This window comes from Oenanthe melanoleuca, chromosome 8, assembly GCF_029582105.1.
Source record: "Oenanthe melanoleuca isolate GR-GAL-2019-014 chromosome 8, OMel1.0, whole genome shotgun sequence".
Lineage (NCBI taxonomy): Eukaryota > Metazoa > Chordata > Aves > Passeriformes > Muscicapidae > Oenanthe > Oenanthe melanoleuca.
Genome location: NC_079342.1, coordinates 26611790 through 26839453, shown reverse-complemented (window position 1 = coordinate 26839453; position 227664 = coordinate 26611790). Strand labels below are relative to the sequence as shown.

Sequence of the window (227664 nt, the reverse complement as noted above, 5' to 3'; positions counted from 1 at the left end):
ACCTGGCATGGTCAGGAAAGCATCACTGGGTGTGTGCTCCTCGGGCAGCTCTCTGAGCTGCAGCTCCTGCCTGGAATTGCCTGTCTGGCAGAGAGAGCCTGTGGGTTCCAGCGTGGGATTCACTCCCTCCCTTCAGCTGATGGTGTAAATCACCCTGCTGCATCAGGACTGGCACTGCCAGACCCTCCTCTTGCACTGCTCAGACCCAAGTGAAGTGTGGCAGCACATTTCCTCCAATGTCAGCTGGGAGGACCAGGAGCTCTCCTCATTCTGGTGGGTTTTTGCTGGGACATCCGTAAGTATGGATACATGCATGTGTGCAGGGATTTTAAAAAAGTTCTAAGATTTTATTTCAACATTGCTTATGGGGACTGCCTGATTTTTCTAATTTGAAGAGACTTTTTGTTTAGAAATTGGTTATTTTGCATTTTTCTTTCAAACTCCCAAGACTGAGGAAGATGTTTTACTGCTCTTCCCTGAGGGGTTATGTTTTTATTTTTCCCTTTTTTCTTCTCTTTTCTTTTTTCCTTTCTTTTCTTTTTTCTTTTTTTTTTTTTTCTTTTTGTTTGTTTCTAAAACCCATCCTACGAGCAAACATCAAGATCTGTTGTTGAACTCTGCTAACAAAGTCCTCTTGGGAAGAAGAGCTGAACCACACAGGCTGAAGCACATGGGCTTGACACAAGTGGGGGCTGTAAATCTCTGTCTGGCCCCTGCTAATCCCCCAAGACAGGCTCTGGCTGAGGCAAGGGGTGGTGTGGCCCCTCCAAATCCATGGCTTTGTGCTCCTCATCCAGCAGAATGCCTGGAGCCAGGATGTGGGGAGGTCCTCATCCACAGTGGAGATTTGTGTCATTGATGGATGGTGAGCCCTGCCTGGCTCACCACAGCCCCATGGTTTTGTTTGTGGGTATGGGTTGCACAGCAGAGAATCACAGAATCACAGAATCACACAACAGCTTGGATTGGAAGGAACCTTAAAGGTCTTCTCATTCCAACCCCACTGCAATGAGCAGGGACATCCTCAATTCGTAAGGAATCTCTGAACTCTGGCCTTGAATCTTCCCAGGCATGGAGCATCCACCACCTCCCTGAGCAACCTGTGTTAACTGCAGTGTACTACTGGTCCCGACCTGATTTGGAGCTCAAAGTTCTCTGCTCCATATCAGAGCATTTACCCCATCCCTTACTCAGCTGAGGTTTGATGACAGCATCCTGCATCCCCACCAAAGAGCATGTAAAGCTCTCACAGGTTTCTGCTCAAAGGCTTCTGAACTCTTCTGTGACTCGTGCAAGGGTTGTGCTTTCTGCTGCTGCTGTCAGGATCCCAGTGCTCCAGCAGATGCCAGAGGCATGGTTTGTCCTTTGGATAGCTGTTGCTTCCTGAGCAGCCTGCAGTCTGAGCTGTGTCTCCTCTGCCTGTAGCAATTCCAAAGCCAGGGAAGGAAAGCTGCTCTCTGGAGATCAACAGCTATGGGGAGAACAGGGGAAGATCCCCTTGCAGTGGTCTCAGTGTCCTTGCTTAACACCTCAGTGCCAGGGCAGTGGGGCAAGGCAAGCCAGCTGCTGGGGAGCTGTGCCAGTGCTCCCCAGAGCTGTCCACACCATGGCTGTGGAACCAGTCAGAGCTGGGCTGCTCCACTGGGATTCCTCTCCCTGGACTCGTGTGTCCACTGCAAAGCCACGTGGGTTCACACCCAGGCCACGCTGGAACAGACCAGCACACAGGGAAGTGTGCTGGTGCTGCTGGCAGGTGTCTGCCCTGCTGTGGGTGCTCCAGGCTGTGCCCAGGCTGCTGCATGCCCACCAGCAGCAGCTTCTCCTGAGGACTCATCTCCAGTTTCCTGGAGCTGTTGTGGGCTATGAATTCTTGTGCATCTCCCACTGATGATGTGACAAAGAACCACTGGTGTATTCAAAGCTGTGTTTGTGTCGTGTCTCCCCTCCAAGTTTGTTGTGTTTCCCACACCAGGCACCCTCACCTCTCCTTTCCAGGCTTGCTCCAGCTGTGCTCCATCTTCCCTGAGGAGCAGTGGTATTTTTTTGCACCAGTTTGAATCCCCTTTTCCTTTGTCCAGTGTGACATTTGGTTTCTTATCTCTTCCCAGCTGGCACTTGTGCTGTGGAGCTGTTGGACAGCTAAGGAGGAAACTTCATCCCACCCTTCTTGAACAGCATCCTAGCTTTTGCTGATCATGCCTTCTCCTTTTCCCTGTTTTTCCCTGTGCTAGACACACCTGTATATGTATGTATGGCATCATACAGGGTTTGTCCCCTTCCATATATTAGAAGATCTGATAAACAATACCAAGGATCTAAAAACCAGAAAGGTTCAGGCAAGCTTTCTTTAGTTCTCCCACACTAAGGCCTTTCTTTTGAACTGACTCTTAGGGTTTGTTTTTTTTCCTTTGCTTGCCTGACTGTGATGGCAAGAGCTGGATTTCTTTCTTTTCTGCTGCAGCAACAAAGCAACATAACTAAAAACACTTGTTTGGGCAAAGCTGAAAACTTGAAACATCTTTGGTGTGAACCTGCAAACAAGACTTCCCGAGTCCCGCTCTGTTCTGGTTCAACTGATATATTTGATCTCTGGGAAAAAAATAATGAAACATTTACTTACCCTTGGCAAACAAAGCTCCCTTTGGAGGACCTGAAATGCGATCTTGTCATTTCCATTTCAAATAATTTTAAAAGTCTGTATAATTTTAACCATAAAGTGGAAAGTGTAACTGGCCAGCCACTGTTGATAGAAACGTTCCCTTTCAAAGCATTCAAATAAAATCTTTCATCTATTTTCTTCAAGCTTTCCTGCCTGTTGCCTGGTTTGAAGTTGAGAGATGAAGTTGTGCGAAGTTGGCTGCTGCTGAATTTGGTTTTTTTTTTTTTTTTTTAATTTTCCTGACAGGAGAGAGGTTGAGAACGACAAATATCAGTCACCAGGAGCTCTGTCTGCACCTGGCCTGCCCTTCCTCACCTCTTTTCCCCCCTGCCCAAGGGGCGATCCCCCTCGTCCCCGCTCCGGACGCGGGATTGCGGCTCCGGCTCCTCTTCCCGGCGCATCATCAACATGTTGTTTCCAGGGTCATAAATTTGCACTGTGATGAGACACAACCAGATGTTCGGGTACGTGCAGCGCCTGGCCAAGCAGCCTGCCTGGCTAATGAGAAGCAGGGCTCTCGCCTCGAGCCGGGCCAGGACAGACGGAGAGCGGCCCCGGGAGCCGCGCCGAGCTGCCATCCCGACCCCTGCCTGCTCCCGGCGCCCAGGGAGCACCTCCAGGGCTGCATCCAGGGGCTCTGGTGGCTCTGGGCTTCTGGCTGCCATCTGGAAAGAGACTTGGGGTCAGTGCAGGGGGGGGATGCGCCAGGCCACCGTCCTCCTAGCAAGGATGCGGTGCGGTGGGATGCTTTGTGGTGTGAAAACACCTGTGAGATGCAATTTTGGGGCGTCTGTGTGGCTGAAAAGGCTGGTTTGTCATGCAGAGACTCGTGGGGAAGCCAGCTCGGGATGCTGAGGGCTGCCCCTTTCCAAGTCCCCTGGATGGGCAGGGAGCTGGGGCAGGGCAAAGTGGCACTGGAGAGCAGCTGTCCCTCGTGGGCTGTGAGGATCCTCAGCGTGGCTGCAGCTCTCCAAAGTCTCCTGCACACACACCCCTCACACCCCCCAGCACACACACTGCCTGTGCAACCCCAGTCCTCGTGTCCCTTGGGGCATGGAAACATTCACTGCTGGTGTGTTGAGGCACACACTGGAGCCCTGACTGCAGCCCCAGCGTGGAGATTTGACCTTACAGCTCTGGGGCACTGGCCATAAACTAAACCTTGATAAATTCCACCCCAACGTGAGGAAAATCTTTACACTGGGGGTGGCAGAGCACTGGAGCAGCTGCCCAGGCAGGCTGTGGAGTCTCCCTCTCTGGGGACATCCCAAACCCACCTGGAGGTGCTCCTGTGTCACCTGCTCTGGGTGGCCCTGCCTGGGCAGTGGAGTTGGACTGGATGATCCCCAGAGGTCCCTTCCAACCAGAACAGTTCTGTGATTCTCTTTCCCTTTGCTCCTGGTGGAATTTCCTCACGTGCAGGCTCCCACAGCACAGGGCTGGGCAGGTCTGCTCCCTCCCTGAGCATCCAGGTAAGCGCAGAGGGGAGAGAAGCAGAAGAGGGGAAGCAGCAGAAGTGTGTTGGTACCACACCCCAGGGCTGCATGGTGGCCAGGACATCCTCAGGAGATGCTCCTCAGCTGGAAGCTCAGCAGCAGCCTCTAAACTGGAGAGGTGGAGCTTGGTAAGTCCTGGGATGGGAGAAAACACCGTGGTACCTGTGGCCACCAGCACCCTGCAGCCCCACTCCAACAGAGGGGAAGCCCAACCATCCCCAGCTGTCTTTGCCATCAGGATTTTCCCAAGGAGGGATGGATCAGGCAGCCCTTGGGCATGTTTTCAGGGCCATAAGAGGGAGGGGAAGCGCTTTTGGCTCTGCTCAGCCCCTCGGGAGGAGCAGCCCACAGCTCTGGGGGCTGTGAAGGGTTCCAGCACCTCCCATGGGAAGGGCAGGTGCCCACAGGGCTGTGTGCCAGCAGCTCCTGGGCTGCCCCAGCGTGTCCAGGGGAAGAGGGGATGCCCCTGACAGGCATGTGGGGACCTCTGCATCCCCCCCGTGCTGCAGAGCACCCACCCCATTGTGCAGCAGCACTGGAGGGAGTTTGGGTTAAAAGGGGTTAACAGCTCTCTGCTGTAACACATGATTGGTCTTTATGAGGTTGAAACTCTTGTCTGTTTGAGGCCTACAGATGATGCTAAAGAGCACAATAATGACAGCAATTCAAAGCAATCTAATTATGCAAACGGGAGGCTAAACAATTTCATCATCCTTAAATTAGATTGTCCTAATGAGATAAAGACACCAATTAATCCTGAATTAATTTCAATAGCCTATTTCAGGCAAACACTTTAATATGCAAATGTAAATGAGAAACAAAGCCTACTGTAGAATGCCAGAGTTCAAAACCTCTCTCTGCACAGCTGCAGCGGGTGTAAATAGTGTCTAATGAGTTTGCATGGAAAGACACAACCAGTTGAAAATTTTAGACTTCATCAAGCACAGCCGGTGCCTCAGGTAGGTCGTGGTGCAGGAGGAGAGGGAGGAAGAGGGAGGACTGGCTCGGGAAGGCCATCAGCCACTCTGCACAGGCACCAGGGCAGGGCCAGCCCCTGCCACCTCGGGATGGGGCTTTTAGCAGGACACTGCCCCGAAAAGCTGAATGCTTCACACCAAGCACCTGGCCCGGTGCCTTCCTAGGGCACAGAGATGATTTTAATTAGCTGTTGCATAATTGTTTTAAATCAGCCAGTTTGCTATGCACTCTCACACACAAATAATCCACTCCTGCTTTTTTTTTTCCAGTGTTTTTTTCAGGGTTTTAGGTTACAGGTGAATCATACATCCAGAGTTTCTCTTGCCTTGCTTCCCTGCTGTAAGAAAGTTCCAGGAGACAGCCAGGAAGTGAGTCCCTGTGCCTGTCTGAGGTCTGTCTTCCAATTTAGACTTTGTTTTAATTCCAGCCCTGGGCAGGGGAGCTGCGTGGGGCTCTGCAGAGGCAGCCATGGGAAATGATGGCATCAAAGGTGAGGCTCAGCCCTGAGTTATTCCTCTCCAGCAAGCCCCAGGAATGTGCCCTGGAGGAAGCTGTTAAAAGCAAGCAAACAAAGGGGTAACAAAACCAAACTGCCCCAGAATGATCACCTCTTGGATAATTTTCCTCCTTCTGCCAAATTCATCCTGGGCTGCTGTTATGGGATATATTAGAATCACAGGGTGGTTTGGAAGGGATCTCAAAGATTATCTCATCCCAACCTCTCTGCCATGGGCAGGGACACCTTCCACTATCCCAGGGTGCTCCCTGAACCTGGCCTTGGACACTCCCAGGGATTCAGGGGCAGCCACAGCTTCTCTGTGCCCTCTGTGCCTTAGCACCCCATAGGGAAGGATTTCTCCCTGACACCTGATCTAAACCCACCCTCTTCCAGGTCAAAGCCATTCCCCCTCTTCCTGTCACTCCAGGCCCTTGTCACACGTCCTCTCCAGCTCTCTTGTTGCCCATTTAGGTGTTGGAAGGGGCCCTAAATTCTTCCTGGAGCCTTCTCTTCTCCAGGCTGGACAGCCCCAACTCTCAGCCTGTCTCCAAAGCAGAGGTGCTCCAGCCCTGCAGTGTAACCCTGAGCGGGCTTGCATCCTTCCAAAAATATTTCTTCACACGTGACAACCCTGGGTGTTTTTCCCCCTTAAAATGCCTGTTCTTTCTTTGAATTTCCCCAAGTTTATCTTCAGCCTCACCCAGTGGCAGCTCATGCTGCAGGTGAGGGGGCAGCCTGGGTGGAGATGAAGCCCAGGGACTGTCCTGCAGAAAACTGAGGCTTCTCTGTCCCTCCCACATTCCCCTGTAGCCTTCCCAACAAGTCCCAAAGCCAAGCTGGAAAGCAGATCCTTTTCTTTTGGACCTGTTCTCAATGGAACAAAGCTGAACATCACTGCTTCACCTTTACCAAGCAGACACCTCCTGTCTTCCCCCTGCATTGGAGGAAATTCCCTCTTTGTTTTGGCACCTCACGCTTTTCCAGGTGTTTCCTGAAGCAGTGAGATCCTGTTCTGTTCATGTCACCTCTGTTGAGGGCTTTCTGCCACTAAATAATGTTGTTGTCTCTCCTGTTTCTCTTGGGAGGGCAGTGTGTGTTGCAGACAGGAATTCCAGAGTTTCTGCAGGGAAATCTTGGGAAACCATCATTTGTGCAACAGGGTGTTTAATCCTTGCTGAGTGGACCACGAACATCCCTTTCCATTTCTCCAGCCTTAATGGGCATGGTGGTTTACTGACAGATGAATTGAGACAGTGAAAGGGCTGATGGCCCAGAGCTCACAGCGTGCCAGCAGATCTGGAGATCTTCTATCACACATGTTTGTCCTTGGAAAAAAGACAATTGACTCAGTAAATTGCTTAATCTCTGGCACGCTGGGTACCAGTGCTGCCTTTTCTGCTGGAGCCTGGGAGATTTTTTTTCGATTTTTTTTTCCAAAGCACTGCCTGGGCTCTGCTGTCTGAGCCATCAGCAGGACGGTGTGAGCTCCAGCTCATCTGGAGATGGGGATGGGGACCCGGGCAAGAGCTGGGAGATGCTGATGCTTCCAGCCAGAAGGGCAAATCCCAGGGGATGCAGGCATTGCTGGGAGCAGGAGAACAGCCTCAGTGGCTCTCAGAGACGAGGCAGTGGGTTGTCTATGCCGTGGGAGGGCAGGGGGATGCCCAGAGCCTGTCAGGAGAGAGGGGGCAGGCTGGGGGAGCCCAGGGTGGGGAAGCTGTTAGCAGGCACGGGCTGCCTCCAAGAGAGGATGACAGATCACAGCCTGGGGCTGTGGTTTCCTGCTAATTAATACCAGATCTGCACATTACCCCGTCACCCCATGGGAGGAATTGGGACTGAGTCGGGGGTGAGCACACGATGGCGTTTTTGCCAAATTACCCGGCTCCTACAATATGGTGTGCACCTGGCTCCCTGCCAGGCAGGAGCACAAAACAATACCTGATTCAGCAGAAAGTCTCCTGGCCCCTTTGGAGATCTTGTGAAGCAGCAGAAAGAGTTTATATCTGTTCAGCACTTTGCATTGTGTTCAGCCTTGGACTTGGGTGCCATAAAATTGGATTTACGGCCGTGAGGAAGCGTGGCCAAAGGAGCACAGCCTCTCATGCCAGAGCAGTTTAAAAGCAGAGGTGGGGAGGGGTCCAAAAGCAAGTCCTGCTGAGTTTCCATCTAGATGTGAGCTTTGTTGCCTGGGTCCATCTGCTGCTGAAGCCTGGTGATCCCCGGAGGAGCTGGGCTGAGATCCTGAAACCGGGATGCTCAGTCATGTTTTAGTTAAAGGGCTCCAGCAGTCAGCCAGGGGACTTGTAAAAATGCTACCACAGGGTCTCCTGTTTATTCTGCCACTCTCTGTACTCAGCTCACACATTAAAAGATGGTATTTTTTTAGCTGCCAGTGCTGCTGTCTGATGAACCCAGCTGTTTTCTTTCCCCCTCTGAAATCATGACATTTATAATCAGCATTTAGTGGGAAGCCTCCCAAGTGTCACTGCCCTGGTACTCAGAGAGGTGGAGTGGGGCTGTGGGGATGCTGGTGGCTGCATCCTCCACCTCCTCCAGCCTGGGCTGGTGCTCAAACTGCTGTGCTGAGGGCAGCCCCCACCCAAAAACAAAACCCCACAGCCAGCTGGGGTGACAACAGGCTGTCACTTGGCTTGCCAGGGGCACGGGTGTGAAAATCACCCTCAGACTTCCAGCTGCCCAAGCAAGCTGGATTCTCCCTGTGTTCTTCACACACCCCTCTGCCAGGGGAAAGAGGTCCAGGCACCAGCTTGGGTGCCCAGCACAGCCTGGAAGCTCCCAAAGGGAAGGCAGAGAGAGTCAGGATGTTCTCTGTCCTGACATGGATTTTGGGAGGAGAGTGCTGGGGTTAAAACTCTGTAGCAGAGTAACAGAAATCTCCTGATCTTCCTGTCTTCTAGGAGAAAAAAACCATCTTTTTCCAAGGCAGCTTGCCCCAACTCCTCCTCAAAAGCCACTTGCACCTACCCAAGGGAAAGTCTTTACATTCCTGGTGTGTGGATACTCACAGTTTTACACCTGTAAAAGTGAGGCTGGGCTGGGGAGGAGCAAAAGGTGGGCTCAGAGGAAATAAAGGCACAGCAGCAGGGTGGTTACTGATGAGCCATCTGAGGTGGAGCGGAGAATCTGCATAAAATATTCCTCACGGAGCTCGGGCAGCCGGTTCCAGCCCAGATAACAGCCTGACAGTCGCCGAGGAAGGATGCCTTTAACCTTCACAAAAACTGAGAGGACAGCAGAGAAATGAGCCAGGCTGTGGTGTCATGAAAATCACAGCCTCAGCGCCTTCGGATGAGCTTTGCTCTGCAGAGTTCTGGGTGGTGGAGGGGAAATAAGGGAAATGCTGGGGGGAAGATGAGTGCTGGGTGGGGTGAGCTCCTGTCAGAGCTGCACCAGTCCCTTGCAGAAGGAGATCTGTGCAGAACTTGGCTCCTGGTGGTCCTGGGGAGGAGGAGATGCTGCTGCTGCTGCTGGCTGTTCTGTGCCACACAAAGGTCAAGGTTTAGTGAGGAGCAGCCAGCAGAGCTCCAGTGAGGCCATAATGTGGTGCTGCAGCCCCCATGGGATGACACCCACCAGCTCCCCCAGCTCTTCAGGTCCTGCTCTCACTCGTGTGAGGTTTAAACCTTTTGGGACAACCATTTTTATCATGGAAAGCATCTCTGGAGACACATAAAGGTCTGTGCATTGAGCTGCATTTATAGTTCAGTTTCTGCCTGGTTCCAGCCTGCCCAGGCTGTTTGCAGCTCAGGGTGGCTGTGTGCCTCCTCCTTTCTTCTGAACAGCCCTATAGTTTCCTTCACCCTGTTTTCTACCCTCCTCCAACCAGTTCACTAGTGGAAGGCAAACCTTTAAATCCAGTTTGGCTTTCTAAGACCTCCTTTCCTCCCTCTGCTGTTGTGAAGAGTGGAAAAAAACAAGAAAGGGAAAGCAGAGTATTTCTACAGCTAAATGAGCACTGTTTGGACAGCTGGGGCTAAGGACTTGGGGATCTTTCCTAGCTGGGGTTTTATGGAATGGGGAACTCATGTCAATATTTGGGAAGCACTGTTTTGTCCTGAGTTTCAATGCAAACAACAGTCCTTGTAGCAAAAGATTTTACCAGGCTTGGAGATAATTTGACACCCAGTGTGGGACACCCAAATGCTGCTCAGAAGCAGAATCCCTCTCTGTCCTCACAGCCCCCTTGGTTTGCCAAACCACTCATTTGGTCCATGCCTCAAAACAAAACTGGCCAGGGCTGGCAGGCTGGGCAGCTCTTGCTCCACAGCCCTTGTGCTGAACAATCCAGGGTGTAGAGCCAGCTCCCAGCCGGGTTTTTCCTGCAGATCCCTGGTGAGGTGGCATCTGGCTGTCCCCAGGCAAGCTGCTTCCCACCAGCACCGGTGGCAGGCTTCAGAGACACTGAGACACCAGGGGGAAAAAAAGAAAGAGAAGAGGAGGATCAGCCCTTCATCTGGGATGGAAATAAAGCTGGTGAAAGGATGGATGTTTTCTCTTTTGCCTTGAGGTTAGAGAACAGCAGGGAAGCCTTGCTTGAAGAAAAGGCACATGGCCACCAGTATGACTCGTGCAGGCTCTGCTGCCTTGCAGTCGGTCTGCAAACAGGGTTTTGTGGTGGATAAAATTTCACAGACTTTCCATGGTTTCTGACTGCAGCTTTCCCTGTGCCTGGCTTGCAGCTAAAGCAGAATTTTTGCCATATTTGCACTGGCCTGGAAGGTGGTGTTCATGCCATAGGGATCTCGGAGCTGAGTGAGGCAAATTCTGTTTTATCTCTGCAGCTTTACATGTGCCATTACAAAATACCCACAGGGGAAAGAGTTTGTAGGAGCAGCCAGAGCTCCTGGTTTAGTCCAGGCACTCAACTCTACAAAGTCTTGGGGAAGTAAGTGATCCTTTAACCAGTGATCCTTTAACTGCAGGACTAACTTTGCCTTTCTAGCTTATTACCAAGCATCTTTTGTGAGTAACCAAGATGTATTGAGTTGGGACTCCCCGAGTGCGAGCAGCCAGAGATAGCTTTGACTTGTCCCTTTTTTAATTTACCTTGTGGGGCTGTGGGAAATGAGAAATCCTTCTGGCTGTCAATATTGCCAGCAGTGCTACCACTGCCATGAGAGGGAAGGGGGGTCAGTGGGGGCTGCAGGAGCCAAGCACCCCTGGACCAGCATCCCAGCCTTGCACCCAACCAGAGCTGACACAGCCAGTGTGACAAGATCCAGAATTATGAGCTCCTGAAACTCCCAGAAAATGTATTTTTCTTCAGCTCTCGCCCCTTTCCCACTTTCCCAGCCAGATTATTCCTGTTATTTATCCTTCCTCAGCCCTTCTCCCTGCCTGAAGGCTCCTCCTTTTGGAGAGGAGCTCCTTTTTGTGCCTGCTGGGGGAGTCTCGAATTCCAATCCAGGGAAACCACCAAAAAGCTGATGGTAATGGGAAGCAGGGTGGCCTGAGGGGGTTCTGCTCTGCCCAGTCATGGAGGATCTGCTCTGCATCCCTGCCTCTCCCACCATCTCTCTTTCCCCCAGGACTCTCCCTGGGAATGGTGCTTTGGGGTGGCCTGGGCTTGGAAGTGTCTTCTCCCATGCTTCCAGGATGTGGAGAAGGCAACTTGGGCTGCCAGGTGGGCAGAGAGAGAAGGGAAGCACCTGTACCTCAATTAAATGGTACTGAAGTGATATAAAGCAACTCAACTGGTGTAGCTGAGAGAGGAAGGTGATGAGAAGGTGATATAAGGAGTTCTTGGGATTTCTCTGGGGTTTTTTTGCTTCGGCTTCTTTGTGGCAGTGAAGAGTGTCCCGAGGGTGCTCCATGTCCTGGGAGCTTCTCTGTGCAGCACTGGAGATCTAGGGGAGCAGAGCCATTGGCCCCATGGGGATCATTTTCCTGCTTGTGCATCCCAAACTGTGAGTGGGGTGTTGTGGGGATTGGATGGGATGGGATGGGATGGGATGGGATGGGATGGGATGGGATGGGATGGGATGGGGGGGTTGTTGTGGGGTGCTGCTTGCTTGGAGAGGGGGATGTTTTGGGAATGCTGCCTGGGTTCCTATTGCTCTGGTGCATGATGCTTGACTAGTGTTTTCCAAGCACGTGGTATTTTCCTTGCCTGTTTGAAGCTGCTGGCTTCCCTTCTCAGACATGGAAGAGCGTTTGGTGTAATTTGTGTTTCTCTAGTGTGTCAGCCTGCCTGGGCACCAGGGGCTGCTTTGAGGCCCCCAGAGCTGAGGGGCAGCTCAGGTTGGGACTGGAGAAGGACAGAGCCGAGCTGGTTTGCCAGGCCAGCTCTGGGATATCACCTCTGCTCCTCCCCACAGGCAGGCTGCACTGTGAGAGGCTGATCCCCCATTTCTTTCCCATCCTGGTTCTGCCCACCCAGCTGCCAGCAGACCCCTGGGAGAACCTTGTCACCAGAGGTGGCTTTGGTCACCTCCTCTGGTAGCTCCTGGAGGAAAAAGCAACAACACATCTTTTGGCTGTTTAATCCTTTTGTGTGGCCGCCACAGAGGGGTCGCTGCTGCCTCGTGTCCTGGTGCCATTTGTCTTCCATACATCCCATTTATCTCCGGTGAGAAGCTTCAGACCCAAACCATCTGAAGTGATCTCCCAAAGACAGTGATAAGTGCCTTCCCCCATCATTAGGGCCCCATTTTATCGCGGTGGTGATAGCAGTAATGGCGGTTGTAACCCCCATCAAGTCCACTTAACGTGGTTCATTTTCAAAAGTCACTCAACGCCTCCTGACAGTCCGGCCGGGCGCTATGAAAAGATCATTTAACCCTGATGATCCGAGGGAGTGGGAGCAGGAGCCCCGGCAGCCGGAGAGGAGCCGGCATGGGGCGGGCAGGGAGGACCATTGATTTTGTGACAAGGGGCAAAGCCACTGTCAGCACAGCGCGGTGCAGGGGACGTTTCAATTAGCGCTGCCGGGAGAAATCCCAGGGAAGGCAGGAAAAAAAAAAAAAAAAAAAAACAAAAAAAAACAACTGGGCTGCCTTATCTATTATTTTAATTTTTAATTTTTTTTTTTTAATGGTGAAAAACGAACCCAGAATTAGAACCCCCATTAACAATTAGCATAATTAAGGGCGACACGCTGTAATTTCAGCAGAGAGGCTCTTTCTGATACGGTGGCCTGAGATAATTGCAGCCAGTGCTGGGCTGAGGTAAATGGATGGTGCTCCCCACCTGCCACTCAGGCAGCCCTGCTATTATCCTGCCTCTGCAGCAAAAGTGAAGCCATCCTCTGTGACCTCGGAGACACTGGGAAATTGCCCCTCAAGCAGAATTCCAGAGGATGGGAGGGGATGAGCGCTGGCCTTGGCGGGGACATGCCCAGCGGTGGATGCTGCTGCTTTGCTGGAGGAGATGCCCAGCTGTTTGGCCAGATGTTTGCCTGGGTTTGCAGTCCTGGAGGGGACCCCATGGCAGAGAAGAGCCTCCCTTGTGCCTCACCCACACTGCTCTGAGTCACCAGGTTCAACACAAGATTCTCCATCCAGTCACCAAATCTCAGCCCCAGCATCGCGCCCTGTGCTCGCTGCTCCTCCCCAAACTGAGAGGGGGCAAAGCCAAGGCCTAGGTTATGAGCTGTCCCCCTTTCCTGCCCACCAGAGACAGCCTGGGGACAGGGCAGCTGTCACCTGCCACGGGGGAAGCGCCCACCAACGCTTTGAAAGCAAAGTCGCTGGGATCTGGCGAAGGACGCGCTTTCAGGTTAGCTTATCTGAATAATTGCATGAGCAAAGCCATCCCAGAGTGCCTTGGAATATGCAGAAATACATTCCATCTGCGTATGCCACAGCATCAAAGAGCTCTCCGAAAGGAGGTCAGTCTCACTAACATCTTAATTCGGGGCGGAGAATGGGGGAAGAAACACTGAAAACCAGAATAATATGCTACCAAAACGACCCAATTGGGTTTAGGCCCAAAAGCTTGCATTTATTTTGGATTTGAGATCGTTTTGGAGTACAGTTTACACAAGACAATGCGAAGCTTGAAAGTGTTCAGCTGGAAGCAGAGCTGTCAATTGCATGGCAAAGGAGCGCTTTGATCACCGGGAGAGGAATCGTTTGGAGTTTTTTCCTCTACTGCAGACCTAGAACTTGCTGGGGAGGTTTCAACCCTGCTGGGAGGAAAGTCAGGAGAGTGGATTTTTTTTGGAGCCTCTGGTTGCCTTCCCTGGGCTGCAGGGGGATAAATAGAGGAGCTCACAGGAGAATCGCTGCCAGCAGCAGCACCTCTGCATCCCAGGGTTGGGATTGGGATGCACTGGGGCCGGAGCAGTTTGCTCCTGATGGAAGGCACTTACTGGCAATTTACAGCGTGCTCAAGGAAGTCCCTCGGAAGAGGCTTTAAGAGTTGTTGAGTCAACACGAAACAATATATCAGTTAATGAAGTTTAATAGCACCGAGTAAGAACTGCACTGCGGCTCTGGGATCCTCTTGCAAACGCAGCTAGGGTCTGGAAAAGCCAGGCTGGGAAAGCAGTCCCTTGCTCCTGTCCATATGTTGTTCCCTCCGTGCTTTGCAGCCCAGATGCCTTAATGGCAAGCCAGTCCCACAGAGGTGATAACAGGAGCTGGCTGGCATCTCTGCTGCTCCTGCAGCATCAGCAGGATGACGAGCCCTGGGCATTCCAGCCAGGAATTCTCCAAACTGGCTCCAAACCCCAGCTTTCCCAGCTGTAAGGCCCAGGGTGGGGCTCTGCTCGCCTCTCTTTAATCCCTCTGGAGGTCTTTGTGTTTTGCAGGAAAGGGGTTTTATGGAATTGAGGTTTCCCCCAGCACGTGCACTTGGGAGTGAAGGTTTTGGCACCACAGACAGAGATTTGCTGCTGGTAATTTATTTTTCCTTTTTCTTTTTTCTTTTTTTTTTTTTTTTTTGTTTTTTTTTTGTTTTTTTTTTTTGTTTTTGTTGGTGAAAATCTAAAGATGTCTTGGGACATCTGCAAAACTAGGGAGTGGGAGGGGAGGAAAAAGAGCATTTCCAGGATGGCAGATCCTTTCTCTATATCCCATACCCTTGCCCTGTGCTCTCATATGCAGCTGCTGACTGCAAAGGGATGGGGTGGGTGGCACCACCTGGGGTAGGAGGGCAGGGCCTCAGAGTTTTCCAACCTAATTATTTATTTTGATTAAAAAAACAAAAAAAAAAAAAAGAGATAAATGGCAAAGGGGTTTGGGGTGTTGAAGTGTGGAGCTGGGCAGGAAGGGAGTGTGCCTGTGTTTCTGGGAATTCCTGGGAAGGTAGTGGCTCTCCAGCAGCACTGAGCTCCTGTCTTTAGGCAATCCTCACCCAGTTTTCCCTGGAGCACTAGGAGTCAGTGCATTTAAGGAGTGCTGTGTCCCTGCCTGAGCAGCACCCAGGCTCAGAAATCCCTGCAGGAATTTGTCTGTCTTGAGGAAAGCATTGCCTCTCCCAGCCTGGAGGTAGGGCCAGGCAGGGCTGGGATGCTCCTGCAAGAATTGCAACCAAAAATGCCCATGTCAGGCAGGTCTGGTGGGGGTGGCCAAGCCACAAGAGATGTTTTGGGTTGCTCAGGTTTTGGAAGCAGCTGGGACCTGTGTGCATGCAGGGCTCCAAGGCTTCCAAAGTCACCTGTCCATCACCAGGACAAGGAGCCACCCCAAAAACTCACCTGGCCATCACCTTGACCCCCCTTCAGTTTCCCTGTGGGGTGTCCCTGCTGCAAAGTGGCACCAGTCTGGAAGGCAGGGTGGGAAGCCCAAGGGGGCTGCAAGGCCAGCAAAAATATGTTTTGCTGGTGCTGCACAGGTTTGAGAGCGTGGCAGAGCCCAGGGAGGCCGTGGCAGCCCAGCATCCCAGCAGTGTCAGGCAAATCCACGGATCAGAGGGGGAAAACACCCTCTGGCGCTCTCAGAGTTCCAATATTTTAGAATAAATGATGCCTGACCCTTCCTCCCTCTCTTCCCTTCCCTCTCTCGCCTTCCCCAGTGCCAGTTCCCAGTAACCCAGGTCCAATAATTCGCTTGTAATAAAATGTGACTGCTGGGGCTATTTTTACGGAGCTGGCACTCATTTGCATGCTGGCTCTGTGTGGGGCCCCAGGCAATCCTTTTTTTTTCCCCTCTCTCTTCCCCCTCCCCTTCCCCCCCACTTCCCTCACCCCGCTGGCATCCCTCTGATCAGAAGTGACAACAGAAACACAGCCGTATTTCCCGGAGATTTACAGAGTTAGGGGATGAAAGCTCCGAGGAGCGCTTACAATGGGAAGGGGGACGCCAGGGAAAGTTCCTAAACTGATCGTTTTCAAATGGCAGCTCTGCTCTCGGGGGCTCTGGCAGCTCCAGGAGCCAGCCCGTGGCTTTGGGAAGTGCCAGGAGCAAGCTGAGGGAGAGGATGAGGATGGTGTGCATGGAGAAGCCCAGTCCTGCTCATTGCCTGGCTGCTCCATGGGGTTTTATCCTTGGCCACCCCATCTTTTGTGGGTCACTGGGTGCTCCATGGGGTTTTATCCTTGGCCACCCCATCTTTTGGGGGGTCACTGGGTGCTCTATGGGGTTTTATCCTTGGCCACCCCACCTTTTGTGGGATCACTGGGTGCTCCATGGGGTTTTATCCTTGGCCACCCCATCTTTTGTGGGTCACTGGGTGCTCCATGGGGTTTTATCCTTGGCCACCCCATCTTTTGGGGGGTCACTGAGTGCTCTATGGGGTTTTATCCTTGGCCACCCCATCTTTTGGGGGGTCACTGGGTGCTTTTGGGGCTGCTGCCCCTGTTCCTTTGCATCCTTCAAACAGCCCAGGAGCTGGGAGCTCTGGCCTCAGCTCTGGGATGTCCCCTGGGAACTGGAGGAAGGAGAGTGGCTGGGACATGGCAGGAGCAGAAGCTATAGGAAAGGATAACAATTCTTTGAGGAATTCACAGTTGAGATGTCTCCTCTCCCAGCCTGGACAAGCCTCTTGGGCTGGGAGCCCACCCAGCCCTCCCAGGCAGGCCTGGGGAATAAGTGCTGCTCTCCTGCTGCCCAAGGCATCTTGGAGCAGGGCTTCAAATCCACCTTTAAAGGTGCCAAGAGGCTCCCTGAGCCCACCAGGCTGTAGGAGATGAGAGGTGGGGAGGCATTTTTGGGTTCCTCCATGGGGACTGTGGCCAGGAACCAGCCGTGGTGGTCAAGCCCTGCTGGTAAAGGGGCTCCCAGTGCTGGGGATCCTGGAGGAATGGGAGCAGGGTGGCATTGCCATGGGCTCTCCTTGCACCCCACCAGCTGCTCCAGCAAGCAGCTCCTCTGGAGATGGGAACAAGTGGCACCTTCCCAGCTGGGGGCTGCAGTACAGGGGCTTGGTCCCCCCCATCCTCACCCCCTCTCTGCCCCCCTCTCCCTCCTCTCTGTTTCTCTCCTCAGCTCCACTGTCAAGCAACTTGATCACCTGCCAGCCTGTATTGATTTTTGCTTCCCAATCTCCAAGCTGGATGGAAGGAAAAGATTAAAAACAGTTTGTCAGTTTGAAGTTGAATAAGAATTCAGCACAAGGGATATCACTGTGGTTTTGGGGGAGAGGCAAGGGATCAAGGCCAGGGATGGTTTTGGGGACCAAAAACTGCTCCCAAGGGGATCTGATCCAGCATCCCTAATGCCTGGATGTGCTGCTGGGGGGCTGCCTGCACCCCTTCCCCTCTGGGTGTTTTTTGGGGTCCCTGCAGCCCCCACAGCAGCACGTGGGATGCTTCTCCTCCCTGGATTTCCAGCCCTGCCCAGCCCCAGCACTCCCATCCCCACTGCCATTAGTATTCATGTGCTGGGTCCCCTGCTGTCCTTGTCAAGACTGAGTGGGCAGAGGAAGGAAATTTGCCCTTCAGAAAATGAGAATTGTTTGAGCCAGGGAAGCTCTTCCCTCGTGCGTGTGGCTCCTTAGCCAGCCCTGGGGATGAGGAATGGCTCACAGACATCCCTGTGTGGGGAAAAAGGGCTCTTTGCTGGGGACTGGGGAGGGCTGGGCTGTGTGGAAGGGACAGTGAGTGCTTGCCCAGGGTGTGATGCTCCAGCAGGTGCTGGAGAATGCTCTGAGGGAAGAGAACATCTCAGCTGCTTGGTTTCCACAGGCTCAGAAATCTCCTGAAAGTTCCCAGGGGTGGGACAGGGAGGCTGGAGGTGCAGTCCTTGCTGCTGTCCAGGCAGCCACAAGCCTGTGCTGCTGCTGTGGGTGAGGGCTGCTGGTCCCATTGTTGCTTTTCCTCTCTGCTTCTTTTAGGGAGAGCTGGAGCTCAGGAGTCTCACTGCTGCTATTTCTGGTCAGTGTCCAGTAAGGAACTGCTGAGATATATTTACCTACTTAAAAAGTAGGGTGGATTTACTTCCATTTATACCTGCAGGTGTATTTCCCTAGCTAAATAATGGATGGTTATGTCCTCATCCAGGCTGGGCTGGCAGAGTTCCTCCAGGGTCAGCAGAGCTGTGCTGGCTGACATCCAGAGAAGAGGGCCTGGTCCTTCCAAGGAGGATTGCAGCAGCTGTGTAGGCAGAGGATGGAGAGGAATGTGGCCCTGTTCACAGAGGGCTGGATTGTAGCTCCTGCCTCTGCCCCAGGAGACATGGGACAAGTTATCTGAGCCAAAGCTGTGCAGAGCTCAGATGGAGCTCAGAGCTCCTCCTTGTGATGGAGGGTCTGGATTTGGCAGTCAGTGGGCAGAAACTGGCACCTCCTGGAGACCCTTCTGCCTCTTCTGGAGCAGCTGCTGACAGTCACCACTTGGTCTTTTTTATACACTTAGATTGAGGTGGTCTTTGGGGAGCTTGGGACCGCGGTCCTGAGTGCAGGGATGGTTGGCTCATCCTCCCTGTGCTGCTGGCAATGCTCAGGTGAAGCTGGACCCCAAGAAGCCAGGAGTGGCCTTGGTGGATGGAGCCTGTGCTCCCCCTTCTCCTCAGGGGGGGCAGCAGGCAGGAGATGCCAGAACAAGTGAAGCACGAGAGGCTCACAGGGAAAGGTCAGGGAGAGTTTTGAGTAGAAATGTCACTGTGGCTCTGTCACAGGGATCAGGGAGCCAGGGCACAGGGGCTGAGGGCAGGCTCACCCAGCTGTGCTGCCCTGGGGAAAGGGCTGCCTGGGGTCCCCTCCACCCATCACCTCCCTCACTCTGAGCTGCCCTTTCCCCCTCTCCTTCTCTCTTTTCCCAGTGCTCATCTGCTCATTGCTTTCACTCTGGGGCCACTGAACCTGAGATTGTGGCACTTGCAGGCAGGTGGAAGGGCAAAGGGGAAATCCTGCATTTGCTGATCCCAGCCAGGCTGTGCCTTTTCCCCACACAAACCATGGCCAAGTGAGCCACTGCCCTTTGCTGTGCCTGTGGCTGCAGGTGCCATCCTTTGCTGTGCCTCTGCCTGTTCTGGAGTCCTCAGGGTGAGGAGAGGATCCATGATCCCACCACCCAAAGGCAAGGAGAGCATGGGGCTGTGGAGCTGCCACATGGCCAGCACCAGCTCTGGAGCCTGCTTCTGATTTATTTTATTTTTTCTTTTTTTTTTTTTTTTTTCCCCAGCCTTAATTACTGTATTTCCATATCATCAAGTCAGCACTTGACAGGGAGGGCTGTGGCTACTGTCCTTGCTGCTGCCATCAGAGAGCACCCACTCTGTCCAGGGGACAGCTCTCAAAACGTTATTTTTATCTCTGTCTCATAAAGCCTGTTCTGTATAAATATATTTTAATTAATTAATAAATGGGATGTAATGAATTCTGGCAGGGTGACATTTGAGCATAAAGCAAGGCTTAAACAGATCCTGACATGTGTTAGCTGGGAAAACACAACACACCCCCGTGTGCACCACACACACACACACATTATATATATATATATTTATTTATTTATTTTCACTCATTGGGATGGTTATGCAATGTAGATGATTGTGAGGGTCACTTTTGGGTGAGAAGTGAGAGTCACAAAGCACCATGTAGGCAGTCCCCTGGGTTTCCTCTGTCCTGGGCTGCAGAGGAGGAGGGAATAGATTGTTTCCTCTCCCAGAGACTGATGAGATTTCTCCCAAGAATGGAGGAAAAGCAGGAAAAACCCTGTTTATCCAGCCTGTGCCATTGGCTCTGGAGGGCCCTGTGGCTTTGCTGCACACTGGAGGAGGGGGGACCTAAATTCTAAATATCTTGGATAGGATCCTTGTGTTCCTGCTGGCTTGTGGTCATGTTCCAACCCCAGCCAGAAATAAAACCAAATGCTGCCACATTTGCCTGGGGAGGTGATGATGATGCTGCAGTGCACTGCAGAATTTGTTTGGGTTTTTTTTTTTGTCGTTTCTCTAAAATAATGTTTTGAAAAAGAAGACAATATAAGAAAGAACAAGGAGTAAAGGATTCAAATAGGGGGAAAATTCAGGTTGGATATAGGGCAGACATTCCTGGCTGTGAGAGGTTGCCCAGAGAAGCTGTGGCTGCCCCTGGATCCCTGGAAATGCTCAGAACTAGGCTGGGTGAGGGCAGCCTGGTGCAGAGCAAGGTGTCCTGGCCCCTGGCAGGCAGGTTGGGTCAAGATCATCATTCAGGTTCCCCTCCAACCCAAACCATTCAATGGTTCTATGAATCCAAGGAAAAGCACACAGCTCTGCACTGGTGGGAACTTCCTATGGGTCTCAGAGGTTGGGGGGCACTCCAAGGGTGGCCCTGTTTGGGATCAGGGATTGGAAACCTGGAAGAATAAGGAAGATCCCACGACTGGTTTGGTGTTTTGGGCCTAACTTGGTTCTGACATTCATCACAAGAAGTCCTGTGCTTGCAGGAAGGGTACAGGATGTGTGACACTGTGGAGTGATGAAAACTTCACCCCTTTCCTTCCAGGACCTCTGTGCATTCCTGCTCAGGGCCAGGAGCAGATCTGCTCTTCCATAACTGGGTGTCCTGGATTGAAGGGCAGGTGTCTGCCAATAAAGACAGGAACTTCTCTTTGAAATGGAGAATGTAAACCCCCTCCCTCAAAATTATTATTATAATTTTGAAATTAAGGAGCTCTCAGGCAAAGATATGGGAATTAGGAATAACAGTTCTTTACTAGGAAAAAAAATTAAAGTAGAAATACAGTATTACAAAGAACAATCCCAAACCCTGCCAGAGTCAGAATCCAAGCTGACACCCGTCAGTCAGTCAGGGTGTTGGCACAGTCCCATTCAATGGTGGCTGCATCCTCCTGCAGTGGCAGATGTGGTTCAGCTGGAGCAGTGCTCCTGGAGAAGGTGCAGTTTCCTCTGAAGGTGCAGGGATGATGTGGAAAGGTCTGGCTTTCCTCTGGAATGCAGTGGAAAGAAGGTCCCTTGGTGTCCAAAATGTCAGTTTTTATCTGGGTAGGAAAGGCTTGGCTGCTCCCCTGGCTGGAGCATCTCCCAGTGGGATGATGGAATTTTATCAGTCATGCAGTGGGACTGAATGGGCCAGCAGCAGATGATATCTTCCTGGAGGGAGGGTGGGCTGTGGGAAAGATAAAGATGATTGCCCCAGCTGGTTTAAAGCTGGCCCATGAGCAGATAATATGTGCCAGGAGATCAGGGTCACTGCCCCACCTGGCTCAACAGATGGGGACAGAATACACATTTCTGGTCACATCAACCCAGCACACTGGGATGCAGATCTGGATCCAAAAGTGAAGAATCTTCCCAAAGCCAGTCCTTGCAGTCTGAGTACAGCCCACCTGGTGGAAGAGGAAGGTCCAATGTTGAACATTTTCCTGCCTCAGATCTTTACCACAGGAATCTTCTCCCTTCTTAAATTTGGGGCTGCTCTGCTGCAGCTCAGGTCAGAAAATGATGTTAGTCATGACCAAGGTTACACTACACACATCAGAGTGTGTGAAAGGTGAAAGAGTGCAGAAGAGTCCTCCAGCAGCACAGAAGGGCTGCCCAAAGACCCACAGTCCTGATAAATCCCTTGGGACCTGCCCCTCTCCATACAGCTGCCCTTGGTTATGGCCAGTCCCCAGTGGGCTTTTCCCAACTCTGCTTGAGGATTTCCAGTGACTTCCCTCCATCCTGGGTTATCCCAGCACTGTACCTGCATCCTTTGGGGAGTTTTGGGAGATGCAAAGGGCACGTGCAGGACACTTCAGCCTACTCCAGCTGCATATGTGCATGTATTTGATCAAATAGGAAGGGCTTGCTGTTTGCTCTTCAGCTTTAGTTACGAGTTTTGCCTGCAGGGAAGATCGCAGGGAAGCAGATTTGAGGCTGGTCTCCATGTGGGAGGGGGTGGGTGGGTAAACAGGGGGATTTTAGTGTTTTTCCACCATGGAATGGGTCAATATTCCTCCCCTCTCCCTCGAGTAGCTAATAATATAGTGGCTGGCTCTCCTTCGCCCAGCAGGGTTATTGTCATCCTTGCTAAAGTTTGACATTTTACACTTTAGCTAAGCACAGCCTTAGGCAAGAAGCTGCTAAGAGACAGATTTCCTTATTAAAAGAAGATGTCACCAAAAGAGCAAGTCAACAAATATGCCAGTGCCCAGAAAGAGCCCTGTGACTGGGAGAGCCAGGCTGGGTGGGGGGACACCCGAGCCATCTGGGGACACCAGGGACCTGCACCCACTCTGCAGGCTGCCCAGCCAGTGGCACCTCTTTGCAGGGAGCCCCTGGGGACCTTGAGCAGGGTGAACCATTCCCACCAGGTAATATTCTCTGTTTAGCTCCAGGGTGTCTTTCCAAGGCTGAAAACATTTACAGGGATTTTTGTTTTTCCCAATATTGCAGTCACAAAAAAAAAAAAAAAAAAAAAAAAAAAAGCCAGGCACACATAGAAAGCTGCAGGCAGCTCCTTTTTGTGTTTTTTTAAAAAATGTATAATCTGAGCATGCCTGGTCATGTGCCTCTTTCCCTACGCTGCTGACAATGGGGTTTTTTCCCTCCCCTTTATGGAGTTTAAGGATAATACACTTACTAGCAGTCAGTGATGTCAGTGCTCTTTGGTATAGCAAATCTCTGGTGTGAGATAATCTTAGTTAATGATCAGCATAAAGCAGGTAGAGGTCAGTATTTTAGCCTGGCTATAAATCCCACGTTTGCTGTGATCGAGTGGGAAGGAGACGATCCCATTAACATTTCCATTGTAAGGACAGGGTGTGTGTCCCACCCTGCTCACTCGGGGTGCAGGAGCTGTGTGCCTCAGCCCAGTGCACCTGCTGCCATCCTCCTCCTCCTCCTGCAGGGCTCAGGATGGTGTCCAGGGGGATGGGTGCCCCATCTGCCTCTGCAGCTTTATTTGGGGTGGGACAGGAGAGCAGCCACAGCAGGAGAGGGCAGAGGGATGCTGGAATCTTCTATCCTAGCAGGTCCCACCTTGGAAAGAACAGTGGAACCCAAAACTCTGGGATCACACCCAGTTTGATTTTGGTGGGTGAGCCCACCCTGACACAGTGCTCCCATAACCAGGAGATCCAGCAGTGTGGAGATAAAAAAAAGTCAATGAAGCATCATGGTTCAGAACCAAATTGCATAAAAGTCAGGGAATAAAGTATCCAAAGCCTCCTCCAGGACCATGAAATTGGTGAGGGCTGTGCCTATGTACACAGGTACAGTTTTTTTTGATGTGTGCCTGATGGGCAGTGAGCCCCAAGCACCCCTGGCAGCCTTGGGGTGCAGGCAGAGGGGTTTGGGGCAGCATGGAGGAGACCTGTGTGAGGATGGAGGGGTGGCCAGGAGGGTCCCCCACGGGTTCCCTGCAGCACCATCCCCTTGCAAACCCCATCCTGCCTCTCCAGCCCTCCCTGCTCCCAGCAGGACTTGTCCTGTGGCACTGCTCACACTTCAGACCACACCTTCTCTGGATCAGCTGCCTCGGTTGGAGGGTGGCTCTGATCTTATCACGCTGGAAGTCAGTGGGGGCTGGAACCTTTCTCCCTGTCTCTCAAGTGAATGGATAGAGAGGGCAGAAATAAAGGCTCCCTCGGGTTGTGCTTCATGTGTCACCATGAACTGCATTAATGAATCACTGGTCCCAGAGCACATTTGCAGCTTGTTACCAGCAGATAATCCTGCTCTGTGACCCAATTGCTACTTGGCTGCCCAAGAGGAGATCTTTCTCCAAGGCCCTGAGGAGCAAAGATGGGCTGGGCTGGAAGTCGCCTTCAGCTTTGGAGCTGGAGCTGATGCATTCATTAGGGAGGCTTTTCCTGGCTAGTGCTTGGCTTTTGGTTGTTTTTTATTTTTTTTAAATTTTTTTTGTTTGTTTGTTTTTTTCTTTATTTTAAATTTATTTTATTTTTAAATGGAGAAAGCTTGTGAGGGAGCTGCCATGCCTGGTGGCACGTGCCCAAACAAATTTGTGCTCTGGTCCCTGAGAGCTGGCAGATAATCCCAGTGCTGCTCCTCCTCCCTGCCCTCCAAAAAACCAGCCACACACATTCTCCCCAGAAAAGAGACAGCTTTTTTTCAGCTAAGGCATTTCTAATCCTGTAATTAGATAGTTTTTATCTGGCTCCTTATTTTGCTGGGAAGGATGATGTTATCTCCAGACCTCTGGGGAGATCTGGGTGCACTTCCCAGGCCTCAGGATTCTCCTCTGACCTTGAGCAAGGTCACTACAGCTCCTCTCACCCCAGTGCCCAGGAGGAGAGAAGAGAAGAGAAGAGAAGAGAAGAGAAGAGAAGAGAAGAGAAGAGAAGAGAAGAGAAGAGAAGAGAAGAGAAGAGAAGAGAAGAGAAGAGAAGAGAAGAGAAGAGAAGAGAAGAGAAGAGAAGAGAAGAGAAGAGAAGAGAAGAGAAGAGAAGAGAAGAGAAGAGAAGAGAAGAGAAGAGAAGAGAAGAAGAGAAAAAAGAAAAGGAAAAAGAAAAGAAGCTTTATTTCACCCTCTCCTTATGCCACCTGGCTGACCCATGGCTCCCCAGGGCTGGCCATAAACTGATGCCCATGGTGGCCATGGCTCAGAGGAAGCTCCTCCAGCCCTGTGGCCACACTCATCAGCAGGGGATGGACAAGAAAGTCATTTTTAGCCTCCATCCTTCCCAGCCTCCTTCCTTCCCAGCCTCCAGGGAGGCAGCTTGTCCAAGGAGACCCCTAGTCCAATAAAACCAGAGGAGATAAAGGTGTGCCAGTGAAGATTCACTCACTGCCAGATTAGCTGATGCTTTCTTTTATAAGAAACATCTCTGTGAGGGTTTTCTCCATGCAGAGTGGAAGTGGAAGTGCAGGTCAGGAGCCAGCAAATACAAGCAGCCCTCATTCACTGCAAAGTTTATCTCTGCATTAAATTTTCACCAAAGAGGGTTTCATGAGGCCCACCAGGCTGGTATAAATGGGGTGCTGGAGCAGGGTTTCTCACAACCCCAGAGCTAATTTCTCACTCTGTTTTTTTGTTCCTGTTGTTCACACGCTGGTGCTGCCAAGTGCAGTGAGAGCAAAGCCTGTATTCAAGTCAGATTTTTTTTTTATTTCTTGCATTTGAGCAGGCCAGAATTTATACTGCTCAGGTCTCCTTAAATTAGTCCAAGAGGATTTCATTTTACAGGCCTGCTTGACTGGGATCCTTTTGGCACGATGGGCTCAGCTTTGTATACAACTGAGATTCATATTTTATGTGTATATAAAAATCCCAGCCATGAATCTAGCAGCTTAAAACTTCACCTTCATTCTTTACAGCTCAATTCAGAGCACTCTGCACATTTCCAGCCACTTGGTCTTGCAGTTGGCTGAGCTGCAGGAAAGTGGCAGGAGTTGCAGAGAAGGCTCCAAAGGGATGCTTTGCTCTCCTTGCTCACCAAATGCTGCCTGAGAGCCCCAAAATCCTCCAGCTGCAACAGGTTTGCATTCAAGATGATGCCTTCCCCATTTTGGGGCATCCAGCTCCAAATCTGAAGTGAGACCTAGGGGATATTCTGGGAAATTAGGGCTATAGCAGCAATTTCAGGCTCCAGGGAGCTGAGTTTCATCTGTCTTTGCTCCACTGGGAGATCATCTGGAGCTGTTGTTCTCTGTTGGTGCTTGTAGCAAGTGCCTTGTGATGCCAGAGCTGGACATGGGTGGTGCAGCAATGCAGGTGGTGGTCTGCAGAGTCCCAGCACCAAATTCCAGCCAGGCTGAATGTCCTGCATGGGAACAGCAAGGCTCTCTGCTGCCCAGGGCCGTGCATGGCTGGAAAAATGAAAGTGCAGAGGATATGGATGGTGGGAAGTGCCAGGCTGAGATATTTGTGTAGTTCTGCATGCACCCAGCCTAAACGCTGCTGGGCTGGCTGTTTTGGGCTGAAGGCAGCCAGGCTGTGCCCAGCCAGCACATCCCTGCAATGCTGAGCTCTGGGGAAGCTGGACCAGAGCAAACAGCTCTGGGGATGTCACCAGCTGCATCTGGTGCTGCATGGGTGTCCCTGGTGCCCGTTTCCCTGCTCTCCTGGTGCTTGGATCCACACACAGGGTGTCTCTGGCTTCCCCTGCATGAGCCCAGTGGTGCAGCTGGAGCAGGCTGGCAGTGGTGGCTCACCCCTGGAATGATGTGGCATGGCTAGCTGGATTGGGGAGCAGCCAGGAGCGTGGATTGGGGAGAGCAAAATGCCTTCTGTGTGCAGACAGCAGGGATCTGCAGGGTCTGTTGGGATGCAGGGATGCTCCAAGTCTCCCTCTGTGTGGGATATAAGGTGCTATGGGATGCTGCTCCACAGCTCTTGCTGCTGAGATGGGAAGAGATGAGTCCTCATCAGTCATTCCCTTCGAGGCTTTCCTCTTGGCTGTGGCTTCCAGCAGGGTTCAGCAGAATTAAATTTTAAAGAGGACGGGATTTAAGAATATGGATGTCCAAATGTTGGGTTTCACTTCAGGCTTTTTGGCAGTACCTGGTCTGCATTTGGTTGGCAGGCTCCTCGCTGCCTTGCTTTGGCTCGGGAGGTGTGAATCCCCTCAGGCTCCCATCAGCACATTCCTCCTGGCCCTGAGGGACTGCAAAGAAAGCTGGAAAGGAGTGGGAAAGGGATAGGCAGCAGGTGCCTGGCTTTGCCTTGCTGCAGCAGGAATATCTCTGCCATGTGCTCTGGGACCAAGCATCGATGGCCCAGGAGCATTTCCCAGCACCAGTGAAACTTGCTGCCTCTTGGGCTGAGAATCCAAAGCACAGCCACTCCCTCCCCAGCCCATGTTTGGTTTTCCAGTGGTTGGCTTTTATCGAGCAGTTCTTTATTGGATTTATCATGCCAGTTGTTAAAGCTTCCAGCTGCTTAAATTTACTTTCTTGTTTTCTCATTTTCTCATCTGTCTTTTCTGTGTTCTTTACAACAAAATCCACACGGCCCCCTATATCATTAACTCCACGGGCAAGTTAATCAAATTTACTGTCAGGCACTGCTATAGCTGCTGGAATGTTTCTAATTTCTTCAGAGGGGGATACTGGGCCTGCAAAGAATCAGATTCTTTCTCCATAAGGCACCCTGGAGTCCCTGCAATTCCCAAGGCAGCTCACACACTCTGGTTTCCACTCATGTTTCTGCTCTCTCCATGTCACTGCCAGCTCAGCCCAAATTTGGGGTTTGTATGATTTTCCATGGTTGTCACACCACGACTGGGATGATCCAAACTAAAGACCAACTTTTGAGCAGGAGGTTTATCCAAACCAGAATAATCTCCCTGGGTGGAAGGAGACTCCTCAGCCCTCCTCCTGGGCTGGCACTTGCTGTGCAGTGATTGCACTGTTGCAACTGGAGCATCTCCTGAGTGTGGGAATGACACAGCTCTGACACTGGGACACCTTGGAGCATCTCCTGAGTGTGGGAATGACACAGCTCTGACACTGGGAGAGACTGGAACATCTCCTGAGTGTGGGAATGACACAGCTCTGACACTGGGAGAGACTGGAGCATCTCCTGAGTGTGGGAATGACACAGCTCTGACATTGGGAGAGACTGGAGCATCTCCTGAGTGTGGGAATGACACAGCTCTGACACTGGGAGAGACTGGAACATCTCCTGAGTGTGGGAATGACACAGCTCTGACATTGGGACACCTTGGAGCATCTCCTGAGTGTGGGAATGACACAGCTCTGACACTGGGAGAGACTGGAACATCTCCTGAGTGTGGGAATGACACAGCTCTGACACTGGGAGAGACTGGAGCATCTCCTGAGTGTGGGTATGACACAGCTCTGACACTGGGAGAGACTGGAACATCTCCTGAGTGTGGGAATGACACAGCTCTGACACTGGGACACCTTGGAACATCTCCTGAGTGTGGGAATGACACAGCTCTGACACTGGGAGAGACTGGAACATCTCCTGAGTGTGGGAATGACACAGCTCTGACACTGGGAGAGACTGGAGCATCTCCTGAGTGTGGGAATGACACAGCTCTGACACTGGGACACCTTGGAACATCTCCTGAGTGTGGGAATGACACAGCTCTGACACTGGGACACCTTGGAACATCTCCTGAGTGTGGGAATGACACAGCTCTGACACTGGGACACCTTGGAACATCTCCTGAGTGTGGGAATGACACAGCTCTGACACTGGGAGAGACTGGAACATCTCCTGAGTGTGGGAATGACACAGCTCTGACACTGGGACACCTTGGAGCATCTCCTGAGTGTGGGAATGACACAGCTCTGACACTGGGAGAGACTGGAACATCTCCTGAGTGCTCCAGGTGTGGGACAGCTGCTCCAGGAGTGACACCCCGGGCTCACATCCCAAATCACCTGGGACAGTGGGCAAGGGAGGAGCACAGGAGGAAAAGGAGAGAGGGGCTGGCAGTGGGTGAAGGAAGGGGAGGAGGGAAGGGGGAGCACGAGAGAGAGGGCAAGGGGAGGAGGGATGGGGAGAGAGGAGTAAACAGGGATGAAATTGCAGGTAAAAATAAAGCCGAAGAAGCCCAGGTGGAATTCATGCAAAGTCTCCTCATCAACACTGCGACTCCCTCCTGTCACGGGAACTGTCATCCGGGCTCGGCTCGTAATGAAAGGGAAAATATTTTATTCAGATTTATTAATTTGAAAATGAAGCCCGCCTGTCGAGAGGGGGACAGTTCTTCTCAATCTGTCATCGTTGAACCACACGCTCCTGACACCGGGATTCATTTGTCTTGTCGGCTCTGACAGTCGGATTCTCCCAGAGCTGTTCCTGCTGGATCGCCCTGGGATTTTAAACCGGATGAAACACATTCCGACAAGGAACAGCCTCTTTATTAATGCAAATTACACGAGGAGGAAAGAGCGGGAGGGAGGGAGAGAGGGAGGGAGGGTGACGCCAGCAGACGCTCTGGTTCCTCTCCCTGTATCAGTCATTTGTTATTTACATTTATACACATTTTTTCAGCTTTAATAAAAGGAGATCGGGATTTTCAGTGACGTTTATAGATGGATTGTTTAGCGGGAAAAAAAAAAAAAAAAAGAAAAAAAAAGAAAAAAAAAAAGGGCACCGTCACTAGAAATGTGCAAAAAAAAATTAAAAATAAATAAATCTCTGTATGTATATATACTCAGAGAGGCAGGTGTGCACGGGAAGAGCTTTAGGACAGGAAGAGCTTTCCCAAGGTGCAGGAGAGGTGGCTCCGAGCTGTGGGGGGAGTGTGGCAGTGCCATCAGTCTGGTGACACCGCCGAGGTGGCCGATGGCAGGGCTGTGACACCTCCCTGCCATCCACGGGACCTGCTCCTGGTGGGAGTGACTGCTGGAAAGAGCTTTTTGGGGGTTTGTGGGGCAGGGAGTGCTGCCTGTGCATGGAGGTAATGCTCCCCCACATCCCTGGGGGTGTCTCTGGTGGGACACCCTGGTGGCTCCTGGGGATCACGGCCATCCCTCCAGCCCTGCTGCTGCTCTTCCAGCACTCACTAACCACCAGCACCTTCCAAAACCCTCTGGCCTTGCTCCCGTGGGCAGCACCAGGGCTTCCAGGCCAGGCAAGCAGTGCCAGCCCCTGAGGATGCCAGGGGGGCTCCAGCCCCAGCCCCAGGTGCCCCTCAGCTCCTTGGAGCTGCAGAACACAAATGCCAGAGCCGGGAGTGTGGAGAGGCTGAGGGTGTGTGTGTAATGATGTCTCCACAGTCTATAGAATGAATATTTAATAGGGCTTGTCAGCAAGATCCTATAGAGGGATTTCTGCCCTCAAACACTCCTTAACTCTCAGCTGCCTTGTGGAAATGTGGTGGTTTGTGTCGTTTCTGGTGGCTTCTGGCTGGTTTGTCACCTTCGCCCTGGCTTCACCATCCCTCCTCAGCCAGGGCTCTCTGTCACCATTGCCACCATTGTCACCCTTGTCCCCATTGTCACCATTGCCACCATTGTCCCCATTGTCCCCATTGTCCCCATTGTCACCATTGTCACCATTGTCTCCATTGTCCCCATTGTCCCCATTGTCACCATTGCCACCATTGCCACCATTGTCACCATTGTCCCCATTGTCCCCATTGTCACCATTGCCACCATTGTCATCATTATCCCCATTGTTCCCATTGTCACCATTGTCCCCATTGTCACCACTGTCCCCATTGTCCCCATTGTCACCATTGTCACCATTGTCTCCATTGTCACCATTGTCCCCATTGCCACCATTGCCACCATTGTCACCATTGTCACCATTGTCACCATTGTCTCCATTGTCACCATTGTCTCCATTGCCCCCATTGTCCCCATTGTCCCCATTGCCACCATTGCCACCATTGTCCCCATTGTCACCATTGCCACCATTGCCACCATTGTCACCATTGTCCCCATTGTCACCATTGTCACCATTGCCACCATTGTCCCCATTGTCCCCATTGCCACCATTGTCCCCATTGTTCCCATTGTCACCATTGTCCCCATTGTCACCATTGTCCCCATTGTCCCCATTGTCACCATTGTCCCCATTGTCACCATTGTTCCCATTGCCACCATTGTCCCCATTGTCCCCATTGTCTCCATTGTCCCCATTGCCACCATTGCCACCATAGTTCCCATTGTCCCCATTGTCCCCATTGCCACCATAGTTCCCATTGTCCCCATTGCCACCATTGCCACCATTGTCCCCATTGTCCCCATTGTCCCCATTGTCCCCATTGCCACCATAGTTCCCATTGTCCCCACTGTCACCATTGTCACCATTGCCACCATTGTCTCCATTGTCTCCATGGCCACCATTGTCACCCCATCCCAGAGGTGTGACCCAGCAAATGAGAAACCTGGAGCTGATGCATGTGCCCCTCCCCAGGGGCAGGATTTCGTGTCCCCAAGTCCCTAAGGTGACTCTGTGTGTCCTGTGTGGGTCTTTGCCCCCAAGTTCCCCCAGCCTGCTACAGCTCTGTCACAGAAACCTTCAGGCTTGACTTGAGGGCTGCAAGTGATGGAGAATCCACCACGTCGTTAGGCAAATTGTTCTGCTGGTTAATTAGCTTCACTTTTAATGTGCTGGGAGCAATGAGAACAGTAATTCACAGTAGGAGCAGGGATGTGCAGTCAGGGCCTGGAGAGGTGTGGGAGAGGAGAATGGAAAGCTGGAGAAAAAGGACTCAGAATTAGAGCAGAGACATTTTTCAATGAATCTTTAGTCTGTGAGAGGGACAATGAGAAAAGAGAGGAGGAAAAAGAAAAGTGAAGAGGAAAGGAGGGAACATTTCAGAGGGGCCAGTGTTATTTTTGAATTGGGGTTGAGTTTTGTGAACGTTATTTTTATAACAAAAAACTAAAGAGTAGAAATAACAAAATGCCATTTGGCATCCTAGAAATGCACTCGTGCACTTAAATGGAAAGTTCTGAAATCTAAATCTTGGTCTAAAAACATTTTCTTTTAAGGAAATGGGGGGAGGATTGAACTTGATGCTTGAACCTCGATGTTTCAAACATTCCTCAAAGGTTTTCCCAGGGTCAGTGGACTCTTTTTGGCTTGCTTGAAATAAGGAAGTGCCTGCCCAAAGAGGAGCCCATAACAAACAGGTCTTGGCTTCTGCAAGCTTCTTTCTTCAGCTGCACCCACAACAAACTCAGGGTTAATCCTCACTGTAAAGGTGCATTAACCCAGCACAGTGACCACAAAAAAACCAGATATTGCTGCCTAGGGAGCACAGGGAGACGCTGGAGCTGTGCCTCATCCATGATCTAGGCCCTGCAAACAGCAGGATGTGCTTGGTGAGACGTCCCCAGAGCTGCTCCCTTGCAGGAGAGAGCAGAGCTGGGGGTAGGGAAATGTTCCTGCAGCTGCCACAAGCCTGGGCTCACCTGCACTCAGCTGTCAGAGGTGACAGGGACATGACACCAAGGACAACCTTGGGGGCACCTTGAGGAGCCACCTGGCCATGCCTCAGCCCAGCAGAGCATCTCCAGGTGCTGCTCCCAAGGACCTCCCCACCTGTCTGAAAAATCACTCCTGCCCTTGAATTCCTATTTCCTTGCAAACCCCGTGGCTAGGGCTCAGGCATCTGCTTGTAGTAATCTCAGCACCCCTCCCCAAACCTACTTATAAAATACTGTACCTTGCACCAATTTTATCTGTGACATCGCATATAAAAAAAAAAAAAAATCCATTAAAAGAAATAAAAGCAGGTGCAGCCTGGTGCTGCAAACACTCCTTCACTCTCATTCTCTCCCCTTCCTTCTCCCTCTCCTTCACTCCCGGTGTTTGCTAGTTTGTATGATTAATTTTATCAATTTTCCTGACCTGCTTTGCCACTGAAATAAATATGACAGCTGCAGTGCTGCCTCAATTCGTTCTCTTGCCAAGTGAGCTGCTGAGATGTGTTTTCTTGTTGATCGCAGACTTTGGTAAATATCAAGTAAATAGACTGAAGAGGATTCATTTCAGCAGCTTGGATTGTCAGGACTTCAGCCCCAGAGCACATCCTTCACCAGGGAGACAAAGGGAGAAGGAAAGCTCCTGTCCCTCCCCAAAAAAGCAATCAGGAAATCCTTGTGGTGCACCAGGACCTTAATTAGCAGTGTCAGCAGATGTCTTGGAGGGGACTCCTGAAGCCTGGGTCCTGAGAAGGAGCCCCATGGCCAGCCAGATGTGCTGGGCTCTGCCATCCCAGCCCTTTCCTACATCTCAGAACCGCCCTGGAGACAGTCCCCCACCAGATTTTCCACTGTGGAATTGTCTCCTGTCCCTGTGTGGAGCATCCTGCCTCTCCCCAGCACAATGGGCACGGGTTTAGGGAGCACCAAAATCCTGGTTGGTGTGGGAGATGTGAGCAGGGCATTTTGGTGACCTGGCCTTGCAACCTGCCTCCAAATTAATGGGCAGAACCCTGGTTTGTCTCTCCCAAAAGTGAAACTCAGCCAGCAGTGAGCTGAAGGCTTCCTGCCTTCCAGGGAGTCTCTCCTGGAGATTTTTTTCCATGCTGAGGCTGGGAGCATGGTCAGAGCACATCTTCTACCCTGAGCAGATGTTACTGTGAGCACACAGCCAACCTGGATCCTGGGCAGGGCACTCAAATCCTGACCTTGCTGGCCCTGCACGTGGCTTTTCACCCCCTGATTGCTGCAGGGCTGTGCTGGCACGACAGGAGCCAGGCTCTCCTCAGGTCTGGGGACCCTCCTTGTGGGTTATCCATATGGTGCAATGCTGTGCACATGGAGGGTTTAAAGCATCAGGAGGGAAATGGTTGTGTTAGCACATCCACCATATGGCCTGTTTAGCTGCTGTGGCAGGAGAGAGAAAGGGAAGGGCTGAAATATCACTGCTCAGTGCTGCTCTTTAGCCAGCAGTGCCTCTGGTGCCACCATCTCAGTGATGGTGGTCTTTGCCCTCAGTTCTGCTAGGTGCCTTTCAGAGAGATTTGGGATCAATCCCAAAGCCAACCTGAAAGCAGCTGCGTGTCCCTAAACGGTGGTTGTGCATTTTTTGGGCAGAACTCCCCTGTGTGAGTGCCTGGAGCACCAGAAGAAGCCAGGGCCAGAGCATCCAAGCAGATTAGGGCAGTGAGGATGTGATGTGGGTGTAATTTCTGCAGCAGTTCCTGATGGTGATGTGGACAGGAGTGATGCTGCTGGGGCAGCATTCAAGCACTGTGTGCTCTGCCCTGTTTGAGGGGCTTTGGCTCTTTGAAAGTATTTAAAGCTATGCCTGTGCAAGAAGTAGGCATACTTCCTCAGGCATAGCCTTAAATACTTCCAAAATAGTGCTGGAGAGGAGTGCTGAGCAGAATTTACTAGTGTGGAAATCCTTACCAACATTGTCTAAGCATTCAACTGCTCCATAAGTCCCTCAGTGGGATGATGCTGCCAGTGTTACCAGCCCCACCTGTACAAAAGCCTTGAGTGTGCCTACTCTTCCCCAGGAAATCATGACATGGGAATAATGTCATGATTCATGGACACTGGAATAAAATCCAGGTGTTGTTCTGTGCCCATGCAGACTTTGGGTGCAGTTTATATACAAGCTTTATTCCCACAAACAAAAGCCTTTTGCTGATTTCCAGCAATTCTGTATCTTTAGAGACTCTGCAAGCAAGGAATGCTGCACAGAAGGTTTTGCAGTCTGGTGGAAGATAAAGATGATCCAGTTAACCAGCAGACAGTGATTAACCAGCACAACCCACAGCCCTCTGCCCGCTGCAGATCTCAGCAGAGCTGCCTTGGGTTGTCACATCCAAACACAGGGAGAGAGGGGAAAAAATAGAAACTCCCAGCCTCCAAAACCAAAAGGAGAACTTGTAAATGTGACCCAGATAAACAGGATGCAGGGTGGCATCCTTGAGTCAGCAGAGAGCCTCAAACACCTGCTCATGGCACCTCCTCCACCCTGGCATGCTGGAGGAGACTGCAAAGGCTGGGGGCCTGCTGCAGCATCCCAAAATCGTCCCCCCAAAACTGCCACAGCCTCCAGCCTGGCTGTGAGCCTCTCAGCTTTGGCTCAAGAGCTTGAACCAGGGGCAGGATGAATAAAATACCCATAACTGAGTATAAACCCAGAGACACAGGGCTCCCCTGCTGCCTCTGCTCCAATTTCCTGCAGATTGACTGTGCTCCCATAGCTTTACCTTTTGGAATTATTGCATTATTACCATTACTAAGGTGATAATTTTCATTAATGACTTGCTGCTGGAAGCTGCACAGCCCAGGACTTTCCATCAGAGTGAATATCTAGCTGGCTGCAGGGACTCCCCTCTCCTGTCTTTGCAGCAGCTGGGGCACTCAGGAGCCAGTGAAAAACACATCCCTGCCTTTGCTGCCCTTGGACTGGGCTCCAGACACGTGGTGGTGCTGGGTAAAGTGGTGCCACACTGCTGGCACTCTGTGCATGGATGGAGTGACTCCTCTTGGGCAGAAAGCCCAAGCTGCAGGTCCAGGGTTTGGTGCTGCTGCCAGAGCCCAGCTGTGCCCGGGAAAGCCACTCTGCTAAGGAATATTCTTTTGGATGCTACAGCCCACTGCCAGGAGAGGTTGGACCTAGGTGGGCTGAGCTGCTTTGGGAGTTGTGCTGCTGTTCTCCTTGACTGTGTTATTTTGTAGAATCATTTAGGTTGGAAAATACCTCTAAAATCATCGAGTCCAACCAATAACCCAACACTGCCATGCCCACCACTAAACCACTAACACCCTAAACACCACTCCTATGCATTTCTGGACGACTTCCCTGGGTAACCTGTTCCACTGCTTGATCAGCCTTTCAGTGAAGAACTTTTTCCTAATACCCAGTCTAAACCTACACTGACATAACTTGAGGCCTTTTCCTAGTTAACCCAGCCAGGTTAGCACTGCCCAGACCCCACAGTGTCCAGCAGGGAGCTCACATTCCTGTGCCTGTGCCAAAGGTCTCCAGGCCAGCTCCAGCTTTCCCCAGGCTCTGTGAGCTCCAGGGGACCTTTCTGGAGCAGCACAAGTGATGGTGGTACCACGCTGTGGTGCCTCCCAAGATGTGATGACCAGACAGAACCAGGACCATGAATGCCTGGGAACATCACCAGGGAGCAAAGGGCAGCAGCAGTCCCCTCCTTTCCCACCAAGATGTTCTGATGGCTGCTGTGTTGACTGGGCATGGTTTTTACTGATGCAGATCACCTTGGTCCAGCAAGGAGCTCCTGCAGCAGCGGCTCCTCATCAATTCAGATACCCCCCTCCCCTCCTCTCAAGGACTTGTGAGAGCAAAAGGCTTGTGGCTACAGAGATTTACACCCCCTCAGCAAGGGTTAACCTCATCTGGCAGCCACTATTGTCTCAGGACAACTTGTCAGTCTGTGAGAACGTGCCGTAATGGATTTGAAGTGGATTGCTTAGCCCACGGAGAGGGTGATGCTGTATTTATTGAATAGACATTAAAAAGAACATTTCTCAATTTCTCAGCACTGAACTCGAGGTCAATGGATCTTTTTGGCACTGACATGCTGAGTCAACTCCTAGCTTAAAGCTTTTAGAAGGACCAGGGTTAGATGAAAGGATTAGACTCCATCTTTAGCGTTTCCCTGGCAAAATCGTTGGGTGCTAAATCATTTATGTTGCTTTGCAGCGCTTTGCTTGGCCTCTCACTGTTACCTTGGAAAAGAAAAAAAGAACAACATTCCTCCCTTTTTTCGGATTGAAATGGCACAAGTTGGTTATTTCCCCTGTGCTGCACTGAGGTGAGGTGGGTACAAAGCGAGTTGGGCTCCTGATGCTGCTGGAGGGGCTGCAGAGCCCTTTTCCCTGGAGGAGGAGGTGGCTCTGTGCACTGATGAGGTGCCAGCCCACCCATCCTATGCTGAGAGGGCCCGTGGCTCTCTGAGTGATAACAAATTCCCTGTGCACCAGCCAGGCAGAGTTTCAATAATGAAGCAGGGATTGATCACAGCAGCCCTGACAGCAGGGCTGGCCTGGCAGCCAGTCCAGAGCTGATCCCTGCGGGAGCAGGAGCTTCCCTCTGCCCCAGCCAGGGCTCCCTCGGTGGCAGGGAGGCTTTTCCTGAGTGCCAAGCAGCAAACAGGATTAACTCCAAGGGGTTTGAAGAGGAGGGGATGAGGCTGTGCTCTGCTCACAGCGACAGCAGGGTAGTTCTGGAGCTGCACTGGCTGCAGGAGGTGTTTCCATAGATCCCAACCTCCCCGGTGTCATGCACATCTCTGCTGCTCCCTGTGGCTTCAGGCAATTCTGTTTAGGCCCATTAGTGTCACACTAAGGGCAGTGCTGGACAGGTGGGTTTGGATGAGGCTGCCTAGCCTGAGAAAGCCTTGGGAAAGGCGTTTTTGGAAAGGGTGCCAGCCTCAGAAGGGTGGTGAGTGATAAGAAGCTGCTGCCGTGCTCCTGCTGCGCATCCCTTGTCAATCACACTGGCTGCTGGGGACAGACACGCTCCTGCATCCATTCCAGCTCCTCTCAGCAGGAGCAGGGGCTGGATGGAGCAGCATTTCCTGCAGCACAAGAGCAGAGCAGCCTCTGCCAAAGCCCAGCCAGATCCAGCTGAAGGTGGCCCTGCCCATGGCGGGGATGACCTTTAAAGGCTCCCCACAACCCAAACCACTCTGTAATTCGGTGATTCTACCTTCTCCTGCAGCCTTTCTGCTTGCAGACAGTCTATCCCACGCTGGCAGCTCATCCATGCTCCACAGAGCCCATCCCACATCCCACAGCCCTTTTCCCAGGCCTGATGCAACCAGCACTTCCCAACTGTTCCAGGCCTTCTGGTAGCGGTGCAGCAAATAAAATGCAATCCGCCTGTATCATAAAGTCCAATAAAAATGAAACTGAACATCCACTTTGCAGACAGCAAGTACACTGTAAATTTATGAGATCATATCTCGTGGAGGACAGGGTACTTAAGGGGGGAAGGAAGGGGCTGGCAAAAATGGGAGAGAGCGGCCGAGGGGTAGTAAATATGTTTTCAATAATGAAGAGGCCCGATTACCCTCTTTGCAATAAAAACGTGCACGAGGCAGAGCTGCTGTAAAAATGACTCCCGAGCAGCCTGGCGTATTTGCACCTTGTCATCTTGTCAGCTCCGTGCGAATTTCCGAGGCGCCGGCAGCGGGTCGGCTCTGCGGGGCTGCCGAGGGGGAGCGGCTTGGGGGGAGGCTCCTCCCTCCCAAAATTAAAAAAAAAAAAAAAAAAAAAATTTCCTTGACAGGCACCACAGGTCCTGTTGGCCACCCCCCTCCCAAACGCACCGGTCCGCCCGTAACCGTGGCAACCAGCGGGATGTGGGATGCAGGATGCAGGGATGCATCCCCGTGGTGCCACGTGTCCTGGGCTTCTCTCCAACCAGGTGAGGGTGGTGGGAAGCACTCTGGGATTGGGGATGTGGCTCCTTGAGGGCTCCGGGGTGCGTGGCCAGAAGCACTGGTCATGTCAGCAGGTGGAATTTCACTTTTTTGGGATCATTACGCAGCCTCCCTGGGGTGGATGGTACCACTGGTATGGCACCACTGGGTGCTTCACATATTTAAAGCAAAAAATTAGCATTTTGTCTCATCCCAGAACAAACCAGAGCAAAGGCTGAGGCCTGACCTCTTCCAAGGTGCTTTCTCCAGAGGTGAGTGTTTAAACTGGTGAAACGAGGGGATATAAACAGCACAGGAGCAGCTTCAAGCAGTCTGAAAGCCAGCCTGAGCTGTCCTCAAATAAACCACTGCTGGGCCCAGAAGAAAGCAATTACACAGGGGCTTAGCTGAGCTGATTTAACAAAGCTGCAGTAATTAAACCTCATACACTTCAGGCAGGGGATTCAGCTCCGAGTGCTATCAGGATCTTGTCTCGGAAGGTAAATCTTTTTGGTGTGAGCAGCTGAGAGGATTTAAACCAAGGTAATTCTCCTTTCCCTCTTTCCTGCCTCTTGGCTGAGACACTGCCCTGGTGGCTGCCAGCAGGGTTAGCAAGGATTTCTTCTTTTGTGGGGCAAAGACAGAGCAGAGTAGAACTCTGGAGCTGCTTTGGAGGAGCCAGCAGGCACCTGGCTGCTGAGGACAATTTACTGGCTCCATCCCGCAGCCTCAGCGCAGAAAATCCCTTCCTTTGGGGTCCACGACCCCGACTGGGATCCTGCTGGAGCTAATGGGAGCCTTTCTCCGCCCTTCAATGGGCTTTGAGCCGCGCTGCTGAGGCGGAGAGAAAGGCTCAGCCCCAGCCGGGTGTCGGGGCCCCGCCGGGGCCGGGGGCTCCCCATGGGACAGGGAGCGCCGGGCATCCCCAGCACGGGGATGGGCATGGAGAAAAGGAGCCCTGGTCGTGCAGCTTGACCTCTCCCATTCAAAGCGAGATCAAAGGAGGGCCAAGAAAGAGCAGAGCAGGCTGTTGTGCCCAGGGGATGAATGGAAGATGAATGGGGAAGGGGTGGGGGGGGCTTGGGATTGAAACAAAGCCGGGATTCAGTTGGCGGGAGGAGTTTTTCTGGAAGGGAAAGCAGGCAAGGGGCATCAGGGAGAAGGGGTGTTTTCCATGTTGAGGGTGCAAGTGTTTGCATGGGGGGGCAGGAGCTGGTGGGATTAGGGTTCCTGAAGGTCTCCAGCTGGTGGTTGAAAGGGAAACACTGGCGAGTCTCCAGAACACCAGGTAAAGGAGGCTCCAGTGAGCAGCTGGTGGCATCACTGGGATGTCTGTTCCTGGGAAAGAAGAATCTCAGAGGTGTTGGGTGACCCATCTCCACCACCAAGGGTGGGGAGAGCCTGTTTGTGATGGTTACTCCCGCAGTAGAAGCTGGCTAGGGATGGGAAAGGTGCCCTGCTAGAGTTGCTGGGAAATGACTGAACTGGTGCAGAGGGTCACGAGGAAGGAAGGAGAGCACTGGATCTGTGCAGAGTTTCCTGAACTCCAGCACTGCTGACCATGCCCAGGTGAGACCCCAGGGAAGCTGATCTGGAGGGGGAGAAAGATGTTACTGAGAGAAGAGCCTGTCACAACTTCCTGCAGGCACAGCTCAGACCACGGTGTTACAGGGGAAAGGGAGCACAGGAGAAGAGCTCAGATCTGAAAAGGAAACCTGGGGGAGATGAAAAGTAGGTCAGGCCATGAAGATCAAGTACAGAAGTGCAGCATGCACATGCAGAGGCAAGATCAGGGGAGCCAAGGCACACGGTGAGATGCAATTAGCAGGGGACATCAAGTGTAACGAGAGGCTGCTCCAGCAGTACCTCAGCAGTTGCTGGAGGACCACAGAGGTGCTGGTTTGGTGTTTGGGGACAGGGAGAGCACTCAGCAGATGATGCCAAACAAGCAGCATCACATTTGTTTTCCCCTAAGAAGGTCGGCTGTGATCCTAATTAAGTACTAAGGGAAAATACAGTTATCTTTGAAAAGGCAGAGAACTAGGAAAGGGATAATTATGATTTCAGTCTAACTGAAGTTCCTAGAAAAGTACTGTAGTCAAACCTGTAAAAATAGGAGAAAACAAGGCTATGAGAACAGGTAACACATGTGGCTTCAAAAGAAATTGTGTCAGCCCAGCAGGCTCTCCTTGCCTTTGTCCAGAGAAACTGTGGATGCCCCATCCCTGGAAGTGTCCAAGGCCAGGCTGGATGGGGCTCTGAGCAACCTGGGATAGTGGAAGGTGGGGCAAACCCATGGCAGGGGTTTGGAATGAAGTGATCTTTCATGTCCCTTCTGACCCAAACCAATCTGTGAAGCTGAGTAGCAGATCTCAGGAGAGAAGGCAAAAAGCAGAAGCTGAGCATCCTGGGTTTGCCAGATTGGCAGGGTGGTCTCATAACCTGCTCATCTTCATGAAATTCTGGAGGCTGAAAAAGTGGCCAGGAGTTCAAACTCAGGTTTGCACTGAAAGGATTGGTTGAACAATCACAACAACACAAAGTGTTGAACTTTGGTACTGCTGATGCTCTGTGTTTTCATTCGTGGATGAAAGGATCGTGGAATGGGACTGCAGTTGTTTCCAGCTGGCACAAGCCTAGCTGAGCTGGAGAACCAGACTAACAGGCAAAATAACTCAAATAAATGGAAGAAAAGGTCTGGGGGGAAAAAAAATGTGTGACAGAAGCAGTGTTGGTTTGGGGCTTTTTGACATAAGATTAGTGGGAAGTTGGTCTGGCAGGTGAGTAGGTGCTGCTTCCATGTAGGTGAGCAGAATGAGATGATGGACTGAAATACACAGAGGGGGAGGCTGGCTGACAGAGAAAGAGGGTTCTGTAGGCAGAGAAGAGCAGGTGAGAATAGACTTGGTCAGCTAGCAAACAGGACAAGGAAAATGGCTCAAGTATCCCACTTCAGGAAGAACTGGGGGAAAAGGGTGAAAAACATGCAGAGCATTAAGAAACCTTCAGCAGGTGGTGCCTCAAACTAGAGCTGCAAAGGCCTGGGCCAGGGGCACCTCTGAGATTTTCTCAAAGCAACGTGGTACAAGGTTAAGGGATGGAATTCTCCCTTTCCCATCCTGCCCTTGTCAAGTGCAGGTCCACCAGAACTGATGGAGACACTGCAATATAAATCCAGATCTGGGAGTGAATGTCCCCTTGGGAAACTCTGACAGCCCAGGAGCATTTTGGAGGGAGAAAACAGAGGAGAAAGAGAAGGAGGAGAAGAAGAGGAGGAGGGAGTGGGAGAAGGAGAAGGAGAAGAAAAAGGAGAAAAAGAAGTGGGAGAAGGAGAAGGAGAATAAGAAGGAGGAGAGCAAGAGGGAGAAGGAGAAAAGGAAGGAAAAGAAGAAAGAGAAAAATAAGAAGAATAAGAAGAGGAGGAGGAAGAAGAAGAAGGAGAAAAAAAAGAATAAGAAGAAGATAAGGAAGGAGGGAAGAAAAGGGAGAAGAAGAGGAAGAGGAGGGAGAGGAAGATGAAGAATGAGAAAAAGAAGAGTGAGAAGAAGAGGAGAAGAAGAAGAGAAGGAAGAGGAAGAAGAAGAAGGAGAAAGAGAAGAGGGAGAAGAGGAGGAGAAGAAGAGAAGGAAGAAGGATAAAAAGAAGAGGAAGAGGAGAAGAAGAGGAGGAGGAAGAGGAAAAAGAAGGAGAAAAAGGAGGAGAAGAAGGCAACAGGTTGCTGGATGGAAGGATAGCTTTGTGATGGGCAATGTTGGCATCTGGGCTGTGTCCCTGCTGGGCCACTGGTCCCTGCTGGGCCTTGGCCTGGCCCCCTGGTGTTTTCCAGCCCCTGTGCCCAAGCAAACAAGGGCCTCTCCTTGCAGGGAGGACAGGACCTGGTGTGGGACCCTATCCCTGCTGGTGGTGCTCTGGAACCAGAGGGGTCTCAGCACTTTTCATCCTCAATGTGCTGAGCCCCAAACTCCCCATTGTGGGGGAGCCTGGAGGAGCAGCTTCCACCAGGACACAGATACACAGTGCCTGTTGCAGGGAGAATATTTAATTTCAAAGCCCAGTAGATCAAATGCAGCTGGGGGGTGGAGCTGTGCTTATCTCTCACTTTGTCCAGGAGTTTGAACAGCAGAACAAACGATCTGATCATGTTTTTTTTTTATTTTTTATTTTTATTTTTATTTTTATTGTGCTTCTCCCCCTCCCCTGTACCAGGGAGCTATAAAGCAGGGATAATCTGTAATTCTCCCTGCTAATTGTGCTGCCCAGCCACCTGAGCAAGGACATCCTTCCCTCTTCCCGGCAGGGACAGCTGGCTGCCAAAAAATCCCAAGATCCGAGCATTCCCCGAGGTAACCATTTATTTGGGATGCTAACTGGGCCATCCACAGAGTGAATTAAAAGGACATTCCTCGGGAGCTCTGGGAATCCCGTGGCTGTGCCCAAAGGGTAGGGGGGAAATCACAGAGAAGTAACTGGAGCCTGCTTGTAAGGAAATTAAACTAAAAATGTGCAGGAAAACAGCCGTGAGGCTTCACATTTCAAACTCAGAGTGGTATCCAGTAGGTCTGAAAAGCTGTTTAGCATGTGAGTGCTGGCTCACAGGCTGCAGGATCTTATTTTTGCTAAAATATTAGTGCTCTCCCCCCCCACTTCATGATAACAAAATGAAATGGAAAAGTGTCCATTTGCTGGATTCAATCCAACTAAAAACCAATTGCAAACACCCAGTGCTAGGAAAGGCATTTCTTTTTCCATCCCTTACCTCCCCCCTCACAAAACATCCATTTTCAGCAGGTTTAACCCAGACATGCCTGCTTTGCTATGAGTGGCAGGGGAAAAAACCAACCAAACCAAACCAACCAAAAACCAAATCAAACCTCAAACTCTAAAATCAATACTTTGTGTTGTTTGGGATTTTTTTTTTTTTTTTTAAGCTCAACACTTTCAATGAAAAGGTGTCAGCCCTGCCTGGCTCCCTGAGGAAGCTCCCTCTATGGGTGATGCTGTGGCAGCGTTGCTCCAGCTCCAGAATCCCATGGGTCAGACCTGGTGAAACTTTTAGATTAAATCCTCTTTTTTTCCTTTTTTTTTTTTTTTTTTTTTTTTTTTTTTTTTTTTTTTTTTTTTTTTTTAATATATATAATATAGTTTTTAAAAAATCACAAAGCCATTGCATTCTTACATTTTCATCTAGAGCAATAGGTACCAGAGTGCCAGGGGCTGTACAAAAGGAGTGGATGTGCTCAGCTCTGAATGAAAATTTGCATCTTGTGATGAAAATGTGCCTTATTGCATTAGGAAAGTGTTTCTGTGTGTCTGCTCATAAAGGAAACGGGGGTTTGGAGCCTTGGTGGGGAAAGCAGAGCCATTTGCACATTTTGGTGTCCCTGTTCAGTCAAAATTTAACAGACTCGTGTGGAATACACTGAATTTTTCAGTGTATTCTGCTGTGATTGCTGCTAGTGCAGCTGTTTGCTAGGCTGTGATGGAAAATGTTGGATTTTAACCCCACATAAAGGTTTGGAAAATGCTCCTACTCAGCAAAGCCAAAGTTTCAGAGCCGCCATCAGAACGGGCATAAAATGCTATAAAGACATTTTTGATTCTGAAATATTGGCACGTCCTTAGAGTAAGTTCCAGGTCAAAGGGAGAAAGGCTGTAGCTGTGAAATCAAAAAATTCCCTGCCTTTGTGGAAGACTTGGAGTTTGCCAGGGGCAGGAGATCTGCCAGGGAGCACTTTGCAGTGCAGAGCTGGGGCTCAGCGAGCTGGAGCAAAACAGTTGGTGTTGGGGGCAGAGGTTTGGTCCTTTGGGGGGAAAAAAAACCAGTTTATAAGTTTGGTTCTGAAGAGAAAATTGGTGTTTTTTTCCTGTTATCTTCCTCCAAGAGATGATGTGACAGCGTGGGTTGGAGCAGAGCTTCTCTGAAAGGTAAAAGGTGTGGGCCACTGCAGGATGTGAAACAAATCTGGGACTGCTGGTCCAAATCTCCCCAAAGCTCTTGGGGTGTTCACTGAACCCCTGAACTCCCATAAAAAATGCTTGTCACCCACTGTGGTGGGTGGTGTGTGGCCCTGGAGGGTGTCTGGGCTCAGAGATGTCCCTGACAACTCTCAAAGCAGAGTTATGAGGAGTCATCACCTTATTGTACAGCCAGGGAGAGAGATGGGAGAAATACTGCCCTGCACAGATCCATGTTTTTCTACACAGAATAATACTGTGTAATTTTATCTAGTTACTATAAAACAGTTTATACTCCTTGTTTATCAAAAACAAAAAAAAAAAGGTGGGGGGGGAATCCCCCATATTTCACTTCCTCTACTGACAGGTTATGGAGGAAAAAAATAGATGGTTTATTCTGCATTTAATGTTTCAAACCAAGTAGACCCAAAAGAAAAGGCAGCAATTAACCTTAAGTACCAGCAATGTGTTTCTTGTGTTTCTTCTCTCCTGATTTGGCTGCAAAGAATCAGTTCAGTGCAAACTTATTTCCAGTCATGTTAAACCTTTTAGCAGTAATTTCACCAGCTAGGCAGGAAAGCAGTGCAGCCATGCTTGCCAGACTTCCGAGGTGAGACCCTCACCTCCCATTTGCTCAAGATTTTAAATCCTTTACAGGATGGTTAGGAAATGTTCAGCTCATATCTGATCATAAGTTGGAATAAGCTTATGCACATACACAGGGAAGGAAATTTATAGCCCAAAAAAAGGGGTCAAATGGTAAAACAGGCATTGACTGTGATGCAGGTTCTCTACTTAGGGACATCCTTATTTGTGCCTGTACATGCTGGGGGATGTATTTTCCCTCTTCCCACTGTAAATTCCCCATGAGCCCTGCCCTGTGGCTCCGTGGCAGGAGCAGAGACACCTGAGCATCACCTGCCCTCACCTGGACCACTTTGCCACCACATTTGGTTCCTTGCCACCTAACCAGCATGTTAGCTGAACCCTCATCAGGAATGCAGCAAGGACACAGAGTTCCTTGCCTTCCTTCCCCACACAGCCTGCACCCTGGCTGGCAGCATCCTGTGACTAACTCTTCCAGACTGGATTTCTCCAAGGGACGGCCGGCGCTTAATTTGGCTGACTCGGCGCTCTGCGGGAGCTCTCATCCATGCCAGCTTGAGTCCCAGCAAAAACCCATCATCATTAGCCCTCCAAAGGCACAGCTCAGACACTCTCCACCCCCGTTCCTGCAGGCTGGGCTGCTCTGTGCCTTCCCACAGACCGGAATTCCCCTGGTGGGCTCAATTACAGCCATCAGCCTCCATGCTCTTTTCCAGGGCTCCACACGGACACCCTGCTGCAGCAGCAGCTTTCCCACAGGTGGCATCTCCCACAGGGGAGGTGGCACTGCTGCCCCAGGCCTGTAGGCTGTTTGGGGGCTCATCCCTATGGGGGTTATCCCAATTGGAGCCATTTGGGATGTGCCCCAGCCCTGCACTCTAAGGAGTTGGATGGAGCAGAGCGCTGAGCACGGGGCTCTCCTTGAGCAGGGTCTTCAGCTTGCAGCAGATTTTTTTTGTCTGGTGCAAGGCAGGGCTGGGCTGGGGAGGATCTGGGCAGTGTGCATTTCTCTTTGCTAACACTTTGGCAGCCTCTCAATGAACAAACCACTAGACAACAAATCTGGAGCAGCCCTCGGCTGCGGTGGCCAGACCTCGGCTGTTAACTGGGCTGAAGAGTACCAGCTGCTCTGCTCCTGCCCCAGGGAGGAGAGGCCCTTCTGCTGTGGTCTGGGGATGAGAAACACGCCTGAACCAGCTCCTGCAAACTGGGATGGCTTTTAGACTCCAGCTCTGGATCCAAATCTAAATTTCATGGCTTTACATGCTGCCTGAACCAATGTCTTGGCTCCAAATATCTCTCTGCTCTAAAAAGGCAAATAATACAGTGGTGACAAACTCTTTTTCTGCCCTTGGCCCTGTGTAATGCTGACTTTGAGGTGCTCTGGCTTGGGCTTCCCCAGCTGCACTGCTGCAGCCAGGACAGTGCTTGAATGTAATTCCCTTTTTCCACCCCTCTGGCAGTGGGTGCTGACTGGGCAGAGTGACCTGCCTGGGTTTGTGCCTCAAGCTGGGAATGTGTGGGTCGTCTATCTTGAGCCATGGGTGCTTCCCCCTGGCAGGAAGAGCTGTGCTCAAGGGAGACAAACCCTCTCTGGCTGGGGATGGGGAGCCAGGGTGGTTTTTCCAGCTCTGCCTGCATTGCCCAGCTTATCCCCAGTCCCCCCTTATGCCTGTGGACTCCTTCCCACACCTTGCTGATGCTCTGTTCCTAAGCCTGGCCCCCTCCCAATGCCCATAACTTGTGCCTGCCAAGCCTGAGGATGTTGTGGAGCTGGGTTCTGGTTTAGAAGAGCTGTGTGTAGGGTGGGTAATGCTGGGGGCTCCAGTCCCAGGAGGGGCTTGGCAAGGGGGAATAAGGACAGAGGAAGGAACAAGTTGTTTTGGCTCTTGCAAGGCACTAACTTTTCTTTCTCAGAAAAGGGCTGAGCCTGGAAAACTGCTCTGCCTGTGTTTTCCAGCCTGTGCAGCAGCAGGGTAATGCTGGTGCTCAGACACCAGCTGTGGTCATGCAGGGCTCTGCATCTGCTGGGTGAAAAAAGAGCTATCCCTGTTATAAATGGGAAAGATTCAGTAGAAGAAGTGTATTTTCCTATTTGCATAAATTTTAGTGGTGTTTCATAGCTCAAAAGGCATTTCCCAGCTTTGCCATGGGTTGAAGAGTGAGGGAAGAAACCACACTTGTGTCACACGAAATCTTCCCCATCCTCTCCCAATGGGAAGCCCTGGGTGAGCTCTCAGCAGCTTTGTCCCAGGTTTGCCCTCTGTGCCAGTGGCTGGAGTGCTCCCCAGCTCTTGCAGGGCTGTGATGAGCAGCAAGAAGCACTCAGAGTGTCCCCACACCCCTGCCTGTCCCCTCTGGCTGGGGACACAGCCACCCCTGGACAAAAAGGTCAGGCAGCACTGAGCCATGGCAGGGTGTGTGTTACAGATGTGTCCCAAAATCTGTGGGTGAGGAAGGAGATGGGTCAGCTGGAATCCTGGCCAGCTCTCAGCAGCATCTCTGAGGGGCCACCAGGACCCCAAAGCTGCTGTGGGAGGTGGGCTGGTGCCTTGAGCTGTGTCCCTGACGTGGTGCTCAGCTCCCACCCTGCTGTCTCCCACCTCTCCTCTCCTCCTAGGATTCCCCTCAACCTGCTGTGGCACCTTCTGTCAAACGCTTCACACGTTTGTCACCAAAATGTTTTGGCAGCAGCAGCATCTCTAGGTTTTGACATAATCCCGACAGGAGACTTTCTCAATTATTACTAATGGAACATTATGCTCCTCTTTGGGAACTCCTGCATGAATAAAAAGGGTCATTAATGACATCTGCGCAGAGCCCGGAAATTATTAGTCAATGCTGATACAGTTTGATTTTATTTTTTTAATTTTTGCATATATATTTTCTTAAGCTCCTGCTAATTTCCCACCTTGCCTCCCACCCCTTTTCCAAAGTCTCCCATGCAAAGTGGAGCCGAGTGGGTTATTGTCAATGTTCTTGCTTTTGTGCAGGTAAATGCTCTTCCCCTCCCACCCTTCCTTCCCTCCTATTCCCTCTTGGCTTCTTTAAAGATTGTAGCTCTTGTTTCAGTCCCAAGAGATCCCGTCACACCTTTCTCTGGGCTAGATTTTATTGCCAGTCAAGATCAAATATTTCTTGGACCTGGAGAAATCAATATTGCCCTGGTCCTACCAAGGCAGTGCTGGAGAAGGAGCAGTAGCCTGAGCCCTGCTGCCTGTGGAGCTGAGGGTGGCCTGTCCCTGTCCCTGCAGGATGCTGGTGGCGCACAAAAGATGCTGGGAGAGGGAATGGAGGTGTCCCCAAGTGCCACACAGCAACATGAAACACCTTGGATTGTTTTAGAGGACATTCTAGACAGCAAAACATTGGGGTTTTTTCTGTGCTTCTGCCAGTATTCAATTTCCTCTGCTCAATATCCCTAAATGCTACCCAGAGAAGGCTTTTTCTTTGCATTCCAAGATTTCTGGAGCAATTTGAGGTACTGTGACAGAGCCCTACAGAGATATGACAAACAAAAGGTGTCTCTGCCCTGAGCCACTTCAAATGGCTCTGCAAGTCACGACTGCTGAGGGGTGCAGGGAGCATCTGTCCCTTGTCCTGTGCTGATAACAACATGTGGGTCTGAGCTCTGGGCCCATGGCAGGACAAAACCCTGAGGTCATTCCTCCTGCTGCATCACTGTGCCAGCACAGGAGGTTTGGAGGCATGTGTAGGGTTGGGTTTTATTCCCAAAGAGAGGAAAGGGGAGTTTGGGAGGGTTGTTAGGCTGTTGGTGGGATCTCTGGTGGACTGTGGAAATCAGTGATGTTTTCACTGACTCAAAGAATTGTCCTGGTTTGAAGAACAGGTGACTGCCAATAAAGGCAGGAGCTTATCTTTGTAATGGAGAATGTAAACCCCCTCCCTCCAAATTCTTACTATAATTTTGAAATTAAGGGGCTCTCAAGCAAAGATATGGGAATTAGGAATAACAGTTCTTTACTAGGAAAATTAAAATAGAAGTACAGTATTACAAAGAACAATCCCAAAACACTGCCAGAGTGCTTTTCCCCCCAGGTTTGTCCTAAACTTGGACACAGAGTCAGAATCCAAGCTGACACCCGTCAGTCAGTCAGGGTGTTGGCACAGTCCCATTCAATGGTGGCTGCATCCTCCTGCAGGGGCAGATGTGGTTCAGCTGGAGCAGTGCTCCTGGAGAAGGTGCAGTTTCCTCTGAAGGTGCAGGGATAATGTGGAAAGGTCTGGCTTTCCTCTGGAATGCAGTGGAAAGAAGGTCCCTTGGTGTCCAAAATGTCAGTTTTTATCTGGGTAGGAAAGGCTTGGCTGCTCCCCTGGCTGGAGCATCTCCCAGTGGGATGATGGAATTTTATCAGTCATGCAGTGGGACTGAATGGGCCAGCAGCAGATGATATCTTCCTGGAGGGAGGATGGGCTGTGGGAAAGATAAAGATGATTGCCCAGCTGGTTTAAAGCTGGCCCATTAGCAGATAATATGTGCCAGGAGATCAGGGTCACTGCCCCACCCGGCTCAACAGATGGGGACAGAATACACATTTCTGGCCACATCCTGTATGGCAACCCAAGACAGCACGTTTGTCTTTTCTGGGTTGGTATCAGTGAAATACGCAGCACAGAGGCTGGAGATGGTGTTGGTTTGTGCCCAGCAGGGAAGATCTCAGTGTCCCAAAGCCACCACAAGATGCCCAGCTCCACAGTGAGTGTTCCCCACGCTGCTTGCTGGGACACTCCTCCCAAGCCATCGGCTGTGACCTCGGGAGATGTGGCTGCTGTGGGGCTTTGCTTGCCCACCAAGGCACACAGGGAGCACCAGCTGGGCCATGGGGTTGGGTGGGAGATGTGCCAGTTGTCCCATGGGGCCTGGGCTCCTTGCAGAGCTGCTGCATGTCCCTAAAGCAGGCCAAGCAGGGTCCGCCAGCATCCGCTCACACCCGACACCTGGGTTAAAAGGCCGGCGCAGTAACTCTAAAAACAAAACAACTAAACAAGAAAATAAACTCCTCCAAAAGGAAAAAAAAAAAAAAGCAAGTCCCTCAGAGAAAAGGTATTTCAACCCCTTTTTGATTTATGAGGTACTATAGGATATTGAGACGTTATTCACAATCGATACTCGCTGCTGCAAGGCTCCCGCCGGAGCCATAGACCCGCCTGGCGGAGCACAGCCCGGTCAGCCTGCTCCTCTGCAAGTGCCAGCCGTGTCCTGCTGGAGCAGGCATAAAGCTGGACTTCAGCAGCTGTATATCTTTCAGGAAATGGGCCTGGTTACATGTGTTTTTGGGCAGCTGACACAGGGATATAGTTTAGGGCGAAGGCAGCAGCTCGGTAGCAGGAACCAGCACTCCTCAGCCTCGCCAGCAGTGAGATCTCCTGTGCTCCGTGGCCTTTAGGGTGCAAAATGGAGCTGTTCACTTGACTCCTAGTGGAACTGGGCCAATTCCAAAGCGAGCTGGGTTTTATTCTGGGATTTCATCTCTAAAGAGGGATTTGCAAACACTTTAAGGAGGGGGTGTGGGGGGGAAGAAAAAAAAAATTCCTTCAGCATAAAATTGCATCCTGGCCAAATTCCAGTTTGGGTAATTACGTTCTCTTTCTGTAGTGGCTGCAGGACAAAGGGCCATTCATCACGCTCCAAAGTGCTGCAAAGGGCTCCCGTGTTCCACCGGAGGAGTGTCCATGCTTGAGTCCAAGAGAGAAAGTTTTCTTCCCGTGCTCTGGGCCACTCTGGAGGGTAATGGAGCTTGGCACTGCTTTTCAGGATCCTTTTGGGTGAGATAGAGGGGCAAGGACCTTGTCAGGAGCCGCTCAGGCTCCAGCAAATCTGGGTAAGTAGGGCGTGGAGCAAAATAGATTCCTCGCAGCCTCCCGTGGCTCGCCTTTCACCCCAAGGACGTGTCTGTCTTTGCAGAGTGCCACCTGAGCTCCAGGGGATCCCTCTGGAGCAGAGGAGCTGGATTTCCTCCCTGCAAACCTCCCGTTTTGGAAATGCCTATGAGCAAGAAACTGGGTCGCATCCAGCTGAGCCGGGCTCAAGGACTTGGGGTGCGTTTAGGAGCGGTGCAGGGGAGCCTGGAAGGATGGGGGTGCTCTGCCTTCTTCTTCCCAGCTTTCCATACAGCCAGAGAAGAAATATTTGTAACCCTTCCTTCTGCTTTCCAGCTAGAGATGGTTATGTTTAAGTAGTGGGCCACAGTTTTCAGAGGAGCACTGGATACTAGGATGGGATTCCAGCTTTCCCAGACAGGCTGTGGCTGCCCCATCCCTGGGAGTGTTCAAGGGAAGGCTGGGCAGGGCTTGGAGGAGCCTGGGCTAGTGGAAGGTGTCCCAGCCCACAGCAGGGATGATCTTTAGGACACATTCCAACGGTTCTAGGATTCCTGAGCTCCCTGGCAGCTCTGTCTGCAGCCACTCCCTGTCCAGGCAGAGTGAGCAGCCCCAGTGCTCAGGTGAGGAGGCAGCAGCAGGAGCAGCAGCATCTCCACAGGGTGAAGGAGCTGTGTCTGCCTGCCTCCCACCAGCTGACCTGCCAGGGAGCATCCTTGGCCTGTGTGCCTTGAGAGTGTCCCTTTAAAGCAATTTGTAGACTGTTATCCTGTATCATTAACCTAATTAGTGTAATTGCCACCATTTATGTAATGAGTATAAATACTGGAGGAATCCCATAATTAGGAGATGTAATTAGGTAATTAATAGATGACATGGTAACAAAAATCCAGGGGAAACTTTGCAAGGTGGACAGTGTGTGTGCTTTGTGCATGTGTGTGTGGCTGCTCCTGCCAGGTCTGCCACAGACGTGCTCTGGGGTTGGCCTCAGCCTGGAGCCCCCCCAGATCCCATGGGCAACCTAAAGGCACCCTCAGGTGATGTGAGAAGGCTCTTTTGGAGCTCTGCAGACCAGGGTTTGCTTAAGGAGAAGAGCAGAGCTGTGGCCATTGCCGTGCCACGTGGACACAATCTGGTTTTAAACCCTGGGAGAAGCAAGGTGAGTTTAGCAAGGTCTGAGATGTTCCTCAGCCCTGCTGGAAGGTGGCTGGGAGTCCCATTTGTCCCACAGTGCCTGTCTGCTGGAAATAGGAGGACAGCCAGCTCCTGCACCAACAGCCCGACCAGAGGGACAATAAGGAGCCCCAGGGTGTGCTCAGCTGCCTGATAAAGTCTCATTTTAGCTCTCCTGTGGGTTTGGCTTAGGAAAGTGATTGGAGCTGGAAATTGTATTTGTGCTGTGAAGAGCTGATAAAGTTCCTGCTGGGCCTGAGGAGAGGTTTTTTAGAGTGTCATGAGTTGTGAGTGTTTGAGCTGGGCCCTTTCTAGTTGTTGAAATGTTGACTTTTTCCTGCTGCTCTGTTTCTTGCTCCTCCCAGACTGTTCACACTTGTAGAGAACTTACATGTCCAGATGTATTCGAAGAAAATAAGCTGCAGATAAGGAAAGTTTTTTCTTTGTTGTTTTTTTGTGGGTTGCTGTCCATCATCTGGTTGGCACCTGCCAGGAAGAGCCACTACCACCAGATTTCAGTACTTGAAGGGGGCCTGGAGAAAGGACTGGAGGGACTTTTGGCAAAGAGCTGCAGCTGATAGAACAAGTGGCAGTGGCTTCAAATTGACAGAAAGCAGGGATAGATTAGATATTGGGAATAAATTCTTTAGTCTGAGGATGGTGCAGCACTGGAACAGGCTGCCCAGAGAAGCTGTGGATGACCCATCCCTGGAAGTGCTGAAGGCCAGGTTAGATGGGGCAGTCCCTCCCCACAGCACGGGCTTGGAACAGGATGCTATTCAAGATCCCCCCCAACCCAAACCATCCTGTGACTCTGTGATATGCCATAAGTATCTTGGTGTAGGATGTCTCCCCTGCAGAGTGTCCTGGGCTCTGCACACCACCGTGACCAGCACACTTATTTTGAAGAAACCACCAACTTTGTGGCTTTTACTCTTGGCCTCTCCACCTCCCTTTTCACAGTATGTTCTCTCCAAAGGATGAGCTGGTTTGCACTCCTTGGAGGAGCACTGCAGCCAGCAGGAGGTGACCCCAGGATGTGCATCACAGCATGGAGAGGTCAGGGCTTGTGCAAGCTTTGGGTGGGCAAAGGCTGCAGAGTCCCTGGGACCAGCAGCTAGAGGGAGATATGACCTCACACTGAGGGCCAGCCTTGCCTGTGCCGTGGATTCCTGTCGTGATGCCAAAGAAAATCCTCCCTGCTTTGGAGTGTTCAGGGTCCATGTAATGTACAGCCATAATGCAGACTTCATTACGTGGCATAAGTAATTCTTGGGATTAAAGGCTCCTGAAATGGCTCCTGCTGCACTTTCTGCCAAAGTATTTCTCAGTCCCTGTCTACCTGGGAAGTTTTATCAGGTGTATCGTGATCAGTGGATGTAGGTCCAGTTACACCAGAAAGGGTCTGTCTAGACATTTTAATTCCAGTATAAAAAGGGCCTTTCTTTCCTTTACCTTGAATTTGCTTGTACATGCCCTCCACAAAATCCTGCTTCACCAGGGAAGAGCCTCCATGTGGTGTTTAAATACCCACCCTGGACTGCACCACAGCCCCCTGTGCCCCAAGGCCAGCAGCTCCTGCTCCTGCAGCTTCCTGGGCTCAGGGATGGGGAAGTGGATTGATCCTGGAGGTGGCTCTTTGTGTCCAAAGCAAGCACATGGTCTTGCAGGACACTTTTGCATCTTGACCTTCCTCTGCCCCTCTCTGCTTCCCTGTTCTGTGCTCCCCAATGGGATGTGTCTCATGGGGCACCATTAGCCCAAGTCTGACTCTTCTCCTATATGCAGTTTGGGGATTTGCCTGCTGAGACACAAATTTGCAGGAACAATGTTGTGTTTTGGCTCATTTTCCATGCAGTGAGCTCTGAGACCCGTGTGATCTCAGCTTTAAGTCTGTTTTGAGGCCTTGCAGCCCCTTGCCCTCTGCAGAGCTGAGTGTAGGTGCTGTAACTCCTACCCTGTGATCCCAGAGGGTGACTCGGCTGCTGGCTCTCAAAGTGATGGGCTGTGAGCAATATCTGCCTCCCTCTGCCCTGGACCATCACATGGGTGAGGATTGTTGCCATTTCTACATTTTGCCCTCATATTGCCCTTGTCTTTGCCCTCACCAGGTACCAAGCATTGATTTATTCTTGTTGCCTGTCCAAACTAGTTTAAACAGACCTCCACTATGGGTGTGGAGCAGCCACACTTTCTCTGTTCTCCTTTCATCATAAAACCCCTTTTTGCTGTGTTTCTGTCCCCCTTCAAGGCCTAACTCTGCCTGAATCCTGCCAACCTTCATTTTTTCCCTGCATTTTTGATTTCAGAGGTGTCTTCCTTCCCTGATCTCTCCTCCACCTCATCTTTTTTCCTCCCTAGTCCTGATGACGTGTGAACACGCTTTTCCTACCAAGCATTGCTCCAGGCTCAAAGCCTTGTTTGAGTGGCTGTCCCACCTGGATTTCACACTCTAACTAAAAAAAATAAAAAAATAAGTTACACTTTCTCCATGTTCAAGCCCTTAAGATCTTGTGCATTGATAGTATTGCAGTTCTGCCCTAACGTTGTGCATCTTCTCTAGTGAGCTTCATTTACCTCTCCAGGATCAATCTGAATTTGTCTTCTAGGGATGGCCAGCTGTTCTCCAAAGCTGTGGACAAACAGGCATGCATGGAAAGGCAGGTGTGAGCAGAGATCTGGGTGTAAGCAGCCTACTGGGAGCAGTTGTCTGGAAGAGAAAGATGGAGCAAGTGAATTAAAGATTTGTCCTGGTTCAAAGCAAGATGGACCCAAAGAAGTCACATGGCTCACGTAAGGCAAGAAGATTCTAATGTTGTAAATTTTTTTCTCCCTCCTAACCATCTCTGTCTATGGATTTGTTGGAAGACAGGTTGCCAGGACAGTGTCACCAAATAATTATCCCATGTCTCCTTAGAGTAACCTCAGCAAGAAAGTTGTTTAGATAGAGAAGCCACTTGAACTAGTCATTAATATCTTATAGGTCAGAGTCACGGATGTTGCATTGTGATGAAATATGTATTTCTTCCTATTTCTTAGGAAAATGGGCTTGTGAGACAGAGCAAGATTTATGATGATCTTAATTAGTTATTTCCTAGCTTTCAAAATGTTTGGGTTTGAGAGATGATATGATAGATAATTAACTTGTTGTCAGACAGCAACTTCTAAAATGAAATGTTTGCTCTCCAAATATTATTTATCTCGATGTGCATTGTATGCATGCCATGGTGCACACACATATGTACATACAGATGAATGTGTGGATATGCATCCCTGCAGCCAGAGGAGCTGGGAACATGGGTTAATGCTTCCACAGAGGGCAGCACTCCTGGCTCCCTGTCAGGCAGAGTGAATCAGGAACTCCAGCATTCCCACGAGGATTGCTGCTCTTCTTGCCGTGCTTGTCCTCACCCTCCTGCTGGAAAGGTGACCCACAGAGAGCAAAGGGACTGTTCTCCTGCCCTGCCCTTTCCTGTGTGGGGCTGTGGGCTAAGGTGAATGCCAGAGGGGTTTGCACAGGCTGAGAGATTTGGGGTTGTTCATCCTGGAGAAGGGACTTTAGAACTCCTTGCAGCACCTAGAGGGGCTAATGAAGAGCTGGAGAGAGAAACTCGAAGTGAGAGGACAAGGCAGAATGGCCTTAAGCTGGCAGAGGGCAGAGTTAAATCAGATATTAGGAAGAAATTCTTTCCTGTGAGGGTGCAGAGGCACTGGAACCAGTTGCCCAGAGAGGCTGTGGCTGCCCTTGGATCCCTGGAAGTGTCCAAGGCCAGGCTGGATGGGGCTTTGAGCAACCTGGGATAATGGAAGGTGTCCCTGCCCATGGCAAAAGGGACTGGAATGAGATGATCTCTAAAGTCCCTTCCAACCCAAATAATTCTATGTTTCTATGATAAGTCCTCCAAACCAGTAAGTTCTCGGGACAACCACCAGTAACACGGTGCTTGTTTAGAGGTGGGGACTCGTGATATTTTTTTTGCTAAACTAGTAAAGCTTAAATGAAGGGAATGATATCCTAGGTTGCTATATCCCTGAAGGACAGAGAGGGGGCTGGAGAGAACCTTCAGGGAAGGCAGAGGGCAGGATTGCACTGACCCCAGAGGATGCTGGATGTGCTCCCTGAAGCTGTAGCTGCTGTGAAGCCTCGTTGCTGCAGGGGAGCAGAGCTGCTGCAGAAGAAAAGAGGTCACCTGGAAGTTAATTTTTTTTTTTCTTTCTCTTTCTTTTGCATTTTTTTTTCACCAGAGCTTTATAAATAACAGACAAAACCTCTGGGGAAAAACCTCCCAACCAGCTGCCTGTTGCAAATACTCCAGGAAATGGGAGGTGGCGGGGGAAGAGGGAAGGAAGACTAAATTTGGTGGCTTTTATTTTTAACAAGGGCTATTTCAATTGGCTTTAAACCCACGTAAAAAAAAAGATAAAAAATTAAAAAATAGAGCCATGACAAACTTTTGCCAGCACCAGAGGGGCCTGTGGAGCCGAGCGCTCGCTCCGGCCCGCGCGGCACGGACACGGGGTCTGTGCCAGCCCCTGCTCCAGCACTTGACAGCTCAGACACTGCCAAGGCCATCACAGGGACGGGGAGCCCAGTGACAGAGATGAGGAGATATATTTCAAGGCAAGATTCCTCCAGCAAAGCCAAGAGAGGCTCAAAACTTTCCAAAGCAACCGGAGGAGGCATCTGCAAATCCTCGCTTTCCTGCATACTTGGGTCCCTGGTGCAGCACAGTAAAGCTGAAGTTAATGAACCCAAACAGCCATGCAGCAAGCAAACCCTTCCTCTTATTTTGCTTTTTAGAAACAATTTTGTGTCAGCCCTTTCCCTCCTGACCGGCCCTTGCTAAATCTCGCTGCTCACAACACCTGAAGTCGAGGCGCATAAAACGACTTGGCAGCATCCCTCTGACGTTCCCCTGGTACTCTTGGGAGAGCAAAGGTGTTAACCTTGGTGTCCTGGCAGTGTGCCAGGGTAAGTAATTACATTCAGCCCCTATAAATTAGCCCGTGCTCACAGCCAGGGAGCTGCAGCGTCATTTCCTCTGGCTGTGCCACGCTCCAGCCGGGCACTGGCTGCATCCCACTGGAGGACAGGCACGGGGAGCAGGGTGGGCTTGCTCGTGCTAACGCTCCCTGAAATTGCTCTGAGGTCACAGCTCGGAAAGGAGAGGGCAGAGCTGAGCAGGACCGGGCTCCCCACCCCAACAGGGTGACCTGATAAATTGCCACCAGTCAGCTGAAGCTCAGTAAGGGCCTGGCGGCTCGCAGCTAAAATTAGCTGAAAAGGCACGAAGAGAATTGCTGAAAGCTCCACGAAAGTGATTTAAGGCGAAGCACGTGACCCTGCATTTGTCACGGGCCGGAGCACTGCTGGCACGGCACAGGTGATGGGCTCAGCCCTGCAAGTCCTGAGCTGGAGCTCCGTGCTTGGAGCTGCTCCCCAGCACTGCCCCAGCTTAACCCCCTTCTGCTGGGACCCACCTCCATGTCTTCTGTCTGGTTATAGCCTTGGAGTGGGCTTTAGAGTGCAATTAATTATTTATTTTTTTCCCCCAGAATGAACTAGGTTGGAAAAGACCTTATGAGATCATCAAGTCCAACCTATGACCTAACACCTCCTCATCAACTAAACCATGGCACTGTGTGCCAGTCTTCTCTTAAACACGCCCAGGGATGGTGACTCCACCTAATTTACCTAATTTAAGGTTAGTGTCTTGGGTTGCCATACAGGATGTGGCCAGAAATGTGTATTTTGTCCCCATCTGTTGAGCCGGGTGGGGCAGTGACCCTGATCTCCTGGCACATATTATCTGCTCATGGGCCAGCTTTAAACCAGCTGGGGCAATCATCTTTATCTTTCCCACAGCCCATCCTCCCTCCAGGAAGATATCATCTGCTGCTGGCCCATTCAGTCCCACTGCATGACTGATAAAATTCCATCATCCCACTGGGAGATGTTCCAGCCAGGGGAGCAGCCAAGCCTTTCCTACCCAGATAAAAACTGAGATTTGGGACACCAAGGGACCCTCTTTCCACTGCATTCCAGAGGAAAGCCAGACCTTTCCACATCATCCCTGCACCTTCAGAGGAAACTGCACCTTCTCCAGGAGCACTGCTCCAGCTGAACCACATCTGCCCCTGCAGGAGGATGCAGCCACCATTGAATGGGACTGTGCCAACACCCTGACTGACTGACGGGTGTCAGCTTGGATTCTGACTCTGTCAGGGGTTGGGATTGTTCTTTGTAATACTGTATTTCTATTTTAATTTTCCTGGTAAAGAACTGTTATTCCTAATTCCCCTATCTTTGCCTGAGAGCCCCTTAATTTCAAAATTATAATGATTTGGAGGGAGGGGTTTACATTCTCCATCTCAAAGATAAGTTCCTGCCTTTATTGGCAGACACCTGTCTTTCAAACCAGGACAGTTAGGAGCAATGTGCTGGTCAGCTGTGTGTATTTCCCACTGCAGACACCTAGATAACCCTGCCCAGTCTGGGCTGAGATGGTGTGTGCTTCCATGGGGGAAATGATAAAGCAAACAGGGTTGGAAGGTCTAAGCAGGAGGAGATGTGCCACGTTCCAGACTTGTCATCATCCCTTTCAAAGGTTGTCTGCTTGGTCTTAAATTTCTGAGAAACTGCTGGATTCTGCACCTGAGATGGGGCTACCCTGGATGTAGGGACAGATTGGGGAGTGAGATGCTGGAGAGCAGTGCTGCAGAGAGGGACCTGGAAGTCATTGTCAATGAGAAGCTGAATGAGATTCAGCAGTGCCCTGGTAGCCAGGAGGGCCAAACCTGTCCTGGGGGCATCAGACAAAGCTCTGCAGGCTGGGCCAGGGAGGGGATTGTCCTGCTCTGCACCTTGAATATTCAGTGCTCAAAATATGAAAGACATAAAGCTGTTAGAGAGCATCCAGAGGAGGGCAATGGAGATGGTGGGGAAGCTGTATGAGGAGTGGCTGAGGGCACTTGCTCTGTTCAGCTGGAGAAGAGGAGAATAAAGGGGGGGTCTTATCACACCCCATAATTTCCTTGTGAGGGGAAGAGGAGGGGCAGGCACAGATCTCTTCTCTGGGGTTACCAGTGATGGGACCTGAGGTTGTGCCAGGGGAGGTTTGAGTTCAGTACCAGAAAAAGGTTCCTCACCCAGAGGATGGTTGGGCACTGGGATAGGCTCCCCAGGGAAGTGGTCACAGCACCAAGCCTGGCAGAGATCAAGAAACATTTGGACAACACTCTTGGGGCTGTGTGGAGAGCTTTGTTCAAACTTGGCTAATAGAAAGAGGACATAGTCTGGAAGAGTTGCTGCAAATGGCCTAAGTAGAGCAAAGAGCAACCCAAGGACGGAGTGTCCTTGAGACAAGGAAATCGTTGTTGTAGCTATACTTAGTTAAACCATAGAAAACCTAGTTAGACCATAGAAAACCGAATGATAAACCACAAGAATGCAGAAGTATTTAAAAATAGGATGTTGAAAAGGCTGCTTTGTGCAACATGACTATAACCAATGATGAGCTTGGCTTTGTAATATGTATAAAGCTAATTAAGAAGTGTATAAAAACAGAGTTGTTCTTATCAATAAACGAGTCTTGCTGACGACCATCTGGTGTCCGCAGTCTCCCTTTCTCCGACAGGGCTGTGCTGTGCAGGGCCAGGAGTTGGACTCAATGATCCTTGTGGGTGCCTTCCAACCCAGGATATTCTGTCTCCCTCGGATGCAGCTGCCCCTTTCCAGGTGGCAGCACAGGCTTGGTGGAGCAGCTCCACCTTTGCATGGCTCTTCTGTGTGTGGGAAAGGATTTCAAGAGACAATTGACCAAATGAAACCTCCGTAATGCTCCTAAATACTCAAACACATTAGGCATGCCTGCCCAGCTCAGAGATAAATTAGAGCTATTATCACTAGAGCCCAGACAAACAAACGGAGGGCTCTCTCCAAACAAGCCATTCACTCAAGAGACTGGATTTACAAGGGTCATGGAAGCAGCACGAGCTGCAGGCACCTGCTTTCTGGAAACCTGTTTAAATTGGACATTTTGAGTGGTGCAGGAGGGGAGAGAGCACACCCCTGCCCTTTGGGATGTGGGGAGTCACCTCCAAGCAGGGACTGTGCTGCTGGGGTGTACTAACAGGCATTTTGCTGTCTTCAGTCAAAGCTGGAAGTCGGAGACTGATCCATTCTGCTTTTCTCCCATGTGATGGTTGGGACATCAGGGGGTGCAGGAGCACATCAGGACACCAAGGCCACTTTGCTTTGCCCTTGGATTTTTGTGTCTGCTTCCAGTGAGGGATGGGGATCCAAGCTGGTGGTAAGATGGCATTGAGAGAGAGGTCAGTTCAAAGCAGCACCTTGCCTGGAAGGGTAAATGCAAGCCAGAGTGAGTATAAGAATCCAGTCCCCATGCACGACCTCTGAGTGATGATGAATTTGCCACTTCCCTTGGTAACTGGACCTCCCAATTAACTATCCTCCCTGCTCAAAATTGCCTCTGATTTCCCATGCAAGGCTCCCTCTCTCAGCCTGTCAAGTCTCACTATTTATTTTGGGTTTAGCTGCTTACTGTGCCTTTTACCTGGGAGCCTAACGAACATGCCAATCTCAGCTATTTTCACTCTGTGGGTATCTGGGATCAAGTCACGACGAAGATTTTCTTTGACTGCTGAGCAGACAGAGCCCTTTCAGTCTTTTGCAGGGTTGAGCACAGGCAGAGCAGAAGCTGTGCTTGCCACTGCCTTGAGCATCTCCTAGTGCGTGGGATTTTATTTAAAGTCCCAGCCTCTGGACTTGCACCATTACAAGGACCTTTTTTTTTTTTTAGAAACCTGAAAATGCAACCTAAAAGACAAACAAAAACAATAATAATTTGGAGGTTTGTTGTTTTTTTTTTAAAGGCATCAAGAGTTATGTGTTGTTTATGTTTATTGTGAGCAGAAGAGATACTGGTGAGTAATTTGCAAAGATGCAAACTTGCTGAGGAGACACCATGGGGCTCAGGGGTGTCTCCCTCCATCCTGTGTGGTTCCTGCAGGCAAGGCAAACACTGTCCCAAAATCCCCACAGATCTTCTATCTAGGGCAGGTTTAGTTAATGTGGGTGGCCTCTGTGGCCTTTGACAGTTCTGAATTTTGAGCCTTCATCATCTGCAGGTTCTTCTGTGTTGCTGGGCAGGCTGAAAGGCACAAGTGGCCTCACCACCAGTGCACATGAAGAGAGATGGAGTTTATTTTCTGGCTTCCTCCGAGGGTCAGAGGTCCACTGCACTGTGTCAGCCTCTCTCAGCTGAGCTGATGTGCCTCAGCAATCCCATGGATTCGGCTTTCTTCATCTTCCACTGTGTTTGTCACCCTGGCACTCCTGGTATAAACCAGGAATGTTTCACACTCAAAGACAAAGATGTCTTGTCTAAAAAATACTGAAATTATGTGTTCTCCCTAAATTCATTCCTCTTTCTATACTTCTTCAGAGAAAAGAAATCTGTGAAGCTGGATCCAGAGCAATAGTAGCTTTGGTGGCTGAACCAAGCTGGTTTTCTGTTGATTTAAAGCAAGTCCTCCTAATTGCAGCCTGCCCCTCTTAAATTTCTCCAGCCCTTGCAGTGAAGATCTACTTCATTTACCATTTCCAAACTTCAAGAGCTGGGTACCAAAATGGATTCCAAATGGATTTTGTTATTCTTCCATAAAAGAATCAAGGTGGTCAGGCTCTGAAAATGCTTGGCTATTTACTAAATGAAAAAAACCACAACAAATAAGCTTTGTTGAAAAAAAAAGAGTGAAAGATGTGTGTGCCCATGTGTTCCACATGTAGATGTTCATGTTTCCTACAAGGTGAAGAAAAGCCCTGTTTGTAGCACACACCTGTGGTGATTGTATTTGCTTCAAACTTATGACATGAGGCCTAAATGAGAGTGTCAATAAAACATTCCATGGTGGGCACACAAGAGAGCAGTGACTTGTGTTTTATGAAATGATCCAAGGAGTAGAGAGGAGATGGATTGTGTCCATGGAGGAGCTGCTTTGCCCTCATTTACAGAGAGGAGTGCTTGAAGATGCCCAGCTCTGCTCCTGTCCTGGTACCCAGGTTCTAAGGAGCAGGACAGACCCTGGTAGGGGCTCAGCTCCTCAGAAAATTATCTTGCTTATTCATGTGATGGCAAGGGAGAATTTTGTGTTTAGAGGCCAGTGAATTAATGAATTGGAACACAAAGAATCAAACTTGCATTCATTATTTTCTGTAAAACAAACAGTCTTGACTTTCATTTACTGCAGAAGCGTTTGAGAGGTTATCCTAGCAGAGATCAGAGCTGCAGCCAGTGAAACCCTGCAAGAAAGAGTCCGTGCCTCAGGCAGGAGACAGACAGACAGAACAAGGCAAACAGAAGCAGTGACTGCTATTGGAGCACATTTAAAAGAGCTGAGGAACAGAGCTGGGGCCGTGGGGAACCCCAGGCCATGGAACCACCCTCCTTCCTCCCACAGCAATGCTCTCAACATTGACCAAGACACGATCGTTCATGTGTTGCCCCTGGAGTCAGCGGCTGAACAGCACTTTATGAGGCAACAGGAAACACAATGGGCTATTATTTTTAGGCTAGAGCCATTCACACATTTTCTCTGCAAAAATGGGTACCCTCCCTTTTTGGTGTCTTTAGTTGTTTGTGCTCTAATATTCCCTGCCCACCCAGCATCTGACAAAATGAGATGCTGGTCTTGTCTGGGGAGGTAAAATGGTGCAAATTAGCATCATCTGGAAAGCCTTTGGGTCTGAACCTGAGCGCTGGGCTTCTGCTGCAGCTCCGTGTCCAAAGCAGTGCAGCTAATGACCAGAGGCTGCAGGGAAGTTTGGACACAGACTGCAGCTCCTTCTCCCAGAAATGCTCTCCCCAATGGATTAGAAGAAGCTTCCCTGGCAAACTGGGAAGGAGTCCAAGCTGGGGAGCTGGTGTGATAGGAACTGACAGGGCTGGAAATTTGATTTCTGACTCTTTGTGCGTGTATTTCTTGTGAAAGAAGAGGGAGAGGGAGCCAGGGGTACTTTGAATCCTGCAATCATTAAAACCAATTCCACTTTTCCTGCCCCTGCCCACCTCCTGATATGTGTGTGAAACAATCTTTACAGCTACACAGCCATCAGATGGTATCGACCCTGCGGTGGAAATTGCTATTGACTGCTGCTGGTGCTGCTCTCTGCACTTCCGTGGCTTTTAAAGCGACACTCTTCAGGTGATTCCACTTTGCACTTGATACAGCCCGAGAAGCACTGCCTGGAATGGGATGGGAAGAGCCTGTGTGGGATCTGTGTGTGCAACAAACACTGCCAGCACCCCCTGGCCACAGGAAGGGTGTTTGAGCAAGTGGGAAGAGATGCTCCTGCAGGAGCACTTGTCTAATGGGGAGATTCAGAAACCTGATTTTTTATTTTACTTTTTTTAAATTTAGTCCATCATGAAAGGATTCCTGTGTTCCACTACAGTTTTTTTCTGCTGCAATGCTAACACAAAGCCACCACCGTTCCTCTACCTCTGTGGGTAGGATCCATCCAGTTCTACATCAGCTGAGGATGAGATACATTGATTTCTTGTTCTAAGGGGCACTTCTGATTCCATATTACAAATTCTCCCTCATATGCTCTGGGTTCCAACGAAAAAAAAAGTTAGAAATAATAATATTTGCCTTTGATGCAAGTGTTTTGTGCAGCTTAAAGAGCTCCTCTCTCTCACAGAGCCTTTGGTCCCTGACTTCAACCACACAGCACTGCCCGGGAGCAGCAGCTGGCCAGATGTGCCAAGTGCCTGTGTGCAAGGAGTTCCCTTTCTTGTTGTCTGGAACAGTGACTGCCTAAAGCTTGTGAGCCAGCCCCTGAGCTTGAATGCAAATAACCAGTGCTATTAGCTCTGAGCACTCCCTGACAGCCTTGATTTCAGGTCACAAGACTGGCAGGCTGCTGAGGTGTCAGGAGACGTGCCTGGCATTTCCCTGCTCTCCAGCCCCAGCCCTCGGAGCTGCTCTCACTGCTTTACACCGAGCCTTGATGTTCATGTGGAGTGTGACTCTTCTCAGCCTGGCTCTGTCTCAGCTGAGGGGAGGAAGAGGTGGGAATAGGAAGGGCTGGATGCTGAGAGCATTTCTTGGTGGGATAGTTTGTATTCCCAGCCCCAAGCACTGAGCAGGCTGGGAAGGGAGATGGGGTTAACTGGAATTCAGCAGAGCCAGGCAGAGCTCAGGGATTTGCCTAGAGGCTGTAAAAGGCCTGGCCTAGGAGAGGTTTAACATGCCAAACACTGCCCTGCATGCCTGGGGAGAAAGTACAGGACACTTGGGGTGAGCACATGGCCCTTTGCATCTGCTGCTCACCCCTGGGATGGCCAGAGGTCAGGCATGGCAGATGCAAGAGGGACTGATGGCCTTTGCCTCTCTCATGGCAGGTTGCATCTCCCAGCACACTGCTCCCATCTCTCTCCTCCCACCCATTCCATCCAGCTCCTGGCAGCCTGGTACTGCCTGTTCCATTGAAACAGGGATGACTCTTCTCCTCCTTGCTCCTCCTTAGATTCTGTCACTGTCTTTCTTTCTGTCCTGGTTTTTTTGTTGCTCCAGACCCAGACCATCCAACCAGGGAAAGAATACATAGCTGGGAGAAGGGGCTGGACAGCCTGGAACACAGGAGTTGTTTCAGCTCTTTTATTTGAGGCCAGGGCAATGTGAACCAAGTGGGATCTTCCCAGCCTGGACCTTGAAATCCAGACCTTCTGTGAGATAAATTGGTACTTCTAAAAATTAGAAAGCCAGGTCTTTACGGTGAGTTAAATTGCTAAATGAGATTTATTAATTTGCATCCTTTGAGGACTTTCCCCAGTATGAGACTGGGGGAAAAGCAGCATGTTAGAGCTGCCAGTAGCTTTTTTATTGTTACGTGTCCTTTTGTCTTCCCCATTGCCAGAGCCACAATGCCACCATTGTTTTTCCAGCCTTCTGTCCCCATCCCTTGGACACCTCGACTTTTGTGCTTGCTGAATGGAGGCTGGGAAGGCTGAAGCTGCTGCTAAATAGGCCAGTGTGGGAGGCTGAAGGCTCGTTCCAGAGCGTGTCCAACAGCTCCACCTCCTTTGGTCCAACAGGACCTCCTTCCAAAGCCACAATCCCAGTGAACTTGCCTTTCCATTCTCAGGGCTGTGGCTTTCCCTGCTGTGCCACTCCTGGAATGTGAGTGTAGGTGGCTTTGGGCTCACTGCAAGATGTGAACAGTGTTTGCTCTGCAGGCTTTGCTCTGCTTCAGAGGTGGTGACAACCTGTCCCTTTCTGGCTTCCCCTCTGGAGAACTGTGCCAGGAAGGGCAAGGTGCTCCCCCAGCCCAGCTTCCAGCTCCACATGTCCCACAGTAACCAGGTGCTGCTGGAGTGTACGTGTGTCCTTATCAAACAAGCAGCCTTTGATAGTTTCTCTTTCTTCCGGGCTTAACCTGCCTAAGCCTTTGTGGGGTGAGATACGATATGCGACTTGACAGCAATTCGAGGTGAGATTTTTTCCTCCTGGGAAAGCATGGCAAGAAATTAAGCTTTGCAGGTTTTCTGCCTAGTCGACCAAGCAAAGAAAAGTCCTTGGTGAACTTGGGTTGGGTCTGGGGACAGGAGAGCTACTGCTGTGATTTGTGGTTGTTCTCTCTGCAGCACTGCCTCCGTAGTCACAAGTGAGAGGCAAGTGGTTTTGACACCTCTTTACGACCTGGGAGCCACAGGGAAGTAGTGGTGACTTGTGTTCTGGAAAGACAAGGTCATTGACAAGGTGGTGCAAGCAGCTTTGGTTTGTCTGGCCATGCTAGTACCCAAATATTTTCAATTCATGGCAATTAAAGTGAACATCCTAGTTTTAGGCTGCTGGGTATTTGAGAGTGGGTGCTTCCCAAGGTGCTGTGTAACACAGGGATGTTACAGGGAAAGCTGTTGATAAAAGCAATAGTGAAAACGGATGTGCAGTTTGAAGCCTATCTGTCCTACAACCTTCAGGGCCTGCCAGGGGACGTGTTTCCTGGGCTGTGAAAAACCAATATGGGACACAATCATATATCAGTGATTGTATCGATCACTGTCTCAGACCCTTCCACTCCAAGGACACCAGCACCTTTTGGAGAAGAGGTGTTGCCTCTGCTCTGGCAGTCTGGGGAGGGTGGGGAATGTGTGGCAGTGCTGGTGTGCGAGGGGAGTGACTCTCCTTTAGGGAATGCTGGGTCCATACTCAAACCAATTAGTAGAATGGAGCTGAGCAAAGTACAGAAGGGACCTGACTGATAATAAGCGAAACACTCAAATATGGGAAGTTGGGGAAGAAGCCAAATGAAAATGAAATGAAAAGCTAAGGTCCAACTACAGCAGTTGTGCAAAAAGGATGGGACAGCTGATAATGGGAAAGCCTGCAGGAACAATGGGTCAAACCCCCCAGGAGAGAGACTGAAGGAATCTGTGAACAAGCCAAGCAGGGTCAGGGGGCGTTGATGGAAAAGCGTTTCAGTAAATTGGAGCTGTTGGCTTGCTTACCACCACAGAGACCTGTGTCTCTCACTGTGACCTCTTTGCTCAGTGCTTTGTGGTGATGGCCAGCCTGAGAGGAGCATGGGACAGTAGGGCCCTGACCCAGGGAGCAGCAAGGGGCTCCTCGGCAGACCTTTCCCTGGGAGGACACTTCTCACCAGATGTAGGGCTGCAGGGGGGCCAATGATGTCGGTTCTATCCCCCAGCTCAGGGCTGGTGAGAACTGTCTTTGGGGACAGCCTTGGATCCCCCTTTTATGAAGGTGGTACCAGAAACCTGTGGCTGAGCCTCTTCAAAGGCAGCCCTTCTGGGAAATCCATGGAAAACTCAGGAGTGGAAAACCAACTTCTGACTGCAGATGAACTCCTTAAAGACCAGTTGAAGGGAGATGGTGTGGTGGGAAATATTCCAAAAACCAGAAGTCTGTGTCTGTGTCTGAGATGCAAAGAAGTCATTCTGGTTAGCTCTAGTTCACGTGAGGCAGCAGGGAATTCTTTCACAGGCACTGTGACCAAGGCAGGCATTCCATGAGACCTTGGAGTGAGAACCTTGGCTCTTGCTGGTGGTTCCCAGAGGTAAGTCCCTCCTTTCTCTTGGCTCTCCATGTTCCAGTCTGTACAAGAAGGCTGGGGATAAACCTCAGTAAATCACCTGCAAACAGGTGATCTCTCCAAAAAAAGAGAGCCTGCTGCAATTTTTTTGAAGGGGTCTCAAGGTCTCGTTGGGAGGCTTGACTTGTGAGAGCTCATGGAGAAGCTGTGGAATACAGTCATGTGTTCGTACCTCTAATGCGGCTCTTTCTCTTTCTTTAAGCGCTGCACAAATGTGAGATTCTCAAGATAAAAGTGAATTTAACAGCTATTTGTATCCTTTGAGGAACATCAGTACTGGTTGAGAGAGGGTAAAAGACCTTTTTTGTTGAGTCTGGAATGGACCTGCTTTTATTGGAGGACTCTATGACTGCTTTTGTTGCTATTTCCACTGATAGCTTTTACCTGACTTGTTTTCAAAATCTTTGTCGGATTTTTTTTTTTCCTGTCTTGAAAAACTGCATTTCCTTGCTGAAATTCAAGTTTGGGGTCTGGAAGAATGTCCAAAATGATTTTGCAGATGGCTTGCTGTGATATAGAAGTCCCAGAAATAGGACATTCTGTAGGGGAAGTCACCTGTTTATTTCCAGGAGGGTAGACAATTTATTTTAAACAATGCCATTTGCTTTTCAATTATAGACGTTTTTGTGGAAAAAAATTGCAGCAGTCTCTAAGAAAAAGCACGTGACCACAATTAAAGGATGTGCTGTGCTGTATCAGAAGGTAGCATTTAAACCAGGGAAAGTCTGAATATTGGCTATAACTCATTGTAATTATACCATCTATTTCAAACATGTAAATATGTTTGGTAGTACTTACATGTTTATGTCAGCTATTGGGAAAAGATGTTTTTCTTTTTGGTAAACTTCTGGTGGTAGGAATTTTGTTACTTGTATTTGAATATGTAACAAACAATTTATACACCACAATTTTTTTGCATGAATAGAATTAATTCTCCTCACTTGTGGTTGTAGGATTTTGCCTGCAGTCAGGTTACTTATGATAATCTAATGAATAGGTAATATTAATAAGCAATGTATTAATTAAGACATGTATTTCCTAATAGAACAGACCATGACCATGGCAGAGTTGGTGTGATGCAGCTGTTGAAGGTGAGGCTAGGAATGGAATGAGTGGGAATATATTTGTGGCTCTTCCCATCTTTACTGGGATCAGTGGTATTTAGCTCATTTTGAAAGGGCTTTCATCTCCAGGTTGAGATCTCTGCAGAAGACCTAAAGTCTAACACACAAACCCTGCAAAAACCTGAAGGCTGATTTAACCTGGCACCTGGAGTGAAGCTGTGTCTCTACCAAATTGATGAGAAAAGTCCCTTTGCTTCTGGATCCTTCGCCAGGGGAAATCATTCTGAGCCTATTTCCCGTCCCTTTGACATTTTGTCTTATCAAAAGCCAAAGGAGTAAGGAAAAAGGTTAATGACTAAATTGACAAATAAACAATCAGTTCAAAGCAACAAGACATTTCCAGGAAAATTTTAGAATTTCCTCTGGAATCCATTTAGGAATGTAAACACTGCCACACTTCAATATAAAGGAGACCATCTATAGGGCATTCACTGTGTTACAGGGGCTGCCTGGGAAATAGAAATTGGGTTTTCCACGGAAAATTTTCTGTTAGAGGAAAATTGAAGAAGAGGGAGGAAAATTAATGTGGATGAAGAAGGGCGTGGCCAAAGTGATGTCTTAGGTAGAGCCCTTCTGTTGGTGTGAGGTATGATCTGTGCACTGTCTGGCTCTGGGAGGTCAGGTTTGGGGCAGCAAAGCAAAAAAGGAAATGTTTAAGGAGTCCCAGGCCAGGAAACTGCTTCTCATGCCAGCGGCTTCATGAGTGTTGAGCGATGGTGACAGTGGGACGCTTCCCTCGCGCTCGGAGAACAAGAGAGTGTGTTTGGCCTTCGTTTCCAAGGGCTCCACTTTGCCACAGTAATGGTGCATTAACAACAGCTTGATTTTCATTTAATAAATAATAGGAATTACGCTGTGACGCGGCCAAGATTTTAAACAAGAGGCTCCCATAAACATTTTCTGCAGGAATCTGTGATAAACCAAAGATAGCGTTCGACGTACTCGGGGGGAGTGGGGACGCCAGACTTGGACGCTGTCCATCTGCTACGCCATCGAAACAAAACCACTTTATAATAACCACAGAGGAGAGGAAGCGAGGCAGCTTGGCACATACACTTACACTATGTGTGGTGGAAATGTTTATTCTTTATTTCAGAAAGATTTAGTGGGTGTAGAGATAATAGAGCATAGTGCTCACTTGTGTCTTGGGGAAGGAGGGGTGATGGTGTTTGGGTTTTAAGGGAGTCCAGTGTCGGCTCCCATGGGGAATATTTTCCGTAATACCTATTGCAATCTCATGCACTTGGAAGGCAGGAGGAGACAGAGGAATGAAATGTGCTTTTCAGGAGAGGTCTTGTAAAGGCCCCAGGATTAGTTATCTCTGACAGGAAGGATTTTACAGACTCCAGCAGACAGCAGAGGCAGAATCCTGGCCACTTCGGCACTGGCACGTAGATCCTTGAAGGTCCTGTGCTGGGATGCTTCCCTCAGAGCAGCTTGGAGGGCCTCCTGGCTCCTGCTTTCTCCAGCCTGATGTGCTGAGGCATCACACTGTGACTTGGAAAATAGGGAAGGATCTTCAAAACAAGAACCAGGAGGGTCAGCAGGCCACTGCACCCCATAGTCCCCAACGTCCCCGTCATCATGCTCTCTTTCCCCTGCGCATGCTCAGCTCTGCTGCACTGCCTGTCCTTGGAGCCGTTCAAAATCAAACCCAAAAGACCCAGGGCTGACCTGTGGGGGTGGGAGAGTCCCTGCCAGGGTTTGAGACAGCAAATGTCTAGACTTGGTATGTGAGCAAGCAAGTGAAGGGATGACTAAGTGTCTGAAAGTTTGGACCTTTGGAGAGGAGTCCCTTGGCTCTTCGTTTCTTGGATACAGTTCTGCTTCCTGTGGAGCCATGGAGATGATAATATTTTTTCTCCTCTTTCCTCTCCTTTTCAGAAAAGTAAAAAAGTATACAGATATGTCTTGGGTGAGAAAGCAGAAACCTTTGAAAAATTTTGGCAAATCAAGACACATGAAGAACGTGTTGAGTGAAACATTTCAGAGCGACAAAAATCAAAACATCTCACTGCGCCTTCAACCGCTTTAAAACATTTTAATGGTTCGAAAGGAAATTTCAAAATGAGAAGTCGTGTTTTGCTTAAAACACTGGAAAGTGTTTCATTAAAAACGAAGAGTGGAAGCAAAACAATTGCCTTATATATTTTTCTCTCTTTAATGAACCTGATGGGTCTTTCCCCACCCGGTGCAGAAGTCAGGAGCTGGGACTAGACACATCTTCCAGGGTGTTACAAGGTGCCTGGAGTTGGATCTGAGAAAGGGACAGCCTGATGAAGCCATTTGCCATGCAAGAAACTCTTGCATCACCATAACTGTTTAATTTATTTGTTTTCAAATGCAAATTTGCAGGCCAGCCCAGTCCCATGGCCATGCCTGCTGACCAGCTGATGCCTACAGAGAACTTTCCAGACACAGGACAGATTGAGATGTCAGGGAATGAAGAAAGGGGCTGGGGAAGTCCTTCTTCTCCAGAATGCTGTGACATGTAGGTTGGAATGGTGGTCTTGGTGGCCTTGGGATCTCTGCTGGCTCTCGCTGAGGACATCAAGTGTGGGATGTGGCACTGCTGGCCTGTGTAATGTGCTTGGGAAAGAGAAAGGAGGCAATAACAGCAGCAGTCCTAAACTGGAAGGGACCACAGTGGGTCATTTGGTCCAAGGTTTAGAGAGAGAAACAGCACCACGAAGACACGCTGAGATGAAAGGATCTCCCTGGGGGCTGCAGTGGCCAGGGAACCCTGCCCGTTCCTGGGAGATGTGGGGACAGCATGGGGAGTGAGAGCCAGTGGGATGGCAGAGGGGCAGAGGGGAGGCACAGAGACTGCCTGGGGGCGCAGGGGATGGGGAAGGCCGACAGCAGGGCAGGAGGGATGGCCGGCTGAGCGGAGGTAAGGAAGGAGAGGCTGGGAGGAGATGGAGGAGGCTGGCGAGAGATGGAGAAAGCTGAGGGGAGGCGGAATGGCTGAGGGGAGATTGGGGGCAGAGGTAGCCCGACAGCAGCGGGAGGGCCGCGGTGCTCCTCAGGGGAGAAGGAGAGGCTGAGAGGAGGTGGGGGGCAGAGGGGACCTAGAGCAGCAGCGGGAGGGCCGCGGTGCTCCCCAGGGGAGAAGGAGAGGCTGAGGGGAGGTGAGGGGCAGAGGGGACCTAGAGCAGCAGCGGGAGGGCCGCGGTGCTCCCCAGGGGAGGAGGAGAGGCTGAGGCACGGCCCGGAGGGGCGGGGAGCGCGGCCGGGGCCCGGGCGGGGGCTGAGGGCCGGCGGTGGTCCCGCATACCCGGGCCCGGCCGCCCCTTCCCCCCGCTCGGCCGCGCTCGGCCGGGCTCGGTCGCTTTAAGGCGCGGGCGGGGCGCGGCCCCGTCCCACCTCTGAACCCGGAGATTGACGGGCGGGCGCGCAGGGGGCGGCGCGGCCCGCGGGCCGTCCCTCCCGCCGCCGCCGCCGCCAATGGGGCCGGGGGGGCGGGCGGCGCTGCTGCCCCTTCCTCCCCCCGCCCCCGGGCTCCTCCGTGCCAGTTTGAGGAGTCCGGAGCCGAACAAAAGCAGGCGGCGAGGGCCGGAGCGGTGCGCGCAGGCCCGGCGCAGGGGGGCCCAGCCAGCCCCGAGCGCGGCCCCAGGGTGGGGGAAAGTTTGGAGCCCTCCCCCGGTGCGCGGGGGCTCCGCCGCGCTCCGGCCGCGGTAGCTCCGGCGCTGCCATCGCGGGCGGCCGCCCCGCCGCGGCCACCGCCGCCGCCTCCTCCCCGGGCGCAGCCCCTGCCCCCGGCCCGCCCGCTGCCTCCCCGGCGCGGGGCTGAGCTGCCCTGCTTTTGGAGTCGCCGCCGTTTCCCCTCCCTTCCCCGGAACCCCCCCCCTTTCCCTCCCTCCTCCTTCCCTCCCTCCCTCCTCCTTCTCCTCCTCCTCCTCCTCCAGCAGCCAAAGGGATTTTTTCCCCTTTCTTTTTTCTCTCTCTCTTTTTTTTTTTTTTTCCTCTCTCTCCCCCCCCCTCCCCCCCCCTTTCATTTTTCTCCTCCTCCTCTTCCTCCCCGCCGCGGAGCCGGGCGCCAGCGTGAAGGATAAATAAAAAGCGAAGAGGAAGAGGCTGGGGAGGAGGAGGAGGAGGAAGGAGGGGGGGGAGGAAAGAAGAAGAAGAAAGCGAGCAAGAAAAGAAAGCGAGGAGCCAGGCGGCCAGCCCAGCCGCGCCGCTCCCGGCAGCCAGGGCAGGAGGCGGCGGCGGAGCGGGGCCGGCGGCCGGCGATGGATGACCAGCCGCGGCTGATGCACACGCACAGCGGGGTGGGGATGCCGGGGCACCCGGGCCTGTCCCAGCACATGCAGGATGGACCAGGCGGGGCGGAGGGGGAGGCAGGCAGGAAGCAGGACATCGGAGACATCTTACAGCAGATCATGACCATCACGGACCAGAGTTTGGACGAGGCGCAGGCCAGGTGAGAGCGGCGGGGAGCGCTGGGGGGGGGCAGGTGCCGGGAAGTTTCCCCCGCGCCCCGGCCCGGCCTTTGTTGTCCGGCCGCGGGCGCATCGGGGCACGGGGGTCCTGCTGCGGAGAAATGTGCCGAGGGAGGGAGGAAAGGGAGGGAAAAGAAGGAGGACCCCCTTTCTTTTAATACCCCCAACCCTTTATTATTGCCCATCTTTCTCCCACCTCCCAACTTCGCGGCCGTTTCGAAGGGTCGCCGCGCCCGCAGCCGCCCCCTCCCTCCATCCACGAGCCGGGCCTGGCTTTTCCCAGCGTTTTTTGGGGTGGGGGTTTAACTGCGGAGGGCGGTGGTGGTCTCCTCCGAAAGAGCCACGGAGTGCTGCCCCGCTTTTAAGGCTGCTAATAATGTTCTTTCTTAGGCCCCTGTAGTGGTGTTATTTTCTCAGCGCGTTTTTGCGCTTTGAAGATGCTCGTAGAAGCTTTGCCTTTTTTTTTTTTTTTCTTTCTTTTTTTTTCTTCCCCCTCCCTCCTTCTTAATTGCAGATGTCTTTAAAAAGGGAAAAATAAAGCTATAAGAGCCGGTATCTGAATTGCTCTGAGCTTCGGGGAGTGCAAACCTAATGCGCACCTTCAAAGGCGCTACCAAAAGTTCAGGAAGGGGAAGAAAAAAAAAAAACAAACCTCAAATAAAGGAATCAGAAAAAAAAGGTTGCCCTGAATTGCCAGGGTTACACTTGTTATTTCTTCTGGTTGCAAAGCTGCTTGGTATGTTGTCCTTCCTTCTGGTACTTGTGCCCCCGAGTTGAAGCAGATTGCTAGAATACATTGTTCCTAGAAAAACGCACCGCACGGCCCCAAAACTCGCCTAAGAACTTGCAGAATGATAAAAGTACCCCCCAAACCTCAATTTCCATCCTCCCTGCTTCCACAGCTTCTCTAGAGCTCCTGCTTACCGAAAAGGCTGGTTGCAGGGTTGATCTTATTCATTTTCTTATGTTCTTGCAGGGGCAGAGTAGCTGTGATGAGGAGGAGGAAATCATTCACTTTCTCCCCGGCCAGACCCGGGGCAGTGAGGGGCTCTTCCTTTGGAAAGTTGCAGGAATCGTGTGTGTTCCTGCCTGGATAATTTAGTGTAGTTAATCAAATCAATAAAACCAAAGCAGAGCAGAGCTAGGAGAAGGCTTTATGGGTTTACCTTGCTGGTCTATTTCCACTGTTTCCTCACAGTACTTTTTTAATTTTTTTTTTTTTTTTGTAAATTATTATTATTTTTAATTCTGAGCTGGCAAACACGCTGTATTTATCAATAACATTTGGCTTTGCATTTCCTCCTTCCGTCCTACAATTGCACAGTTGTTTTGCTGCTGCTTTTTTTTTTTTTTTTTTTTGTTTGTTTCTTCTTCTTCTTCTTTTTTTTTTTTTTTTTTTCCTTAAATTAAGTTTTGGGAAGATGCAAAGTGCCAGCATTATTTATAAGAGGGCCCTTACAGCATATGTACGTGATTTGCGTATACCCAAATGTCTGCGCCCATCTGGGTGTGCTGATAAGGGAATGCTGTGGTTCTGCAAGGGTATATACCTTTGAGAGACTTCATCAGATATATAAATCTTTTTAACATGTTGTGGGTGGTGGGGTAAGTAGTGTGAATGTTTGCCAGATGTTCACATCGTCTTTCGCGTGTAATTTCGGTTGGTAAACAGAAATCCCCGTAACCGGCGCCCGATAGCAACAGCCCTGTGTGCAAACTGAACCCTTGGCTAAACCACCCCAAGGCTCAAGAGGGAAAAATTAAATCACACTGTTCCTTTGCCTCAGCGGGCGTGTGGTGGGCTTTAAAACCAGCCAATTAAAGCGCCCCCTCCCCAAAGTCTCTCCTCAAAACCCACAGGAGAACGGGCAGCTCTGGAATAACAGCAGCCGAAAGGAGCGGCGTTGAATAGCATTCCCTCCCTTTCCCAGCAGCAGCCGGCTGTGATTTTTAATGTGGTTACTGTCCCAATTGTAAAGAATTAAATTTTAACACCTGCAGATAAGCTGGATGTAAGTAGCATGGAGGCAGAGGAATGGGGTTGTCTCTCCACACGTCTTTTCTGTGCTCCGAGTTGGGCGCTGAAATTCCCTGAATTGACAGCTCTAAGCAGAGGATGTTTCCAGCACTGGGGCAAGGAGGAGTTTATTTCCCCTCTGCCTCACAGGACCAGCCTAATATACCACATGGCCTGGTGTAATATTGGAGGTGGGGGACAGGGAGAGCCCAGTGCTGTGTCTATATTGAAGAAGACAGTTGATCCAAGCTTGGCTCCCAAAAGCTTGGATCTGGCTTTGCCGTGGAGCATCGCCTGCCTCGCGCCCGCCGTGGAGCTCCTCGGTGGTAAAGGCGATTCTCGAGCCATTCCTGAGCTGGTGGCATTCATCTCCCCTGCCTTGGGTAGGTAGGCAGCACTGGGGGCTCAAACCTGCCCTCCCTACACCAGCCAGCATGAATTTGGAAAGTTGTTCTTCGTGGTGACATCCTGAGCTCACCCTCCCCTCTTTTCTCTTCTCTCCAGGAAACATGCTTTAAACTGCCACAGGATGAAGCCGGCGCTTTTTAATGTCTTGTGTGAAATCAAAGAAAAAACAGGTAGGAAATCAGTGCTGTTGGTTCTGTACTGTTTTTCTTTTTGCTCTTTGGGGATTTTATTCCCCCAAGTCTCTGAGCCCCCACTCCCATGCAGCAATATTTAAGTGGGGAGAAATAACTCGTTGGTATTTAATGCTTCTGGCAGTGGACTTGCATGATGTGGTTTGTGCCTAGAAGAGAAAATATCGTGGTTTAATTTCTATTGTATAGCCTTTCTTTATTTATTGCTTTTTCTGGGAGAGAAAAAAAATCAACCCCCTTGCAATTTCTGTCTTGCTCTAGTTTCTTCTTTAAGACACGGCACTGCTTAAAAAACAAAATCTGAATGCATAGTGCGTGTGTGGGAAATAGTACCAACAAAATGAAACTGTGCAGTTTTGTTACCATTAGTATTCAGGTAAACACAAAGGTTTCTCACTTTTTTTTAAAAGAAAGGGTTAAAATGCTCTTGTCTGCCAATCATCCAGGCTAGCTCATGTAAGAGCAAGTTGTCAGTTGCCTTTAGTGAAAGCAATATATTAGATTGTTAGTTACTTTAGGGTACTGTTGTTTTATGGCATGGGGTGTTCTTAGGCTTCTTTAGAAGCTAATGGCATGAGAGCCTTGGTTCTGCTGTTTCCCACTTTCCAGACCTCCTACCATGTACTAACACACTTATAACACATCCCAGGGGGGCATTTAAATTTTAAAAGCAACAATTAAAAAATAGCAGTCATCAATCAAGGGTGATCTTAAACAACAGATGCTCAGGGAAGGACATTTAGCAATGTGCACCACTTATTTATGTATTTGTTGGAATTTTTTTTTTTTTTAGTGTAAAAAAAAAAAAGAAAAAAGTGGGGGGAAATAATGGAAATTCAAGGGGTGGCTCATCTCTCCTGTTGGCTTTCTGAGCTGACCAGAGCTGCTCTGTGGGCTTTCCCATGCCGGTGTAGCTGCCTTGTTTTAGCACGCTGCAAAGTACTTGACTTTTCCCCCCCTTTCCCCCCTCTTTACAACGAGGACTGAAACAGTCAATAATTCATATCTAAGCTATATAAGCAAGGGCATGACATGAATGAAAGTGACAATAAATATGATTGCACACCCAGTTGATATACATTGATAGTTACACATAAAAGGGGAACAGCTTTCAGAAACCTGAACTAGGTTTTATTTTTTTTTTTCATTCTTAAATATATATATAAAAATATATATATATAAAACCTCCCAGCACGAACAGCTGATTGAAAATACAATTGCTTGACTCTTGCAATATATATAAAGTGACTAAGAGGGCCCTTTGTTAAGCGTTGTTTGTGCAGCGTGTAGCCCAGACAAAGCACCTACCGATGGCATTCGGCTCTCCCGAGTCCTCACGGCTGCGGGGCCGCCTCTGACCTTCCCGAGGATTCCTTCCCCACAGACTTCCCATAATAGCCAGCAGTGGGTTTGCTGTGGGAATCTCCAAACTGTTCTTGTGCTGTAACGTGAGAGAGTCTACGTAGAGAAAAACATTCGGGATTTTATGGTGTTCCCCCACAAAAAAAAGGAGCCACTGAGTTCCTTTCCCTCTTCTCTCTGTCTCCTTTAATTTGTGTGAGCCAAAGAAGCTCTGCCTGTCTCTTCTCCAAGTGTGTTTTATGCTGTATTTGGTGCTCCATACGTTGCCTGTGCAGGGACACTTTTTGGCAGGGTAACTGTTTAATCCCAGCTCAGCTTCTCTGTCAGCGCAGTGACAAAGTTAGGGAATGAGGAATCTGCTGGGACCAAACTTGGTGGGAAAAGCCAGGTGAGCTCAGGGATGCTGTGAGCTCCTGGTGAGCTGGGGAGGGATGAGGAGCTGTGCATAGCCACAGTGACGGGGTACGGTAATTCCTGTCTGCTAAGGAAAATGGAAAGAGATGGTATAGGGCGAAGCATGCTGCTGGAAATAAGGATATTCAGGTGTGAACTGGGGCTGGTTTACATTTTTGTAAATGCTGTTTGTTGGTTTGTGCCTGGATTACTTGGCTTACGGGGCTGTGCTGTGGAGGTCTCCAAAGAGGTTGACTCGAGATGGCTTTTGGAGCGTTGTTTATCTACCCTTGGATATGTTTGCGTTGAATTCTTTCACTTTGCAAATTCAAAGACCTCCTCCCCTCTCCCCCCATCTGCGTCCCCAAAAGTCACACTTCATAAGAAAGCAAACAACCAGATGGTTTCGGTTTATTTTTATTATTTTTTTTAAATTATTGCTTTCTGGGCCCGATGCTGGAGGAAGTTTGCCTTGTTTTTTCTGGGGCCGAGGGTACTGCCTGCATCTGTTTGCTCACCCCTTCCTCACGGGCAGCGGCGTGAAAGTTGAGCCAACTTCTCTCTTCCCACTTTCCATTTAGCTTCCCAGATTTTTGCATGTGTGGCGTTTGAAATCCTGGTGATTGTTTGTGGTCACTGGTGGGTGTTTGAAAGTGCGTGCGTACATCTTCCCCCCGGCGTTATGATGTGCAGAAATGTGCGTTCGGTTACCCCGCTGCCTGATTTAAGTGACTCCAGAGCCTTGCACAGACTTTACCACCATCTCTCGCAACATTATGGCTACTATTTCATAGCGTTAACCTTGTCTTGAGCAAACCCAAAGTGTCCATAAAGTTCTTACAAAAATAGGTCATCTCTACTGGCCAAAGATTTGCCTTTTGCATTTGGGCTCTTCAGTTATTTTCAAGTATTTATTACCACTTTTAAAAATTACAGTGATTAAAAAAAAAACAACCCAGGGGACTGCCTTTTGTCTGCAAACCTGGGGATTGCTGCTTTTAGGGTGATGTCTGTTTAAAAGTGATAAAAGTTGAGAGGCCTGATTCAGGCAGGAGTATGTAGGGGAGGGAAAAAATTGCTGCTTAAATATACATCGAAGTTGTCAGCGTTCATTTGGTGTGTTTTCACTTGCTGTTGGTCGCTTTGTTGCGAGGGAAGGGGCAGGACTGCCTTCAAATGGCTGGCTGGCTGGCTTTTTGGAATAATAATTATGGAAATGGGAGGCATTGTTGTCCTAAATACAATTGATTCCTCCATCAATAGGGATTGAAATCGGAAATTGCATTCCTGATTTATAAAAAGTTTGAAGGCAGGGGTAGGGGCTCTGTCTTTATGGCTGGTTTGTTTTTTTTTTTTCCCTCTTGTTTTTTTCCTCTCTCTTGGTATGTTTTTTTTTTTTTAAGCTGTTCTCTGCATGAGCAGAATAGCTAAGCAGAAGAATCAGGCAAGGCGTACGCAGACGTGGGGTCCTTGGATGGCAAACTGGAAAATATCTGCTGTCAAAATGCAGCAGCATCTATTTCAGCTGTGAGCCTTTCCCAACTCCCATCTCGTTCGGCGGGGACCGGCGGGGAGAGGCTGAGCACAGGATATATGACCATTTAATCTGATTCCTCCTCCTTAAGAGCTTTTCCCATCGTTTCACTTTCTCTGCTCATTTGGGGGAGGTGAGGGCATCGGGCAAATTCTACTTCTTAAAAAAGGCCCTGACTTTGCATTTGAAATCCCGCAGTTTTTATTTTCTTGCTCTCCTCTCCCTCCTGTGTTGAAGGAATTCGGGATTAAAAGAAAAATGTACATAGCACCAATGGGGGGATTTACAAAGTGGAATATTTGTAGACAGCACTGATTAGCTGTGCAATTGTTGTTGAATAATGAGTTTGTCTTTTTTTTTTTTTTTTTTTTTTTAAATTTTGGAACATAATAGCTATATAAGGTGCCTCTTAGCTACCTTTCCCTGTGCATTATGTTCACCAAACTTAACTCAAATCAGATCTTTGGAGGAGGTAGGATTTTTCCCCTTCTTCTCTTCCTTAACACCCCTTTGTTCTCTCCAGCTCTGTGTTCAATTAACACCCCCATCGCAGAACTGTAGTCTTTTTTTTTTTTTTTTTTTTAATGTCTGTTACTGTATTTCACTTCTGACACCTCTCTTATTATTCTTGCCTGCTATTTCTTTTTAATATAGCAATTATGATATGGGGTTTCTTTTTCTTCCTCCCTCCCTCCCTTCTCTTCCCCACGCCCCAAGTAAAACCCCACTAGGAGCAGCATGGGGAGAAGAGGGGCAGACGGTTCTGGGGTTTTGAGGGTGTGGGGCAGAGCTCTAAGAGGGGTACACTGGCAAGCCCAGCACCCCTTGGCTCAAGCCTTCCTCCCAGCAGGCTGGGGCAGCTTGTTTTCCTTCCCCCCAGCCCTTCCCCAGGGTATCAAATCCTGCCCTCCTCCTTATCCTGCGTTTCCACCGAGGAGGTTTCCCAAGGCGCAGGAGAGAGTTCAACACCCCGATTTGAATTTCAATGCAATTCTTGCACCTAGGGCATCATTCGGCTGCTGCTGTGAGAGAAAGCTCATCAGGAAAGTGCTCAGTGCTCCAGCCCTGCAGGATCCCCACTCTGCTTTGGGCAGGTCCAGCCCTCGCCTGGCTGCTCTCCCTCCTGCCCTTCAAAGGGGAGGAAGCCTTTGCTTTGATATTTGTTATTACTATTTTTTTTCCCTTCCAGTTGAAAGGCTTTGAAGGCAAAAGTGATGCTTGTCTCTCCGTGCCAGGCAGAGTCTGCAGGGTCCTTGGTGCAGCTGCCTTGGGGGGAAGTGAAACATTTTGGGAGAGCAGGGCCTCCAGTCCAATCCACACTGCCTGAGGAAGCCTTGCTGTAACTCACAATTAAATTGCTTCCAGAAACCTGATGCCTTCAAGGGAAAGGAGGGGAGGGAATGTGCAAGGGACTGGAAGATAGGGATGGTTTAGTAGAACTTGTCTTGGTGGAGGGCTGAATTAACACAAGAGGAGTGGCTATATCTCGGACTGGCTGGGAGGGAATGGAAACCAGGAAAAATAGGAGGTGGGGACATGTCCCAGTAGGTCCTGGTAGCTGGAAGGAGCAGGGTCTTCAGGGCTGAACCTGTGTCTTAAAAGCCCAGGAAACAGACTTGTTTTATTTTCTGCTATGGTGGTGTCCATCAGGGATCTGCTGGGGATAGATGGCTTTGGAGGAGCGTGCTTGCGGGGAGGCTTCTCTTTTTTCCTTGTAATTTCATATTTTCTTCTTCTCCCCTGGTAGCATGTGGTTGGAGCTCTTTGAATGGAGCAGGCTTAATTAGTTTAATCAAAATTGGCCTCTTGCAATCCTCCAGGGGAGGAGGTGGGAAGAACAGGGCTGTCAGTGGGCTCTTCTTCCCACCTCCTCCCCCTCGGCCCTGCCATCAAGGCAGAGAAACCAGGTCTGGCTCTGGCATAACATTCCTGTTCCTGAGGGACTCCCCATGATTTGGGGTGTGCAGGACAAACCTGTGTGCTTTTTATTTCAAGGCTTGGTTTTTGTGGGTGCCTGATGTTCAGCAAACTTTGTTGTGATTGCAGCAGAGTGGGAAGGTACTCTTGGATGGTCTGCTGTGTTCTGTTGCTCCCAGCCCTGTCTGTTTGCTCCTGGGAAATGGATGAGCCAGCCTTCCAGCTCTTGATCCCCGTGCTCCCAAGTTTCTAAGCCTTTGCATCCCCAGGTTTTGGGTAGCTTTGGGTCCAGGGAAGGAGTGTTCCTGGAAGGTGTTGTGCTAGCAGCCCACTCTTTGGCTAATTCCTGCTGACAGCACTGGACAAGGCACGGAGGAGAGCAAATCTGTGTTCACTATTAATGCATGCTGGAAAAATACTTGTATTAACCAGATGTGGGCATAAACAGCAGCTAACCAGAGCATTCTCTTCCATGAATGTGGAGTGTCTTGTCTGCTGCCACAGGTCTCTCACCAGCCCATTTCCCCTTGCCCTCTGCATGATCCTGGCAGCAGTCAGTTTGTGGGTGAGTCCGGGAAAAGAGATCTTGTTACCGGGCCTTGTAGCTCCAAATGAGAAACTCAGAAGATCTTTCAGGCCTAAATTTCTCTTGGGAAAAGTGGTTCAAGTTGCCTTATTTGAGACCTGCAGAGGGATTTCCTCTTTGGAGCGCTGAGTGTCTGCAAGCAGAGCTTTTCTAAATGCTCTCAAATGCGAGATTTATTCCTGTTAGCAGGACTCGTGTCGGCCCTGGGTTTGAGGGCAGCAGTTGTAAACAAAACACAGAGAAACTCTGAGACAATTTCATCATGGTTTGTTTTTTGTTTTTTTTTTCCCCCATCACAAGGAAATTACTGCATGCAGCAATCCTTGAGGGAAGTAGGGTGGTTTAAACAGAAATGGGTTTGTTTGCAGTGAGATGTAGTAGGCTGTGCTTCTGCTGAATCAGAGCTGTGGATTTTGGCAGGGAGAAGGGAGGAAGACGGGATTCCTCCTCTGCCTTTGGTTCGGCACCTTATTCCCCAGTTCCTCTTTTAATCCTGGAACTGCTGCCTTCTCTGCTAATGAAGCTCTGCAAAGGGTTTTGTGATCTCTTGGAATTCTGCTGGGAAGTGTTTTCCAACTACCTTTTTTTCCTTCCTGTGCTTGGACTTGGGGTGCTTTGGGAGACAGGAGAGCCTGTCTTGTCTGCCCTGTGCACTACAGAGGTGGTTTGCAGTTGATACAAAATATGAGGAACCCAATAGATGTGATATTATATAACCTTTTTTATTATTTGTAGCTTTTTTTTCTTCCTGCTTTGCATTCCTATGGCAGTTTCCCTATACAGTGAGTTTCTCCTGGTTACATGTTTTGCTTTGGGAGTTGCTGTGGGGAAGGAGGGCTGTACAAAACTGATTCCACAGCCCCCAGAGCAGGATGTCCCTGCCGGGGGGGCACAGTTTCAGGCTGAGTTTTGAGGTGTTTGGGTGCTGTGCAGGGAGAAATGATGCTCCCTCATACTGCAAGGATGTGCCCTGAACAGTGCCTAGCATAGGGGACTCTGTGCTGGGTCAGGGTTTGGAAGGAGGTAATGTGATTTACAGCAATGGATCTGGTTAATAATCTCCAGCAGCTTCTGTATACTCAGGGGCTGCTCGTATTCCCAGCCAGGTGTTTGCAGACCAGATCAATATGGCCCTATTTGCATGGGGCTGTCCGTAATCTAATAAACCAGCCTCAATCTGCATCCTTTGCTTTCCCCAAACATCCATCGGGTCCCGATCTGGTCGGTCTGGCGAGTGTTGCCTGTGGTGGGAGGAGGTGTTTGTGAGCCCTGCTTGGCCCCTGGGCCGCCAGCCTGGGGTCACACATGCCAGCCCAGCACTGCACCCTCTGCCAGGGCCTGGGCTATGCGAGCACCCCGGAGTTTTGGTGCTGCATGGTGCTTTGCAGATGACCACCTCCCCAGTGTGCTTCAGAGGCATCAGTATTGGGGCTTTTCTGTGAAATCCACATCACCTTTGGGGAGCATCTGCTGGGTACTCCCTTGGAAACCAAAACTGATGGTTTTGTGGGCTGGGTGGTAGCTTCTGCTCAAAACAGCCTTGGAGGTGCTGCATCCCCTGGCGACTTAAATAATCCAGGGTGGCTGGTGCTATAGGGATAAATTACAGAAAGCTGTGGCCTGAGGAGGCTGTGGGCTGAATACATTAGTGTGTGTTGTCAGGCCAGGCTCAGGAGGGACTCAGGTGATGCTTTCTCCCAGTGCTGGGAATCGCTTGGCCTGGAATTATTGATTTGCAACTGTGTCAAGTAAAAAAAAAAAAGAATAATATCTCTTGGCCTTGTGTTTGTGAATTGTGCCCCTGTATGTGTGTGTATATATATATATATATAATTTTTTTTAATGGACCTGGAACAGAAAGCCATCTCTCCTGGCTCCTTTTCCTGGTGGGGAAGGCAAGGCAGCCAGAGAATAGGCTGTCCAGTGGAGGGTTTGGCTGCCAGGGAAGCAGAGTGCTGCTGGTGATGCTCTGTGCTTGGGGGGGTTGCCACCACGGATAATAGAAATCCCCTGTGACACCTTGAGGGAGCCATACACTGTCCTCTTCCTTCCCAGCCTTTTATTTATAGGAGACGCCTTACCCAAAATATCTTTTTAGCTTGCCCTCAGCTTATGGGCTCTTTCCAGCTCCCCCATCCTTTTTTTCCCCCTAAAATATACTGATAAATGGAAAACCCTCGGAAGAGCCAGTGCTGTGAGGAGCTGCTCTAATCTAAAATGATAACTTTGCCATTTTACTTCAGCCTTGTTGAAAAACGAGCAGAGCTGCCTTTGCAAGTGGGATCAGCCTGCTTAAAGGTGCCTGGATTTTTGTTTCTCACTCGAGTACGAGCCTGGAAACTCAGTTCATCATTTCCACGTCCCATTTTTGGTTTCACACAACCTGGCTGGCCTGCCCATCCTCGTTACCAGAAGAGGAAAATCAAGTTTCTCTCCTGGTTGGATAACATTTTCAAATTCCAGAGTGATGTCGATTAGCAGAATTAGCAGTGGCAGGTTACCCAGCAAAAATACCCTTCCAGTTGTGAAGTGTTCCTTGCTGGTTGCTGCTTCTTTCCCAACTCCAGCAATCCCAATCCTGGATATGTCTCCACAGCATGGGGATTTTTCTCTCTTAACTCAGTGCAGTTGTTTCCTTTTGACATTTGATATTTACAAGGCTGGAGCCAAACTGAAAGTGAATCTGCCCATAACTCTACTAAATGTGCCTTTCTAATTTCAACATTAATGTTTCAAAACCCAAGCTGCTGGTGGGTGTACCTTTGCTTGTTTACACACATCTTTTTTTTTTTTTTTCTTTTTTTTTTTTTTCCCCTGTGCAGTGATTCTCTGGTGAAACATTAGGAATGATACAATACCTGGAGCCTCTGCATGGATTGGTCTCTGGCTTTCAGCTGTAAATTTGGCTTTTAACCCCTAAGTCTCTAATTTTAAGAGGTTGCAAGTGTTAGTATTTTTTGTTTGGGAGGAGTCTGCTTATATGCAAGATTATTATCCTAATGATTCATTACAATAATATTGCAAGAATTTTCAATGATATGATTGATTGCAATATTGCAATAAATTGCAAAAATATTATTTCAAATACTGCGATAACGTGATGAATTTGCAATACGCTGATTATTGCAAATTTCTAGACAAAAGGCTAGAGATTGCAGTGCACAGGGCAGAAGGAATTAGCTGGAAAGAGTTGTGGCTGTCAATCCTGAATTGATAGCACAGGGCACAGCCCCCCCCCCCCCCCAGTAGGTTTCTGCTTTCCAGTAGAGGCTTGTTCATGTTTAGGAAAGTTCCAGACAGTGGGACATGCTCCACTGGTTGGAAGTATGTTTTGAGGGGTTTATGACCCTTGCTTTGAAGGGGTCACTTCTTTATTTCTGGTAGGGATTTGTGAGGTTTCTGGCTGCAGTGTGGTGCTGTGCATGTGCCCGCAGAAAGCGAGGAGCCGCTCCCGGAGCAGTTGTGTGTTTGGGGGGAGCAGGTGGCAGGAATGATGTTTTCACTGAATGTATTATTCCCTGGAAAATCCTGGCTGTTAGATCTGGTCAGCAGATGTGAAGTGTCGATCGGTATCGGTGGTGGGAAGGGGCTTGCAATGTACTTTGCTAATGGAGAAGAACCCGAGGAGCAATTCCCTGATTTACGCTTTCGGCGATGTGAAATGAAACCGTCTGAAGCGCTTTGCTCAGCGAGCTCTTAGCTGACCACTTCTTCCTCCCTGCTTCATGCAGATTTTTCCAAAGAGGCTATTTCTTGGCTCCGATGCTGGGTGGACAGAGGTGGCTGTGAGGCATGGACCCCTTAAATGCATCTGGAGGCACAAAGCACCCAGTATAGGAGCAAGGAGCAAGCGGCGCCCGCTGTAGCTCGCTCCAAAGCCCCGGTGCAATTCTGTCCCCAAGTGGCTGAAAAGGTCATTTAGCACAAGAGCAAACGTTTGTTTTTTTTTTTTGTTTTTTTTCACTCCCTCAAATAGTCAAATTAGCATCCTTTCCTCTGCCACAGGAGCTGCAGGAGGGAGCATCCTGAGAAGGATTATAGGTAGGAGCGCCTGGGCCTGGGCTGTTCCTCTCCCGAAGGTCCCCGGCTGCTATTTGCACATCCCAGTGTCTGACTGCGGCTGGCATTTCCCCTGTTTGCTGGAATTTACTTTCTGCCTGGCAAGGGCATTGGGTAACATTTGCACACCTGGGCTGCTTAAGCTGTGGAGGGGCTGGGGGGATGTGTTGGAGAAGGTCAGGGGTCTCTGCTTCCCTTATGGGCAGGAGGGAGCAGGGAGAGCAGCTGCTGGTACTGTGTCCTCTCCAGAGGCAGCAAGCAGGAGGGGGAAACTGGTGTCGTGTAATGTCACAATACCTGTGCAGCCATCTGATATTGGGTGGATGCAGGGCTGGCCCTGGCTCTGGAGAGCTCAGATCCTGCTCAGTTTCCTCTTGTGGATGGGTCACCCCAGGCTGTGGGTGCCTGGTTGGTTTTTATTGTGGTGGGGGGGTGCTGTGTTTCCTTTTGGATAGGATTGCAGCACATGTCCAGCAGGTGCACAGCCTGGGTGGGAATTTTCCTTAGAAATAAGTCTTCTGCATCCGGGTCTAGGAAGTCATGGGATCCTCACTTGTGGGCACTTGAGGGTAAGGATGTGCAGCAGCATGATGGGGTGGCTGGAGATTTAGGGAGACTATCCCAAGGGCAGACTGGAATTGTTTACCATGAAAAACTCACAAGTAGTATGGTCAGAGGTGAGACAGCAGAGGGTGGTGGTAGGGGAAGTCCCTGGTCTTTACATGTGTCCTGAGGCAGTGGCAAAATCCACAGGGGTAGAAGGACAGATTTTTATTTCCCTTTTTCTGGCATGTTTGGTTAGGCCTTGCTGGTGTCCTTCTGCAAAGGCAGCATGTCCAGGGGTCTGAGAGCCAGAGGCCGGGACAGAAAGTGAAGCCCATGGTGCCACAGTGCTCCAAGACCCCATTGGGAGCAGCGGGCACGGCTGGTGGAGCATGCCAGTGCTGCGGGCAAGGGCAGCCAGTGGACCTGCTGCATCATCCTGGGCTGGGACTGGGAAAGGAGCTGTGCAATTAGGAGAGGTCCCTGCGGTTTGTGTTTGAAAGGAGCTCCATTAGGGTAATTTTTAAGCTGCTGTTTAATCAGAAGGCTGCCCGCTAATAGAGAGGGAAATGCTGGGTGGGTCTGTGGTTGTGCTGCATCCCCTCTTCCTAGTTCCTTTAGCTTTTTTTTTTTTAATTGCTTTTGCTTCACCCTTTGGGAATGCTACCCCAGAGGCACCCAGGTGCTCTTCAGCACCATTGGGTAGTGCTTTCCAAGGATTTCCTTGGCCTCTTGCCTATTGTGTGTAGTCGTATCCTGCTGCATTCCTCTTGCTGCATCTCCTCCCTGTACACAGGCAGCGGTGCTGGGTCTGACCCTGGGCAGCCCTTGGAGCTTCCCAAGGGAAGCCAGTCCTGATGGCTCCATGGAGGGCTCCTAAGAGTCAGCAAGGAACGTGGAGGAGACCTAAACGAAGACCAAATGAGAACCATATAGGACAAATGGGAATCAGATTTAGGAAGCAGACGAGACAACCCTTTGGAAGGGGCAGGGGGGATGTTTGCTTTAATCAGTCTCCTTGGGTTTCAAGCAATAATAAAGCAGATTTGTTTTCTTTTACCTTCTCTTCCCCAGCCCCCACTTTCTCCCTCTGTTTCCTCTTCCTCAAAACAGCCCTGGGTTCAGAAGCACCAATATCTCCTTCCCAAGCTCCCACTTCCTGCAAATGGGATTGCTGGCCAATCCAGTCAACATCCTGTCCGTTTTTTCCCCCTCCCTCTGTCTGGTTCACACTGGTGGGAGCTTGTTGCCTTGAGACAGGCTACCTTGGCTGAGCTGCTGGGTACAGGTCCCTCCCACTGTCAGATGAACTTTTTGGACTTTCTGAAGCAAGCAGGGGAACAAACTCTTCCAAATGGGCTGTTGTTTTCTGTATGGAGTCAATCTGCCCTGGCATGCTCTGCTATGTGCTTTACAGGCAGTCCCCAGGGACTGACCGTGCTTGGAGGAGATCAAAGTTTCTCCATCAGAGGTCCTGGGTAATGCCTCTGAGATGCTTGAGTGACCTCTGGGTTGTAGTGGTGGCTGCAAAGGAGGATGCTGCTTTCCCAGCCTGCACAGACTGGGTTCCCTGCAGAAATGTGCTTTCTTCCCCTTCTTTTTCATTCTCCCCTGGTCATTGTCTTGGTGCAGAGCAGGTGGATCTTGGGAGGGCTGGGGCTATGCGTAGCTGTGAGTCAGTGAAGCTGAGCCTTTGATCTGTTCCACTTTCTGGTTCTGGTGGTGAGTTATTACCTTCCCAAACACAGAGGCCAGACTGAAGCTGGGATTAATGGTTGCTGTGACCATTTCTGCAGCTCTCCTGTGCTGGGAACCACAGAAGAGATGAGATTTCTCCCACCCTGAAAGGGAATGTGGGCTCTGCTTGCCTCTGTGGGTGCCTGGTTGGGGAGATCTCACCAGTGCCTTCTGCTGGGCTGCTGTGTTTGTTTTCCAGGTAGAGCTTTCTTGTGCAGAACTGTTTTCCTGTTTGCTGGTGTTTGGTTGACATCCAGGTGATCTCTTTCCAGTGCTCCCTTAGGTTTTGTAACCTACCTGGTCTGTTTTATGTAGGATTCCCTGTCCTGGAGAGTAAGTTCACTCAGTCTGCTGGGATTTCCAGAGAAGGCTGGTGAACAGCCTCCAGTGTGTCCCTTGGGTTCCCAGCTGCTCGTGCCTCAGGCAGGGACTTCCAAAGAGGCAGAGCTGGTGTTCCCAGCCAGCCTGGGGGCTGAGGGTCCCCTCTGGTGTTGAGTGGGTGGTTTGTCTGGGACACTTTCACCCCCAGCACTGAGCAGGTCTCATGAGTGCTCCAGAGTTGCCTGTGTGGAGTTGCAATCGTTTTCCTGCCTGGCTTGGCACATCTTGTGCCAAAGCTCTGCCAATCAATAATCCTCGATGGAGGCTGTGTCCCATCCCAGGCATCTTGGCTGCTGGGCAAGAGATATTCAGGAGAAAAAGTGTGTGGGGCTCTGCTGCCCAGGAGGGGCTGATTTACCTAATGCCTCTAAGACTACCACAGGGCTTTCCAGTTGCAAACTGGTTTGGCTTAGTCCTGAAAAATGGAGTGAAGCAAAGGAGCCAAGTGTGCCCTGTGGTGGCTTTTCCAGATCGCAGAGGTCGGCACAAGGGAAATCAGTTCTGCCCCACCACAGCCTGAGCCTCCTCCTTGCTGAGAGCAGCAGAAGTCGTGGCTGTAAAGCTTCACCACTATATGTGACTGTGCTGTGGGCAGTGCTCTCTCTCAGCTCCTCCGGGTGGGTGCCTGGGGAGCTCACGGGTGCTTTGGTGCCCCGGCCCTGGCTGTATCCCAAACTCCCTGCCCTGTACTGTATTTCATCTTCCCATGCTTCCAGAGAGCTCTGTGTGCAAAGTACTTCATGTTGCTGCCAGCAAGCTTCCCTTTAGCCATGCTACGGTGGGGCTTTTAAAAAAAATTTTATTTTATTAGGAAATTCCCATTTGGTTGCTTTAAAAAGCAAGCCCTTGTGGCTGGCCCCTGGCCCACCGCTAACAGATTTGTTTGAGAAAAGGCTGCGTTGGCATCCTGCTTTATTGAACATGCCTCCTGGGAAGGCGGTTTGAATATCCTTCTGTCTCCTCGGAGCAGGGAGCTCTCAGGACTGCCTGCCACCATGGGGATGGGGAATGCTCTCCTCTCCCTTTCCCTCCCACCCCTTCCCCTTGTTCAAGCCTCCCTTTTTTTTTTTTTTTTTTTTTTTTTTGAGGAGAGAGAGCGCTGTGCATGGTGCGTCCCGCTCCATGCGGCTTTTCTCTTTCCCCACGGAGTTCATCCAAAGTTCGTATCCAGACGATGAACAAAGTAGCTCAGACCTTTTCCTGACTCCTCACCCTTTGTCCTCATCACTTAGTGACAGACAGGAATCAAATGCCACAGACAGGCTGACGGGACAGGGCTGTGTGAAAGTCCTTGGAGGAGGAGGAGTGGAGCAGTGCTGGCTAGATGGGAACTCACGTTTAAACTCAGCTCCCCCTCCCTGGGGAAAGACCAGAGCTACTTTTGCTTTGAAGGGCTGAAGGGAGGTGCAGTGTTTTATATATCCATATAAATATATTTTTTTTTTTCTGTCAGAAACCAGATAAATTTTTAGCGACAATGGTAGGGAAGGAGGACCGGATGGAGTTAGGCTCAGTGTTTAGCTCTGGGTGTGCCTCCCGTTGGGAGGAGGGGAAGGAAGGGGCTGCAGGCCGTTATGGATCAGAGGGATGGAGGCTGCTGGCCTGCCTGTATTGCCTCTCTGCTGGAACAGCTTTGCCCTAGGGAGGAGGGGGTGCATGGTGCTGCAGCCTGACTGTTCCCAAAGGCTGGCTTGGTCTTCATTTCCCCTGGCTTTGGAGCTCTGCTCTGGGAACTGGGGTCTGGTGCTGGGACCTCCCTGTGCTGGGGTAGCGTGCCCAGGCTGGTGTAGCTGGGCAGCTGCCCAGGGTGGGCTTCTCACTGCTACCAAATCTGGGAAGGGACCAGATGTGGTGTTCTGGGTGCTCTGGAGACTTGCTTTAGCCTCTCAGGAAGGGAAAGGAGCAATTTAGCCTGTTTGTTCATTAGCACTTGTCTAACTCATTCAGCTGTCAGGACTGGGGTGACTCCTGATAGGTATTTATCCCTCTTGCCAATGTCCTCCCCGGCATTCACCCCTTTCTTAATGAAAAATAATGGCACATCCCAGACAAGGAAAGGATGGAAGCACCTCATGGCAGAGATTTTGTGGAGGCTGTTATCGAAGCTGGGCTGACTATAGCCCAAGTTTGGCAGAGTTTTGGAGGATAAGACTTTCAAACCTCCAGGGAGAAGAGGCCTCCATGAAATGCGGTGACCCTTTGTTCAGAGGTGTTCCTCATGAGGTGCTGTGATCCAGCAGATGTGCTGGTGCCACTCTCTTGTCAGGGAGATGTGAATGTCTCTTGAATAAACCAGCTCTGTGGTATGAGGCATGAGTGTGTGTCATTGGGAGGGAGGGGAAACACTGCTGTCAGAAAAGGACTTTGAAAGGACCATTTGCATTTGGTCCTTAAATCCTGAGAAGTGCTGTGGGTGAGAGGAGGCTCTCCCGAGTTCATGCACATGGAGAGAGACTGCTCATGGTTTAAATGAGTAAGGTTAACCTTTTCTTCCTGTGCCGGTGGAGGAGAAACAAAATTGCTCAGCAAGCCCCAGGACTGTGTTCCCCAGGAAAGTGAGGCGACCACCTCCTTGTCCCCAGGCAGAGCAGGTTGAGTCTTTATCCCAAGCCTGGCTGCAGCATTCCACATGCCTCTGGCTGCTCTTCTCAAGCCCACGCTTGTAGGGGGTCATCTTGGAGGCAGCAGGAAGGGGCCGGGGTGGTCCAGGTTTTGCCCTCTTTTGTTTGCTGATGTTGCAGAGCTTGCTGGTCTGGGCCCTGGCCAGCTCGGCTGACTCACAGGAATCCTCTCACGAGTCTCCTACACCCTCCATTACCTGATCTGAGTGCTTCCTGGCGTGAAGGGAGCTGTGCATTTGTGCAGCTCGTGTCCGCCGCAGGCTGCTGCGGGCAGGGAGCACAGCCTGTGTCACCCTCCGCAGTGCTCGCTGCCATCAGCAGTGACCATCTCCCTGACCCTGCAGACAGCCCCCAAGTGTCTTCACAGAGGCGTTTGCTCTGCTTGAGAGGTCAAAGGAGGGACCTCCTTGCTGGTTTAAGAACTCTGTGTGTGTGTGTGTGTGTGAGGGTGGTTTTTTTAGGGCTGCTGCCTTTCTGTTCATCAGTGCAACAAGTCAGACCTAGAGGAGAGTTGTAGCAATGAGAGAGTTTTTAGTATCCACCAGCTCCTTGCAGCACTCCCTATCTCTGGTAAATGGCAGTGGGTCAGCTGGAGGTGACCACAATCGAGTCAAAATTCCCACATTTTGTTGCCACAAATGCTGCGGTCCCTGTTGAGCAAAGGCGGGTGTGAGACGCCTGCAAATCCCCTGGCTTGCAAGCTGGGGAGTCTCCTGGAGTTCCTGCCTTGCCAGTTGTGCTGTGAGGATTTTTGCACGCAGCTTTACCTTCTCAGGGAAGCAGCTGGGGCATGTTCCCATCTGAAGCTGTACCCCTGTGAGGTGCTTGGGTTGGCAAAGTGCTGCTGTTGCATCAGGCTGGGCCGTGCCCAGTGAGCACGGGGGGAAGCTTCTCATGCCTGTGGCAGGAGCATCGCTCAAAATAGTTCCACATTGTGGCTCCTCTGGGGGTTTGGGGAGGTTTGTGGCTTGTTTGCTTGTGCCACATGTGAGTTTCTGTCCCGTGGGTTGCAAGATTTGAGTGTTTGGTGGCTTTCTGTGATGTTGTGCAAGCGGTTTGCATCTTGTGTGAAGTTTGCAGGAGCTTTGTGGAGAGCTGGAGAGCAGGAAGGTGCTGGTTTGGTACGATCAGGGGGTCACATCCCCACTGAACTAAGGAGCAGAGCTCTCTGTGTGTGCCAAGGGGCAGCCTGACCTGGTACAGGACAGGGAAGGTGTTTTTGGGGTCCTGTGAGCCATGTCCAGGGACTCCCTGTTGTGTGACACGGGCTTCACTTGACTGATCCCTCACAGAGAGGAGAGTTCTGGATGTCCCTGGGTGCCAGAGGACTGGGAGCAGCCTTGCTGGAGAAGCTGTGCTCTCCCCTCTTGCATAGTAAGGTTATGCCCGTGGTGGGATGCACTCCTCTAGGACAGAGGCTGAGGTTTAGGTCTCCCCTAGTCTGAGCTTCCCACTTGCAGGGGCCTTGGCGCAGCCTGTTGCTAAAAGAGGAAGGTGATGTCCTGAAAATGCCCTCCTGGGTGACTTAAGCACTGAGGTTTTATCACCTTTCCAGCAGAGCTGGAGTTCCACTGCTGGGTAAAAATTAGCCACTTGTTCGAGGCTGTGGGCTCTCCGTTTGCAGAAGTCTGTGTGCATGGGTACAGAATGGATTTGGGGTATTGCAGGGGAGCACGGCTGCGTGCCGGGATAGATTCCCCATTCCGCATCCCAGCGAGTGCCGCAGTGTCCCCCAAGGCGTGTGCTCAGCCCTGCTGCCGTGACCCTTCCCCGCTCCGGTGCTCGGCACAGCCTTTGTCAGCCGGCCAGGACCCCGCCGTGCTCAGCCAGCCTCCTGAAGTGCCAGCGCTCAGCTCCTGGCCCCCCTCCTCGCCTCTGCCCCAGCATTTATCAGCAACCTCCCTTCCCTCCCAGCCGCCAAATTCCTTCTCCGTGCCGTCATCCTCCGGCCAGAAGCCGCCCCGTCCCACTCTCTCTCCCTCCCTCCCTCCGAAACCAGCCCAGAACTGCTAGGCAAACATTTTGCCTGTTGTTATTACAGTATTCCCATCTGCATACTTAGTCATAAACCCCTTTTAATTCCAGCCTTTTTCTGGGGCGGGGTTAAGAGTTCAAACCCATCATTTTTCTTTTGGGGCTGGAGGCTTACAAAAGCAGCCCGTGGCGAGATTGTTCAGTAGGATGGGGCCGAGAGGAGTTTAGGGAGAGGGGCAGGGGGAGGGGATTGCACACAGCAGTGCTGGCTGTGCTGCCCCTCATCCCCAGGGAAGGCTTTGGATGAGGTCTATGTGGGGCTGCCTGGGGCAGGGGGTGCTCTCTGCCAGCCTCCCCTTTCCCCTTCCAGCAGCTCCAAGCCAGAGGTGGATGGGGCTGGCTTCTTGGCGGGGAGGCATCAAGTCATGCTGGTCTTGCCTCCTTTTCTGGAGTCTTTGGATAATGAAATGCCAAAAGCTGAAAGGAGAGTTCCTGGCTGTGCAGGGAGAGCAGCAGCTCTGGTTCTGTGCAGAGGTCTCTCCAGGAGAGCTTCCCAAGAACAGCTCGATGCTGCTGATCCTTTAGTTATGCAAAGGATGCTGTCAGATTCCCTTTGCCCAGCTCTCCATGCCCTTACTTTAAAAGTCTGTGCCCTCCTCACTTGGGGTAGTGAGGGTCCTGCTCCACACACTCTGGCTGCTGCTGTATTCACCTCCCACTCTGTGCAGGCATCTCCAGGCTGGATGAGCCCAGGTATCTCTCCACATCTCCCAAAAAAACATTGGGGTCTCTTGCTTGTGAGCCTACCTGGACTTGCTAGATGGCTGTAGTAGCAGTTCCCTATTGCCTTTAGGGTGTGGCTGCTTTTAATTCCCTCTGTGGCAAGGGTTCCTAGGTGCTGGCACTTCCCACCAGCCCAATGCTACCCCATGGTATGGAATTCCTGCCCTCTATCAGCTTTCCTGTGATCTGGCTGGTGTGGGTAAGGCAGCCAGAGGCAGAGAGCTCCAAAGGGCATGGGATTAATTCCCGTGCAAGGTTTGGTGCCTGCATCCTGCCCCTGTAGCTGCTGCTGGACCCCTAGACTGGCTGCTGACCTGGGTCTGGTGGGAGATGATCCCTCCTTCCTCTTGCCTGTTGCAGATAAAATGCTGCATCCCTGTGGGATGGGGTATGGACCAGTTATCGGTTTGGGGCTTTAGAAACATTAACATCTCCCTGTCTTTGGACAGGATGAGGTCTTTCCCTGCCTCCCTCCAAATTAAAAGATCTCAAGGAGGAAAAGAAGTAAGAACGTGCATTTGGGTTGACAGAAATGTTGTACAAATTTGTGCAGCTCAATTTCCCAACATGTTTCAGTAAAGAAGACTCTCCTGCTCTGCTTTTGAGAAGTGTTAAAAAAGATGGAGACATCTCATATTTACGTATTTGAAATTAAGCTGTTGCCTTCTTTATTAGAAGTATTTCTCTGAATTTTGACTTCATTTTCAAATTACAAATACCTTTAATGAAAACTCCAGCTCTCAAGTGATGCTGTTAAAAAAAAAAAAAATAGCCCTGAAAGAACAGGTATTTGGGCAATTCTGTTGGAAAGTTACTCAAAGGCAGGAATGCAGAAACAGCTTCCACTTCTCTCTGCATATCCCTCCATTATATCTGTGGTTGTTACCCCACATGGACTATGTGATGATTTCTCATTGTAGTTTTCCCACCCCCTTCGCTGGTTTTCTTAGATGGAGGGTTTTATCCATGACACTGTGGATACTGAACAGCCACAGGAAAATAATCTAAACAACATGCTCTGTATTTTAGCAGATCAGGTAGGAGCTTTCTTAAAAAGCACTGTGATCTCGCAGCTGTACCCAGCTGGTGGATCCCTGGCAGGATGAGTGGTCCAAATTTGCATCTAAATTATCTTTACTGCCTGATCCCTGAAATTGCACTTCTAGGTGGAGAGATTTTAGTTTTTTTTCTATGTGGGTGCTGAATGGTTATTAAGCTGCTGTAGAGGGAAGGAAGCTTGTCACTCGAGAAATTTGGTTTTAGTCCCCATTAATCTCGGAGGCATTCATTCTGCTGGCCTGAACACTTGAGTCTCTTGATGTGATAAGCCTCAGCATGTGTTAGATCTGCACTTTTCTCTTTGCAAGTGCAAGGGTGGAAGGGGAAAGGTCCTGCTGTGAGCCGGAGCAGCTTGTGAGCCTTTCCCTGTGCGGGGAGCAGGAGGGGGCTGCCGGGGCTCCTTCCAGCTGCGAGCGTGCCCGGGATTGTGTTCTCCTGGGGATTGTGTGCTCGGAGCGCGGGGCTCTGCCTACCTGCCCTCGGCGTGCCTGGCAAGCCACGGCTTGCAAGGCATGGCAGGTCCTGCTCACAGCCTGCCTCGCTCGCTGCAGCCTCCCCCGGCTTTGGAGGGGATTTGGGCAGCTCACAGACAGCCACCCCGTTCTTGGCCTTTCTCAAGGGGTGCTGCTCTGTCCCTGCTGCTGCACAGAGTTTTGGGAAGCGCTGAGCTGCGCTGGCTGCTCAGAGGTGCCAGAGGAGAGGCTCTGCAAGGTGCACGCAGCGTTTATTAGACCTGTTTAACAGGAAGCTTACGTCTCCAAAAAGGACTGGCTGGGCTGCCTGGTGCGGGGCAGGAGAGCGGCTCAGCCCTTGTGCGGGAGCCAAGAGGTGTAAGTTTGGTTTCTGGGCATGCCGTGCTGTTGAGTGATGCTGGTCAGGTCACTGTGCTCCCTTGCTGGCCTGCCTGTGCGGCAGGGACATCTGTATCTGCAGCTCTTACGGCTCTTTGATCGATGAAAGCAGCTCGGGTTGTTGCAGGGGAGGGAGCCCGCCTCTTGTCCTCTGCCTGCAGCCTTGCCTCGTGCAGCGAGGGTTTTGGGGAGCTCTGGTACAGTTGTTTTTGAGTCTTCTTCAGAGAAACACAGACCATTGATCCCATAGGTGTTTGAAACCTTTTCTCACTTCCACATCTCCATCCTCAAGGTAGATGCATCCTCAGGATTTGGATACTTGCGGGCGTTGCTCCCTGCAGGTGCCAGCAGGGACGTTGCAACACCGTGTCCTGCCTCCCACGCAGAGCTGCTCCAGCAGGAGGGGAGATGGTCCATGGAAGGGCACTGGGGTTACATGATCTGCGTTTGAAGGTTTCATTAAATCAGGATTAATTTAGAACTGTTTCTGTGTGCAGTTTCACCCTCTTCTGCAAATGGGCACCTTGCCTGTGCCAGGAATTGGAAACGTGGAGTATGCACACTGCTCCTCTTCCTGTCTCCTTTTATTTGAAAATGAGAGGACTTGTGAGATTTTCCCCCCACCCTGTGCTCACCTGTGCCTTTGCCTTTCTGTTGCCCAGCGCCTTAATTACAGCTGAGGAAATGACGTGCTGGTAAATCCTGGGAGAGGTTGGCCCTGCCACATGCCAGCCCTGGGCCGTGGACGCGCCATCCTGGCTCCAGCTCCCTCCCGACCACGAGCACGTTTCCATCACTGCTCCTTCAAGCTCTCTCCCTCTCTCCTTAACGTGCTGCTTGTGTAATTGTTGGCTGTTTGTCCGCTAATGATTATAAATTAGCGGCCGAGTGTATAAAAAGTTAATGAAGTTCTGTTGGTGGAACCATTACGCCTTCCCAGGCTGGCACGTACAGGTCGGCCGAGCCGGTAAGAAAAGCCAGACACCGAGTCCGGCCTTTCAGGGGATCAGGTTTCAGCTCGCTTGCTCTTTCCTGCTGTGTTTTTTCTTGCTGGATGGAGCCAAAGTTGAGCGCTGGGAATGCCAAAAGGTGGCAGGTGATATTTTCTCTGCTGTGGAGTGCAAAAAATCGCCACAGTGCTTGGATTCCTCCTGCCATCACTTATTTCCAGCCACTGTCCCAAGGGTACATCCTCTACTTGTCTCTTTTCTGGCTATTTCAGGACAGGGGTCTGAGGATACCCTGAACTCCTCAGATTTCTGCCCATGGACTTCTTGGGCTGAACCCAAATTTCTCAGACCCCTTCATTTTGTGCTGCTTTGCTTCTCGAGCATCTAACCATGACGTGGCAGTAACAGCTTCTTCCATCACAGAGCTCATGTGCAAGGTGTAGAATGGGTGTTGGAGGGGATGGCATGATCATACAGGTATAAATCTACCTGCTGTAAACCGCCCACCCCCTTAGTTTTTTTCCTGAATGCTCAGAACTTGGCAGGACTCTTAACTGTGTGCCCTGGCATTTCTCTGGGTGGAGGCAGGCTTGGCACAGGGCTTGCTAAAATGAGCCGAGTGGCTTAGGGAAAAAGGTGCTGATAAAAAAAGAAGGCGTCCTCCTTGCTGTGGTGAGATTTTTGGAGATGTCTCTTAGGCTCTGGCACCCCTTCTCTGAAAGAGCTGTGGAAACTTGGCAGTAGGGCTGTCTTGTGTCATCCTCATGAAAATTCAGTTGAATTGGGAGCAGATACTCGTCTGCTCGACAGGTCTCCGAGGAGTCCGCACAATGTTTTGGCAGCCAAACCCTGGAGAGTGGCTGCCAGCCCCACAGAGCTGCAGGCTAGGGGTCCCCTCTGGTCATTCCTCAGTGGAACTTTTCCTGGGCAGTGGCTGCTGCTGAGTGGGAACAGGGGGAGAATGGGACTCATGTAGCTCCTTGGAGACAGAACAAGGTCTGCAAGGTCAGAGGGACGGTGGGATCCTGCACTGGATGCATGACCTGTGGTGTGGTTGTGCCATGTGGTGCCTGAGTGCCTTGGAGAAGGTGCCATCTTTTATACCAGACTCTTTTTTTTTTTCCCAGATGAGATGATCTGTGCTCTTATGGTGCCCAAAGTGTGAACACCAGTCTCCTGGCCTTCTTCCAGGCTGAACGATCGCTTTCAGCATCCCTTATTTTTCCCTTGCTGGGCTGTGCTCAGCTCCTTCCCAGGCATGGTGGGCTTCCCTCTTCCTTCTCCCAAGGAATGTGGTTGCAAGGGTGCTGGAAGGATGGCAGGAGGAGCACGAGCCTTGCCAGACCTCCAAGGGGCGTTTTGGGGTGGGCAGGAGCCACTAGCCATGCTGCCAGTGTGGGTAGCCAGTGCAGGGCTGGGGAGAAGCTCCTTGCAGTCAGCAGGAGCCTTCCCTTTGACTTGGCCAGGGCTTGGATAGGCCCCTGCATTTTGGGAAGGACTCAGCGAACCTCTGTGTCCAGCTGCTGGCATGGGGATTAGTGGCAGGAGGCGTGGGTGAAATCTGGAGCTGAGAGTGGCGTGGCAGCAGCCCGGTGGCCTCGGGCACGTGGTGGGGATTATGGGCAGGAGTCCTCCCTGCTGGCTGCAGCCCTGCTGCTGGCTGGCTCTTTGGGGCTGGGCTGGGGCTTTTGGGGTCTGCACATCCCTGCCTCAGCAGAGGAGACCCACGGATCTCTGGATTTGGTTGGAAAATGCTGCTGCCATGGAGGAGATGACAGCCAGGGGCTGCTGCTTGTGGTGAGGAGGGTGACTGGGAGAGCCCCCAGCCTTGGCTCCCGGGCCCTGCCTCTGCCCAGGGCTGCTTTTCGGGGGCGCAGGCATTCCAGGAATTTGTAAGGAATTAGGGAGCGGGTGGGGAAGAGCGGGAAGACTCCTGCAACATGAACCATCTGGCCTCTTCAGTCTCTGCGCACGGCAGTGTCTGGGATAAAGGAACTGATCGAAAACAGACATTGTTTGAGACAATAAAACCGTATTACACGTTAATGAGAAAATACATTGGAGAGCCGAGGGCCTGGGGCAAGCTGGGTGTTCTCCTCCCTCTCCCCTCGACCCGTGCATGGCCTGGTGTGTGCTGCCCCCGGGCAGTGGCAGCTCCTTTTCCTCTGCTGTGGGTTTGCTCAGCAAGCCAGAGTGCTGCAAGGTGTTTAGGCAAGGGTTTAGGCAAGGCTTGGCTGGGGTGCACTGCCCCTGAAAGCATGATCCCAGCAGGAAGGCAAAAAAGCAACCCTGCAGTGCATGGTCCAGAGGCGCTCCCTTTGCACCTCCTTCACTCCCCGTGCCTCAGGCTCCTGCAGTTCTCCTCTAGCAGTAAATGGAGTGGGTTAGGGCTTGTTCCCTGGCACAGCCTGCCTCCCATCTACCTGGCACTACACTCCCTGAGTGCTGTAGGAGAGCCCCACAGCCTGTGCCTGGCCCTGCTGAACTCACAATCTCAGGGAGCCTAGGGCCATGCTAGTTATTAGATCCTGCAGCCCTGGTTTCCTTCCTGCTCTTCATCAGCTCGTGGCTTTTCCTGTGGGGTGGGCAGTCACTCTCTGCCTCGGGATGTGGAGGCTTGCATGAGTGTCCATGGCTTGGCAGAGCCCCTGTCAGGTTCCCTTCTCACTGTTCAGATCCTGGGCTCCCCTGCTGGAGCTGGGTGTGGGTTTCTGTGTGTCCTCTGCTCCACATCCCCTCCAGTGACAGAGTTGGGTACCCTTGGGAAGAAAGTTGGGATGGATCCTCACCTGGAGGAAGCTGCTCATCCCAGCTTAAAGTCAGGCTTTAGTCATCCCGTGGCTGGGTTTTCAGGCTTCCTGCCACCTTTTTTTTTTTTTTTTTTTTTCCCTTTAATTTTTTTTTTTTTTTTTTTAATCATCCTAGTAATGGCCGAAATTTATGAGTTAGGGAGAAACAGGAGTTTTGAAGTGGGGATGGAGAAGCAGAGAGGTTGTGGGGGGTGACATGTCTGGAGTCTGTACCTCCCAGCCGAACATTTTTGGAGATCTTTCTTCACCTCAGGCAGGAGCGGGAAGCTGATGGTCCATGACAAAGGCCCCTTTTCTTCTCTGGGCTGGTGTTTTCTTAGTGTTGGGTTACATCCCCCTCACTTTGGGGGTGGGCGGGAAGGGGGGCATTGATAGAACCTGACACAGCTACATGATGTAATGTTATTTTTTTGGTACCAAAACGAGGCAATTTTTCACTCAAGGTCAGCAGAATTTATGTCAAGCCCTGCTGGAGGGAGGGAGCCCGGGCTGGGGGTACAGGATGGGGTGTCTGACCCAACCCTGCACCCCAACACCCCCTCTAGCCCTGCCACAAATGCTGCTGCAGAAGTAGCAAGGACATCACCCCCAGGCTTTTCCCCACTCCCCCTACCCCTTGCCTCGTGCTTGAGCTAAAATATTTTAATTAAAACGGATTCTGTTGGGAGTGTAGAGCCAGGGAAGCCCACTGCAGACCCTGCTTTTGGTCACTGGGCCCTCAACATCTGTTTCCTATTGAAAGGAGAGCTTTCCTTTGGAAAGGAGAGCTGGCCCCTCCTCCCATCCCCAGTTTCAGTCCCTTTGGAGACCAACATGCAGCCCAGCTTTCTAAGAGTTTATCCCCCTCCCAGCCTTCTTCCAGCCCAGCCTAGCTAAAGTTTTGCTTGAATGAAAATAAACAAGCGGAGTTGATTGCGGGCAGCAGGGAGGGTCATGTCCTGTTGGATGCGTGATTCCTCTCCAGTGTTGCTGGGGGTGAAGATGGGGTCTCCACACTCACCGAGCAAGGAGGGAAAAAAATCAGTAGCTTTGATGCTGTGGGGTTAAAAAAAAATAGGGTTGTTTGTGGAGATGTGCATGGGAAAAGCTGTTTGTGTCCTGTGAACAAGAGCTCTTTCTTCCAGCTGAGAGCCAGTGATGCCACTGGTGTTGGTATGGTGCCTGCCCTGGTCATGGTTGGCTTTTTGGGCATCAGTTAAGCTTTCTGTTTGGTCTTTCCAGCTGAGATGGTCCCAAGATGTGGGGAGCTCTGGAGTAGCTGTGGTCTGGGTGGGAAGATGTTAGGAAAAACCACCTCAAGTGGGTGTAGTGGTTGGTTGTGGGCCCTGCTGGGATGGGGTCTCCTCTTCCTCAGGACCATCACTGCAGTCTTCCAGCAATATGTTAAAATTGTTGGTGTTTTGGGAGAGGCAGCTCTTACAGAGAAATATGGCTTTGTGAATTGTGGGGAAACTGGTGCACACAGGGGAGGGAGCACTTGGATCCTCATATGTGGAAACATGGTGTGGTATCAGTGACCATCTGGTTTGGCCTTTGTGTGGCTTGGAAAGGCAGAGCTTGGGCCACCCCATGCTGAACTGTCTGGGGAAGGCTGAGGATGTGTCAGGCACTGTTTCACTCAACAGCCTGGTGAGATCTGGTGGACTTGGTGCAGCACAAGAAGGAGGAAACATCACCAAGGCTTTTCCAGAGCTGTGTCAGTGATGGTCATGGGTCTGTAACCCCTGCATGAGGGATGTACTGGTAAAGACACTCTGCAGGGGTGTAGGATTTGAATGGATTTGTTGATGCTGAGGCTATTTGCTTTAGTTGTTTTTATATCTGGCTGGTTTGTAGTCTGGATCCTCTTCTCCTTGACCCCCTGTTCAATCTCCCGAGCAAAGACACCCTGGGCTGGGGCCTGTGGGAGCTGTCAAGGCAAGGCCAGTCTGGAGGAGCTGCACCCCTTGTGAGACAGTGCCATGTCCCCAGCGTGGCTGGGATGGAGTTCAGCAGAGGGACAGGAGATGGGTGGGTCGGAGAAGGGAGGTCAGAGGACCACGATTCCGGGAAGGTCGCTGCACGGCCGGCGTTCGCCCTTGAAAGCCGGAGGTTGCAGGCATGTCCAGATGTGGAGAGGTCAGCCCAGCGCCCTCCTGCACAGGGAGGGGAGAGGTTCCTCCCTGGCCATTCTAGTGGAGTGCTGCCGCCATTTGGAAGCGTGGGAGAAGGGGGTGAAGATGACTGGAAAACTAGAGGGGAAAAAATACAGACCTGTAACCTGTGAGAGCTGATTCTTACCACATTAAAGGGTTTTAAAGAAGGTTGTTTCTTTTCCTTTTCCTGGAACTTTTTCCTGACCTCTTTCAAATTGAAAAGCTTTATCAAATGTTACTGGTTTTTCTTCTTTGTGATTGTTGCTTTTGGCTTGAAAGGCAGGAAGCCAACAAAAGCAGTTTGTGCTGTGCTGACTGCCATAACCCCCTCTCCCCAAGACAGTGGATGCTTTCCAGTGTCCGTATTTGAGTGCAGTGTTCTGGTTGTGGTGGCAGGACAGGGAGTCTGCTTGGGACTGAACAAATGCATCTGCTTGTTTAGGGAGACCACCTGGTCCTTCTCTGGGGTGTTGCTGACCTCCGTGCAAAATGTCTGGATGTGGGTGGTACCCAGTTGTGTGGTGACTGAAGAAGGGAGATCTGGCTGAAATGGTGAGATGAGCAAGTCTTGATTCCCTGGTGCCCTTCCATCTCCCAGCATGGGTCAGGCACCTCTAACATTTTCCTGATGGCAAAAGATGAGGCGTGGACACCCTGTGACTTTCCCAGAACCATTCCCAGACAGGAGTGGTAGGGAATTAAGCCCCTTCCCTGGGATTCCTGTTCCTATAGGCTACCATCCTGCACTCCCCCGCCCTGTATTTTATCTTCTTGGTGATAGTTTCCTGGCTGTGATGCTGCTCTGATATCGAGACCAGCTGCTGCGTGAAGGCGCGCGCATGTGCGGGATGCAAAGGTTGTGCGTATGAATGAGTAAAAACTTGGAAAGAGCCTGAGCACCGCCTTAATCTCATGGAAGAGGAATTTTTTGATGAAGACTCGCAAAATCATCCATCTTCCCCCTGTTGTTTTGGCAGTGGTGTTGCCCACGAGGATGCGTTCTACCCGTTCCGTAGGGACCTGCGGGGGTCTCTCCAGATGAGTGCGTAAAAGCCCCCAGGCTGCCTTTGCCGAGTTTGTTTTATGTCTTTGTTCTAATGAAAGTTGTGTGCTGCTTCCCATTTCCAAGCTGTTGCTGCGGTGGTGGTGGTGTTTGCTCTCAGCAGCTGAAGGAAAGCTCTCTGTTGTTTCCTCCCCCCCCCCCACCTTTACATTAACATCTGGACAAAGATAAATGCATATGCGGGCTGTTTTCACTTGCTTCGGTGTCTTCGCAGCTTTAATGAAAAGATCATTTCTGCCGTGGAGGAGCAGCGGCCCGGATTGCAGCGGGGCTTGCTCCCCACCTCTCCCCAGACAGCGAGCGAGCAGCGTGTTGGGAACAAACTCTGCAAACTTGGCGCAGGCGGGGGGAGCGTAAGTGAAAGCTAATTGGAAGCAGCCCTGACTTGCACTCTGCTGGAGCTATTTACAATATCTTTCATGCGGTGACTTATTGAGTTATTCTCTCAAAGGAAAAAAAAAAAAAGGCCCTGCTTATTTATAGCAACGGTGGTAACCACTGATACATGAGCTGGCTTGGGCATGGAAGCATTTGTCCTAAGCTTTGCCTGTTAATTCACGTCTTTACCCCTGGATGCCTTGGAGCACCTATGCAAATATTGCTGTCTGGGAGTCCCATTTGAGCACTGGAGACCTCTCAGGCTATTCTTTTATGTTCTTGACCAAGGTCCTGTGCTGTTGTACCATCCCAGGCTGTTGTGTCCAGCACCCTTCCTCTCCTTCTGGGTAGTGTTGGTGAGTGGTGGTTTTCCATCCTCAGGTTAGCTGGGGTGGTTGCATAGTGTTGTGCAGTCTGAGCTGCTGGGGTGAGGCTGGTGCTTGGCATTGCCTCAGACTGGTTTTATCTTGGGGTTGGGGAGAGGGGGAGCTTAATGTTGGTTTCAGGAGGGAGGAACATTAGTGTCTTGCTCTGGGTTTTGGGGTGCAGGGTATCCTTGCAGGGAGCAGGGCTGACCTGAATAGGTGTGAGGAGTGTCCTGGAGTCAGCCAGACAGGAAGGGTTCAGCTGGGGCCACAGATCCGTGTCGTGGAGCTCCTGTGGACTCTGGCCATTGCTCCCATTTTACCCAGATCCTGATGGTAATGGTTCTGGTTTGTGATCCTGACTCATTCCTGTACCTGTGCTGTATCCTGATCATGTATCCAGATCCAGATCAAGGAACATTACCTTAGTCTGTGAAAGACACACAATGTGTGTGAAGTATCTGCCTGCCTGGAAATGCTCATTTCACCTTCCACATCACCCTGGTTTCCCAGCAATTGGCTTCTGCCCCTGCTTCTCGATGATCTTGTTGTTATTTTTTTTTTTTTTTAAGCCTGGCACTGATGCTTTTGATGTTCCCAGCCTCCTATCTCTGCACGGCTCCTGCAGTACCAGCCCCGTGCCTTTCATTACCGCATTAACAAACTCGAGTCGTGCCTAACGAGGACGCCTCATACGTTATGCTAATGATCAAGAGACATGTTAATGATATTTTAGAAGCCTAATTAGTGGAATATATAACTATATGCAATTTGGTAATGGACTGTGACAAGAAGTTGTTAAAAGGGGGCTTGACAAATCCAGTTGCATGTGGCCTCAGACAAACAGTTGCTGAGAATAGATGAAGAGGAGCGGGGTCTCTGCATGCGTGCGGGTGCTTGCGTCTCTCTTCCCCATGCTAAGGGGTGTGTTTCTTGGCGCCTGCGCTCGTCAGCCTGACTGACACAAGCTGCTTTCTTGGCTCTAAATTTTCTATTCTGCTTCTTGAACTGACGTGACCAAAGCTTCAATTTATGGGCACAGTAATTTTCTCTCTCCATCTGTCGATATCTGCACGCGTACGTATAAAATACAGTCGGTCTGTCTGCACGGGGAGGCTGTGCTGAGGATGGCCAGAGCTGTGGTCCTCCACTGCTTAGGAGGAGGCAGAGGAGTTTTCAGAGCAGACTTTGTGTGCTGTATGTGCCCCCTGAACATCTCATTGAATGGCAGCTCTTCCCAAGATGGATGCACAGCCAGGCTTGAGGGTACATGACTGGTGGACCCAAAAGTTGTGCAGGACTTGGGTCAAGCAGGTCCTGAAAGCACCACCTTTGACATGGGCCTTGGCAGGAGTTGTGCTCCTTGGCTTCTCTTCCCTGAACTGAGAGAGTAGTCTGGCTGTAGAAACCTCTCCATGGGCAGCACAGATACTTCTCAGGTGGTTTTGGCTGATGTGCTAAGTGCAAGCTTTGAAAGCTGGTCACCTGGTTCAGGGCCAGTGCTGAGTGTTTGGAAATCCAGTGTTCAGTCTTGGCTGGACCAGAGGTAGTTTGAACCTTCAAAAAAAAGCCAGTCTGGATATAAACTTGAAGAAATGCTGTCTGGAGAGCATGATTTGGTGGCATCTCTGAGACTGGTTTATGGAGTCTCTCCAGTGGGGATGTGAAAAACACAAATCTGTGTCTCATGCTTCCCGTGTTATGGATTGGAGCAGAGACAACAGCCAGGTGGTTGTTACCCATCCCATTTCAGACTTCCTGAGGTTGCAGGGTGCTTCTGTGTGTGTCGGACATCTCTTCTGCCTAGCAGAAAAGGAGCTGCCTTCCTGCTTCCCATGAGAGAGGTGAAACCTGGTTTCTCTTCCAGGCTCTGCTCTATCACTGCCGCATGACCTGCGGCAGCTTGTGTTGCTGCTGTGCTGGAGCCTCTCGTGTGGGGGGGAGGTGACTGTCCTTGTCTGACAGCAATGGGGCCAAGGGTTAACGGTATTAATTCCCATCGCTTATGAAACAGTGCCAATTATTAGATCTTATTTCATGATACCGAGCCTAATTTTTGTCTGTCCTTAATGACTTCCCAGTTTTCCCAGCTGTATCCTGAGACCTGCACCGTTTCATTACTTTGTGCCTCTTCACATGTATGAGTTATGTACCTGCCCTAAAATCAAGACTTTAATAAGATTAAATTCCCATTAAAACTCTCACTTTCTTATTAAGTGAATATATGTGCTGTGCCTCTCTCTGGAAGGAGATGCTGGATTGAAGGGACAGGGAGGGATGTGCGTGGCCTTTCAGAGGGTTTCCAAGGGTTGAGGGCTGGGTGAGAGGAGTGGTCCTGCTCTGACTGGAGGCATGCTCCCATCCCAGGTGTCTCTGTGGTCAGGGGGCTGCTGCCTGTTCCATCCAGATGGATCTGTGATGGGAATCTGACCCCAGAGCAGCTTACTGCCAGTGGGGCTGCCTGAAATGTTTGACTCGAGAGTTCACAACTGCTTTGAAGCTCGGGGAACTTTCATCCCGTTGATTTTTCTCCTCCCTTTAAAATCCATTTCTTTAAAAAGATGTTAAATTTCTTTTACTTATTTGGTTTCTTTTCCCCCTGCTAATAACTAAATTATAATGAGGCTCCCAGTGGGATTTAAAAATATTAAGAAAAAAAGAAAAACCACATAAAAACCCCTGCAGAAATTATTCCCCCCCTTTTTTTTTTTTTTTTTTTCTTTCCAGTGCAATCCGTTCTGCATAATAGCTCTTTGTCTCGCTGGCAGATAGGCACGGGGGAGGCCAGGAGCTGTGGCGACGCAGCGGTGGCGTGCAGAGGAGTTCTGTGCCGTCCTCGCCGAATGGCACAAAGTTCCCTTTGGGGGCACAGTGCAAACCCTGCACCCCCAGGCAGCCAGAGGGGCTTTGTGCCCCAGTACCACCCTGCCTAGGCCGTGCTGGGGCTCAGATGAGCTCACCTCGCCCAACATTCCTGCCACGAGACAGGTATAATAAAGCAGGGGAATCTTTACACTCCGCGATTTCATTCCACGGATCAAAGATCAAAGCAGAGGAATACACAGTGACCATAAAATTAACTGCTTTTTCAATTTTACAATGCTTTCGGTGATAAAGAATCATATAAATTTAATATTAATTAAACACTTAGCTTTTAACCTCCTCTTGCATCTACTTTTGGCTCCTTGTTGGGGAAAAATTAATTGGGCATCTTAAATCTTGCGTTACTAAATGCTTTGACAGGGGGTTTCAAAAGCACTTAGAACTCGAGCAAAATGTATTTGCTCCATTCGTCCTTCCACTCACCTAATTGAAAATCTTAGAGGGGAAGAGGGAGGGGGCAGGGAAGAAGAAAGGGAAAAAGTATCATTTTATGGGTTTGTTTCTTGAAAGGAAAAAAAAAGGGGGAAGGAGAAAGGCATAACTTATAGCTGCTCTTAGGTTTTTGGCTTTAATTCAATCGCCGTCACACTTAACACCTTGCAAAATGGAAGCGATTGATCTCCTATTGCTGATGGCCTATTGATCTCGAGCTGCTGCTTGCTCCCGTGGCTTCCTTCCCTCCATCCCCAAATTCTCCTCTGCAGAAACCTCCCCATGTGGCACACAGGTTGTGTGGGCAAGACATAAACATGAGTCGGTGCCTCACCCTGCCTCCCGGTGTGGGAATATGTACGATCAGCTCCCGACCATCACAGCTCATCTGCCTTTGGGGGAGAGCCCAGCAAGTGGCTTTTCAGTGGCAAACGGCAACACTTCATGAATGTGTGAGGAATGAATTGCAAAATACTATCCTCACGATCCAAACCGGAAAGATTCAGTGGGAGGAAAGCCCTTGGAAATCAGTAATGTTGCAAAAGACCCAAGGAGCACAGCAGAGAGCAAATTAGCTGTGTTACTTGCAGTGTGGTTTGGCAAAAAGGGTAGCAGTGGGCTTTCTGGGCTGCAGAGGCCACACTTGATAGAGCAGGAGAGATCTTAGTTCCTTTTCCTTACTGGGTATGGCATGTGTCTCCAGACATCTTATTAATGCAACGGTACTGGTGAAATGAATGGAGTTTCAAGAACTCCAGATGTATGGAATCAGAGCAAGGAAGTTACAGAGAGCAATTCTCCCTTCGTGGTGGAGCCTCAGTTTCTGTGGCAGAGCAGGAGACCCACCAGCAGCCACTCTCCAAGGGGATGTTAGGTGCTTGCAGACGGTAGGAAACACCTGGATGAAGAGATAACAAGAAAATGAATTAATGAGCAACAGGATGTTGAGTAGAAGCTCGTTAGATGAATGTTTTTACTTGTTTGTACAGATTCTTTGCACAGCACCAGAGTTTCATAGGATTTTTTGTGAAAACAGAAGAGTAACAGGAACAGAAGAACTTCTACAGGAATCTCTGCCATGGTCTTGGCTGCAGATGCTGGAGAGTTTCCGAGTGCACCTTCATGGAGCTGCACAAGTGTGATACAGTAGCTGGTACTTTTATTTGGGATTCTCCATTTGAGTTTGAAACCAAAATTTCCCCTTGATTTTCAGGATGCCTAAAGAATTTCTTTTTTCCAAAAGAAGAAGCCCCCATCTTGCCAAGTTCAAGTAGCAAATATTGCTGCTTTACTTTTCCCTGGATGAACTTGATGGGGGGTGTCAGATAGTGAGGAATTATTGAATGAGTAACATAGACCTACCCCTGGACTAGGAACTGGGCGGTGAAATTCCGAATGGACAAGGAATGAATTGAAAAATGGGGCCAGAAACAGGGTCTGAGTGCAATTGCAGGGGATTATACTGTGGGGGGCAAAAGCTGTGAGGAGCTGGAGATATTTTGCAGCATGCTGTGTGGTTGGCACTGTTCTACATAGCTCCTCTTCTGTGTCAAGGTCCCAGTTCCTGGCAAGGTTCATTTTAAACTGGGGAAATGAAGGGAAGCAGAATAACCTGGTGCAGATCACCATGGATGTATCCCAGGAGGGTGGTCTGTTGGTTTATTTTTTCTCTCTTTTTTTATTGTTACTAAATTTCTTTCCCCACCTTGCTCTTAGCTGGTTGTACATTTGTAAGAGGGGATATTATGCTTGATGCTGAGAACCATGTGGTCTAGCAGAGCAATTTAAGGACTCATAATTTAGAGTGGGCTCTTCACTGGAGGCTCTGCGTTCAGATAACAAGGTAGGGCCAACAGGAAAAGATGGCTTTGGAAAAGCCATCTAAGTCATGGCACTGGCTGTTTGTGGCCAAGCAGTGCCCTGTCACCTCTCTCCCAAGCCATACACCTTGGAGAGCAAGAACTGCACCTCTTTCCCATGCTGGCTCCCTCAGTTCAGCCCCGGGAGGATGAGCTGTGCTGTGTGTGTGGTCTTTGCCTGATGGGGTCCCAGTGCTGACACTCGGACTCCGTGTTTCAATGGATTGATTTACTCTAAAAAATGTCTTGGGTTAGATGGAAGGCATCAGTGGAGGACTGGGGAGTGTAGATGCTGCAGTGACTCCACATGGGCTCTCACAAAACGTGTTTGGGAGGGATAAAGGACATTTCCATCTTGAGGTTTGTAGACAAGTTTGAGGCTCTGTGTGTTTCGGATGTGGGACTCAGTTCTTACTTGCAGACTGATTGTTGGTCTGTTTAATAAACACATTGCAACTCAGCATGTGTTTTCAAAAAGGGCTAGATGAAGAATGTGCCCAAGACAACTCTGAAGTTTGGTGCTAAGCATCCCATGTCACCATGGACCCTTGCTTGTTTTTGTCTTCACCCTGAAAACTACCAGTGCTGGGTTAGAGGCTGCAGTTGCTTAAATAAAAGGCTTAGGTTACCCTGGCTCTCTGTATGCAGCTGTGGAAATTCTTTCATACAGCTTATCCTCCAGGATCCATAAGAAAAGTCATTGAGAAACAGCATTGCTCCAGCGAGGCTTTTCTAAGTAGTCCTTTGTGCTTAGGAGTGTAAGATAACGTTAAGGGGAGAACACAGAGCAGCAGCAGCAGTGAATGGAGCAAAGTGCTGCTGGGCCCTGCTTGCTTGCCTCTCCCCAAAGGCTCCAACTTCTTAGTTTCCCTGTCTTTAGGATTGCTGGCAGCAGAGAGAGGTCTCTTGAATTAGAGGTGACCTCAGGACATGGGTGAACACCTCGCTGCACCCTGCTGTGGCACAGAGAACATGAAAGAACCTGGCACCTGGAGCTTTGCAATGGTCTGAGGGGCAATGCTGGAAAGGAGATGGGGGAAAAATATAGTGAGGGATTGCCAGTGGACTTAAACCAGGCTGTTCCTGCTGGTGGTGGAGGAGCTCTGCCCTTATATACTCGCTGGGACTCATCTTGTTTTTCTGCCATGTGCCTGCAGCTGCATGAGGGGCATCAAGCACAGAACTTCTGGGTTCAACTTGTGTTTAATCCCCTTTGGTAATGTTCCTGGATTTCCCAAGTCTTGCTATTGGGAGAAGCTGAGAAGCTGCATTCCTAGCCAGCTTTGAAAAGGAGGCTTGGGGTCTTGAACAGCTCAAATGCTTTTAAAAATGTTGGTGTTTCTTCAGGATCTTGATTCTCAAACAGAGGTGTGCAGAGTGTGTGCCTACAGCGTGCCATGTGCACGTGCAGCCTGTGGTGGATGTAACTCAAGCCTTGTCAAAATGATTTCATGCTTTAACAAAACTTTGACTAATTCAGAGTTTGGTAAGAAGAGGAAACATTTCAACTTTGGCTGGGGCCTGAGGCAAAGCAGCTTTGGGTGGTGGATTGCTGCGGTGCCAAAGAGGCTGTGAGTATCATGGAGATGCTCAGGGCACGTTTGCAGGTGCAAAAGAGATAGACTGCAGTAAGGTTTATTTAAAAACCCCAAACCTTTGGAGTTGAGCAGGAGCAGAACATAGACCAAGCCTAAACCTTCTCATCCTGTTTCTCCCATGGCATGCAGTGCTTGGGATGAGTGTTTGAAAAGGTGGCATGGATCACCCTTGTCTTTACCCCATCCTGCCAAGGCTCTCCTGGCTCAGCATATTCCCAGACATTTTCATTCTGGGGAGCTGTAATGAACCCTCAAGTGCTGAGTTTCTGCCTCCTGTGTTCAGGCTCTCATCAGTGCAGCACAGCCCAAAGGCAGCTACAGCTCAGCACTGGTCACTTTGCCAGTGCTGGCAGGAGGAAGAAAGTGTTTGAATTTGGGTCAGTCTCTCACCAGTGCTCCTCAGGGAGGCTCTGGTTTCTTGTTCGTACGAGAGTGGGATTGCCTGGTTTTGTTCAGAAAGGCTTGAGAAAACGTGCAGGGGTTCTTGTTACCTGCTCCAGCCATGGAAAATTAACTCTGCACATGCATTTTGCTCTAGGGAACTTTGCAGTCTTTTGCTCTTAATTCATAGTATTTTCACTAGCTTCCCCTTCTAGTCCCTCTTCCATAAAAGTAAGTAAAAGAAAAAAAAGGAAGGCGGGCAGGGGAGAGGAGAAAGTGGCTGCAAAAAGGCTGATCCACCAGCAAGGGGCATAAACCTGTTTGTCAAGCCCTCCATCCTGCTGAGAGCTAGAATGGGCTGTTCAGCCCTCAGAGGGGAGTTGAAACCACCCTTGTCTCAGCACTAGGGCTGCCCTGCCCCTTGGCTGTTCTGCATTTCCATCCTCATCCACCCGGAGCCTATTTCTCCATGGCCCCAACACGTGCAGCATCGTGTCCCTGTTGTATTCCCATGCCTTTGTAGAGTGTAAAAAGCTCTGTTCTGTGACCAGGCACATGGAGAGGAAAGCAAACCCTCGCCACCCTTCTTGGCCAGCTCATGGGGACATCATCTGGCCTCCCCTGTCCTCTTCTTGCCCACTCCCTCCCCTTCCTGCCATCGGAAGGAGGGAAAGAAAAGGAGAAACAACCATATGAAAAAAATGTTAATTTATTAATCACAGAATATATAGCAGTTCATCTGAAATGCTGTTGCTATGCCAACACCCTGGGAGTTTATTTTCTTAATCCAGGAGCGAAGCGTTTGGTCCCCCGCTCTCCTGCTGAGCTATTTGAATATGTTGCTGCTGCCACCATATCTGTTTAAAAGGGGGAAGGAGGGGAAAAAAGGAGGAAAAAAAAAATAAAGTAGGCTAAACCACCAAAGCAGTCAGATGCAAAGCAGTAAGAAGCCTTTCTGAGTACGACTTAGTAAAAATGACACAAATTAATATACTCTACTTAAACCAGACCAAGATTAATGCTTCTCTTTCAGAGCAGCTTAGTCCAACTGTCACTCGACAAGCGTTCGTCGGACAAAATCAACACTAATCAACATTTATTCCTCTCTTGCCCTTGGGTCTGAGGAGCGTAGAGCGGGCTGCGCCATTCTCCGGCTCGTCTCGCCACGCTTTTCACCCTCCATCCAGCTTTGCCATATATCACCCTTCCTCTCTGTGCTTCTGCTTGTACGGATCCACACGCTCAGCTATCAGGCTACATTAGAGGCATGATAGATTTTCTGTTTTAATTTACATCTATTATATTACAGCATAACAGATCTTGATTCAGTGGAGACCAGTGTCTCCTATAGCCAGACTCTTTGGGAAGGTTTCTGCATGAACTTTTTAAGGCCGGTTGCAAAGTGACTTGCAGGTGGACTCTTCTTCCTCTCCTCACTTGTGAGTGCTGAGCAAAGGTGATACCTATGACTGTGTTGTTGGCTGGCTTATCACTTAGCTTTGGAGGGGACAGGTAGCTGAGCACTGGATCCTTCTTTTTCTGTGAGCTGGTTGCTTTGTGACTGCAGGCTGGAGGAGCTCTTGCTGATGCCCTGTGCACTGATGGGGTGGAAGGGAAGAGTCTTGAACCCAGCTGTTGATGCTGGGAGAACAGGGTTGCAGCATACCCATAGGGCATCTTCCCATTTCCTCTGCAGGGATGCTGAAGCCAGGAGTGTCTGGCACACATAGGGTGGCAGAGTTTTGTGAAGATTCATGGCTCATTTCTGGTCACCAAGGTGCTGCTTCCTGCCATCACTTTGGAGCAGGGAAAGGACAGGTCTGACCTGAAGTCTGGCTGATTTCTTCAGAAATTGGTTGGGTAATGCTCCAGCTGGCTTTGCTGCTGAGCATTACATTTGTCTTCTCTGGTTGTCTGGAGGGTCTGTGGCGAAGAGAAAAAGGCAGAAGAGTGGAAGAAACTGGAGCATGTTGTATTCATTTCCTCTCCGATGAGCGGAAAACCAGTGAAGGTCATGATGCTCAATGTGATTTTGAGGAGCTCTTCCTGTCCTTGAAGCATTGGGTTATTAAAATGGCGGGAGGGAAACTCTTCCTCCAGCTTCCCATTTCTGCACTTGTGTTCAGTGCTCTTTTTTTTTCCCTGGTTTGTCTCATGGAGCATTTGTTTGGGGTTTAGGTGGTCTATATTTGACTCTTTTCCATGGCCACATAGCTGCAAACTTGGACAAGACTTCATCTTACAGTCATCTAGATGGGAGTGTGTGAGGCTGCTGGGCAGATTAAAATGAAAGGGGTTCTTGCTCTCCTTAGTAACCTCTTCTTCAGGTTGTGTGCAAGTGTAAATCCATCTGGGAGGATGGTAGACTCAGCTTTCCAGTGGATGTCTAATAGTAGCTTAAAATATCCATCAAGGATGCTCCTGTTCCAGTGGTAGATAAAGAATCACTCTCCAGGTGTCTGCCCCAGCCCTTGCACTGCTGATTTGGAGTGTGAGGGGCCAGTGTGGTGTTGGGCCTCCCAGTAAGTTGGTGGTAGTGTGGTCTCCATCCATTCTGCTCTTGCCAGTTGTGGGTAACATGCTGAGGTTGCCCTTGATTTGGTAGCCCTAAGTCTAGAGGTTGCTCTTCTGGATTGATTGTCTGAGGGTCCAACATATAATGTCTTGATTGCTATATGGCTGAGCTTGTCTCCATAGCATTCTATGGATGATGGATCAGCAGGCTGAGGGATGGGATCCATTTAGGAAGTTGCTATCAGTCTCCGAAATCAAAGCAGAGCGCGATGATCTAGCTGGGAATTCCATGTCCCTCTCCTGCTGTAGGTCCTTTATGCCCTGTTGCGAGACCTAGTTTGGAAGTTGTGATTTCTCCTTTTTCCCTGGGATCACTTAGGTCTGTGCAGGCTGTGACACAGAGGCTCCTGCTGCTCTTTTCTGCCCTCATGGCATCAAGCAGAGGACGCTGGCTGGCAGAGCTCTGGAGCACGCTCCTTCCCAGCCTGGCTGGACTCAAGGCCGGGCTCAGGGAGCTGGTGGCATCTCCCTCTGCCTCTTCCCCTCTCTCTCTCTCTGCTGGTGTGAATGAAGATTTGATTAATGCGGGCACTTTAGCACAAGTGCCATTTTCCAGGCTGTAGCTCTTGGCACAGGGAGTGCTGCCGGACCGGAGCAGAGGAGAGCTGCAGGCAGCATCTGCGTGCGCCTGGAGGGGAGCGCCCTGCTCCCCTCCCTGCTCCTCATTGCTGAGCAGTAAAGTAAATGATGCTTGGTATAACTCTGCACTTACAGGACTGCAACTTCATTTAAAAACAACCCCAAACTCCAGGAACAGGAGGGGGCTCTGTAGCCGGCTCGTCTCTGCAAACCCACCTCGTTAATTTTAATGGTGGGAGAAATTCTCCAGCCGGGAGGGAGGCGAGGCAGAGATGCTGGGCTTGGAGAGCCAGCAGCCCTCAGGGATGGGAGGACAGCAGTAAGCCCCAGCCCGTGGGAGACTGGCCAGGGACAGACTTCTCTGTCAAGTCCTGGCTCTTCTGATGACTTATAAATTATCCAGGCTCCCACTCCAGCTCCAAACAATGGTCTGGAGCAAAGGCACGGTGGGAGCCTGGATGGTGGGACCACGAGCCTGCGTGGGGGACTTCTTGCTCCAAGGCTGCTCCAGGCTGTGGGGCTTTGCCAGCTCCTCAGGGAGGTTTTGGAACAGAGATGGCATGTGTGGGAATTAATGCTGTTTGTAAAGCACTTGGAAGATGGGAAGAGCTATAGGAGAGCTGTAATTAATAGGGGCTGGCTAATTTAATGTTCTGCCTTGACATCATCTCTGCTGATATATATGTAAGGAAAAGCACCTCCATTAGTGCTGGGGAAAATCATTCCCCCTCCAGTGCCGAGGCTAAAGCAACCAGATTTATTTCTCTTTATTGTCTCCAGGAACTGAAATCCACACATCTGAGTCTTGGAAGAGGCTGTGCCTGTGAGACAGCAAAGCTTTGCAGAACATTTTTGCTTTGGTCAGATGCCCAAGTGCCCTGTGGCTGAGGTGCTGCCACTCAGTGGCAGAGGACAGCCCAGGTCAGGGCTGGAGGAGAAGTTTGGGGTGAGCTCTTTATGAAAGCTGTGTGGATCTGGGACAAACTGATTTTTTACTGGGAACAGGGGGCAAGTTTGTTAGGGGGATGGCTCTGTGCCAGGCCAGAATGGCCATGGGAGTGAGTGCTTTGATTGGGTTCTGGGGAAACTGAGGAAAAGGGCATTTCCTTGGTGGCAGCATATGAAGAATCAGCTGAGCAATGATGTTTCTGCTGCTCTCAGTGGGATACCCAAGGAGATTTGGAGGCAGCCGGTATGAAATGAGTGAAAGGAAATTGGTCCTGTCTGCTGTGCATGAATTGTTATTGTTGCAAAACTGAAAGATTTGGATGCTTTCTTTTCTTTCCTGGATGTCTTGTGTTAAGCCAGATATGGGCTGCTTCAGATGCCTGATGCTGCAGTACTCTTACTGAGGCTGTGGTGTTTAGTGACATATTTATACCGCAGAAAGTCTTGCTTTTGTTTTGTTTGAGGATCTAGTGTAAGCTGTGTCTCTCTAATCCATGCTCTCATTTACTCTGCTGCTCTGGAATGGGGTGAAGTGGAGGAAATCTCCACTTTTTGCTTTTGCTTTTAACTGGTGTAAACCCATTCTCTAGTTTTGCAGTAGCATGTCCCCTGTAGTTGTGTCTCAAGAGCGCTGGTCATCACAACCCTCCCACCCTCTTCTCCCAGGGTAAACCAGACTGGACTCAGAATCCATATATAGCTCTTGGAGAGGCTTTCTGTGATGCTGGCTGGTTTCTGTCCAGCTTTGGATGTACTAGGCTCACTGGGAAGCCGGGCTATTCCCTGCAGCTGAATATGGCATTGGGGCCTGCCCAAGTCTGAAGCCATTGGCCTTATATGCATAGAACAAGCAGCTTCTATATAAATGTTTTTATAAGGGCTATAAACCGTAGTGCTTTGGAGTGTGAGCCAAGCTCTGCACGCTGAGCTTGGAAGAAACTTCTCTGTGAGCATCTCATCCCGAGCTCCTTCTCCATCAGGCTTGTTGTGATGGCATTGCAGACTGGAGAGCTGCCTACACCAGGACTGGGAGGGCAGGAGCAGGCAGAGGGGATGGGGAGTCAGGGCAAGGCTTGCCCCACTCCTGCTTGGTGCTGCTGGCGTAGGAAGCAGCCCTGAAGGAGCTGGGGTGTGAAACCAGACCCCTCTCCTGGAGTTCGTGGGTGTCTGTGTGTGTGCACATGCCCACGGCTCCCCCAAGGGCAGGAGCTCAGTGAGTGACCTTCTGCCAGGTCACTGCCTGCCAGGGTCACTTGGCTGCTCAGCTGCATGGCAGGGATGCTTTTCCCTGCTGCTGAGAGAGCGGAGGAGAGATCCTGCTGCAGGAGGGGAGGGCTGGCGTCCCCCACGGGCCGCCTGTGTCTGGAGCTGGTCCAGAGGAGGCGTGAGAGGAGCTGGGGAGCTGTGCACCAGTCGGACTGTCAATGCAGCACTCCGTGAGACTGAGCTGACCCCCAGGGCTGTCCGTGCCTCAGTTTCCCCAAATGTGAAGCCTATGGTCTTGCAAGCCAACTCACCCCTTTTTTTTGGTGCAGAACACCACTGAGACTTGGTTGAAAAGTGCCAAGTGAGCCTGTGCAACACGTAAGCCATGAGTGATGGCCCAGATCGAAAGCCTAGCTGCCAGGGCTGACTTTTTCCTGACGGGGATGCAAAGCCACTGCTGGAGCAGGTCTCCCTGCAGGAGGCAGTCCGACCCATCTGTGTTTAATGGGGACCACACAACACGGCAGCTGGCCCTGGGCCCAGAGATATTCTTGTAACTTAATAGCGCCCTGCGGAGTCAAACAGTGCTGTAAAGGGGGTACAGATTTTTTAAAAGGTATTTAGAAGCCCGGGGCTACAGAGAGGGGTCCTGTGGAGTGTTTAAAAGCTGTGTGCTGCCCACCTTGGTTGTCTGTCCTTGTATATTCCCGAGGCACTGGGATCATGTTCCTGCAGTGAGTGCCTGGCTCGGGGCCGCAGGGGTGACAGGTGCTGTCCTCTGCTGGGGCCTCGCCTCCAGGCAGGGATGACTCAGCCCCAAAAGGTCTCCAAAAAGGGTCAAAGTGATTTGGGAGCTTGGGATCCAGGGTTTCTAGCAGGACAGGCATTTGTCCTAAGGGCTTCACGTTGGATGATTCTGTGTAAGGTGGATAGAGGTCTTCTCCACAGCAAGCACATACCATGTGTGATCTTGAAAAAATGGGGTGATCCATGGGGGATATCACTCAAGGCCACACATTTCTCCTTTTTGGTAAAGCAGAGTACTGGGACAGGCTTTTCCTTGGCAGAGGGATGCGTGGAGAGGGTTCAACAGTTCTCCAAAATGTGCTTGGGGCATGGAGGGGAGCTGACTCTGCCTGGTGGCCCAGCACAGCTGCTGCAGGCCATGTTCCCCGAGTGTGAAGGGGTAAGCTCTTGGGAGGAGCTGGAAGGAGATGTGCCCAGGCTGCCAGGTGGATGTGTGGAGTGCTGGGGCTGGGAGCTGCAGGCACATCCATCACCCTGCCCAGCTGGCTGCTGGAGAGGTGTCAGAAGGCAACAGCTTTCCGTCGCTGCTGACCTGGGCTGGGGTTGAACTTCTGACCTGGAGATAAAAGCCTTTCCCCTCCCTCCCTGGTTTCTGTGCCCTTTTCTTCAAATTGCCCAGGCTTTCCAACCCACATCCTACTAGGCTTACAATGGAAAAAGATCACTTACTGTGCTGCTGCCCTTCTGCATCCCATTCCTCCGGTACCTTCACCATGAGACCACCTGGCTCCATCAAAAGCCTACCTGCCTCCTCTGCCTTCCTTATCCTCTGCTTGCCACGGCTTTAGCACTCATCCCGCAGAAACCTGACAGTGGATGCAGTGTGCCAAGGTGAAGAGAGAGGGGCTGGTGGTCCTTTGGCTCTGGTGGGAGCTGTTGGAGAGCACTGATGGTTGATGTAGTTCCATGCTGCACAGGCAACTCCATGAAATCAGTAGAGACTTTGGCTTTCATTGGGTCCTCAGAGCCCACAGAGCTGGGCAGGCATAGGCATGAAGATGGGAGAGGTCTCCCTGTGCTTCCCCTCCCTCTCCATCCTGCAGAAGGAAGAGATCAGCTGGGGAGTGAGAAACAGGGTCCATGCAAACATACTTTGTGTCTGCTGCTAATTCTGTGATTGGAAACAAAGCAACAAAGGGAGGTGGTGCAGCGTGAGGATGGTTTAACCTTGATAAAACAGTGATTTCACCAAGGATGATGTTCTTCCATCTATCTTCATCCATCAAGGCGCTGCTGAAATATGCTGATGAAGCCTGTGGATAGGAGTACAGTGCAGTTAAATGGGGCGTTGCAAACGCTCTCTGTACCCCCGTGACAAGGTGGCATTACTTACTGTCCAAATGCAGTGCTGGGAACAGCACAATCCACTGCCTTTTGCTCCATGGGCTGGGGTGGGATGCAGCCAGGGCTGTGTCCCCTCTGTTGAGAGTCAGAGATGGCAGTGACACCTCAGCACATGGCTTAATTTCCTCCTTTCCTTTAGTGCCACGGAGAGTCAGGAGCGCAGAAGCAGTAAACAAATTCAGCTTCGCTGTAAAAATGCCTTCTCCTCCCTAGCAGAGGGAAACATTTGCTCATGAGGGATACCAGGTGTGCAGGTAAGGCAAGCAATGGTCCTGTTGGCTTCAGCTGAACATTAACTGGTGGGTCTGGTCTGCGGGGGAGTCAGGAAATCCCAGGGCTTTGCTGTTTGTTCGGCGACCACGCGTTTCGCCTGCGCGTGCTGTGTCGGAGGAGCAGCAATTAAGCTTTATTTATATGGGGTTTCCCAGCTTGCCAGTGGGAAGTGGTGGTACGTGGGTGTGAGCACTGTGTGTGAACTTCTCCTCAAGTTTGGGGATTAGCAGCACGGGCCAAGTGCCACAGTCTTTTTTGGTCAGGTATCTGGGGGTGGTTTGCTGGCCGTGTGTGAGTGAAAATGTCGATAGGTCAGTGGTAAACTGAGCCCTGTAAACCAAGCTGCTGCTGTGCCCAGTCCTTCTGGGACCATGGCCATGAACATGGCCCCAGCACTTCCAGCTTGAGTTTCAGCAGTGATGTCCCTGTGTCTGAGCTGGGCTGTGCCAATGCTGGAGTGAGCTGGGATCTCCTCGCCTTGGGAAGGTGGAGCTGGCAAGGAGATTTGCTCCATTCTTGCCATGCTGCAGAGAAATAATCTGGTGCTGCTGGTGGCATGGGCCCATCCTGACTCTAGGAGGAATTGAGGGTTCAGAGTCCTCTCTGAGTGCAGGCATGGCTCATCTCCAGCCAACTTCTCCTTTTGCAACTGGGTTTATCTTCCTACGTTGTGCTTCCAGGAGCTGGCAGGGTGTGAGTGCTACCTCCAGGCCTCCTTCCAGACTTGAGCTTGCAAGAAGGTAAAGCTATGTGTAATGCTTCTGCAGTCAGCAGGGCTCTGACACTGCTCCAGAGCTCTCCTCCATAAATAACCCAGACAGGCGGATGCCTCCTTACAGACCAGACATGTGGTGAAGGCTGGAGAGCTGGCTCTGGGCTTGGAGAAGGGATGTGTCCATCCAGAGCATCACAAGGCTGGCATAACCTGCTGTGAGAGGGCAGAAAGCCTGAGCAGAGCTGCCACCCCCACTGAGGCAGCGACCAGAAGACTGATTTCACACTGTCAAAGCTCTCTCTGTCTTTGATCTTTTGGACATCCTGGTTTCCCTGCTCCCTGCCGGCCTTGGACTGTTCTGTGGGCTCTCAGTTGTTACTCAGGATGCTGCCCAACTACACTGAGACCATCCTCAGCCTGACTGCCTCCAGGTACAGGCAGCAACACAGGCACAGCAAAGACTTTCAGTGCACAAGGTCTTTATCTCACCAGCAAACTCACTGCTTGTTGGTAGCTCAGACTTTGTGGTGGCCTCCCTCCTCCTCTGACATCTCGTGAGACACTTTGGGAATTGGAGTGATGTGCTGGTCAACTCTAAGCAAGGCAGTTTCTTCCCCTCCTCAGCCTCTTGTGTTCCCATTCTCCTATTGCTGCTTCCACTCCTGATGCTTTCGGGAGCATTTGGGGGAAAAAAAAAAGTTGACAAAAGAAATGAATTATGCATAAGGAATTAATTTCCTTGATGAATAGGGACTTACAAACTCAATTGCCATTCACTTTCAAGGAATGCTTGGGGGAGGGGGGGTAGAGGGAATAAAAGCAGAGGATGGAGCAGTGGCTGAGCCTGGAAGTGTTCCTGGCCTTTAAGTGGACTTTGGGAAACAGCCCTGGGTCATTTAAACCATATGATGGGTCTTGTATTCCCATCAACGTGGGGGTTCTTTGCAGGAGTGAAAATCAGGGTGGCAAAGATGCAGCAAATCTAGCAGTGCATTTGTTGGTGGGTGCCATTTTTTGTGTGGAACAGAGGAAAAGGGACAAATTTGGGTATTTTAATAGGTGGGGAAACTGAGTCAGGTGTGCACATGTGACTTGTTCAGATTGGGTACAGGCCAAGAGCCAATACAGGAGTAGTACTCAGTGCTCTTGTTTTCCAGAATTTTGCCTTTTTTCCCTCGTGTGCCCTTCCCTCCTGCATGCTGCTGTGTCCTGGGAGCAGAGCCAACAACTGGGAGCACTAAAAGCAGTGGAGTGAAAATGCTGTAAAAGAGCCTTCTGGAAACTTTGCCCAGCCAGAAAAACTTGCCCCCAAACCCAAGAAAAAATTCAGATTCCTGATGGGAAGAGAGCATCTGTCAACTCAAGTGATCTGCCGGGCATCAAGCTCTTGTGCTGTGTGTATGGGAAGCACAGAGGGATGGGTCAGTGTTCTGGAGGAAAGGAAACTCTTGTGCTGTTCTTGGGCTGGGAAATATTTCACCTTGCAGGGCATCAGGGGCATTACAGGAAAGTCTGAGCTGGCTGTTGTGCTGGCTGATGGATTGGAGAAGTGATGGACAGGGCAGAGGCACCAGAGGAGCTGTGCTGGGCCCTGAGCTAGAGAGACATCCTTCCTCTAGATCCTGAAGCTTTCCTGCGCTTTGCAACTTCTTATTCCCCCTCAAACATTATAGTCTTGGTAGGAATGATGTACCTGAGTACTCAGGGATTTGGGATAAGGGTTTGCAACTGAGCAAAGTGAGGTGATTCTGGCTGTCTGCATATTGCCAGGATCAAAGAGGGCAGTGAGTGCTGGCAGAAGCTGTGCCAGAGCCATGGATTCCTGTAGCCGGGACACCAGCCCTGAGACACGTGTGAGCTTGCTCCTCTCCCCCTGGTTGCTGCTGTGATGGGCCTGGCCTGGGGGATTTGTGCAGCACTTGTCTCAGCCTGCTCCCCCCTTCCCTGTGCTGTTTGGAGGAGTGAGGAGTGTAGCCCTGGCCTGGATAGCATCCCCAGAGCCCCCACCCAGGGACCAGGCCTGGAGTTTGGGATCATGCAGGCCGGCTGGGAGGAGGTGCACAGCCTGGGGAAGGGTGGGTTAATGATGGGAAGGGTGGATTAATTGCTGTTTTCTTTTGCACCCCTTCCCCAGGCCGGGGGCAGAGGGGATGTGCGGGCAGGGGGCTGTGGAAGCTGTCGCTTTGCACGGCGCAGCTGGGGAAAGGTCTCTACCTGCCTTATTTTGTCCCTTTTGCTGTCAGTGCTGACAGTGCTCATGTTTATTTCATCCTGCGTGGCGGCTGTCTCGTTTCCCTATCCTCCGATGTCATTAGCGCGCCGAGAGCGGGCCCTGCAGTGCTCAGCCTAATGAATTCCGCTGTGGCTCCTCTCTCCCCACCTCGTTACCAAAGCTCAAGGTGTCAAATTAAACCTGGCCGGGGAAAGGAGAGAGGGAACGAGGCGCCAAAGGAGGAGGGGAGGGGGAGGCTTTGATTCCAGGGTTTCCCCCTTTTTCAGCTCTTTTTCCTTTTAAGCTGCTTCCCTGGCAGCTGAGGTTTCTCTCAGAGGCTGGATGTGTCGTCACAGCAGAGGTGGTGACTTTGTCCTTGGTCCTGGGTCCTCTCCTGTGGGGGTGGGAGGAGGGATGGCCTTTTCTGCAGAGTGCACCTGGGCTTTGAGCAACCTGGTCTAGTGGAACATGTCCCTGCCTATGGCACAGGACGAGATGATCTTTTAAGAATCATCTCTTAAGGTCCCTTCCAACCAAAATCATTCCATGATTCCTCAGCCCCTGCTCTGTCTGGTCCACGCAGGAGGCAGCAGTGAGTGTCAGAGTGCTGTTATAAAAAACAAGTGGCTGTTTCTTAGCTCCTGCTCCACCTCCTGGGCTGTGCCCTCAAGCTGGGATGAGTTTTGCAAGTGGTTTTAAATGAAAGCTGCCATCCCCTATCTCTGAGAGCTGGTGAATTTGAAGTGAGCTCCTGTCTGCCTTGAGAGTAAGGGTACTAAAAGCCACACTGGCAGTCTCCCATCAGCTCTGAGGCAGTGCTGTGCTGGGCTCTATTTCACTTTTCTTTAGTATTACTCATCCCTGGTTTGCCCAGCCCCTGGCACAGAAAGCTTGGGGATTCCCTGCCCTCCCTAACCAGGGAGTCCAGCCCTTTGGAGATGGCTGGACCATGGAAGACACCTGGAGTGATGGCAGCCTGTCCCCAGCACCCCCCTGCCCCATCTATCTTGGCTCTCATTGATCTAAAATAGTTTTGTAATATAATTATCTCCTTGTGGATGGGCTTTCTCATTATGTCAGCTGCTTCAGCTGTGAGGAGCATGTTAATATGGGATTAGTGGCATGGTGGAGTGTGTGTCAGCAGGGGCAGGGAGGGACAGCCCTCTCCACTGTGACTGTTCCTGGTGTCCCCCAAACTGGAGCGGCCACAGGCTGTACTGAGTCTGGGATCTGCTGGGGACAGAGGAGCAGAGCAAGAGCCAAGGAGGACGAAGCCTTTCTAGGATATTGGGAAGCTGGGGCCCTTTTGCAACCCAGGTTTGGCTTCTCAGGGCCACTGGTGGATGCTGCTGGGTGGATTTGTCTTGGAGAACACCAGCTTGGGTGGCAAAGTTGCCCTGGGGTTCTTCCAGTGACCTCCTGTCCTGCTGTCCTTGCTGGGTGTGAAGCTGTGATAGTCTATGGCATTTGTTTTTGCTTTGCCTTGATTGCTGGAAGGGGAGCACATGGTGAGAGGGGGCAACAGGTTTGTCCCTGTGCATGGGATGCAGCATTGTCACTGCCTGCTTGGGGAGCCTGGATCTTGATCCCCAGCCTGGAGGGACTCCAGACCTGCTCCACTGCCTACAGCAGCGAATTTTGGGTGAAAGGAATGAAAGGAAGAAGGCTCAGAGTGGGGAGAAGGCAGAAGTGTGTGTCTCTCTGTCCCCACAGCTTGCTGGACACGGGGCTGTTAGGGCTCAGGACCCACAGCCCAGAGCTGTGGCTGGTGGCAGTGCTTTGAACCCTGTGCTGGTGTCCAGGGCACAGCTGGGTGCGCCGGGAGGTGAGGAGCAATTTCACGTGCAATTGGAACTGCAAGGGGAGAGCAGAGGGAGGCACAGTTTAATCACCTCAGCTGGCCCTGGGCCAAGACCACCAAGGTTCAGACACCTCTCTGTGCAGGAGATGCCGGGGGAGTATTAATTGGCATAATTCATCAACCATTTGGCGCCTCTTGGTGCGTTCCCCTCGCAGTGTCCGGGTGCTCCGGGCTGGGGGAGCAGCCTGAGGAGCTCTGAGGCTGTTTTGGAAAGCAGGTGAAAGCCAGTGGGCTGGGCAGCTCCTGAGGCCACCACATGGTGCTTGGTGGTCAGGGGGAGGTTCTCCAAAGCTGCCTGCTGGTGAGGAAGGTGTTCTGGGATGGATTGGTCTGTGGCTTCTGGTACACTGGGCACTTCTTCAGCAGGTTGGTGCAGGAGCTGAATGGATCTTTCAAGCCCGGCTCAGACTCTCCTCATTCCTGCTTCTTGAGAAGGATTTGGACCAAAGATGCTGTGGAGGCTGGACAAACACCTCTGGCAGCACCTGGCTTGCCAGCTGCCGTGTTTAGTTAGTGTGGGCTCCCTGGACTGGTATGGCACTGAAGATCTGAAGAGGAGTTAAGTGATGTGAAAACTTGTAGAAGGGGCAGTCTGAGATGAAGCAGAAATATTTTCCCGGGACTACCCTAAGAAAATGCAAGAGAAAATAAAAGCAAGCATTCTGTCTGATATGTCTGTCTGGTTAAAGCCTCAGCCACAGAATGTACCCCTTTTTATTGTGCAGCCAGAAGGGGTATGTGTGGCCTAAACTGGACTCAGCATGGTCTGTGGAGGTATTGCTGCTTTTCCTGGCCAGAGGCAGCATTGAAGTGCAGCCAGGTCATTTTGATTTGAGTAGTTCACATCGTGTCCTCTCAGCTGGCTGGTAATGGTGCAACTGTCTCCTCCTCCTCTGAAGACCTGGGTCAGCAAAGGCTCACGGGGTGTGCACAGCATCATTTCCTGGGACAGCAGAAGGTGTTGCATGGTGCCTGTGTGGTGTGGGGATCTCAGGGTGGCTGTGCCAGGCCAGGCTGAACATGGACCCTGCTGTGCCAGAGCCTGGTGGCAGCTGCCAAGGGAAGGACCAAAGGACAGAGCCTTTGGATGTCCCTCCCAAATCCCAGCAGCGAGCAGCAATGTGTTCGGCGATGCTCAGCACAAATTCCCTCACCCAGCTTGGGCAGCTTTTATTTTGCTCTGTGTGTAAACCTGCTTGTGTGGCTGGGGACAGGTCCCCCTGTGCTGTGCCTCAGTTTCCCCATCTGGGCAGAGGGGTTGGTATGGGTTTGCTTCTGCTCTGGAGTGCGGTGGAGACAAGTTCAGTCAAGCACTTTGAAGTCCTCTGATGAAAAGCACTGAATAAGGACAGAGGCTTATTAATTGTTGTTGAGAATTATCTGTCAGTCCCACGTGAGGAGCTGCTGGCTGAATTTCTGCTGTCTGCTCTTCCTAGCAGAAGGTAGTGACAGTAGGGAGACAATGAGAGTGGGGCTGTCATTCTCACAGAAATCAGTCCTGAAGGCTGAAAACCTCCAGGTTTCTGGGAGCAGTACGTCCAGGTTGTGAAGGGAGACGTGGCTCTGTCCTGGCACACCACTGTGAAGACTCAGCCATCATTTCCTTTCAGGTACCAGTGGAACCATGAAGATGCAGGCACTGTTTGGCTACTGGTAGCCTTCCTCTTCTGGGATGGAGCTGCTGCCTGGGTTTTGTGTGCTTGACTTTTGCATTGACACCAGCTTACAGGAGATTTAGACACCAGTCTGTTGGCAAAAACAGAGAGTTGACATTGTGTGTGCAAAACTGATGGCTCTTTGGAAGGCTGGATTTGTGCCTGACTCAGTGACTTGATAAGCCTCTCTAGAGTGTGAAAACAGCATTTTCTGCAGCTGTGAGACCTGGGCTGGAGCAGTGATGATACTCTTGGCTGTCTCACACCCTGGCTGGATTCACGTGTGTTTCAGAGTCCGCAGCGCTGCTGGACGGGTGGTTGGGTGGGAGCTGCAGGTGCTGTGTCCACATTGGTGATGCTTCCCAAAGAGCCTGTCCCTTACACCTTGGGGAAGGAGCACAGACTCCTCTTGGAGAGCCATGGAGGAGATTCTGGGAGACAGAAGGCCCTTCTTCCCTCAAGCCAGCTCATCGTCACCTCTGGGCTTTCACCCTGTTGAAAGGCTGGAGCATTGGCTTGGCTTGCAGGGTCCGACCTTTGTGATGGGGTGGGTTGTTTTCCTCAGCCCAGAGGGAATTTGGATCCAAGAACTTGTCTGTTGCAGGTGATGTATCCCATAGCTGGAAGCAGGGAGCTCTCCATGCTCAGAAGCTGAGGCAAACAGGGAAGAGCAGAAGCATGCCCTGATGACAAATTTTGGTAGCACAGCTGCTGGCAGTGAAGGCCATGGGGAACTGGCTGTCCTCAAACGTGGTGTGTGTGTGAGCACTGATGCTGTGAGCAGAGCCTGGACCATCCTCTGGCTCTGCTGAAGCAATAGCTTTCTCCCTGGTTGTGAGGCTGCTGATGTGCATTCCCATCCACCACCCCAGCCAGGCTCAGGGGTGCTCTTCTGCTGCAGACTGGGGTCCCCCAAACCTTTCTCCTCTTTGGGATCGGTCTCCTTTCCCCAGCCCTGTCCCAAGCTTTCACACCCCGCCATGACACTGAACATCTTTCTCATGGATGAATTTGGCAATGCCAGGCCCAGCTTTCTTGCCAGTGTGGCAACAGACACGGCTCTCAGCTTGTTAGACTGAAAGAATGTGCCGTTTTAATTAATGATATGTAAATATCCTTGAATGGGCCGCATTTGCATATTAAGAGAGATTTGCGGAATCTGCGGAGTAATATATTTTAATTAAGGATTAATTAAAAATAATGGGAATTTCATTTCGCCTGGCAGAATCCGTTTAGATCTTTGCACACGTCTGCTCGGGAGCCCGGCCGGCGCTCGCCGCCGGTGCCGCGATCCGCGGCCGGGGCCGGCCACCGGAGCCACGCCGCTCCTGGCCGGGCCCGGCACCGCCCACGGCCGGGCCCCTCGGCCGGGCTGCGGCTCTCCGGGCTGCTTTTGATACTCTTTATGGCAAAATAAGCAAATGGCTGTGAGACACGGAACACTAGTTGTGTTGGCAATTATGTTAATAGCATGCTATTAGGCTATGATTCTATATGAGCAATTGGGGAGAAGAAATGCCTTACTGAGAGAGAATGATACAACAGACGTCTGTCTTATTGATATAGCTCCAGAGGAGCTTTCTGCGTAATTACACTCGGCCACTTTTCGGAGGTGGGAGAGAGGCTGTGGCCACAGGGTAGAGGGGAGAGTGGCCCCCTGCATGTGAAGCAGAGATGTGTTGGGATGCCTTCGTGATGCTTCCAGGAGGGATTTGTCACCCAGCTGCAGCAGGCTGGGTGTCCAAGTGTCCAGTGGGCTGCTTGGCGTTTTGCTCTGGATGGATTTGTCCTGCATCACTGGAGAGCTCTATAGGCCTTGGCTGGACCCTGCATGGTGATGGAACCATGGTGATGGAGAGCATCAATGGGCAACCTCCTGGCTTCTTTGGGAAAGTTGTCTGCCAGTCCAGGCAGATAAGCAGGTGGCTCTGGTGGGACTGGTGAGGAGCAGGAAGCCTCTTGCGGGCTCCAGGTGGGTGGGGAGCAGCAGGGGCGAGCAGGGGGTGGCGGGGGTGCTGCTCCCTCCATCCACCCTCCTTTTCCCAGCGCTAAGCCAGCCGCAGCATATCGAATGCAAATGGAGAAAATGCAGTTTGTGGTAAGTGTCCGCTAATAAATAACCTCCGAGTCTTCTCCCTATCAGGCAGTGACATCCTGCATTTCTCTTCCCCGCCGCACCAGCCCAAGACATTTAATGATGTGGTGCTCCTTACGGGATGTGCCTCCCATGCTAAATATCTGCAGCCTTCACAAAATGGTGGGCAGGGAGCCGGCCCCGCTCCCGCCGCCGCCCTGGGCACAGGGGTCAGGGTGCCGGCCCCGCAGCCCCTCCTGTCCCCGGCGCCGCCGCGCTCGCCCGAGGATTTCATTAACTGCGCCAAGTAAAAAATAATCAATTTCAGATGTTCCCAGTGTTTGTGGTAATGGTCTCTCTAACCATTCTGATTAGCCGAGTGAAATGGAATTTTTCTTTTAAATTACAGCGCGTTGACATTAAATATAGGGAAACTTTGTGTGTGCAGGGGGAGGGGACAGGCTTTCTACATTCATCCCTGTCCTTCTCCCCCCTCTTCCATCACTCCCCTTATCTTTCCATCACCCCCTCCCCAATCACGCTGAAATCTCCAGCGACTTCGTTCTGCTGCCCAGCAGACTGGATTGTTTTTCTACACTGGGCTTTGTGAAATATTTTCTGGCATTTCAGACTGGTGGGGGTGCATTCCCCCTTTTTTATTGAAAAAAAATAAATTAATTTTTTCATATTTTCCCCAAAGCTTTTGGGCTGGGGCCAGTGCCACCAGCAGGCTGGGCTTCCTTCCTCCATCCTCCTGGCTTCTTCCCTTCATCCTCTGGCCTCCACACACAGTGTTAGTGTTGCCTTGGTGTTGCTGCTCTCCCTTTTCGATTTCCAGTTCCTTTTGCATCCTGAGCAGTGCAGTCCAGAGTGAAACAGGGAGAGCCCTGGCCATGTGCCTTGGGGATGATGCTGAGCTCCTTCCTCCTCACCTCCCCTCCCTGCACACCTTTTTTTCACCCCAGGCTGCGTTTTTCAGACTCCAACCAAGCCTGCAGCAGCCCTTCCATTATTAATTCTGTTTTTTAAATGTATTTTTCCTGTCTTTTACCCCCACCTCCCTCCACTGGCCCTGTGGCCAGCACATGGTGGATGCTGGTGTGGCAGGGCTCTGGACTTCTCCTTTTGATAAGCTGTCATCCCCTGGCCCTGTGCAGGGATTTGATCAGAGCGCTCTCTCGACCCCGTGGAAGACATTAAACACCCTCCCAGACCCTTTTCTCTGTCTCCATCTCTGAACCTTTCACTCTCCTTTAATGAGAATTTCTCCTAATTATTTCAGTGGCTGCAGCACAGGGACCGCAGTGTAGTTAGATCTTGATACCAGGACGTGACTGTTATGCTGATAAAGGCAAAAGATCAATAATTTAGGCCCTAGCGTTAATGGCAGAGCTGAGAGCTTAAGTGTCTGTATTCAGGTTTAGTCCTGAAGGTTCCTGGAGTATTAATGATTTCCAGAGGAATTCCCCCCCTTCCCCTTTCCCTGTGCTGCTGTTGCTTTTTCCCTAGTTTTGCCTTTAAACCCCCTTTCTCCTCATGTTTTTATTTAAATTTGTTTTGTTTTTTCTCATTGTTTCCCTGCTCTGCAGCCATCCTGCTTTACTTTTGGGTCTCCCCTTTCACAGTTTATCTGGGGATGTGGTGGTATGTTAGGAAACCAAGGGAGGGGGAACGTGGGTCAGGGGTAAAAAAATGACCCATTCCTTTCTGTTTTGCTTTGGGGACTGCATGATTGCCTTCTGGAGGTCTCTGTGATGGAGGTGGTGGTGCAGGTGGGGTTCTACCTTCTTGCTTGCTGGATTTTCTCCCCCAGGCCAGCATGTCTGAGCAGATCAAGAGCTGACTAGAAGTGTTTGGAGGCCCAGGGTGGAAAGGGGGAAGTCTGAGAGAAGAGAGAAACATTAGGAAACATTAACCAGTTTTCTAGTGGTTCTTAAGCACTTCCCTCATAGTTTCTTTTTTTTCTTTTTTTTTCTTTTTTTTTTTCTTTCAGCCTGTTAGTACTTGAGAATTCAGGAAATACTGAGTTGATTTGAAGAAAGATGACAAATGATGAAGGGAAATGGGGGGATAAAGACTGTAACTTAGCCATGAGGAGCCCTGGCTGGGAAACACTGCTACATGCTTTAGCTGGTTAATAGGAATTTTGCCTGGGTTATCTCCATCCTGATTAGGGAAGTTAGGCTTAGGGGTGTGTGGATATTATGGCTTTTTGGTCTGTTTGGCACCCTGGGGTGTCCTTTGCTGCAAAGGGCATGGGAAGGATTTCTTGAGAGCTGCAGAGCATCCCTCTCCTGCAGTTCTCCAGGTCTCTCCTGAGGAGCTCTGCTCCTTGCCAGTCCTCCAGTGCCATCCCCAGTCTGACATCTGGGCAGGAAGTGGCAGAGCTTCCTCTGTCCTAGCAGTGTCAATAAGCATCTTGTATGTCCTGAGTGCCACAAACCAGACTACCCAGAGGAGCTGGGAACACTGCTTTGTGTTTTCTAAGGATATCTTAAGCCATGGGAGAAACCTCAGTGAGAAACCTCACTGCTGAGGATCAGCACTGCTCTGTGTTGTGCTCTCTTTTCTGATACCTTATGTTGTGATTCTCATGGAGCTTTGAGGGGGAAAAAAAACTCCAAAAATGCAAGTACTGCACTGAAGCTGGCAGTGCTGCCAGTGCCACTGAGCTCCTCTTTCCAGCTGCAGAGCTGGTATCTGCTCTGGTTGTTCCCTTTCTCTTTGCTGGCAGCTGGAGGGTCACGCTGCCATCCTGGGCACAGAGCTTTCCTTTGCATACCCATGGACAGGCAGAGCAGGCTGGCCTTGCTAAACACTCCTGGAGCTCCACAGTCCAGCTGGCTCCTCCTCACCAGCCTGCCTTGGCAGGGCAAGCCAGAGTATAAATTAGTTTCAACCTATTGTAGTCACTGAAGTATAGAAATATAGCTGGGGACATGCAGGGAAAACATCTGGGCAGTGCAGAAGGGCTTGTTGGCTTTTATGGGATGGCATTGGGTGGGGCTGGGAGTGAGCAACCTCAACAGCAGTTTTTTTTCAAAGAGCAAGAGTGTTTGAGTACTGGCTAGTTCTGTGTTGTTCACAAAAACACGTTTATGTGTGCGTATATCTGTCTGTGCACACTCATAATTGCATGTGTAGGACTGCTGATGTGGAATGATGGGAATATGAGCTCTTGGACTGGTGTGGAAGAAGCTGTGTTGTAGAGGTGTTCTAGGGAGTAAAGGTACCTTGTGTAACATTTCCTCATGGAGGGTAAGGGATGATGTGTCCTCCTCTCATACTTCCTTTGATTACTGATAAAAGGGAGACTGACCTTATTGGGAGTGTGGCCACCAGGGCCAGTTCCTTGGTGTCACAGGAGGTCACCTCCTTAGTGATGCTGACCTGTTATCCAGGAAAGAAACTTGAGCACCATCTTCAGTGTCACCTTGTATTTCCTCCTTGCTTTTCCTGGGCAGGAGGTTCAGCAGCCACCTGATGTTCATGCTTGAGTGTTTCCTGGTTGAGTTTACACCTGGATGTTCGGTAGCCAAATTCACTTGACTTCAGTAGGACCTTCCTTATCTCTGCCCAAAGGCTCACTTAGGAGGTTGATTTCTGGGTGCTCTGGCCATAGGTTGAGTATTTGCAGAGCTTGTCTCTTCAGCAAGCTTTGGAGAGGACAGTACTTTTAGGGACAAATATGAGTAGCTGTAGGTTTTTTGAGGTACCAGACTGGTGGTGAAGCAGGGGAGGATTGCCCAAAGCTCTGCTGATGTTTGTGGTGGGTAGCCCTGGGGAGCAGGTATTTGTATCAGAAATGTTAATAGAGAGGCTGAATTGAATCGTGCGTGCTGTCGGGGGAGCAGTAAAAGCCATTTACAAAAGAAGCCAAGAGAAGATCAGCAGAAATGCACACAAACCCTAAAAATCCCAATGTGACGCCTGAATAATCGCCCATTTGTCTGGGGAAGGAGATTAATCCAGCCAGGGTTCAGTTTAACAGGATTATTGAATGGGGTGGGAGGGAAACAGAGGGAAAAAGGCTCTGGGATTTTTCCATATGACTTCAGACCATGGATCTTTCTTTTCCAATGGCCCCAGCAGGATGGGGAAGTGTCAGGAGCTGGGCTGGCTTTGCTAGATGTCAGTGGGTGAGCTGTTTTGGGACAGTTTGGATCATGGAGGTCTGGCCTGGTCCTTCCCTCTGTATTGCCTCACTGGCCAGTTTGGGGGTGCCTGATGGAATATATCCTTGTGAGGAGCTAAAATTGGCAGTTCAGCAGGTTTTAACCCTACCATGAAGAAATATAAATTTTACCCAACCCAAAGCATGAATTCCAGCTGTGTCTCCTTGGGGGCTGCCATCAGATCATTTGTGTCCTTTGCAATGCTACTGGAAGTGTCTGTCTTTGGAGAAGTCAGGACAGAGAAAAGAGGGGAATTTTTTGGGAGGAACATAGATCTTCATTGGCCTCTGCTGAAGGGTATGGAGGGGGCTTCTGATGAGGCTGGAGTAACCATTCAGTCAGCAAGGGACCATCCTGCCTCCTGACCCCCACCTGGTGTTGATGAGAACTCTTTGACTGGGATCAGGTCCTAGAAGGTGTTTGGGAACAAGATGTTTTCTGCCTGTCAGTGCTGGGCTGCCTTGTGCCCTGATCATGGCAACTCTCCTGTCATAGACTCCTTTCTAGGCACTAATGTGTTTTCTTCCTACAGCAGCTTTTTACCCTTAAAACCAGAGAGATGCATGGATGAGAAGGGAGACAGTGCTGCTGCCTCCACCATGTCCCCACAAAGCAGATCACACAAAATAAAGCAAAAGGAGAAACGTTCCTGTGTCATTGCCTACATTTGTGTGCATGTGTGCCTTTTTGTGCATGCTTCATATTAAACAATTGCTCTACACTTTTCCCAGAGAGCTGTTGATGTATGTCAGGTACTGAAACTTCTTTAAAGCCTACCTTATGTGTAGGATATCTGGCATATTTGGTGATCAGAAAAAGAAGCAGTAGGATAAAAGTGGCAGGAAGAACAAGGGGGCAGCTCTGGCTGTCTGTTGTGCAGTATCTTCCCCCCTGTTCTCCTGTGTCTTGGCTCTTCAGGTGGATATCTATTTGTTATTCTTTCAGTGGGATCTCTCTCTTTTGGAAGAGGGAGAGCTGTGCTGGATCTCCCATCTTTTGGGTGGTGATGGATGTGTTCAGGGTGGGTTGGGATAAGCAAGTTCCATGGCACTCACATAAACAGCACCTTGCTGTTTCATAAAGGCATTGCTTTCCTATTTCCCTGTTTCCTTGTACCTTAACCCACACTTATTTTTGAAAAGCCTTTCTGCAAGCAGCATCATCTCTTAGAGATGTGTAAGAGGAATAATGTGGTGTTGCCTTCCAACCACTCTTTCTTCAGCCTGTCCTGCTCTCCTGGGCTGTGCAGCAGAACCTTGTGTCCTTTTCCAGGCCATGCTTGCTTCTTATTTTCCCACTCCCAGATGTTCCCACTCTCCGTGCCCACCTTGCTCCCTCCACTGCTCAGTTTCTGCCAGCTCCATTTATTCAGCCATGCTTGCAAGAAGCTGAGGGCTGGGCATGGAGAGAAGACACAGCCATCTGCATCCATACCTGCATCTCCTTGGGGAATGCTGTGGGCATTTTCTCACAGTGTTGCCTGTGTATCTCCAGAACCTCTCTGAGGCCTGCAGGCCACAATTCTACCCCAATGTTTGAAGCTGGGAGCTGGCTGAGGTGTTTCCCCAGAACAGTGGTTGTTCTGGAAGGAGATGCATGTGATGGAGCCTCAGCAGCACATCTGGTGCCCTGTCCCTGCAAGGCAAGCCCTGTGGACTGGGTAGGATGTTTGCTTTTGGTATCACACTGAGAATCCTGTCTTCAGGATGGGGATACAGAGGTGGAAGGCTGAGGAGTCCTGGAAGATTCAGGAGTCTTCCAGCACAGATACTCTCCTTCTACCTCTGGCAGATCCCATGTCTCAGTGTAGCTGCTAATGCTCTTCAGAGCCTGTTCCTGGTGTTTCCCTGCCTAGGCTGGGAGCTGTCCTTCGATGATTCTGTGGGATAGTTGAAGGCTGCACCCCAAGGCAAGCAGCCAGATAGGGCTGCCTCCTTCCTAATGTCTGGTCCTTCTTAAGTCATTTAAATAGCAAATGAACTCCAGCAGGCTCTGCAGAAGGGTGAGGCTGGGGCTCTGCTTGTCCGTTTTTTTCCCCATGCCAGGGATGTGCTGAGCCAGGGATGAATGATTGGGAATCAACAAGGTGTTTAAACACCAGAATTGAAATTAATGTCCCCTCATTGCCGCTGAGGTTGCCAATACATTACAGCAAGCACCTTCCCAAAGTGAAATGAATGTTTGTTTATCCTCATGAAATATACATCAAAACATGTTGGTGGGAGAGGCTGCTAACGAGAACTGGACGGCTCTCCCTTAATTCCCATCTGGGAGCAGGCACTGCTCCTCTCCTCTCCTTTCCTTTCCTCCCTGGGCCTGAGTTTTGAAGCCTAACCCATCTGCAGCTGTGTATACCAAAAGCATTAATATGGCTTTAATGAAAACTCCGGTTGATCTGTCCAAAGATATTGATGAGTGGTCCTCAATCGTATTAATCTTCTCATTGCGGGAGGAAATGAAGGCAGCGAGCGGGGCCGTCAGGTGCTGCTGGCAGGGGAGCAGGATGGCCACGGCCAGCCTGGCCCTGCCTCCAGGCCCTCTCCCTCTGCTTCTGCCTGCTTATTTCATATTTTTTTGGTTCTCTCAGAAGCTGGAAATGAAGGGTGGACTGCGCCACGCAATTCCAGGCCGGTATTTAACATTCGAATCATTAAATTTCCGCCGATAAATCCATTACTGTTAATTATATTGAAAGGGCTAACGATCCGTCGACGATATTCCGCCATCGATTCCCATTCCTGTCCAGTGGCCACCTTACCTCAGCCCCTGCCAGGGTGTGTTTTTGGGGGGCTCCCCCCCTGCTTTGCAGCCCTCTCTGCAGCATGGTGCTCCTGCCATCCCCTTCTCCCCGAGCGCAGGCTGCTCCTCGATAGGAACACGCTACACTTCTTTATGGCTTATGGCAAACTGCCTTGATTACTTCTACTGTTGTACCCATTATGTGAATTAAATATGTATTCAGTTGCATGCTGCTTGCGTTGTTATTGCAGGGTGACATATGGTAGTGACTCAATTAGAATGAAACTAGCATTAGATAACCCTTCTGATTACATGCATCCCAGCCCGCTCGGCAGCCTGGCTGCTGCCGCCACCGCCGCTGCCTCGCCTGATCTCCCGTTAGCTGCAGGTCCCACTGGCCATCAGCACAGCCAGGGCTGGGCTTTAGGCAGCAGGAGGCCGTGCAGGATGAGGCCGTGGCCCCTGGGTGCTGTTGTGCTGCCTGCAGCAGGAGGGATGCTGGCACTGATGCTCACAGCGCATGGTGTTTGCACGCTGGGCTTTCCCCGTGGTTCTCCATCCCATCCCGCTTTACCTCTACTTGGCAGTAATGCCTGGGTGTTTCAGAACCCAGAAATTCCCAAGCACAGCGACCATCCACTAATGAGAAGCAGTGCCACCCCTTGCAAGCCTCTGTTGGCACCCGGATGAAGCTCCCAATGAAGTTTCATGTCGTTCTCAAAGCTGCAGCCAAAAGCACCTAAGTTTGGTTTGGTACACAGCTGCTTGTAGCTGCTGAATGGCACTGAGCTTTCTGTAAAGGGAAGGGGTCAAATGGTCAGTGGTGGTGTTTTCCTGCCTCCTCTGTCTCGGTGAGAGTGCCTGTTGAGAGTGTCTTGGCAGGAGCTGGGTGTTTGGGGTTTCAGCAGGGCAGTGCTGGGTGGCTTTGGCACTGCTGCCCTCTGGTGCCATGTTGGCTGCTCCCTGGGGAGCTCTGGTGGGCCTTCATTAAAACTAGAGCATCTTCTGCTTGCTCAGTTTCCTTCTATCCTGCAAAAAACAGCCTGAATCTTACATTTCTTGAAGGTAGGAAGGCTGGGTTTCCCTGCACGCTGCTTCCATCACTTCTGTCCATTGGAGGGCTCTGCTGCAGGCACAGCAGAGGATGCTGCTCATCCTGCAGGCAAGTCTCCAGCCTTGAATTTTGGTAACCAAAACCTGGAAGGTTTGGCTATTCCACACACCAGCCAAACTTGCTGTGTCTATCCACAGGGCATTGGGTCTCCCCAGAGCTTGGGGACTGAATAAAGCAAGTACTGAGCCCTCCCCCTTGCTCCAAACCCACTGATTTTGCATTATAGCTCTGCAAATTGTTTGTCAGCAAATCCTGATGCAAAAGTAAATAGGAAATGGATTAATTCTGTAAGCATGTGTAGGTTTCAGAAACAAATCTCAGCCTGTGAGCTGTTTGCAAACATTTCTCTCCAGGGGTTGCTCTCTGGTTAGTCCCAGCGCCCAGTTTCCCTTCTTGTGTTAGGCAAAGGAAGGGCCTTTTAAAAAAAACTTTAAATAAAGCGAATAATGGCAGCAATCAACAAGCAAATAACATACTTCCCAGTGACAGGACTGAGCTAAATACAAATTTTATCTGGGTACATATATAGCTATTGAGAGGGATGTTTATGAATGGGAAATAATACAGCTCAACAAAAAAAAACCCCAAACACTGGTGCGTTTTTCCACATCACAGCTCAAGAGTTTGGTTTGCACCTTTCATTGCTCCTTCATTCTTTGTATTCCTCGTGCCTGTTCCCTGTGAGCCTGTGTGGGGGTGTGTGTACACAGGGGCTGCATGCACATTATGCTGTCAGACCACTGCGGGAAGCTTCATTCTTGCTTTTGCCAAGTGGGAAGTTTCTTTTCGCAGCGGAATAAAGGCCTTTCCCAGCAGAGAACCAGGAGTCTGTGGTAAGGTGGTTGCTGCTGGAGCCCTAATCCTTTTGCTCGTTTCAGACAGGAGCCCAAATCCCATTAGCATCCTTCCAGGCTCAGGTTTTTCTGAGCAGCTTTGGGGGGCTTTGCAGCATAGCCCAGCTCGTGGTGCAAAGGACAGGCAGGGTCTGGTGTGAGCCAGAACTGTGGTGGGTGCTGCATGAGCCCCCCCAGCTCTGGGGGAATCATGGAGAGGATGCTCATGTGCAAACACTGATTCTGTTTGAGCTCTTCAAATTCTGGGTGGTGGTGCTGGTGTTGCTCTGGGGTCCTGAGATGCTGCTCTCCCTTACCAGGAGTCAGAGCACTGGGTTGAGTTTCCAAACCCAAAGCTTTTCTGGTTGCTGGGTGTGTTTTCCTCCCCAGGCAGAGGTGGCAGGGTGAGCTGGGAGTGGTGTGGGGCTCTCAGAGCAGGATCCATCCCTTTCTCTCTTGCCTTGCTATCGCTTGGGTTGCTTTGGGCTAGAAAACCGTCAGCTCATACAAATGACTGACAGCAGCCAGCGTCAGCCCTTGGCAGGTATGTAAACAAAAGAGGGAACCGTTTTCTGCTTGCTCTTTTCTTTTTTCCTTCTTACTTATTTGGTTTTTTCTATTTTTTTCTTTTTTTTTCCTTTTTTTCTTTTGGTTTACTCGAAAGCGTTGTGGGGTGATGTCACCCTATGCATAACCCCATTCAGGACTGATGGAGGCCTTGCTTGGTGTCAGGCTGCAGGATATCAGCTTGATTTTAAAGCTGCTTTACACAAAGGAGTTGGTGAGGCAGATAACTGGGGGGCTTCAGGGACCTTTACCTGCTCCCCATGTTTTCTGAGCCCTCCAAACCTCCCTCTCCTCTGAGCATCCCCTCCAGCCTCATCCTTTGGCTGCTGGCGGGTGCATCCCTGCTGGTTCCTGTAAAGCTGCCTGGTGAGCACAGCTCCCAGATCTGCAGCCTGTCAAGGGCTGTGTCTCTCTCCAATTGATTGGAAAAGTTCTTGTGCATGTAATTATTTTAAAATTCTTTTTTCCCAGTGAAGAACACCACCTGAGCAGGTCTCTGTCAGGCCGGCGTCAGGCTCATTCAGAAGGGAGGTGAGCTTGCAAATAGAGACTTAAAATGAACACCAATGCAGTCCTATCAAGGAAAAGCAAAAATACTGGGAAAAGTGCATTTTTTTCTGCTTTCTAAAGTGCTAGGTAGTTTCTTAAGGTGGTATTTGTTATTTTGGGGGTTTTTATTATAAGCTGGCAATACTTATTTGAGTGGGTTCCCCCTTACCCTCCCTTCTGCTGGGTGCTGGGGTCACCTGTGCAGTTGCAGGAGGGACTTGTGGCAGCCTGATTTCAACCCCAGTGAATTTCTCAGGAGCGAAAGGAGATGAAAAACACCATGAGGCCACTAAGCCACAAGCTGGAGTGGATTATCTAAGTGGATTAGGGGTTCCTGAGCAGGGCTGGTGTGGTGCAGATGGGCTTTTGCCTGCTGCTGCTGTGGGGTTGAATGTGGGGCTGTGATGGAATCCTCCATCTGTAATATCTGTAACCTTCTCCCCCTCACTGCCCAGCCTCAGGCACCCAAATAGCTTCTGTGTCTGCTGCCCAGCCCCTTCCTGCCCTTGGGTGTGGGCATCTGCCTGCACTCACTCACTCACCCTCAGCTGGCATTGCAGGGAAGCTGGACTATGGTCCCCTGTCCCCCTTTTTTAAGCCATTGTGTCCCCAGGGAATCTGGGCACAGGGTGGGGGCACCGTGATCATCTCTCTGAGGGTCTTTTGGGTGGGAAGGAAACTCAGGCCTGTCTCTCTCCACATGTAACATGCCTGCACTTTTTTCCCCTTTTTTCTCTTGCTCTCCTATTTCTTCCTGTCCTCAAAAAAAAAAAAAAAAGAGAATAAACTAAACCCCCAGCAGAAAGCAAGCTGTGATACTGTCGGGCCTGGCGTTGATGTTATTTATTTTCCTCAGTTGCTGCTCTGGAAGCCTGGAGTTGACAGAGCGGTTTTGTAGAATAGAAACATTATAGACTGTTACTGTCAGAGTGTTAAATGTGATGGATAGAGAAATACAGGGGAGGGAGGGGACTTTACACTAGCCATGTCTGCCAGCGAGGGTGCTCATGGGAGAATAAACCATCCGCATATAAGAAATGAATGAGGTAATGTGGCGGGAGGTAATGGACTCTTGCAACAGAGATGCGCCTTGCTGGCTGGACTTAACCCTTGCCACGCCACCAGTGCCATGGGGTGGCCTGGGGGTGCCTGCCCTGCTCACCTGTGGCCCTGAGATCCAGCCAGGTGTGATGGAAGAGCTGGGTTGTCCCCGTGGAGCAAGGGGAGCACTGCCTAAATCCATGCAGACCTGCTCCTTCTCAGCAGCACAAGGGCAAGATGTGATAGACCTCTCCAGGATGGAGAATCTTTGGTGAGCACCAAGAGCTGTGTTGATCACCCATCAGCAAAGGAGGTGCAGAGGGTGCAGCAGCCCAGTGGCTCACTCATCTGTGGAGAAGTGCTGAGAAGCTGAGGGGCTTCACCTGCATTCGTGGCTGGTTGTGCACAGGGCTAAGTGGGGATCCAGAACCAAAACCCCACGGTGTTTGTTTGTGTTTGAAATGTTCTTGTGTTCAGAGGGGAGGGTTGGGTGAGGAGAGCCTGCACTGGTTGGTGCCCTCCAGCTCTGTGGTTATGTTGTGGGAGGGAGGACAGGCTGTGTGTGTCTCTTTTCCTGGTTCACATTAATGATTTTTCCCAACTGACAAATTAACTGGCAAATTGTGTTTTGAAGGCTAATGAGTGCTTGGTGCTTGTTTCCATCACTCCTTCTCACAGAGTCTTTCCATAGTTCTCCCTGTGAGGAGATCCCATGGATGGCATTATCTCCTACCTCAGGACCACAGGCACAGAGTGGTTTGGGTTGGAGAGGGGCATTGAGGATCATCTCATTCTAAGCCCCCTTAAGACACTTTTCAGGAGATCAGTCTGCTCCAAGCCCTATCTGACCTGGCCTTGAACACTTCCAGGGATGGAGCATCCACAGCTTCTCTGGGCAACCTGTGCCAGGGCTTCCCCACCCTCACAGCAAAAAATTTCTTCCCAATACTTAATCTGAAGCCATTCCCTCTTGTCCCAGCAGTACAGCCCCTGCAATAAAGTCTTTCTTAGCAGGCTGGTGGGCTTGCAGGGGGTGAGGAGCCTGAGGGTGGGGGCAGCCCTGGCAGCTCTCACTGCCCCTTCCGTTCACGCTTCACTGGCTGCGCAGAGTTTGTCGTAGGCAGCGTGTGTGAGTAATCGAATTACTTCTTGTGCATTTTACCCTTGCTGCCCCCATCTTATCTCCAGCTCGTGGAGCTTTGCTCCCATCCTTGGAGGAGGCCCTCAGCCTTCACAAGTCCTTGCTAGCCCTTCGTGTTGCTCATGTTCTCATCAAACCCAGTCCTGCTTGTGCTCTGCTCCTGGAAATAAACTCATTAAGCAGCAGTGGGAAAACCTCCTGCATGGTCTTGTTGAAAAAGCCATTTATTTCTACTCTCTGCCACCTCTTAACCAACTTTTAGTCCTTGGTTTTTCTGAGAGGAGAGTTAAATTGTCAACTGATGAAACTTTGGGGGACTCCAAACGATGCCAGTGGTGCTTCGTGCCTCCTGTTGCTGGGTGCACAGCAAGGGTAATAGATTAGCCAGGTATGTTTCTTCTTCCTTACGGGCACTGCTAGTTAATCTCAGTGGTATCATGTCCATCTCAAGGCTTTATCCTATCTATTTATCATCTTAGCCTGTACTGAAGTGAGACTCACAAGTCAGTGGATCTGTGGCTCATCTCACTCCATTTTTTAAAAATAGGGTATGACACTTTGTGTCCTCTAGTGTAATGAGAGATTGAGCTGCTAATGAAAATATGCAATCATTTTATTTCTGAGTCCCTGCAGAACTCTAAGGCAGGTATTATCTGGTCTTGGTGACTCCTCATTTTTCATTTTCCGAACGTGCTTTAACATCACTTCTTCTGACATCTCAATCTCTGATTGAGCCTCATCTTTGCCACCTGAAAGATGGCCCATGGTTGTGAATCACGTGGTGTTGGGTTGCTGAAGGCTGAGGTCTGGATTCTCCTGCATCCTTGCACCCAGTGGCCACTGCCACAGCCACTCCAGCAGCAATAGGCCCTACATGGATGATGCCAAGGTCCAGCCTTGCTGTTGTTTTTTTGGCAAAGTTTATCCTCATCTTCATTTGTGAGCTTCTAGCTGGTTAAAGAGCACAACCAGTTGAAGCATCATCTGTTTGTGTACAGGCAAGTTTGAGGAATTCCCTTCTTTTTACCTGCTGCTTCTCTGGGGTCTGGATCAGATTTCTTAAAAGTTCAGTGGAAATCCCCAGAATATTTCTGTCCAGGAAAAATATACTCTCTGTATTTCTTGTATACTCTGGCTGCAGCTGCTTGAACCTGGGGATTCTGATGCTGGACCTGCCCTTGCCTTCAGGCAGGAAAAGCTGATCTCAACCCAAAGTGTCTTTCTTGTGAAGGAGCAGCGGGGGCTGCCTGTCCTGGGGGTGCATCCTCAGTGGGAGCCACAGGGACATCACCATCCCTTGCTGGATTGCTGCTTCTCTTACCCAGCATCTTGACCGCTCCACAAATCCCTTCTCTTTTTTGTTTTTGGAGCTTTGCTCTCCAAACCAGCTTGATTTGGCAAAAGGCTTCCATGGCAGCACGTCACAGGTAATTTATTCCCGGGTGCTGTAATCTGAAGGAAAGCAGAGCGAGGGACCTCCAGTCACAGCCGCGCGCGCACGCAAAAAGTTAAGTATTCTTGCTTTCGCTGACAGTACAAAGGTGTCATATACGAGAAGGATTGACACAGACCAAAGGGTCTTGTGGGAAATATGATAATAACTATAAAGAAGACAGATTATTCCCCAGTTGCCAACATTCAAACCTTTTTACAGTCAGTTCAAACATATAAAACTTTATTGCTGTAGCAGAAAGGGGAACAATTTCTGGTTGCACAGCTTTCCCAGGGCTGGGTTTATACTGTCTGTGTTATTGCTCTATAGTGGCATTTTAAAGTTTATTGAACAAGACTTTTACAATTGAAGGAAGTATATAAAACTGTAAATTTATTAGATTTTTCAGGATAAGTGCCCTTTCTAGTTGTGCTCAAGAATTCGGAGCTACAAGAAACTGCTAGTTACAAGACTTATTAATATTAAAGACTGAGAGAGCGCACATTTTATACCTTAACTGATCTAAAAAATAATATTATGATATTACTGAAAATCTGAGCTGTCACCGAACAGGGTGCATGGAGCATTTGTATGGTTTGTGTATGTATAAATAGTTGCTACCTACATGCAGATAGAGGTGTGTGTGTGAGTCTGGATACGCCTCCGGGGGTGTCCGTGCTCCACGAGGGTGTGTGCACACACCACGTGGAAGCACACAAGTGCCTGTATGTGTTTGAGCATATATGTACATATAAATCTGTATTTCTGTGCAATATTTTATTTTTACATGGGTTTATTTCCCGTATTTTGCAGCGCTTTCCAGTATGGAGTCTTGGTGTGCACATAAGGCTTTAGGTGATGCATAAATACAATTAATGAGGTGCCTGGGTGGGTTTGATGGTTTTATCGTGCTTGGTTGATGTGGTGTTCACAAGCATCTTTCTGTAACTCGGGGATGAAGGCCTCTAGTATGTAAAACTCCACAATTTATGGCACGTTCAACCAGTCACCTGTGCCTAAAACCAGTGAGTACACTGTGCCAGCTGGGGTGACAGTTGGGATAGCGTGCTTCTAAAGGAATGCATGCCCCCATCTCTTCTCCTTTGGGCTGTGGCTGAGTAACACTGATGATAAATTTGCAGGGACTGGATTCTCTGGTTGGCACATTTGCTCGGGGCTGCTTATGCAGCAAATCTGGGCTGCAGTGCTGCTGGAGACAGCCCTCGGAGAGCTCGCCCTCATGCAGTCTGAGGGGAAGCCTGCTCTTGAGGGGTTCCTGCTGTAAGCTTGCTTTTTTCAGCTTGGAGATTATTTCACTTAAATGTGTGGCTCGAATTAAAATAAGTCATAAATCTGCTTTTCTGCCACTGGTGCATGATATGCCCACTGTGGTGGCCAGTGCTGCCAGGGTGACCATGGGGAGTTTTTTGTGGGCTGGGGATGTCCACTGGGGCAAAGACCCTCTTTGGGTGCCTCTCTCCAGGGCTTGGGACTGGGAATACATCCCTCAGCTCAGGAGGAGAGCTTTCCTCCACTGCTCTGCACAGAAGTAGATGTCTTCTACTTTGGCATCTGTGATGGCAACTTGCAAGGGGCAGCGGGTGCTCTGGGGGCTGAGCAGGAGCAGGAGCACCACGAACTGGCAGTGAAGGCAAGGAAGTCAATAAGCCCTGAATCTTTTATGAGACCTTGGATATTCTGATCACAGCTCTGCTGGCACTGAGAAAGGAATACAGATTATCTGAGAAAGCGTCCGTGACTTGAAGCTCAGTCCTGGGTCTTCCTGAGGATTTTAGCTTGTCTCCACATATTAACATTTTGCTGCCAAGTTTGTCTTTTTTTGAGGGGAGGGTTCCCCTCTTCTCCAGCTTTTTCCTGCAGGAGGAATGGAGCTCAGGTGTATTTCTAGAAGCTAGGTCTGGCTGGAGAAGAAAAGAAGGTTAGTGTGACTAATGGGGCTATAAGAGTGTTATCTCTGAGTATTGTTAATAACAGAACTGAGCAGCAGCACCGCACGCCAGGAATTGGGAGAAAAGGAAAACTCTCGGATCCCTTGTAATCCCGCGTTGCACAGCGCGACGGTGCTGGAATTGCAAGGGTTCTCACTGAATTCATTGCAGGTTTGGAGAGAAAAGAAGGGAGGAAAAGAAGGAGGATGGGGAGGGGAAAAAAAAAAGACCCCTGCACTGAGATGAATTTATGCCTAAGCTTGTCTTGGGAATGCAAATGTGTTTAAGACTCTCTGAGCTAAACCACCCCTTTTGGGAAGAGGGAGGGAGGAAAGGGGGAAAAAAAAAAAAGAAGTATGACACAGAAGGGACACTGGGAGAATATGAAATGAGGGTTTGCTGCCCCTCCTCCCATGCCCTGCCTGCTGCCGAGCTGGCACATGGGCAGGCAGGATGCAGAGCCCGGGGGAGTCCAGGCCCGTGGGTGCCGTGCTCTGACCTCCATCCCTGCAGAGAAGTGGGCACAGAGGTGCCACCCCACCATCACAGCAGCCTCAAGCCCCCAGGCTCTTGCTGCCTGCTCACAGCAGCCTGGCTGTGAGGTGTGACACGGGCACCAGCGCGGTGCACCTGCAGAGGTGAGGGTGCTGCCCACGGGGACTGGGCAGAGCCCTGCCACCCCTGCAGAGCTGCGCTCCGGGCTCTGCGCAGGCCAGGGGAGAGCAGGGCAGCAGGGAGCGGAGCAGAGCAGCAGCGAGCGGGAGGGAGGAGGGCTGCAGGAGGAGATGGAGCCCACTGCCAATTGGGCAGTTGTGTGTGTTGTCTGGAGGCTGCTGCTAACCACTCGTTACAATTAAAATGAAGTGTCCGTCAGCGGCTATCTTCGCTGTGTGGCCCATATGTTTCTGAGCTGATGCTGTCCGGATTATTCTGTTTGGGAGAACGATAACGGCTGTTTATAACCTTGGCAAAGACTGAGCCCTAATCAGGCTGGAGCACATTTTCACCGACTGGCTGATAACGGGCTGTTAGCTGCCTTATCGCTGGGGAGAGATAGGCCAAAATAAGCAGATCTGTGAGCACAGGAGCCCAACCAAGAGGCACATACCCTGGCCTGGCCTTTATTTTTAGATGCTCTTTTTTTTTTTTTTTTTTTTTTTTTTCCTCTTTTTTTTTTTTTTTTTTTTTTTTTTTTTTTTTTTTTTTTTTTTTTTTTCTTCTTTTCCTGGCTGATTTCAGAGAGAAGAGGAGATTATTTCTGCAGAAGGGGAGGGAGGTGATGGGTTTTGTTCACTTCAGTAAATGAGGTGGCAAGAAAGGCATGAAAAAATAACACAGGGGTGTTGTGTGGCTTTCCATGTGCCCCTTAATTACCCTGTGGTGCCCCCAGGCCCCTGAGGGAATCTCCTTCTTTGGGAATAAGAGTGGAGCACATCCTTCCTCACAGCATCCCTCCCTCCCTTGCGCTCTGACTGCTTCATCCTCTTTTCTCTGGGGCTGCCTCTCCCAAATGGAACACTGGGCTGGTTTTGGGGTGGAATCATTTTTGTGTGGAGGAAGGGAAATTTGAAAGAGGGCAGTTCTGCTGAGTTACTTCCCCAAAAAAGGCTTATGTATAAATGGTGATTTATAGCAGCAAGACCTGGACATTTCTGCTGCAGACACCACATTGGACCACAGCATCTTGAAATCATGGGTGGTTGGATACCTAAAGAGCCAAATTTCCCTGAAGGAAGCCTCATGTTGAGGCTGGCTGGAGCATCTTCCCAGTCTGCACTGGCTATTCCCAGCAGCTGGATTAGCCCAGTACTGTTTGTGGGGCAGGTGCTTTATCCCAGCCATGCCATCCTCTTCCTTGACATAGCCTGGGTCTTGCTCCATCGCACCTGTGTCACTGCTCTCGAATCTTCCAGGGAAAAAGGTCCAGATCTCCCAGTGCCGCTCCTCCCTCCCTCCCTCCTTCCACTGCTCAGGCTCTGTTCTCTGCCTTGAAGTCTCAGGCAGGTGTTCAAATAAATAATGCAGCTAAAAATACCTTTTGGCAGCAGCTGGGAGTTGTTGCGAGTGGCGCTGCCGGAGTGGTGGGAATACAACATCCCGGCTCCATGGGCAGGTGTGTCTGTGTGCTCCAGAAAAACGAGAGCAGGCACTGCAGGGGCGAGGGTCCCTTGCCTCCAATGTGGCCCCACTGACAAGGGGATGGCATCACCTTCACGGGGGTTGGCTTCCAGTGGAAGGAGAGGACCCACCAGCTCCATCCCAGCTCCTGGAGGAGTGTCGCACAAGCCCTGGCTCTGTCAGGAAAGGATAATTTGCACTGGGGTAGCATCACAAACCATTTCCCCTTTAGGGAGCACTTAGCAGGCTGGATCATGCAGCTGCCTCCAGGGAAGGGTGCTGAGCCCTTCCCAGTCACCTTCAGGTGCTGAGAGAGAACCCAGCATCTCAGGCATTCAGTCTGGTCTGCTGAAATTGGCTCTTTCAAAACCTCCCTCAAGAACGCTTTGCTGGCTGCATTTTGCTAGGGAGCCATCCCAGCTGAATGTAGCTCCTGGTGGCTTTTCCTCTGCCCTTCACCTGCCTGGACCTTGATCTGGCAGCCCGAGGGGTGCAGAGGACTCCATGTCCACTGGCGCTCATCTCCTGGCACTGCTTGGAGACCCTTTGAGAACTGCCCTGGCAGCAAATCGTTGGACGACAGATTTAATTATTGCAACAGAAATGTTGCTGGGGGCAGTTGGCCACAAACAAAACTGACCTTGGTTTTTCCTCTTGCCCAGCTGATAACAAACCCTTGGCTGCTCCCGAAGGTCAGAGCTCCTCCCGCTCCGCTCTGCAGAGGAGAGGGATGCTCGGCTGTGATGTTTCTGTACCCATGCATTTTTGGTGAGGCCTGGTCATTTTCTGCACCAGTCCTGGGCCTTTTGGTGGGTTGTCCTTATGCTTCTCATTTTGTAGAGCAAAGTGGCGTGTTAGTGAATCCCAGAGCAATCGTGCAGGAGTGCAAGGACAGGGACTGGTAAAGCTGGGGTGCTCCTGAATTTCACACTGCTCCGTGAGGGCTGAGGCATGGTCCTGATCACCCTTCAGAACTTGCAAGTGCTCTTGCTTTTCTAGAAGCAGGGGAGCTGCTGGTGGGGCTGCCGTGGTGGCTGAGGGTCACTGGTGGTCTGGGCAGTGCTGGAGTGATGCTCGAGTACCGCAGTGCTGCCGCTTCATTGCGGCTTTGGCCACAGCTCCTTTTGAGATCTGAAAACATGAAGCCAAATGGCGTGTTGGAAAACCTTCCCAACTCTGAGGGAGATGCTGTCTAGGAATTGCTGGCTGCTTTTCCATGCTTCTCCATGCTTTTTGGGTGTATTTGACCTGTTTTGACAGCAGAAATGCAATCCCAGCACAAAATCAGCTTGGGGTTGGACAACTTTTGGAGGGAAAACATGGTCCAGCTGTGGCATGGTGGCCCAGCTGTGGTGTGGTGGTCCAGTGTGTGCCCCCCCAGACCCGTCTGCTGTGACTTATCTCAGTCCCCAGGGCTGGGGGGTTTGCTGTGGCTCTCCAGCCCGCTGCTGGCCCATGAAATGCAGGCTGAGCTCCACAGATGCCACGAGCCAGGGCAAGCTGACTCTTCCCATCTCATCCTGCAGAGAACAAACAGAGCTCAAGGTAAAGCGCTGAAATTTCACCGTGACCTTTTCTTAAAGCATTATAATCAAGTTGAACGTTTCCAGTTGTCCCACTAATGTTTGCCCCATGGGAGAAGGCGTCCTGCTTTGAGGGAGGATGTTTGTGGCGACGAGTGTGCCGGCCCCGGGAGCTCGTGGCGCTGGATGCCAAGTGCCTGCTGGGGCTGGGGAGGCGGGGGGCAGAGGGCTGGGGCTGCTCCCTGCTGTAATGCAGCCAGGGGAGGGAATCTGCTGAACGCTCTGCATCTGCTCCAGCCTTAGCTCAGGGCTCTCCGACACATGGATTGTAAAGCACGCAGCGCCTGGCGTGTCGCCGGGCACCCGCCAGGCCTCCCACGTGTGATTCCTGGGCATTGCGGGCTGGGGGCTCGGCACATCCTGCCTGGGGGCACCTGGGGCTGCAGCTGATCTAGCTCAGTCCAAGGATGTGGGGGCAGAGAACCTTCAAAGTCCCGTTTGGACAAGAGAGGAAGTGTTTCTTGGGGTGAGGGATGAGCTGTGTTTGTGCTGTTGTGTCTGCTAGATCTGTGTGGTTGTGGGCTTTTTGTGCTGGTGCTTTGTAGTGCTGGGTCTGGGGACACAGTGTTCAACCTCCAGCTTGAGCAGGCACCTTCCCCTCCTGTGTGCCCTGGTGCCCGTGACTGGAGTGGCACAGACACTGGGGTTTCAGTGCCCCAGAGGTGAAGCAGGTGATACTGTCTTTCTCAATGGCGAAGTGTCCCAGAGTGACATGAAGGGTGACACAAGAGCTGACCCAAGTGCTCTGTGGAGGTTGCCCTCCCAAGCACAGCAGTATGTTTGCTGTAGGATTGGGAGGGGAATCCAGCTCACGCCGTGGAGGGAAGATGCTTTTGCAGACCCATCCAGGATTCTCTCACTGAGTTTGGCTCAAAATGCCCATGACCACCTGGAATGTTTTTCAGGCCCCCACCTAATTTTTGGAAGATATTTGAGGGTGAAGCCCCGTGCAGGCACCCATGGAGCTGCAGACTGCCCTTCACTGGCACTGTGCTTCACCAGTCTCTGCAGCTTACAGCTGGGTGCCCCCCACAGCCACATCCCTGTGTGAGTGAGCCCTTCCCTCCCTGCACACCCAAAGCACCTCCCTTTGTCCTGGGAAGCCAGGGTCCCCTCCGGCTGCTGGCTCCGCTGACATTTAGCTGCACCATGCATATGGATGAGGAGCAGGGGGAGGGTGATGGGGGGCTGGCCCCGCGACCCCGCAGACACCGAGCTGCTGCTGCTGCTGCTGCTGCTGCTGCTGCTGCTGCTGCTACTGCCTGTGGCTCCGGGGGCTCTGGTTTTATTTTTGAATTTTCCCTTTGAAATGTTCCGGCAATCCCGGTTCAGATTTGGCCAGGAAGGAAGGCAGGCTGGCTGGGTGGGGTGCTGCTGCTTCCCAGGGGCTTCCTTCAGGCAGCAGCTCTGTTCACACAAGGCATTGGATGCAGCTGTAGTGTTCCCAGCAAAGCTCTGTTTTAAGCATGGAAAATCGAGTTCACCACACTGTTGAAGTCTTGTCTGAACCAGCTGCCATGCAGTTTTGTGGGGTTTCGTGGTCTGGGCGATGCTTGGGACCTTTGGAGCAGCATTATCCTGCCTGGTTGGTCCCATACAGTGGCTCATGAGGTGCCAGTGTTGGGGAAGATTTCAGGGTGGCAGCCCCTGGGTGATCTTGCTTTCTTCCCCTGCTGTGCATACCCAGAGTGTCTGAAGACATGATCATGCCCTACTTGTTTTCTTCCAGAGGGTGGATGGTGCTGCTGAACACAGCATTCCCTGCTGCTGCCCTTGGAGGAGAGTCCAGCCTGGCTTTTGGGGGCAGGCAGCTTCACATCCTGGAGCTGGGCTGTGGGCACAGATGCAGTCACCTCGAGGGAGGTGGTGTGGTTGGGAAACCGAGGCTCGGGGCTGCCAGGTGGGGTAGGGTTGAAGGCAGTGGTCTCAGTGAGAGCCTGCAGCAGGGCAGGGAGGTGAAGCGTGCCCTGGGGAGCCCTGTGACGGGCAGGCAGGCAGGTCTGCTCCGTGTGCGTGTGCCTGCTCGGGTTGTTCCTCACTCCCAGACATTAATTGCTGGCCTCTCAGGCCAGTGCCCCCTCCCCACATCCCTGCCCACCCCCATGTCCCCAATCTGGCTCTGGGTGCCTTCTCCCCGAGGTGACACTCCCTCCTCCTGGGCAGGTCTCCCTTGCACAAAATGGCTCCCTCCGAGCTCCCCCCGCTTCCCCTTCCTCCCCTTCCCCAAAACTTTCTAGCTCTGGGGTTCGCCGCAGAGCTGTCCACCGTCTCAGTTGTTCCCGGCTGTCAGAGGTTATATATATCCGCTCTGCTCATGCTCATCCTCTGTAACCATTTTCTGCTACAGAATCTTCTGGCTGCTCGTTGAAGCCTTAATCCGTAATGCAGCGATCAATGGGTGTGCGCCTTTACCACTCGGATGCTCATTTTTTAATCCCCACTGCCTCCTTCAATGTCATCCCTTCCCATTTTTCTTTATAGAATTTCAGGTCTACTGTACCTGCTGATTACTTAGCGGAGACCGCTGGACATCTCCCTTAATTAATTCCATCGATTTCTCAAATCCCACAAGGTTTGGGGTCCTTAGATTTCTGAAGCAGCTAAATGGAATGTCTAAATTCCGACATTTTCCCTCTATAAATTGTTTTGCCAGGGAGACGCTGGGAGGCAGCTCTCCAGTTTTTATTTATTTGGAGGCGATGTTAGCCCCGGAGCCCTCCCCGTCCTTGCTGCGGGCGTCGGGAGGGGGATGCTGTGCCCCCCATCCCCGGGGTGCTCCTGCAGAACCCCAGCCCTCTGCTGCCCTGCATCCCAGCAGCAGCATCCTTCCAGTGAAAGGAGCAGGGTGGGACCAGCCTGGGGAAGGGAATAAAGCTCCTGGAAAGGGCCTATTAACCAGTTGGGCCCTCGCCGCGTGCGGCTGGGGAAGACTCTGTTGCTATGCACAGGGAGCTTAATTTTATTATTACTCTCTGCTATTTAATGTCTGTCTCTCAGGCAGCTGGTGATGTTTTAATGAAGCTGGAATTGCGTAGTCTGTAGCGCTGGATAATCGTAAGCTGCCGAGTCAGAATCAAATTAATAATTCATGAAATTAAAGTGTATAATTAATTCGAACCGTGCAGATGAGATGGGACCCAAGTCTTTGGCCTGAAAGGAGCACACACATGGCTGTGAAACGTGCATGGTCTGCAACGAGGGGCAGATGTGCCACCTCTCACCTCCCCAGCCCAGCTCCTTGGGCCATCCTCTCTACCTGGCCTGTATGGTACTGGAGGCTCTGTTTTAGGTGGTTTATTTGGGACCTTCCCGCACATACACATTTTATTTTCAGGTTAAAATTTCTACACTAGCATTTGGGGTGGTTATTGATGGCTGGGGAATGTCACTGGGTGTGGCTGTGTCTCCCAACCCCTGGAGAGGAGGATCAAGATGTGCTTCTCTCCTTCCTCAGTATTTCTGTGGTTGTATTTGCTTTCTCTGGAAATGGAGCAACCACTGGGTTGCTTTTTGAAGGGCTGCTTCAGTGAAAAGTCCTGAGGGACTATTTGGGGTTGAGAAGATGGAGAGGGATGTTTCCCATGGTGGTTTCCCAGTAATTTGTAGTGCAAAGAGCAGCGATGTGTGTTCCCAACATCTTAAATAAAAGCCAAAGGGACTCACAGGGCCACCGTGAAGGATGTAGGCTGGGAATTTTGGAATGCACCAGTTGCAAGCAGGTTGGGACAGCTGGGCTGAGCAGCACTGGATGCTTTGGGAGCTTTTGGCTCTGTGTTCACTTGGATCCAATGGCAATGCTGCTGATCCATCTTGCAGGAGGCACTGACTCAGGCCTCACATTCCTGCAAGTTTTGCTGGCACTGAGGTTTCACAGCTTCACCCGTGCTGTCTGCTGAGGACAGGGGTCTCATTGCATCCTGATCCAACATGGGACAGTTCATAGTTGTCTTGGGAGCCATTTCTCATGAGCCTCTCAGTGCACAGGGGAGGGTTTTCCTTATGTGTGCAGGGCACCAAGTCAAATTGGAGGGAATTTGAATGTAGAACACGCACAAGCTGAAACTGGGTCTGAAATGCCAGTTACCATGAGTGTGAGTTGTCCATGCACTGAAAACTTGATCATTCACCCAAACTGAGATGTTAAATATTTTGCAGCTTTGAAGGCTGCACTTTAAGTATCCGAGGTCTGAGGAGAAACAGGCCCAGCCAGGCTCTCCTGCCTCTACTATTAAATCATCATTGTTCATCATTGCTTCTGTAGCAGAGCAATGTACTGCTCTCTTTCTGCCTGGCCAGAGTAGGCTTTGCCCATTCAGTTACAGTTTCCCAATTTATGTTATTTTTTTGCAAGGCAAAATGTTGGCATTGTGGATTTGGGGCATGAATTTCTTGAAGACATTTGTGAGGCAATCTTTTATTCATACGAATTTAAATTTATTTTTTTTTAAGCCAAAAATCTGGCTGCAGCAAGATAATGTGATTTGCTGTAAATGCCATGGCTGTGAAGGATCCTCAAGCACAAAGCTGGTGGAATATCTGCTTAGAAAACTATTGAACAAAAGCAGAATTGCACTGAGAGGATAGTGTGAGTTCATTTTGGAGGTGTGAGTCAGGACCACTCCCCACATTTTAAGTTTGCTGTAAAATCCTTTCCCCCTGGAAGGCACACGTTGTTGCTCCAGGCATCTTGAACAGTGTCCATGTCTAGGGACCTGCCTGGGCTGGGAAGGGGAGATTTGGTGCAATATCACTGTAGTTTGCTTAATCTTCCCTGCTCTTTGGCCCTGGAGCCTGAGAGACACGAGATTTCTTCTTGAGAGAGGAGGAAAGCTGTGAATTCCCCTTTTTCCAACCCAAAGAGGGACTGCAAAGTGTATTTCTGTCCAGGCAGTTGGTACACACTGACTGGTTCATAGCTGTTCCAGCACTCTCTGGGTTTCAGTGGTACAGGGCAATCCTGCTCAGTGCAGAGTAAAAGCTAAGGTGGAAAAAACACTTTTTTTTTTTTCTCTTCTAGGCTCTTGTGCAGGCAGGAAATTCAAAAGGTTGCTTTTATTTTGCAGTCAGAGGCGAATGTAACTCTTTTTCATGTTTCATTAAATGAGGTTCTTCTGATCATTTCCAGGGCCTGTTGCAGCTGTTGGCTTTGGCAATCCTGAATGGTTTTAGTTCCAGAGGAGAGACAATATTTCAGTATTGAAGGGGTTTTTAACACTCCCTGTCTAGGTTTCAGGAGCCTGAATACACCAGCCATGCACCCTGTACTGTATGATGGAAAGGCAAGATACACAGGACTTTCATGCTCATTAATTGCCTGCAATTAAGCCCTGAAGCTTTTGCAATACTTGCTGAAATCAGGCAATTGCTTTTGGACCATCATGGTTGCAATTCTGCTTTTGAAATCCCATTGGCATCTCCCTGCCTTGATGGAAATCCCAGGGTGTGGGGTGCTGGTGAGTGGCGCCGTTTGAGGACCAGGAGTGTATAAAATATTTTTATGAATTTTCCCCAGTACTTTTCTAATAGCTCAGAGTCAACCGTGCATCCTGGCCACGTGGGAGGAAGGCATGAAACCAAGTCAGGCCACCACAACTTGCTCCCTGAGCTTTTGTTTCAGTGTTCCAACACAACAAGCTGTAGCCTGTTTCACCTCTCTGTCTTGTGCTTTTTTCTCCATTGTAGGAAGAAAGGGAAGGGCAGGATTTCCCCCTCCCTGTGAGCGTGGCTAAACATCAGCAAAGGCACTGGGTAAATGCTGAGTGATATTAATAATAACCTGCCCCTTTTTGCTAATGTTCTCCCCTTTGGAGTTCTGGTCTTCATTATTATTATTATTATTGTTATTATTATTATTACTGTAGCTGTTACAACACAAGATGCAGGGAAGCTGAGGAGTTGAGCTGGCTGTCTCCATCTCTCTGCCTCCATCCTGCTCCATCATCCCCTGCCTGTGGGGTGGGTGGTTCATGTCCCAAACCCTGAGCAGTTCCTGCTCCCTGGCTCCCTGCTGGCTCATCCCCACCAGGTGGGGATGGCTGGAGACCCTCAGCTCTTGGCTCAGAGCTGCTGCTCCCACATCCTAGGTGGGGAGGTGGAAGGGGGCAGGGAGTGGCTGTGGGAGGGTGCCTGGCAGAAAGGGTTAGTGCCAAACACAAACAAAAACACGATGCAAATGAGCTGCTTGCAACAGGTAGCCTTAATCAGATGCTGTCAGATGAATTCAGCATCTCTCCGATTGTCGCCTGCACTAGCCTCCCGTTCGGAAGCCCTCATCTGCTCCAGATGTGGTTTAATTTACTGCGACTTGGCTAATTACTGTAATTAAGGATTAATTACTGTTAATTACTTTCACATAAACTCAACGCCAGTCAAAGAGCGGAGCCTTATGAAGCCTGCCACCGCGTCGAACACGGCCACGGCAGCTTGGGTGGGCCCGCCGGGCGCTCGGGGCCATCCCGAGCCGCTGGCCACCGCCCGGCCGGCCCCTGGCCCTGGCCCCGGCCCCTCGGATCAGCCAGCCCCTGCCCGGCCCTCCCCAGGCTGGCAGGCGGGCATGGCAGGGCTCCAGATGGCATCCAGCAAGCCAGCCACCGTTATTATCGTTAATAATTAGATAGAGCAGGGATTTGCTGCGCAAACCCTGCTTGGGAAGGGGAGGCCGGCGGCGTCTCCGGCGGGCTCTGGAAAGATGCAACAGATTAACGCAACCTTTGCCAGTGCTCCCACCTGCCGTGTCCTCCGCCACCTTAATACATGGAAGATGCAAAACTGTTGTGCTTTCTCCCAGCCTCACGCCAGCAAAAGGTGCTTTAGCAGACAAGGGAAGAAACCAGCCCTATATCTAAGGGAACAGGAGCTGGGAAAACCTGTGGTGGGTGCAGGAAGGAGCAACAAAATGATTCATGGACAGCGCAGTGTGGAGCGTTCCCATGGGAAACAGGTGTCTGCTGGTGGCGCAGGGCCTGCCCTGCTTCCCTGGCTCCCTTAGACTTGTTAGGCTCCATATCTGTCGGCCTTATTAGTTTTAGAAGTCCTGGGGCTTTTTCCATCACAGCAGAGGGAGGAAGGGCCTGGGAAGGGGGGTGTGAGGTGTGATGGTGGCAGCAAAGCCGGGGTGGGCCGTGCCCCATCCTCACCCATCGCCTGCAGCCCCGGCCTGGTCTCGTGGCCACGCGTGTAATATGAAGGCAGGATGGGAGAGAAAAATTGGCATGATTAGATGGGTATTGTTCTATTAGATCTCTGCCTGCTTGCTCTTGTGTCTCAGCATTTGAAGATGAAACATATTCATTTAGCTCCCAGGATGAATGGTTTTAATAAGGGGAGCAAGATGAGGTGGGGTAGTCCTGATGACTTCAGAGACCCATCAGCTCTCCCCCTAAGGCCATTCCGGTGATGACATGGGCCACACGACCATTAACGCTGCAATCAGGACAAGTTTTCCGTGTCCATGCGAATCCTTCAGCTGGGAAGAGCGTGTTTTGGAGCCCAGGAGGAGATGTGTATCAGCAGTAATCAGATTGAGCCTGCAGGGAGGGCAGGCAGGGGGTGAGAAGCAGGGGCTCCCTGGATGTGCTTCCTGGGGGCAGGCAGGCAGGGAGAAGCAGAGATGCAGGCGGGCCACCCAGCTAGTGTCAGCTGGATTTCCACCTTCCCAGCATCCCAGCACTCGAGTGATGCCATCCTGATGAGGGGCCGAGACCTCGCAGTGCTCATTAGTTATTTCAGGGAGCGCAGTGCCTCCCTGTGCCATCCCACCGGCCCCCGCCCCATCCGCCTCCAGGCTGCCCGTGGCCTGCTTAGGGCCCAAATCAAGCTAATTCCCGTGATGGGAGCATCTCTGGGGGCAGGGCAGGGGACAGCAGGCCGCTGCCGGTGCCCGCACGGCCCGGGAGAGCACGCTCCGGTGAGCCGGGCGGGGAAGCCGCCTGTCAGCTCTGCTCAGCCCTCCTGTCAGCCGCAGGGATGCCCAGGCCCTCATTGCTTTAATTGACACCTTCCTCTGGCATCCCTCGCTCGGCCGTCCCAGCCCCATCCCGGCTTTCCTCCTCCTCCTCCTCTCCGGGAGGAAGATGGGGTGTGGTCCAGCCCTCTGCCTTGCCCGCTGGAGCCAAGGCTGGGGAGAAGTGAGGATACCCAGGATGGGTCAGCATGGCAGCATCCCTTGTGTGACAGTTTAGTGCATGCTGATCTTCCCCAAGGTTGGAACATCCCCTGAGGATTCCCTTGCACCTTTCCTTTACCAAGGCACTGCAGAAATGTCTTGCAGCAGCACTCTCAGGTAATTGCTGCCCAGGGAAGGACCAGAGCCTGAAGAAGACCCATAGGATCTGTTCTGGAGATATCTCTGTGCACTCATAAGCGAGGAGCAGGGGCTGGTTGCTCTGTGGAGCATATTCTGGCTGTGCTGCAAGGCCTTGTGAAGCCCACAGGAGGGGAGGGGAGATGGGGGTGGAGGAGCTGGTAGAATGGCTTCATCTTCCCAGTCATCTATAATGCAGGTCATGCTGGGCACACAGGTTGTCCTGCTGAAAGCCTGGAGAGATAGCCACCTTCAGGGCCAGGAGCAGGGTTTGGGGCTGGTGTCCCTTTCCTGCAGGACACAGCAAAGGTATCTTCTCTCTCCCAGGTGACCAGGAAGTAGCAGAGCTTGTGTTTCTTGTCCATCAGGAGCTGTAGGCACAGCCTGTGACTCTGCCTGAACAGGACAAAGGTTTCCTCTAGAAAGTTGCTGTTTAGGGGGAAGTACCTGTTTGGAAAATACCATCTCAGAAGCTCCATGTGCAATGGGTGCATTAGTTCTAGAGAATATGAGGTGTGCAATGCCTGGAACTGGTGTTTGGAGCAACTGGGATGGCAGCTACTACTGTTAGGTGTGTGGCAATGTATCTGTCCCATCCTTTTCCACAACTTGACCTTGGTCTCTCTATCCAGTGCCCCACAACTTGCTTACCCCACACAGCAGATAGACTCCACAGCTGGTCCTTCTGTGGATGAAGGAGGCTTTAGAAGGCTTTGCTGGGATTGTGGTTGGTCCTGCAAGGACCAGCCCTAGCTCTTTGCCTGGCCCTGCTGTGAGCCTTCCATGCTAATAAAAGCTGTGCCCCTCTTCCCATTTTTCCTCACTGGGGGGGCTTGTGAACTGAGGCACCTCCAGTGTTCCTCCCAGGCGGCCAGTGAAGGCAGCAGGGAGCGATCTCCCATGGACTGCTCTGTCTTTGCTCTCTATATTAAAGTTGGGAGCCCTTTGATGTCTGCTTTTGCAGCTCAGATTCTGCCAGGAGGCTCAGAGCAGCCTGTGTAATTAGCCCAGAAAAATGCCGCTTTCATGTGGGTCGGGGGACCCAAGCGGAGAAGAGATTTCCAAGGGCTTTGTTCTGCTGCAGGGAAATGTTCAGGCTTTGGTGGGTTTCAACAGAGCTCTTCTTGCCCTTCCATTTTTCTCCTACTGTGGGGTGGAGCTCGGGGTTTTGGCAGGGAAAGCACACGTGGCAAGCTGCTGCTCCACGGGAGACAGGCCCTTCGGTGCTGGGCTGGGGTTTGGGTGCATGCAGAAGCCAGGGATCAGCCAGAGCCGTGCTCCAGCTGGCCCAGGGGAGGAGAAAAAACAACCCAGATATTGCAGGATTGCTTCCCACAGCTTCAGTTTTCTTCCTTATTTGCCCTAAGAAGCACTGGAGGCAGGTGCTGCTCCAAGCCCTGGTGATCCCTGCCTGCAGGCATTGCTGCTGCACCAGTGCAGGGTGTAAATCAGAAGGGTGTAAATCACAGCAAGGTGATCCCTCTCTGGCAGTGGGTCCATGCTCTCAGTTAGCTCTCAAGCTGGTTTTTGCCAGGGGTGGGTGGTGTCAAGGGTGGCAGCTCCATGTTTGCTGTCCTGCCAGGGAGGGGAGAGCCACTGCAGCTGTGCTGTGGCACCAGACATCCTTTCTTGCACCAGGAGTTTGCTAAAACACAGGACACCCCTCAGGGCTGCCTTGGCACAACAGGTTGCAGTTTTCAGCCTTATCTTTTACCTGCCTTCTCCTCTGCCCTTAAATCAGCATCAGCAGATCTGTGGCAAACAGACCATGGGCTTTCCTCTTGCTTTTGGTGCAGGTAGGGCACTCACTGCCTCCACCAAACCTTTTTTAGCCTCATGAATCATGAATGGTCCTGGATCAGACTAAGGAGCACCTTCCTGCAGCTGCTGCTGCCCTGAATGTGCCTTTGTCCCTTTCCTGCTTTTTCTTGTTATTTTATTCTGTTGGTTGGTTGATTTTGTTTTGTTTTGGTTTTTTTTGGGTTGTTTTGGATTTTGTGGGGTTTTTTTTTGTTTTGTTTTTTTTTTTGTTATTGTTTTGTTTTGTTTTGTTTTGTTGTTTTTTGGGGATTTTTTTTGTTGGTTTTGGTTGTTTTTTGTTGTTTTTTTAAAGGAAGGAAATACGTTGCTTTTCACACCATTTTTGGGGCTCATCCAGGTTGCAGCAGGCACAGCAAAGAGGGGCCAGAGATGCTCTGGCTGCAAGGGTGATGCCCTTCTTCACTAGGATGAGGATTTGTTGGCAAAGTGGTTTTCAGGATTCTCAGGACTTAGTTTGGGAATATATACCTATATGAAGGTGATAGTGAGGGTGTGCTCCAATCTTCCCCATGTGACAGGATCTCCCCACTCTAAAAACAGCAAAAGGGACAGACATACTGAAAGCTGAGCAGTGAATGGATTTTATTTTCCCCCTGCATTTTCTCCCCTGGGGCTTAAAGCAGTCCCAGCCCACCTCACCCAACAAACCCAAAACCAACAGATTTCTCTTCAACCCAGGGCTGTGCCATCTGCTGTGACCAAGGTCTTGCCTTCTTCTGGTTATTTCTTATGTATCTGTTGCTTGAAGACCCTGTGGTCTGTTCCTTCCTAGAAGGGAGCCGTGGGGCCTCCCTGGGGATCTCCCTCCTCTTCTTGGTTCTGATTTCTTCCAGCTTTTACTTGGGGATGAATGGATGCAATGGAGCCCCCTGCACACGGGGTCCCAGCAGCGTGCATGTGAACATACAGGGTGTGGGTTATATGTGGGATTATGGTATTTAGATCACATTAATGAGCATACAGGAGAGCAGGGAAAATGGATCATTTATGGCTACAATCTGGCTACTGTCAAAATAGGGTGTTATTTTGATGGTTGCTTTGTCTTTGCTCTCCGAGCAATATGAAGATAGTTTCTTAGCAACAAAACTGTGTTCTCAAACAACACTGGTGAAAAACAACCCCCCAGAAAAGGAGGAGGCAGTCTCAAAAGCGCTGCTCCTTGTGTGTGCCCCCTGGCCACCCAGCATCCATTAATTCAGTGCAGAATGTCCTGCTGGACAGCAGGTGCTCCTCCGTGGTCATGGGGTCATGCCAGCACTGGCCTGGTCCCTGCTGGTGTGGGTTGCTTGGGGTATGATCACAGTTCCTTTTGCAGAAGGGTAAACTGAGGCAGCTTTAGAAGAACATTACAGGGTGGTCTTTAGGAGACACGGGAGAGTTTGAGCTTCTGCTGAGTGCTGCTTGCCACGTGGTAGCTGCAGGCGCTGCCTCGGACCTTTCTTGGTCAAGGTCTTCTCCAGGGTCTCGTCCCTGCGTCTCAGATGGATTCCAGAAGGAGGGCAGGAGGGAGCTGCCTGTGAGCCATTTTGGCAGCAGTTCTCCCATGCAATTTGGAGTGTGTCTCCTTTGAAGGAGGCGCTGGGCCTGGTGTCTGTGCTGACGTTGGAGTCCATGAGAGCAGGCGGTTCCTCCAGCCAAGTATCTGCCAGGCTGTGTCGGGAGAACTTTTATCATTTCTGTCACAGACATCACAACTCGCTTGTCTTACCATACATCTTCCTAAATGTGACAGAATATTCAGCTGTTATTAATTGAATACTCTCTAATTTAACTGCTTAGCAGGACAGAGAGCGACTGGTTTGTCTCAGCACCGAGAGCTGCTGTCAGGCACGCACGAGGTTTTGGGGTGCTGAGAAGTTATTTGGGGAGTGAAGTGGGGTTGTTTTTTTTTTTTTAGCATCCCCCCTCCAGTGTCACCTTGCATGGGACTGAGCCTCATCCTGCCAGGGAGGGGCTCCAGCATCTGCTGTGGCTCCTAGTCCTGGGGCACGTGGCCAAGCCCAGGATGGAGATGCTGAGGACATTGCTGCTTCTCCATCCCATCCTGCCATTACCATCTGGGCTTAGAGAGGAAGGACATCCTGGGAGCGTGGCCAGAAGCTGGTGATGCTCCCAGGGTGCCCAGGATAGAAGAGTGATTTGGAATGGCTTGTCCCAGTCTCCATTCAGGTGGGTCAATACCTTCTTCTCTGGGGAACTGCTGGAAGCAAAGCTCAGTCCTTCAGTATTTTCCTCGATGGAGTCACATGCCCATCGTGGCCTGGCCATCCCCTCAGTCCCTCACAAATCCCAGTTACAACTCCTCTTTCTTTACATCCATGTCCAGAAATGCCAGAGATGTCCCATATGCAGACTGGATGTCATGTTAGGGTTGCTGAGAAGCTGGGATCCTTTGGAGGATGCAGGAAGCAGCTCCCCTTGCTGTCTCCTGGGCAGCAGGCTGGTGAGGGATCGTCCCCTCCAGCCTCCCCAGACCCATGCCTGCTTGCACACACACATGTTCACATCTCTCTGCTGCTCTCCCAGAAAGTTCAAACCCAGAGTCAAGTTTATTGTTTCTATCTCGTTTATTTTAAGTATAGTTTTACACTTTATTATATGCTGTGACATCTTAAATGGAGCCTGTCACTCTATCTTGACTACTGCTAGGGGCTACAGCCACTTACTGTGTCAGGCTTTTCGGCAGCCCTGATTAACGATATCAAAACGAATGGATCCCAGCACAGGCACAGGCACGGAAATCGAGGGGTGATTTGCATACTCAGATGGTGCAACACATCACAAGGCTGCAGCCCTGCAGGTATTGCACCAGCACAGCCCAGGGATGCACATTCCTGCTGTCCCTCATCCCTGTGTACAGGACCTGTGAGTGCTGTGCACACCTAAGTCTGTTTATTCAGTGCCTTCAGCCTAAAGGAGAAGCCTTGCCCTTTTTAACAGGAGTTTTTTCATCATGGACAACATATCAATTAGGTTGGTGAAATAGAATAATTTTTTTTTTCTCGTGTGTCTGTTGGGATATGTTGCAGAATTACCCATGCAAATGCTTTTTTTTTTTTCCCTGAAAGTAACATTTTGTTAGGTTAATTCATGCACTGGAGAAACAAACTTTCTGTTCTTCCAGTCCAATCTCCACTTACAAGTCAGGTTTTTGTAACCCTGTCATTGAAATGCGAGGTAGCCTACAGTAATTTGAATATTTCATTCTGCCGGCTGCTAATGCACTCTGCATTACAGATGGTACTTGCTCCATCCTTCTGGACTGGGTTCAATTATAAATGAAAGTAGGGAGCTGAGATTTGTCTTTTTGTCTGTGCTTAGTTGGAATAACACAATAAAGCTTGATGGGTAAGAATTCCTCAACCTGCCTCTTCTTTGCCCGCGACGTCTCTGGTGTAGCTTTCTTCTCTCGATAGCGGATCCCATTTGCCTTTCAAGTCGATCTTGGAGTATTAGGGTTGGCAGTGGTGGGGTTTTTCACAAGGAATTTTTGGCTCAGATGTCCCCTTTTTGGAAGTGCTTAGTTCAGTCCTCTTTCTAGCTGCTGTTTATTTACCAGGCTCTGCATCCCCCTTTGCATCCCAGGCTAGGAGTGGTGGTAGGAGAAGCCTGCTAAGGCTGGGAAAGAAGGTTTGTGCATGGTTTTTGGGGTGGTGGGGTTGTCTTCCCTCCCAGTGTTGACAGGGTCAGCAACCCAGTCTGCAGCCACAGAGAACCAAAGAGGGATGCACAACAGCCCTCCTTCATCCCAGGATTGCTGCCATGGACTCTTCCCAAAGGCTCCAGGAATAAAAGGGCCCCTAGAGATCCAAAGAAAACATTTACCTCTGCTTGGTGATTAACAGAAAGGGGGGTTGGAAGCCTCCAGCCCAGCTGCACAGGGGCTCTCTATTACATACAGATGCCTTTTGCGAGCTCCTTGGCCATCCCGGCCGGTAAAAGCAATATTGCCGAGGCAGTCGGAGGAGGTGAGGGCAGGGCTTTCAATTTGGTTTTACATTTACAAGGACCAGATGGCCTCGCTGGAGATGATCTTTGATCTGGGACGCAGCCGGAGTTGGGCAAAGATTTTTTTTTTTTTTCCCCCTCCCTTTTTATTCTCGTCGCTGGTTGTGGCGGGGCCTCTCCCACCGGAGCAGGGGGAGCTGTGTGTCCGTGTCCTGGCTGCTGGGGCTGGGTGTGAGCCCCCTGTGCCCCTGGGGATGGCTGAGCTCGCTGGTGAAACCCTGAGCAGGGTTGTCCGAGGTGGAAGGCAGAGCCGGATCCCGTTACACCCCACCCCGCAGCACGGAAATCTGCGTCAGCAGCCCCTTGCACGGAATATAATTAAACACACGCGGGCCCTCCAAACAGAAATGGCACTAATTGATTATTTTTAATGTTTTCCCCCATTTTTTCCTGGCGTCTCGCACCCTCCCAGCCGCATGGACGTGTGGGGGCTCTCTCCTCCTGTCTTGCCTTGCCAGTTTTGGGTTTCTTTCTTCCCCCCACATGTTTTGAATGGAGCGGGAGCGAAGGCAGCCGATCCTATTTCACAAGCGCTTGGACTTGCAGCACTCTCCCTCCTGTCCAAACAGATCGTTTACAGAAGGGGCCTCTATTTAAAGAAGGAACTGAACGTTCAGAGCTGTTTTCTGGCCTTAAAACGCTGCCGACCGGCTGTTGCCTCTCAGAGAGTCGGGCTTTGTCTGGCACGCCCCGGGAGCGGCTTTGACGCCAGGCTCAGCAGGTCGGCGCGGTGGCGCGAGGGACTGAGCAAGCATCGTGCAGAAAATGTGCTCCTTTGTTTGCTGCCATCACTGGGTCGCAGCAGAGCTGGGTTCAGGATGGCATCTTAGCCACAGGAGGGTCTAGGTTTGGGCAAACCTCGCCTCTCTGTGGTGGTGTGGGTGGAAACCAAATGGAAAAGGAGCATTCAGATAGGTTTTGGTGAGATCTGGTGTATGGCATGGAGGGAAAGACCCAGAATCGTAGAATCGTTGAGGTTGGAAAAGACCTTCAGGATCATGGAGTCCATCTGTTAACCCAGCACTGCCAACTCCACCACTAAACCCTGCCCCTAAGAGCCACATCTTCCTGTCTTCTAAATACCTCAAGGGATGGTACTCCACCTTGTGTGTAAGGGAAGTCTGCTAGGTGTTAAAAGGAAGATGTAGTTCTGGAGAACTACCCGGGGGTGGCATGAATGCAGGCTCCAGGGAGGCTGGGTCTCGTCCTGTCATCTTGGTGTCATCTGTAGCACTGAAAGTGGGTGCCTGAAATTGTCCAGTGATGAGTATGTTGCATGTAAGTGGATAAAACAGGAGTTGGGTGGGATTTCTGATGGCTTTGGTTGTGGTTGCTAGTCTTGCTTTGCACTTGACCTATCCTCATAAGTGTACAACTTATTTTCAGATTTTTTGTGAAGAAGGCTTTGAATTGCCTGCTGCCATGGCTGGCAAGAAGTGCACATGTGGAGGGATGGTTTCTAATGCTTGTGGAACAGGAGATCCTGTCTGTCAGGGATCAGCACTGTCCAGCCTTCCCAAGGCAGAGACCCTGGGCCATGGCTGAACCTCAGAGGCGACTGTGACCCATGGTAGCACTTCTGATCCACTCATACTCAGCAGTGGTTGCCATCTCCCCTTGGCCAGGGCCACAGGTTTCCTACTGCAAAACCCATCCGTGAGGTTTTACACTGGGTGTAGAATCCTTGCTTAATAGTTGCTTCTCCTTTGTTCTCATGCACCAAAAAAAAAAAAAAAGAGGATAAACTGCTCCTGCAGCCACATCCTTTGAGCACCAGGGAATGAAGCTGCTTTCAAGTGAGAAAAAGAGTGACAAGGGCCACTCAGCTCCTGTGGCGCTGCTGGAAGTGGGAAGGTGGTTCTGGGCAGAAAATGTGCTTGTAGGTGGGAGGTGGGGAGGTCTGTTGGCAGCAGAGGGGCAGGACGTGGCTCTGCAGTGGGAGCAGTTCCCTGTCTGTCCCCAGCTTTTGTAAAGATGCCTGTCGTGGTTCTGTGCTGCCCACTTTGGGAGAGAGAAAGGGAGGGGAGAGTGTATTCCATGCAAGGGCTCGGCTCCAAGACCTGGAAGATCTTCCCTGTATTGCACAAAATCCTGAATCTGGCTCGTGGCAAGGCCATCAGCTTGGCAGCAGAGTGGCAGCACTCTCAGGAATGAAAGTACCTTCAGAGTACTTAGCAAAGCTGAGGCTTGAGTGGGACATTGCCATCTGACCAGCTCCAAGCCAGCTTCCCTTGGATGGAGGCTCACGGGTCATCTTTTTTAAAGGATGGCAGGAGAAGGGAATCTGAAACACAGCTTTTCTACCTGGGCTTCTGCCAGTCTTTTCACTAAGCACTTTCATGCCCCAGCCAGTGTGTGCATCGAGCAGCCTTTTGCAGACAGTGTGTCCAGGGAAGATGACCTTTGGAGAGGGGAGCAGGCTGGAAAGGCAGCTTCCTTCTGGGAGAAAACCTCTCTTTGTTTGTTCTCAGGTTTCAGGGCTTGGCCTGGGGCAGTTAAGTGGGACCCTTGTCCTCAGAGGAGCTCTGGAGGCCCCAGCTTCTCATTAAGAGATTCAGCTCATTCAAAGAACCCATTTCTTTTCAGCCAGCAGAATTCATATGCAAAGCACCGTGCAGATCCCAGCTCAGCTCTCTGTTCAGAGGAGGGGGTTTATGGCTGGACCTGACCTGGGAGCAGTCCCATCCTTTGTTTGCTGATTTGTTCCTGCAGGGTTTAGCAGCCCCAAGTCCAGCCTGTAGCCCTGAGGAGTCCCAGGTCCTCCTCATTTCCTTGGCTGAGGACAATGGCTTTCTCTGTCCCTTAGTGACTGTTTGTTCTCTTGCTGTTGCAGTGGGGACTCAGGTCCATCTCCCAAACTCCACCAGGAAAAGGTGAATTCCTGGCACAGGCTATCTTGGAGGAACTGAAGCTTTTCTCCATGATTTATGCTGCTCTCCTGAGCCAGGCCAGCCTGTGGTCAGTGAGCTGGGTCACATCTCCTCAAATCTGGCCCAGCAGCAGAGCAGGGGTGAATCTCACTCACTGCTTTCCTTTAACTCCTGCCAGTGCTGCTCTGAGCAGCTGGAGGCTGGTCCTGGCTGTGGTGGGGTGGGGGAGGCTGGGTGGAGATGGCCAGGCACCATCTCTCCCTTATGGTGTGCTCAGTGCAGCTGAGAGTTTGAGATCACAGTATCACAGTATAACCAGGTTGGAGGAGACCTCCAAGATCAAGTCCAACTCACACCCTAACACCTCAACTAAACCATGGAGTGAGTGCCACATCCAGCCTTTTTTAAAAACATCCAGGGATGGTGACTCCACCACCTCCCCAGGCAAAGCATTCCAATACTTTATTATTCTTTTAGTAAAAAGCTTCTTCCTAATATCCAACCTGTGTGTTGTACTGGGATGCACTGGGTTTGCCCATGCAGATAAGGGATTGATTGTGACCCAGGGCTCTGACTGGAGCCTGCTAATCCTGCTCTGCTTAGGAAAGGGAAAACTGCATTGTGAGATAGGAGTGTGGGATTGCTGCAGCCAGCTTCAGATTGCTCCCCAGCATCAGCCTGCTCCCCCAGCCCATGAGTCTGGCCTGGGGACCTGGGAGGTGCTCAGTGGGGTGGGGAGGGGACTTGTGCTCTTCCAAGGACAGAGTGTGACAGCACTGAGCCCTCTGAGCCCAGAGTTTGGCTCTGGGGCTTTTTTGGTTGTTTGCTGTGTGTTACTGGGGGAAGTGGATGTGCCTAATTAGGTGGAGTTGTGAGGATTTGTGCTTTGTGGGACATGGCAGAGGCAGGCTTGAAGCTGCTGTAGGTGGGAGGGGACTGGTTTGTCCAGTGTTAGGCTCTGGTTGCCTTGTCTTTAATGTGTGGAAACACTTCCAGCCTGCTTTCTGCTGCTAAACACTCAGCTCAACCATCTGTGTGTGGTGCAAGAGGTGCTACCTGTCCCCAGATGAATATTTGGAAATTCCAGCTGGGGCGTCTTGCTGCCCAAGCCCACCAGCCTGCAGCAAAGCATCCACGAGGAAACATGGATTTTGGCATCAGGACTGCAAGGAGAAAAACAGAAAATATTTAAATTTGAGCCACAGTCAACCCTGGCAATAACTGGGTGTGTGAGGCTGGTGTCAGAATTTTCCATACCAGGCTCAGTTACTGGCCAGGAGCTAAACTGGTCAGCAGGAGCAGGATGCAGGGAAGGACTGGAAAGACAAGCTCATCTGTGTTCATTCAGCTTCCCCACAGAGTCACATTTCACAGAGAATCTGGTTTTCAGTAATCACAGCAACATTGTGCTTTATTTTTTCAGCTATTTTAGATCATTGTCCAGTTTGGGGGGGGAGGGGGAATATTTTTTCCACAGAATATGTTAGTAATAATTTTCCAGATCTTTTGATGGTTTTGCTGCCAGATCCTTGCTTGCTGTGGCAACTTATTTGGCATTTGGGATGGGGTTAGGAGAAAACTGGTGCAGACTCTTTGCCAGCACTATGAAATAAGTGTCTCTCTTCTGCAGCTTCTGTGTCACATCCAAGCTGCATCCTCCTGAAGTGATGGAGAGCTGCTGCTGGGAGCTGAGAAACTTTTTGGCATGTGATAAATTCCATTCTCTACACCCCAGAGTTAAGGTTTGAGGGAAATATGCAGCCTTTAAAAAAAAAAAATAATATGTTGGATTCAGCAAATAATTTAGACATTTCCACCCCAGAAAGATTGGAAGTTGTTATTTTTCTAAGTTATGTTTTTAAAGCAGTTTAATTGGTTTGAAATTGACCCAAATTTTTTATTTAAACAAGAAAGAGAGAGAGAAAAAATTAAAATGAAGTGGGAGGAGATTGCATTTTGATTCAGGAAGCATTTTTGATTGATCTGAATTTGAATTGTGGTGTGGGTTTCCAAACTGGTGGTGGGTAGGAGGGATCTGGGGGAAGTACTGCTGCCCTGAGCATCTGATGCTTCTGTTGTTGGCCTTGGCTGAGTCTCCACTTGGGCTTGATGGCCATGGCTGGAGCTGACCTGTAGGACTACATGGACCATTGCTCTGAACTGATGTGACTTGCTCCTGTCTCTGTGGGAGTATCTTACCACAGTTTTATGGACTATAGGGACATTTCTCCACCTTTAAAAGCAGAAGAACCCTGAAGGACACTCCTGTGTTGGTAAAAGAGGTGGTTTTACAATGATCCAGGGTGGCTTTGCAGTGCTTATGGGTGCAAGCCTCTCTCTTGATTTGTTGCTGGGATTTTTGGTTTGTTTTATGGCTTTAGACAGTAAAAATTGGTGACAGAAATAGCCCATCAGTTTCACAGAGTTCCTCATTTTGCTGGGAAATAAATAAAATAAGTAGATGCACAAAAAGCCATTTTGCCAGCTGAATTTTTGCATGCCTCATCTCACGGCAGCCTGTTTTGGAAAACTTGAGCAAAAATCTGTTCATCCATTTGTAAGTTTTGGAAAGGTTGAAGTGAGGAGGGGAACTTTAATGTCAATTGTAAGAAAATAAAATTAAGAACTTCTCTTAATTCCCTCTCCCTGGAAGGGTGTGTATCTGTGTACTTAGAAATTCCAGCTCCTATTTATGTTGGAAGTTGGTAATTGCATTTTGACTTTGATTTTCCCAGTGGCTTTATGTCAACATGGTGAATATATTCAACCAAGGTTTAAAACTCCTATGATTGCTTGACATTGGAGTGCTCCACCTTTGTTTTGAAGATTTTGATTTCCATTTAAAGTGGACCCTTTGTGCCTTTGGAATGAGATGATCTTTAAAATCTCTTCCAACCTAAACCATTCCAGGATTCTGTGGTGGGGATCCAAGACTGGGTTTTCCCTGCTGAGGGGGATTTGCTGTTTCAGAAGAAAGTAGGCTGCAAATACACTTGGATAGGAGAAAAAGCCAAGAGTTCAGGTAGGTGCATGGAGTCTGGCAACTTCTCTGCACAGAGGAAGTTTGGGAAGAGCAGCTCCAGCCCATGGCATCATGGATCAGCCAAGGAAGCAAAGCCCAGTTCTCCTGACCTGGTTGCAACCACACATTATGAGTATGAGGAAGATGCAGTCCCTGGACGTGTAATTGTCCTCAGACATGAGGCAGGTGGGAGCTATCTTGTCCCAAGTTCAGTCTTTTGATCCTCAGCCTTCACAAATGCAGTCTCAGGCTCCAGGGAATATTGAGAAAGGCTTAAAATTAGGTGATAGGTTACTAGTTTTGTTAGGAGAGGTGTTTGCTGGCATCATAGCTGTCCCCATGTTTGCTGGCTTTTGTTAAGACCTGGATCTGAAAAAAAAATATATTTAAAAAACCCAACATTTTCCACTGTGTGACCCCTGAAGCTGGGTCTTCAAGCAAATGCTGCCAATCCTAAATCCCAAAAAGCTGGAAGAGGGCTGATGTCCCAGGTGTGTTTCAAAGCCGTGCTGTTTGCTGCATGGGCAGGAGTTTTTGGATTCCCAGGGAGAAACTTCCTTGTCTGTACCACCCTCACAGGCAGCCACTGTTCCAGGAAAGGATTTGGGTTCACTTTGGTGTCTGGGTTGGGTGTTGTTGATGGGCTCCTTGGTGGGGGAGGAGGAATCCCACCCACTTGAGGCCGTGTGAGAGGACAGAGGGCAGCCAGAAATGCTCCAGCAGCAGTGGGCATCTCTGGTATCCCCATGAGAAAGTGACACCTCCCAGCCTGACAGGAGGAGCTGTCTGCCTGCCTCTCCCCAAATCCACTGTTGGGTGGGTTGTTCCTGCCTCCCAGTACATCTTAGGCACAGTGGAGGCAGGAAAGAAAACCCTTCTGAAAATCACAACGTAATTACTCCCATCTGCTCCAGCACTGCTTCCCATTTCTGCCTGCCAGGATGCTTGTCTCCAATGCTAAGTAGCACATTATTTTCGATAAGTTGCAATCATTTACTTGAAATCTCCTTCTCCTTTAAAATGTCCCCCTGGAAAGGCAGTTCAGCAAGTTGGGAATGGGCAGAAACAACCATGATAAAAACTAGAAGTAGCTGAGCTTGGGCAGAAGGGTGAGCACTCCTGGACTCATTAAAAGCACCCAGCAGGTTCCTTTGTAGGGTGGGTTTGTTTAAACGCCCTTGGCTGGTGGTGTCAGCAAATGGGGCTGCAGAGGAACTGCCAGCTCATGTCATCAGAGGGAATCTTGACCAGGCAGTGACAGAAATTCCACAGGAGCGTGCTTTTGGCTGCTGAGGTCAGCAGAGAAAGAGCTGGCTCTGGGACACTGATTCCTTCATTGTCACCACCTGGCTTGGCATCATCACCACACCTTGAGTCCTCTTGTGAGGGGCTTTATGGAGGCTGGCCCTGCTTCCCACATCTCTCAGCTCAAAGGCACTGACCACAGCAGGATGAAGATGGAGCTGGAAGGTCCTTTGCTGTTGTCAGTGCTAAGCCACAGTCTCCTGTTTAGCTGCTGCCATCACCCAGCATGTTTGATTGCCTTCATGATGTAGTTCTGTCTCTGCTGCCTGCACACCTCTAATTTGGAGGGTTTGGAAGGGAAGAGGAAAGAGTTACAAAACAGAAGTATTTTGGTGTGGCCTTGGAGAAGAGAGGTGACTATATGCTCAGCTTCTGTGCTTCTCAGATTCCTTTGGAAAAATGCTCCCAGGAAAATGGAGTAAATAAAGTAGGGGATGGTGGCATTGAGTACCAGAGGAGTCTGGTACCCTCCTTTATGGATTTCTTAGGTGTCTTCACTGTCTCAGGCCATCCCCAGAGTGGTGTTTGTTCCAGAGGTGTCTGGCAAGTGTTCTTTCTCCTGCCCTGTGCCCCCCACCCTGGCTGTAGCTCAGGTTGAGTGACCTGAGGGGACACCAGGCACAGGTGCCAAGCTGTGGGGACATGTGGGGTGCTGGCTGCTCATCCCATGTGAGCATGGGGCTGGCTGCTTTGTAGGTGCTCCTTGGAGACCTTGTGGGAAGCATCTTGGAGCATCTGCAAGCTTTGGTGGCTCAAGGCACTTTCCATCTTGTATCCCTGAATTGCAGGGCAGGCAAAGAGCCAAAGAGCTGGTTTTGGCTTTGTCTTCTCTGAGGTCAGTCGTGCCACCTCTTCCCATGTCCTGCACTGCAGCCACTCCACAGAGCCTGTGTTGGTGTCTGAGCTGTGTGGCTGTGATGCCTTCCTCAAGCAGGGAGAAGGAGCAAGTGTGGGAGCTGGGAGCATTTCCCAGCTGCTGGAATGGGTCTCTGTGACCCAGCCTGGTGGCCTGGAGCACAGGCTGGTGGCTCCATGGTCCCCAGATGCTCCCACTGCTGCCATTGGGCATGGTCAGCCTGGGACAGATACATTGGAGGCACATGCCTTGGGTTTACTTTTGAAACACACCCATATATATAACACACACACACACACACACACACACACATATATATATAAAAATATTTTTTTTTGTGTGTGTGTGTATATTTACATCTAAAATCGCATTTTGATCAGCAGGGGACCTGGGCGAGGGCTGAGCACCATCTAGTGGCAAACACCACAGCTCCAGCAGCAGCAGGAAAGCAGCCAAGGACAGAAAGTCTTGCAGGAATTTTCCTCCCCCCTGGCTGCCAGTCACTATCTTGCTTTTTGTTCTTCCCATTTTTCCCCCTTTCTTTAATCAGGAGCAGCAAATGGGGGGTCCTGAGGATGCCTGGGTGCCTACATGCCTGTAGCCCCTTGGACCACTGGGGATCATCCTGCTTCATTTATTCTGTTTTAATCTGGTGGGAGAACAGGCTTCTTTTGCCACCAGCTGCCCAGGCACTACAGGTTGGGTAAAAAAAAAAAAAAAAAAAATTATTTTGCTGCCAAACCCATCCCAAGCCCCCCAGCTCATCCCATCACAGGGGGCAGTTTGGAGAGTGGGAGCTGCCAAGGATCCCAACATCCCAGGCATCCTGGCAGGAGGTGTGTCAGAGCTGGTCCAGCACTGGGAAGATAAAAAGGAGCTTTTAAATAATAATTTTGTCTTCTTCTTGGCTGAGCACAGCCTTTCAGGGATAAGCAAGCAGCATCAGTCCTGCTTAGACACATGGGCCTTTCCATTTATTTACTCCCAGGCTTTATTTTGGGTGAGCAGCCAAGCCCAGGCTGGGTTCAGGTCTCTGCTGTGGGGGACACATCTCCTGCATTGGGTGCTGGTCTGTGCATGTGGCACAGGAGTAAAGCTCCCAGGAATACACAGCACTTTTCATCAGGAAGCAGCTCTCTAAACATAAACTAATTAATCACTCGTGCCTACCTGTCAGGTCAATGATTCCTGAGATTTTTAATCTAAAAATATTTCCCTTTTGAAATCCAGATGCGCTTGTTTTGGCAACTCTGCTTTTGATTTGTTTATTTGAGGTGTTTTTTAATTTTTTTTTTAACCTGTGTTGCTTTCCTTTTGTATTTGGGCTTTTGATCTGCTTTAATTGACTGATTTTTATTCATTTTTTTGCCCTGGAAGAATAGGAATTTGTTCTCTTTATTTTCATGGCAAGTCTCTCTCCCTGCTGCATCCTGTCAACTTTCCTCTTCTCTATTTAAGGGATTTGGCTACATTTACCTCATATTTCAGTTTATGGACCATAGACCCCAAACCATTTTCTTGATGAAATCTGTCCTCTCCCCTTGGATCTATTTATCATGGCTGGATGCCATGGGAAGCCTCCCGTGGAGGGGGGAGATGCTGGTCCTGTCTCCTGAGGGCTCAGCTTCAAATTTGGCACTCTGCCCCTCATTCCTCCACATAGAAATGATCCTCCCTAGTGTGGAATTCTTTATTATTAGTTCTAGTTTTACTGTTCTTGGGCTTTTTTCTGCCCACCTTCCCACCTTTGTTGACAGTGCATATTTTAATCACGAAAAATGCCAATAAATGCATGAATGAATAACTGATCCAAATGTATGAATAAAATAAAATTAAATGAATGAGTGAAATGTCCTGAAAATAGTAATTTCACTAGGCTTTGAGGCTTTTGAGAAAAGCTCTTTTTAGTCTTAACCAAACCTCTCAACAGGGTCTTTTACTTCAATATTATACTGATAATAGCCATATCTTTAACTTATTGCAGAGAGGGGAAGACCATGCCTGGTGCTTGCTGGGGTTTTTTAGCTGCTCTGGTTTTATTTCTTGTTGCTAACACATCTTCCACTACTTTTTTTTATTTTAAATGACAGGAATAATCACTTGCTCTTGTTTGTGCTGTGGATTGGGAGGGGGTCAGGTGCATCACAGGTGTCAGTGGGCACAGCTTTATCAAAACCCACACAACATTTCCCAGCTCTGGATGTGCTCATGGGGTGGTGTGTGTGCTCAGAGCCCCTGTGCCAGATGAGATGGGGAAATACAATTGTTTTCCCTTAGGAAATGCCCTTTTTTATTCGCTCATCAAGGATTTATTTTATTTATGTCATTTATTATGCAGCTGGTGCGTGTGGAAATCTCACGTTATCGTTCTGTGTTCAAACACAGACCATGGAGGGGGAGCACAAAGGGCACCTCCATTTTTCAGACATGGGGCATCCCAAGCTGCTGGGATGTTTTTCCAGGACAGCCTTCACAGGAGAACTTTTACTTGGAGCAGTAATTTAGGCAGGGAGCACAAAGATGGGAGGAAGATTCTCTTTTTGAAAAGTCACTCTGGGAGGATTAATTCATTGTTGCTCCTTTTCTCAGAATGGTTTAGACATCAGTGTAACAACTGGATGCTTAAAGAAAAAGCATTTTTCCAAGAATAAAGCCTATTTTGTATATTTTTTTTGCTCATGTTCCCAGTGCATGGCTAAAAGCATGGGCCTCAAGCCCTCTCCACAGTCTGTATTTCAAGATGTGGAAACGAAGGCACAGCTGCCCTGGGCTCTGTGTGTCTTTCTCTGCCATCTGGGGTTGATGTAAATGACATGTTGGGTGACAGGAGAGGACCCCTGAGCAAGATGTGATCAGGGCTAGAGACTTCCAACTTCCCATCCCATGCTTGAGTCAGGATATGTTCTTCTGGCTTCAAGCATGGGCGCATTTATTGGGTTTTTGGGGTTGCTGTTGCTAGGAGTTTTGCTGCTTGTGTGGCTTTCTGGGTTAGCTCTGTGGTGAGCTCACTGCCAGTTCTGCCCTACTTCTGTCCTGCAGGAAGGAGGGGAGAGGCAGGGAGAGGAGCAGGGAGCTGGAGTGCTCCTGGAAGCCAACCTTGCTAATGAGTACTTGCAGCATTCAGGATGCCTGTTGGGAAACCTGTTGGGAAGGAAGAAAACCCCTGCTGATGGGATCAGTCCAGTTTGGGATTGATGCCTAAAGAGGGTGACCTGAAACAGAGGCTAGACAGTGTTATAGGAATAAAGTAGGGATTTATTAAAAGGCCTTCAAAGGGAGCACCTTGGGCAGTACAAGAGCCAGTCGTGGCTCTGCCCAAGATGGATCCTGGTCATGAGTTTTTACACTTTCATAAGTTTTGGTTCATTTCCATATTGGGGTTAGTTGTCAAATTCCAGCTCCAGGTCATGAAGTCCCATCCTCCCAGATTGCTCTCCTCAATTTGCTTTATGGGCTTGAAGCTGCAACTGTGTCTTTGGTTCTCAAGCTGGAAAAGGATGGTTTTGTGTGACTGAACTGTGAGGAGAACTTGCTAAGATTTTATATGGAGTTCAGAGCCACACACTAATGCAGTACAGAGTCTGGAAAACATGAAAGCTAAGCTGAAGGCATCAAGACTTCCCTGAGTTAATCCCCAAGTGCAACTCATCCTTCCTCTCCCCATTGTGCCTCTGCAGTGCTGAGCATCCGGGGGGCGCAGGAGGAGGAGCCCACGGACCCGCAGCTGATGAGGCTGGACAACATGCTGCTGGCCGAGGGGGTGGCGGGCCCCGAGAAGGGCGGGGGCTCTGCCGCCGCTGCCGCCGCCGCCGCCGCCTCCGGGGGAGCCGGCTCCGACAACTCGGTGGAGCACTCCGACTACAGAGCCAAGCTCTCCCAGATCCGACAGATCTACCACACGGAGCTGGAGAAGTACGAGCAGGTAACAGGCTCCTTCGTGCTGTGCCCCTCCCTGGGTGCTGCGGGCGGAGCTGCAGCCACAGCCTGGGGCGCTGCTGGCAGCTCCTGTGAGCGCTGTGCGGGCAAGAGCACTGTGTGGAACTGGGTGTGGGAGTGAGAGCGTGCTCTGCTGTAGGGTTGGGAGGGTTGGGATGTGGAGTTGTCCTGGTTTGAAGGACAGTTATCTGCCAATAAAGGCAGGAGCTTCTCTTTGAAATGGAGAATGGAAACCCCCTCCCTCCAAATTATTAGTATAATTTTGAAATTAAGGGGCTCTCAGGCAAAGATATGGGAATTAGGAATAACAGTTCTTCACTAGGAAAATTAAAATAGAAATGCAGTATTACAAAGAACAATCCCAAACCCTGCCAGAGTCAGAATCCAAGCTGACACCCGTCAGTCAGTCAGGGTGTTGGCACAGTCCCATTCAATGGTGGCTGCATCCTCCTGCAGTGGCAGATGTGGTTCAGCTGGAGCAGTGCTCCTGGAGAAGGTGCAGTTTTCCTCTGAAGGTGCAGGGATGATGTGGAAAGGTCTGGCTTTCCTCTGGAATGCAGTGGAAAGAAGGTCCCTTGGTGTCCAAAATGTCAGTTTTTATCTGGGTAGGAAAGGCTTGGCTGCTCCCCTGGCTGGAGCATCTCCCAGTGGGATGATGGAATTTTATCAGTCATGCAGTGGGACTGAATGGGCCAGCAGCAGATGATATCTTCCTGGAGGGAGGATGGGCTGTGGGAAAGATAAAGATGATTGCCCAGCTGGTTTAAAGCTGGCCCATTAGCAGATAATATGTGCCAGGAGATCAGGGTCACTGCCCCACCCGGCTCAACAGATGGTGACAGAGTACACATTTCTGGCCACATCAACCCAACACAGGAGTGAGAATAGTCTTGGCATGGGTTGCCCCTTGGATTTTCACTTTTCACACCTGCCCTGGTATCTTACCCAGAATTGGCTCTGTGAAGGAAAACATGCTGGCCTTAGTGATGACAACTGTCCAAGCAAGACATGAATTGATACTGAATATCTTGAATATATTCCTTCCTTGAATATATTTTCTGTTTGAAAAGCTCTTTTTCCAGGGGAAAAAAAAATCTTTTTTCTTGTCGTAAATTACTCTAAAAAAGAAAAACTACTTGGGTCATGAACACAGCTATTGGTAACACTGACAATTTCATGAAGAGCTTTGCAGGTCAACACTCCAAACCAGTTCCTTTGAAGTGCTTCCAGATGTTTTGCTCTCTTGGCTGCTGTGCACCTTGCCCTTGTGGTCTCTACCCCAAGGTTTTGGTTTATGGATGTGAGCAAGAGGGTGTCTCCTCTTTGGGTGCAGGACAAGCTCCACTGCCAGGGGCCCTGTGGGCTTTCAGATCTCTGGTTTAGAGCCAGTGAAAGCCTCCATTTTAGCTGGCTGACTGGATGTGTGGTGGGGCTGGGGGATGTCTCACTCCATGGCCACATTGGCTGAGCTGAGAGAAGGGTGCTGCAGGGTTAGAGCTGGAGTCAGGGTGGCCAGGCAGGGCTCTGGAGCAGCCAAGCACAGTCATGCCATGAGAGGCATTTTGGTAGAGCCTTAGGACAGGCAGGAAGCAGGCTGGTTGGCCTTTGGTGGCTCTCCTCAGCCCTTGCTGTCACTCACTTGGGGCACAGACACAGGGAGGAGCCTCAGCCATCCCTCATTGAGGCTAAAGAGGGGTAGAGAGACCTCTGCTACCCAAGCCCAAGGAGAGGCTATTTGCACAGTCAAGGATAGACTTCAGGGAAGCCTTCTGCTTCTTCCTTCCATTGGGCAGGAGTTCTGTTTGTTTGATATTCTGATCCTGGTTTTGTTTGTTTGATGTTCTGATCCTGTTTTTGCTTTGCTTTTGCTCCTCAAAGAGAGGAGCACCCATGTGAGAGAAGCCTTTAGCCAGGCCCAGAGGGTGGGATGGGCCACATCTTTCCTCCTCACAACCCCCTGACAGGGTTTGGTTTTTTTGAGTGGCTTTGCAAGTGGCTGTGCTGGTCCACATCTCTGCTACCATTGCCCACAGTCCTGCAACACCAGGGCTCAGGGTTTTTCCACCTCCTTCCCACTCTCTCCAATCCAGCTGTTGGGAGCTCAGCCCCTGCCTTCTCAGTGTGGCTGCTGCTGGGTCAGCATGGCACTCAGTGGTGATTTTGCTGAGGGTGGGCAGTTCTTGTTGGGTCTGAGCCATGATGGGAATTCAGCTTGGAAGGGTGGGGTAAGACACAGCAAGTCCAGAAATGCAGTGGTTTTTTTCCCCTGCCAGCCCCTTTTTTCCCATCATGGGCTGGGAGCTGCAGACACTGTCCCCAGAGCAGCCACCCTCATCCCAGGAGCACCAAAGGCTTCTCCAGCCATCAATGTCCAGGTGCTGCCCCTGGTTTGTGGGGCTTGGTTCTGGGCATCAGGGGATCCCATCATGCCAGTGAGGAGCTCATGGGGATGAAGGAGGGGGAAGTGAGGTGGATCTGACCTCAGAATCCCTCCCTTGTCCCTTGGCTCCTCTGGCTGCCCTGTCCTCACAGCACAGCATGGGGACAGCAGGAGCAGCCAGACAGTGCTGTGCCAGCAGCAAACTAATTGGGATTGTTACCTGCTTGCCCTTATTTGTCAGGACTCCTGCCTCACTCAGGCTTTAATTATTATCCTTATTTACTTCTTACCTGATGTGCCAAGAGCATGGAGCAGGGCCATGTCTCTGGGAGCTGCTCCTGTGAAGCACAAGGGGCTCTGCAGGACTCATGGTGGGGCTGTAGGAGGAGGGGCAGTGGGTAAAAAGGTTCATGGTCCTCCTCAGATCAATCTACAGCTCCTCAAGTCCCAGCCAGGAAAACTGTGGCTGGGACTTCTTCATGCTTTACATGCATCCTGGGGCTTCATCTGCCCCATAGCCATCCATGATCCCCCTGAGAGCAAAGAAATCAGCTCCTGGCTTTCCCAGCATGTTTGCTGGGAGTCTCTCACACCCCCTGCTTGGCAGACCAGGGAAATTTCTCTCTCCCTGATGGCCTGTTTCAGGCTTAGCTAGAAACAGAGGCCAGACAAAGTTAAAAGGATAAAAGTGGATATATTTAATGAAAGGCCTTCAGGTACATTAAGAGCAGACGAAGGGACTGCACCCAAAATAGATAATGGTCACGAGTTTTTCAGAGTGATACAAGTTTGGTCTATTTGCATATCGGGTTAATTCTCCAATAACAGCTTCAAGTAAGGAATTTTGCTTCTCCCCAGTACAATTTGTTTATACTTTTTGGGGCCTGAGGCTGTAGGTGTCCTTGGATCTCAGGCCTAAAAGGGAAAAAGCGAAGGCAGTTAACTAAGACTCTATATAGAGTTATGCAGTAAGGCAGTACAGGATTTGAAAATTATAAAAGCTAAAATCTTAGTGCATCATCCCAGCACATTGTTGCTGTGAAAACCCCAGCCAGTGAGGCTTGCACTTGCATAGCCACGCTGCCTCTGCCCTGTCCTTGACACCACCGAATGACCTTCCCATCCTGGGGTTCCTTTTGCTTTTCCTGCCGTGCCAGGCGTGCAACGAGTTCACCACGCACGTGATGAACCTGCTGCGGGAGCAGAGCCGGACCCGGCCCATCTCGCCCAAGGAGATCGAGCGCATGGTCAGCATCATCCACCGCAAGTTCAGCTCCATCCAGATGCAGCTGAAGCAGAGCACGTGCGAGGCCGTCATGATCCTGCGCTCGCGCTTCCTGGACGCACGGTGAGCCCCAGACCTTCCTGCAGTGCCCTGGGCTGGGGCTTGCTGGCTCTGGGGTGTAGGAGACTGTTCCGTGGGTGGTCAGGATGGTCGTGGCAGACGGAGAGGTCTGGAAGCTTGTGGTTTATTGCATAGGGCATGGGTGAAAAAGAGCTGCCAGCCACAGCTCAGAGCAGGGCAGAAAAAGAGTGGGGGTACTAAGAGGTAAGAGAGTGGTAAGAGAGGGAAGTAAGAGAAGGAAGTAAGAGAGTGATTTTCCCATTTACAATATAATAAATCTTCTGTGTTGAATATTCTGATTTCCACTAACCAATCTAATACAAGATAGAAATCCTATAGCATTTACATACAGCCTATAAGACTCATTACATTACCATAATGTGTTATACTTTAAACCTTAAAAACTACTCTGTGGACCCCTTCTGTCAAGAGGGGATTACTTTTGGCTGGCCATCCTATTGTCTTCTAGTTATTTAGTAACTAAGGTTTGGTATCTCAAAGGTGGCTTTCATTTCCATCTTACTTATGGTTTCCATATTCTCAAAATTTTTTGCTAGGCAATCATATTTATAAGATTTTCCTGATTCAACACTGAGGGCCAGTTGTGTCTTGAGCTAGAGGGGTTTTTTGCCCTTCTTTATGCCTTAGCTGTGTGTGGCTCAGCAGGGGAGGGGACTGCAATTCAAGCCTTCCATCGGTGAGAATTGCACATCCTGGTTTTGCTGGGGCAGATTGCAACAAGCCTCTGCAGTGAAAACGTGCACTCTAGTTAGGGATGAAAGTTTATCCTCCAGGCCATCCTGTATCCCCTAGATTCCCACTGTTTTCCCACTGTTTTTATTGTCCCAGTTTTTCAGATTGCTGTAAAATTATTTCATTTCCCAAGCTGGTTAGGTGCAGACTGCAGCTTGTGATGGGGAGGGGAGGCAGCTTCACCAGGGGTACAAGGAAAGAGATGGTAGACAGGTAATAATGCCTAGGTGTGAATGGAACAGACTTCCCCAAGGATATATCCAGCTCTGCTGCCTCAGCACAGAGCTTTGCAGAGTAGCACTGGTGTCTTTGGCCACGACAGCCAGGTGTCAGGAGTCACCTTCCCAGGTGGAGGAGCTGGATGCCAGTTTTCAGACTCTGCTGTGAGCTGGAGGATACAGTGATAAATTTGAGGTGGAGACTCACTTGCTTTGAAAGGTGCTGAGAGAGCAGTCACCAGCAAGGGACAGATAAGAAGCTTCCTGGCCATGAGCCTTGCACTCCATGCTTGGAGGAGCAGAGGGGGGGAGGGAGGAAAGTGGGAAACTCAAGAGTATCTAAAATTGCATTCTATTTTTGGATCCCTGGTGCTCATTCCCTTTCCTTTTCCTTCTGTTTCCCTCCATTCTTTCTTCACATGAAGGCGGAAGAGACGAAACTTCAACAAGCAAGCCACGGAAATCCTGAATGAGTATTTCTATTCCCATCTCAGCAACCCTTATCCCAGTGAGGAAGCCAAAGAAGAGCTAGCCAAGAAATGTGGCATCACAGTCTCACAGGTGAGAGAGCTCAAAGCCTGGACTAATGGGAAACCTCAGCAAGGGGAAGGGTATTGCAGACCTCAGAGCAGTCAGCCATATCCCGTGTTGAGCATTTAATTATTAAATCAGTTTAGTGCAAGTTAGTGAGAGTGGGTGGGAGTGCAGATGGCACTTGCAGATTGAAGCCATGGATGGAAAAGGAAAGTCTGAGAGGGGATTTAGGAGGTATGAAGGCTCCATGGAGCAGTGGCTGTGTGTGCAGCCAAGGTGTTGACAACACAGAAATGATGTGGCAGCACCCAGAGGGGCAAAGTCTCCTCAAGGAATTAGTGCTGGCCTGGCCTGCAAGAAGAGCTTGTTTGATCTGAAAGTCTTTTCTTGAGGGGATTAAAAGCAGTAGGAAGAGCTGTGCAGGTTTTGCTTGGTAAGATAGAATGGACAAGTCCTGGTGGGAAGGATCTGGGTGTAACTGTTAAGAGTTTGTGCTCAGTGGGATTTCTCAGGGTCATTTCTCTCAATCATTACCCTTGTGCTGCAGAACATGACATCTCCCTGACTTGTACATCCCTCAGAATATGGTGGTTAGTAAAGACAAAATGAATTATTTCCATATGTTCAAGGAAGCCACATAGTTCCTGGAGTCTGTAACTTTGACCTGGGAGCTGCTGTGATTTGTGAGGAGCACAGTCAGCCCTTGAAATGTTCAACCATACATTGCCCAGGCCTGCCCTTCTCTATTTCCTCTCTTTCTGGAGCAGGCTGTGTGACTGAGAGCCAATCTTTGTGGCCTGTGCTGGGCTTGTCCTCATGTGAGCTTAGCAGCCCCTCTAGCCTCCTGTGGCATTCCCTGTCTTGGGCTGCTTCCCAGCCCCAGGCACGTGCCTGCTCATCACTTGAGCAAACTGCAGACAGCAGTAGCATCTGGTGTCCTTGTGGGAGCGTGTCTGCCTTCAGCAGCAGCAGCAGCAGCCAGGGCTAGGTGTCATCACCGTGCTGAGTGCCTGCTGAGTGACTCCAATTGCCTCCCCTGGGCTGCAAGACCCAAACCTTGCTTCTTCCCACAGTTACCTACAGGAGATAGCACATATTGGCTTAAGTAAAGCCCCAGCTGTCCCAGTGCTTCCCCTCTCACTTCTAATTCATCTGTTCACACTTACAAGTTCTCCTTTGCAAAGACAAAATGCCCAGGAGAAATGCTGCTGTGCCTAGGAGGTGTTTTTGAGCATGCTGTATTGGGGCTGTTTGGTGCCTGTCCCCAGGATCTGCCTCCCTTCTTCATCCACATAAGGCAGAAACAAACACACATCCAGGTCTGGTTTGCTGAGACTGAGTGGGAGCAGAGGTCCCATGGATGTGTGTAAGTCATGAGCAGAGTTGATCTGAACTCAGAGTCTGACCAGGTGCTTCACAGATTTTAAAATGCAGATAGGTTGTGGTGGCTGTACATTCAGCCTCCTGCCCTGTGGGGCTCAGAGTTTGCCCAGGATGTGAAGCCAGAAGAGCAGTCATGAGGAGATGTGCATGTGGAAAGATCATGAAGATGCACATTGTCATTAGTGGGAAACTGGACCAAGAGGTGGAATGGAGCTCCTTGCCAACAGCACCAGCTCCTGGCAATGTCATCAGTGTTTGCTCCCAGAACTGGGGTGGGTGCTGATCTGAGTCTCTGCAGGTTATATTTTATCTTTCCTTCTCTGCAGGGATGGATACCTGTAGCTCAATAGCCATTAAATTGGTGAATGAAGCCACTTCTGTGTGGAAGCTGCTGAATGCTCTAATAGCACTGCAGATAGAAAGCAGCACAGGAACAAAAGCTCATGAGTTTCAGTTATCAACACCCAAGCCTGAGCCATTTCCCTAAGATATGGAAAAAATCATGGGCTTCAAAGAATGAACATCCATTATTGTCTTCTATCTTGGATGCTTGCTCAGTTTATTTGGAAGAGGGAGCACTGATGTACTTGCTCACCAGCAAGCAAAGGGAGAATGTCCTTGGAATCTCACCAGAGGGGTTGGTCTTGCTAGCTGAAGATTGCAGCTCCAAGCAATTCTAGGAGTGTCAGAGCTTTTCTGGAGAGCTGTAGCATCCTCCTCGTTTGCCCATCCCCTTTATCCTGATAAGCTGTCTCAAACAAAGTCAGTAGTGGCTGGAAATTGTCTTCTGCTTAGAGACTTCCACATTACCCTGGTTCTGTGTGTTTAATGCTGATGAAGAAGTAGCTGAGAGCTGTAGAGTTGAATCTTTCCCATGTCTTCTCTGAAACAGTTCAGTGTGAGATAGTACCCATGAGTGAGCAGGAATATCATCAGCATGTCTCTGGGCAAACACAGTGGAAGCATCTTCCACCCCTTCCCAAGGCACACACTTCTTTCCTGAGACCAAACTCAGGTTTTAGGACGAGTCCTGTGCTCCTCCATCCTTCCGCTGAAGTTCCTGGCTCGTGCAGTGGCTCATGCTAAGCCTTGCAAAGCTGGGCTCAGCTGGATGAAGAGCATCCACTTCTGGCTTTGTGCCCCTGTTCCCCTCAGATGGATCAAAAGAGAGCTTCAGTGATACTGAAGCAATTTTGTGTGTCAGCCAGGCCCCAGTCAATTCCCTGAGTGTTCACCCTCAAAGCTGTGCTGGTAATCAGGGCATCTATCCCATCAAAGGGATACTGAGGAGGAGGCAAATAAAAATGACTCATACCTGTTCTCAAATCCTGCAATTTCAGGGTCATTTGACTTCATCATGTTTTTTTTTAATCCATCTTAAGATTTTTGTGGGGTGGTTCTAGTGGTTCCTGTGGAGCATCCCATCTATAGCAGAGGACTCCCATCACCTTTCCTGGGCTTGGTGTGGCACACCTGGGGTGGAAGGTGCTGGGAAAACTGGGGTGGGAAAGAATCTGCCCTGCTTTACCTGAACTAATCCACCTTCCTCACCCAGGTGCACTTGGCAGAGCTGACACCTAAACATCCTTGTCTTCTCCTGAACTCGCTCTAGGTATCAAACTGGTTTGGAAATAAGAGAATCCGGTACAAGAAGAACATAGGTAAATTTCAAGAGGAAGCCAATATTTATGCTGCCAAAACAGCTGTCACGGCTACCAACGTGTCAGCCCATGGAAGCCAGGCTAACTCACCCTCAACTCCCAATTCAGCTGGTTAGTTGTGATTTTTCTTTTTTTTTGGGTCGTTAGTGTTCGGGTTTTTGTTCGTTCTCTCCTCTCCCTCTAATCTCTCTGGTTTTCTCCTTTTGGTTATTTTGGCTTTTATTCTCTGGGTCTGGTTTGCTCACTTTTTTGGTCTTAAAACAAAAAGAAAAAAGGGAAATGGGTTTGGTTTGGTGAGTTTGTTGTGGAGGGGGTTACTTTGTTTTCTTTGTTTTTTCTCCCTATTCTTTTTTTCCCCTCTTTCCCTTTCCTGTTCTGTTTTTTTTTTTTTTTGGAAAAAAGGATGTGATCAGACCTTGTCACTGGTGATGTTATGGTGGGGGTTATATGCATGGTTGGTAAACACAAAACCAGAAGAGTGGTCCACAAACTGTTGCTGGGATTGCTTGCGCTTTAAAGGGGAGAAAAAAAAAAGTAACAGAAAAGTTACTGCATAATGATTTATTTCACTGGGGTTGAAAGCATGAGTGATCCTGATGGATAAACCCCAGCATTTCTGAGATGTCCTAGCTCATGCCATTTTGGGGGTTGTTTTGGGTAAATTTTTGTCCTTTGATTTTCTTTCTGTTGTGGTTATCTCTTTGATTGCTTACATGACAGTGTCTGGATCACCTGCAAGAGTGTGCTCTGTGTGAATTTTATTTTCCCTTCGTGTCAGTCAATCCAGAGAAATTCATGGGTCGTTCCCTTCCCTTTCCCCCTTTCCTTCCCGTTTGCTGTGGGTTCCATTTGTTTGTTTTGAGAGTCAAAGGCACAGAGCACTTTGCCCAGATTTCAGCTCCTCTGCTAGAGAATGATGCTCAGTTCATGCGTGGTGCCTGCTGCAAGGTTGGCCAAACCAAAAATGATCAGGGGCTGCGGATCCAAGAGCAGTGGAAAACTGGGATTTGTTTACAAGGAGAGGAAAAAACCAAAACTTCATGGGTGCCATGTACTTTGTAATCCATGCAAATATCTGTGTGCCTGTTTTCTTTTTAGGGGTGGGAGGGAGAGTGGGAATGTGCCACTCTTGAGCCTTTGAGCTGAGTGTTTGCAGCACCCTTCCCCAGGAGTGTGATGCTTGGTGTGATCAGAGAGGCAGGAAGGGAGCACAGAGGATGGTGGAGTGGGCAGCAGGATGTTACCCAGACCATGCAGATGCTGGCTGCCATCAGGTCATGCTTCTGTAGTGAGCACAACCCTGCCTCTGTAGGTATCAGAGGAATCACCCTCCAGAAACACCCCTGGCTCTGGAGGAGTTGAGTGGAAGGTGGAGAGCCAGGGGTCAAACAAAGGGAGGAAGCAGTGACATGGAAGCAGAGAGGAATCTCTCCCACCTCCTTCTCACCCAGGGCTTCCTGTTCTGCCTCAGCTGCTCTGAGGGCTTAGTTGGATGCAGCAGAACTCTGCAGAGACAGTTTGCTGGAGTTTTGTTTGATTCTTTTTGCTTTGGGGATTTTTGTTCCCCTCCCGTTCTCTCAGCTGAATTTTCAAAAATGCCATTCTTTCCAAAGAGCTGACACAAAATACCTGGTCAAGTGGGCTCTCCTGATGTTAACACCCCCTGTAGAAAAGGCTGGAGGGAATTCTGCTGGAGAGGGCAGAATTGTGTGTTTTGAGGGAGAGGCCTGCTGCCTGTGATGCTGTCCTGCATCCCACACAGTCTGGACCAAAGAGATGCAGCTCTCCTTCTTTTCCTCTTTCTCCAGCTGAGTCAGATCCAAAGGTCTGGAATAGCAAGGGAACAGCTTCAAATTGCCTGAGTGGGTTTGGATCTGAGCTGCACACAGAAGAATAAGCATCTCCTCAGTGCCTGGCCAGTTAAATAGTGCTCCAGAGCAAGGCAGTTTCCTCGCCCTCCCCACAGGCAGTTACACGGTTGTTTCAGAGATAAATTGGCCAGTGCCCTGCAGTAAACAGCTGAGAAAATCCCTGGATAACACTGTGCTTTCAAGAAAGGACAAACAGTCCTGTTATTAACAGGGAAAACTTGAGCTCCTGGGTCCTCTTTGTGGCTCACTTGTCTGCAGTCTGGAGTCATTGACCTCTTTTCACGTGCCTGAAGTGTCAGCGGTGCTAAAGCAGTGTGAGGGGAGCCTGCAGGGCACAGAGATCCTTCTTCTGCTTAGAAATAAAGTGTTCCTAACCTGGCCCAGGTCCCACACCCTGCCTGTAGTGCTGCAACAGTGGCAGAGCAGTGGGGAGGCCCCACTTGCTCCAGGTCAGCTTGCAGAGGTAGTGGATTTGGGTGTCCTTGTAGGTCCTCTCCTGAGAAAACTGTGAGATTTTTATCTCCTGACATTTGAGATCCTCCCAGCTGAACCACGGGGATGTAACAGCTCAGGTGAGCATCCCTGCATTGTCACATTCTGGGACAAAGACACATCCTGAGGACATCATGTGATCTCCCCTGCTTCAGGGTGTCCTGTAGCAAGAAGCACACCTGTACATGCTAGGTCTGAAATACCTGTCTGAGGAAGACTGGGACAGTTGTGTCCAGGACCATGAGCCATCAGATGTGCTGAATTCTCCAGGGAGGATCTTGGAAGCCAGTGAGGAGGTGAAGAACTAAGATGGCCAATGCCTCTCCTTTTACACTGTGGACTTCTTTCTGTTCCCAGATCATTGGCTGAGACTTTGGTGAGGAAGTAGCTGAACAAAGATAGGACTTTCTGGTTTAAATACATTATGGGGCATGTGGAAAGTAAGTAAGCAGAGGACAGGTCATGAGGAAGAAATGACCAGCAGTGTAATCCCTGGAGGGCTGTCATGTTGGAAGAGGAGGTGCAACTGGATGCAGTGGGACCTTGGACAGGAGCTAAATTCATTTCTGCTGTGGCTACATAGGCCCATCTGTTCTCTCATTGATGCCCATGTTACTGGAGATCAGTGAATGGCTACACTCAGTCAAAGAGATTGGCCACACATTGACAAGGGCAAGGATTGCATCTGTCTGCCCATCTGGCACATTCAGAGCAGGGTCCCCCATCCTCAGCCACCCAGGCCTGAATGTCAAACACCTCTTCATCCCCAGTACACTGGGCTGGCCTTTATCAGCCAGATGTTCAAATAAGCTGAGAAGTCTGGCTCATTTGGGCTAACAACTCCCCATCCTCACTTTTATTTCCTGGACAATCTCAGCACAGAAACCACATGGCAGATGAAGGCTGGTTTATGTGGGCAAACGCTTTTGCCAGCCACAGGTGATGGCATCCAGTGAAATCTTGAATACAGAGCAGCCAAAATTGTCCTGAGCTGTTTTTTTTACCTGCTCACCCTTTTGGTTTGTAAAAATCTTCTTGTGAAGCTGCTGCCTGGAAATGTACTTCATCAGGCACAGGTGTTTTCTCTGCCTTCCTCCATTTGTGTCCAGAACACACCACTGGAGAGGACTCTGCTTCAGCAGAGACTGCTCTGGTTGTGGCTTCACTGTCCTCAGTGTTGTTGGGCAAGTGAAAAAGAACAAATGTCCTGCTGGATTATCCCTGGCTTTTGGACCTGCTGAGGAGCTACATGGTCCATCACCACATTGTTCCCTCATTTTAGCCACAGCAAAGACGCCACAAAAAGTCACAGGAGGCATAAATTTTGTGCTCTCAATGCATGTGTGTCATTGCTGTTGACTTCAACTAGGAATCCTGTAGACATGACCAGAGTCATTTCAGAGGTTCAGTGTGCTGGATCTGTCTTGGTGGTGGTAGGTGGGATGAGGCAGCAGATGAGGGTGGTTTGATTTCAGCTCCAGTGAACACCATTATCCTGTTTGTTTGTTCGTGGTACCATTTGAATTGTCAGGTATTTTAGAGAAAAGTACTTACTGGAGGTCCTGGAAAATTGGAGGTGGAATTTGAGACTGTCGAAACACAGAAGACATTGGAGAAGCTGGAGAAGAAGCTCTCTGAAGAGCTGGAAAAGTGGTGCAAGATACACCAGCAGTCAAATTGTGAAGATTTTTGAAATGGAGGCAAAATTGAGGTGGACTTTGCTCATCAGAGGTGTTAGGAAGAGTAGAAGAAATCTCTTAGAAAGCATTGTTTTGGTGTAGGCTTTCACCCAGGGCAAGATCTGACTGCCAGAGTTTGCTCAGACTTTCCAGCACTCTTTCTGAAGCTGCCCTGATAGAAACTCAGCACCAAAGAATAGTGAGGATAGGTCTTGGATTTAAAAAGAAGTCTGGACTCTGAAGATGAAGCACTCTTCCACACTGTACAAGTCATGGGTTTTCTGATAGTTTTTCCTGCCTACCCACAATAATTGCACACCAAGATCAGAGCGCTTTCCTCCTGGGCTCACAAGCTCAAAGATGAACTTCTCTCATTCACAACCTCTCAATTCCTGAGGAACCCCAGACCAAATCACAACCACCAAAAGCCTGTGGTGCATTCAGGAAAAGAGCCTTTCAGAGGGACAGGTTAGATTTACAATGGAGCCTCCTCTAGTGGAAGGACTTGTATTCCTGGATCTTATCTCTGCAGAGGATAGCTGAGTCTAAATTTTCAGGGCTCTTTCAGGGCTGGCCCCTCTCCCAGCTGGGTGCATCAGCCCCTCCTAGCTGTGCCTCTGAGGCTTTGGGCCACTGTAATTTTCGGGTGAGTGCTGAAGCAGCAGTGGTGGTGCAGAGGGCTCTGCAATTACGCCTCTGATCCAAATGCCATCCATACGTGCGGGGCCATTGGTATGCGCATATTTATCTCTGCATCCACATCAGCAGCAAGACATATTTACTGTTTAGATATGCACATATATTGTAAAAACACCCCTTGCCAATAGCAGTGTATATCTTGTAAGTGACATTTCCAGCGTTCCTCATGATTTCCGAGACACCGTCGCTCTTCAGAACTGGAGTTTGTGGCTGTTTGTTTATTTTTATTTCCTCCCTCCCAGTCTCAATTTTATGGCCAGGTTTGTTAAGTTTCTATAAAATATCAGTTAAGTTTATGGCATTTTTATTTGTTATTGTTGTTACAATTTTCTTTTGGTAGGGGAAGGTGGGATGAAATGTTGCTCAGCTGGGGGCAGAGTGATAGCAGTGTCATGCCAGGTGCTTAGGGATTCCAGAATCCTCTTTCCAGCTCTGCCACTGATTATTTGTGTGATCTTGAAGATTTCTGCTCACCTCAGAAGAGGAGGGAAATATTCTCTGCTTCTTGTGAGTGGTAGCTGCAGAGTGTTTTTGTTCTCAGCCACTGTGGGAGTACAAAGCTGCATTACTGTGCTTTGATGAAGGTGGTCAAGGCAATCACTCAGAAAATGGGGTCAGAAATGTCTTTGTGTGTGTGAAACGTGCTTATCTTCCCACTTAAAGTTGAGCACTGTCAGGGTGGGCTGGCCCCAGTCTGCCAGCTCATTTCTCTAGGTTTTTTGCCTTTAAAATAGCAAGTAACCTGAGAGGTGGGGAAGTGACAGGAGCCCTTTGCCAGGCGAGCAGAGGAGGTGCTGGTTACAGCTGCCTCCTGACTAGTCCCGCTTATTTCACACAGCGCTGTGGGATTGCTCTCTGGAACAGGCTGGGCAGGTTGACAGTGAGCACAGACAATGAGCTATTCCTGGCTTCACTCTTTTCAGTCACCAGTGGGAGGGAGGGTCCTGATCCAAGACTCACTGTGCTCAAGATGAGTCTTTCTCTGACTGTCCTGGGTGTTTCATCTAGCAGAGCTGTTTCTGCTTTCCTTTGATTCTGAGCACTGCCAGCACCTGGCAAAAGAGCCAGTCGCTAAGAGAGCAGCAGAGAAGGTGGTGAACATGGAGTCTCCAGCATAGACCTGCTGCTCCCTGACCTTTGCCTCTTTCAGAGGAGCCTTCCTGGTCCACCTCCAGGGCACAGCTGTCCCTGTTTCTGCCCTCCCCAGCAAAGGGAGGGGGATTGCCAGGCATTCCTCAGAGCGTACGCATGAGCCATAGTTGGGCAATTCCACCAGGACTGTGGTTGCCAGTCTTCCAAGCTGGAAATGGCAGTGTAGATGATGAAAGTATATTTGGGACTGGAGCTGAAAGCAAAGCTGACCTGGGCCCCTGAAGTCTCTCCTTTCCAAGGCTAACGTCATGTATAACTAAACCTTGCACGTTGAGCTGTCTCACACTTAACGCGCTGATCTGCACGATAAATTCTGAAATAATCCCATAAAACCTTTTTATTTATTTTTAACCCCCTTGCTGCCTTCCCTGCCTTCCAGTTACATGATGGGTTTGTTTCTTCTGTTAAGTGGTTGAGGAGGTGCTCAGATATCTCAAAGCTGGAAGCATAAAACTTTCATTTCTGCAAAGGCGGGATTTATTTTTTCTTTTCATTGAGGTTTTTTTTCTCCTGGTCCCACCCAGTTGTCTTCACTGTTACAATTTTTTATCATGACATTGACGACTGGTGCATGCAGTGGGGAATTTGCTTTACTGAGCTTGTTCTTCTGGGGCAGCTGGCCCAGGAGGGCTGAGACACCCTTGTGTTCTCTCATGGGCCATCGCAGTGAAAGACTTTTGCCAGCCTGATGGGCACTGGGAGTCTAACCCAGGTGTCTTCACATTTTTGTGAGCCTTTGCTCCTGGTGCTCTGCAGTTCCCACCAGTGATGGGTTCCTGATGTCCTGAAGGCAAACCTCACGCACTGCCCCCTCGCAGAGCCCCCTGTGCTCAGCCAGAGCTCCAGCCGTGGGGCTGGATGGGCTCTGCATGTCTCACCCTGCAGGGAGCAGTACGGGCTAGAATTACCCTCCCTGTTCTGAGCTTCTCAGCATGGGCTTGGTTTGCCTGCTGCAAAGGCTTCTGCTCTTGATAGCAGGGCTTGTCTGGGTAATTCTGGTCTCCAGTGCAGTCTGCTGGGTGGACTCCAACAACCGAGATCCTTCAGAGCTGTCTGAAGGATTCCGACGCTGTCCGAGTCCTCCAGGCTGTGTTTTGTTTGTCCCAGTCAAAAGCATGAAGAATCCTTCCTCCAGCTGAGGAGCTGTTGAAGAATGTTCTTGGCATTGAGCTGTAACAACATGTGGCTTTGAATAACCTCAAGAGTGCATCCTTTTTTTTTCGCTTGCTCTGTTCTTCATACTACTAACCTGACTGTGTGTTTTGTTTTTGTGGTTGCTTTGCATGTTGTTCCTTCCTCTTGGCTGAGAGTCATGGGGTGGATCTTTTTCCTTTCTGTGATTCAGGTGCCTCACTCTTTCCTTTCCAGGTTCTTCCAGTTCTTTTAACATGTCAAACTCTGGAGATTTGTTCATGAGCGTGCAGTCTCTCAATGGGGATTCTTACCAAGGGGCCCAGGTTGGAGCCAACGTGCAGTCACAGGTAGGGACCCATCCGATGTACTGCCAGTGAATGCATTAGTGTTGGAGGAGCCTTTGATTGTATTGGCACTTCTCCCTCCCGTCTGAAAAGAGCAAATCTCAACCAGCACAAATCAACCGACCAACACTTGAAAAAAGGCAAACCAGACTGAAAAACCAACCAACCAACCAAAAAAAAAAAAAAAAAAAGGCAACAGGAACAACCACCAAAAAAAGAAAACAAACAAACAAAAAAAACCTAACCAAAAAACAATCCAAAAAGAAACCAAAACCAAACACCCAACCAAACCAACAACCATGGTCTTGAGGAGACTTGCCCACACTTTGTGAATGCATTTGGCTCTGGCTTGATAGTCGTACTAGGAGGAGAGAAGGTGTAGAAGAATAGGCACAAAGTCAAACAAAAGCAGCTCAGGTTTAGGTTCTGCTTGCTTTATTCTTCCAAGGGTATGGGCCAGATGTTTGGACTGGTGTCTCGTTTTACAAGGCTTCCACTTATTCCTTTGATGCCAAACCAGGTGTCTGCTGAAAGGCAATAAACGTTTAAATATATAGATAACTTTTTTTTAGTTTTTTTTTTCTTTTTTTAATTAAAAGACACCCTTGATCATCTCCCCACCTCCCCAAAGCACAGGCATTCACACCACCCCTGTACCTACCCAGGAGGAGAGAGCAAGGGAGCTTTGAGCAGCATTGCTGAAACGTCAACCCATGCTTGGGGCAAAAAGAAAGAATTTAAAATAGCCATGACCTCACTCAGGTCTCCCATCCGATGTCCAGATATGCCATGAGTCCCCTCCCTGGCATCTAAGGCTCTGTTCTGTGCTGAGAGACGACAGCCACTCTGACACTTCTGCATTGGGCAAGGAGAGCTCTCTAAAGCCAAGGCTGCTCCCCCATGGGGCTGCAGGTGGAGCAGACACCATCCATGGGCAGTGAGACGTGCTCACCATGTGTGCCACCACTGGGGCTGGGGCTGGGGGTGTGAGGGAGAGGAACAGGGCACCCAGAGGAGCGCTGCTGGTGCCTTTGCTATGGTAGGTATGTTTCCTTTGTGGGCCCTCTGCAGTGAAGGCGCTCAGCCAGCTCCAAAGATCTCCTTCTGCTGCTGTGAGCGGTGTTTGGGGTCAGGGGTGGAAGGGGGTCGAGCACCATGGTGGAGATGGCTGCAGCAGTGTGCGCCAGGAGATGCCACCCTCACTTGTCACTCTCTTCTCTCCCCCCACTCTGTTTGTCAAAGGACATGGGACCAAGGAGAGTGTGACAGGGCTACTGGGGCGGGCGGGGGATGGCGAGGGAGGCAGGAGAGGTCCTCTGGCTCATCTCTCTCCACAAGACCAACTGCGGCTCTCTTTCATCCCTCTTCAAATACACACCTTTATTTTTATTGCGATTTTTTGGCCATGATTATTGCTATTACTGTTTGTTTGCTTTTATCTTGCCAAAGACGAACAGAAGCAGCTTTGGCCAGTAACCTTTCCTTCCCTCTAATTTGTGTCTTTGTTGTTGTTGGTTTGTTTAGGTGGATACCCTTCGCCATGTTATCAGCCAGACAGGAGGATACAGTGACGGACTCGCGGCAAGTCAGATGTATAGTCCGCAGGGCATCAGTGTAAGAAAAAAAACAGGCTTGGGTTCTGGTCTTTTGGGTTTGTTTTTTTTTTCATTTTTGTTCTCTCACTACCAATTATTTCAAAGCCATAGGGCTCAGAATGCCACTTAGTAGGACTTGTCTTTGCTTTTACGGTCACCTAGTTCATTGCTTCTGTGTCGGTCACGCCAGCGGCGCAGCTTTGCCCACAAAAAAAGTGGCACCAGGGCAGGCTGCGTGCAGGCAGCTGGCGTCTCGGACTGTCACAGCCCATCAGCGTTCGCCCGGCACCTGCGGCCACGCGCGCTCGGCCGGGAGGAGCTGCTAAACAGGTGACACCTCGTGTCACACGGTGGGGAATGTCACCGCAAACATCCCGGCCTCCGTCGTGGCGGCACCATCCTGGATAAAAATATCCCGTCCCTGGCCGGCGTCCGAGAGCGCGGCGGCGATGGGGGCGCGAGTAAAGGAGGGAAAACCACAAAGCCGACCAACGTCAAGCCAAGGAAACCTCGCCCAAGCGGGCTGGGGGAGGATGCGAGGGGGAGGGCGGTCTCGGGAGCATCTTCTCCTTGTTCTTGGGTGCGCTGGCGGGTTCTGACTAGCATGAAAATTCGTAGCGACAAGCTGTGTCGCACAGGGGGAAATCGATCAGACACACACAAGGAGAACCCAGTGTAGATTCGGGACAGCAATCCAACTTCATTTCTCAGATCAATCGTCCACCATCTCAGCGGCGGTGACAGCAAGCTGGGAGAGGAGGGCAGCCTGGAAAAGGAGGCTGTGAGCGCTGAGTGGGTGGTGGCAGCGGTGTCCAGGGTGGCACAGAGCAGGAGGCAGCTGGCCCTGGACATGGGGTGCTGACGGTTGGGACAGCATGGTCTTGATCTGGTCAGAGAGGTGATGATCCTGCGGGTGGGATGGTGGTCCTGCAGCCCAGCACGGTGCAGCAACCAGCCCCATCACCCTCCAGCCCACTGGGCCGTTGGTCACCTGGCCTGTGACCATCTTGCAGGACGGCCACCACCAGCGTGCAGTGCCCTGGGACGGGGGGCTCTGCTCCCCTCTCCCGCGGGTGCCGGGGCTTTGTGGGCGGCTTGACGTCAGGAGGCAGAGGCAGGGAGGATTTGTGAAGTAATGTAATTGAACATGTGCAGATAATTATGTCTCATTACATAAGCCCCTTGCAAAAACGGCACTTGGAAATGCCACATGAAAGAGCCTATCGTTCCGCATTAATTTCTCCATGCGCTGAATTTATTCCCTTTCTGGCTTTTTAATACTTGGAGAGTAAATGAATCGCAGGCTGATCATGATAAGAGATGATACTTTTGTATAAATTAAAATACCCCCAAGGAAAGAGGCTGAGCTGATTACAGTTGCAGTTGGCTTGGAAAATAACAGTGGGCTGGGTTAAGCCAAAATTTGGTGGGGGGGAGGGTTGCTGCCGGGGATTATGAGGCAAGGAGAGGAGAAGGAAGAGAGAGTGAAAACTCAGAAGCTGAATAGGACGAGGAGAGCTGGGTCGGTGTTTCTGCCTGTGGTTCTCTGTGGGAGAGCCATGAGTAGCATGAGAACCGGTGAGCAGGGGCTTGGTGCTTTCCAAACAGGGACCTGACATGTTTGGCCTGATGTCTTCTCAGGCTGGTTTTCAGGGAGGGCAGGAGCCCAAACTGACTCTTACTGGATGTTGTCAAGAGAGGGGCAGGTTGGCAAAGGGACTGCACTGTGTGAATGACTCCTCAATTCCCCATAAAGCTGTGGTAGGTGTGGGGAATGAGGCAGGGAGTCCAGAGCTGAGCAGACAGTTTAGGAAGCACCTTGTGGATTGCCTGTTTGTTTCCCCTGTGTCCCATTCAGTTTGCTCCAGCCTGATTGTCACTTAACATCTTCCCATCCAGTGAGGTCCCTTGATGGATTCCCAGTTTGTCCACCCTGAAGTGTGGCTGCCCTTTTGGAAGCACTGGTGCTGGGGAACTCCTCAGTGCAGGCAGGGTGGCTGTCTCCAACAGGCAGGGAAGGTTTCCCTGAGCCCTTCCATGCCGAGGAGGGGCAGCAGAACGCGGAGCAGAGCTGATAGTGACACAGAAATCTGCCGTCCCCGCATCACCCAGGCATCCCCGTGAGCTGCTGGAAGGAGATGAGCCGAAACCCAGTCAAGAGCCCTGTCACAATGATGTCTGCACAGGGCTGAGGTTAAGTCATCCCTGGAGCCCGTCAGCACCGGGAAGTCAGCGGCAGGTTGCCCAGCTCCACTGCTGGAAACCTTGGCAGGGGAGACAGCGCTCAGGGTTTGCCTTCCTTGATGGAGGATGAATTTTTAAACGCCTGTAAGTCGTGACAGCTGAGAAGAGGGATCTACCCAAAGCCCAGTTGCCTGCGTGGCTCTGCTGCTGTGGCTGACAGGCAGGAAGGGCTGGAGTGGGTTCTGCATCATTAGCAGGATAATGGGCAGTGTCCCAGCCATCACCAGCACTGTGACCCACGGCCCTGGCTGAGACAGGGCAAGAGCAGAGCCTTCTCCTTCACAGATGGGGACAGCACACTCTGACAGTGGAGGGGTAGTGGAGACAGAGGCTGTCCTGAGGATACCCAGCCTTGGATCACACTGAAAAGAAGCAGGGACCTCCCCTCTTTTCAGGAAGTATGGGGTGTGAGCCACCCCTTTTGGCAAACTTGGAGGCTGTAGGGTTTTGCACCATGCAGTGAGAGTTGTCAAATGTCTGGGCTCTCTGGACAGTGTTTGTTCATGGGGGTCCACGTGTGTATCCAGGAAGTCCCCCAAGACCAAGGAATTCAAAGCATTTGGGGAAGCTCAGGTTCTGTTGGGTTCCAGTAGAAGTTTATTGCCACAGTCCTCTGAAACATCGCCTTTTCTGCCACTGCCCTAAGGCTGTAAATCCATCAAGTGTTTTACTTTCCCTGTATGCTAAGGAATGAATGAACTATAAGTCATCTTAAAGTCCTTTCAGAAATTTGGTTTTGGGCTTTGGTTTACAGATGATTTAAACGTGTAAAATGATGAGCTGTTCTTAAAGTTCATGAGAGAGTGAAGGTTTTTTTTTAAAACTGCTGCTGTGTAGACCTGTGCCTGTTCACAGAGCAGTGTGTGTGTGACCTGGATGTTGGTGGCCAGTGGCAGGGTGTGACAGGGAGTTTTGGATCCACTCTTGTCAGCAAGGATTGGTACAGGAAGAAGCTGAGAGCTCCTTACTTTACCTGAGATCTTTTGTTCCCTTGGGAAAAAAGTTGTTGCTCTGTTCCTCAGCCAGCTGCAGTTCACCATCACGGTCAGGTTTTGGTTTGTGGTCATGGCCACCAGCTGGGTGTGAAGCTGGGCTTCAGTGCACAAGCTCCATCCATAAGGAATGCCTTGGTGTGTTGTGATGGCCAGAGGTGCCTGGTCATGACTCCTGGGATGTCCTGACAAGGCTGGATTCTCTGATGTGTGATAAGACCTTCGGTGCATATTGCAAGGAGGCCCTGATGGAAGTTTTAAAAGCTCAGAGATCGGAAAAAGCTTTGAGGCTGCTCTGTCAGACTGGCTAGTACCTGGTGTGTTTAGAGGCTGACCTGATGCCCTGTGCCATTGTTGGTGGGACGGGATTGGGTCACAGGAGGTGGGGTGCTGAGACTCTGTGCTGAGCAGAAGGCACCTTTAAAAATTGGCAGAGAGTCATCGTAGAAGGCCCCACGTAGAAGGCCCGGGCAGGGAGCCAGCCAGACTGGCTGGAGGTGACAAAAATGCTGAGACCTGTAGAAATGGGCACCAAAACTAGTTGCTTCAGCAATCTTTCACTGGGGCTCCAGACTTGGACAGTCACCAAGGCTTTGCCTGTGCTTTGGCTCCAGAAGGTGACAGCTGAAGAGATGTCCTGGAGACCACTGCTCTGTCTTTGGCATCTGCCCCTCCTGAGGAAGTCACAGCCATGTACAAGGAGCAGCAGCCTCCTCAACAGACTCCCTTGTCTTTGAGGGAGATCCCAGGTGATTTACTATAGTCAAACCCCAGGGGATCTCCTTGCTTGGAGGAGGTAGAGCCATCTAGGTGGAATTGGATGAATCCCAGGTGTGGCTTGATCCATGCAGCGATGGAGTGAAGTCCAGGATGATTGGGGATGGTGCCTGCATGCCCTCTGCCTGGGGAAGGATGCAGCCTCCTCATGGAGGACTTTTCCACACCAAAGGATGGTGTCAAGATGTCGTAGCCAACCTTGGATCCTCCTTTCCATTTTTGGCCTTCCCAAGACCTTATTGGCCTCTCCCCAACATTCCCTTGACTTCCTACTGGATGTGACCAAGGTTTTGTTCAGCCACACAAATTCCTGAAGCACAGGAAGGCTCATTCCCAATCAATATCTTCCAGGGATTTTGGGGAGCATGGTGCTGAACACGGAGGCGCTGCTCGATTGCTTCTGTGGCTGGCAGGCAAAAACCTGGCTAAAAATAGTTGAGCACAATAGGGCCAGAGCCCTGCTCCATGCAGCCCCCGCTGCTCTCCCCCCTCCTGCTCGCCGTAACGACCCTGCAAACACTAAATGGCATCTGAGTGCATTAAGCAGCAAACTCTCCGGTGACATAGCAATTACGGCTCTGAAATAGATTTGGTGCGTCACGGAAGATAAGGGTTTTGAAAGTTTCTGTTGTGATTATAGCTTGTAACTCCAACAAATAACAGGCTTGGTAATAAGAGGCTGCCAGCACAGCTATTGTGGTTCTCTCTCACTGATGGCACGTAAATTGCTATTAATGTCCTAAGTGTACTTGAATATGCCAGTCTCGGGGCGGCGGAGTTGGCTCTGTGTCTCTCTTTACGCGGCCTGTCATTGTCGGGCTGATAATCTACAGTAATTGCTGCCTCTTGCAGCAGTCCAAGATGTGTAAGGGTGGATATTGCATCTCTGGAGCGCAGGGATGGTGGGTCAGGGCCTGGCTCTGGGGGCAGTGGGCACAGGGTACACGGGGTTGGTGATGCTCGTGCATGGTCTGGTGTCACGCTTGCACCCAAGGTGGAACAGAGTGTGGTTTGCTAACTGTGAGCAAGCTGAGGTCGTGTTATTGCCTGAACCCCTCTGCTCCCGTGCACATGTGGAAGAGCACACAGGCACAGCAAGGGGTGTGCACACACCTCTTGTCTTGTTTGCTTTGTCCCGCTGCGAGCTGGTCTGACTCCTCAAACATATTCTCGTGCCTGTCAGCTCTTTGCTCCCATCACAGCAGCCTCTCAGGCAGGTGGGAGCTGGGCAGCAGCACCTCGGGGTGGGGAGTTTTCCTGCCCTCAGCCCTCTGGGGTGTGCAGGCTCCCAGCTGGCAGGGCCAGCACTGGATGATGCAGTGGGACAGGCAGCCAGAGCGGGCAAAGCAGCCCGCGCCTGTCTGAAGTGGGACAGCCACTGCTGCCAACTGGAGCTTGGGCAGTGCTTGGGAAGGATTAATTAGGCAAGCACTGAATCAATGTCAGAGCAGGCAGAGGAGGCTGGGTGTGACATCTGCTCCTCTCTGAAGGGGATGGCAGCCGCAGAGGAGCAGCTTCTGCGCGCTGCCGGCTCCTGCCCGCGGCAGCCGGGCCCTCGGGCAGCTCCGCTCTCGAGCGCCTGCAGAATTTGGCTCTGCAGCTGTTTTTAGGAGAAGGAACAAGGTGTCTGCCATGGTTTTCTGTGTGAGCCCTCAGATGGGATATAGTGGTGGCACCTCTGTTGTGCTGTGCCTCGGTTTCCCTCAGTGAGATGGGAATGGGGAGCTTTTCTGGGGGACACAGCACAGCTCAGCAGTTCCATGGGACCCATTGATTGTTCTGCATGGTCACAGCATTTGGGTCCAGATAACATTCAGGCTGCTGGTTCTGGAGTGAGGTGTTTCTTTGTTCCATACGAGGAAGGGTCATTGTCAGGGGTTAAAAAGTCCCAAACAACCAGAGCTCAGGATTCTGGAGAAATATGTTGGGTTTTTTTTTAAGGGATGGGCTTTATGTGAGCACTTGAAGTTTATCAAAATCTGTTTTCAACAGAAATGTTTCTGCCCTATATCACTGATGGAGCCCTGGGGTGGGGGGAGTTAGAGGGGACATCTTTGCTTCCTGCACCGGTCCCAGCTGTGGGACAAGCAGGGGGTCTGAGGTGGGTGGGTGCCTTGGCTAGGGCTGTGTGTGCCTTGACTGATGTCCCTGCATGTCCCTTCCTTCAGGCTAATGGAGGTTGGCAAGACGCTACTACCCCATCGTCGGTGACCTCCCCCACAGAAGGCCCTGGCAGCGTTCACTCTGATACCTCCAACTGATCTCCCAGCAAATTGCATCCCTGGCTGAGCCGGCCCCGGCGGGGCGGGAGGGGAGGGGGCCTCTCCTAACACCGCAGCAGTCAGACTGGAGGTGAACCCAATCAGCACACACAAGAAGACTCCTTCTCTTCTCTTCTCTTCGTCGGGATGCTTTTTTCAGCCAATCTGGACACTTCTTTATACTCTCTTCCCTTTCTTTTCTGGGTAGAAGCCGCTCTCCCCCTCCCCGCCACCCCCACAACACCACTCCCTTCCCCTCCCCACTTCCCACCCAAGGCAGAAGTATTTTAAGGAGGAAAAGCAAAAATCCACCACCACCACCACCACACAAGCCAACCCCAGAGCAGTGTACAGCCTCATGCTGGGTGTCTTTTTGAGGAGCTACAGATGTACCTCAGTCACATGTCCCTTGCCAGCAGGCAGCCCCCTGCCCCCTTCCTCTCACGCTACCTCTCCGTAGGGAATTGCCAGCGCAGGGAATCTGCTCCCGCCTGTCTCCGCACGGTGCTGCAGGGACAGGGCAGGTGGCACAGCCCCCGTGCACCTAGAAGGAGCCAGTGTGCTCCCCCTCACATCCCAAAAGGTACCGTTCCCATTCCCAGCTCTGGGAAGCTTCCCAGTGCCAGCCCTACTCGGCCAAGCATCCCTCCCGCTGGCTGCTGTGATCTGGATGAGCCGTGAAACCCTGCTGCCTTTGCTGGAGGGGAGAAGAGGGAAGGAGGGGAGGCAGAGGCAGGTGAGAAGCGGCCATCACTGACAGCAGAGGTGCTGACACCTCCACGGAGCTGTGTGGGATCAGGCATGGACGGCTGATGGGACACCAGCACTTCTCTGACAGCACCTGGAGAGGCTGGGGCTGGAGTTCTGCTGCTCACAGGGTGTTGGCTCCTGTGTGCAGGAGGAGCTGGGTTCCCCAGCTCAGGCAGGACCTGCAGAGGTTTGTGCCACCCTCTGCATTCCCAAAGCCCTGCCAAGCCAGCAGTGAGGGATGGGCAGCAGAATGCCAGGGGCTGGAAGCACTGGGGTGTCTTGGGTGTTTTTGGTAGTGCTTCACCCCACAGGTTTACTCTGTAGGACGGGTGGCTGCCCCGCTGGGGGATGTCTGTGTGCTGAAGCTGCTGGTTTCACCCCAGGAGTCACCTGGGCAGTGGCCATGGAAGAACTCATGGGACTTTCTGCCCAGCTTTTCTGGTCCACTGTTGGGACAAGCAGTGGTGGCTGGCAAGCGAGGCTTCATCCTGCCCCTTCAGGCTGGTGCTGGGAGGACGTGGCTGTCGTGGAAGAGCAGGAAGAGGCAGCACCAGTTTCCCTGGGCAGCAGGCTGAGCCTCGTGCCAGGGTGGGACTTGTGGCCATCGGTTCTTTGCGTGGGCACGAGGAGGCTGAGCCAGCCTGCATCAGGACCCTGGGTGTGGTGGGGGCTGGTGTGGGTGCAGGATGTCTGGCACCTCGTGATGGATCCCAGGATCCCTTGGGATCAGTGCCTCACACTGTTGAATGTCCATGCCCACCCTGCTTGTGCTGGTCTGGAGGTGGGAACTGCCAGCACAGAGCAGCATTTAGCAGAAACCATTGTAAATTAGAGCTCTGCCAAAAATATTTCCACCCTTCTGCTGGAAAAAATAGCGTTCCTTGGCCTGCAGGGCACAGTGGTGGTGTGGCCACAGCTGAAGCACGCTGTCACCTTGTGCCCAGCAGTGACACTTGTGCTCCTTTGGCACGCATCCCAGGAGTGGGGACCCTGTGGCAGAGCAGGATGTGACACAAGGGGCTCCCAGCTGTGAGTTAAGAGCATGGAGAAGGTTTTCCTGCCAGGACAGTCGGGAGGTGCTGCTCACCTTCCCACTCTCCTCCTCTTCCCATGGCCTCCCCCAGCGCTGCCTTGTGTCCACTCCCAGCTTGTTTCACATGATCCCGTTCAGGCTGAGCGTTCCAGGACACAGGACTGAGTCAGGCCTCTTGTCCTGAGCAGCAGCAGTGCCATGGCTGTGGGAATGCCACTGTCCTTGGAAACCCACTGGGAATGAGCTGAAGCCACGGCGTGCTGAGCCACACTGGGGCTGCCCTGCCCCCTGCTCCTGCTGCTGCTGCTGCTGCTGCTGCTGCTGCCCGTCCCCCTGCCCAGGCTGGGCCCTCGCTCCTTGCTCCTCCACGGTACTTTGCAAATCCCCTCCTGGGTTCCCCACTTGCTCCCTCCAGTTTGTGTTGGCATAGCTGCTTGCTTGCCTTTTCCTTTGCTTTTTTTTTTTTTTTTTAATTTTTTGAGTTGTTTCTCCTCCCTGTTTCTCCTCCCCCCCCTCCAGCCCCTGAGTGTTGTGGGTTTTTTTTCTTTTTCTTCTTTTTTTTTATTATTATTTTTCTGCCCAGAAAAACCTGACTTCGATACCAAAAAAACAAAACAAAACAAAAAAAAAAACCACAAAAAAAACACAAACAAAAAAAAAAAACCTGCAGAAACTCAAAAAAAATAAAAATGAAAAAAAAAATCACAAAAAAAAACTCGACGATTCTTTCAGCTTTATTAACATTTTCCATTGTTTCTTGCGATTTGTGTCTCGTTCTTTGTAGTATTGATGATAACGAACATTTGATAATGAATGTTCTTGTATATTCAGATAAAGGAGAAAAAAAAACCAAAAACGCAGTCGGAATTTAATAGTGTTTATAATAAAAGAATAAAAAATGACCCTCTTAGCACGCAAAATTGAACAGGGGGAAGGTCCCATCCCTGTTCTTTCTGTGGCAACAAGCGCTTCATTCCTGTATAGTTTATAACATCAAACTACCTACATTCATCCTCCTTTTTTTTGTTTGTTTGTTTTTTCCCATGGTTTGGGTTTTTTTTTTCCATTTTCTCGCATTTGTGAATTAGTTCAAGAATGCTAGAAAAGTGTAGAGTTGTGCACACTCATTTCTTCTTACACAATGTTTAAAAAGTGAACGGTAATTCATTTTGTAAAACTTTAAAAAGAAAAAAAATGGTTGGAATAGTGAGCATTAATAGGTACAGTCTAACACTTTATGTTTCTTAACGTTGAGACCCAGAAATGAACCTTCTATATTTTTTTTTTTCATTATTTGGGATGGGGGGAGGGGGCTTTGATGATGATGATGATGATGATGATGATGATGATGATGATGATGAGTTTATTTTGACCTGTCCGAGACGATGGCCTTGCCACTTCCCCTGTGCTTTCTGAGCTGTGACCAGAGTGATGTGAAAAGTGATGGTGGTGTTTCTGGGGGGAGTGTTTCTCCCCACTCCTTTCAGATCCCAGCTCCAGGGCACCCTGGTGTGGCTGAGCAGTGGGATTACCTCTCTGAAAAGGGACGGAATTCCCAAGTTTTGGGGAGGAGATGGGCAGTCAGCCCCTGTGGGTCTCCATTCTGGGGGTGTTGCTGAGCTGCCTGGAAGTGATAAAAGGGCAGGAATCCTTCCCAAATATAGAGATGATTGGTTCTCTTCCCTGAATCCCCAAAACTTGAGGGATTCAGAGCAAGGGATGTTCCAACCTCACCCTGCCCGTGGATGGAGATGAGGTCTCACAGCCTGGCCCCACCCTGGCTGATCAGCATCTGTGCTGAGGTGGGACATGGCCAAAATGTCCCCAAATCCAGCCCCAAATCCCAGTGGCTGCAGGGTGGGGTTCGAGGAGAAGCACCGAGGAAGGTGCTGGTTGGCATCGCTTCAGTTTTCTCCTAAAACGTTTTCCTGCTCCTCCCAAAAAAACAACCTGAGCTTTTCACATCACTGAAAAAGATTGAGGGTTTGGGGTGTTACTTTTAATCCCAAGGTTTCCTAGAGTCCTTTTGTTTTCGTACACCTTTATTATTATTATTATTTTATTATTATTATTAAGAGGATGTAAATCAGACATTGCCTGGGGGGTTGGTTTTGTCGGTTTGCTTTTTTTTGTTCTTGCAAAGCCCTTTCTATCCCTTGTAAAGGTGATCCAGTTCACAGTTGCTTTTTCTTTTCTATTTTTTTTCCTCCCCATCTTTTTTTTTTTCTCTCTTCTTAATGGATTCCACATATTAAAAAAAAAAAAAAAAAAAGAAAAAAAAAAAAAAAGAAAAACCCTCAAAAAAAAAGGAAAAAAAAGACTCTCTGTTCCAACCTGGTTTTGAAACTTTAAGCTTTTCTGCTTCTGTAAAGAAAAAAAAAAGGCCTCTGTCTTTCTGATCCCAATTGAAACTTTTATGTTCTATGACGATACTAACAAGGTGTAGGTTTTACAGTTTCCTGATTTGTACTGGTAATGCATATTCCAAATAAATAGTTTCTTTTGTTGCAAAAAAAAAAAAAAAAAATCAAAAAAAAAACACCCTGAAACCAAACCTGGTGTATTTTTTGGGGATGAAAAAGAAGAAAATGAGATACCCTGGGGATTTCTCCACGAGGTGCAGGGGGCAGGAAGGGTTTGGGGTGCAGAGGTGGGAGTGAACAAAGGCAATAAATCCCCTGATGCTGGGATGGTGTGAGCCAGAGGGATGTGATTTGGGATTCTGCCTGAGGCCCCATGCCTCAGTTACCCTGGGCAGAAAGAGGCAAGTTCTGGACACGTGGATTTGTCCATGAAAACAAAAAACAAAACGCCCAACCAAAATATAAAACAGAAAAAAAAACCCCAATTTAACCTTTTACTGCTTTTTTGGACTTGTTAAGTGCACTGCTTTCCAAGAAAAAAGCTAGAAAAGAGATTATCACACCAAGGTCTGGGCAGGGCTGGGGAGCAGGGGAAGCCTCTCCTGTTTCCCTGAGGTGGGGGGCTTAGTTTAAGAAAAAATAAAAAAAATTAAAAAATAAAAAATCAAAAACGTTTGTGGGAAGAAAAATAATCAATTTTAAATTTAAAGATAATTTGCAGTTTTAAAAAGGACAAAAACCAGGACAGCTCTGCCTGGTCCCTAGAGATTTTAGACGGAATAGGGGCGGCTGGAGGGGGTGATTCCCAAACTCCCAGGTTGGAGAAAAGCTGGATGTGTGCCACCAACACCTCTGGCACCCCACGGGCACCCGGACGGGGAGAATCCCCTGGAGAAGAATCCCCGGGGAAAGGGATGCTGGAGCTGCCATGGATTTCTTGTCAATGATTATTCAATCTCCAGCCTGACCTTTCTCTTCTAAATAACACGGCAATATCAGCTCGGGCCAGCCTCCAGCTCCGGCTGCAAATTAAGTGTATCGCTCTCCGGCAGAGCCCCCCGAGCCCGCCCCAGGAATTATCTCCGGCCGCCGCCGCTCTCCTAATTCCAGTTTAAATATCAGCCTGCTCCCAGCTGTTCCCTTCTCATAAACGCTCAGCCCGGCTCCAAACACACAAATGTTAAGTCCCGCCGGGCCCCGGCCAGGTGGGAGGGGATGCGGGGATGGTTTCGGGGCTGGGGAGGTGCTGTCACAAATCCTTTAGGGGCCATCGGCACCCGGCTGCTCTCCTGCTCGTGTCTGTGCCAAAAACTGGCGAGTTGAGGGTGGGAATGCAGAAAACAGCAGCTCCTGCAGCATCCTCCCTCTATTCCCCTCGCTGCCTGCTTGTGGATAAACACCAAAATTTGCCTCTTCCTTGCCAATTTGCCCCATCAGATGCCGTGGGTGCCATCTCCATCCCCCTCCCTGCATCCTCATTTTTTCCCTTCTCCCCCTGCCACTCATCCCTAGGATTTTACTATTTTTTTTTCCCTCTATTCCCCTGATTTTGGGCAACCAAATTCAGCAAACCCAGAGGTGCAGCTCCTGCACTTTCCCATTTCGCACTGCGATATTTTAGACGCGAAAACTGCCAGGGGGGGAAAAAAAAGGCACAAAACCCGCCCCGAGCCCCACAAAATTCCCAAAATTCCCAAAATTCAGGAGGCTCCAGGTGAGCAGCGGCGGTTTGGTGGCAAGCAGAGCGGGCTGGGGACCCACACCCACATTATTAATAATCCTCGCCTCCTAACCGAGGGGCTGGAGGTGTTAAAGTTACAGCTGGCAGTAAAGCCCCGTCCGCCGGCAGCAGAATTTAATATACGGCAGAAGTTTCGCCTATAAAAGGCCAGGGTTATGTTTTCCTCCAGTTCACCGGGAGTCTATAACTTACGACCTCCATAAATGTGAGTGGGTCTCACAAGTCAGCCCATCAGTCTTTGGAGTAATTCTGCTTTGTAGTAAAATATTTTATTGTGCCTTGGATGCGGGCAGCACCCCCCTACCCTGCTCGGGGGGGTGGGAGGGGGTGGCTGTCACCACGTCCCTCCTCTGCCAGCACCGCGGGGATGGGGTGGGGGGGCCCGAAAAATAAAATAAAATTTTAAAAGTTTAATAAAATATAATGAAATTAAATAAAATCACAACGCGGTAAAAGAAAAGAATAAAAGATATGGTAAGATAAAAAAATAAAGATTAAAAAATACAGGTAATAGGAAATGAATGTAAGATAAATTTAAATTCAACAAAATAAAACCCAAACCAAAATAATAAAATAAAATAATAGAATAGAATAGAATAGAATAGAATAGAATAGAATAGAATAGAATAGAAATATAATGGAATGGAATAAAATAGAATAGAATAAAATAAAATAAAAATAGAATAAAATAGAATAAAAGTAGAATAGAATGGAACAATATAGAATAGAATAAAATAAAATTCGAATAAAATAGAATAGAATAGAATAGAATAAAATAAAATAAAATAAAATAAAATAAAATAAAATAAAATAAAATAAAATAAAATAAAACAAAATAAAATTTTCCACCCTCCCGGGCATGGGCTGTTGAGAATGTGTTCTACACCTTTTAATTATTGCTAATGAGGTAGAGTTTTAACAGATTTGCAGGGGGATTGTGGCACCTCTCGGTGTGCTGGCAGAGCCGGGGGTTGCGTGGGAAGAGGGAAACCAGGGATAGAGGTGTGGGGGGGGAAGAAACCCAGAGGAGGGGGACAGATGGATGGCACAAGGCAGGGCTGGACCGAGCTGAAGCAGAAGAAAAATATAACAAAAAACGGGAAGAAAAAAAAAAAAAAAAAAAAAAAAAAAAAAAAAAAAAAAAAAAGGAATGTCATCACTGCCTTCCCAGCTCGCCCATCCTCTGGGCCACCAAAATTCTTCGCGCAGCCCCAATCCCGTCGCCTGCAGCCACCGCTGACCCCAGGCAGGGCAGCTGAGGGGCGCAGGGAGAGCCCAGCTAATTAAAAATGCAAATGAAGGCTGGGGCCGCTCGGCTGCTGGCGCCTCCGAAGGTGCAAATTACAATCGGGGTTTATTGGCTCGCCCGTCCCCCCGTGTGCCCCAGTCCTTCCTCTGCTCCCAGGAACCTCCAGAGCGGAGAAAAAGTGGCAGCAAAAAGGATGGGAGAAAATAAAGATCCTTTTAAAAGAAAAAAAAAGTTTCCCTAATTTTCGTTGTGTTGTTTTTTTTGTTTGGTTGGTTGTCTTTTTCCCCTTTGTTTTCTTCCCAGCGTTTTCTGGGGAAACTGATTGTTTAGAATGCAAAGGAAAGAGACGTAATCGGAATCAAATAAAATTCCCCAGGGGCTGAAGCAGCCCAGCCCCGTGCCACAGATATCTCAGTGCTGCTCCATCCTGCCTTGGTGGCACTGCCCCCAAATATTCCAGGGATGCTCGGAAAGTGCAAAATCCCAGCTGCGACGCACCCAGAATGGAGAATAAAGTCAGGACGGCGGCTTTGGGGCGACCCACGCGAGTGGAATCCAGACAAGACCCCAAAATGAAGCCGATCTCCCCCGACCCTTTCAAACCAAGTGGGTTTTGCCAAAATTCTCCTGGTTTGGGGGCGATTTGGCAGGGACCGCGCCGGCGATTCCCGCACTCGCTGACTCAGCTCCAGCGCAGCTCCCTTGTCCTGCTGCTAATTAGGCTCCAGCCTCTCATCTCGTTAATAAGCTTCCAGTTCATTTGCATACAAAAAAAAAAAAAAAAAAAAAAAAAAAAGGGTGGAGGGGAGAATGAAAGAATGAAAGCAAGCAGCTCGTTTTACCTTCAACCTGTGGCTAATGCTTATTAAAATATTTGACCTTTTATTATGGCGCAGCAGCATCTGTTCCAGCAGATCCCGGGGCTTTTCCTGCCTGGGAGATGTGGCAAAACACCGGGAATTTCAGCTCCTCAGGTCGGTGTCTGTGGTTTGCAGCATTTCCAGAGCCTGGCTGGGGGGTTCCATGGGTAAATCCCATGGAGCAGCCCCAAAACTCGTCCTCAGCAGGTGTTTCATGGAACACCTTTCCCAGCTAGGGAAGGGCCCTGCTAGGGAGACCCTGCCCAGACCCCTCTCTGACTGAGATGCCCCCACTGGGACCCCTCCTCTCCTCACAAGACCCTCTCCCCTATCAACACCCACCTCTACCAAGGCTGAGTCTCTATCAAGACTCCTCCTTTCTCTGTTGGGTTGATGTGGCCAGCAATGTGTATTCTGTCCCATCTGCTGAGCCGGGTGGGGCAGTGACCCTGATCTCCTGGCACATATTATCTGCTCATGGGCCAGCTTTAAACCAGCTGGGCAATCATCTTTATCTTTCCCACAGCCCATCCTCCCTCCAGGAAGATATCATCTGCTGCTGGCCCATTCAGTCCCACTGCATGACTGATAAAATTCCATCATCCCACTGGGAGATGCTCCAGCCAGGGGAGCAGCCAAGCCTTTCCTACCCAGATAAAAACTGAGATTTTGGACACCAAGGGACCTTCTTTCCACTGCATTCCAGAGGAAAGCCAGACCTTTCCACATCATCCCTGCACCTTCAGAGGAAAACTGCACCTTCTCCAGGAGCACTGCTCCAGCTGAACCACATCTGCCCCTGCAGGAGGATGCAGCCACCATTGAATGGGACTGTGCCAACACCCTGACTGACTGACGGGTGTCAGCTTGGATTCTGACTCTGGCAGGGGTTTGGGATTGTTCTGTGTAATACTGTATTTCTATTTTAATTTTCCTAGTAAAGAACTGTTATTCCTATTCCCATATCTTTGCCTGAGAGCCCCTTAATTTCAAAATTATAATAATAATTTTGAGGGAGGGGGTTTACATTCCCCATTTCAAAGAGAAGCTCCTGCCTTTACAGACACCTGTCCCTCAAACCAGGACACTCTTTTACTGAGACCCCCCCTCTCCTGTTGACCCCTCTTTCCTATTGACCCCCCCTTCTATCAAGATCTCCTCTCTTATTGAGATCCCTTCCTTTCCAACCAAGACCCCCCCTCTCTCCTAGTGAGACCCCTCCTCTCCCACCTCTCCAGGGCTGCATTTGGGATCCTGGCACCTCAGGGATGAGCCATGCTGAAGGTGAAGCTGCTGCCCCAGCTATGGCCACGCAGGTTATTTGATGGCAATTAATTAACCTGAGAGGTTTGTGAGGGCAGCCTTGGCTCCCAACTGCCCACTGCCAAAGGGGGGCTCTGATAAATCAATTTTGGTCACACACAGGGGGAAATGAGGAGGGACAGGCACAATCTGCAGCCTCAGTCTGGTTCCTCCATCCCCCTCTTCACAGGCAGTGAGAGGTGATGTCCCCTGGTGTCCCAGGGTGGCATCTGACACCTCCCTCTGGATGTCACAACAGAGCCTGGGCTTCACAAAGTGCAACTGGAGGAGAAGGCATCCAAGGAGCCACCCTGCCTCAATGAAAAACAAAATAATTAAGCTATTTTTTTGCTTATTAGTGGAGACAGCCTTATTAGAGATATTTGGTGCTAATGATATGCATGTACTCTGCTCCCATGGAAAAGTGCCTTGAAATAAATGGATATACAGCTCAGCTGCTGCCATGCCTTTAACCAGCACTTCCCTCACATTATACAAACTTAATTGGCTCTAAAGTCCTGCTTGTTTTTTGCTTTCTGACATTTACTGACACAAACAGCCCCTCCCCTTCATTTAGTCCTGGCCACTTACTCCTCTCAGCACTCTGTGGGGAGCTGAGCATGGGGGTGATGAGGCTTCTCCTGACACCCCCAACACCTCCCCAAGGTGAATTTGGGCCAGTTTAAACACAGAGAGCAGAAGCCAAGCTAGGAGGTCATTTCTGCTTGTCTGCAGGTGGTTTCTCACGGATTCCCTCAGAAAGCTTCACTCCCAGGGCAAGAGGCAGCACAGGCACATCACCCTTGGGTCCCAGTGTTCCAGAGCTGCTGCTGCTCACGTTGGTGCTTCAGGCTCCAGGGATAGCTCTCATCCTTAGTGACAGCAGGTTTTGAACTGACAGAAGGTTTTGATTAGATATGTGGAAAAAATTCTTCCCTGTAAGGGTGGTGAGGCCCTGGCACAGAGAAGCTGTTGGTGCCCCATCCCTGGAAGGGTTCATGGCCAAATTGGATGGAGTTGGAGCTGCCTGGTCCAGTGGAAGGTGTCCTGCTGGTGGCAGGGGTGTTGGAGCCAGGTGATCTTTAATGCCCCTTCCAGCCCAAGCCACTCCATGATTCTGTGACACAGCCAGCAGATCCTGAGCCGTGGCCTCAGGGTGAGACCCCAGCCCAGCCCCCGTGTCTTTAGTGCCATCACCCATTTCCACCCCTGGTTAGCACAGGCAGGCTCCTCGCTGAGCCCTGGCTGCCAGGCGTGCCTGCAAAGCCATGCTGTGCAGGGATACATCCCAACTCCAGCACCAGCCTGGGCACGGGCACTCACAGCACTGCAGCCTTTGTCTCCTGTCAGGGACCTGGCAGCCTGACGGGTGCTGGGGGGACAGAACCCGCCCGGGCTTTGGGGCTGACAGCGGCTGGAGGCTGGTGGGGAGCACCCCGGGGTCCCCCCAGGTGCGGGGCACACCTGTCCGCGGAGATCAGGGCTCCGGCCTGTCTGCTGCCCGTCCTGCCGAGCTCAGCCGGGCTGTCCCTGCCCCCGGGCTCTGCCGGCTGTGCAGACGCTGCCTTTTGTTGGGAGGCGATCGCTGCCGTGTGACTGCGGCAATAACTCTCCCTCCCTCGCCGCGCTTCCCGGCCGGCTCTGCTGCTCCCTGGGCTCCTGGCCACCCTGCTCGGCCTTCCCTTCTCCCGCACCCCTGCTGCTGGAGGGCAGGGAGGTGATGCCCCAGCTCTCCCCGCTGTGCCCAGTGCGATGTGCTGGGAAGCAGCTGGAAGCTGGAGCACGGAGCCAAATGCAGACCAGGACAGCCTGGCACTGCTGCAAAGCAGAGGAGCAGCCTGGCCCCTGGGGACAGGAGCAGCAGGAAAGGGCACCTTGCACCCTGCCACTCTCGGCGTGGTGCAGTCAGCAAAGGGGCCTGTGCTGTTGGCAGCACCCAAAAATCAACCCCAGGTGCTAAAACACTTAATCTCTTGGACTGGTGAGGCTGGGGTCTCATCCACCCCTTCCCTTCCCTTCCCTTCCCTTCCCTTCCCTTCCCTTCCCTTCCCTTCCCTTCCCTTCCCTTCCCTTCCCTTCCCTTCCCTTCCCTTCCCTTCCCTTCCCTTCCCTTCCCTTCCCTTCCCCATGGGGTTGGTACCCCCATGGCTGCACATCCGAGATCCACCCCCACATCCTGGTTTGTTACACCCCTTCAGCACAGGGCACTGCGGAGCTCACACCGCTCTGATGACACCCAAGCACGCCAGAATAAACCCCCAAAGCCGAGGACAATCCTCTCCAGGGTTCCCGAGGTGGAGCAGCACCCTCGGCCCAGCGCTGCCCCTGCTGTGGCAGGATGATTTGCTGCCCGGAGCCCCGGGAGCGCCGCCACCGCCCCTGTGCCGGGCACCTGCCTCTGCAACCCTCGGCCGCTGCCCTGCCCTTTGATCCTGCCCACCAGTGACAGCTCCCCCGAGGATGTTTTGTTGGTGGTGTCACCCTTGACCATTAGCTCTTCACGCATGACTATAACGTGACATCTCTGATGCGGCGCCGCCAGCAGCCCGCCACTTCAGGGAGCAATTAAAGCCGAGTGAGTCACTGCGGGCGGCAGCAGCTCTGACCACACGGCCCCACCGCCCTGCCAAAAAAAAAAACAAACCCCCGGAACGCCCTTCGCCCACCTCTCGAGGTAGCCAGAGGGAAGGGCTGTAGGATGGGCCAGATGGAGCCAGCAGAAGGTGACCCTGCCCTGGCTGTGCGGTTTTCAGGGCCATCCCGGATGCTCTCTCCTTGGGAACATCCCATCCTGGTGGGCTTCATCAAGATATTCCCTGCTCCTGTGCCGTTATTATTTTAAGACCAGGGAGGCCCAGGCAGTGGGGCTTTTATGCGATTAGCTGCTGAGATGAACGTTAATTAGTTTTCAATTTCCATAAAGTACCCCACTGACAGAAAGATTAGTTAAACCTGCTCACGACTGCAGAGGATCACTCAGAAACTGGGAAGGGGTGGAGGAGCGGGGAGGGGGCAGGTAGAGGGGGGAGGATGGAGAAGAGGACCTGAGCTGCATCACTGAGCCTTGCGGGGGTCGAGGAGGCAGCTGGGCTCTGCTGGCCGCCCATGAGAAATGTGAGGGATGTAGATGTGTGATAAGCAGAAAAACAAAATCCGGGGGTATTTCTGGGGTCAGACCCCACAGGAAAGGCGTGTTCCTCTGCCAGGTCTCTGCTGAGCCACCTCACCTGGCCGCAGCACCCCCGGCACACACCAGAACCCCGAGTTCTGTGGTTCGTATTTTGATGCTTTGTGCACGCCCCCCCTTCCCAAAACCCCCTCCAAAGCAGCACCCCTCTGCGTGAGCCGCTGCAAGCCGGGGGTGCTGCAGACCCGCCCCGCCACAGCGATGGAAGCGAATTGCAAATGACATTTCATTAGCGGCTCCAATAAAGCTGTTTTCCCTCTTTTCTCTGCTATGCCCAAAAGCCACCGTGGTCTTTTGAACAAAGTGCTCTTCGAGGGGCTGTTACGGGGTGGGGAGGTTTGCCCCACATGGGTTTCCATCTTTTGGGATGGAGCGATGCAAAAGGAGAGGAAAGCAGCGGGTGCAGAGGTGCGGATGCAGCACGTCTGCTCTGGAACAGAAGGACGCCCGAAAATGATTTTTTGGGGGGCAGGTTTGAGCTCCCAAAAAAAAAAAAAAAAAAAAAAGAGGGAGAGTGTCCCGACCTGGAAGGTGATTAGTGCTGGCAAAGCAAGGCCGAGGTGCAGCCGTGTGGTGCCAGGGAGGGGACACCGGGGGGACACCGCGGGGACATCGCGGGGACCGGAGCGCGGCGGGACCGCAGCATCCCGGCCCCGGCGCTGCAGAGGAGGGCGCAGAGCGGGTCCCAGGCCTGGGTGAGGCCGTGCCCAGCTGCCGGGGGTGGCCGGGGGTGGCCGGGAGGTGCCCTTGGAGAGCGCAGCTGTGCCCCTTCCCACGCCAGCTGAGACCGCGGGCAGCGCTGGGCGGGGGGAGCATCACCCTGCCGAGCTGCCCGGCCCGCATCCCACCCAAAACACCCCGCAAACACCCGCAGAGGGTCCCCCCGGCCAGCAGCGAGGTTTCTCCCCGTGCAGGGACCCCAGCCCCATCCCCACCCCGGCGGGGCGAGCGGCCCCCGCTCCCCGCCGCCGCCTTGACGTTATTCGGCCGGACAGAGCGATGTCTGCGCGAATCATTTTCAACGCTCTTCCATATTCATAATGGGCTAAATATAGGGGAGCAAAGTGGGAGCTGGCGGGCAAAGCCCTCCCCGTGGTCAGAGCCGATGACTTCTCCGCCGAGATGAAATGCTGGCGTCAGCCCCGCCAGCCCCCGACCACGGCGCAGTTGTTCAGGGTTTTTTTTGTTTGTTTTATTTCCTTTTTTTTTTTTTTTAGTTTTTTTCCCCTTCTTTTAGCTCCCCGTGGCCAAATTCAAAATCACTGTTTTTTTGAGCCGGTCGAGGGAGTCTGGCACTCCCAGCACCCCCGGTCCTCTTCTTCATTAAGCGAGAAGGTTAATGATTTCAATTAGGGAGGAGGCAAGCAGCTAAATGAGTATAAATAAAGCTTTTTCTGAGCTGTGGCGAGGAATGGGGTGGGGGACAACTGAGGCTTATGGGGCCAGAGTGGGGCTCCCACGGGAAAACACCCACAGCAGGAGAAAGTGCTGCTTATCCCACTGGGATGGGCACAAAAATGTCAACAGGGTGGTGGCTTTTGCCTCCCCTCCAAGGAATAAAGTCTCCATGAGCGGGGACCCTGGCTCTCCTCCAGCCCCACTTGCTCACTGGCTCCAGCAGTGCCTGTGGCCAGAGCTGTCCTCAGCTTGATTAAAACCAGAAAAAATACTCTAGAAAGTTAAAACTAGCCCCATATTATGGGAAAAGGTACAAGTTCCCTGAAGTGTCACAGGGCCTTGGCAGCTGTTTTGAAACTGGCACTTGCTGTACCAGAAAAGACCGTGGGTGTCATCAAGCCTGGCAAACAGAATTTGCATCATTATGGATAACTTCTAATAGAGTTGACTCCAGTTTATTAAACCTGCTGGTCCCCCTCACTGAGGTGTCCCTGCCAGTTTGTGGTGAGGGCTGGGAAGGTGGGCCCAGGCAGGGAATTCCCACAGAAGGAACCTGGGGGCTGCCCCTCCCTGCTCCCCCTGCACTGAGCACTGCCAGGGTTCCTGGCTCAGCCCAGGACGGGTTTTTCGGCAGGTGCCACCAGCCTGTGACATCTGCTGGGTGTGATGGCTCCTGGGGACAGTGGACAGCCCAGGTGCAGCAGAGGAGTGTGGCTGAGTCCTGGCTGAAGTCACATTCAGGGGTATGACCATGGGCAGCAGGTTCAATCTCCTCCCCTGCTGTGAGTTTGCAATTCAGTGTGAGACAAGGCGAGAAAAGGAGTGGAGGGGGTTGGTGTTCTGGGGCTTGGATTAACATATTTTGGGGCACCTGGTGCTCAAACAGCAAAGCATGTCCCTTCCAGCACAAACAGCTCAGCTGCTGCACTGGGCTGGCTTGGCAGAAACTTGGAGTTTGTGCCTGATGAGAGCAGTTTTCACTGAATGCAAAGCAGAAAAGGTGCAGGAGGTTGTGTGTGTGTGTGTCCCCCGTACCACAGCACACAGCACACAGACACAAATGTCCAAACCTGCTAGAACCAGCCCACCAGCCCACCCAGAGGTCCAGCACAGACACATCTGCTGATGTCCCAGGGACCCCAGAGCATCTCCAACCTGAACTCACCAGCAGTGGGTGGCTCCTGGTCTAGGGCTGAGGAAAACCCTGGGAATGGTCCATGAGACCAGGGCTGTGGGATGCCAGTGTCAGGAGGATGATGGTGTTGCTCAGCTGCTGCAGTGAAAAGTCCTGCCCTTGGCGTCCTCCAGGACATTTTCCTTTAGTGAGAAACTCAGCAGTATCTTTTCCCTGGGAAAAAAAATTTAAAAAAAAAATTATTCCGTGACTCATGGAAAAGGTAAGATAAAGTACAGCCCCCACACTTGAATAGATATGTGGCTATTTTAATAGATGAGGCAATAAATAAAACCTGGTAGAGATTTTTCAGGTTTTCATTCATTTTTGATAGAAAGAAATTACTCCTTTTCCTCCATAAATATAAGAAAAAAGTTCTCACTAGGGAGCTGGGAGCTCCCAGCACAATTTCCAGGTTGCCCAGCTTCACCCTGGGGCACCTGAAATGCCTTTTAAATCCCCAGCTCTGGGAACTGAGAGCTTAGGTGTCAGATGGTAACCACAACAAAGTTTCCAGGTGCCTTGGAGGGAAGCCAAGCACCCTAAAAGCCCCAGCCCTGGGAGGATTTATTTTAATTAGCTCGGTTCACTTATGCCATGCAGTGTTTAAAAATAAGCATTTTAGGCTGATCCCCTGATCTCAGAAAGGCTGAGCTTGGCAGCACAGGGTGGCTGTGCCTGCCTCCTCTGCTGAGTGTCAAACACAGGGACAGCTCCAGAGGCTCAGGGAGTGCTGCTCCTCTCTTCTCTTCTCTTCTCTTCTCTTCTCTTCTCTTCTCTTCTCTTCTCTTCTCTTCTCTTCTCTTCTCTTCTCTTCTCTTCTCTTCTCTTCTCTTCTCTTCTCTTCTCTTCTCTTCTCTTCTCTTCTCTTCTCTTCTCTTCTCTTCTCTTCTCTTCTCTTCTCTTCTCTTCTCTTCTCTTCTCTTCTCTTCTCTTCTCTTCTCTTCTCTTCTCTTCTCTTCTCTTCTCTTCTCTTCCCACAGCACAGCAGAGTCCCAAAACTCAGCCCTGGACCTCCCAAACGTCTTTGAGTTCACCTCTGAGACACATTTAGTAACTCACCTTAATATTGATGCCCTCCACACACAGGGAAGGACTCTCGGCCTTGGCCAGCATAATTATGTGTTCAATATTAACAGTCTCCATCTGTCAAAGCTCCTGCCTGCCCGTCCTCCACTGCTCCCACAGAACCCAGAACCCTGGGAATTTTGAGCTTTCTGGCACTGACTCCCTGGAGAGCATTGCTTTTGACCTGAAGGCTTCCAAATTTGAGTTACAGAGTTAAAATCACCAGTGTGTAGTTAAATAGAATTGTGTGATTTCACACAGTGAAGGGTTTGGAATTTGGGACTTTTAGAATATAGTAATAGGTATGGGACAAGATGGAGGATTTTGGGTGTTGTCTCTTTCTGTCTTCTTCCTTCTTCATGCTTTCAGGTACCAGTTTCTGGCTGGACAGACAGTGCTGCACTGCAGGTCACAGGAGTTTGGTTATTGGGTCAAAAGTATAAATAATACAGGTGTTAGCTCTTTATTGGACTGTTTGACTTTAAAATACCTTGTAACTAGCTGAATTCACCTCCATTTTTCTCATTTTTCACTGGTAGCTAGAAGTGCTGCAGAACTCTCTGTACTTTAAATAAAATTTAATAAACAACCAAGCCCAAGAATGAGAAATTCATCTCCTTCTTGTTTTTAATCCTGGCTCTGAGTGAAGACAGAAGAAAACAAGGACAAGCCACTAATTAGGTGGTGCAGTTACCACATTTACACATCTCCAAGCAGTTTAGGGGTTAGGCTGGAACACCAGGAGGTGCCAGTCCTCACCCAGTTCCATTCCTGAGCCTGGAGCACCATGGTGGCTTTGGCCAGGCCAAAGGAGAGTGGCACTTGGTGGCCAGAAATATCATCAGGGAAATATCATCAGGGAAATATCATCAGGGAAATATCACCAGGAGCTCCTTGATGTGGTGTGCTGCAGGCTTGGGACACTTCTGTGGGGGTGCAGCCATGCACCCCAAATTTATTCCTCCCCAGCGCCAAGGGGAACTCATTATTTGGACACACACATGCATGGGCTGGGCGATGTGGTGGCCACAGAGAGGGGCCCAAGGGCTCCCTCTCCATCCCATGCATGTCCCACAGAGCTGTGCACCTTGCCCAGGGAAATCACACCATCACCATCAGCAAACCAAGGCCAGGCTGGTGACAGGAGCGTTCCCTGTGCCAGCCCCACTCATTGTCCAGGCAGCCCCTGGAACAACAGTGTCTGTGAGGATGGAAAGCCAGATAAAAGGGCTTTTCCTAGCTGATCCTTTCTTCTATTAGGGCCTTTTCCTCTGGGTAAGAGTGAAGTCTGCCTCTTTCCTGGCTGTTATTAAAAGTCAGGGCTAAAATCCCTTTGGGAATGGGGAAGGCAGATAATCCTCACTCCTTCTGACCTTCTTTCCCTTCTCGCTTTGCAGGCTTATTGCAGCTCCCCAGGAGTACCTGCTCTATTTGTTATACTCCTTCTCCTCCAAAAAGAAAAAAAAAAAAAAAAAAGACTCTCAAAAATGCATTTGCACCAAGAATCAGCCAGAAGGGTCCCAGCACCCCCCTGGGCTGGATGGGTGATGCCTTCCAAAAACAGCAGCTACAGAGTCAGCTGGCAATATTCATCTTGAACCTACTAGAGGGGCAAAAAAAGAGGAGAAAAAAAAAAAATTAAAAAGGGTCTTAAATCACTCTGCTATTCCTCCTCTGCAGAATAAACAGCTCGGAGCAGTTTTCCTTTCCCTCGCACACACATCTGTCCCCAAGGCTGCGTGATGAGCTGCAGCAGCGGCGGGGGGGTGCGTCCGCCTCTGCTTTTCCAAAAACCCCCGAACTCCGGGATTTTCCAGCGGGAAAGGCGCTGACACAGCTGGGGAGGCGCAGGGCATGGGAGAGGGCAGGAAGAGCTGCAGGGCGAGCCCCTCCTGAGCTGGATGTGCGGCTTTAATGGCAGGTTAATCCTGATTTGGGGCTGGCAATGAATGTGCCGAAGATCCCGGCTCTGCCGGGCGGGATGTGCGGGGCTCCAGCTACCTCTAGTGGAAAACAGGCTGAAGTGGCTGCTCCGCATCCCCTGCCTGCCCGGCAGGCTCACCACAGCATCCATCTGCCAAAAAAACCCGCTTCACCCGTTATTCTCAGCCCAAATAGAGTTTATGGGGCTGGGTGTTGTGGGTTTGGGTGTTGTGGGTTTGGGTGTTGTGGGTTTGGGTGTTGTGGGTTTGGATGTTGTGGGTTTGGGTGTTGTGGGTTTCCTCGTCCAGGAGGACCCAGGAGCTGCTCATCCCACAAGGCTGCAGAAGGTGCTCAAGAGCTCAGGGAGCTGCTCCCAGCAGGGATTCTGCATTTCCACAAGCCTGTTTTTCCCGGGGGGATTGGCTTGGCAGGGATCTGTGACCTCCCTGTGAGGACTGGGAGCAGAAGGATGAGCATCCTACTGCTGGTGTCACCAGCCACATCCTCAATTAGCACTGAGACTGGATGTAAACTAGGAAAAGCAGTGTTCAGTGCAGGAATTTTTCACTGTAAAAAGCAGAAGCTCACTGCAGAGGTGGATGGTGGCAAGGAGCTGCCACAAACACTAGGGAGGAGCAGGACAAGCCTTCCTCTGCTTTGCCATGGCATAAAAAAGGCCCTTTCACTGCGTTTTCTAGCTGTAACCCCATGGAGACCAAACCCCCTTCTTGTTTCTTTCTAGCCTCAAAACCTATTGCATTTTCCACAAGCACTAAGGTGACTTTATTTCAAAAATACACACGAATCCAGGAGCTGACACTTTCCAAAAGGTGCCCACATTGATTGCCCTTGACCAACAGCAGAGCAGCAAGAGGAGGCAGCAGCTACAGGCCCTCAATTCCACAGCCCCACAGGGCTCTGCACCCAGGAACAGCTGCTGCACACATGGCCTTCAAAATTATAGACACAAAATTATAAAGAAACGGGAATATTTTACCTCCAGCAAGCTCTGGCTTTGCCTGGAAGGCACTTTTTAAAAATAAAGGTGGGCCAGGCAGCTGGAAGGAGAGGCAGCCAAACCAGAAACCACTTTTCCATGCTGTTGTTTGCACTGTCACCCGAGGGCAAGGAGAGGAGGCTGTGCCATTCCCCCCCTGCCCTCAGGTCCAGAAGTGCCTGAAAAGCATTGCAGAAAATGGTGAACAAGCTCCAAGTGTCAGGGACAAGTGGGGCTGATGGGCAGGATTAGGCATTAATGAGAGCCATCTTCCAAAGCATCCATCACTCTGCTTTCATGGGATTCTTAATGCAGTGGGAACTCTGCCATAGCTGGATTCTTTTTATTTAAAGCAGAGATAAAAAGCTGGAGAGGTATTAATATTAATTAAGAGACAGACATTCACAGAAACTTTCTTTACCCAGCATCACACCCAGCTCTCAGTCCCACTTCAGGGAACAACCAGATTTTTTTTCCAGAAAGAGCTAAATTGTTCTGCAGAATTTATGAGTCTTTGTCACTTTTGCTGGGACTTTTATCCCACAGGGCAGGAAGCAAAGGATGCACCAGATGAAATCTTCTCCCTACCCCATTCTCTGTCCTGGGGTGTCTTGAAAATATTTCTATTTTCTTGTGGAATTTTTGAAGTGGGGGGTAAAAACATCTTGTGCTGATGCTGAAGTAAGATTTTAATTTTTGGGAAGTGGAAAGAAAGAAGCTGGAGGGGAATGCTGTTGGTTTGACATTTTTCTCTTTAGGGAAGTGAGCTGAAGATTTTAGGTGGCAAAGCTGCTGGATGCTGTGGGGCAGAGCTGGTCCCTGTGTTGATTAAAGGGGGTGGAAGGAGGGTCAGGCTGGGAGAGAAGCAAAGGCAGAAGGAGCTGGTTTTAAACAGGGAAACTGAGGCACACAGGCTCTCCTGGGATGAGCATCCCACTCCCTCCATGTTTAAGGGATGAGGCAGCAGGAATGTTACAGGGTGAACATGATGGAAAAATCCTGCCCTGGCACAGCCCTGCTCCTGGTGGAGCCAGCAGAGCCCAAGGGGGTGGAAACCAGGGCTGGGGGAGATCCCCTCTCTCATCCCTCACCCCAAGGATGCCTAATCTTACCCTGCTGCCTCCTTGGCTGCCTTGAACCTGGCTTCAGAAATAAAAATTGTGAGGAAAAAAAATAAAAATAAAGCCCTGTTAACTTCTGGAAAACTTCTGACTGCTGAAATAATGCATGCAGAGAGGAGATCAAGAGTGATAAGTAAAAAAAATCCAGCTGGATTCACAGTGGGGAAAAGTTAATTCTGTGGTCAGTGATGAACAGCAGGGCTGTGGGTTTGGGGGATGCTTCTCCTGTGCCCCACAGGTCCCATTGCTCCTTGTCCCCAGTCTGTCGTTCGGGACTCGGCCACGAGATGGAGGCTTCTGCCTGCAGAGAGGAGCAGGGCAGCCTGAGCAGCCCCGCAGAGGCTTCCAGCCAGCTGTGGGGTCCCCAGCCAGCTGTGGGGTCCCAGCTGCTGCCCCCAGCCCTTGGGGACACGCCAGGCACTGTGGTGCTTTGGGGATGGATGGCGATCCGGCCCAAGGACATTCCCAAAGGTGATGGCTGCTCCCTGATCCTCCCTTCCCGAAGCCAGGTCGCCACCAGGGTTTGCTGCAAAACCTCGGTGGAAAGCTGGGATGAGCAGGAAGGGAATTCTTCATTCCCTTCCCAGCAGCACTTTCCCCTCGGGAGCCCGGGAATAGGCTGGGAAGGGAAAACGGGGCTGGAGTGACCCCACAAGATATTCCTGGCTGGGGGAAAATTGTCAGGAATTTCAGACATTCCCATTAAAAAAAAACCCATCATGTTTCAGCAGAATTGTGGCACTCTCGACCTGGGATTTTTTTCATGTGGCTAGCAGGGAAATCGGGGAAAAGCAGTCTGGGTGGGTGTTTGAGGTCTGGCTGGCAAAGTGAATCGGAGCAGCAGCACATGGCTGAGAGCAAGCAGGACAACAGCCCCAAAGGAAAATTTGTGTGCACTTTAGAAGGTGCAGATCTTTCCAGGGAGCAGGCAATTGCCCTTTGCTGCCTGTCTGGACCCCGCACAGCTGCAAGCACAGGCGCGGCGTGTCCCTGTCCCCCGGAGTGTCCCCAATCCACGGTGATGCCAAGGGACAATCCCACTGATTTACAGGGCGGCTGTGGCTGTGTGGGGGTGAGAAGGGAGATTTCCCATCCCCTTTCCTGCAGCATCCCAAACCATTAAATGTTTTAAATGTGCTGGAGGGGTGACCCAGGTGGCGCTGGGTGTTTGTCGCCGGTGTGGCTCGCAGGGACCCCGGGCAGTGCCACCCCGGCGGGGCAGGGCGCTGAGCGGAGGCGACTCATTAGCGGCGCTGAACATGTGTCGGCCTCCACATCTGCCCCTCGCCAGCAGGGCACCGTCAGCGAGGTGTCACCGCGGTGTCACCGCTTTGCCGCTCGCCTCCTTCCCCGACGTGATCGGCTGCGACATCCGCGCCAGCTGCTCCGAGCGGGCGAGCGCCGGCCGCTCCCTGCTCGCCAGCCCGGCCACGGGCAGCTCCTGCCGCCCACCTGCCACCTCCGTGGGTGCCCGGGACTGCGTCCCCACGGTCACTGCGGGGTCAGGGACACCGAGCGCTGGCACCTTCCTGTCCCTCCCTGATGCTGACAGCAGCCGCTCCATGCCCTGCCTGGCAAATCTTTGGATAGCTGGTAGCACACGGGCTCCTCGTGCTGCATCAGTAATTAATACGATCATTAATAGCGTGCTGGGGGTGATGGGCTCGGCAAAGCCGCTTGCAGCTGCTCTTAGTTGAGGCGGGACGATGACAAGCGCTCGGAGCCCCTGAACCTGTGCTCTGCAGGCAGAGAGAGACACGGCTGGCACACACCGGGCTGGCACCAACACAGATGGGCTTTTTATCCTTCAGGAATTTTTAAAGAGCTCGTGCGCCTTCGTTGTCCACGAGTTCCTTTTCGGGAGGCACTGGGGTCTCTCTGCTCCTGGGCATCCTGTCTAAAGTGCCATCGTTTCGCCCGGCAGACCCCGCGCTGGAAAACCCCTGTTCAGCACCACTCCTGATTTCCCAATCCGGGTCCCACAAACAATGCAGCCGCCGCTTCTGGCTCAGCCTGCAGAAGAAGCCTGCATCTCATCCCTCTCCCTCACCTGCATCACGTCCCTTTCCCTCGCCTGCCTGTTTCCACAGAACTTGTAGGAACTTAATTATCTCTGAGATTTCTCCCCCTGTCAAACCAGGCTGCAGCGGGCCAGCAGCCTTCAAGAGATAATAACAGGGACGGACAGGCGGCGAGCATCCTCTGCGAGCAAGGTCAAACCTTCCCTCCTTCCCTCCCACTGAATCCCGGGCCAAACCCGAGCGCCAGGGCAGGACCATCCATCCCTTCCCGCAGCCACAAGTGGGAATTGGGAGGACGAGGAGGCGAGAGATGCTGGTGGCGGCCGTCAAGCAGCGGGCCCGTAATAACCTCATGATGAGGCTGGAGCTGCCGGGCAGGGGCGGCAGGTGCCGTCCTTCTGCTGCCCACCGGCAGCTTGCGGAGCCAGAGCCTTGTCAGGCTGTCTCCTGCCTCTCACCTTGCTCCTCATTAGCTCCCCGCCGCGCTGCCGGGCGGGCAGATGGGGCAGAGCCCCACCGCCGTGCCCGGCGTGCTGCACAGACCCGAACACAGCCCCGCCGCCTCCCCGCGGGGAAGGGATGCTTGGATCCCGAACACATCCCTGCAGGGAAGGGATGCTCGGATCCCAAATATCCCCGGGGGGAAGGGATGCTCCGATCCCAAATATCCCCGCGGGGAAGGGATGCTCGGATCCCAAACACATCCCTGCAGGGAAGGGATGCTCAGATCTCAAATATCCCTGCAGGGAAGGGATGCTCGGATCCCGAACACATCCCCGTAGGGAAGGGATGCTCGTATCCCAAACACAGCCCTGCAGGGAAGGGATGCTCGGATCCCCAACACATCCCCGCAGAGAAGGGATGCTCGGATCCCAAATATCCCCGCAGGGAAGGGATGCTCGGATCCCAAATATCCCCGCAGGGAAGGGATGCTCGTATCCTAAACATCCCCGCAGGGAAGGGATGCTCGGATCCCGAACATCCCCGCAGGGAAGGGATGCTCGGATCCCGAACATCCCCGCAGGGAAGGGATGCTCAGATCCCGAGCACATCCCCGCAGGGAAGGGATGCTCGTATCCCAAACATGCCCGCAGGGAAGGGATGCTCGGATCCCAAATATCCCCGCAGGGATGGGATGTTCGGATCCCAAACATCCCCGCAGGGAAGGGATGCTCGGATCCCAAACATCCCCGCAGGGAAGGGATGCTCACCCCAGCGTGTTGCCCAGGGCGAGGATGGGTGGCTGTGCCCTCCAGTTGCCTGGGCATCCCAGGTATCCCGTGTGCCTGCCAGGAGGGTGAGCTGGAAGCAGGAAAACTCCCGTGGCTCTGTGCAGCACCCGGTGGTGCTGGCCGAGGACAAGGGGACAGTCTGGTGCTGTGCTTGGGTGTCAAGAAGTCACCCCGGGGACCCAGGGGGATTTGGGCAGTCCCAGGATGCATTCCCTGCCAAAGCGAGGCACACATCTTCCAGCAAGAGCAGCCAGAGCTCTGGGATGCTGCCTGGGCAGCCTCCAAAGCAGAAGAGGGACCAGGGGAAATGTAAGTCACCAGAAAGGACAAAACAAGCAGAGGGAAAGGGATGGGACTGGTTGGTCAATTCCTTCTAGACCCCATCTCCAGGAAAGGGGCTCCTACACGCTTCTCCCATATCCCACACCTCTGTCGTGTTTCCAGGGCAAGAGATAGAGCTGGAAACACAGCCCTGTGCTTTTCACAACAACAAAGCAATGCACAACCCCCTGCATTTGTCTAGAATAAGCAACACTTCCAGGATGGACAGGTATTCCCAGCCAGAGCTAAGTTATCCAACAGCATGGCAAGAGTTGAGCCTGCACTCGGGAGCAAGAGCTCCCTGCCATTTATTGCCTAAAAATCACAATGTTTAAGATATTTAAGCATCTCCAGCCAGCCAGATCCAGCAGGAGCATCAGCAGGTGTGGGGGAGACACTACTGGAGGCCACAGGCTCCCAGCACCACAGGGGGACACACTGCAGCTGTTCTGCCAGGGGGGCTGTGTAAGACCCCCAGAAATGCCATGGGAATGAGAACCTGGAGAATGCCAAGAAAAAAACACCCCGTGGTGCTTTTTCAGCCCCTCTGAGTCACTGTGCAGCCCTGGGTGGGCAGGAGGGAGCAGCAGGAGGGCAGTGGTGGTGTCATGGCAGCATGGGAGGAGATGACCCAGGGCATTCCTCTTCCCCAAGAGCCCCAGCAGTTGGGATATCCAAACATCCTGACTCCATCTTTGGTCTTGGCTAGCCAGCAGCACCTGGATCAGAAGCACCAAAACACTGAATTAAGGGAGGGTGGGGAGGGGACTCTCCACCCCCTGCACTCTGCCAGCCTTTGTACCTTCTGCTGTGCCTGGCTTTTTCCATCAATCCTCACCAGAAATGTCGAGCTGTCTTTCTAACCACAACGATTTCCCTCTCTCCCTGGGGGAATCTGTGTGCTGCTCCCACTGCAGTGACCCCCAGAGCCCAGAGCAGCTTCTCTGGGCTCCTGGCCATGCTGGGGGGTGGCCTTGCTCTTGCTGCAGCCATGGTGATGGCCACACCACCGAGAGTCACGGCCCCAAACAGGCCTCCTCAAGCTAATATTTGCCTAAAGCAGCATTCAGGATCACCATGGATGAGCCCTCTCAGCTGTCCTAAAACAAACCAGGACACCTCTGCACAGAAACCCACAGAGGCACCAACAGCAGCCATCTGCCAAGCTGTGGCTGCTCACATCAGGGGAGAGCCTGGCCGTGGAAATAGGATTGTTTTTTTTTTTCTGGATGTCAACCTGCACTTGAATAAAGCCTATTTTGGAGGAGCAGCACCAATGCCCCCTCAGTGCCCTCCAATTCCCCCACATGCAGGCCAAGGAGCTGGCTCACCTCCCACAGGGATGCAGGAGTGCAGAGAACACACCTCAGCCCCAGAGCCACCAGCTTTACTGAGCTCCTCCACCCCACAGAGGAGGCAGGGAATGGGGGGCTCCCGACCCAACCCAAGGGCCACAGCCTCCACCAGGCTCTGAGTGGGGCAGAAGGAGGTGATTTTCCTCCTTTTGTCCAGGGCAGGAGCTTTGAAGGCACGCAGTACCTGGGCAGAGCAGAGGGGTGGGGGGGTGTGAGCGCACAGAGCTATTAATTAAAACTGCTCAGTCAGATGCTATAGAGAGATTAGTTGTCACATTGTGTTAATGGCAAGCTTGGCAACGCTGTGAGAAGGGGCAGGACTGCCCGCCGTCCCCTCAGCTGTTCAAGTGCCACGTTTATACCCAGCCAGAATGACTAATTGGCAGGTTTTGTCCAACAGAAGCCCCCTTGTTATTGGGAAGAGATCAGTGCCTTAATGAAGGAGAGGGAGGAAGGGGATGTGTGGGTACAGAGGAGCTGCAGCACCTCTGCAGAGCTCCCCGGGGAGGCAGAGCTGCTGTCCTGTCCTTGTGGCACAGGGAAAAGCCCAGAGCCATGGAATGGCACAACACTGGGTCCTTCAGCAGTGCACCAAACACACAGCCAGCCCCAGAGCTGGGGCCTGTGGAGAGGTGGAAATACCTTCCTGGGCTCTCCCAGCTCAGGGGGTGATCACAGGGCAGGAATCCCCAGCTCTGCACTTCATCCTCCTTCTCAGATTCTCTCTCCTTGTTTGTGCTCCTCACCTCCTTTTGTTGCTACAGGGAGAAAGGGAGCACAGAAAAAGGCTTGGGGAAGCTCCCAAATGGCAGCTCCAGGAGAGCATCACAGCCTTGGCCACTGGAGGATACTCAGTGCAAGCACAGAGCTCACCCAGCCTTGCCTCAGGGCATGGGGTAGGAGCCCCTGCTGCCTATTCTAGCTGTAATTTCTCCCCTTCTTTCCCACCGAGGTTCCCTTCCAGACTTCCACACCCAAATTAACTCCCTTTTGACATGGAAAGCTCCCCTGATTCGGGCCTTCTGCCCCCACCAACTGGGACTGGGCTGTGCTGAGCTCCATGCCTGGGCACAGTCCTTGGAAAAGCTCTTGGTGGGCACAGATGTCAGTGAACAGAAGCACAGAGCAGTTTGGTATTAGCCCTGCAACCTTCAAAAGGATTGGTGACAATGGGCAATGTCTCTGCCCTCTGATGGACAACCACACCCTGAAGAAGGAGGAGTCAGGGGAAAATGCTCCTCTCCCCATTTTACAGATATGGGAAATTCAGATATGGGGTCACAAAGCTCTACAGGTGCTCAGGGCCTGTATGATTTCTGCACCTTGAATCTTGTCCTGCTTGGTTTGGCAAGGTGCCCCTTGGAAGAGTGATGGGTGTAAAACTGAGGTACAGCATGGCTGTGCCACCCACCCCAGGGTCTTGCTAGATAACCCCATCCAGGTGTTTTCCTGAGGTTTTCCAGCTGATCAGCCTGTTTAGCCTAACCAGCACTGTCCCCACAGGCCTGGTTCTGCCTGCAATAACTCCCCCACCCCAAATTCAGCTTTATTTTGTGGATTCTGGCCATGCTGGAGGGCAACAGGGAGCACATGGGGGGATGCTGATGTAGAGCAGAGAGGCTTTTCTTCTCCCACACACACTAGTTTGAGAAACTAGTTGAAAATGAGCCTTGTATGAGGGGTGTCAGCAAGTTTCCAAGCTGTCCTGCTGGCATGGAGAAGACAGGTGAAGCCCCAGTGCTGCTGAACCACACCCAGCACATTCAGTGGGTGTGCAGTGGGAAGGTGACTTCCTTCCCAAGCAGGGTGGAGGGGCTGTCACCCCTCTGCCACCTCCAGGTAGCCCCAGGCCAACAGCAACTTGCCCCAAGGGACTTGGGGGTGCCAAGAGCTCAGCAGTAACTTTGGGTGGGAAGCAGCTTTTCTGACTTGGATTAAACTGCACAGCTCTGGGGAGGGATGGAAAGCTGCTCAGGCATGTTGTGTGCACAGCAAAGCTGGAATTTCCTCACAGCAGCTATTCTAAAGCTAAGCTGGGCATGGTTTGAACTTGAAGCCACAGCCAGTGGAGTGATTCCAGCCCAAATCCAGACTCAAAAAGTGCTGGACCCAAACTTCTCCTTTGTTCTCTGCTCTTAGCCACTCTCAGCCACTCACTGCCATCCCCCATGCAGCAGCTACCTGTCACAGAAGACACTTTGTTCATGTGTTTGAGGCCAAGTTCTAATCACTGAATGTAATAGGGCAAGATGAGTGATAGATTGACACAATTAATTTCCATGTTCCCACCAGTAACATTGATTTTAGGCCACTCAGCCTTTACAAGTCCCTGAATGCAAGGGAAAACTTGGCTCTGATCTGCTCAGTAAAGGTCAAAAGGGTGCTCAGGTCTTCCTATGGGAGCTCAGCTGCTCAAATGCCCTTCAGGGTTGTGATGCCTGCCCCAGTCCTGAGGCTCAGGGCTCCCTGGGAAAGTTGTGTGGACACATCTGTGGTGCTGCTTGGACACTCAAGGCTTCCCTGAGCCTTCTACTAATCACCAATCTACTAATTACTATAATAGTAAAGCCACGAGACAACTATTTTCTTATAGAGAGGTCCCCATCCCATAACAAAAAGCACTCCTCTCCCTAAATAAACTAAAAAAAGAGCTATTTTAAAGATAGTAAACTGACTAGATTGTCTCTGTACTCAATAAGAAAAAAAAGGTGCAAGAAATAAGAAAAGTGGTCTAAAAATTTATGTTAGTTCATATTATTCTTCTTTTAGTTCTATTAATAAAGTTTTCTTTATACCCTTTGAAGTTTGAGCCTACTTTGCCTTCCTCCTAATCCTACCTCACAACAAAAAAATAAGAACATAGTTCTAGTAAGTGCACCAACGATTTAGCCAACACTAAACCCACTCCATTAGCCAAAAAGAAATCTCAAATTAGGGAACCCAAGCCACTACACCTTCCCATCCCAACCCAGCTGGAAGGACACAGTTCCCATGGGAGCAGTGATGAACAATCAGTGTGAGAGGTTGAGAGAAAAAGGGGAGAGAGATCCCTGCTGGAGACACTCAGGAATGAGGCAGTCAGGAGTCTGTTCTAGCCCAGCTTGTGGCCATTCTGGCTGTGTCCTGGTCTGTGGTCTGGGGACTCCAGGGTGGATCTGGCCTTGTGGACACTGCTGAAGGCAAATTTCAGCCAGGCCTTTTCTCAGGTTCTGAGTCTTTTTCTCAGGCTCTAAGGATTTTTCCCAGGCTGAGACACTTTCTTAGCTCTGGCCTGAATCTTTCCCAGCGTGATAGCTTTCTTGTAAATAGAAAGGAATTAATAAACAGAAAATAGCACCCAGTGTTGACTGGGGGACAGTGCGTGATGTACGTAACAGAAGATGTTCTCTCCTATTGTCCAATAAACTACTGTCCTGCTTGAAGTTTGCAAACTACCCTATAAATATGGATCAGGTTTTCACTAAAGTGCTTCTTCTGACCTAGAAAGAGTCTGTTGCCATAATTTGCCACTCTCTGCAAACAGCAACATGGCCTGATTCTTTTCCTTGCAGAGAGCACCAGAGTACCGTGAGTGCTGCTGGTACAGTGAGCATGGAGTGAGTATGAGGGTGTTAAAGCAGCCCACGGAGCCTGGTTTCATGGCCCATTTTGGGGGGAAAACAGAGTTCTGTAAGAAAGAGAGGAGGAGATTATTTCCAGATCCAGGCTGGATCCTTTCTGGGAGCATCCAACGCGACAAAGATGCTCCACGGCTCCACGCTCCCCCAGACCATTCCCCGTGCCCAGGCTGCCCCCTGCTCTGCCCTGCCCCCCTGTTCCATGCCCTCAGTGGAACAAAGCCCGTGCCAAGGCAGGCAGCCCCAGCAGGTGAGCCTGGCTCAAAGCAGCCGTGCTATGCGCGGCATCCCCGCGGCCGAGCCAGCCCGCGGGATTCACCTGCGCCGCCCAGACAGTGAAGAATTGTTTGGAGCGAAACACTGTGCAATCAAGTGCAGATAGCAGAGGCAATGGGGTCAGGCAGGCTGCCTGGGGCATCTTTCATCTGCAGCGTGGGGAGGTGGGGTGCAGAGCGCGTGCTGGCCGGGCCCGGGGCGCGCTCAAAGGCAGCCTTGTTCTGCAGCTATCTGCCATCTCTCTGATGTCACACGTTTCGTTCGGCCAGCTCACTTCAAAGGCCTCCTTCTCCTGCTGCCTCCCTCCCTCTCTCCCTTCTGCTTTGGGTTTTTGCTGTCGGAGGGATAATAGCCCAGCTTTCCAAAAACGCGGATTGCTCTGCAATTAAAAGAGGGGGGAAAAAAAAATATCAAAGATTCTTAAAGAGCAGCTGCTCAAGTTAACCCAGTTCAAGCAGGGCACGGCTGGGACAGTCACCAGGAAACCAAAGTCTCTCATTCTCTTTCCCAGCAGCAAATCTAAACTTACCTTGGCTCTCCAGCACCACAAATCCTCCTCCACACTCCACTTTATATCTGCACCCACCATACATTTGTGGCTCCTGCCAGCCACACCTGCAGCCCCAGTTTTGGCCAGAGCTTCTAACAAGCCCTGCTTGGGCCACATCAGGCAGCAGCTCAGCAGAGCTCCTCACATCCAGCTCCTCAGCCCTTGCTGGGTGCCTTGAGGCACGTCCTGCAGGCAGGAGGCCAAAATACCAGCCAGAATAGCAGCCACCACGTGCTGGCCATGCCAAGACAAGACATCTTGCTCAGCTGCAGCCTCTTGTTCAACAACTGTCTCTCTGCCAAGCTGCACTAACTTGTCCAACGCTGCACAAGAGAAAGATGGCATTTCAAAGGGCTAATAAGGCTCTGGATGCACACTGCCTGCTGGGAAAATGTGCATCCCGGTAAGTGAAGCCTAAAGAGCAAGATGCATCCAGACACATGCTGGCCAAAATAAGTATTAGGTGACTTCTGGTTCTTGAGTTTAGAGACTTGGGCAAGGGCAATTTGGAGCTATTTTTGAGCTATCCAGCATAGCCAATATCTTCCTGCACACACCATGCTTCCAAAAGCTGGGGATTTAGTAGGTGGGGGAAAAAAACTGTGGGAGGAAAGGAGTGGAGGGTGTGCTGGTCCAAAGATCCTGGACAGAAGCTGTTTGAGCTGCTCCACATCAGCACACCCACTGCCACCTTCACATGGCAGCCACTTCACCACATGGACATCTGGCAGCTGTGTCTTGGCTCTCCTCTACCCTGAGCAGCAGTTGCAAAAGGTGCATCAGTATTCAAAGAAAAAGATGGGAAATTCAGTAGAGGGAAGGAAAAAATCACCATCAGCCTGCTGACCTGCACAAGGGTGCCTGGGCCACAGCCATAGCTTTTCTAGATGAAGCCAAGCCTGCCTGAGGGGCAGCTGGCAGCTTGTCTGATCTTTAGCTGCCAGAAGCAGCCCCTGAGGGTCCCCCAAATCACACCCCAGCACCAGAGCTGAGATGTGCTGCTGCCCCTCCTCTGCCTGCAGCTTGCTGCAGCACCTCAAGCCCCACCTCACCCCACAAGGGCAGGAGATAGATGCATTTTGCATCCAGGAAGCCATTCCCAGGCCTTGGGGAAGCAGAAATCCCTGGAGGCCATTCCTTCATGCTGACAGCTGGGAGAGGGGCGAGGTACCCTGAATGCCAGCAGTGTGAGCAGCAGCCTTTGCTCCCCAACCCAAGCATCCACAGGAGGATTTAAAGGACTCACAGAACTTACTGGCAGGTATTAAAAGTTCACTGGGGCTGTAATAGCAATCTGTCAGCCTGCTGCTAATCCGTCTTGACAGAAACTTTATAAGAAGCTGAAGCGTGTTAAATAGTCCTGGAGTTTGGGCAGAGCAAACACAAGGAGGGTGGTTTAAAGCAAAGGGTGTTTTCTGTGGACCTCTGACCAAAAGCCCGTGGACCAGCTCAGGGTTTGACTCCTTAAATGTCTTCTCTGGAGGAGGAGAAGGAGAAGAGGAGGTGTTTTTTAGCAAACACCCAGAGAGCAGCACCCTGAGCAGCTGAGGCGCTGTCCCACGGGCACAATGGGGGCTCTGTGCAGGGACAGCACACTCAGGGGTGCTCAGGGCCACCATCCGATGCACCTGCACTCACCTCCGAGTCAAGAATGCAAATAATTCACATCTGCAAATCCTGGGAAAGCCATTAGTGCTGAAACCAGATCCGCTCAGCCCACGAGGGAAGCTCGCCACGGTTTTGGGGAGCGTTGTGTCAGCTGGGTCTGGGCTGTGCCAGCCAGGTGGAGAGTGTGTTTGTGCCCTCCAAGCCAGACAGGACAAAAGCAGCTGGGGGGGTGTCCCAGGAGTGCCACACCAGTCACCCACCAGTGCAAAGCAGGGCTCAGAGTACCAGGGCTGCACGGAAGGACAGACCCCATCCCTCTCCAGCAGGGAGGTGAGGCTTCCAGGTGCACCGTGGATTTCATTAGGGACCAGCAGCTGAGATGCCGCCCCCAGTGGGTTCCTGCAAACATTCCTGGGACAGGTCTGTGTGTGCTGGCACTGCTCTCAATGCTCCCTGCAGTAGGTTTGCTCTGGAGCAGATGGCAAAGTTTCATCACCATCTCTGTCTTCCGCTGCTCTGTTTCCCAGGGACCTCCTCAGACTTTTGCCTTTTAGCTGGGAGCCCTGCCCCCTCACTGAAACATCCCACACCCCACCAGGAACTGTTATATTAGGGTAACTCAAGACTTGCTCACAGGAAGGGTTTTGCACTCTGTTAAACTCTCAGTGAGAACCTCCAGAGGATTTTCAGCCACACATTCACTACAGATTGCTGCTGAAAGAGGGATGGAGAGCAAGATTTTAACTGAAAAGGAAACTAAAGGACTTTTAGCATGCTGCCAAGACACAGACACCTGGATCAGAGGGAAATAGATCCAATAAATAATGGCATACACAGCAGAGTGAGCAGTAGCTGTAACAGATCTCCTCCACTCTCCAGCACGCCACATGTACTTGTGGGTCTCAAATCAGCTGAGCAGAACTCCTGGGGTTCCTCCAGCAGGGAAACCTGCTGGCCAGAAGGGCTCAGTAGCAGCCCAGCTCCTGGGAAGCCTGGTCTGCCACTGCTTTGTGAATCCCTTTCCTCACACCTCACCTGCAGGTGTGACAACACAATTCCAGCAGTCCAGCAAGGGATGTGCTCCCACTGAAAACTCCTCATGGAGCAGGAGGGAACTAGAGGACAGGTTTATAAATCTCTTTGTCATCCCTTTATGCAAGACCCAGAGAAACTTAACCCCCAAATTATTTTGGCAGGGAGCTGACAGTTGCACAAGCAGAAAAGCAAGGTAGAAACATTTGCTGGGAAAGAAAAGAGAAACACCCCTTGCCTTGCCTTGCTGGGAATGCAACGTGTGACCTGTAAACAGCAGCTAAAAAGAGAATATGTGTGCTTGGGTGAAAGTTTGAGTAAACTCAAACATCATGACAGATGTCAGCAGGGGCAGGGAAATAAAGCCCTGAACGCTTACTGAATTCTTAGTAAGGAAGCACCTTGAAACAATCCCAGAGGAATCCACAACTTTGTGTCTTTTTTTTTTTTTTTTCTTTTTTTTTTTTCCTCCTCAGCACGTTGTCATCGTCTTCCCCAGGGGCAGAGCTGCTCCCAAGAAACCAGATCCCCCCGGGCACAAAGCCCCTACTGTGCTGGCCCCGATGCTATCGGGAGGGGCTGGCCGGGTGCACACGGGCAGGCAGCACCTTAGCTCGGGTGGCCCAGGGTTTGGGGATGAAACAAGACCCCTCCTCCTCCTCTCCCAGCACACCACAGCTTTGAGGCCGTGGTGGGGAGGGCTGAAAGCTCAGCATCTCCTTTGCTTATTCACATTTCACAGGGAAGCTCCTGGCTGACACAACTCTCCACTCTCCAGGCGCCTCTGTCAGCTCCTGCACAAAAGCCACAAACATTTGTGAGCTCCTCACGAGCTCCTGGCTGGAGGTGAGCTGGTCACATCAACGGCAGATTTTTATTTCGAGGCAAGGAAAAAGTAAGCAAGTCAAGGAAACAGCTGTTGAGCTGCAGGAATAATCAATTAGGAGGCAATTTCATCATTTCACATAAGCTTGCTCGTAATTAAAAGCCTTCTGAAGGAAGTGATTATGCTCTAATTGATGGGAGCTGTAAAGCCCAGGAAGGAGGCAGAGCAATGGTTTGTACAACCATTCCTGGGGCACGGAATGGGCTGCA

General features: G+C 50.8%; 1 protein-coding gene and 1 long non-coding RNA gene across 4 annotated transcripts; one reads left to right on the top strand and one right to left on the bottom strand.

Moving 5' to 3' along the window:
* Nucleotides 1-71518: 71518 nt before the first annotated feature.
* PBX1 (PBX homeobox 1) lies at nucleotides 71519-198468 on the top strand. Of its 2 annotated transcripts, XM_056497067.1 has the most exons (9): nucleotides 71521-71979; nucleotides 74520-74593; nucleotides 170619-170863; nucleotides 174415-174605; nucleotides 175999-176134; nucleotides 179103-179262; nucleotides 186413-186525; nucleotides 188047-188136; nucleotides 194299-198468. In XM_056497067.1, the coding sequence occupies exons 1-9, from the start codon at nucleotides 71789-71791 to the stop codon at nucleotides 194389-194391; spliced, it is 1293 nt and encodes a 430-aa protein (XP_056353042.1). In that variant the 5' UTR covers nucleotides 71521-71788; the 3' UTR covers nucleotides 194392-198468. The 2 variants fall into 2 exon arrangements, with proteins under 2 accessions (XP_056353043.1, XP_056353042.1); XM_056497068.1 differs by lacking the exons at nucleotides 186413-186525; nucleotides 194299-198468 and having other exon boundaries at nucleotides 71519-71979; nucleotides 188047-188135.
* Nucleotides 198469-208733: 10265 nt separating this feature from the next.
* LOC130255958 (uncharacterized) lies at nucleotides 208734-209863 on the bottom strand. Of its 2 annotated transcripts, none has more exons than XR_008841042.1 (3): nucleotides 209831-209863; nucleotides 209440-209622; nucleotides 208734-209054 (listed from the first exon to the last, which is right to left on the bottom strand). It is a non-coding gene; the product is annotated as an uncharacterized LOC130255958 (long non-coding RNA). The 2 variants fall into 2 exon arrangements; XR_008841041.1 differs by having other exon boundaries at nucleotides 209744-209856.
* Between the last annotated feature and the right edge of the window lie 17801 nt (nucleotides 209864-227664).

Bases quoted from the DNA above. Each gene is read 5' to 3' on its own strand.
- PBX1 (XM_056497067.1), top strand. From the start codon at position 71,789: ATGGATGACCAGCCGCGGCTGATGCACACGCACAGCGGGGTGGGGATG. The intron at 170,864-174,414 runs GTAACAGGCTCC...CTGCCGTGCCAG, and splicing joins AGCTGGAGAAGTACGAGCAG to GCGTGCAACGAGTTCACCAC. The intron at 174,606-175,998 runs GTGAGCCCCAGA...CTTCACATGAAG, and splicing joins TCGCGCTTCCTGGACGCACG to GCGGAAGAGACGAAACTTCA.